A 274,128-nucleotide genomic window follows, 5' to 3' on the forward strand; every position below is an offset into this window, starting at 1 on the left:
CCTATAACATGTGATTCAAGAATCAACCCACAAAAAAAACACGTCAGTCAGCAAATACACGCATAAATTAGCACATAAATAAAAACATAACAAATCACCTAAAATTGCCACACACCTGCGTGAGACCAAATATAAACTCACCTCAAAGGAATTTGTGTGGAATGTTGCGGTGAGTTCCACACCAGCCAACCGAATAGCACATTGTCGGGCAGTGCAATAGCCATCAAATATAAAAAAAATTCCCTATCGTAAATGGCGTCGACGATTCAAACCAAGTCACACTCTCGAAAAAGACACAATCAAGTTCTGCACGAGGCAACACGAACAAACGAATAGAATTAGAGAAACGAACAAACGTCGAGGCTGACCATCCAAAATGGCTACTGCGGTAAGACTGGCGAATATGTGGGCATAATGTGATAATGCCCTTCACATCGAATTAGGGGTAGGGTGATATAAAATAATAGAAAAGGTCGCTTTGTAAGGGGCAAGAAAAGCGCCACCTGTAACTTCCACGTGGAAAGGGATGGGATAAAAGTTTCGACTCTGCTTGACTTCTGGGCAAGACAAGACAACAAATAAAACAAATGACGATCGGGCGCCCATTTTCATATCGCGACTCTTCAACAAAACATGGAATAGGAAAGCAATAGACATTTCATAAATTTCATGTTTTTTTAATATTGAAAAGGAAAGTTCAAACATTAAACACTGCATTCTGCCCGTCATTTTTCAAAAATGTAAAAGATTTTAATTCAATCTAATCAGCAAAAACAAAATGGCAAGACCATTACTTACAGTAAATGACTGTAAAAAGATTTTCTGCTTGTTTTCCAGGAATGAGAAGGGAATGGTCAATTGAAAATTTTGAAAGCACAGTCTCTGCAGAAGTTTATTCCATCAGCCCATTCTTATTGGATAAATGGTTTTTCTATGAGACCCAGCAAATGGAATGTGTCAGTTTAAATTTTACCTCTCACAAATAAAAAAAAAAACAGTCTGTTGTTAGACGTCCTACATTCTGTGAGAATGAACTAGTCAAATCAAGTGTCTTTATTACTTTTTACTTGCACTTTTTAATTACCTTGAGCAGCGCAATGACGAGACACCAATTCTTGGAGATGAAGAGGAAGCCTATTTCCGTCGTACCGAATTCCCTTCCGACCGATAACTTGTGCACAGTAGCAAGACAATGGGAAAACGGTGCGTGATACCGAATGTAGATATGGGCTGATTGACTTGTCTTCGGCGGTGACTCTTTCCACATTTCGCTTCAAGACATCGAGAACAGTTTTACCATCATTTGCGGCCATGTCAAGATATGTACCTGTGTCAACCAGAGTCTTGAACATGGACATGTTAAGTTCCCACTTAATGTCGTCGTTGTCGGCCATAAGGTGAAGCGGAGTTCGTCCGTTCTGGTCGATGGCGTTAGGGTCAGCTCCAAGTTCGATGATAAGCTTGACCGTCTCATTATTAAATGGATCCTGTACTGCCGCATGAAGCACGCTTGTTGTTCGGGTTGGAAACCACAAGCGGATGAATTTCGAGTAGATACTCTTCAAAGTGTGGCTGTGTTGGATGGGCAGCATAGGGGAAATGGTTTTCTCAACAACAAGGAAATGCATCACAAGTTCTGCAAAATTAGAAAAACATTCTAGATCCCATAGTTCTTCATTGTCATGGGCATTCTGAAGTGATGGAAATTTGAAATCAGACATTTCCTCTGCATTTGGGAAAAAATTTGGGAAAAAACGCATAGCTTGGGTTGACATTTTGAAGAAGTTTAGATATGCAACTGGGAAATTTTCACCTTCTGCTAAATCAAAACATGACTTGCAAAAAAAAGACGCAATGCTGACGAATGTTGCAGTCAGAATTTCCAACAGTTCTTCTGATAATGTGTGCTGGCCCATAACCTCCTCAACAATAACTCAACACAAATCAATGAACTGTTGATTATCTTGGATGGGTGATGGTTTCCATAAATCTACAGCTACATCAAATAAACTTCCAATGTACACCCCTCTGTTGGCAGCACTACATATTCTACGTATGACGAGAAGCGATTGAAGTTTTAAGGTGTTTTCAAACTGCAATCTCCAATCGTCAACATCACCATCTACACAGCGCCGTTTGTATTCTTCGAGAAAAGTAGTAAACTCTGCACCAGACGCTAGCTCTTGCATTGAACCAAAAACTTTACTGGAGGCGGAAGATGGAACGTAGACGTGAGGCGTCTTGGGCAGCAGAGGTTCACATAACAGAAAAAAAAAACATGTTTTCGAAAACTGGTATTCACATAAAAAAAAGCAACTTACCCGAAAAACAAAGATCCATGGCTTGTTTTCAGCGCTGCAAGCGAAGTGTTGACGTTGGGATGCGATGGTCATAGCTGGAATTTGCCAACATAAGCGATTCAATGATGTCTTGAGCACCGATCAATTCCAGTTCCAATATCTTGTCTAGTCGATCAGATGTAGTTGGCTCAGATTCCATATTTGGTACCTGAAAATACAAAACCATCATCATCATTTCCACGTTATTTGAAACATGAAATACCAACTCACAGTAATGTAGACTGTTGATTTCTCCTTCAAAATGGATAACCGTTGGACGTGGATATTGCAAAGTCTAAATGGAGTGCCTGTGCCTAAGAATTTGCTGCACTTGAGCAAAAAAACAAAAAAGTAAAAATATTTCTCTGCTGCTAGAGCAAAGAAATGAAAACAATTCTACTTTTGCTAGAAACAGGAGCAAAGATAACCCTGGTAGCACGCCTCCATCTATAGGATGTACGTCGCCCATCTTTTCAGCCGAGTGAGATATCTTAACCCGACGTCCATAGGATTGCCTATGTCTATACTAATGTCGCGCTGTAAGACATCCAAATGGGTACGGCTTAAAGCCGTCTTCAAAAGACTTAAATTTAAGCAAAAAGATAAAAAAGAAACGTTCCTTGGTGGGCGCGAAACCACGTTCTTTGAAGTGGTACTCCGGTGCTCTACCCACTACACCATTTTCTAATATTTTCAGCTGTATTTGGTTCAACGGCTTTAAATTAATCTTAGCAGTTAAAATTATGAAAATTTAAAGTCCTTGTCTTCCTCATCTATCCTGTGGACAGATAATTTAGACATCTCACAGACGTCATGTTACGTCTGTCTGTTAAACGTCTAATTTCTAGACACAAATGGATGTCCGTGATCGTATGAGAAACGTAGATCTATAGGACATCTATACGAAGATAGCATAAGGCCGTAGAAAATTGAGTATCCATGTGATATCCAATTTAGGTTGTAGCTAGATCAGATTTGATTTAGACATTAAGACATCTATATGATAGACGATGGATGTAAGTGTGCTACCAGGGAACTTAAAAGCCCCAAAAAATGTACTCTCGATAAAATTGGCGACAAAGATGCAACTTTAATAAACAAGATAAAACAAAAATGGAACGAAAAATTTAAGAAGCATAGGGTGGGTCTCGTTGATTTAAAAATAATTTAGGTTCTATAGGGGGCATCCGTAAACTAATGACTGCGAATGGAAAAATTTAAATGAAAATGAAAAACTGTAAAATTATGACGAGTATAGATTACCCATTTGCAACGTTTCAGTAAACTGAAATGCCCATTACTTTGTGATAGCCAGATGCCTGGCCGTGATTAGAGTAGGCCATCCTGGTGTACTAGTAAATTCTTATCATTGTCTTTGTAACGATGGAAGCCGGAGATATAGGCCCGGTCGAAATAGGCCCCGACGAAATAGGCCCGGCAAATAGGCCCGGACGAAATAGGCCCCTACGAAATAGGCCCACTTTAATAATATTTTTAAAGTGGGCCTATTTCTCCGTCAAAGTGGGCCTATTTCTCCCAATTATTTCTAAGTTCCATAAGGTACTCTGAAATATTTTCATAAAAACATTCGACCTACTCTACATGAGCGAGCAGACGGAATTATCTGCGAGAGATCCGCCACCGTATATATTCATTGCCGTAGCTCAAACCACGATGAGTGATTTCACACATTGCCGTTTCATTTTTCACATGTTAGGCAGCTGATTCCCGTCTTAATTTTTTGATGAACGTATTCCCCTTGATCTTAACTGTTAAACTCATTTGTTCAAACGTCGTTTTCACTTATTAACTATCGCTAATTTAAAAAAATGAACAAATTTCCGTGTTTTCTTCGCCATTTATTTGTTCCGTAGCTCGATCCCCCCTTCAGCGGCTCAGCGCTCAGCCTTGAACGCGTCTCTCCCCTTCAGCGGCTCAGCCTTGAACGCATCTCCCCCCTCTACCTATGCCAATGCCAGTACTCAGGTGAAGTAGGAAATGAAAATGTTTGATGAAATAAATCTTACGGATTGATTTCAAACATATCCATATTAATTTCATGTTTTTTTTAAAGCAACAAACGCATATCACTTTTAAGTTTCTTGTTTTATGGGGCTGACGCGAGGTGCTGCTCAAGCCGGCCAGAAGGGTGGTCGAGCGGGGGAGGCTGCACGCACTCATGGGAGAGGGGTGAGTGAAGGGGGGTTTACCTGGGCCATACCATACACAACCATGTTTTCCCTTCTCCGTATATGTTAACGGGTGGTCAAGTGGATAGCAACTTGTGCTATGTATCTCAAGTGCCGGTGTTCGAATCTCGGCCATGTCGAAATATAATTTTATTTACAAAATATTTTCGAAAAATTAATAGCTCAACAGCATAAAGTGGTGTGGAACTATCCTGGCGAAATTGATCGTTTTTTGTTTTTTTAATTGATAAAGAAGAAAGAAATATACAGCACGAAAAGAAAATTTCTATTATAGTTGAATACCAAATGTGGTTTTGAAGATTTCCATCTATCGGTGATAGTGGCGTCACTAGCGTGGTTCAATAGCGTCATGAAGATGGCGTCATCTGCTCATCGTCAACTTCAGCGTTTAATTTACAAATAAGAAATAGAAATCTTATAAAAAAATAAAAATAGCTTCAACATGAGTACATTTTATTCTGAATCATTTTAAAATTTGAATTGCAATTTTCGTTACATTTGATCTGTAAGAATTCGATTCTGAATCAAATTGATTCACACACATAGCAGACGCCAACACATCAAGCGTCATCAATAGCGTGGTCTATGGTGCAATGCTATCACTGGAGTAAGGCGTTTACCTTCAATTCGGGTATGTTAGAGAATTCTATCATGTTATTTTCAATCTTTAGTTACTTTGATTGTAATTATCAACTTGTGTGAATAGGTAGCGTCATGATTGGCCTACCCTGATGGCGTCATGATCGCTGCTGATTGCCTTTCAAATAGGTTTTCAGCATTCTGCTTACACCTTTGGCATAGAGTCACATATTTCACAATCCAACATCAATTGGTACCAACAGCAGCCCTTCTCTCCATCATCCAGAAGGGTCTGAGATCAGTGTTGGAGATGTGTGTGACAATTTTAATATGATGAAATTTATCTACCACCAAATTTTTACTCGCTTATGTTTTTGTTTTTCAGGATGGTTACGCTCGCATATGGACAACTGATGGAAGATTAGCTAGCACTTTGGGACAGCATAAAGGACCTACTTTCGCATTTAAATGGATCAAAAAGGGCAACTATATCCTCAGTGCTGGAGTCAACAAAGTACACCTAAGTTTTAATTTTTTTAAACGAAAACTGTTGATATTAATGTATTTCTTTCATTAGTTAGACGACCATCATTTAGGACGCTTCAACGAGTCAGTGCACGCAGCAGTTTGCTTTCTACAATTAAACGCAGGATGACAGGTAATTAATATGAATATTTAAAAAATGGGAAGCCAACTTATCAGTTTTTATATACGGTAATTTTTATTAGATTTATTCTCAACCGTTGGGATGGAGCCCAAGCGCTGGCGATGAACCAAGTTTATCACGGTCTAATATTATCTCAAGAGATACAAAGGATGGAAAAAATCGAATTCCTTAGCGAGAATGAATTATTACATCAACTTTTTCATCATAACGATTCCTTCGATTTCAACGTACTTATTCTTTGATTTAAAGTTGAACTTGTTAACATAAGTTAAAATTGTAAAAAGAAAAAAACAAACTTTCTATTATAAAGTTATTCAAATTAAAGTGATCTTGTACACATTGGCAGAAAGATTAAACGTTTAATTCCACTAACTGTGTTTGTAGTTTGCTACTCGTGATAAATTCAACGTGACGCATTTTTCCTACATTTAATTTGGCCATTCATAATGTTTCACAAGGTATTTTTTTCTTTATTACTGAGAGGCGTGTCATCGTCAGTGTCTCACCGACGATAAAACATAAAAGGCCTTGGTAATCAGATTACCGCTAAGTCTTCACCTTTAATACTCCGTATGTAATGTAATGACCTGAATAGCATTCGTTACAAAGCGCTAGCCAAAATCAGATTCATGTTTGGGTTATTTGTTCCAAGGCCGGTAGGACTCCATTTTATGGTGTAGATTTCCTTGTGGTGTGCTTGCAAATCATGAACAGAAGTGTCTTGTTTCATGGACCATATCTAGGAAAAGGATCGGACACATTTGATTTGATAGTAGTTTGACAAGAATGCACTTGCACTTTACCTTGAGCGTCATATCGTCAGAACAGGAAGCCAATAGATTACCCTAAGGGTCCCACTTAATAGCGTTTACTTCATTCTAGAGAAAAAAAATAATATTTCTCTTTTAATCATTCACAAATTTGCAAGAGAAATTAGAATATTGTTACCGTATGTCCTTGGAAAGATTTGGTTGGCTTGTCACTGCCCAGCTTACAAACATGAATACACTGGTCAGTGGAGCATGAGGAAAAACTGACATTCGACTGCCAATCTACGTCAAGTGCTGGGGAGGAATGGAAAGCAAACTGCTGCGTGCACTGACTCGTTGAAGCGTCCTAAATGATGGTCCTAAATTTGGTTGGCTTGTCACTGCCCAGCTTACAAACATGAATACACTGGTCAGTGGAGCATGAGGAAAAACTGACATTCGACTGCCAATCTACGTCAAGTGCTGGGGAGGAATGGAAAGCAAACTGCTGCGTGCACTGACTCGTTGAAGCGTCCTAAATGATGGTCGTCATTCATGTTCCAAATTCTGGCAGTACTATCACCAGAGCCAGAAGCCAATAAATCAGTTGTTGGGTTCAGGCGCAGATGAAAACTTCAGATTCATGGCCACGAAGTACAGTTGATTTGCTGGCAGGTATCTCTACTCCTATTTCCTCTTCCCAGCCTTCATTAAATAGTTGAAGGGAAAATAAGTAAGCAGTTCAGGGGATCAAAGAAAAGTATTGACTATCTTACGATAGGAATGCATGGGTTCATCTCCATTGGAATTTGGTGGTTCTGTCTTTACCACTTGTGGTTTCTGATTGTTCTGTGTTTGCTGTTGACGACTTGCAACAACATCAGGCATCACAGCATCAATGAGTGATAAGCTTTCCATGGGTTGTTCCGAACCATCCTGAAAAACAAAAACATAAAAGAGTAAAAATTTGGTGGTAGATAAATTTCATCATATTAAAATTGTCACACACATCTCCAACACTGATCTCAGACCCTTCTGGATGATGGAGAGAAGGGCTGCTGTTGGTACCAATTGATGTTGGATTGTGAAATATGTGACTCTATGCCAAAGGTGTAAGCAGAATGCTGAAAACCTATTTGAAAGGCAATCAGCAGCGATCATGACGCCATCAGGGTAGGCCAATCATGACGCTACCTATTCACACAAGTTGATAATTACAATCAAAGTAACTAAAGATTGAAAATAACATGATAGAATTCTCTAACATACCCGAATTGAAGGTAAACGCCTTACTCCAGTGATAGCATTGCACCATAGACCACGCTATTGATGACGCTTGATGTGTTGGCGTCTGCTATGTGTGTGAATCAATTTGATTCAGAATCGAATTCTTACAGATCAAATGTAACGAAAATTGCAATTCAAATTTTAAAATGATTCAGAATAAAATGTACTCATGTTGAAGCTATTTTTATTTTTTTATAAGATTTCTATTTCTTATTTGTAAATTAAACGCTGAAGTTGACGATGAGCAGATGACGCCATCTTCATGACGCTATTGAACCACGCTAGTGACGCCACTATCACCGATAGATGGAAATCTTCAAAACCACATTTGGTATTCAACTATAATAGAAATTTTCTTTTCGTGCTGTATATTTCTTTCTTCTTTATCAATTAAAAAAACAAAAAACGATCAATTTCGCCAGGATAGTTCCACACCACTTTATGCTGTTGAGCTATTAATTTTTCGAAAATATTTTGTAAATAAAATTATATTTCGACATGGCCGAGATTCGAACACCGGCACTTGAGATACATAGCACAAGTTGCTATCCACTTGACCACCCGTTAACATATACGGAGAAGGGAAAACATGGTTGTGTATGGTATGGCCCAGGTAAACCCCCCTTCACTCACCCCTCTCCCATGAGTGCGTGCAGCCTCCCCCGCTCGACCACCCTTCTGGCCGGCTTGAGCAGCACCTCGCGTCAGCCCCATAAAACAAGAAACTTAAAAGTGATATGCGTTTGTTGCTTTAAAAAAAACATGAAATTAATATGGATATGTTTGAAATCAATCCGTAAGATTTATTTCATCAAACATTTTCATTTCCTACTTCACCTGAGTACTGGCATTGGCATAGGTAGAGGGGGGAGATGCGTTCAAGGCTGAGCCGCTGAAGGGGAGAGACGCGTTCAAGGCTGAGCGCTGAGCCGCTGAAGGGGGGATCGAGCTACGGAACAAATAAATGGCGAAGAAAACACGGAAATTTGTTCATTTTTTTAAATTAGCGATAGTTAATAAGTGAAAACGACGTTTGAACAAATGAGTTTAACAGTTAAGATCAAGGGGAATACGTTCATCAAAAAATTAAGACGGGAATCAGCTGCCTAACATGTGAAAAACGAAACGGCAATGTGTGAAATCACTCATCGTGGTTTGAGCTACGGCAATGAATATATACGGTGGCGGATCTCTCGCAGATAATTCCGTCTGCTCGCTCATGTAGAGTAGGTCGAATGTTTTTATGAAAATATTTCAGAGTACCTTATGGAACTTAGAAATAATTGGGAGAAATAGGCCCACTTTGACGGAGAAATAGGCCCACTTTAAAAATATTATTAAAGTGGGCCTATTTCGTAGGGCCCTATTTCGTCCGGGCCTATTTGCCGGGCCTATTTCGTCAGGGCCTATTTCGACCGGGCCTATATCTCCGCCAACCGTAACGATTCTCACAGCCGTACTCTGAAATGTACAAGTATTTTCTTGTTAGTAAATAATCAAGGGAAATTTTTCGAACGTCTGTATGCATGGACGCAGGAACACCGATGCGTACGACTAGAAAAAATACATTGAAAAGGATTGCAGGTCATAGTTAACTACGATTTACTTACTGTCGTATCCCCAATCACTTGCATGTAAAAGGCGCGAGGCTATCTCGTCAATAGCGTTATTTGATGGTGCATGCACATACTAGTCTGGTGCACAGACTAATATGCGTGGGTATACCCCGTTTTTTTTGTGGTGCATAGACATCATAAAATGAGCTTTATTATTGGGCGTTTAAGATTAGTGTTTAAGATGTTACATACGAAACCCTCCGTGTAAAAAAAAACAATTTTAAATTCAATTTTTTTTATTTTCGTAGAAATATGGTTCTTTTAATTAGAAATAAACTATTTAAAAAATTTCCACTTGTTCTACGTCTTTTACTTTATAACTTATCAAATTTTCATAAACATTAGGTGTAAAATATGTTGTCTTATGAAAGATATAGTGACAGACGGTCAAATCATTTACAGCCGCGCGGCAGCCGCGGTTTACATGGTGCCTTATGGCCAAGCGGCCTTAACAAAATTAATTTTTTCTATTAAACTAAAAAAAATTTTAAAAATTAGAGGCTTTCGCCCTAAAATAAACAAGATTATGCCCGATTAATTGTAAAAAGGCCAATTAAAAGCAATGTATAGCTTTCTAATTATTGATTGGCAAAAAGAGTCCTTTTTGACTTTCCGATTTCTCAAATATAGCATTAGTACAGGAACTCAACGCCGCAACGACGAGGCGTTAGCTTCCTTTCGTAATAAAGACAAATCACGCCTCGTCGTTGCGGCGTCTGAAAACTGAATAAGACGTACTTTTTAAAAATGTTGTTTATGAAAGAAATAGTGACCGACGGTCAAATCATTTTCAGCCATTTTCACCCACGCATATTAGTCTGTGCACCAGACTAGTATGTGCATGCACCATAAAAAAAATCCTGTGGCCAATTAATTGAAAACATGTTTATTGATTCACTTACCAAATTTGAACGAAATCAGATTTTGTTCGCGCATCGGATTTGTCAAATCCGCGCGGATTGACCCAAGTCCCTAATAAATTAATGATGTTGCGACGTTCAAACATTTTTTAACTATTCCATTTATATTCCATTAGGCTTAGATAATAAAACTTATTACACCTTGTTAATGCTGTACAAAATTTATTCATACAAATAATATGACATTCTGCTTAACAAAAGAATTTGATGTGATAGAGATATATGTATAGACAGCTTAACTCATAAGACCGCAATAGGGATTATTTGGAATGCAGACTCATTGAAATGTTATTTCTTAATTGTCATGGTACAAAAGAAATGAGGAAATTACATAATAAACTAATATGACAATACAAGCACATACATAGCACAATTTTAGCGACTTGACTTAGCTAGTTTGGTTCTTTCCGTAAAATAGTTACGGCATGTAGAGAGAAACTATTCAACCTTGAAACAAAAATGTAATAACTCCAAATGTCTATATCTACTTTCAGCACATCAATCGACCTTTTGAGATGAATCATGACTGATGGGGAAAAAAAGTAACATATTGAGCTTCCAACTTACTAAGAGATCATGGTTAATTTGAGATTTTTCCGCAAAGCTTCATCTGTTCCCGATGTTTCAGGAATAGAAATTTGAAACACAACAGTTCCGCAAGAATAGTATTATTAGATTTCAATTATAGGCCATTTACAGGGGACCTTATTGATTTCTCTCTGAATTTTCTTTCTGCTTACTATAATATAGAGTCACTCTGTCTATATCTAATATCAAGGGGAAACTTTACAATAGTCCATAATACTACGGTCGTTGGTTTGTTTCGAAACCATGACCGGCAAACAGACAAGCTTGAATGGCGGGTCTCCTCTCTTCAGCAGTCGTTTGGTGTGATTGTACTTGATGTAGCCTAAGATAATTGAAACAAATAAGGTTAAAATGGGTAAACCAATAGACATCGCTTGACAAAAACATACCTTTGCATATGCGCTAGAGGCAAGCTGTTAAACGGAGAACGCTGTTGCGCATTATGTTGAAGTTGCATTGGAGGAACGTGGCTGCTCTTTCCAGGTTGAGGGAGAGAGGCAAATGTAGTCATTTTCGGCTTAACGTATCCATAAGGGTTGCATAAGTCCCGATTTGGTGCAATCAATGGAGAACTCCTGGATTGGATTGGCAGAATGTTTTGCCGCTGGTTGCCGGAACCGAACCCAGAATCGACTCCGCTGCTATCGCTACTACTACTGATCTCATGGATGTCGACTGGTTCCGTTTCTTCTGGTAGAGTTACCAAAGGTAGATCTCGTAACGTTGCGTAGTCGCCATCTTCTTCGGCATTTGGGATACGCATAAATGGTTTTCGAACTGGTCGAGTCAAAATTGGTGAAAGCACAACGTTGGGGTTCATGGGGTGAACTGATAAATCTGAAGGTGGAGTATTCTTGATGGCGGGTGATAGCTGCGACATATTCATTTGCGCGGTAACTTCATTTTGTTGTGGTGTATGAACCCTGCGACTACTTTCGCTTATGCTGCAGCAACTGCTATTACTGCCGCTGCTCAAGGGCTCTGGTAAGGTGGGTGAAGAGGGAGTTTCCACTTCTGTGGGAGTTGGAATATTGCCTCCACCACGAAGCCAGTAAACTTGATTGGTGCTGTCGCCTCCTTTTTGAGTGTCTGTCGGTAGAGCCACCAGTTGATGGATTTTTTGTTGGACTTCAATATCCAAAACTCCGTATGCTTTACCCCTTGATAGTATTAGAGTCGGAGCTTGAGATGAATCGTTGAGAAGGGCTTCCGACTCCTGAAAATATATTCAATTGAATAAATTATTACATAATCCATGGGTAATGGGGACTTTAACACAATCTTACCTCACACTTTTTCTTGCTGTTGGGTTTGAATTCAATTTCGGCAGCCAATGCCAAACACGAGGGTGAATTGAGCAGCGTTCGACCAACTGAAATTTTTAGTCGAAAATCCCAGCTAGATTTTACAGTCAACAGCAGCCACAGGGCAACCCACAAAAAAGCATGGACGATCGATCCCGTTACTAATAGAAAATTACTATTAATTTTTTAAAATTCAATTAAAATGAATAGTAAATGAACGTACCAGCAACAAGCAGTACAGGTTGAGGATTCAACTTGTACATCTTGCTAAAATCATGCAGGAGAGGAGCTGCACTTGCAGCAACTGCTAAAAGAGTAGCTAGTGCCGCCAACTAAATTATTTAAAAAATAATATTTATTATTAGTTATTAAAATTAAAATTTGGTTAGGAAATTGTGACTAATTTGAATTAAACTCACATGAGGATAGAAACTCCACAAGTACGAGCGCGCGGATGGTAGCTCCCGAATGTACTTCTTCCGACTTTTTGTAAGAAAAACTGAAAGCTTGTTGAGAGCATACATGCTAAGAGGTGAACAGCCCAGCAGGAGAGTGCAGGATAGCAGCATCAACAGCATGACAGTGATTGGTGGATCAAGAAGCAAATAATCCGAGAGCGATCCGCTTGCACCGGAGAAGGCTGCAGGCACTCCTGTCAATGCAACCCTTCATTTAAAAGAAACGAAGCATTAGCTGACCGCACAAAGGATTAAGCAAAATAAAACAAAATAAAATTACTTGTAAAGAACAGAAGCTCCACAAAATGCAAGAAGGGCGTGAACCCCGTTCGCTATAAGTTGAAGTGATATTAAAAAGGCAAGGCATTTATTTGCTCCCCAGAAGACATCACTGCAGCGAACGGCAAACGCCAACAAAGCGAACATGTAGCTGACAAACTCTGGGCTAGGGAAAGGAGTCTGTTCTATAAGGCGATCAGCAGATATGAAGGATCCTTTTTCTGGCCAAATTGAATTTCCCAAAAATATCAGGTCCAAATCGCTATTCCAGATATGATCTAATATAAAAATCCATTACATGTAGTATAAGTGATTGAATAAAGAGTATGCGGGAAAAATTAAATTACCTCTATTCATCAGTTGGTCTTTGATCATTCGAGCTTCTAGAACAACTTTAGCAACCAAACTGCACAAGGCAGCAATGGCGTGCAAAGAAGGTCCAACAGGTGGACAATGTCTCCAAGCAGCTCCGCAAGCTGATCCCGTTCTAACTAGTGGATCACGGGCCCTTGAACGTGGAATATCAAGATCCATCTCTAAATCAATCTGCCTTCCCAGACGGTATCCGTCATTGGCCAAGTTTCCTGTAAATACATTAATCATTTCATTAGTTGATACAATAATTTTATTGTGTGAATCAATAAGTGATTACTTACCTAATTTGAAGATGGAAGCAAATGCCAGGAAAGGGAGCAGTACTAAAGATGTAGCCTGGCGTGCGAACACATACAAAAATTCAGTTAGTGAATTATTACTGTAGAAAATTTCAAATGCATTAACATTTACCTGAAGTGAGATGTAGAGATTCATTTCCCATACGCTTATGCCACTGCTAAATTTAGAATCCATATATTCAACGAACAATTTTGATCCTTGCAGTACGATGTAGGCCTAATTAGAAAAATACATATTTGTCAAAACTGTTGAAACGGTGAAACACATCACCGACTATAATGAAATCAGAATAATATTTACATGGAACGCTGTAATGGCGATTCCGTACCACACCGAGGGTAGACTGTTCAAAGAGAGGCGGCAGCATGGTTTCTTGGAACTTTTGGTAAGTGGCTGCTGCGAATCAGTTCGAGTCATTTTTCACTACAGATAAAAACAGGAAGTTAGAAACTGTTTATTTTAAAAATTAGACCCACCCCCGCTCCACCCCCAAAAGAAAATAAACGAACAAACAAAACGTTTGAGGTTACACTAAACGAAAGCTTCTGTCAACATTTTAACGATTTCTTCGTTAACTGGTGTTATTTTATAGCTCACGTGTCTCACCCCCGAATCACTTTCTCTAAATCCGAACGCCATCACATTTCCCATTGTAACTTGACACTTGAATACTGCACAACAGTTTACTTGTAAGTAAACAGCAGTTAAAACTTGGTAATCAAATGGAACTTTTTGCTATTTAAATATTTCACTATGAAAAGACGAGTGATTGCCTCGTCGTCAGTGATGCACCCAAAGTACTGCACTTGAGACCACCCCCCCACTCTATCTCAATCCCTACCCACTTTTACCGATCGTTACCCTACCCTGTCTCTCAGGATTGTAACCCTCCCTCCTCCTCCCTCTGCTCCTTCCACGGCGTCTCTCGCAAGTCGAATCGCTAAGTCTCTCGCAGCTTCACCGATGACTCATGCTTTCAACCCAACTAGTTTCCTACCAGGATCACTCAGTATTTGCATATTAAAACATTTTAAACTTTACTTTTGAACATCATCTTTTTTAGAAAAAAGACGTATTACTCATTCACTCGTGAAAAAAGAACTAAATTTTGTTAATATTAAAGTTAATGGCTTAGTCTAAATTTACATTGGCTGCCGATGCCATTCGAAACGGCTGAGAAGGGAAATCCTACATAAATCACCAATAGGCGTGTTTATACCTACACAGTATTTATAATGCCGTAAAACCCTAAGCCAATACAACTACCATTACTCAGTCCTTACCTTAATTCCGCGGATAGTTTGCAGCACACCAAAGGGGAAAAAACAACCCGCAACACTGAGGGACAAAGAGAATTTCGACTCAATCTAATGTAACTTGCTTGGAATTACATAGAAATACAACGGGCCAGCACCAGATTCAATCGAATTTTACGAAAATCGGAAATGCTACTCTCAAAATCGTAACGGAGTGTATAAGAGAAATCCAATTCGACGTCTGACACTGTTGACGTACCGCAGTAGACTGAAAAGTCTTTGACAAGGTTCCCCTGTGTCAGACACAGGCGTAGTAGTACAGAGCGTGTGCTCTCGGCCTGAGGGGAGGCGGGGGTGAGGGAGGGATATGGGAGGGATGGTATCGAGTTATTGACAAACGCCATTGCTATTATGTGGTGGGTCGTGGAGGGCACGAACGGGGGGGAACAGGCACTCTTTTTCGAAGGCAACAACATACGAAAAGAGAAACTTAAAACTTTTTGGGAAAAGTATCTCCTTTTGCCAAAGTGGCAGGTCCTGCGACTGCGACTTACAAGTCAGTTTAAGTTGCGTGTTTTCGTATCATTGTTATTCCGGGCAGTCAATTTTAAATGTAACTGCAATTTCATTTCAGCACACGAACACGATAAACAATTTAAAGGGGAATTAATTCAACAAAATAGTTATCAAATTTGCAATATAGTTGCGAATAAAATCGAGCCTTTTTCGTCCACCCTTTAATTAGTTTCCCATAACTTGAATACATTTTGGTTGAATTGAAATGCTCGTACATGGCAATTACTTTTATTCGTCTACAAAAGCATGTTTTGTGTACTGATGCACGATTCTCCGATACATTTGATTTATGTATAGTATAAGTGTGTAAATGTTGCGTTTTGCAAATGGCTTCCCTTACTACTAAGGAGTCTTCTTATAAAAACATAAAATTCTCAAACGCCAATTCGAAACAGGGAGTAAATCCGCCATAGTTCTAGCATCGCCAACACAAGTGATAAATCAAAGGAAAGCAGATTTCTTTAGTCGCAAGTATAGTTTGCAAAGGAGAAACTGTCAGTGTCACTCGCCACAGAAATGCGTGTGCCCTTCACATATTGTTCATATTAGAATGTAGCGTAGGCCTGAGCTCACATGTCGAAGGCAAGTAGCTCAAATTACGTTTCTTTTTTAAGAAAACCATTTACCGGTAGACCTGAAATAAGCAAACCGATAACCCCCCAACTTCTGGTTCGTCTCAGATTCTTAAGTTGACACGGAAAAAGTGGACAACCAAAAAATGGACAAATGGAGGAGAAACGAGGAGAGAACCGGCTTTAAATGTAATAAATGCCTTTGCTGGCCAGCTGCTCACACTACCAAGCTGCCAGCATGCCGGGCACATTCAGAAACTTGTGTGTGTGTCTGCGCTTCTGGTTCATGGGCACAAGAATGAGAACTAAAGAAACCTGCGAACGGCGGGACGTATACCCGAAGACCGACGAAGAGCGAGGCACACGCTGACCACCTGGACTCGAGAGTCACGTGACTGATCGAGAGGCCTCTCGCTCTACCTTTATTCTTTTCCCCTATAACCTACTCTTAACCTAATCTTGTAGTCACAGTCGCAAGTGACTTTTTAAACATTTCGTATTACATTACATCACCCCCTAGTTACTTCTAGCGAGTTTCTTTTTACAGAATTTTGTTAAAATAAAAATGTTTTTGAATATTTATGATACTAACGTATTACGAGATTTTCGTTCCTAAAAGATTAAAATAGCATTGCATTTGCGTATCATTATTTGATGAAATGATGAATACTGTATCAATGCAAATACAACTGTGTGGATACAAAGGTGCAAATATCGCATATTCCTTCAAGGGTAAGTGATGAGTGAAAGGTCTTTTATTTGTCTAGCCGGACGGAAACGAAAGAACCAAGGTTATTTTTTTATTTCATTCTATTTTTTTCCCCTTTTCATATTCGTTTCTTTCTTTGTTAACTCACACCTGCTCGGTAGCTTCGATCCCCCGATAGGTACCGGTAGGTAACCCCTGCTGGCGTTATCCTGCTTTCTTATTATTCGTGTATATATAAAAGAATCTTTCCGTTTTAACCCGCCATTGATTTTTCCCGGATTTTTAGGGGATATGACTCCCCATAGCTTTTCTCGTATTTTTATCGAGTTAGTCGTCAGTTCAAATGGAAAAGCGTATTTCAAAAAATTTAGTTATCGAGGTTTAAGTAAACTACTGTTTATCGTCCTAAGTGTAAATTTTGGTTAAAAGGAGTAAAATCAAGCGGAACTTAACTTTTAAGCTTTAAAGAAAGAAATCCGCATTTTCAAACTTTGTTTAGTCAAGTATTTTCTAAATAATTTTAAAACATACGATACACGTATTTGAAGGAAAGATTGAAATGAATCAATTCCGTGCTTACTTGATGACTTCTTTTTTCAGAACTTGATCACAGATACAGATACCCTGGATTTTGGAATGAATAATAATAATAAAAAAGTACAAACTTTTAAACGGCGCATCTAATTATCATAAGGCAAGAAAGCTGTTGTGGGAGGGGAAGATTTTGGAGTTATTTAGGCTACCAGCGAAGCATCGCCGCCGACCACCTGCATCATTATTTTATTCTTTTTCTCGGCACATATTTTGGCTTTCCATCTCTTAGGGAGGGTGGTGGATAGAGGGTCAACCTACGACCCTTTTGGCCTTTTTTTCCTTTCGATGAGCCCTCTTGCACCAAAGATAAGTGGTAGGGTGTCTTGGAGAGTTTGCACCTGCCTTCTTCCAACCAATCAGCGTTCGACAAACATTTTTTCCGACAGCAGAAGCACAGCTGATATGCTTCTATGTTTTTCGAAATAATCGGAAATACTAGCTCAATCTGATTCTTTAGTCAAAGAAATCTTGGCTAGCTGTTATTTCAAAATAATTTGTCGACCCGATTTCAGGTTTTAAACTTATAAAATATTGTTTTTTCAATCTAGCTAGGATTTTACAAGATTTAAAAAAGTGGTTTTCGATCACGGTTGAACTATCTGTCACGTTAAGCGTTGGTACTATAGACGTATAAAGAAGGAAGATGTATGCACATACCAAATTGTCGTGATTTCATTTTTACATCACTTTCAGCTGTTAGTAGTAGCGCCATCAAGTGATGAGTTTGCAAATAGATGGAGCTTGCTAATATTATGAAGCTTACGTCATTACGTGTGTGTTAAAATGGAAAATAACACACTAAAATTTCATCTAATTGAGAAAAAAAAAGTTTGTAACATCAATTTACAAAAAAGTATAACAGTAGAACAGAAAAGCACCTGGAATCCTGGATCATTATTAAGTGACTGAACTTTTTGCATGGGTACTTTCTAAAATAAGTGTAAAAGATATTCGTGGGGACAGATACAAAATCAGTGAAGCTGAAAGATTTTTATTCATTATCACATAATTCATTAGCTAAATCTTTCACTTCCCATGCCCATAAAATTTGGAGATAATGGCTATTATCCAGCTTGGTCACTTTTATAGCTTCTATTAAGGGTGTTTGCGAAGATGATGTAATGGAACCAATAACTGAACAGTATGCACCTGTATCAAAGAAGACACATACTTTCAATCAATACATCATATATAAGCTTTAAGGTTTATATTGTACCTTGCTCAATCCATGTAACCGGGAATGAATTCAAAGAAATTTTTACAATACCACCAGACACATCTTTCAGAATGAAATGTGACATGTTGATAACGCTGAGAATAGTTCCTTGAAGCCAAACATTGTGCACAGTGTAATTAATTTGTTTCCCCGATATAGAACTTTCTAAGGGAATAAGCCATAGTTTAGCTTTGTTTTCATCATCATCGAGACAATCTGTGGATGTCAAACGTTTACAATCTTTCAGCTGACGACAAAGCAATTTAATTGTAGGTGCACTGAAAAAATCAGAAACAATATCGCTCTGCATTTTTTAATGTTAGCACGTTGAAACTTTCTCGTGAAACGTTATCAACAATATTCATTTGAAAATCTAAACTTACAGCAGACAGAGCTCTGCACGCACGATGGTTAACTTTTTTAAAACCCTGCTTGTTTGAAGGAAACACTCGCGCGAAGCATCGAAAGAATAAGCGCCTCTCGCGGGCTATTGGAGTGACATTACAATTCAAGGATTAGAAATTAAATTATATGCCTTTTTTACCGCGAAATTAACGAGCTTCTACCATATTGTCACGATCGGAATGTGTTTCACGATTTCTTCGTCTCGCTAATCTGTGCGAACACGAAGCTTCACATTTTGTTCCTGCTCGAAAGAAAGAAACTGTTTCGATTTCGAAATTGTACAAATGCCTAATGGCGCGATATGCGAAAGTTCGTCGCACGAGGCGCTTGGAACACCCCCATTAATTTTTTTTTCTAGCCCACCAGCCCAGCCTCTGGCCTCTCCTATAGCAGTCTTACACAAGTCTGCTGTTTACTGTTTAGTCACATGCGATTGATCTAACTTCAGTTTGGTTTTTTGAAGTTGTTTCTGTTTTCATTCAGAATTTCAGAATTTCTTCAATTAGTTTCTCTCTGGTTTCATTCTATCATTATCGTTTGTGAGCCGGAGAAAAAATTGTAAACATCATTTGACGGTGATGTCTCGTAATGTTTCCGTTGATCCGCGTTACAGCGAAGGCGAACTGTCTGATAGTCCAGATTTCCAAGCTGTAAAAGAAATGGATGAATATGAATCAAGGTATGCTCCACACTGTGAAATGTTTCACTAACAATAACTAGTTGTCTGGTGTTCCAATCAGTTAATTTCTTTGTTTAATGTGTTATTTTAATAGCCTATCACTTTCTGAAGATGAACAGCTTTGCGATACACTATCAATCAAACCACCACAACCCCAAGCCGATTTTTCTGGAGAGGACAAAGCAAGAAGACACAAAGAGCAAAGCTCTACCTACATCCAAAGCCATTCACATCGAGGTTCTGGTAGAGCCATTAAAAGTAGTGTTTCAAAAGATGGGAAAAAAGACACTCACAACACCGATGGTAAGGATAGGCATGATTCAAAATATGAAGACAGGCATGTGAAAGACTCTAGAAAAGAAGATTTGCGAGAAAGGCTCGAACGAGATAGAAGATCCAGGAAGAACAAAGACATGGATGTATATTATGAAAATAGAGACTCCGATAGTAAAAGACAACATGATGTCCGTGGGGCAAGAAGAAATGAACGAAAGCTTAAGCCTGATGATGCCAAATTTGATGATAAGCTTGAATTCAAAGATCATGGTTACAAAGAAATAAGCAAACGGAAAAAACAACAAACAGAGCGGAACATCATAATTAGCAGTCCAGAAGAAGTTCAAATAAAAATCGAGAGCAAGAAAATGAGCAAAGAAAATATTCTTGCTTCAAAAATCTTATCTGAAGAAAGTACTGATGATGGTAAAACAGAATTTTCAAAATGTTAACTAAATCAAATTGTGTTAAGAAATACTTGATTTTCCCTAGACAGCAGCAGCTCTTCTAAGTCGTCAAGTATCCATAATGAAGGCTCTTCAATTGTTGGAGAAAACGAAAAACTCTCAAGTCCACATTCATTGCATGATGATCGTGAAGAGCCAGAAGAAAAGCGAAGAAAAAGTGAATCAGGTTCTATCGAGGAGTTTAGCAGGACGGAGATAACGCATACGTCATTGAACGTTCCGGAACCTAAAGAAGAACTTCCCCCTTACTTACCGGCTATCATGGGCTGCCGCAGCGTGGGTGAATTCCAATGCCTCAACAAGTCAGTGAAAAGGGATTGTCAAAATATTGCTGTTTTTGCTTATGCTAGCTTTTTCTTCTGATCAGAATTGAAGAAGGCACGTATGGAGTAGTTTACAGAGCCCAAGACAAAAGAACCGACGAAATTGTTGCTTTGAAACGTTTAAAGATGGAAAGAGAGAAGGAAGGTTTTCCTATAACATCTTTACGCGAAGTCAGCACCTTACTGAAAGTAATATTTTCGTGACAAATTTCGAATTGAAAGTTACACTGATGATACATTTCTTATTCTTGTTGTAATGTTTCAGGCACAACATGAAAATATTGTAACCGTTCGCGAAATCGTTGTGGGAAGTAATATGGATAGCATTTTTATGGTGATGGACTACGTGGAACACGACCTAAAATCTCTAATGGAAGTGTTGAAGTCAAAAAAACAATCTTTCCTGCCTGGTAAGTTACTCGAAATTGTAAAAGGGGAATAAAAAGATGAAAACTGTTTTATTTTAGGTGAGGTTAAGTGTTTGCTGCAACAGCTTTTGCGTGCTGTGGCCCATCTCCATGATAATTGGATTCTCCATCGTGATCTCAAAACATCGAATATTCTCTTGAGTCATTCGGGTATCTTGAAAGTGGGGGATTTTGGTCTAGCTCGAGAGTATGGTTCCCCTTTAAAGGCGTATACCTCTATCGTTGTAACTCTATGGTATCGGGCTCCAGAGCTGCTACTTGGAGTAAAAGAGTATTCAACGCCCATCGATGTTTGGTCCGTTGGTTGTATTTTTGGTGAGCTACTTACTCTTGATGCAATTTTTCAAGGGAAATTTGAAGCTGATCAGATTAACAAAATATTTAAGGTAAAATGTATAAAGAATATCAGTTTGTAACCGTTCTAACGCTTGTATCGTTGACTTCAGGAACTAGGAACTCCAAATGACAGTATTTGGCCTGGCTACAGTGAATTGCCTTTTGTAAAAAAGGCTTCATTTACAAATAATCCTATAAGCAATTTACGTAAGAGATTTTCATCTCGCCTAAGCGAACTAGGAGTGGATTTAATGCAAAAGTAATTTCTATCAAGTTATGCCATAGCTTTGTAACCTTACCTCATTTCTTATCATCGAATTGTTTTTTTTCTCTAATCCTTCTAGATTTTTGACCTACGATCCATCGAAACGCATTACCGCTGAAGAAGCCTTGAATCACACTTACTTGAAGGAACCTCCCTTCCCAATACACCCGTCTATGCTCCCAACCTGGCCAGCAAAAAGCGAAGCAAATGGAGCTCGTAAAGCCCAAAGCCCAAAACCTCCTTCCGGTGGCAGAGCGTACAAACAACTAAACGAAGAAGTAGACGTAGACTCCAACACAGGATTTCACATGGGGAATGCACAGGTTGATCGTAGAACGAATCTTTTAGGTCCCGGATTCAGCTTGAAATTCTAACTTTTCTATCTAAATGGGCTCGTTCAAAATAAATTGATGGCGTTTTTTTTAATAGTATCAAATTGGACGTCCATGGTTTAGTTTCTTTTTCTTTTAGTTTTGTCTAAATTTACCAACAGATTGGTCTTTGAGTGGGCCATATCACGACATGAATTTAGACACCATAATAACTAAATTGGTGTTTACATCAAACACCAACTAAATTATTGTTTACAACAGAACGCGAACGCCGCTTCATTAAATACATATAACATTATTTGAACTATGTAACAAATAAGATTCCCTTCGAAGTTGACATAAATGCTCAAGGGAAGAAACTTATTCTTGAAATGAAATATTAGCTGGATTTTACATCATTTGTCATTTTATTTGAGCGGGAATCGGGGTTGGGGTGATTTTCGCCATCATGAGCTTTTAATGTAGTTTTTAAGTTTTAGGAATCTTTACTTTTAATCCTAACCTATTAGCTTTTTCTGTTAACATCCAAACTTAATGAAAATTGTGTAAGGCCATTCATTTGCGGCAAAATATTGTTAAGTATATTGTAACGTATAATTACGTACTGCATTATGGATGCTTAAGGTGTGAATATTGTTCCAGGAAGAATTTCGCCGTCGCAATTATTGAACTGCTTGTTTAATACCCTCGTTTTATTTGGGTTTCTGGACGTCTATCAATCGCTCTATTCTGGAAAGCATATGTGAATTTTCTTCAGCTAGTTTAGACACGTCACCTTGGATCGCTTGAAGTTTTTTCAATCTAATAATTTGATTGAATTGTAAAATCAATGTTAATTACAACAGATTGCCATGAATAGAAGTAACTAACCCTTGACTGAAGTTTTTATTGTATTTACAATCGGCAGTTCCTACAGTCATTCTAGGTTCTGCTGATGATAGGATTTCTCCTGTCGGAAAACTTTGCCGTCTTTTTATTGCCTCAACAAGCTCATGGAGTTTAGTCGAATAGGAAAATTGAAATCGCTCTTGATTTTTAAGCGTGTCAACCCAAAGCGCATCGATTGCTGACACATCCTTTGCTAGAATTTCAGCTTGAAGCACAACAGCCTGAGCCATTCTAAATAAGAAATGTAAAATAAATATTTTTTTCGTAATAAAAACACCGCCAATGTTTCATACTTGTACCAATCAGCTAACAAATCGGCAGTATTAGTCACTGTAGGCACGCATTCGGCCGTAAAAAGAGATTCCAAACTTTTGAATGTTTCTGTCATTTTTATACGTTCTAGCAAGTGGAACTGCTCGTCATTATACGTGAGAACTGTAAAATAAAGTATCGTTAAATAAAAATAACATAAAATATACACCAAAAATTTGTTTTTACCTCTTGCTGCTCTATCACGTAGAAGATGTTGCCAAGAATCTTTTAGGCGCGTCACGTACGTTGTTGATTTACCACAAATACCATTCAATACGGAAAAGCTACGATTGGTGCTTGCCCATTCTTTGGCTAGACTTTCATCTCGAACTACTCTCTGGCATAACTGTTTCACACTAGGACTAATGGACGTCATTTGATTAGATACATCGTTATAATGCGATCTGGCAAGTTGTAAAATATTTTCGAGAGAATTTGAGCTGATGTTATCATCATAAGGGAAAAGGCGAAACAAGTCTTTGGTGACAACGTGAATTTTCGACCATAAATGCAATTGTCTATTCCACGAAAAAAGTTGTTCTTCACAATGAACATTCTGACGAGAAAGAGACTGGAGCTGATTGGTTAACCAATTCCTAAATAATTCGGAGGAATTTGTAGTTAAAATAAGTCTTAACAACTATACCATAAAAATATTTAGATAACATACGTTAAAGCGTCGACCGAAGCATGCATCAATGTATAAGAACGGGTGGCTTCTTCAATTCTTCGCCGGACCGCATAACCAACACTACAGCATTGCTTCGCAATAGAGGCATCTGTTTCCACAGACACAGTAGATGAAAAAGGTGGGCATTTAACTGAAAACAGAAAATATAAGCGTTAAAAAAGGAGAAAATCGAAATTTTTACATTCTATTTTAAACTTACGCGATCCAACCTCTTTCAAGTAAAGAATGTTATTGTTTTCACGATTGAAAATGAATAAAGGATTTTCGAGGTTAGATTGTGGAAATTTGTCCTGGTCTGTCCACTGAGACGTTTTAGAGAGAATCAACTGACTTGAAACAGTCATCCCAGTTTGTTCTTCAATCAACCTACTAGCTTCTGAGCTGTATTAGAAAATAAATTATGCAACGAGATTAATTTAAAAAAAAATAAACTTCGGAATTTTTTTCAGACGTATAAAAGTTGGGATTGACGAAGTATAAATTTGAGATTCCTACCAGTCGGTTGGTAGCAAATACAATCTGATGGAGTGAAGACTGTTGACGTGGAAGAAATGGACTGGTTTTCTGTTAGTCTAAAGAAACAAAAATCATCAGCATAAAAAAACAAACATAGCATGCAACACATTTCTGAATTACAATTGCCGTCACTTCTTGGAAAAAACGATCGAAGTTCATTTCTCCGCCAAGAAGACCAGCGAATAGAGGAGTAACAATTTTTTTCAAACCCCTAAAAATAGGAAGGTTCAGTAAATTTTGTGCAGCTCAAATTTCTGAATAAAGATTTACAAAAAAAAGACATAACATACACACTCAACAGGCACGAATCCGGCAACTCACGGGACCAAATAATTTCTCCATTCTGTTTAAGAAAAGTAAGTTACTGAAATCCCCAGAACAGAAACTCGATCAAACGGTAATAGCAAACCTCGGTGTTTTGGACTCCAGAAATTACTCCAGACACTTTTTTTGCTGTAATGTAATACATGGTCTCTTTATTACGCCTGCCACCAAATGGTCGAAACGGTAAATTTCCTGTTGCAACATGGTACAGCGTAACACCTTGAAAAATACAAATGCAATAGTAACTTATTTATTGAATGACATAAGTCTAAGAATAAAATAGCGCAAAACCCCCAAAAGATATCATACCTATTGACCAGAGGTCAACAGTCGCGCCGAACGTTTTCCCTACAGGCTTCCTCAGAACAGCTCTCTCATACATGTCAGGGTGCTAGAAAATGTAAGAATTAAAAATTTATAAGGAATGCTGTATGGTTGATTAACCATTTCATACCAAATACTCTTCTGTTCCATACAATGAAACAAACTGCTGACCATCTTCCAGTTCCCTTGCAGCTCCAAAGTCTGTTAGTTTATAGACTGTGCTCCCATCCAATGCAACAAATTTCATAATATTTCCAGGTTTTAGATCTCGATGAACCAGGTTATTATCTCTCAAGTGTTTCATTCCAGCAGCTATGTCACAAAAATACTATTGGTTAACTTGATGACAGAAAACAAATAATAAGAAAAATATACTTAGATGCTCCAGTACAGACAAAAATTCATCTTCATTTAAGCCATCACTATTTTCAGGGTCGTCTAATATATTGAAAAGGCTACCACCAGTGCATAACTCCATGACAATTACTTTCCCTTTTCCATCTTGTTCCTCTTCAATAGCTAACAGCTTGACTATGTTTTCATGTTTAACTTTCTTTAAGACTTCAAATTCTCTCATTTGAACTTCATGAGGTCTCATGTGACTTAATTGATTAAATGTTTTAACTGCAACTGCTTCACCTGTATGCTACAAGATGAGTGTCTAAGTCATTGATCTTAATTTGAAATATTTAAAAAATACCTTATTAACTCCTTGAAACACAGCACCTGTTGCACCTTTACCCAAAACACTTGTCGTGCACCAGACATAATTGGATGACCCCCGTAAAAACGACATTCTTAATACAACTCGACTTTCATTAAATTATACAAGACAAGATTTAAAAAACAATCAATTTAATAACAATCAATTCCTGATAGCAGTTCGAAGAACAATTAAGCACAACACAACAAATACTGCTGTCATTAACACAAAAACACAAATGACTACTCTACTCTACTACAAGGAAAATGACAATGACTGGATCATTTATTGTGGGTTTTTTTTTCAAGGATGGGAAGAGATGACATTCGGCCAATGCCATCTATCGGTTGAGGTTGATTTAACGAGCTATTTTTAGGGAGAAAAAAAATCTGTTGTAAGATGTCGTTCTTACCTGTCCAGTTGTTCAGCAAACTTTTAAAGCAATTTTAACTCCCAAAACTCCGTGAAAAACAAATTTTAAATTAAGATTAAATTTTAAAGTTATTCTGTAATTCTTTTTCAAAAATTATAAAAAATTTGAAAGTTGACATATTTCACCCAGTCGAAGTGTTATGTCCTTAATTTGCAGTAGTGATGGTATGTAGCGAGTTTACGAGTTCATTCGTAAAATGGAAATTACAGAAGTCTTTTCGTGAAATTAAGAATCAAGTTCGGAATAGAAAGCTTTCGGTGGTTTAATTAAACCTTAGTCATGGAAAATTATGTTAAAGGAACGAACGCTGATCCTGAGATTGAGTTGAGTGACTTGCCTTTTAAATGTTTACCCCCCAATGTGACTTGGATGAAAGTGAGACCAGGCAGTAAAATGACAAACCTTATTGAATTTGCCTTAAAATCTATGGAAGATAATAAAACTCAAGTGTGGTCTGGAACTGGGGCAGCAATTGGAAAAACAATAAGTTGTGTTGAAATCATGAAAAGAAAAATTCAAAACTTACATCAAATATCTAAAATCTCATATCACAAGTACAAAAAATACAAAGTAATCTTTAATTTGATTTTAACTAACACTCTTCTCTAGATGTGAGGAATATTGGAATCCTAAGAGTGATGAACTTGATTCCCTTAGAGTTGTTCGGAGTATTCCTTTAATACACATTTTGTTGTCAATTGAGCCATTGGATTCCAATGAACCTGGGTATTATTCATACAACAATACTTTAAAGAAATTGATATTAAGTTGTTTATTTCTTCTATTGGACAGGTACCAGTCTTCTCAAGTTGATGTTAAAACCACTGAGGCTCCTGGAAAGATGAAGAAAAAATCAAGGGCAAGAAACAAAAATTACCACAATTTTGGAACCAAATGAAAATGTATTGAAGACATGAAATATGATGAGTGTTCCTAGAGGGGATGAACAAAGTTGTTAAACTGCAATAACATCAAGCACACATTAAAGTTGTAATAAATGACTGATTATGCCTCTGACTCAGCAGAATGGCCAATAAAATTGCCAGTTTCAGTTTCTTCAAAAATTGGTACAATCAATATTTCTTTAGACATTAAGTTGTACTTGGTAACAAATTCCGTAAAGCGGCGACAAAGGAAAGTTTCATTCTAGAATTATACAATAAAATTAGTAACATCTTACTGAAATAAATGACAAAAACTTACCTCAAATTCATCGAAGAGATTCCTATGATGAAAATAGGCATGCGAAAATATTCTATAAACTCGCCGACACACCGATCCTAGCTTGGCCACAGAAGATTCTTTAATACTTATGCTAAAAATATAAATTGAAGTCGGTTAATAAAGTAAAACATAATACACGCTGCTATTTTAGTTAAACTTACCGACTTGGAAAATACTTATTACTGTTTAAAAGACAAGCAGCACCATCTAAGGTATGTCTGGTATAATCAATAGCAGGACATTCTTTCGGAGTTTTATGTGCAGCACACAAAAATATCCATTGATCTGTTGCTGTCATTTGTGTACAAGATTCAGGGTGACACTCATTTTGCAGCTTTACTGCTATACCATTCAGTTCCATGCAAAATTGTCTGCAGCAGAAGGAGAAAAATATAATTCCCTTTCAATAGCACACACATCGTTATTACTCACCTCAGATGTTCATATTTCCATACACCTTCATCTTGAGAATCTGGGGCTTTTAGAATTTCATCTATGGCAGTGAAATCTTTACGAATGAGTTGTTGAATATACTGCTGCACCGCTAACGTACTATCCATTTCTTCGAACATTTCCTCGGGCCAGCGGTAATACTCCTGAACATGCAAATCTTTGGTAAAGTTAATCTTGATACCAAGATCATTATAAAAATACAAACAATTGTTTTTGTTCCAGGTCGATTTCTCCTTTCCGTTCGGCATTCTACATCCGCCATTTTACACTTAATTAGACGCTTTTGATTGAGATTGAATGTACACAACAACACAGGGCGCCTCCTTTCTTTCACACAACTACGTCATCAACCTCCCTTTCCAACATGGTCTCCCACTGATGAGCTTTGAGGGGGACTGACTACACACTGTAGAGATGGCGCTAGTAGGCGCTTTCTGACACTTTATGCTTTATGCACCCTTCAACTCGCCATGTAAAACGGAAACGCAATGTAAAACCTGAAGATCAATTAGATGTGCAATTTTGATATTACGTTACTGGCTTTAGTGTCGAGTAGATCTATACCATAAGCTTCTGTTAATAAAAGAGAACGTATACTAACCAACACGATAGATTTATTACTCGCTAATCCGACTTAAAATCTGTAATCGTTGCACACGTAAATGTAACTTAATTTCTCCAACAGGTTTCATTGTTGGTGACCTGTAAGTTCCTAGTCTTATTGTCGTTTAAACAATATAATTTTACGCTGTTGCATGTGAAAAGATTTAAGTATTGAATCGAGGAAACCAATAATTTTGTTAGTTTCCATAAAACTCCGTGAGTAGTGATATTTCTCCAGATGGTAAAAAAAAAATTGAAGAAAAATCAAAATCGGTGTACACCCTTTTCAGTTCCGAGAATGGAAGCGGTGGAAGCCCCCCTCGAAATGATGTGCACGAAAAGAACTGCTGTGACCTAGATTGCCTTTTTGTTCAATTCGATACGACTAACGGAAAAAATTCCGTATAGTCAGCAGTCTCATCCGTTACATGAATCATTCATTCTTTACTTTTTTTGGGTTTTATTTACTCTGCACTGCACTTGCTTGCTGTGATTTCACATTGGGGGTACGCGGATTTGGTTTTGATAACCACTTTTCTATTTGGATTTTTTCCCATCGAGTGCATCATTCCGCACTACTCGCTCATCTGAGCGCAGGGTTCTGCTGGATTGTGTGCTGTGTACAAGTTCTCACTGCTTTGATAAGTTCAGTTCACGGTACTTACAATGTCGCTGCTGCTGTCACGCTTTCATGCACTGACGCAATAAAAAAAGAACTGGTCAAAGTGTCGTAAACTTCCTCAGCATTTAAAAGAATTCGTGCTCGAAGGTTGACTTCACAAACTTGTTTTTAGCTATCCATCGCATGTTTGTTTTTTTATCCGTTTCGAATTAACTGTTATATAGAGAAAAATACCAACTATGGGTATAATAGTTGGCAATTTTGCAATTACGATTTACCACCGCACAGACAGGCTGAAAAAAAAAAGTTTAGTGGGCTCCGGAAGAGTAATAGAGGTCAACGATTGAGAAGAGGCTGGTGAAAATGCAAATTGCTGGACCCTAAAAATGAATGAAAGCTAGTTGCTGCTGGCCTCCGCCTCCTCCGCTATATATTCCGTCGTGTTTTGTCTCTTTTTTCTTCTTCTTCTTCTTTCCTTTCTTCTTTTTCATGAGGTTCTTCTACCTTCTTTGAGCTTCCTAACGGATCGCCCCAGAGGTAAAAAACCAAAAAGGCTCAAAAAGAACGAAGCGGAGGAATGAGTATAACAAAAGTGGAGGGGAACGTTGACTTGGGATTGGGTTTGACCACTTTGCCTCAGGTGAATTTACTGCTATACCTGGTCTGGCGGAGGAGTCGGTAGTCTTCAGCTGGCAGCCTTACCAGTTAGTTCTGAACAACGAATACCTCTGTGTTGTGGGTGCTCGCCTCGGTTCTTCTTCTTCATATTGCCGTACAATCTATACACTCATTCTTGGTGTGTTTTTATTTCTCTCGAAATACGGAAATTTACCGAGTAATGTAGATTGGCTGCAAGAATTCAACATAGACAAAAAAGGATTAAAAGAAATTTGCATCAGGTAAAAATTGTCTTCAATTTATTAACGAGTTTAAGTGTACTGTATACCAGTCGATTGTGTTTATTGAATGTTCAAGATAGAGAAGAAAGAAAAACGCCCGATGCTCACTGTGAGAGCACAAGTGTGTCTCTTCCCAAAAGAAAAAAAAAGGTACATTATAAGTGGGACCGGAAATGGTGGTGGACGTATATTCCCTCGCAGCTCAGGCAAGAGCAACGCGCGCAGTATATATAAATATGATTTTCGTTCACGTTCAGCGCTGTTATAACGAGGCTACTGAACTCACTTTTCCCAGGCATTATCGAACGAACCGGCGCGTGGAAAATTTCCGCTCATTTATCTCTAGCCAACCATTTCCAGACAATAGAGCGCTGGATGGTTTTAATGTGAAACCGAAGAAAATTGCTATCCTTCCTATTTCATTGAGAGAATGTTAAGGCGTATTAGTGAAAAATTAGTAGAAAACAATTCCAACGTTATTGGACAAAGAATGATTTTTACCAGCAAAGAATAAGTGAGATCGGCAAGTAAATGCATCTGCCCATTTATATGTTAGACTGATGGCGCACGATGTTGACTCTTACAATTCGCGTGAACTTAAATTAAGCTTTTCCTGCATCCCTACAACATGACGTGGTTGACACTATTTTACTGCCCATATGGAAGGCAAAAGTAATTGTAATGTAGACAATTTAGAGGTACATTAATGTTAATTATACCTCGCTGTTATAACGCCACGCCATTTAAGTAAAGGTGTGCAGCTGTTTATTTAATCGGCTTTATCATTTAATGTTTTCGTAGCCTAAAGTAATCCCTTTAGACATTTCAGTTCCCCGACTTTTAAATAAATCACACCAAAAAATCCAAAGGCTTTAATCCTATACTGCATCGTATTTAATTTATACAGGATTTATTAAACGGAAGAAGGTTTCATTGACAACTCCATAAGCGGAAATGAAAGACAAAAAATGTGACATTTACTTTTGCTTATTTTTTTGTTTATACGGATAAGAAGAAACACTTTTTCGGCAGCGTTGTTAACTTGATGGATGACTGTTCCCAAAAATCCGTTTGAATTTTTCGTTGATACAAGACAATGCAACAGCTATAAGAAACAGTAAAATAAAAGCTATGCATTCATTTTTTTTCTTTTGTGGTGCATTCACGTTTGTCGATTGTGGTTGTGACTGTAAACTCGGATGATTGTAAGAATGTTTCTTCTATATCTTTCTTCCAAGATCTCTTTCTGCTGTTGTATACGTAAGGGTCTAACCATTTCTCAGACACAGCCAAGTTGCGTGCTGGAACGAAAAAAAGCAACAGACGAGTGCAAAGTTCCCCACGGGGCATGCTCAACTCGCTGCTGTGGAGGAACGCAGCTCGGCTATATAAACGTGCGTGAGCACTGGGCTGTGTATATGCGAGAGGCCTTGCGGTGCCGATGACCCTCCCTGCGGCAGCAACCAGGTTCTATCCACGCCTTTTTCTTCTTCTTCGTTCTTCTTCTCTCTCTCAGCCGGTTATTCGACATACCTGCGCGTCGAGCGTGTATATATATGCATCATGCCCTAGGTTCCTCATCTTCTCCCACCCACTCATTGCTTCCTCTTGGGAAAAACCTGTCTTGAAAATTTTAATGGTTTAAATCGTGCTTCCACTTCGACAAGTGGATTTCCCTGCCAGCGGCTTTTGCCGGCTCCGCATCTCATCTCCCGCATTTCGAAAGGGAAATATATTATACAGCAGACGGACTGTTTTATTTGTTGGTATAATCGGTACTGACCTTTCTTCTTCGTTTTAGTCGCCGATCAATTCGGATGAAACGAATTGCGCTCTAGTTTCTCTTCTGTCCAACACTTGTTACGGCTAATCTAAATACGCATTCTCTGAGAGTATAACGAATCAAGTTGCAAATAAGTTGGGTCCATTATAAAAGCCATTCAGGGGCATTAATAATTTAACTTAAACTATTACGTAAAACAAACATAGCTGATATTTTAGAAGGTTATAAATGGGAAAAGAGATATAATTGCCATACGGTACGTTATTGCCTATATCCTTGTTTTTATCTGCACCAATTTTTCTCTAAACTGTGGTTAAAAAAAACTGACGGATACAAGCAATCTTTTCTTCTGGTAACGGGATCGTAGTTTACCAGTTCCTGAAATTCATACAACATTTTCCCCTTTAATTCAGAGCAAAACCAAAAAAATTGCAAATATTTCCTAGAACCCATCGGTTATGGGATGCGCTCTATTGGTAGCTTTGTTCTCTATCTGCTATAAAGTCGCAGTTATAGTTTCCGGCCTTTCCGCATCGAGAAATTTAATTTCGAGCTGTAATTCTTGGTTGTATTCAAGGGAAATAACATTCATTGATTATTGTGCGATGCAATGACAATCGACAATGCAATAGCATTGCAATTCTCACAATAAAAATTTGTCATCGAACAAGGAATTAACATATAAAATTTGAATAGACTAATGCACGCCGTATCACGTATTCAACATAAATATAGAACTGATATCGAAGCGTGATGCTGTAAAGTTACGTTTTCTCAAGTTCCAGTTACGTTTCGTTCAGGCGCAAATGATTATTATGTGAGCCTCATATTGTATTTTTATTCGATCAACTCCGACTATGTACATGTACAAAATTCGTTGACATTGTCTTTTGAACTCTTGCACTTCAAACATGTACCGTTTGTTTTAACGACATTCTTGTTTTCCCTCCCGGTTTTATTTTGTTGGTCGAAAACAGGTCCGAGAAATGGGGAAAATGTCGCCGCTGTGCTCCGCGCTCAACATGTTACAGTTTATTATGGTCTTATTCACTTGGATCTTACTCGATTCGGTTCCCATGATGAGTTGCGACACTCTGAAGCCAACGGATCCCTTCAGCGATGCCCTGCCACACCTCGATAATGACGACTACACCAGTGACAATCCATTCGAGAGGCCGTGCACGGAGGCCAAGCGCGGACTAGACCTACCGTGCACTTGTTCCAGCGGTCCCGACAACGGGACCCACATCAATTGTGACCGAATGGTCTTCCCCGGTGACTTTCCGGTACTTCCCTACCGTTACCGCATTCACGGCTTCTCACAGCGACTCACGGGATACCAGGCTTTCCCGGCCCAACTTTTCACGGCCAGCGATGTGCCCCTCAAGCGACTGGACCTGTCCCAAAACGGCGTGGTCTTGATCACGGAAAAGCTGCTGGACGGGATTGGCGACACGCTGGAAGAGATCAACCTAAGTCAAAATTTGCTGGGCGATCAGCTCAACCCCATCTTTTCTACCACCGAGTTCCACAATTTGAAGCAACTGAAACGTCTAGACCTCAGTGACAACGATCTGAAAGCTCTGGACGATTCCATTGTTAAAGGATGCGATAAACTCCAGGTTTGCTTACAAATGTTTTTATTTCGATTGAACTTTTCTGTTTTTTGTTTTTTACTTTCGATTGATTTGATTCAACTTTGGTTTTAAAAACAAACTGACTCCAATTAAATTCTATTTATATAGGATTTGCGACTGGAACGAAACAGCCTGATGCGTGTTCCAAGCGGCACCTTGAAGGAAGTCAAAACCTTGCAGCGTTTGAATCTAGAACACAACAATATTGGTAACTTCACCATATACTTTCTGTCTCACCTTAATTACATAGTTGTAAGGATGGAACGAATTACTATTTTGGGCATAGACTAATTTATCGTTGGGTGTTATTCGTCTAACTCTTTGAGTTTGAAAGTTGTAAAAAAAAGAAGAAATGAATTTTTAAAACAGAATTGGTTAAAAATGATGCTTACGGTACTTAAGTTTTAACAATAATCCGCGTGTCTCTGCTCCGATAAATTTAGTTCATTTAATACCGCGTATATCTATAATCATGTCAGTCCAAACTGTTTTGTGTTTTCGACATATCAACATGTTCGGAATTCCTCTGTCTGCAACGTGAATTCGGATGGCATGGCGTATAATAGACCTCACATTCGACAGCTGGTGCATACGTGTGAATAACCTTAAGAATTCCACCCAGTTTTGTTTGTAACGGCTATCATTTTGAAAACGTGGTTTTACGATCGACTCTCTGCCCTTAAAAATAATAGGACCCACTGAGAGAGAAAAATACGTCAGACCAAATTATCATACGCGAATAATAAAAAAAAAGTCTTTCGAAGTTTCGATAAGTTCACAGACACAATATCCCCTCAATTTTATTCAGGTCACCGGTTAGCCCTGGATCTACAACAACTACTGATACAATCAAGGATATCCCATATAAATAGTGAATAGAATGGCTTTTTTAGGGCGACAGCACAATATCAAAGGCCATGGCATGGCAAAGGGCAGCGCTCATTCAGACTGCAGCTTAAGCATATCACTATAGGATACAGGAGTCTAAGGTTGTCACGAATATGTGAGAAAGCGACGCGCGGAAGGGAGTCGTTTCGTGGTCAGCTGTATCTAAGGTTAATATATAGTAAAAAGAAATGCTAGTATTACTACACATACAGTGAAGCAAAACCCAAAAAGACCGGGAATGCCTGTGTTGTCAAAATTATATAGTAGCGAAGCTTCCGGGAAGAGCCCGGAATTCCGTTGCGCAGACTTCGTGCATTTTCTTTTTTGGGCTGATAGTCTTATACGTGCAAAGCTTTAAACGAATGTTTTTTATGCATTATAGTATATGTCTCTCGAGCAAAAGTAATGGGGAAAACAATTTTATTTTTTATCGTTTAGGTGCGATTGGAAATGAGGCGTTTGTTCAACAAACGTCGTTACGTTCGTTGAACATGTCACACAACGTCATTGCCAATATCGACATGACCGCTTTGAAGGGTCTGTCGCAACTTCAAAAAATGGATCTGAGTTACAACAAAATATCTCGCCTTTCAGAAAGACTCTTTTCAGGTATATTCATAATCAAAGAAAAACTTGGATTATTTTTATAACTTGTATTTTATCCCTTTTTGTCGTATGAATTACAGATGTATCAATGCTGCAAGACGTTGATTTAAGTAACAATTTCTTGTCTTCCATTCCAACGTCATTGACCGGCTTACCCTCTCTCAAGAGGCTATCGTTATCGGCCAATCTTATCCAGGTAATCTATCTAAAAAAAATATATGTTTCACCATTCAAGATGTATTAACGAATTTTGTTTGATTGAAAATTAAAATCAGAACCTGGATAGCGGAGCGTTAGGAGAACTTCCAAGTTTAGAGTATTTGGACGTCTCTAGAAACAACATTGCCGAATTGCCCAATGGCACTCTGTCACGAATGAGCCGTCTGAAAACCCTGCAGTTTAGTGTTAACACGCTTCGCAAGGTAAAAACTAAATGCTTAATAAGACATGACAGCATACATCATATAATAATAATCCAGGGGTGATTGGACAGCTAAGGAAAAAAATAGCTCAAACCAATCAACCTCAATTCACTGTGCAATTACCTTAGTAGAAACATTTTTCTTGTATTTTTTTATCGTTGGGCGATTAAAACATAAAGCTAATATCTTAGTCAACAACGAAATTTCTCCCGAGAAAGTTTGTCTCAAATTCTTGTTTTGTTGTTATCAGGTGGAAGACGATGCTTTCCGAGGACTGGAACAGCTGGAAGACCTCTACCTGGACGACAACGGCATTCTGGCAGTGCCTCAGTCAGCCCTGCGCCACGTAACGAAATTGCGCCGGCTGTCGCTCTCCTTCAACCGAATAGCCGTCGTTTCAGGTCAGCTCTTCGGTTTCACCACCGAACTGCAGCACCTGTCGCTCTCTTACAACGTCATTAGGGAACTACCGGAAGAGGCTTTCCTGCCGATTAAGTCGCTGCGACGCCTCGAGTTGCGTGGCAACCAGCTCACCGCCGTACAGGCCAGCACTTTCCGCAGTCTGGCGTCGTCTCTGCAAGAACTGGACCTCGGTCGCAACCGGATCAACGAACTCGAAGCGCTGGACCTTCCCCAAGTCCAAACTTTGAAATTGGACTACAACAATTTGACGTCGCTCAAGCGCGGCCAATTCTCCAAGATGACGCAACTCATCGCCCTCAACGTCAGTCACAACGGGATCGATCTGGTGCCCAGTGGGATTTTCCGCGGTCTCTACCGACTTCGCCAGATCGATTTGCGCAGCAACAACCTGGCCACCCTGGCCGTTGGCATCTTTGACGGATTGGCCAACCTGCGAGCCGTCTACCTGCAAGACAATTTGATCCAGCTGATCGACTCGCGCACTTTCAGTCAGCTGCCGCAGCTGCGACTGCTCCAGCTCGGCCGCAACCAAATTTCTGAAATTCGCACCAACGCCTTCGACAATTTACCGCAGCTCAGGAAAATTGTGCTGGCCAACAACCAACTGGAGAGCGTGCCAAAGAGTCTCTCGCGAACGACAAATGCCACCATGCCGGTCGAGGTTCTCGATCTGTCCATCAACAAACTAACGGCCATTTCAAGTCGAGATTTCTTCTATTGGTCGAAATTGGAATACGTCAGTCTGGCGCGTAACAAGATCGTTTCGATTGACGAGCACGCATTCCAACAGCAATCGTCCACTTTGAAAACGCTAGACCTGTCGCGCAACAAACTCAAGGTGCTACCAGCTGGCCTGGTCACTAGAGCCGTCAAGCTACGAGCCATCGACGTCAGCCGCAATTTGCTGGACAGGATGAGTGCGACAGTTTTCCAGAATTCGTCACAACTTCAGACCATTAATCTGAGTTACAATCGACTGCGATCGCTGCCCGAAAATCTCTTCCACGGTCTGACTCGACTCCATTTAAACTTGGAACACAATCGGCTGAATTCTCTGCCGTCGGGCATATTCGATCGCTCCAAACTTCACGGATTGCTGTCCATCCATTTGGGACACAATTTCTTCGAAGAGGTGCCCATAGATGCGCTGCAGAAGCAGTTCTTCCACCTGGAATACCTCAACTTGGCCAACAATCGACTGCGCGTCATCCCGGCCGACACCAACATTCTCGTCACCATCAAAACGCTGGACCTGTCGTTCAATCCGCTGACGGAAGAGTCCGTTCACAATGTGCTCAGCGAGCCCAAGAAAGTCAAGGATCTCAACATGGCCGCCACTGGCATTTCCCGGATACCCGTCCTGGAGACTCCGTTCCTGCGTCGGCTGAATCTCTCCTCCAACAAGCTGGACAGCCTCAACGAAACTGTTTTCCAGCGGCCCACTTTGCTGGAGATGCTGGACCTCTCCAACAACCAAATCGTGGGCAGCAGCGCCGGGGGTCTACCCAACAGCATCTGGTCGCGGATGATCTTTCTCAAGAAACTGATCCTGTCGGGCAATCCCATCAGCCAAATTGTCAAGGGCGATCTGTCTCATTTGTCGTCGCTGGAAGCGCTCGAGCTGGTCGATTTAGCCTCTTGCACTAGGATCGACAGCCAGGCATTTTCTAGCCTGCCCAATTTGCGCAATCTCAAACTGTACGGCCTACCGCGCCTCGAGTCGCTCCAGTCACGCAACATCCTGCAGCACATCACGACGCTGGAGCGAGTCAACATTGAAATCACTGAGCCGACGCTGCAGGATCAACTGGCTCCCGCTTTTCTGCCCAGAATTCGTGAAATCTACGTTCACGGTCGCGGAGTTTTGCGATCCATTTCACCGGCCACGCTAGCGGGATTGACCAGTCCTCAGATTCTCTTCGCTCTCCACGACACGGCCGTCACCAGTTTGCCCGCTTCGCTCCTCTTTCCGGTGCCCATGTCAACTGAGCTGACGCTGGATTTGTCCGGCACCAAGCTGCCGGTTTTCAGCCCGCAATTCTTGGCCGCCGCCGATAATCACCGCCAGTTCCTGGAGCTGCGCGGCTTGCGCCAGAATCCCATCATCTGCGACTGCAACGCCCGGCCTTTCCGCCGATGGCTCAAGGCTCACGTGCCCCAGAAGGGATTCCGTTCGCGACGCAGGCCGCGTCAAGTGCCTCTTTTAGACGATTCGTCGAGTATTCTGGTTCGAGTGTCGGCCAGCAGTAGCCTCGGCCGGCCAGCTGTTCAACGCAACGAAACCGTCTCACCAGTCACCACCAACCAGCAGGCCAACGACTTGGTGGCGTTCAAATTTTCCAACATTGAACCAGCAGAGATCAAGAACACGACGACAATTCCGCCGACTCAACGGCCGCGTAGTAGTAGTACTACTACCCCCATTGCTGTGTCGCGGAGTACACAAGAATTATTACCGGCCACAGTTTCAGATGGGGAGGTGTTTGTCGTTACCTTGGGCTATGAGGACATCCAGAGCGACGACGAGAGCGACCTCAACCAACATCTCAAAGACGAGGTGATTCTTAGTTTGTCGCAAGAATTGGCCGATGTCCGGTGTAGCGGCCCGTCGGCTCTCATGGGCATTCGTCTAATTGACATGGCCGAGGAAGATCTGAGCTGCGACGGACTCGGTCGTGGTGAAGTGGTCGTTCCATCTTCCGAGACTGAAAACACTCTCAAAGATACCATCGATGTGGTGGTGGCGGCCAGACCTAGTCGCCCCCTATTTACACCGGCGTACTCTTCACCGGTGCCTAGTGCCACCACTAATCTCACAGAGGGCGAGCCGGAAATCATTTGGTACAGCGAGAACGAAGATTTGCATACCAGCAGCGATGCCAACATGCGCAGCAACATCGTCAATAAAGATCGTCGATATCCCGAGCTGAAATACGGCGGCAATGCTCGGGCGGAAAGCGCTGCCGGCAATCCCGGATTGCATCACATGGACGCTGTGATTATCGGAATTGTGGGAGGTGTCGTGGCTTTCGTGGCTTTATTAATCATCATTATATGTTTGGTTCGACTCCGATCGGCTGCGCCGTATCGTGGTGGGCCCATGGCCGGAGCCTTGGCCATCAGGCATGATAAATGTACTTGTGTGGGTCCTAGTAGCGGGCATCCCATGTTGTGCCATTGTTTGCCGGGCTATCCTGGTCATGCCTTGCACGGTCCACCGTCCCTGCAGTCTCTTACCGGAATTCCGGCTCTACCTTCGTTGCCGTTACCTTTACCGCCCTGCCCTCCGTCGAGCAGCCGTGGTGTTACTGGGCGCAGTTCCATCTACAGCGTGCCCATTCCCAGGAAAATCGGATCGCCGCCGCAGCACCATCCGCGCTCGACTCTAGGTCTGGCCAGTCGCTCCAGCTTTTATCCACCGACACCTTATTACGTCACTTTCCCACCCGAATCGGAGACTTGATTGATGCTAGAACCTGGCGAATCATTTTTTCAAAAACAATTACAACTCTGTGAGTGAATGAAAATATGTTTGAGTGTTGACATTCGTTTTGTAATATTTTTACATTAAATTTGTTGATGGAGACAGGTGGATGTTGGGAATTTTGTTGCTCATTTGAGTGTCCTTAACAAATGTGTACATGCAATTGTTACTTCGTGCGTCGTCATGAATGAGAGAGGAAACTGCTGTGTGATCGTTTGTAATCATTTTGAAAATTGACATCTATGCTCATGCTTGTAAATACACTGCATCCGTTCAGGACGATTTGAATCTTTATTTCGCCATAGAAGCGTCACATCTCTAGTTTTGACGAGGTAACAAACATTATATTTCTTCCTAATGACTTGGAGAACTGCAATCTACCTAAAGAACGTTACTCTTGTTTTTTTTTATCTGCATTAAAATGAGTGAACCGCTAAAAATTGTCATAATTGTCCAGTCTTTTACACCACAAACTTTTCTATTCAACTTGTGTGATTCCCAACGATTCCATCGTTCCAACACTACCGTTTTTCAGATAATATTTCTACCTTTTTTTTAAGTACCTTCACGGATTCATTTTCGAAAGGCAAAACAGCATCGAAAAAAGGAACACTTTGGCCAAAAGGACTTGTGAATCAGGTGTTAAAAGATTTAAAAAAAAGCCATGTATTCGGTCATCTTTCATTCGACAATGACAACTACAGACCTACAGTAAAAAAAAAATAATGATCATAGTATTATTGAACAAGCCAAACTTGGAAACGTATTGCGTGCCAAACTATTTTGGTTTAACTTCGTGTTCTTGGACCTAAAGAGGATATTTTCAAGATTTAGTTATACTTATTTGAATTTAAAAATAAATCAATAATAACCTTGCGTATGTAAATAGCATCTTCTGGGCTCCCGGCAGATGACGGTTCTCCTTGTTCATACATGTAAGAACTAGCAATAGCCAGAAGAGAACCATCAAAGCTAAACGAGAGTGAAGATATAGATGTGGGATATCGACGGTACTGACAAAGTCTCTTTTTGTTGAAGCCATCCTAAATTATTGTTTGGTAGTTGCTGGATCAGTTAAGATTTACAATCAAATTTATAAAAAAAAAAACTTACCCAAATGTTAACATGACCATCAGATCCTCCAGTTGCAAAAGTGTTGAAGCCACAATGAAAGCTATAAAAACATGGTTCTAGAATAGAGATTTACACTATCATATTAAATTTTTGCTTAGTAACCTGATAGCATTAACTGAGTAACAACACTCGATGTCTCCTTCCTTGATCCGATGACACTTGAAAGCATATTTTTTCTTTTGCACTTCTGGGCTAGGATCAAAGTATTCTACTGCTACTCGACCTATTCCAAGTGTGCAAAAAAAATTTAAATAAATAATGACTTGCAATAACAATAGCATTTCATATTTAAATATTTTTTTTGCATATAAATTATTTTAAATGTTAAACATGTGAAAACACTTCTTTACCTTCAATACTGCTCAAAACAAATCCCTGTCTACTAGGAAAGCATTTGATACACCTAGTCTGATATTTCAGACTTGACTCCCTCTTTTGAAGAGCAGTGCTCATGTTTCTGAGATCCCAAACTAAAGTCCTTCTTCCAGCAGTACCTACAACCAATTTCTCTTCATTCAGAGCCATAGTGTAAACACTGTCTCCTTGCATATGTGTGCCTAAACATGCCTTTGATCTTGGATCCCAAGATTTGATGGAAGCATCCCTATTTATAATGGTATGAAATATTTATTAGTAAATGGTATGATTTTTGAATGACATAATCTTACCAGCTTCCACTAAAAACTTGGTTAACAGCTGTTGAATATTCAACACATCTGATTGAATCCTGATGAATACCCAAAATGCTTTCTACATACACATTAAAAAACATACATTAAAATAACTTAGTTAGTGATTGAAACAAATACAAACATACCTGAATTACTGTTCAGGTCACACAATTTCAAAACACCATCAAGGCCTCCACTCAAAGAATGTATGGTATCCTATATAATACTAGTTGCAATTAATTCATGCTGATGAACAGAAAAAACAAAAGTTTTATTTCAAGTTGACATATATTTCTTTACCTGAAAGCAGGCATCAAGGACAGCACGGTCATGATTGTAACGTAACCTTTGATTGTTTGTGAAACAATCATACAATCGTACAGAACCATCCCAAGAAGAAACTAAAAGATACGGGGTTGAATTAGGGCAGAAACGAACTGCCGAAATCCTTAAAAAATGCAAATTTGAGATGCAGTTTTATACAATTTGTTAATCAATGGTTGCCTGCTTTGTTTCTAAAACAGACTATGACATTTCTTGTAGCTCTTACCCATCTCCTGGTGTAGATTTAAGTTTGATTTCAGAGGAATCTGCCATCATAAATTTTTCTTCCAAAACCACTGTTTCTTTTTTTTATTGATACTGAAAATTATTAGCAAAGACAATATTCAATACCCTTTTACGATTTTTTTAAACTGCAGATGTTTGATTTATTCCCAACAGACAAAAATAGATGATCCACAGACAGCGATGCCAGATATAACGAATTTTAATGAATTGCGTGAATTTACGTGAAATCGTGAATATTTATATAGATAAATTGGAATTTCGATTCAAAACCAATTTTAAGCTCCAAATTTAAAACTGGCGAGATGTTAAATACTTAAAAGATATAGCAGGTAGGCTATTAAAAGCCTACAAGTTTACCTGTTACCTTATACCGGCTTACCTGTAGCCATGGGCTGCTGTAGCTATAATTTTGAAAATGTTAAAAACGTCGCATAGACATGCACTTTCTTGAAATTTAAAGATTGCAACAACACTTATTTTTTAGAAAAAATTTTTCAATCCTTATTACCCCTTGCCCCCTTGGCTCTAACTATTTGTGAAAATTAATGAAATTGTTGTGCATATTTCACAAAAGGGAGCTAGACACCTTTCTTTTGAAAAAATATTGACGTAAAATTGAATTGTCATGAATTGGGATTGTGCAAGTAGGTTACCGCTCGAGTAATCAGAATGAAATAAAACTGAAAAATACGACTACGATTTTTTTTACATTTAAGATGAACTACGACGAGTTATCGCCAAAATTAACTGGGGACACATTAGCCAGCAGCAGCCAGCTGTGAGACGCCGTATGTAGTAATAGCAAAAAATGTTACCAAAATTTGTTGCGGACTGCAATTTTTTTTTTTTTTTTTTTGCGGTTAAAGCAATTTTAAGTGTGTTAAATTAACATCTCAGATAAGGGGAGTGGGAGAGTAAAACGGTGTCTACTCTCTAACAACCGATCAGCTGTTTTTGACTTTTTGTTATTGTTCGCACTCACGTCAGTTCGTTCAACAGATCGTCGCTGAGACATACAGTTTTTTTTAAATTGTTCTCCGAGAGCACTTCTCAATGAAAGCGGTGATACAGCGAGTATTGAGTGCTAAAGTGACTGGTAAAACTATCATTTTCTTCTCTAATTTAAAGCAAATAAAGTTTTTTATTTTTAAACAAAGTCTTCGCCGATTCACTATTTTTGTCGTTATAATTTATCTTCCTTAAAATTGTATCTAAATTTCACGTAAATTGGAAAATGTTTTCAGTTGATGGAACTGAAGTTAGTTCAATAGGGAAAGGTGTGCTGGCATTTGTTGGAATATCTGTAAATGACACAGAGAAGGATGCAGAGTACATGTAAAATATTTCTTTTCTAGCTTAGCTATCCTATCTGGATGTTGTTCTAAAGTGTATTATCTTTTTAACAGAGCAAGAAAAATTTTAAATTTACGTATCTTTGAGGATGCAAACCAAAAGAGATGGGCTAAAAGCACGTCCGATCTCAACCTTGAAATATTGTGCGTAAGTCAGTTTACACTGTACCACAAGTTAAAAGGCAATAAGCCAGATTTTCACTATGCTATGGGCCCCAAAGAGTCAAAAATTCTATATGAAAAAGTGCTAACGCTTCTAAAAACGATGTATGATCCTTTGTTAATTAAAGGTAAAGTTAACATTCTGATTAATATTTGTATGTATTTTTCAATTAATTGGTTGATTAATTTTATAAATCACGAGTATAGATGGTGTTTTTGGAGCTCATATGTGTGTACAATTAGAAAACGACGGTCCAGTAACTATTGAAATCGAATCAAACACCGTTCGTGAGAACTTAAAGGACAGTAATGAAGTACCATAAAATTGCAACGTTAAAAAATACTGACTCAATTTGGTATCTCGTATCCATCATTCAATACATGATTTCCAAGAGTTTGTTAATTTACGAAGTGCGGACCGAAACTGTAGGCCTACATCCAAATAAGGAATAACAGCACACAAAAGTTTTGCTGAGAATTTTTTGGATTTCCCGCTAATACTATGGACGTCGAGCCACGGTAAAACGTGAACGTGTATGGTGTATCTATCTTGTAGCTTGTACTCGTAAATCAACCATGGATTTTAAAAATCGTGGATGACCAACTCCACCACGAATTGGGAGGAGCTCACGGCTATCTGTACACGAAGTACACGACTTCAAGGTATGTTTCTTTGTTTCATGGGCAAGTTGCATTTTCCCACCCCTTCATGACTATACTAGCGCCATCTACCAGTAAGCTGGTAAGAGCTAGCCTAGCAGTAGACTAGTACACTTTTCTGTGTGTTGAGCGGACTCCTTATTTGGATAGGTATAGGTTTTAGGCGTTTACCGTCGGGTTATTTAGCCAAATATTTATCATGGTGATTTATTCTTCATTCCCGTAATTTAGAATTTTCGTTAGTTAATGTTTTATTATGTAGGACCCCATGGAAGACACTCAATGGAACGATGTTTTACGTCAAAAAGGCATTATACCTCCCAAGCCTAAAGAAGCTGAAGTGACTGAGGAACAAATTGAAGATATGCTTGAAAGTGTTGTTAAGAATTATACCTCAAATGGTATATTATTGTTATAAACATTTTTCTTATCTTATTTTTAACTTATCAATTTTAATAACTGTAGAAAAAAGACCAGAAGAATTAGAACTTGATGATTTAGATGATCTCGAAGATGAATTAGATGAGAAAGTTTTCTTGGAATATCGTCAGAAGAGAATGGCTGAAATGAAATCATTATTACAGGCTTCTAAATTTGGAGAGGTTTTAGAGATTACTGGTAAAGACTACATTCAAGAAGTAAACAAAGCAGGTGAAGGAATATGGGTCATATTACACCTTTACAAACAAGGGTAAGGAAAATTAAACTTGAAAATTTACATTATGATTAAAATGTTAATACTTTACGTTTATAATAGAATCCCCTTGTCTTCCCTAATGAACGATTATATTCGTAATTTGGCCCACAAATTTCCAACAGTGAAATTTGTAAAAAGCTTGGCAGGATTGTGTATACCCAACTACCCTGATCAAAATTTACCAACTATATTTGTTTACCTTAATGGAGAGCTGAAACGCCAGTTCATTGGAACAAGTTCTTTTAATACTGGACTTAAACAGGATGGTAATTACATTTTCCTAGTTTTATAAGCATTTGACTTGGAAATAATTAAACAATCTTTTATTATGAACAGAACTAGAATGGATACTTTCAGAAACTGGTGCTTTCAAGACAGAGCTTGAAAATGATCCTCGACCAAAAATTCGTGATGCTCTATTCTCACAGCTAAACTGTGGCAATAGTCGAACACAGGAAAGAAATAATGACTCTGACAGTGATTATTGGTAAGTCCAATTTGAAAAATTTATAATTTCGGAATTACGTATTCATAAGATTAAAGAAGATAGCTAATTCGAAATAGTATTTGTGTCAGCTCGTTTGCGCATGGAAAGAAACTAATTAAAAATAACAATAATAAAACTAGTTCCAAATGAGAAATGATGAATAAAAGGAACATACCTTACTAACGGAAGCTATAGAAGGCCCAAAACTCTCAGTTACTTTAAGTCGCCTTGCTATCCATCCAGGAAGGGAAGACTGAGAACTTGAGCGCGCATATCGAAGGTCTGCCAATACAAGAGCAGCGTAATCCTTGCTATGTCGAATCGCTCTTCCTATTGACTGGTTTACAGCTTTAAAACACAAAGCTTCGTAGTAAAGTTGTCCCGGTAGTCTTTTTTCCCCTTCTGGAAGCAAAGTCATCTGCAATATATCAAAATAATGGTAGTTTTTGTCGTTGAAAAAGAGTACAAATATTTTAGTAGCCTGGGAATAAAATACGGCATGATTTAATCAATACATTTTACAATAAATACCATGTTTTTATTTAAGTAATCCATTTTCTCTTTTAACGCCGCAGATTGTATGTTGGCGTAAGGAAGACCGACTACAATGACACAGCGAGCCAAATCGTCGCTGAAGTTGATTCCTTCACTCAACTTTCCGCCTATTGTTTTTTATCAGTTAATTAAATGTTTTTATGCTGAAATAGAACAACAATTGTGCCTTGTACACGAATAAAGCTTACCAACAACACAGAGCAACATAGCTCCATTCTTCCCACCTGCGTTTGTTGGATTAGCAAACTGTTTTATACATCGAGAGTATTCGTCTAATACACGATCAACTTCTTTGGCTTCTTTAGGCTCCCGAAACAATTTCTTACGATTTTCGATTTTAGAAACGTAATTGTTTTTCTTCAAATGATCAACTACTTGCTATCTTCCGTCAGAAAAGAAATTAAATACAATAGAAAACGGTAATAAAACTATAAATTTAGAACTCACACTTTCGAAATCATATGACGGAAGAAAACAGACAACACCTCCTGAAACAACCTTCATAGAACCACAAATTTAAAATTCTTAGTTGAAAAAAAAAAAAAATTATAATAGGGATTGTATTATAATAACCTGATTGATGTTCAATAGTAAGTTGGCTAATTCGTCAAGTAAACGGCTTCGGTTACCCCAAGAAAAATCCAACTCTTTGTTAGACGGACCTCGCGTCAGTACCAATGGTAAAACATGGTCAGGAGGGATAATATGGTCACATGAGAATGACATAATCCGGTTCTGTGGGGCACCAGCAGCTCCAAAAAGCTGAAACTGAAATTCGCTGCTAGGTTGCATTGTACCACCAGCGACAATAACAGCTCTAAAAATCAATCAGATAAAACTATTAATATTAAATCAAGCGATTTCACATAAGGAGGTATACCTAGGTTGAGTGACAAAATCTTTAAATAGTGATCCAGGATTTAGCAAAATGTACTTTAAACAACTAGCTGAACTAAGAACTTTCTTAACACATAGAATTCTTCCATCTTCGTTTGGATTGATAAGACATCGCATAAATTCCAGGATTGGTAACAAACTCGAGCCCCTTTCTTTTGAATCCACTGCTTCCACGGGGTTGGGCGCATTCTCACTTTGGACCGCTGCAAAATTCAATTTCCCCAAAAAGGTTTTCAAACCCCCAACCGGAGTGACTTCAGCTGTCGCGGGTTTAAAATAGATCAACTTTTGAGGTAATTTGGTTTTCTCGCAAAATTCCACAAGAGTGTTTATGTTTAGATGATCAAAACCAGCTTCAATGCAGAATTTCGAACAGTCAAAAATCTTTTCGTCTTCATTTGTCTTTTCAGCTTCAGCTTGATTTGTTTCTGGTTTTCCTTGAAGATTTAAACTTTTCATGAGACATGATAAGAAGAAAATAAGTTGTTTAATAGGTAGCAAATTTTTTGCGGAGAGACGACTATAAAATCTCTGTTGGTATTGCAACAGTTGCCAATGTGCGTGACTTATTTGATGACCCCAAATGGAAATACTATGAATTGAACTTATAGTCTCAAGTAAGTTGTGAGCCTCATCCTAGAATAGAATTCCCATAAAAAATTACTTTAATAAACTATTTAAACAACTAAAGAAAGTACTTACAATAATCACAACGTTATTATGAAGCTTCAACCCACACGCTTCTCTTGTGTGTTTTTTTAGTAGCGTTGAATAAGGAACGACGACCAACTGGAAAAAATAAAATGACAATTAATTATGTTGTAGTAAGGTGTTTTAAACACGTAATTTACACATAAATTTATTCAAAAATACCTGTGCGTCACAAATAGCATTTCGTGCCGCATAATAAGGGCATGCTTTTTTCTTTTTCCCTGACAGTATTAAACTTTCAACATCAGTTACTTCCGTTAATGACAAATCTCGAACGTTTTGTACGAGTTTACTGTCAAGAAAAGGACATGAAGATGATTTTCTTGTTTTTTTAATTGGTTGTCCATCTTCAGATTTGGAGGTTGTACTTGATCCTTTTTTCTGCATTTCCAAGCACCTAAAAATTCACATGTAAAAAAGAAATCCACTTTTGAACTGTGACAATAACAAAAACTAACCTTTCATTCATTAGAGTACTGCTCTTAAGGCTTGTAACTTCTTCATTGATGCAAAGTTGCTGACGAGAAGCAAGAGAAATTAATCTTATGGAATCCCCAAATGGACTCTTTTTGACTTCACGAACAAACTGAGAAATTTGAGAGTGTGTACGACTAGCAAATATAATCTTGGTGCCTTCAAACTAATTGGGGTATTTTGAACATCTCAGTTTACAAAAAAGCATAATTTACACTATACCACAAAAATACCATTTCTTCAGCTTGTGATTCTTCAACAGGTTCTTCACCATCACTTTCTATGTCCCCAATCAGGACGTTGTCATCTTCAACATCAGTTGAATCACTTATTTGGGATTTCTTTGAATTCATCTTTGATGATTGACTGTCAGGTACTAAATGGTTCATAGTAGATGTGGACATATTTTGAACTCTCTGTTTTAATTTTTGGATTCTCTCTTCTCGTTGATTAATTTTCTTTAGTTCAGATTTGATTTCATTTTGCTCATGAGAAATTGCAACATTTTTTTTAGCTAAAGTAAACCAAGTAGGTTCAACTTGTGCATCAGTTGCCTGCTTCAAAGCTGGATTTTCATCTTCAACACCTTTACTGAGAATCTTCAATTTTTCTTCTAGTTGTGACTTTTGATGACACTCATGATCAGCTAACCAAGTTAGAGCTCCACAAATCAGACTTAGTGATTTACCCTTAATATAAAAATTGGAAACATTATTTTGTTATTTGCAAAAATAAGAGGACTGAATAAAAACAAGATTTAATTAAAAAACATAAGACATACTGTTCCTGTTGGGCTTTCAAATATACCCAGTTTCCCTTGCTCAATACATTTGTACAGACTTTTCATAAAATCTAATTGAATAGGATAAGGTTCGAACGGAAATCGGAAACCCTCGGGAACATCCATTGTAATAAAACTGAAATGGACTACTGCTAGAAAACGTATGCATTGGCGCTTTTTGAAGTTTTCTACTTTTCAGAATTCAAGTAATCCAGTACCGATGCTGAGTTGCAAAATCTACCAAATTTGCCTTAAAAACAGAGGGAGGACTGGAAGGAGGAGGGAAATTCGGAAAATTGAGGGGAGACGTGAAATCATTGATCACGACTAACCGCTGATAAAAAGGCAAAAAGCCCTTCTAAGAAATTATAAGTAGGTTAAAGTTTTTATAAAATATAATTGGAATTAGAATAAAAGACTTTTCGAGGGTTGGAAGGTCTAAAATACCCAGTTTTTCGCAATCGTAATATTCTGATTTTTGGTAATAACTAATAAACAAGATGCAATTTGGTAATAAATAAGAATAGTCACGTAAAATAATTGACAAGTGTATTATTAATCAACCGAGTTTTTCTACTTACGTAGAAGTCGAATTACAGTTTTTTTTTTTTTTTCAGTATACTAAACACAATAGAAACATTCGCACATTACAACCACGGATGCCAAGCTGGATCCATCCGGCACAAATTGTCATTACTATTGGCAGCGGCGACCAAAGTGCTGACTTTAGACTCATTTCCATCAAAGGTTGATAACCCTTGTAGCCTATTTATTATCGCATTAACGGCTTTATTTACCAAACCAATCAAAATTTCTCCCTCCACCTGACCACTTCCACCAGTGTCCTTTTCCTTCTCGTCGGCAGTTTTCTTCTTGTGCCATGCTATCATCTCATCTCGCAAAACTGCTTTCAGAATAGCAGCGACTTTGACACTCGGTTGAACCAAGCAACGAGCCGCAGCAATCATACTTGCGGTAAGAGGACCGGCCACTCCAATCATTGTCAAAAACTCAACCATGTTTGGCGTTAGACGGAAAGGCACAGGTCTGTTGGCATCGAGTTCTCCGTTTGAGTCTTCAACATCAAACTTAAAGTATGATACACTTAGAAGGCCCGAATCTTGATGAATGTACAGCATATCTGCATTGAGTCGTGTGAGGTGTAGCACGTATTCGGCAAGATTGACCAGAGCCATTTGCAGCGTCAGCATTTTGCGGAATGTCCAATAAAATGTGGCTGACGGGAACGTGACGTTGGCCCATTCACGCAACAGAGTTCGTGGAACCATAATCTGCTGTACGTCTTTGTGAATATCTCGTAAAACTTGGTGGCTAGCCTATTTACAAAGAAAAGTTTGAAAATTTGACCATCAAAATAGAATAAGGGAGACTGCTTACCTGACTTCCTCTTGCTTGAATGGTGGCTAATCTTTCATAGTATTTAGCGATGGGCATATCATGTTCAATGTTTCGTTTAACACAACGTAGCCTGTAAATATCGAGTAACGTAGCACTGGATGGGTTGTCTTCTACTAGTCTCATTTGTGGAGAAACAGCCACAACACGAGGTACAGTGAAGTTCAGGAATCTCTTTGACGTTTCCTTATGCTTGTTCAAGTAGTTGTTTAACATTCTAAGCAGTTGCAAAACACGTTCCTCTCTTCTAGCGTCGCCGAGACCTGCATCGTTCACAACCAAGTATGGGTAGATCTTTCCATTGTGTCCTCGAATGTAGAGACGCCTGGCTGCCGTGTTATGCTTTTGAACGATTTCCACGCGCGGCAAGAAACGGGCTATCCGGACATAGTAATGCGTGTGCTAAAACGGGAAAGCGTAGTAAATTTAGAATTTATATCAAAATAGAATGATAACACAGGAAATCGATCGAAGTAACGAAAACCAAATCAGATCTTATCAGCAACCGTCATCGAATAGCTCGACCAATATGGGAGCAGTCCTTGTTAATAAGTTTTTCATCATTTTTGGCGGACATTTCTTTTTGGGTTTCATAAAGTGAGAAGAAATTTTGTTTACCTTGGGGAGCAAAAATTCCCCGGGAAGTTCTACTTCCGCTGTTTGTAGATTAAAGTTGCTGAGGAACCGACATTTTTCTTCGATAAGGAAAGACCTAAATAAATCACACAAATTGGAATATAGAAATCAGGCTGAGGAAACTTTTTCATGGCAAAATATAATGAATGTAATTTCCGAAAAGTATAATTTCATACCTGGGCAATAGTTTAGTTTTGGCTTCCAAAATCTTTATCCACTTTTTCAATTTGTGAATAAGATTGTGAAGCTTCATGGCGCCGGGCAAAGTGAAGTCGAAATCAGTTGAAAACTGAGTTTTCATTCGTTGAAACACTGGATCCTGAGCTGTGGCTTGAGCTCGACGTGCTAAACTTTCGGATGCAGCACTGCTAAAAGAACCACTTGCAGAATTGGCAATGTTTTCAATGCCTATTCCAAAAGTCGCCACCAGTTTTTTCACGAAGCTCAGCGTGTGCGGAGTGATTGTGGCTTCGGCAACGGATCCTCGATTTTCGAAAGCGATGGCATAACATTTTGCGAGACCTTGTCGCAACTGACGTAGTACTTCTTCATACCTATTAAGGCAAGCAAAACAAAAAAATGTAAATTTAAAATTTAATCTAAGAATATTTATGTTCTTACCAATTTTCCCTGAACCAAACCATTTGATCGACGATGCCTTCGAGAGAAGACAAAACAGTGGGATGCAAGTCTCTCTGCATGTGCATGATCCGTGAGCAACGCCACATAGGTTCGGTAGCCTTGATGGGGCCAGCTCCTTCCATCCCAGCAGCTGGAGTGCTGCTTTGAGGTGCGCCATTGGTGACATTAGCACTAGTCTCGGTGGAAGCTTGATTAGCAGCCAATTCCGCAGATTTATATCGCTCTCTCTGTTCGATTTTCAGCGTCAGGTATAAAGTGCGGATGGGAAAGTACACTGCTTGAGGAAACATCCGTCCAACTTGACTCAACAAGTTGAGCACTAACTTCCCTTCATCACGAACAAGGCACACCAGAAGTTGGGGAATCCAAGGTAACCATTGCACTGGCGGAACTCCAACACAATATTTGTCCAACGATTCAGCTAATGAAAGCTTGTCATCGTCGTACGTCAAAAGCCAAAGCACCTTGGCCAGATATTTCCTTGATTTGGATTCGTTTTGGTGACGACACGCATGTAAGAAACACGTAATTGCAGAAACTCCGATCCCGATGTTGCGAGAGTCTTTGGTGAAAACTTGTTCCAAATGGTCACCCCATAAGGCCCAAGCTTTAACGAGGGTGTCATGCATTTGTACAGCGGCTGAAAAAGCTTTGTTAGCATCGTCTGCTCTGCCAATTTGAGCTAATAACATTCCTTTTAATGCGTAGAGCTCCGCCGTCATTTCTTTGGCAAAGTATTTCAAATTCGTTGATTCTATGACTTCGAGTCCTTCTTGTAGTTCATTTTTCCCCAATACGTTGGCAGCTTGAAGGTAGCATTTGACTTGCTGTCTGATTTTTTGGAAACAATCGACAATCGGAACGCTGGGAATACTGTAGATCCTAGCTAACGAATCAAGGCACACACCCGTTAAATTATGCTTTCGAGCCACTTTGCCGAAATGAATGATAGCCTGGGCAGAGGCGTGAACTCCAAGCATAGATTGAGCGCTGGCCTGTTGATCGCTTTGCTGATCATAATGGGACACGATGAACTGATAGTGATGTTGCCTCCACGTGAATACATCGCTCCAATGACTCAAGTCGTCAGCGATGACCGGTAATCTATTTCTCCATGTTTTGACGATGGCTTTAACATCGTGCAGAGTTCCGGGACGAGACTGAAGAAGGCCTTGATGAATCTGGGCTGCTTCCTGAAGTTCAACTACTTGCTGGGCGGCTTGAAGAGTTGTCAGGTGAACGTGAGACACTATTGCGGGCAGACGTCTCCATTCGCGAATACAAAGACTACTGGCAAGTTCTACATAGCGTTCAACCATGTTGGGATGTTGTTCCTCTGGATGACACATGGCTAAGAAACCACGGTATAAATTGACCTTCCAGGCATACTCCTTCGGACAGGCTTGTTCCAGCTGAGTTAATGCATCACGCACAACAACCCAATTAGGTGTACGCCAGGCACTTTCTAAAACAAGTTGGTAATTCAAGCATTCGGGAGACAACCCAAATTCTTGAAGCAGTTCCCATTGATTTAATTCTTTTCCGCAACGGATCCAGTGTTCTTCCAGCAACCTGTACTCGCTCTGAAGGGAAACAGGAGCAGGCGTGTTAATGAATTCTTGACGAACTTTGGTCATAGCAAGCTCGTAAGTTCCTTGGGCTTGTTCGAAAAATCCTTGTTGTTCATAAGCAACACCAATAATTGTTTCCGGAAGATGAGCACGGCGTTGCCATAAGCCACTCCATAAGTCTTCTTCTTTTAGCGTGCTGATAATACAAGAACATTAATTTTTATTTTGTCTCATCAAACAAATGCGGAATGAAGTTTATACCTGTACATTTCCGAGAGAGCATCAAGAGTTTCTTGGTGAGAAAGTGCTCCAGGTTCTAGATCGTACTCGGCACCAATTTCCTTTTGCTTGACCTACGCAATAAATAGATAAACCATTAAATTCGTCCTCTTAGAATATATTAAATTTTCTTACTTTTGTATGGGCAGGGGAGTTAGAGGTATCAAACGCTAGTTGCTCCAGCATCAACGTCATTCGATGCCATAGATTGTGAGATTTACCCAGGTACTTCAACAAACAGGGTTTAATGCGAATGGGTGGACTACAAAGCGAAAGAGCTTCCGCGAAAGTGTTGATGGCACTCGGTTGGCAGTCTTTTTGAATCACATGTGCGCCACTGCACAAAAATGGCACTAGTTCGACAGAAAGCGCTTGCTGCTGCCTCTCACCGAGAACTTTCCAAATACGAGGAAACAAATCCAACCAGAGAACTTCAGCTAGCGACGTATCCATGTGGGCCAACTGTGCAACGGCTTCCAAAAACTGTGACGACGTCACTTCCTTGCCGCTTTCAAGAAATTTGACTTGGCGATTCACCAAAGTGGCTAGGCCGGTTTTGTTCATCCCAGAAGGCGTGAGAGGATCGTTAGGGGCGTTACTTAAATCCATGTCAATATCGTCTTCCTTGACGTGAGCGAAAACGTCTAGTAATTCTTCAGGCTCCTCCTTGATGTTTCCTGCGACACTGAAGGTTTCTCTCTCACTGGCATCCGCTGTAGCGATGACGGAGGTTACACCAGGAAGTAAAGCAGAGGCAGGAGCAGTATGAATAGGAGTTCCAGAAACAGATGTTACCAAAATCAATTCTAAGCATTGCTTGATCCAGTAATGGGCTGAAATGGCTTCCCAATTTTGGGAACAAACTATGTACAGGAGTCGATCGTGTAGACGCCGTCGCATACTCGTATCGAGAACTTGAAAAAATTTTGCTCTCGTTGCTGGCTGAGGACAACGAAGTCCAGCGAGGAATGCTGGTTCCAATTTCGACACCAATTCTGAGCCTTTAAGGGATTCTTCACAGTAGACGAAGTTGATCAGCTCGAGAAAAGCAATATTCAGTTCCACGTCATCTGGAAAACGTTTCTCCAAACACTGCATCATTTTAACAAGAAGAATAGATTTTTCACGCAAACTCGGTCCTTGGTTGATGGCGATAGGGGTTTTCGTTTTCATCCACTCGTCTAGCATGCGAACAATCGACCGCACCACTTTGGATTCACTGCTCTTTTCTAATAGACCGACTAGAATAGAACCAATGAAAGCCTTTCGCATTTCAACACCCATGACTCCAACACGATTTTTCACCAAATCCAGGCTGAGGATGAGCAACTCGCACGAACTGAAACCGCTCTCAGGTACAGTAGTGGTAGCATTAGCCTGGCGATCATTAGTAGCAGGTATTAAATGTTCTCGAGTCATTCTTTGCAAAGCTCTCATGAAAGACGTTATCAGCCGATCGATGTAGCAAGGGTTGTTGGTGCACGCAGCTTTAAGCAGCATCAAGGTTCCAAGTAGAGACGTTGACGGTGCGGTAGTGTTTCTCTCGTATGCCCCTAATCCTTCATAAATGGCTTTCGTAACGGCAGCGTATAAACCTTCAAGCTCTTCATGCTTCGAGGCCACATTTGAGTTGGTTGGCTCAGTTGGAAACACTGACATAAGACGAGAAAGAAGTCCATGAAGGCATCGAATAACCTAAAGAAACAAAATATCCCAAAATATTAGAAAATTGTTACAAGACATATTGGGTAAGATTTAATTACTTTGGGATTCGTGCAATTCATGAGTGAAGAAAGCCCGCGTTGAAGTGGTTTGAAGCCTGCCAGGATTTGTTCCTTCCGCAAAATACTTAACAGGAATGTTAGTAAATCGAGAGCTGTACAAATATTGGTGAAATTTGGAGCAGAAGCGGCTGCTGCTGCCGATGCGGCCGCAGTAGCGGCTGCGGGAGAATCGGCAGTCTGAAACAGTCGATCGAACCAAGCTAGTTTCAGTTCACAATTTGGCCAAACATCGGGTTTTAAAGCCATCTTCAGAAGAGCCACACATCGTTTAGATAACTGCTCGCCCGAACTGTTGGCGGTCGAGGTTGCATCGTTCACCTGATAAGAGATTGAAAAAACATTTTAGCACGTATACTAACTCAAAAACATACACACAAAGCATACCTGACACGCCAGTCTTAATAAAAAGTTTGCTATGGCATCACAGTGAGTTTTCTCAATCGGTTTACTGACTTCCAGCATTTTCCCTGAAGAAGAAGATGAGGCAAGTCGTGGCTTCTTTGCTTCTGGAAGTCCGTCATTTCCTGATCGTTTTACGGATCCAGATGGCATGGTCTCATCACAGGACTCACCTCCTGAATCAGCTTCATCCTTCATACGCTGAAGCTCCCACTTGAGGACAACTTCGGCCAATTCGACGGCTAACTTCTTGTGCTCTAGCGTGGCCGTTGGAGTAAATCCCAGGCGCTGAATCGAGGTTATCATGTACTGCACCAGATGATGTCGAACTGGATAATACACCTTGTAATGACGCACCAGCAACTGGAGAATGTGCACCAGTTGAGCAATTGTGTGACCCTCTTCTACAATGATTTTCTTCGTCCAGTGGGTAAGCATGGTGTTTCCGTCCTCCATGCGAAGAGGCATAGCTGGCGTTAGAATCTCCAGTGCTTGTCGGACAACATTGCGAGCTTCAACAGCGTGGGCCTTCAACAAACTGTGGAAAACTTGCAGCACAATTCGTTTGTGAATGGCGAACTTTGCAATGATGTGACTCAACAGCAAATGGCCATGGTAACGGGTGGTTGGATCAACACAGTTCTTGCTCAACAGACACGGCCATGCAAAAGTCATAAGGCGACGTAGTTTGTTTCCCTGGCGTTTATTGGCGGCGTCGTGAATATGTTGCGAAGCTTGTTCAACCAACAAACAGCTCAGCTGAAGCAACAGGATTCGAACAGCGTCCGAAGTTCCAAAAGGATTGTCTGGATCAATCACTTTATTGATGAAAACACTAACAACGCTTTCACTGTTATCTTGGTCGGGGGTCGGTGGTGTACCAATGAGAATTTCGCCTTCTCCTCGCTCGAAACTGACGGCAAATCCTGGAATTATGATGTGTTGGAGAATTTTGGCTTTAAGTTCTTGTCCCAAGTTGGGATTTCGGAAAAGCTCGACAAACTTGAAAAAAGACGCTCGCTTCCAGTCAGCTCCATATGATTGGCCGACTGTTTTTTCCAAAAATTCTTTCAAAAAGTAGAAATCGGGAATCGTGCGATCGCACAACGCGCGCATCAAATGGAAGAGTAATTCAACTTCTTCAGGGTGCTGCTGAAAGTAATACAGTAAAATTTTGGCCAGTTGACGTTGCTCCTTTCGCTCAGCGATCGAAAGGCTTGTAGTTTTCTTTTCCTCGTAGCGACCCGAACACCAAGCTTTAGTCAGCACGGTTATTAAATCGGGCTGTTCAGATATCCACTGGTCGTCCTTGCAGATCATGATGCGCAAGATTCGAACCGTCACTTGCAGTGCATGAGGTTTGGGTGTTGTAGACTCCGAAGGCAGACCGCCAAGCACAAAATTAACCAATCGATTTGTGTTGGCCTTAATAGCGTCACGAAACGGTTTGCCTTCACTGTGGCGAACAAAATGTTCAAGGAACCGATTCCAATCAGCATCGGCAATGATATCTTCCCGTAAAAGTAAATCAATTGTTTCGGTAGGATATCGCAGAAGAAACTTGATTAAGGGCTCTCGGAAAGGACTGCCTGGTTCTAATCCTAAGGCACGTTCTGTTTGCAGCACTAATTTGCACAGGATTTCCAGGAATCTTGCCGAAGCAGCTGGAATCTGATGAAAAAGTCCAATGATGCCAATTGCAACCTTCACTTCATTGCTGCACAAGCTGCTGCTGCTGAAAGGTCCGTGGCTAGTCTGGGTAGCAACTGGACGATTTCCTCCGGTTTTAAACGCCACGATCACTACTTCGAGCCACTTGCGTAAATGCTGAAGAAGTTGTTCACAAAGCTTTTCGTTGAATACGTGGGGGAAAAGTTGAGTCGTGTGAGACAAGCGCAATATGACATTGGTAGACAAACTGCGGTAATCGCCCAGCAAGAGTAACAACGGACGAACGGCGGTATGTACAGTCTCCATTTCGATCTGAGTGCCCACCAATATCTTCTTCATACAGGAGAATGCAGTTTCTTGAAGTTCAGCATTGTTACAACTCAAAGCTTTGAAGATAACATTCAAGATCTTGTCTCGGCACTGAGTGATGTAGTGGCAAGCGGCTAACGCTTGCAAAGCGGATTTTCTCAATGGGGTCAAGTTGCTCACGGACTTGTAGCAAGGTAATTTCAGAAGAACAGTGTCGTCCACCTCGCACAGCGATAGTAGTTCGTGGAAGAAAACCTTATGCTCGACAATATTAAGATCAATGGTGAACAGTCGGGGTTTCAGCGTCGTGCAGAAGGTGTTACCGTCCATTAACCCAATTTGGGCGTTGACTGGCTGGTGTCTCAGTAAATGCTTTTTAGGCGGAATCATGTCAGCCAACACTTCCTTGTGTGGTTCCATGATGGCCGTTGGTGTTTGGTTTGTTATCCGTGCCAAAACCTGCAATAGGTGCATGGCTTGCTCACGTACAGTTGAATTTGGACTGGTCACTTGTCGTACGAGTTCATGGGTCACGTCATGCAGACTTTTCTTTTGCGCAGACAAAATTTCCGGAGAAGGAGACGATTCTGGCAGCGGAGTAGCGCACAAAAGAAGCATTTTCTCCAAATTGGCTTTGGCCATGTCAATAGCGCCGCTCGACACTTCTCCAGTGAGATCCATCATGACGAACAAGAGGGCCTTTAGGAATACATACTGATGTTCGAGAACCCACTTGAATGCCATTCGTTCAAACAGGAACTTGATGGCAATGCAACCGCCCAATTTTGCATACCAAGCTCTGTCGTAGCAAAGGCTGCACATTCGTTCTGCCAGATATTCCATTAGAGGAAGTTTACAAGCTCTCTCTTGGGAACCGAGCACAATAGATGCAGTGTCAAGCATCAACACTAGCGCCAAGTGTCCAGGTTTGCAAAGTTCTTTTTCTTCGTGGCCCATAATTGTAGCCAATGCATCAACCAAGACGAGTGGATCCATGCCTAAAATCCGTTGAGCAGAGCGACCAGGAACAAGCATAGGAAACGGCCCCGCCTGCTGGACGACGGCAACAAGAGTGTAGTGTCGGACTAGAGATACCATAGTGGGCAGAACAGCTTGCCTCAACTCCTTTATGGCTGCTGCGACGAACATGGCAGTAACCGCCGTTTGATGTACATGTCTTGCTTGCTTGTCACTGCACTGGAACGAAGGACTTTGCACAGGATGAATATCTCCTTCCAAGAACGAATGATGAGATAATAAACGCTGCATTGTGAGACGATCGTCATCCAGGTGAAGTGAAGATAGCAGAAAGCAACGAACTACTTCCCAGCATTGCGTTCGGTAAAATGGCTCGGTACTACTCGATTTCAAAGCAGAAAACGCTGTCTCCATAATCTTCTCGACGGGCAGGGAAACGGGCTGTTTCAATTCTTGGAAGTGGATAACGATGCAAGGACCAGACTCTTTGTCCCAATAGTCTAGTCGTTGCGGTTCAACCATCATTTTACGATTACCACCTCCAAACTTACCAAGGACTCTAAAGGCAACGTGTGCGATCTGGTCGTTTGGATTCCTCAAAGTACGCCATAATGCTTGCATTAGCTCAGCTCTTACTGGCTGTATATGCTCGTAAAGAAAATCTGGTTGAAGATTGTCGACACAGAGTTCTAAGGTTCTTAAACCTTGGCTCACCAAAGTCTGTGAACCATTCAGCGAAGACACAAGAGGATCCTATAAAAAAATTGGAAACAATAAAGAACAAATTTAGAAAAGAAAGAATAATAATCAAAAAAAAAACTCATAATTTTATTACCATAAGCATCGGGAGGTAAGGAAGGAGTGAAGATAACCGCACGGGAACAGTCAGGCAAAGTTCCACGAAGAGATCCTTCATATGCTGCTTGTGAAGTCCACTTTGAAGACTGTTTAGGCTTTGAAGAAGATTCGGAAGCAATGGCAAAAATTCTTGATAAAGGAGGTCATGACTACCTCCGCCGATGGATCGAAAAAGTGCCCGCAGCAGGAGGAAGTAGTTGTAGGGCTCTTTAGCACTCAAAGCTAATTCCATAGATTTGTTGACAATGTGCGGTAGATGTGGCTTTAACATTTGTTCATTCTCCGCAGCAAACAAAGAAACGCTACCAAACACAAGTTTGAACAACTTCAAATAAAGATTAGAACGCTCCATGTTCAATCCCATTTCTTCCATGTGATTCAGCAAATATTCGACGAGGATGGTGGCGAAAACAGCGGAGGTGGAAGGGTTTGCAAGAAATGAATTTGCAACTACCTGTAAAGCGCTATTGCGGTAAATACGTTCTACCACGTAGTCAATTGTTGTGGCAAATACTTCCTTGAAGGTTTGCGGGTTCATCATGGCGAAAACACCAGCAAAATGTTCCAATACTTCTTTTTCTTCTTTAGAGCGAATAGTTTGTGCTGGAACAGTCGGCCGAGCAGCGGAAGCCCCACCGACCGGAAAGCCAACGACGGTGCTATTAAGACTGCCAGACGTCTCCGCTCCGACGGCACTCGGAATATTTAAGGCGTACACATCAAGTGCTTTCATCGCCCACTGCACCAAACGGATGAATATCACCGTTTCTTTAGGTTGCAAATTCTTGCCCGTAGTAGCAACACTAGTCGTAGTATCGAGTGGAGTTTTGCAGGCCGCACATCCCCAGGTTATGGTTTTCACACCGCACACAAGCGTTTTAACTAAGCTTCGACATTCAGTGATGCTGAAGACAGGTCCCGCAACTCGAACAGCAAACTTCATCGTTTTCTCTTTTTCATCTAGAAGAACTAATGATGACCGAGTATCTTCCGGTTTCGTTTCATTCGCAGATGACGGTGAAGATGACGGTGGTGCAGCTCCATTCTGTGACCAACTTAACGAAGGAGAAGAAGGAGGCTCAGTACTAGGGGTTGCATTTGTTCCACTGTTGTCTTGCTTGTTCTTTGTCCCAGCTAAAATAGGCAACTGTAATTTCACGATGCTTTTGAATTTTAAAACAAAGACTTCAAGCATTTCTATCAGCAACTCTCTTCCAGGTCCATTTTCAACATCTGAACGTTGTCGTATGCACTCCACCAAATTCAGCAATAACTTGCAAGACATAGTCTGAATGCTTGTTGGAAGCGATTCGTCATGAACGTTTTTTGAGAATAGATGAACTGCACGAGCAAGGTCAAGCATTGGAAGGTGTTGTCGAACATGATGAACGAGGTCAGCTAACGTACTATAGGCTAAAGGTCTTAAAGATTCATTAGTTGTCCAACCTTTGCCAAACAGTAAATTTTCGTCAAATAAGCGCTCCATGAATGGAATGAAATGAAGACGGAGGTCAGTTGCCAGGATGTGCCTTGATGCTATCAGCAATTCTTTCCTCAAATGAGCAACTTCCATGGGGCACAGACTTAATAGTCCCAGTATACCATTAACCATTAGAGTAGCTTGTTGAGCAACAGCTTCTTGATAAATGCGAATGATGTAGGCCAGGAAAGATAGCGTTTTGATTTGGGCTCCAATGAAGTCTACAAAAATTTCTTTGTTAAATGCAGGATTTGCCTTGTGCTGGGCTGATGGCTGAAGGGTAATTGTAGTCATGATGAGAGGTATAAACTCTGCTACATCTTGATGAACATTATGCTTGTAAAGTTGATACATTAGGACCACAATTATTGGGAGTTCCTGCAAAACTTTCAACGACAACACTCCTTTTGGTATCAAATTATATGATATGTTGTTTCCATCAGGAGTTCGTGTTTCTGTGAGAACAACAGTGGCAGTAAATGTTTCAGCAAGTACTGCTTCAATGTTTAATTCACTTAAATCTTTAACTTTGATGGGGCTCCTTGGTTCAAATATCTTGTTTAGTTGATTCGGTAGGTCACGGTAGATGCCTTTGACAAATTGTAGAAAAGTTTGGATCTCCACACTATATTGGGGACGGTACTGTTTGTGAAGTTCAATTATGATTCGAAGACATATCAGCACATTATCTTCATTTTCTCTCTCAAGTAATCTGAACATGAGGTTAAGTGATTGTTTCACATATGGCCTTAAGTGTTCATTGGTGGGAAGACGATGAAACATTTCCAAAATCAATTTTCGGACTTGCTGAATGTTGTACTCTGCAATGAAGAGTGGTTCACTGTCTTGCAATATCTTGAGAAAATTTTTCATAGCATGATCCAAGAATGCTGGATACTGTGGGGAACTGACAATGACTTCCAAATTTTCACTTAGCTCTTGGGCTGCTTTTAGTTTGTTCTCATCCTTTGCTCCAGGATCGGAGAGCATTGAAACAAAAGAGGTAAAAGTATTCATTTGGGCCACAACATCCAACCCAGGTACCGCATTAGAAGGCCCCATTTTATCTAAATGAATGAACAACATTGAAAAATTGTTCAAAGTAAATGGAAAAAGCTCAGACTCCTCACCTGTAGTTGACGAAGTCGTGTGGTAACGTCAATTCAAATGTAGCGTCTCAGGTAGGGTTCAAAAACAATTTATATAGGCTACTCAAGATTGACATTGTTTAAAGAAGGTATTATAGATAATGACAAGCTAGAAAACAGCTAACATCATTAAGCAGATTTATGAACGGATTGAATAAAATTCAGAATAAACGCCTGTACGCTTCACCACAGAGCCAGACTGCTTCATTTACTATTTAAAACTTAAAAGTTGACTAAAGAATCATGCTTATTGCTGAAATGAAAAAAAGGCCGCAACACATGAAAATCATTCACTCATCGAGAACAAACGAGTCATGTAGCACCATCTGTTGGGTGAAATAAAAATACGGAAATGGACAGAAAATGGAGCCATCTGTGAGTAAAAGCAATTCAAGAGTCAGTTTGTAATTTTGTTAGCGTACATTTATAATTAATTAATTACACTTTACAAAACAGAAAAGAACTAATTCTTTACTGCATAACAGAGCTAATTGATCGAATAAAATATTCGTAAAAAGTCTGATGTTTTTAATTTACGATTTAATGGATTCAACATAAGCGTAACTATCTCGAAGCAGATCCCAAAAGAGTCGCAAAGTCAAAGAAATGTGTTTATTACTTTATTTTGTATTTCAGACATACATGAAATGAATAAACGAAATCAAACGGGAGGTGGAATTGGAACAAATCCAGTTGATGGTGGTGGCGGCGGCGGCGCCCAGGAAGGCGGGGGCGGCGGAATCGGAGCTAACCTAAAATATGAATGTTGATTCCATATAGTAAATATTTATATAAATCTAATCACTATTATATTTACGGAAGAAAATTCGAAGATGGAGGTGGTGGAGGTGGAGGAGCCCAGGTGGGTGGTGGAGGAGGAGGTGGAGGCATCGCCATTGTAAGTCCTTGCAACGGAGGTGGGGGAGGTGGAGGCAATCCTGACATTCCCATGTTGCTCATTTGCGGAGGAATAGGAGGGGCATCGGCAAAAAGTTGATGAGGCCGATCTGTCTGAGCAAGAGGATTTTGTGCTGCCAGAAGCCTTTCTGCTGCTGATCCATGGCGTTCACCCTTAGAATCCTTCTTGAAGGCATATGATATAGTAATTGGCCTATTACATAAATATTGGCCATTCATGGCTTCAATGGCAGCATCAGATGCATCAAAACTGGCAAAGTTGATGAATGCAAAGCCTTTTGAATTCCCTGTTGTAGGATCCCTCATGATCTGCATTCAAAAAAAACAAAATAGTAAAATTTAAAACCCCAACAATGATTTCAAATTTACCTTTGGTGTCTGAAGAATTACGCCAAATGCTGAAAATGTGTCATACTAAAAAAGCAATAATAGATTAAATGGTGTTTTGAACCTAAAGGAATACTGATTGGTTACCAAAAGTTTTTCATCAACTTCAGGATCTAAGTTTCCAATGAAAATATTTGCTCCAACATCTAAGTTTTTCTGGTGTGCTGATGCTTTGTTTACCCGAATGGGTTTACCATACAGCTTTATCATGTTCATAATTTTACATGCGTAGTCAGCATCATCTTCACTGAGGAATTCTATGAATCCGTATCCTTGATGCAGTAAAGTAATCCGATCTTTAGGCATATGCACATTTACTACAGGACCACCTTGAACGAACAACTCCCACAGCAAGGGCTCCGTAACTTTTTCGTCTAACCCACCAACATAAATGGTAGCATCTGAAAATGATAAAAATTTCACATAGTCATTTCATTTTAGTGCATAATAAACTTAAATTTCTTACCTTGATTTCTTTCTGAAACAGGTCCAGCAGCCATGCTGAAAGTAACCAAATAGTTTCCACCTGAAATTTGCAAACTTCCAAAATATAAAATGCTTGTTTGACTTGAGTGTGTCTGCCTTGTATTATTGAAGGCCGGTCAAGTGATCAGTTTTCCTATGCCAGTGCTTTTGACTAACCAAGCTCCAACTAGATGACGCCCGGTGCTAAGACCGACCCACACACTCAATAGCGGCATTGCGGCAAGGGCGGAAGGATCCGACAGGTTTTCAAATCTTAGTCTGTGTGATGTCTCGTGTCTCTTTGCAAATTGCCAAATTCCAATAAATAATGCCGTGTTTAAGCATGTATAATTACATGATTTATATCCGGAAATCCTACGAAATACTAAGAATATAAGATTTATGTATCTAACGCGTTAATAGAATACATCCTTTATTCCTTTTCCTCTCATACAGATCTTTAAGAACAATTCTTTGTAGTGTTAAACGGTCTTCTAAAATTAGATGCATAAAATGGATAACCCAATTTTGAACTGAAAATCTGATAAATCAAATATCATTTTTGGTTATGTCCCTATACTCCCTGTTCCCTAATGTTTCCGTACACCAAATGGGCCTGTTACACAGTCTGTTACACAGCCTGCTGCATGTGTAATCGATCACATATCAGGCATTTTATGCTATTAACAACTGTATGCTGAGCTGAACCTCAATTTTATAGGTTGCAACAAAATCATTTTTGGAAAAAAATCCCAGATGGGCATGTGCTGCACTTTGAGTGTGAATAACTTTTTTCTAATCGAAATCAGAGCTATAGACTCCATATTCATCCATATTCAGACTGGCTGTTTTGTATATTTGGTAGTGTAATAAATCATACATCATTATTTAAAATTTCAGTTTGCGAGCGGGGGGATCCGAAGAATGAGTACATAGAACATAGTTTTCCAGTTTTCCACCAGTGGCTCTGTATGCTGCACATGATTTTTTCATACCGTAAGTCGCTTTTCGTTTGGGAGGCGTCTGGCTTGTAAGAGTCTATTTAAGATTTAAGAACGATCGTATTGACAACAAAAACGTGACAAAACGAGGTGTCGGTGTCTATAATATTTAAACATTGAGATCATCAAAACAAGAAAAGTTCAATTAGAAAACACATTTTTTTAAACATGTCGTCCACAACCGGTTTCGCTATCACAATTGACGATGGGGAAATTCGGAAACATCTTAGGCAATTAGGTGAACCAATAACCCTTTTTGGTGAAGGACCTGCTGATCGCCGAAATAGATTAAAAGAGTTACTCTCGGTTCATGGACATGATTTGATCGATAGAAAAAAAGAAGATGAAAAAGAAATTGTGAAGGTTGAGAAAGATCAAACTGAAACCACTTGGTATCATGAAGGTCCTGAATCACTCAAAATTGCTCGTTTGTGGTTAGCATATTATTCCCTCCCCAGAGCAAAACAAAGGTTATCTAATGTGAAGCTTGAATCTGAAATACCAGAATCAACAAGAACAGCCAAAAGGTCTGAAATATGCTCTGTTATGAAAGCACATCCCAATTAATCTATTTTTTTCTTTTCCAGGCAGGAAATGGTGAAACGGATGAGAGGTATGAACATCATGTGCAGCCAAGTTGGTGATGGAAGACCAATATCATATTGCCAATTCAGCCCAAGTGGAAATTTGTTGGCCACTGCCTCCTGGTATTAAATATTCTGAGATTGTAAGAGAGTTAACCAGATAATAAAAAACAATTCATGTTTTAGGAGTGGCCTGTGTAAATTGTGGAATGTACCTGACTGCACTTTGTCTCATTCATTAAGAGGCCACAAGTGTAGTGTTGGAGCAATAGTCTTCCATCCACAAGCCACCTTGAGCTTAGAACCTTCAGAATTAAATATGGCTTCATGTTCCATGGACGGCGCAGTCAAATTGTGGAATTTAGAAAGTGAAGAGCCGATTGCTGATATGGAAGGACATGCTCCGCATCGAGTGTCAAAAGTTGAATTTCATCCTTCTGGAAGATTTTTAGCTACATGTGTTTTTGATAATTCCTGGAGGCTATGGGATCTAGAACAAGGTGTAGAAGTTCTTCATCAAGAAGGGCATTCCAAACCTGTATACAACATAGCATTCAATGTTGATGGTTCAGTGGCTATCACAGGGTACCAACACCTAAAAATATGTTAACATAATATTTTAATTACATGTGGAATTTTTTCTAGTGGCATGGACTCTTTTGGTCGAGTATGGGACCTCAGAACTGGGCGCTGCATCATGTTTATGGAAGGTCATTTAAAAGGTGTCTTGGGCATCGATATATCACCTAATGGCTACCACATAGTAACTGGAAGTGAAGACAATACCTGTAAAATATGGGATTTACGTAAGAGATCCTGTATCTATACTATTCCTGCACACACAAATTTAGTGTCGAGCGTGAAATTCGAAAGAAGTTCCGGACAGTATATTGTCTCATCTTCATATGACTGTACCGCAAAGGTATGAATAATCATTAATAGATTTTCTTTCTGCATTCTTTAAATGTTACATTTGTCATCTATATATATTTGAAATAATTTTCTGCTTTAGATATGGGCGAGTAACACTTGGCAACCATTGAAAACCCTTTCGGGACATGACGGAAAAGTAAATTTTTTTATCAAATACGTTTGTGATGTGTTTCACAATTTTTTAATTTTATTGTTACAGGTTATGGCAGTTGATGTATCGCCTGACGGTTCGTTCATCGCCACAGCCTCGTACGATCGCACTTACAAGCTTTGGTCCCCTGAATAAATGTAGAAGTATAGAGTGCAGCTTCGAAGACGACCATGCTTGTTTGATTTCTTTATTTGTGTATTGGACTTCGAAAACATTAATAAATTAAATACAAAAAAGTTGAAGCCTATTGGTTGGGAAGATTGGGTGGAGTATTAAAAACTTACTTTCCCTCGTACTTTGTAAAATCCGAATTGACTGTAGTTGTGAACTAATGCTGGAAGCCCTAAATACGAATTCATTATAATTGGCTTGTATTCAACTAAACCCTGGTACTCGTTTTGCAAAGTTCGCTGTAGGTTGACTGTAAAATCTTTAACGTCGAATATAGCAGGAGTCGTGTGTTCAGCTAAAATTCATAGGTAAAAATAAGAGTTAACATCCATCGAATAATGATTAACAGAATTGCAATCTTTTTACTTGAAAGTAGTGGATGCGATAAAAACGTTAACCAGGGAATTGCCTTGCTCCATGGATTCCATAACTGGGTAAAATTGGGTTCTGCCGGCACGGATCCAAACAAAATTCGGACGCCGTTTCTTTTCAATCTAATTCCAAAGCAAGAACTTTCTTGAAAACCTTTGTTCGACATTTCTACCGCATTATAACGTATCAATGTGTCATGTCTGATTTAGTTATGTTACCTGTCGGAAGTGAAGTCAGTTTGAGTTTCTTCACCTGTTGAACGTTTATGTAATAGCTCCGATGCCGATTGACTATTAAAGTTACCTCGTAGAATAGACGAGAATCGTCCTGTTATAGAATCTGCGAGGTATTGGAATTTCCTAAAGTATATTCATATAAAAATACGACAAAAGCTAAATTAATTTCCAATCATCCGATATAAGTACACTAAAATCTTATCTCATTTTTACACAGAGAAACATTTACTTGCAATCCACATGATTGTGACAAATTTCAGTTGATTATTGGTAACCAATGTCCATCAATCTGAAAAAAACAAATTTAGAACGGAAAAAACTTACGGTGTGATTGAGTGTGTTGGGTATTCAATATTCCCAATAGTAAGGTGAATAATTTTCTGGAGTGCATAGGTCTCGAAGCTTTGAAGAGTCGTGGTGATGAAGTCGTATTTTACAATGAACAAGGTTCGAGAATAAAGCAAAATCAGTCGTTCTTTTTCGTTGTCCCAGTGATCGACCCTTTAGTCCTCAATAGAAAACAAACATCAAACGATGAAACAAAACAGAGATAAGAAAGTGAAGTTTTTTTTCAAAACGAAAGAAGCGCGGTTTTTTCAAATAAGCTACGGTACGAAAAAAGAAACAAAATCAATGTCCCTCAACCGCGCATTTACGATTTTTTCGTCGCGTACTGGAATATTGCAATTATTTTTGAGGGCTAGTGAAAATACTTGACAACATTTAGTTAAAAGTCTTACATAGTTAGCAACCAACTTCCTACGAAAACCCCATGGTTCTCAGGTTCTCCTCGAGTCAAGATTCGCTTGCAATTTTCGATCGCGAACATGTAATTTCTTGAACTGAAGTAGCCTTGTGAGATGATTTGACCGTCACCACCACGAGCTTCAGCGCTGAGAACAGTTGGAGATAAAGGAACATTTTCTACGGTATAGTAAAACAATAGCTTTGTCAGAAGTCAGCCCATCATAATATTTTTAAAAAAGCTTATAGAATTGTACCGCAGTTTGATGAAGGACCGCAGGGTTGGAGTTCAGCTATTTTCTTTCTTTCTTTCATTTGATCTGCTTCGTTGTTTGAAAAAAGGTTTTGCTTTACGATTTTTTGGTTTGAAATAGTGCCTGAAGCATTGTTTAAAGATAACGTTGCTCCGCAAAATTCCGGTAGATTTGGCTCATCCAAGGTTGGTGTAGTTTCTGCTTCACTAAGCATGATTTTCTGAACAAACAATCGAAAAATTTTATGTTTTAATTTTGGAAGTGGAAGAGATATCCGAATGTTAGTGTTATTTGTTATGTACAAAAATTTTCGACAATATGCTGTAGATTTTTATTTGCCTTAAGTAAATAAAAGTGAAGACTTTCGAGGGGTTTCACCACAAAAAAAAAAAAAATCTTCGTACACCTTGCCAAAAAAACTCAAATTTTAAGTCTATCTAGACGCACGCCCGTAATTTGAGCAAACTAAACAAATTACACAAAAATTACGCAAATTTGAGCGGTGAGCCTCTCGAAGTATTGGAACCAATTTTTAATTTAAGAAGTCGACACTCAATATTTTCCAATTAATAAGAGCTTCCTGTTCCTCGTATCTATGACCTCTCGTTCTTCTTGATTTTTTTTCTTGATTGTTCCATTGAATTTGAATTTGTGCACATGAATTGTTTTGATAAAATTGAGAAAATCCATATCTTACCAAATACGATTCGGTTAATTAAGAGGAGCTGATAAGTTGGCTCAAGACACACGAAAGTTAGACCTTCACTCAGTAAATGTATCAGTGAAATCGCGCAATGTTACAAACATCTTGGCTATCAGCCATGCGCATCGACTTGCGCAATGCAAACATCGAAAAAAAAAAAAAGTTTTAGACGATCAATACTTTTCTTAAGTTATAATTTTCGGCAGGATTCCAATATTCTTCCATTTCAACTCAGTAGGGGAGGGTGGGATTAAGCGGGACATTTTAAGCCCCCATTTCCCTTTACTCTAATATTGAAAGGTGTAGCTAAAAACTTTCCGGTACTTAAGTTAATAGTGTTGTTTATTATTGTATGCCAATATTTTTTCAAATATCTTGGCCTCCGTTATGAGAGATTAAAAATTTGTAAATTTATGGGAGGAGCCAAAATGTTGGGATTTTTTGGGGAGGAGGGCTCATAGGTCCATAGGTTAGGCGGGTTAGGATTAAGTGGAACAGGGTAAGCCGGTATTAAAGCCAATAAGCAACGTGATTAATTATCAGTTTAAATATATATATTTTTCCCTCCATCTTTTCCATAATTCTAGAAGGCCCAAAGGTTTTGAAAAGCAAGTTCAATAAAGTTTTAATAGAGTAGACTAGAGTAGAGAAAACTTTAGAGGAGAGGCGCTGTTTGAAAGTTGCTATGGTTTGGCCGCTGGGGTGCCGACTGCCGAGCTCTTTGGGTTTTCTGTAGTGACTCTAGTGAGTGAGCAAACCATAGACTCTATAACGTGGTTCCGACAATAGTCAACATTGAGTCATTGACTGGAGTGGATTGTCATTTGATAATTTAAGATAGGTTGTTTAATCCTTAATACTTACAAAAATTAATTATATTCCTCCTACAACTATCCAAAACTATAGCAACGTCTTTTCTCTTTTGAGTGTCATAATATCTGCTCCTTCATAAGTTCTGTAATCCATCGTGAGTTTCTCTGCAGTTTTTTATACACGTTCGTCAAGTTGTTGATGGGATTGAAGATCGTCTGAATCGTCGAGAAAGTTTCGTTGGTATGAGATTAGTTGACCCATAAAAAATATTTAGTCTTTATTACATAATCTCATATGTTAACTTTTTAGAAGGAAAATGCCGCTGTTATACAGTGTTGTTAGTAGAGGAAACACTGTTTTGGCTAGATTTGCCAATAATTGTACTGGAAACTTTTCTGAGATCACAGAGCAAGTTCTAGCTCAAATTGGACTTGATGATTCAAAAATGACCTACTCTCATGGATCATTTTTGTTCCACTATATTTTGCAAGACAGAATAATTTATCTTTGCATCTCAGATGATGTAAATCTTTTTTTTATTGTCTGCAATTGTAGATGATATATAAATAGAAACCTTTATTTTAGGAATTTGAACGTTCAAGAGCATTTTTATTTTTGAATGAAGTTAAAAAGAAATTTGTAAATACTTTTGGAGCCCATGCATACTCTGCTCTACCATATGCTATGAACACGGAGTTTTCGAAAATTTTGGCAGGTCTAATGGTAAGTCGTGAAATTCTTCTCAATTATTTCAGACATTACTGAGATTTTTTTTTTTAACCAGAAACACTTTTCTGAATCTCGAGATATCGATACCGTTTCTCAAGTTCAAGGAGAATTGGACGACTTGAAAGATGTAATGGTGAAAAATATAGGTAAAGTGTAAATACGAGCCAGCAAGAATTTGCAACCTCCAGCAGTAGTAACATATACCATTTAATTTAATTTTTCTCATTATTAGATTCCTTAGCGGCACGTGGCGAAAGATTAGAATTACTGGTTAATAAAACCGAAAGCCTCAGCGCGTCAGTATGTATATTTTAGAATTTTAGATATTTTTAAATTTTACTGAGGTAAAAAGTACTTGGTTCACCAAGTAAATTATTTTTAATTGTTTTAATTTTAGGCTGTTACTTTCCGGAAATCAAGTCGAAATTTGGCTAATTCCTTGTTCTGGAAAAACATAAAAATAACAGCAATTACTGCTGCCGTGATTTTGGTATGTTATGATTGTTTTATAGTTTAAATAACTATCTTTATTTCATTCGTAATTTTTTTTTTACCATTTATCGACCTGAACTACATTCTAAAATTCGGAATAATATTTTAAATGAAATCTAATTGAAAATATTTTTTTTCCGTAGGTTATTGTGTATTTTGTCGTTAGCATAGCATGTGGAGGATTGAATTGGCATTCATGCATTCAAAACAGTTGATGCACAAATTCTGCGCGTGATCTAATTTTTCTTTCAGTTTTTAAAACAAACATTCTATTTCAACCAAATACGTTTCTGTACATTCGTAACATATAATGAGTCGGTTTCTTTGTTATGATGTTCAACATTTATGTGTACTTTTCTATTCATCGTTTTTTGTACAGACAAGGTTTCAAATATATTCTTGGCATAGTTGCTTTGGGACTCATGTTTTGAATCTTGCTAAACTTTGCGAGAAAAAAGTATTTTTGAACGTTATTTTCTTTGAGTTGGAATCCAAAACGTTCAATTGTTTTCAAGAAATCATTAATGTTGCTACATCTGCTTTCAACTTCAGCTACATACAGAGTTCCACTGTGATTTAAAAATGACATCAATAAAGATTATTATTCAAAAAAATCTGTATACAGCATTTACCCAATTTTAAGAACTCGATTAGCTTCCTTTAAAAAGTCATGTATGTTGGAACCCATGAGAGATAAGCAGAATACCACCTGAAAAAAAGCATTATCTGTTGCTTGATCAAATTCTATAATACATAAATAATGTTGAAATACCACATCAACAGCTTTGGTTGCCAAAGGAACAGAAGCCATGTCACAAGCAGTAACTTTGTCATTTGCTGCTACAAGGTCAAAAGAGTGAACTTTATTAGGAATGGTGTTTGCTATCTGAGCTTCACCACAACCAAAATCAGCTATCACCCAGTTTCTAGGACTAAAAAAAAAATTTTAATTTGTTAAATTAAAGCCATTTTTTAGCACATGGCTTGTTTTATTTTACCCTTTCATAAGATCAGTGATGATGATATCCAATGGGTTGACTGGCCATTTCAAAACCTGGTTCTTAAACCCCTTGTGGTATATATCAAATGATTGGGGGTCTTCTTGGAAAAGTTCCCATGCTTCACTACTACTTTTGGTATACAGCTCTTCATTCAGATACCTGAAATTAAATGTTATGATAGGCTGGAATATTGTCAACAACAACAAAAAATACCTGAACCGTGCAGATTCCAATCTTTGTCTTGCATCACTAGCAATCGATGCTCTCTCTTTAGTTTTTCTTTGAGGAGCTGAAAGTGGTGTTCTTTGGTGAGCAGAATTAGAATTTACCTTTTGTTTGGTTAGTGCAACCTTTAATCGTTTAACATAAGCTGAAGATCTCACATTTTTTGGTTTTAGTGAAATCTTTTTTGATCCCGAAATCGACGCTGAAAATTTTAGAAGTAATGGGAAGAAGAAAATTGATACAATTTTTGTGTCAGGATAAAATAATAATCATTTAAGGATACCTGTCTTGCTTTCCATTTTTTAAATTATGCGAATTGGGAAATGTATAAAACTTGAAAACCACGACCAGACCAAAACAGACAAGACACAAACATGTGCAGGTGTTACAAAATATGCGCGTGCGTCATATTTCTTTTACAATACATTTTTCTGTTTTTGTTTTCAATTTTGAAAACAAAATGACAAAATAAATATAATTCTATCGAGAGATAGTTTTCTTTTTGATTTTTTAGGGTTTGTTGAAGTTGGAATGTTGGATTGGAATTGCATTTTTTATTTTTGCTCGACGCATTAAGTGACAACGGTGTCTGCCTAGCAGACGATCGACAGTCTGCTTTCTCAACGTGGAAAGAAATAATTCAAGTTGTTTTTGACATATGCGAAATTGCGAATCAACTGAAAAGTGTTTCGTATTATCTGAAATACGTAAAGTGGTTAATCATTAAAGGTATATGACATGGCTATCGAAAATATCCTTTCTAATAAATGTGTTTTTAATTGAATTTAAACTTTGAAGGGAAATGTCCTCTTTGGAACTTGCAGATGGCTTGGAAGGACTGAAAAGTTTTATAGCTCTCCATCAAGCACAGTAAAATCATTACTATTATTATTTAAGTTCATGTTAACATACAAGTGTCTTAAGGTTAAAGTCCTCTGGTGTTCCTGAAATTTATTGGGAGACCTTGTATTGGAAGCTAAAGAATAGCGTAAGTTTCTGACAACTTCCTGAAGAATTTACACAAATTTGGTTATGGTAATTTATTAAATTCCTTGTTAATTTTTAGATTTTTGATGCTGGGGAGTGCTTTAGCTTAGCACAAATTGATGAAGATGATAACATTGTGAGTAATGCTTTCAACAAATGGAAAGTTCTAGTTACATGTTCAGGAGGTGTTGTTGCAGCAGATCCAAAACAGTAATGCTCTTGTGTAAATGTCTGCATCATGTATGTAACAGAATTTTAATGTAATTTTATTTTGTTAGTATCTATCTTGTTGACCATGCTTGGACATTTCGACCAGATCAAGTTAGGAGCCACTTGCTTAACATCACAGGCCTCCTTGCTAGGATGTGTAACCTCATGGATGTTGCTTATTCTGCTGAGAGTGATAATATTGAAGAAATTGTTAAGAAAGTTATGGCCAGCATGTGGAAGTACAGTCAAACATATAGCATTGGTAGTTAATATGCTATTGCTTTTTTTTTTTTACTATTCTCAAAATTTATATTTATATTTAATATAAGGTAACCAAAATCTTGAAGCCGAGGAGCGTCTCCCCATCTGGTACATTTTGGATGAATTTGGGTATGTTACTTTCTACTTTGATCTTTGCAGTAGTTCTTTTTTGTATTTCAGAGTTGTATGCTGAATAATATTAATACTTTGTTTATTCTAAAATAATAGATCACGGATTCAACATTCTGATCATCCGACCGTTCGTCTTGTTCCATTTTTCTTTATGTCCGAACAAGCTACCTATTCGATCATGTTCCCTTTGAGTGATCTTGATGAAAACGACGAAGTTACCCGTGATTTCGTTGAAGGTTCAGGAGCTGATGAAATTAGTCGGTCAGCATTATTACATCCGTGGTCCGAGGAATTTTCTCAAGAATTCCTTGCTTCCGTTGATCTAGAACAAGTCGAGCCTTCACCGGACTACTTCTCCGTAAGCTTAACATCGAATAATTCTGTTGATCGTTAAAAATTGATAATATTAGGTTTTTAAAGGCTAGTCGAATGACTGAAACGCTTCCGAATGCCGATATTGAAATACCTGGCCTACCGAGTGATAGACCTATCCGCACTTACGTTGAATATGTGTTCATTCGCGACTATCTGAAACACCCTAGATTTCAATTGGTAGATAATTCTGATGAAGCAGAAATTCTTTGGCTCTCATCACATTTCAAGGATTTCAAGTAATTGAAAACGTTTAGAAATTAGAACTAATAATTACCTCAAAAACTCCCTTTTCTTGACTCTTTTAGGCAGCTAAGCGAAAACTTTCCGTTTAAAAGGATTAATCAATTTCCCTGTGAACATCTGCTGACTGTATGTTTTCTGTGATTCTGATTTTCTTCCAACTAATAATGTTATTTTTAAAAAATCAGGTTAAGGATCTACTTTGCGTTATTGCTCGAAGGTCCAGTATTAGTTCCAAAAGAGAAATTTTGGAAAACGAACCATCTTGGCTTCCAACGACATTTAATTTGAAAACAGAGCTTCCTAAACTAGTGGCTTACTTTCTCGCGCAAGAAAAATTGTAAGATGATTTATCCCATTTTATATTTATCGATTTTATTGATTTGGGTTTTTTGTTTTGTTATGAGTTGTTGCGCATCCATTTATTTCGTTGTATTGTAGGTTTTCTTTTTTCTCTTGGCAGGGGAACACCGAATTATTGGATCATTAAACCATGGAATTTAGCGCGTAGCATGGACACTCACATCACTGACAATCTCGATATGATATTACGTTTAGCCGTCAGTGGACCCAAAATTTGTCAGCGGTATATAGAGAGGCCGGTACTTTTTTATAGAGAAGATGTTAACGCCAAAGTCAAGTTCGACCTGCGCTACATAATTCTTCTCAGTTCAACCGAACCTTTGAAAGCCTTTGTCTATCAGCGATTCTGGATTCGTTTCGCCAACAAGCCTTTCGAACTGGATCATTTTGACGAATATGAACGCCACTTCACGGTTATGAACTATTCCCCTACCAATTTACACCAGGTACTTATAGAGGGTATATCATTTCATTTCCACATTTTCTTTTAACTATTTTGAACATCTATTTAGATGTTTTGTCATGACTTCATTCGCTATTTCGAAGAGCAAAATCCAGGTCAAGAATGGTGCAAAGTGGAGAAAAGAATATTTGCCATGTTATCTTCTTTGCTGAAATCAAGCGTAGAAAAGAAAGATAATGCGCCTCATATTCCTGCCGCCCCGCAATCCCGTGCAATGTATGCAGTCGATTTAATGTTAGCGTGGACAGATAATGTTCTAGGTATGTATTAAAAATTTCACAACCAATGAAAGTTATCGTCCATGAGTTTTATGGGCATGTAAAAAAATTTTTTTCTATTTTTAGATGGTGACGACAGTGGACCATCGATACAGCCCATGTTGTTGGAAGTTAACTGGGCTCCGGACTGTAAACGCGCATGCGTTTACTATAAAGAGTTCTTTGATGATGTTTTTTCCGTGTTGTTTCTCGATGAAACTGAAGGAAAGCATGTTCATTTGTTGGAATAAAAAGCTGGTTCCAATCTGCGGCTGAGTGTATTTTAAAAATCTGATTCGCCCTTTTCTTATATTTAAGTTTATGAGAATTTAGAATATTTGTTTACTCGAAGAAAGTTGGATAATAAGATTCAAAATCAGACAAGTAAAAAAATAAGGATTGAACACAATTTCCCAAATTTTTAAATAAAATACGCCGAGAATGTGTATTATATTGAAAGTGCATGCCAACTGACTAGAACTAAAGTTGACAAATTATCGAGCCATTTCTGAGGAGTCCAGTCTGTCATAAAATTGACATTCGATTGACTTTAGATTCTAGAGTGAAACTGCACTAACAGTGTTTTTACTACGACAGTCGAAAGGTGCCATTCACACGTTTGACAATCCATATGCACGTCATGATCAAGATTTTTCTCAATTCGTGAAAGTTGTCCAACGAAATGAAAAAGAATTCTTAGTGAGGAATAAGGAAATAAGAACGTTGGGTACAAAAAGCGCATCACACCATGCAGATGCAGAATTCACATTTGACAGGATAGTGGGCAACCACGCAATAGTAATCACGAAATTACAATATACTCTAATATTACAAGCAAACAACCAGATCATTTTCTTTTATTTCGGGATGGAATGAAATTAAAAAATAACGTCGTTTAAACTTTAAACTAACGCATTTCATCGCTATTTTATCATGTTGAAGAGAGCCATCGAAAAAATCATTCCCATTAGCTGCATTCGATAAACAAAAGAAAATTAATTAGTTTACGGTTCATCCACTTTAATAGCTTTAATGTACGTACCGTGACAAATGCGATGCCTATCCCTACCCCTCCAACAATCGCTAAAATTTAGAGTGGAAAAAATGAATTAAAAAAAAACATTCAAGTGACGAAATTTCAAAAATAAATCTACCTGCTTGTTCTTGAACGGCTAAGAGGCCCTTTTCATAGCAACCAATCAAGTATGCCGTATTGCTGTTTGGAGATCCTTGACAAGGCATGTACGACTAAATCAAAAATATCGTACACATTGCAAAACACTGGCAAATTAAATTTAAAAAAGTATTACCTGTCCAGTCATATCCATTTGACCGGAATTGAGCATTCCGCTATTAATTAGTCCGGTACTTCCAATTTGACCACTTGTCCATATTTTCTGACAACACGAGAGTGGTACTTGCGAATTGCTGTTGAAGTTGCGATTTTCTGTTCTCCAGATTCTGTAACCATCAAAACCTTCGACTCCGCAACAACGTAACTGTTCGATCAGGTAAAAATGGAATCCGGTCAGTTTAATTCAACTATAACTAGGCATTTTTATTTCACTATTTTTTCTTAAATTACGCTCTTCACTATGGGATGTGATGTTAAACAATCAAACTTGCCTTGGATTGAGTGAAGTCCCACGCATCTGTCACGACTCTGTTAACGCCATATTCGCCGAGAGAAGAGTACATTCGCGTTCTCATTGAAACAGCAACATTCGAGCGGAAGGCATAACCCAAAATACCACCAACCAGCATAGTCACAAATATGCCGAACATCACTATAAAATACTATTCAATCAAACAGAAAAGACGAACAAAAAAATATTTGTTACAACTTCATCTCAATTTTAAAATGCTAATTTCCCGCAATTGCGTAACCACTGAAATAAAAAAAAAAACTCACGGTGAGGAGCATGCATTTAATTTCTTTAACGGCTCCGAGACATCCTAAAAAGGAGATGAGGATGACCACAACGCCAGTCGCGATAAGAATGTAGGCCGCACTCATATATAGATTGGTTCCAAGCAACTGTTCCATGTAGGCGTGGTCTACACATGTCCAAATACCAACGGCCATCACCACGATCCCACCAACCTATCAGGAATAATTGTAGTGTTTCGAAATACTGGGTATTGGTTGGCAGCAATTACGTGATAGCGTGATAGCGTCATTTTACATTTTAATGAAATAATTCAATCAATAAGGAGCGAATGTTGCATAAATGATAAATCTAAATGTCGCAACTCTTTGAAAACAATTAATATCTCGACCATGAAATCATCGCGTAACCCAGTAAAAACTCAAACAACTTGACGAACTAAAAAATAAAATAAAATAAAATAAAAATTCCGAAATTGTCGTTTACACAACGAGGTGCCCAGAGGCACATGGAAAGTCCAAATCCAATGTAACCACCTCCACTCTCTCAAGTCAGTCCTCCAAGGAAAAGAGGTCAGCCCTTTGCTCGAATGGTGCTGATGGGAAAAAGTGAAAGTGCACTACTCTTTGTATATTAAAATAGAGAGTCGACGAGTGATCGGCCCCATTTTAACTTCACGGTCTGAACTTAATACTTGGATTTTTTTTTGTCCCCCCTGTACATCCGTGTTCCAAAAATTGGTAACGAATACAAATGAATAATGAAACGGTGCAACTTACCAATGATAATAAATTAAAGGTGAACATCAGATATTTCAGGCACTTGCCACATCCATTCATTTCCGCACCGTGTCCCATGGCGCCGTCACTACCGTTAACTAAATGATAATGGAACAATGGAATCAAATTAGTCCCACTGCAATGACGCATAAAAGTTGAGACATACTAAACGAATTTGGAGTTAAACGCATATTGCTACTAATACCACAACAGTAATAATAATAATCAAGATCTCAAATATTTGGGAATTAATTTCAAGTTGGGATCAACACGTACTGAAATCACAGAGACGCTTCAGTAGTGACTCGGTTCTCCCAACTAACGTTCAGTCGACTGGACGCATAAAAGCCTGAACTGATTTACGGTTACAGATGAGCTATTTATTAATGCAGAAATGCCCCAACGTCGTCCATGGCGACCAGTGTCAACAATAGACTGGCTGGCCCCAACTCCATAGAGTACCACACCGTAAGTTCTCGTTTTATTGATACCCACCATGCAGCACCACGCATGCACTCGGTCGCCTTTCCTGTGCATCATTTTCCGTTGCGAGATCCTTCTCGTTCAATACAATGTGGACAAAAGCTGTACGCGACTCTAATCAATCGCTTCCGAGAAGATGATGACAAAATATTCCGAGGATCTGCAAGAAACGCAATGATTTGCTTCCTAGAAATTGGAGGGGGACGGTAACTAAGAAACAATGGAAAAATCCCAAGGACCAAAGGCTGAACCGATCGTTTTTTTTTTAATAATTCACTACCCCAAATGAACACTGGACCAGAAATGAACTAACTCCTAGCGGCAAAAACGATGCTGATTTTTTTGGAACTAACCGTGAGTTGGAGATATCAAAACAGAACGCACTTCCCACTTGGTGTACGAACGATGCACTGAAACACTCTTTCGGTCAGGTGTATATAACGTCTTAAAACGAAAGAGAAAGCTAACTATATTCGTTGAGAACGCAAGGTTCTTCGATGCTTGACAGTCGGAGCTGAACTAAAGAGTGAGAACTGAGAACAACTCTCCATACCCACGATATACCTGACTATAAACCTGGCTAGAGGCTAGACATTGCTTAGCACACCCTTCCTTTTTTTTTCACCTTTTTCATTTCTCCTTTTTTTCTTTTTCTTTTTCCTTTTCTTTTTCTTTCTCAAGACTTATTACTTATTGCAAAGGGAAAAGCTGAAAATGAAGGAAAAACACCCTTGGAGCCTACAATTTTATGCACTACTTCTCCGCAATTTTCTTTCGGCGGAAATAACCACTGAAAAAAGTTTACAAGATCATCATCCCATCGTGTATTTTAGGTTTAACGAGCGTTACTTAGCCTTTAATTATATACGGGTATGTACACGATATCAAAGAAATATCCCAGTCAGACTCGGTGAAAATAAAAATGAAATTATAACGATCAATACAATATAATTGAAAAAAAAAAAAGAAAATGTAGAATTTCGCCAGCCAAGCCTGTCGATAATGTGTGTTTCTTATATAACACCATCGACTTCTTTTTAGTTAATCGCTTGATCGTTGATGGTTATTTATTGATCTCTCTCTGTCTCTTTTTTTTAGTGGCACAAAAAAAGTTCCGGTGCGTGCTTTTCACGAGAAACTTTTTCTCGCTAGAAGAATAATTTGGATGAGTAGACCGTAGGTAGCTGTTCGTGAATCCTTGAATGATTTCACGCGTTGCAATTTAAAAATACTGGGTGTTGATTATGCAAAGAAGTGGAGAAGAAAAGAAAAGAAAATAAGATACAAGAGCGCCAAAGTCAAAGTGATAGAAACCGGCTCCCTTCAGCTTTTGGTTAGGCGTTGGGGAGCGTGAGCAGCCTGCACAATGATAAAATGCCTCATCATAGAACTAGGTCACGAACGCGGTTGATATATGTTACTCGCGCACCATGAGCTTGAGGAAATATCGTGATCTGAAAAAGAAAATGGACGCATACATTGTAGTAGCCTACGTATACACCGGCGGTTCGCCCTGGAAGAACTGGAGGCTGAATTTTATTCCACTCACGACACATTTCTGTCCTTGAATCAACCAATTAAGATTGTATAACTATACAAACCCCGCTGTTATAAAACTTCGTTAATCGACCGAAGAAGGCCATCAAATGAATAAGCAAAAATGGTCGGATTTTTGTGTTGAAGTACCCTCTTTAATGTAGACAAAAAGCTTTTCTAGAAAACATAAATTGATGATTTACTTTATTTTTATCGCATAACTTAAAATTCAATGTGGGTATTGCAAATACCGGTCACGCGGCCGGCGGGCGGGCGAGGCGGGCACATTTCTTATGCTGTTTTCCATTAAAGATTGCTGGTAGTTAGGTTACATTAGGTTTAACTTTTCTTGTTGGTATTTTAAATTTGATAATGTCTTCATAAAAATAAATTGCTATGCGAAATGATCTCAATTTAAACGCGACATGTGGTAATTCTCGAACGCCCAAGGTAACCCAATTTTAGAATTCAGACTAAATGGATAAAAGCGGAGTACTTAAGTTCTACCATCTACTAGCACTGGCAAAATTATCGGGATCGCTTTCCGTTACAGCACGAATTAGAGCGAGGAACTTACGTGTGGAATTGACCGTGGCCTATTTTGTTTCAACTGCTTTTGTTTGCTTGTATTTTTAAATTTTTGTACTCATGGTAATGCTTCATGCCTATACCACCTGTTACCTGTATGAGTACACATACATCATTTGCATCGATGTTTAGTCATTTGCCATGATCTGGTTTTTAGCAGCACTTATGATTTGGTCTGGTTTACATGAAATTACATACAAAGCTGATTGATAGTATTTAACCTAAATAAAGTTGCACCATATGCTTTCAAGTTTAAACTTTGAAGACTAGCTTCATCGAATTCCATAACACAATATAGAACACTTGTAAATACTCTGACCTTCTTAAAGCATCAATAACCGGTTGAAAGAAAAAGAGCAAAATTCTACTGGTATATTCAATCATTGGCATGCGTAGACTAGGACAACACCCGCCGCTGTTGCTGAAATAAAAACGCAACGAAATTCCCCCAAGTTAGCCTACTTACTTTTGCCAATAGGCAATATAGCTTCTCTAGCTTTCTTAAAGTCCAAGGGACAGATAACAACTCTTTTTGTCGTCTTTTTTTCTTTTATGGCTACAGCACTATATACATGGCCAAAGACAGAATTTTTTGAGATTTTAGAACGAGCATTAAGTGAAATATTGAGACTGTCTTCGTCAGTTTAATCGCGGATCCTTACCAGTAAGGTTTTCGGACGAAAGTTTTTTTGACTTCACGTGAAGACTTTCTATTACCTTGTACGAAATTGTGTACAATGCAAAACATTTTGCGATAAACTCGTAACTCTTTACATCATAACATAAATTTACATATACGTAGCTATATTTTATTCAAACTACTTCTGGAAAATGATTTTTATAATAAGCAAATTATGGTCATGGAAAATAAGTGAATCAATCGATATAATGATTTCAAAACCATAGAGCGCCTTTTTAAAACTGAAATACTTACCACGATTCGTGACTAAATGTGACGACTCCTTTATTCCAGTTCAATACTGTTGGCTAATCGTCCTTCTTCCTAATAGTCAAGAATACAATTTTAAAGCTACTAATGAAGAGTGTATTGATCTAACAATTTACTTTATTAAAGAGAGCAAAACTAACCATGATGGATAGCGGCATGTAGGCTATATTATTGGTTCACTATGCTAGAAAACTTCGATATTGTCCAGCCTATTCAAGACGGAGGTAGGACTATATGGCGTTATAGCATGTGTACATAGTTTTACCACAAAACCCACGGAAGGGCGACGTATACATGCAGTATCAGCAATACCGACGGATCGATATAGCCCACCGTGAATCATGCAGTACGTATATACGTATTAACCAAAAAGTGGTGGTTGGGGGTTGAGGGAGGGCGATTGCACAATAAGGGTATATAAGGTGGAAAAATAAGGCCTCTGTGGGTGGGTCATCACGTTTATCTGAAAAACATCTGTTATGACGTAACTGAAAAATGGTTTCGATAAATAAATAATCCTGTTTGTCATAATATTATTTTACCTTATTCATCGCGTTATCAGCAGATTTTCATCACTTGAATCGTCTTTTAACGCAAGATATATGTGCACGCTTTACGGTAACTACCCAGATCTGTTGCGCACTCGAATCAATCTAGATCACCGTGAACGAAACTCTTTTGGTTTAATCAGAACTCCTAGGCTGCCACCACCAGCTACATTTATGAATATGGGAAGCTTCAAGTCGACCAAAGTGTTGATATTTCTCAACTTTCTTGCATTCAATTTGATTCACGGTCAGTCATAATAATTTCTATAATTAAATCCGGTGTCTTTATGTTACAATTTACTTGTATTACAATGCGCAGGACAAAGCGATCATACACTTCAACTGTATGATGGAGCAATGAATAGTCCAGGATCGTGGATAATAATCAATAATTACGTTGACAATCTTCAAAATTCCGCCTTCAATGACCTAGCGTCTTCTTTCTGTGTTGTCCGGGGCATGTAAGTATGATTGTATCAAATTGCAGTTAAGAAAACAAAAAGTGATTTTCCACTCCTAATATCTTTGTTATTATTATTTTTTTTAGATGGCTTATGTATGAAAATCCTAGTTACAACAGTAATTTCTTGGGAGCTTCGGCATTTTACTGGGGAGAAAATTATTGCCAGGATTTGCCGACAGGTTTAAACAACCAGGTGTGTAAATCAGGAAAAAAATGGTGTCACAACGTATATCTGTCAAGTTTAGTGGAAGTTTTCTTTGTTTAGCTGACGGGCGGTTACCTTGTTTGTGTACACAGCGATAGCTGAATTAGGATATGCAAGTCGGAAAATGATAACACTAATAAAGACAATTGGTTACTCAGGTGTCATCAGTCCGCTATGCAGGATCACCCTACAACTTCCAAGCTGATGCGCTAAATGTATATCAAGTTGAATGGTTTCAATCATACGAAGCATTCACCGCTAGTGATTCTCTGGACCTTAGTCCATATTATGGTGAATTATACTATTAGATTATTTATTTATAGACCTATTCGACGAATAATCAAATGTAATTTAATAGGCGGTTCATTGATCGTAACTGGGAGAAGTTATTGGACCATATACGAGTAAGTCATAAAGTCACATCCGTAATTTCCAATTCGATAAAAAGCGTCATGCTTTTTCCACAAAACAATTTCCACTTGAAAGTTTTCCTCGTTGTTAATTGCTGTAAGACACACAGAGGAAATTAATGTTTGGATCTTCTATTTGCGCTTTTCCTCTTCCACCATTGAATTAAAAATGTATATTTCTCTAAATGTTTTAAAAAACCTTTCCCTTCTGCTTTTTCAGTTCTCCAAATTATCAAGGCTATCACGTTTGCGTCACACCTGCAGACATCACTTACGCTTATCCAGGATTTTTCGCTCAAGCTTCTGAATTCGGTTTTAGCGGTAGAGGTCAGTAGTAGTCGATTTGAAAAATAGTCTAGATTGAAGTACTCAAAGTAATGACATTCCTTTGTAGTGATTCGCAGTGCACGCAGGGGCTGCTGGACAGAAAAGGTGTTCCGACCTACAACGGTTATGCAGCCAGATCAGCTGTACACCCGAAACTGAGAGCAGGCTGAAAGGGTAAAATATCTTTAATCGACGCTGCCTGTATTTTATTTTAAATCTTTACTGCAATAAAATTCGACGTCATAAAGTCATTAATGTTACCGACTAGTTCGTTTCTAAGTAGCACATTTCCAATTGTCTTGTGTACTCCATCTTCTACATTTACAATTCGCTCAGTATTTTAAAAGCACATCAGCATTTGAAATCCATGTGTATGCCAATTAGTTTTTTGCCTAAAATGGGATGCACAAATTGATGAATAATTTTGAGGTTCATGGGGGCTTGTATTTGCCATAATTACAGAACGCATGTGTACGTCAAGTTCGGTTGCAAGCAGTCAGAAGGTACAACAATCTACAGAAACAATGAGCATTTTTCTGCCAAGAAGGCACGGCACGACTGGATTGTGCTTTAGTTCGAATAAGTTGACGCCAACACAACAGTCAGAATAGACCAATTAAGTCCATTCATAGCACAGCCAAACAACTCAAATCATTCGATATTTTTGTGTTCTGATTCTGTAAGGAATTTTCCGGTCCCCGCAATAAGCTATCCATGTCAACAGTCACCGTTTTTTTGTTTTCCTCTCTTGTTACAAGACAATCTTCTAAGCCTCTTGTCCAGCATGGGTGAGAGTATCTAAAACGATTTTCAATGCTTTCAGCTTCGATTCTTCCATGCCAACTTGTTGAAAGTGCTCTAAATTTAACAGCCCTAGGTCCGATTTCAGTGCTGTGGGAGCAGCGATGATAGAGTTGCCGACGTTGTGAACGAATGCCGACCACTGACCTCTTGTAAGTTCGTCTGAGCATTTCGGCATCAGTTCGGTCCCTCGACACAAAATCAAACTTATGAAGTCGAGGCCCACCTATAACAAACAGATTGTTAGCATTTTAACTTTGATTGCAACAACGAAAGACAAATAGTTATTCATAGTTAGATACCAACCTTGGCGGATGTGACACTGGTGTATCCACTGTTCTTCTGAGCTGCATCAATCAATCGTGCCATACTGACAAGACCTTGAAGATCTTCTAGCGAAGCCAGTACGTCATTCACCAATGGTAGAAAACGTACAAGAACATGGTCGATATTGTCGCGCCGAATCAAAATAAGACAATTCAGCAAAATCGTGCGAACAATTAATTCTTGGAATTGTGGTGAAAATCGATTCCAAGCCCGAAGAATCAAAACCTGTTAATCCAGATAGAGCGAAAACAGAATTTTAGGTTTGATTTTAATTTTCTAACTGAACAAATTTTTGGCACATGCCAAAAGATTAAGATACATATTTCAACCAGAAAAAAAAATCTGTACCTTTCCCTTCCTGACGAGCATAATCTGTTGAAGCCGATCTCCAGCCGACAAAAATGATTGGAGTTTGTGTTGATACTCGATGGTGGCTTGATGATGAGGACCAGGTTCCGTGTCTTTTGGTAGCGATTCGACTCGCATTTCAGCATCTTCTAAGTCAAGCAGCCAAACGTACATCTTTTCAATGTCCAGCAAAATTTGTTTGAATTTCCTCATGTCCTTGACGGCCACTTGAGGATCCTGACCCATTTCGGGAGTTGATTGGGATATCGTGACATCAATTATACGACGAGGTGCCGTGTATGTTACAACTTGAAGTTTTCCTAACGAGTTAGCGAATTGGGTCGGTGCGTAAGTTCTAGATTCGACTTTAGCTCTATCATGCATTATGAGCTTCGGCCCCTCGTTACTGTCACGACCGGGAAGTTTCCCAAGACATCTCAATCGAAGCACGGTAAAGTAGTAATCTTCAACATAGGGATTATCCGATATCAACTGATTGATCTGAATGCTCATCAACCATTGCTTCTCTTTAGTTGACATCAGTCCATTGTAGTCGTCGTAGTTTTCAGCAGCAAACGTTTGTCGTTTCTCATTCACATGGCTTTTAGATGCATCATTTGAAGACGGGCTTATCTGATTAGTATTTTCGTGATTTCTGCGATTCCACTGCGAATTTTGTTGGTGAGGCAATGGAGCAGGACCATTCGATCGTGGCAAAGGCATTGGTAATGGCATGTGCATAGGATGCGGCATTGGGGCTCTAACAGGTGGAGGTAAAGACATGCTCATAGGTGGAGGGAGCCTTAAATATGACTGAAGGTGCGGAGGGGGCATCATTCCAATTTGCTGCGGTGGGTGTGCTCTTGTTAACTCAGCTTCAATTTCTTCCACCGAGCGAATCGATCCCGAAGGTAAAGGTCTGTTACTCAATAAATTTCGTTCGAGTTCTTCCATTGTCAGTCGTTTAGGTTGTTGTAGTAAATGTCGTTCGAGCTCTTCAACAGTCTTGAATAATCCCTCCTGAAGCAAATTATGCTCTCTGATTGGTGGAACTTGGTTGCCATTAGAAATCACAGAAACAACTTTGGGGCTTCCCTCGGAGGATTTTCTTATATCTGAAGGTTGTGTAGACCATATTGATGGTGTCGAAGGGGATCCAACAATGTCAGTGTTAAATATGGAAGACTGTGGGGACATCTGTCCAAACAACTAAACAAATGGGAAAATGCAGAAACAGTGAGTTCAGCAATTTTCTTGTGACAGAAGATGAAAAGATGAAATATGTAGTACCTTATTTTCCATTCGAGAATAGTTAATAGGCCTAGAAATAATGGTGTCAATGTCATCATCGTCCAATAACATTTGAGAAACACTGGCTGCGACATTAGCAGCATCCTCATTGTCTGCTTCAAATTCAGTGTTCCCACTTTTGTCGACTATAGCATTCCTCAGATGAACAGGCTGTGGTCCAGGATAAGCAGATTCTTCAAAGTCATCCAAGGTATATTCCACATTGATTTTAGAATTATCATGTTTAGGTATTTCCCCAAGATACTCAGCCAATTTTTCATGTTCTTCTTCCCAGTCATCATCTAAACAAAATTATAAGTTAGGTGAATACCAAATGACCAGTTATTGTTTATCACCAACCTGCATTAATGACACCAAATGTTTCATCATTTAAGGCATCATAGGTGTCTTCAAGTTCAACATCGCCAATCTCTTGCTTAGGACCTCTCCTGACAGGCTACATGCCCATTCATTGAAATAAAATATTATAATATAATATCTTCCAAGGCACCAAATACTGAATTTTTAAATTACCGGCAAAGAAGTGTCAAAACCAAAAAATCCTCCGTCTTCCATTCTGCTGAGAACGTACCAGGCAGCATGAAGGGGATAATTTGATTTAAATGATTTAGTTCCCTTTCCTCTAAAGGATTTAGGAGTTTGACGAATCGTTAAGTGTGTGTAGAAGTTGAAACGAACCGAATGATAATTTTTCTGCTGATCTAGTGTGTCAATCGAATACCTTATTGGAACTAAGATTCGATAGTTACATGACTTACATCTCGTACGGAACTACCATCTAGCGGATGTTTTTTCTGTGGGTTTAGAATAGTAAAATCAGGCCCTCGACCTACCTCCTACAGCGGATTGCAACCAATTTATCTAAAAAAACTTAATTCTAAAAATTATGAATAATAAAATGATAAATCTTCAAAGTTTACATAAAAGTCTGTTAAAATCCAACTTCCGTAGTTGGATCAACGTTTAAACAGACTTTTATTTACATTTTTTTTTCAATATTTTTGGATGCTAGTTAGCTAAATTTTCCCTTCATCAGTTGCAGCAGTTCCCAGTTCATGAAAAAGTCGCGTTCAATCACAGACGCCATCGTTCTACGACAACTTTTGTAGGTTGAAAACAACAAAAGTTCGCCGGTTTCTTAAAACATTATTTGACGAAGATTTTTGGAAAATGACGAATGAAAATGGCCGGGTAAATATATGTGGATCAATAACATGTCATTTCACTTCTTAACCTGATAGTTAAAACACATTTCTATTCTGTTCCACCAAGATTTATTTTGACCTTTATAACTCTTTATTTGTTTACATGTAAATTTTGCAAACAGAACTCGACCCCACCACCTGGAGTTGATGGAGAGGAAGAGCCAGTTTTGAAATATCCGAGACTGGATCTTGCAAGTGGTATAAATAATAAATTACTGATATCCTTTGTTTTTATTTGATGTTACATAGTATTTAATTATTTAAATATGGCTATATATTTACTGTATAATTTCACTTGCATGAAGGTACAGTAAATTACTACTGACTTTCAGGATTCTGTAGCCTCACCAAACAAAAAAAATATGCCAATTTGTTTGTGGGTTGACAGGGGAAGGGAACTTGATTTTCTTATGGGAGATGATCAAGTGTAGAAGAAAAGTTGTATTGACATTCCATAATTGGTTTCCACTTGAGGAAGATTTTTTTATTTGATGTTTACGTTTTAAATTATGTTATGATGAAGTTTGAAACCAAGATATAGGAACTCGTCTGAAGATAATGCTTTTTATTCTTTTTTGTCTCTTTTTTCTCTTTTGGATCCTTTGATTCTCCTGCCCTCCCCTTTTTCATGTTTTTTTTTACTCCCTTCCTGTGACAAATTTTTTGCTTCCATCGTGCCCGTGGGTTAAAGTGTACCGCCGATCATCGTCAACCAAATGACCGTCCCCTGCATTCTCACACACTATAGCCGCAGTGCCCACATCAGGGGCACGGGGTAAAAAAAGGCCTTCTAAACCATGTGCCTTGTCCGTTTTAAGGGACTTTTCGATTACTGTATTTATACACCTAACCATACTATTTATTTCCCGTTCATGGTGCTCTCTTATCGACCTTTCAGTTTTACATCTTATCGTTGTGCGTTCGCAATTTATCCATGAAGTGCGGGAGCATATTGTCGAAACAAATATTAAATTATGATAATTCTCAAAAATTTGTTCTTAAGTGAAACTTGAGAAAGTTATTTTAAAAGACAGACAATATGCAATCCACTGTAATGGCAAACGTCACACCCTAATCATGTTTCTCTTTCATTTGAAGAGGAATATGGTTAAATCAAACGTGTTCTACCGAATTCCTAAACACCTCTCTTTTGCAGATGGAGGGCTGAGTGATTATCTCCCTGGACCTATAAAAGATTTAGACCAGACTGGACCTTTAACAGCCGGTAAAGATCGAATTTATTTTCATATCGTTTAAAAATGAATAAGTATTAATACAGGGAAATATTTTTCTTCTTCATGGAAATAGGATCTGGTGCCCGTCGAGATATGTATGGATCTACTCCTCCTCAACTGACTAGTGAACAGACAGAAGCTGTTAGTCGAGCGAAACGCTACGCAATGGAGCAAAGTATCAAAATGGTTTTAATGAAACAAACACTCGCTCACCAGCAGCAGGTATGAAAAATCAAAATGTTAGTTTCACTGTTAATTTCAACTGTTTAAATCGGACGAAAATAGCAAGCCAAATCCCTACAACGCCACCAAGCCCTAGTTCTTATGTGCAGGTATGAATTTGCATTGTAAAATAAGAAAAAAAAATCTAAATTTTTATGGATTTCACGTACAGAGTTTATGTTGGAAGCATAAGTTTCGAGTTGCGCGAAGATACTGTACGACAGTCGTTCCATCCCTTTGGACCCATCAAATCTATTACTATGTCATGGGATCCCATAACTCAAAAGCACAAAGGATTTGCCTTCGTTGAATATGAACTCCCTGAAGCCGCACAATTAGCTCTAGAACAGATGAATGGCGTGGTGATTGGAGGGCGAAATATTAAGGTGAGTTACGATTCATTTTGAGTATTGCTCGTATCGATGGTCAATCAGCAAGTTCTCTACAGGTGGGACGCCCAAGTAACATGCCACAGGCTCAGCCTGTCATTGATGAGATTATGGAAGAATCACGTCATTACAACCGCATTTTTATTGCGTCAGTACATCCAGATCTGACAGAAGAAGATATTAAAAGGTATTGTCTAATTTTTATGATGATGAAGATATGTGATAAATTAATAATCGTCATATTTTTTTAGTGTTTTCGAGGCATTTGGTAAGATCAAAATGTGTCAGCTAGCTCAAGGCCCTGCTCCTGGAAAACACCGTGGTTATGGTTTCATTGAATATGAGACCACTCAGTCAGCCCATGATGCCATAGCATCTATGAACATGTTTGATTTGGGCGGTCAACATCTACGTGTGGGTCGGGCTATAACGCCCCCTAATTCGTCTGTGGTAACGTCCTCTTATTTACGAATGGTTTATAAATTTAATTAACTACAACAACGCAACTTTCTGCAGAACCCAAATGCACCTCCTCCGTCTGGACAGTTGCCCACGCAGGCCGCTTTAGCTGCGGCTGCTGCAACTGCACGTATTCAAGCTATGGATGCTGTTGCCGGTGCTTTATCGGGAACTGGAGGGCTTCCTGGATTAGGTTGGTTAAATCGTTCTTTACTACAAGAGTTTAAGAATTCAAATGATAAACATTCATTATTATTATTTTATTTTATTTATTTTTATTTTAGCTGGTCTCTCTGCTCTTCTTAATCCAACATTAGCAACTGCTGCAGCTACCCTGACTACAGCTCTAGGTCTGACATCACCTGCCCTTGCTGCCGCGGCGGCAGCAGCCTCCAATTTAGCTATACCTCCTCCGGGGCTGGCTATCCCACAGCTCGGTGCTCCAGCTCTACCCCTGCGACCCTCAGTCGTCTCACCTGCTCGATTAACAAGTGCATGAAAATTTTTTTCGCGTCTTTTTAAAACATATTGATTTAATTGATTTACTCTTGAGAATGCATTAAGGATCAAATAACAATTTCTTTTAATATTAGGCCAACATGTAGTAGCCATACCACCACCTACCGTAGTGACTCCCGTTTTGGCCACTGGTGGTTTCAGCAATACTCCACCCATCCAGCAAATTCAAATGCAGCAAATACCGATAGCGAATCCTCAGGAAATTTTGCGGAAAGCACAGGAGGAAGCTAAAGTATGTAGTGTTTATTAGTTTCAGCCTCATTAACAACATGTAACAAATTACTTAATGCCAGGTTAAGCAGCAACAAGAAGAGATTAAGCAAAAACTGTTGGATGAAGTTGAACCACAAACACTACAACAGCAAGAAAATATATCAATTAAGGGTCAGTCTGCTCGTCATTTGGTCATGCAAAAATTGATGCGCAAAGCGGATGTGAGTATTTTTTTTACGCTACAAATAGTTTGAATTCACGGTAATTACTGAACATATTTTAACTTGGTTCATTAATCAGTCTCGAGTCATCATACTTCGTAATATGGTTGGTCCGGAAGATGTTGACGAAACTCTTCAAGAAGAAATCACCGATGAGTGTTCAAAGTAATTCCCGTTATGGTACGTTAAAAATTGACGAATTCTAGCTTTTCTTTTGTAGGTTTGGGAATGTTGAACGAGTGATTATTTATAAAGAAAAACAATCAGATGACGATGATGCTGAAATAATCGTTAAGATTTTCGTTGAATTCACAGTTGGAACAGGTAAAATCGCAAAAAGACTCGGTACTGAGCACTTCTATAACGTTTCTTTTATTTTACGTTGCTTCAGGAGCTGAAACAGCGCGGGACTCCCTGAACGGCAGGTTTTTTGCCGGTCGCATGGTTCGATGTGACATTTATGATCAAGCTCTTTATGAATGTAATGATCTTTCCGGATGAATTTGAGTTTTATTTATCATCTTCCAATCGCCTCTTTATTTTATGGCTTCAAGTCTGACCTTTTGTGTTGCACTAACTCTGCATATTTCCTACTGTGTTTTCGTGTGTTATTATGACTGCCCTGTGGTTCGAGTAAGAAATAAAATATTCTGTAGTCGCCAATTCAGATTGCAATATTATTTACTTAATTTGTATGAAAACATTTCTTGTACTGGGTGATATTGCATTCACTTCTGTTTGATCTTATTGTTGCTGTGTACTCATCACGCCGTAAATAACTTGATGATTTTGTAAAGGCCTTCTTCAAGTTCTTCTTTCTTCAAGCTTTCCCAACTAAAATCCCAGGTATACTTCACAAAAGAAAAAAACGCTCGGCAGATGGCGCTGGAAACACTGGAAATCTAGTCTAACAATCCCAACATGTCCCAACTAATTTTCTCCATGAATAATCTGCGTGGAACGCGGACGGTGAACAGGAAAGGTTACGAAAATGTCTTCTCCGTCCCGCCCAAAATCTCCACACGGAGTTGCTCAAAAGAAAGACGACAAGGAAGAAAGTTTTTGGGATAAAATCGGAACTCTTGGAAGAAAAAAGAAGATCAAGGAAGGTTTGTGTTTTATTTCAAGTAATAATACTACTAGCTATAAGTTTGTTTAGTTCCAATTTTCTATTATTTATGTTTACCTCCCACTCACATTTCTGTTCTACTACATGTCCTAATATGGTCATTTGAAAATCAGTTGCTTGAAAGGGCGATTAATTTCACATTTTCGTGAAACATTTTGATAACAATAATTTGTTTTGATTTAGTTTATCAGTGTTGTACAGTTTTGTATTTCATTAGACTAGTATACAATGTTACTCAGTGATTAAATTACAACATAATTGTTAAGATCTAATTAAGTTTATTTTTACACAGTACAAGAAGTTCAAGAAGAAGGGAAAAATGCCATTGATTCACCAGGCAACCCCATGGCACCTTCCCTGCCACCTGAAGAATATGCACTTGGTAACTTGTTGATATCATTTCATGGTGGACTGCGGTAAACTCATTCAAATGTCTGACAAACTCACAGAGGAAAATGAAGAAAGGTCTATGGTGGAACCCAAATCTATGGAGGATATTAAACTGAAAGCCTTAATTGCTGTTCTTGTTGATTGGATCAATGATGAACTTGCTGAACACAGGATGATTGTTCAAAATGTCGATGAAGATCTCTATGATGGACAAGTACTCCAGAAACTGCTAGGTAAATAGTTCTGTTTTTATATATTGTCTTTATAGAGTTTTAGGATCTTTAGATGATAAGATGTAATATGATAACTGATATAAGATAGTAATAAAGCAATTATATGGTTTCTTTCAGAAAAACTTACTGGCCAAAAGTTAGATGTTCCTGAAGTGACACAGTCTGAAGAGAATCAAAAGCAAAAGCTTAGAACTGTTCTTGCTTATGCAAATAGAGTAAGTTAATAATTTAAAAAAAAATAATAAGTCAAGGCAATCATCCTTCTCATGCTTAGTAATCTTATTTCATTAAAAATTGATTCTCTCCGTCAACTTCAGTTTTAATCTGTGCATATATCTGTAAATATGCGTAGCATGAACAGTGGATACCTTTCAATTTTAACAATGTTCATAATTTATTCATAGGTTTTAGGCCTAGGTCGAACATCACCTGCCCGATGGAGCGTAGAAAGTATTCACTCTAAGACATTAGTATCCATACTTCATCTACTGGTATCATTAGCTCGTCAGTTTCGAGCTCCCATCCGGTTGCCCGAAAACGTTGTTGTGAACGTGGTTGTGGTTACCAAAAAAGATGGGGTCCTTAGCCATCGTATTGTGGCTGAGGAAATAACATCCACTTATGACGACCTTGGTGTGCGATGTGAGAGAGATGCATTTGACACTCTATTTGATCACGCTCCTGATAAACTACAGGTATAGTGTAATTAACTTTTTAAGAAATTCTTGAAATGATATGTATAAAATTTTTCTAATTAGGTTGTGAAGAAATCGTTGGTGACCTTTGTCAACAAACAACTTAATAAAATCCATCTTGAGGTTACGGATTTAGACACCCAGTTTCATGATGGCGTTTTTCTTACATTGCTGATGGGAATGTTAGAAGGGTATTTTGTACCTCTTCATGAGTTCTTTTTAACGCCTAAAGATTTCGATCAAAAAGTTCATAATGTGGCCTTCGCGTTTGAACTAATGCAAGATTCAGGTCTACCCAAACCTAAGGCTCGCCCCGAAGGTAAATATTTTTAGATTCTTTTAAAGATTGTAATTAAATTTGGCTTTGGTTTTTATAGACATCGTAAACCTGGATCTGAAATCAACCTTGCGTGTTCTATACAATCTGTTCACTAAATACAAGCATGTCAACTAGTAATAACTTAATTTTTTAGAGAAACGTACACAAACTTGCTCTAAAGTTTCTTCTGACGCCATATGACTGATATAAATGCTGCAATATCTAAAGCTGAAAAATCCTTGATAACTGTTTTTACATTGAAATAATGTCTTGAAAATAACATAGTTTAAAATATTTCCTTTTTCACGCACATTTTAAAATGAAATTATGCTTTCCATTGTTAATAAACCATCTTTCCAAATACTTTGGTCATTGGCACAGTATGTATTTTATTTTTAAAACTATTATCAACCATCTACTTATTGTTCCTGAATAATAAAAGTTGCTTAGAGACACGTATAAATATAACCTTCTATACTTTAAAGATTCGTTAATTTTGATTGAAATAGTCGCTAACCAAGTTAGATTCATGTAAAGGTCATCCAGATAAGCATAAGGAATGGGCGGAAACGGGCCAGACTAAAGGTGTCCTTTCTTGCCATGACATTCACATTTTTCTTAGAAATAGAAACTTATTAAAAAACAGGATTCTACGCAGTCCCAGTTTAGGCATAAAGTTCAGTTACCTTACAGTGCAATGAAGCGGTACAAATTTATAACGGAGTCGTGGAAACGACAGGTAGAATTTCTTTTGTTTCAAGGTAGACTTATTTTCGAACATGGTGGGGTGGAACCCTAAAATATATTTTTAACATTATATTTTAATAAATACTATTTTCTTCCGCCTTTGCGGCCTTTGATTGAAAGTAAGATTTATGTGAGCGCAAGCGCGAATGACGCCTCACGGTCACGGAATAACGGTAGCTAAAAAAATTATCTGGTGCAAATAATTTCCTTTTTTAATTCTCTGCCAAGAATTCAGGAGGGAGGAACGTATAAGGCATTAAGGTGATAACTGATAAGGTCTTACAAGGAAAAAGGAAAATGATGTGATGATTACATATAAACATGTCAGCATTGAAAACTGGCAATGTAGCATCTCTTACGAACGCACCACAATGGCGCGACTTGGTGCATTAACTGTGATTTTTGTTTGGGAAATGTCTTAAATAACTAACGTTATCGGGCATCGTGATCGTCGTTTACCCATAGTGGACATAACCATACCTGACCCGATTCAACTGTGCAAAACTGTCTACAAGAGAGCCCCTGGTAAGGAGAAATTTATGCTTATCTTGATCAAAGTCCTTGCAAGCCCTAGAGAATTTAAGAAACAATTGCATTTGCCTATGAAAAATCAGTTTGTTTACAAGTACCAGACAGTTAGTGTAGCCTTTGAAATTGCACAGTAGTCACACACAGATTAGCGACATTATGTAGCCTTCTTAGATACAGTGTGGGTGATGAACGTAGCCTCGGTCCGTGAGAAATCAGAAGTGGGTAGAGAATCAGCATCAGCTGTTTCCTACCCTTGCGAATTGGCGGGAATTTCGTAAGATTTTAAGTCTCAAGATTCACCATGTCGAGATTTGATAAAAATGAATCTTAAAAAATGTTAAAAAAATCGCGAAGTTTGTACGACGTACGTTTATTCGACCACACTCCTGTATTTCTGGTGTACGTGTCAATCAGTGTTATATAAAGTTGTTTTTTTAATGTTTCTGATTTGATCTAGATAAGTAATCGTTAAATTGAAACTTTCTTTTCTTCGGAATTTTATTATCTGTTATTTGTTTTATATTTATTTTAATTATCTGCTACATGTTGTGGATGTATAATGAAGCGTCAAACCTGATACTTTCCAAGGAGATCAAGTTTCGTCGTCGTCTTTCATTTGAGGGCAGCACTGTCAGGTCTGCCTTTATAGCAAATCGATATGAATTAAGATCGATACGTTTCGCTGTAAAAGAAATCGATAAGGAGTCTATTTGGTTTGTCGCCATCCTACGCCTTCGATCGTGAACTTTAAGACTATTGCCATTTTCCTGAACGTTTATAGCTTTTGCTACAAGCGAGCCTATTAAAGTGCCTCTGTTGTATGATAGTAAGCGATTTATTTTGTTTTCACATGCGAACTAAAAAATTTTTTACACTCTGTCATAATTGACTGAATTCCGGCGGACATTTTCACACGCATAATTTCACAATGTGCGAATCACTCGCGTATGCAATTCCTTCCAAATTGTCTTTTTGTGTTTAGGATTCCAATTGTTTTTAAAGCTACAAATTTCGTCAATGACAAGTTGGTTGCCCTTTCTCTATCCGCCCCATAATATTTTTCCATTCGCAACGTCTACTAATCAATCGACAGCTATTACATTACAATTTTTTTCCTGAATCTTCTACCTTAAACATCTTCCTGAGAATAATAGAATAAAAGGATCGACAGTTTTGATTCCACGTCTGGCAAATGTCGCACCCGTGCAGTGTAGTTAGTTTAACATGCAGTAACAAATGTTGATTTGATTTATTTGGCTCTTCCTGTACAGCCAATGACAATTTGTAACTGGAGTAATGTGCGCTTCATAGAAGCGACGTTTCTTAGGCAACATCTTCCTGTACAGAAAAGAAATCGCAGCAGTTTGGATTCGTTTGGATTCCGTTATCGAAAACTGATGATTTTCTGATTCAATTACTGCTGTCCCGCACACACGGGAAGAAATTCCATTTGTTGCCAATCGATACTAGTTTATATTTGATCAAGTGATGAGCATCAAAGGTCGGGTCATTTTGAAGATTAAAATTCGGAGAGGTGGTTGGAAAGGAAGTGGAAAAACCGAGAAAGTTAAAAGTTAAAAAAAAAAATAACTTCAACCCTGAAAGTATAGTCTTATGTCAAACAAACATGGTCGGCGTTGTTGGCTATCGGTTCTTATGGTTCGCGTTACCGTCAGGATGTGACATAGCGTATGCCAATGCCAGGTACTATGGCCTGTCAGGATATGGCTTCAGTCAACTCTTGGCTTTCGTTGAAGGTAGAACCTTTACTCATGTCGCGCATTTCATTTCTTTTATTTCTGTTTCACCATTTCCCGAGATATTGTTAAAACTCCTCAGTGAAAACAAAACGTTTGCGTGACTTAATCGTTCAGTTCCAAATTCAAGCATGTTTTCGTATGAAAGATAGTTTGTTTCGAGTGTATAAGGAGTTATGGATCAGAGGTAATGCGTTTAATCTTCTTCTTTTGTTTCAACGAACCAATTTCGAATCTCCCTTCTGTGGTACTCTCAAATCTCCGTTTTTTCTTGAAAGAATTTTTTAAATTTCGAATTGAAAAAAAAAAAAAAAAAAGAATAACATTACAGTAATTGTGCGAAAGAATCGGAAAGGACAGATTCAATATAGAAAGTCTAAACCCTTTACCTTAAAAAAATAGCCTTGCGTCTAACCATCGTAACGGGTTCTTGTGTTTTCAGAATTGAAGAAAATATTGCAGCTTGAATTTCTTATTCCAAAACAAATAAAGTATATTCGTTATAAATCCTTCTTTTTTTTCAGTCTATATATATATAATATACCGGTTCCCTTGAATAATTTTAGTTTTCCATGATGCGAACCGAACTGTGCGAACGCACGTAATCGCACTTTTCTTTGATTTTCCATACGTGTTGATTTTGTGCTCTTTCTGTCAGCAGAGATTGCAACACACGCAATCTCTGTTAGAAGTGGACCAAATAGGAAACGTCTTGTGTCGCGCTTCTCAATCAAATCCACAGGTTTTTGTCATAACCCGATTTTTTTTTTTTTCGTTTCGAGCGTTGTCTTGGGTTGAATTCGCATTGCAGCGCAAACTCGCATCGATTTCGATATTAATGTTGCTAGAGTGACGTTGCTGGTAATAGTCAATCAAAATGGTTGACTGGCATTACAAAGGCGGGGGAAACGCGCATTCAAATTTACGTCACTCGGTGAAACCATAGCAATCAAAGTTGTCGAAATCAGTGTTCTGGTTGGATTACGTTTCCCAATCAATTCCAATGCTTCCTCCACTTTAACTTGTATCTGCGTCAACTTAATTTTTGGATTTGACTTTACAGCGATGTGAGTGAGCAACAACTTAAATTTCAAAATCTTACTTTGGACACAGACTCTCCTCGTGGTACCTAAAATGGTCCGACATCAAATGCAAAAAAAAAAATCTTGATTTCTCTTTACCTTTTGCAAAGATCTACAAAAAATGAGGTTAAAAACCGTTAAAACAAGGTTTCAAACCCCCTAACGACGAAATGGCCGTTTGGTAGATGCGGGAGCTGCTGCATCGCCTCGACTTTTTCAGGCCGTCTGCTGCTTGACACTCCATTCGGTCATATTCTTAGAAAAGTGCCGCTTAGAAATCAATAGAGCAACTCAAAAGAGAGCCACGTCGTGCAATTGCCAAGACCTGCGAACTGCGAATCCCCGTGCCTGCAACACAAACTTCTATGCTGCCATTTTTAAAATTTGAAAATTGCTTGTTTGTTACTACAATAACCGTTGTTTGCGGTTAATTACTTTAAGCTTTTATAAGCTTTCATTAAGTGCTCTATATATATGGCTGCGCATAAGCTTGCTTTCAGTTAATATATTCCTGTTTACAAAAATCATTTGCGCCATTGCCGTAACATTCAGAATTTTTGACTATTCATTTCTGCGTTACCAGCGTAGGATGCCGTGATGTGATTCGAGAACCGACTTTCCAAGTTTATGTCCTTTGAAGTCGCTCTGATTGTTGATATTGATTTCGCAGACATGGGGCCCTTTTTTGTGAGTCGGTAGAGAAGGAAACACACCGCCTACGATTTATTCTTCTTATTACGTAGGTTGCGGCTTTACACGGAACAGAAAGCATTAAACTCGAAGGTAGCATATGGTTAGGTCCTGCGGTTTTTTATGGTGTAGGCTACTTTGTTCGGAGTGATATTATATTGTGTTATCATATCACTCACTATTATAGTGTAATCACACATGTCTGACAATCTGTGCGTGCGTCGTGAAGCTATAAAGGAGATGGTTTCATCACTTATTTGGTTAAAATTTGCATACGTGATCGTTATGTCGCAAATTTCATGCGCTGCGTGAGAGTTGCCTCGGTCTTTAGTGCTGAGCATTGCTAGCCAAGTGATATGACCTCATCTACTTGTATACATGGAATCGTTTTTGATCGCATCGGCACATATATTTATCTTAGACCCAACTGTAATGTATTTGGATACATTGATTGGACGACTGGTCTTCTATTGAGCGAAAACTCATCAGAAGTTTACCTGGAGCAACAACATCAGTCGCAACAGCATCAGCATCTGCTACCGCAGCCAACTCCGCCCACTGCACTTCCTACGACAATTGCACTACCTCGACCTCCCACACAATCACCTACTCATCTAAGACTTCAGCCTCAACAAGGACTTCCCATCACTTCCCCGCCACTGTCTTTGTCACTAACACCAATCGTCCAGCTAACCAACACGTCGACTCATTACACTCCTAGCTACACAATTGCTCCGACGACGGAAATTGTGATAAATAGTACGGCCTATACACATTAGACCCAACAACCCCACTCTAGACATAAATGTTTAGAATTATAATTTTGGTACTTTCAAATTGCTGGATAAAATGACAAATTAAAATAAGGAGTAAAAGGGAATATACAATAGTAATCAAGGAAATTTAACCTATAGAATATTGTAAAATTGATTATTTGTTCAAATTCCTGCTAGTTCGTTATACATGGAAAATGTCAATTTCCTTTCAAAACCATTGAATAAATTGTCTGAAAACATTTGCAGGGTCTGCGGGTAGTTATCAGTTGCAGCAGAATTTGAGTGCCGGTTCGAACTATCTATCCCCGTTTGGAGAATCATCTTACAATACTGATCAACGTGCGGTTAGCTACAACCATCGCTATCCGTTTGGCCAACAGTTTCAAAGTGCTGCGACAGTAGCACCGCCTGACCCCGTTGGCTGCTCTTCCTTGTTCCCTGTACCCATTCCAGGACCCAGTCGGCACCCTTCGTCGGATTCTTTCCCCGTCATGACAAGCCGCACCAAATCCAAAGGGAAGGATCGCCTCTCCAACAAAAGAGGAACTTCGGTTATGTCGTAAGTCCGTAATAATTGATATAATTTTAAGTGATCTTTATTGACTTGATTTCGTTTCAAGTGATGAGGGAGTAGTATGTAGAAGAGTCAATTTCGAATCTATATACTAGACAGGCTGAAAATCCCGTTTTCACCAAGTCACGTACGTTCTATTGACATAAGTGATCCAATCCTCTTTTTTTTATACGAGTTGCATGATGCACACAGTCATTTAATGTGATGGGTTCTATCGATCTCCTGAAAGGCCAAATAATACAGAAAGTTGTCTAAATCCCAATAGAATCTGGAATAGTCTAAAGAATCATGAGTGCACCTATAATGCCAAGTACTCTGAAACTCAAAAGGCGTACACGTATTACGCTCACTTGTTTAACAAATAAAAAGATTCGAACGCCCTCGTAGCTCTTTCCGTTTGTTACCTTGTGACATATCACCTACGGATCTAGACGGGGTATTACAAATGAATAACCTAATAAAATTATGATGGCTCATTTTAGTCATAATTCATTCAAAAACTGGCGTGGTACGTGTACACCTATAATGTCATGTCAACATAATCCTTAGTCGAGTTAGATTGATCAATTATTTTTCACTTTTAGTCTGACCTGTCAAACGTAAGATAACAAATAAAAACGTAATACCTATTTGTATGTTTTTTCGTGCTTTTTACAGTGAGCCAGCTGAAGACTTCGGTAGTCGTAGCTCGAAATTTCAGCGTTCACACTCGTCCTCGTTAGCTGATTACGATGATATTCAATCACATTTCTTAAGGTAGGTCGACTTAATGTTTCCTCTTGTTATTGAACGGAATGTGTCAGACTTGCTCCGGTATTTACACGATATTATCGATTCAAACAGAGATGTAAGTCGAGACGAAGATGAACCAGAAGATACGAGGATGATGACACCGTCTCCTACACCATCAGATGAGCCCCGAGGAAACAGAGGCGGTGGAAGGTAAACAACATTCCTTGGCATAATATTGTTTTACCTTGAACCAAACATGGAATTGTTTTTTGTTTTTTATTTATTGTTTCTTTTTTCACTGCCATTCGTATTCTAAACATTCCAATGTCGTAATGTCTGACGCTTGGCTGAATCAAGACTAGTCTGTACTAGTGGCCTCAAGTTAATCAGCCATCTTTTCAGTATAGCTTTATGCCTCTGATTGGAAATGTTTGCATTCATTCTGTGCCATTCGTGAACGGGGATTTTTGTGGGTGGATTATCCCTCTTATCTAGGTTACCACACCTCACATGGACTTGATGATTTATTCTGATATTCATTTTGATTTTGTTTAACTTTTCTTAATGGGAAAACTAACCATACAATTAAAATTGTTTTTTTTTCTTTGTGTTACGTAAAACGTTGTTGTTGGTCTACAATTCACAGTTTTCCGCAAGTGGGTTTCATTTCAATCGATAATTTGTAATTGGCTTAAGAAGACCTGGCAGTGCAATTGTTCAAACTCATATAAAGAGAAGTTACGACGTAGGGTGCACAAGAATTCCTCAGTCCGTATGACGTCAACGTCTGGCGTTTCAATTTGGTCTTTTCCGCGTTACTTTCATCACGTAACCGCTGAACGAGCGCCAAAGGGGAAAAGGAAGGGAAACCGAAGCCCGTTTAGTGCTTAGGCGTGGTCTAGATTGCAATTTTTAAAATAATCACAATAACTGTTGACTTTTCCTGTACTGACGACGACGACGACGACAATGGCAGCTTTGATTGCAACCAAATAGGGATTGTCGAATGTTGATGGATATCGTCGAATTGATGTGACGGCTCATTATTTGTAACTAATTTTATATTCGTACAGCAATCAAATCCTTTGACCTTGAAGAGACATTTTGTTTCAACTCAATTTCGCATTCTGGTTTCTTTGTTATGTAAACAACAACCCTGAAACTGGAGCACATAAATTTAAGCTACTTAATATTCAACATTGACTTAGTTAAGCTGTAATTAAAGTTAAATAATACATTCAAACTAGTGATTTGTTTGATGGCGATTTAATGCAAATCATTTATATTTTAGGCAGAATCACAGTGAAATTGAAAAACGACGAAGAGATAAGATGAACACATACATTACCGAGCTGTCTCGAGTGGTGCCAATGTGTATAACAGTGAGTTTGCCTTTTCTGAATTAGAGACTATTTTATCAAAGTTGAAAATGTGAAAATCTTCATAATTCATATTTCCTTAGATGTCGCATAAACTCGACAAGCTGACCGTACTCCGCATGGCTGTTCAACATCTTAAGGTAGGCTTATATTAATCCTTCTGGATCCGAATAATTTAGTAATATTACTGAAGTTTATTCGTACTTTGGTTCCTTCAATAAAATGTAGACTGGTCGGAATGGGTAACTTGGCATTTAAAACCTATGAACAATTTATTAGTTTATTCAACGTTGAAAATTCTTTTGATATCGATTTCACAATCCTAGTTAACTATTTTGATTTTGAAATGAGCTCTACTCAAACTCCGCAAAATGGGAAGGTGGTCCTTTATGTTTCCTTGTAACGCGCTAGGAGGAAACAATTCAAGCCAATTAAAGTGGGGATGTCTAAAAATAATTTAATTAAAAAAAAACGTTATAAAAGTTGAATACAAATATTTGTTTTCCTATATGCGTGTAAGCAAGCTTGCGTAAGCAATAAAAATAACATCGCCGTTCAGCGAAGAACAAATAACAATTTTCGAAATTTCAAGTTACCGTTTTGTTTAAAGGAATCTTTTAAAACTTGACATTTTCTTTTTCTCCTTTCTTTCATTGATTTTTTAAGACTATTCGAGGTGCCATCCATTCCTACACAGAGGGGGACTACAAGCCCTCGTTTCTTTCTGACGAAGAACTCAAGCGTCTCATCTTGCAGGTAAAGTATTTCTTCGCTCTTATTATATATTAACGAATTAGACGCCATTCTGATAAGAAATAGTGTCCAATTTAGATATAAGTTGGCAATTTCTAGTATGTTGTAGATTTCTTTGTACTCTTCACTAAATAAAATAAGGACTGCTAATGCGCAGGTCCTTCTATAGCTACTTATTTCATGAATATCAAAACCGTAAGTGGCGTTGTTTGTTCGTTGAATATTTCACCCCTTAATTGTTCGATGCCCTAATAATGGTTGAGCTCTATAAAGTTAAAAAAAAAAACGTTTGTCACAATCTCACATAAAAGGAGTAGAATTTTATCTGTTTGGGTAAAAGCGGGTGAAAGTTTCTAATAAGTTCTTGGAAAATTACATTACATGTTAGACATGCGTTAGATTCTGAATACTTCCACATTTATTTGATTTTATGTCTTCAATCGTCGCATGCACTATTTTTCCGCCTTTCTTTCTGAAATTTTTTTTTCAACAGAAAAGCAGATTTCATATGGCAGATTTTCTATTTCTCTTCACACCAAATAACTAGTCTATCCAAATTTAATTCAAAACAACGGAAAACAAAGTTCCGTGCTTCCGTCCCATCTCGTTGTAACTTTCGCAACAATTAGAAACTTGAGACGTTGCATTTGATCTGTACGATTGTTCTGGAAATTTGATTGAAAATTAACACCAGTTAGAAAAAAAACTATAAATTCCTATAATTTTCCCCGTAGTCTGCTGATGGTTTTTTATTCGTCGTGGGCTGCGATCGAGGAAGGATGTTGTACGTCTCCGAGTCAGTGTCTCAAGTGCTCAATTATTCTCAGGTAAAAAACAAAACAAAAAACAAAGAGTTGGCTATGCAATTTGAAGTAGACTACTTTAAATTTTAAAGCTTCAAATACATTTATACCATTTTTAATATTTAAGCGGTTTTGCGCTTACAATTCTTTTTGGTTGACAAGTAATTGTGGAAATCTATAGACATTTTTAAAAGTAGACTTTGTCAGAATGAAAAGCACCAACACTTTTAAAAATGACAAAAAATTGTTTTTGTTGTAATATTTTAACGAAATTTTTGACTCAACGCCAAACAGTTGACAAAGTGAAAGCATCACTTCAAAATCTTGTTTTGCCGACTGCATTAACATCTACTACCCCACTTTAGTAACTTGCCATTTTTCTTCGGAAAAATACATTCTCTGGTAAAATTGATTCAGCATAAATTGATATTCTATATTTGAATTTACCACACTAAATTCTTATGTAGCGCAATCATCACTCATCCCGTTGACATTCAATTTTGATTTTTTCAGAACTGTTCCCCTGTTGTTTTAAAGGGTTGCGTTTTTATTGGGAAAATAACTAATTTCCTGACCTCTTTTGCTTTGGGCCGTGGTTTCTTTTATTTCCTTTTCTTTTGCCCTTTTAACCAAAAATCGTTGAACAAAATAGAAGGTCGGACTCATTATCCTTAACCACCTTACCAGACTTATTAAATTTTTTTCAAGCTTTCAAATTCCAAAAACGAAAGTAGAATACATTTCGTAATTCAGTTTTTAATTTACCTGCAGATGTAGTTGTTTTATTTTACTTCATTTTTATTTTTTTTAAATAAATGTTTCCAGGGTGATTTACTAGGCCAAAGCTGGTTTGACATTTTACATCCTAAAGACGTCGCTAAAGTGAAAGAACAGTTATCGTCGTCTGATCTCAGTCCTCGCGAGCGGCTAATTGACGCCAAAAGTAAACACCGATTTCAAATCAAATGCAAATTAATGATTAACATTTGAGCGGAATTTTTTCATATCCTGGCACATTACGACACTGTATAATTTTTTTACAGCTATGTTGCCCGTGAAAACTGACGTTCCTCAAGGTCTGTCTAGACTCTGCCCAGGAGCTCGCCGCTCATTCTTTTGCCGCATGAAATGTCGAGCCGTCCAACCAGCTAAAGACTCGTCAGACGCGTGTGGCATGTCATCATCTAAGCATAGAAAAACGCAAAATATTAGCAAAGGTAGGCCGGGAACATTTTTAATCAATTTTTTATTCTTCGATTCTTTTTGTAATTGGTTATCCACTTGCAGCAGTTAGAGTGCTGTTGGCACATACTAAATAGAATTTTTCTAATAAAGCTTTTTTTTGTAAGGGTTAATTAATTTTTCATTACTTACTTTACATTTTCATAATAAAGCATAGAAATGGTGTGGTTTTTCCATTTGCTACCCACACCATTTACTGGTGTAATGGGTAATGGTGTGCGTAGTATGCTTGATAGAATAAGTTAATATCGATCAATACTTTTTTATTTTGTGATTTTCTGTAGAAAAAAAGTTTACTGTGGTGCACTGTACTGGCTACTTGAAATCTTGGGCACCCGCAAAAATCGGAGTTCACGATCAAGATGCCGAAGGGGATGTGGACGCTTGCAACCTTTCATGTTTGGTATGACATCTCACACGCTTTCGTTCTAATTAAAATAGCCATTTTATATGTTTTAACAGGTAGCAGTTGGTCGGGTTCAACCGTCAAATTTACAAAATTACAAACCGAGGGGAACTCCTGGCAAAGAAAGTTTAGTTAATGACTCGTCACTTCGGCCCCGCTCTTTAAATTTTGAATTCATATCACGTCATACGATTGACGGAAAGTTCGTTTTTGTAGATCAACGGTAACTTTATTATTATTATTTTAAAATCTATTATCTGCTACATTGCGCTTTTTACTTTGGTGGGTTTAGTGCTACCCTGTTGCTCGGACTCTTGCCACAGGAGTTACTAGGCACAAGTATGTACGAATATTATCATGTTGATGACATTGTGGCCCTAACGGAAGTTCACAAGTCTGCTCTTCAGACAACTGAAACCGTTACAACTGCGGTATACTACATTTCAGCAACTCTTTTTCTCTTATAAAATCGTTACACACGATCTTCCACTAGGTTTACCGATTCCGTGTCAAAGAAGGCACCTTTGTCCGGCTCCAGAGTCGCTGGAAATCCTTCAGAAATCCTTGGACTAAGGATATCGAATTCCTTGTGGCCAAAAACTCCTACATAGAGTACGTTTCTAGTTGCAATTAAAAAATACTGAAATGATTGACGTAGTTTTTAACAATAATTATTACTTGTTACCTATAGGGCTGAATGCTCAGATGTCGCAAACTCCTGCATGGATTCGTCGTCTGTGAATTTTTCCAACAGTGATATGTTTTATCAAGGTATACTACATTTCTCGTTCGTGAATAAATTTAGTTATTTGAGTTGAGACATTTTAATGAAAGAAATGGCTTTCTAAATCTCATTTTGATATTGGTACAGGTTCAGGAACAGGCAGTAACCAAACAACATCAACTAGAGTTCGATTGTTTAGCATGGAAGTGGAAGCTAGTAAAATTGGACAGGTGACGTTCAATGTCATCATTCTTCGAAGACTAGGCATAAATATTTGGATTTTTATTGCAGACTGTGGCTGATGAAGTTCTCGACTTCCATCGCTCAAGATCACGTTCTTCGGCGTCGGCCATTTCTTCTTCTGCTGTCCGTTCGCCAGGATCGATTATTTCTTGCTCAGCTACTGCGTCCCCGTTTTCCAACGTTGGCAGTCCACTGGACTCGGAACCCAACTACCTAGTGACGGGAGTTCTTCCGTCTTCATTTTCCAATGAGGTATGTGTCATACTATTTCACTATTTCCTAATCAAATCTAGTCGTCTATTAAATTGCGAACGAAATTATGACGATGTGTTTTGTAGGATATGCGTCGTAATCCAATTTCAGTGGTTGGAAATACTCCTAGTGTTCAATCGACGACATCAACTACGATGAACACGTCAACTAATTCGGAATCAGTAGCGGCCATCCTCTCCGTGCAAGTGAATAGCAACGGCAGCGGAAGCAATAGCAGCGGAAGTAACAGCGGAATGCGCGGCAACGAAAACAACCATCACAATCGCAACAACAACCACAACCACGTCAAAGTCAGGAACAACGCTCAGCTATTACACATCCTGAACGAAGCCGGTTTACACGCCGACGAGGACATGATGGAAGTGATTGGCGGTCTAATGATGGACCAGTCGCAAAGCTCCTCCCGTGAAAATAGCAGCCCCGGTGATGGTAACGACGAAGCAGCTATGGCGGTTGTGATGAGCCTCTTGGAAGCAGATGCCGGACTCGGCGGACCTGTTGATTTTTCCGGCCTACCTTGGCCATTGCCTTAAGATTTTGGGTACACGATCCTTAGGATTTTGGTGATCACTCGTCTGTTATGTGAATCATAAAACACCTGAAGAACGACGTCAGCTATTAGTAGGTAGAGTTCACGGTTTGGGTGTAAATTTACGAATCCAAAGTCTCAAATGAAAAAGAAAACTTTGTTTTTATTTTGTTTGTTTTTTAAATCAGCGTTGATTCGTTGTTAAGTGTGCATTTTAAAAAAATCATATGTGATCTATTGAAACCAGGTGTAGCTATATACGTTTTGCACCCCCAAATCAACAACAAAACAAAAAACGCAAATTATGTGTCCGGAAAATGTAATGGATGTACCTGATCCCTAAAAATACGATTTTACTCGATTGAAATCTTATTCCCAGTTCACTGTTTCCCGTGAAATCTGTTCAAATATAGAAAGAAGAGGCTCTAAGATAACAAATATATATACATATATATATATACATTTCTAGTTTTTTTTTTTTTGTTCTTTATTAGTTAAATAAGGAACGCAATTGAGAACTATGAGAATTATAATTCAGTATCACGCGACATAGTACAATCCCAATTTTGCTCTTTAAAGTTAATGTGTTGATAAAAGTCGATACGATGATACCATGTTAAATCGTCCATTATAAACGGAATTGTGAAGCTACTTTCATTGTCATACCTTATACATGAAATAATCAAATGCATAACTCGTATAATCATCAGTATACCGTGTGTATGCGTTTCGTTATATGCTATTTACCGCAGGTTGCACAGGTACCAATGTTATACATAGTAAAATTAAAACATGATTATTCTTAATGAAAACAAGTCGAAAGAGAGACAGAGAGACTGAAAGAGCAAGGAATTTTGTAACCCACATGTTAAGTACGTCAGGCTAAATTAAATACTCTGTTTTATTATTTGTGCGCTCAGTGCATATGCAAACTTCATAAGCAAAAGCACTGCTTGGGCCTGGGATTTGAAAATATGCTTTTCAATTTGCGTGTTATATGTGTTGAATATTTGAATAAAGAGCTTTTTGAAAGCGAAACAAAGAGTTCCAAAGTCAGCTGGTTTCTCCAGTCCATGGCAAGTTAAATGAAAAAATAAGGTAAAATGTTATCCTTTCTTTCTTAAATTGCTTGTTTTCCCAATTAAAAATAGTCTTCTGAGTTTTAATTGCACCGGAATTAAGTTTTATTCTTTTTAATCTTCTAACAGGCTTTCAGAAACGACAAATTTCCCCTGCAGTTTTCTCGAAAAAAGATTCAATATTGGGATACCAACCGATTAAGCTAACGGTGCTATTTTCACTCGGCGCATTTGTTCAATTCGCAGTAACTCTCGCTAGACTATAACTCCTTGATTGACGCAATCAATGTTTGACCTTAAGTAACAAAGAGATGTCGGCAAAGCTGAAACCTTACATTCATGACCGCACCCCAATAGACTGGGAAATGGCACTTTACTACAGCAGGTGACGAAATAACAAGTAAAACATATCTTGTGATTTGCGGCACCCGTATCTTCTCATTCAAAAAGAGTTACAGCCTTCCCAGAGAGGAAACAGGTGAAAAACACAAAGATAATTCACTGCGAAAAGGGGCAAAAAATGGGGATGCAAATGAAGTAACAGCAAGAATTAAAGCTAAAGAGGGGGGGGGGGGGATGGATTCTAACCTGCAAGTGAACTCCATTTGTTTAATACCTTATCTATCCGAAGGCCCAACAAAGGACCGTGATGACCGGTGGTGCCCCGAAACTCCTGGCTGCTCCATCCTCATGACAAATGAGGGCATAATCTAATCAAATGAATTGAAATCCCAATCAATAAACCAGCACACAAAGTATAGAAAATATTCACAGAATCGAAACCTCTCTTAACTCGTAATTAGTAAATATGTGATCGTGGCATGAAAATGGTTCTACTAACACTCTAACAGACAGACAGATTAATCATCAAATGGTTTCTGTTGCCCGCATCGTTAACCAAAGACATTGTTAGCCTCACCTTGTTTTAAAACTTGACCCCTGAGGGTAACAAACATACAAAATTTTTTCAATGTAGATATTGCTATGTCTATAACCCTGCCATGATTGTTAAAACCAAATAAAAAACCGTAACGATAACAATAATAGGGGCTCATTTCATCAGAGAATGAGCCTTAAATAGAAAATGGTTGAAATATAACTACATCTTGTTCGTGTCATAAGACAAGTATCCTTGTGAACGGAAAATGTTTCACTGCTTTTTAAAACTTCACGCAGTTCCCCAAAAATAAGAAGAGCATGGGCAGGGCCCCGGGGGAAAGTTCAAATCCCATACTAGGGAAGTTGATCAAAACATATTGTGCTCTGTGAAACTAGGGGAAAAAAGCACTTCACTCTTCGTTTACGGATTATAGATGGGACTGGAGCTAAAATTCGATTCGTCATGAGTCTTAAAATAAAAGGGCAGCTGGAAACTTTTTTTCATCAACAGGCTGATTCTAAATGCCTCCCCTTTTAAATGAGCAGAACATTTACAAAGTAAGTCTCATTCGAGCATAGCTATTAAGCCATATCACCTTCACGAACCCGAAAATGTCTTAAATTAAAAAATCAATCACGCAATCAAGAGAGGAAGTCAATAACAGAAGGCAAATATTAAATGATTTTCAGCGTTTTTAATTATAACGAACAAACCCTATCCTATTCATGGTTGAGCGACAGTTACATGAAAATGTAAGTAAACGTTGACTCATCTAACCTGATCATTCCGATTGAGATGGCAAAGATCCGGTTATACGACGTCGGTGTAGTTGTAACTTGCATTCTATTTTAACTTCAAGCTTGTCTACCTAAACAAATCAAAATAAAAGATTTGAGTAAAGTCGACACAGAAATGAGATTACATAAAAATGATAGCCAAGATGCTCTTTTACGATAGCAAAGATGCAGTTTGAATTGAATTGTTAAGCATCGAAAAGAATTTCTGGGCATTTATCTCACTGTTGAATCACAAATGCGCTGTTTACCATATTAGAGCGCAAGTGCATTGCTCGTGTACTGGTAGACATGCGTCTATAGTGCCGCACATCCATGCCTTACTTGAATATGACGAAGGAGCTTTCGACATCTTTTCTGATTTCTCACGAAGACAATTTCTTCCCGAATGTTAGTTTTTCGTCAAAGATGCGATTTGCAATGAATCAGCATTCGCGCCGATGCCGTTGGTGATCCGAAGATTCCAGAGTCTGATTCAAAGAGAAATAAGGAATTTCGTTAAAATATTCAGAAAATTATTTTTACTTAAACACACAATCACAACTTCCTATCTAGACTGGGGACTTCTTCTTAAGTTCTTATTTAAGACAAACATTCTGTCTGGCAGGCACTGAATGTTTGAGTTCACTTCATTAAGTGAATTTGTTCTACAATGTTACTAGATTCACGAGTAGAGGTAACTTCAACAGTCACTTTAAACTCTTAGATTTGCTACTGTTGAATTGGAGCCAAGTGGTGTGGTGATTTCGACATTGTAAAAACACAGAAAACAAACTCTTTTTGTAGCACTCATTTTCTTTTAGCAAGGGAAATTGAAAAATGCAATGCAGCGAAACAATCCTCACTTACCTCACTTGTGGCACCAATGTGATCTGGGCACATGGGCTGTTGGTCACCACCGGTCACCACGTTAGAGGGTAACATGGAAGCCCGTGGGTAACGCACAATCGGGAATCAACTGCAAACATTTACGTGAACGGACTCATTTGCAAAATACTCACTACAATCAAACATCTCAATGATTGAAACTTAGCAACACTCAACAGTTTAGTTTACCGATCCGCTGATAACCAACTAACCATCTTATGTCCTGTGGCATGTCTCACTTGCCTGTTGCCGCCTTAACAACTTTTACATTGCGGAGTGCAGACGAACTTCCGTGACCGTGACGGATCGTGAGAACTAGCTAGTGCAGTGTTGCCCTTTTATGAAGCTCAGTGAGTAAAAATAGTTTTGATTGATTTCGCACTGATGGCTCAACTACAGAAAATAATCGAAAATTTAAAAAATTTGAGGAATTGTTAGATAACGGTAAACACGAAAATGAAATGACTGTTGCGGCTTGCGGGTTACGAATGACATTAGTAGCCTAGTAGGCCTACAGAGGCTCGTTGGATTATTGTTGTTAGCGAGTCAGATATTGTTATTGGCAAGTTATTAAACGTCACATCCTATTTTGATTGTTAGTTTGTTTCAAGAAATTTTAGCGCTTCGGGTACTTTGCTAACACAGGTAACTGTCAATTTCGTTATGTCCATTTGTTCCCGCTAGATGGCAGAAATATTGTTTTTCTGGATAAAAATAACATTTTTTGATGGCGCATAATAACGTGCGTGCGTGACATAAAAATACTTCAAGGTAACTCACGAAATTATTCGCCATCTACTGAGGGAATAAGCAATGTAAAAATATAAAATAGAAATATTATTAAAAATTTTGGCTTAAAATTCAACATTTTATATTTCTACTTAAGATTCAAAAATTGGCTTGAGATTCAAAATAACCCCAGGGGTGGGATTTTTTATTCAAAATTTTAGCTAAGATTTAAAGATAGGGTAATTCAAATCAGTACCATAATCCCTGTATGATAATTTGGGGTAAATCAAGAGTGAATCATTGATATGTAAGCGGTAATATGGTAGCCTAGAATTCCGAGGAAAGTAACTATCAAGAAAGATTAAAGTTCTTCTTTATTCCTAATTCCCGGTTATTGCGTGCCATCCGGTTCCGTGAACACGTTTCTAATCGTCTGTTCACCTTTTCCTATTCGTCGGAACCCACTTTATCTTGTGTGGCACATGAACTTTTACAGCTGAGCATCGAAGAACATTTGGTGTTGAGGGAAAAAGGGCCTACCACTTCCGGTCCCTTGCTCTATCGGCGTTATTATTTCAAAGAAACGGGAGGATGCAATCAGGCGCCGGTTTGAATCCGACTTAAACATAACTGCCCTATTTTCCGTGTTTAACTTGAAGTCGATTAAAGTTTAAACATTTTTACGTCTATTTGTTGAGTAAATCGGATAAAACTTTATGTTTCGCTGTAAATTACTTAATAAAGTAACAAATAAAAATATTTGACATGTTCATTCCCCTGTAATTTTAAACCATTTAAATTTGTTATAAATAATTTGTTCTGTTTATGCGAGTCTATTGCGAGTTAAGAATTTGCATTTATTGATTATAAATATTTTATTACGAAACCGTCATCCACGAAATTTGAAATTAAACTTAAATGATTTCTAATCCGAGTTATTATCCCGTGAAATAAGACGAAAATAATTTCGGAATGCCTAAAATAATAGCGCAATCAGAATGGAGTCGATTCCTCCAACTGATTCGAAAAAGGAGATTTGACAAATTCCAATCGCTGCGCTCACCAACAGCCTAATCAATTAATGTTCTTTGTTTGAACTGGGCTTTCGCTTGCCCTTTCTTGCTGCTGATATATAAATAAATATATGCATATATTTACGTCGCATTTAGGGCTGTGCTATTTATACGACAGACGTTCCTATTTTGAGGAGGCAACAGGCTCATCAACACTGCGACGACTAGCGTCGTGCAAAGAAAAATGCGTGTAACCAAGGCGATATAGCTCCCATGGACCCCACCACCATCCACATGATTTTTATTTTTATTTTTCTGACGTTTCACTTTTTCCCTTCGCTTTATTTCATTTAAAAATCAAATGTACAATTTCTTTTAAAATATTGTCCTGGATTGTATGAAAATACCTATTCAACTAGAACGTCAAACTATTGGAAATTATCGATAGTGCCAGTGAATTTAAAATTGAGAAACCCGAAAATCAAAATCAAAAAATTGTTTAATTATTTTTGAATGGGAAAAATTGATTTACTATCGAATCAGCTCGTTGACACTCGATCCGATTCGCGGGCCTGTTGAAAAAGAATAATTCAGTCGAGTGTCACCCAACTCCGTCTATAAAGCGCGCTTGCGTAATACCGCTGAATTCACCATTTCGAAAAAAGAGGAAAAAAGCGATGAAATATTTATAATAGCATTGTTTACTAAAAAGATGGAAAGCGGGAGATGATGGCGGGTCAGCAGAATGCCAGATTCAACACACACATCTATGTATTCTATTGGTTCTGCTACGTGTAGCAGAATGGCACATCTATGTCATTCATCTGTGTCAGAAAGAAATCCACCAGAAATGCCTTGATGATGCTGGACATGGAGCTCATACTACTCGGAATTGACTGAAAGGTTAACAAAGCTGAATCAGCAGGTTAGCAATAATCACAGTAATCACTTTGGCGCCCGTCACGCAGCACACCCGGCACACCCGATAAGATGAGAGCGAACGCGGCGAACGTTTTTTTCAAAAAATATGCAAGAATTTGCTAATTCCGTTGAATTCGGATGTTTTGCCTTTTCGACTTGCGCGCGCATATTATTATTCCAACCAAGAATATTTTTCTCAACTTTTTCACGTCGACATTTTATAGAAATCACTTGGATTTGAATTTTCCATCGAAATTTCTAATAAAAATTCGCGATTGGAAATTTTTGTTTTAAATCGAAATAAAATAATTGGGTTTAAATAGAAACGCTCAATGTCGCCGCTACGCGCGCATCATTCATAAAAAAATAGTATTTGCGCAATAAACTGGCTTCGATTTCAACTACGAGGAATTTCGGGATTTTGATCAAATAATGTCACGTTCCATTTTCGCGTTTCAATTACAACTCAAACCCCCTTTCATGTCGAAGTCTAGAAAATGCAACTATTTTAATTGGATATATTTTTTTACCGTCTTGAAAAAAGTCGTCGTCGTCGTAGGATATTTAAGGGTCCGAATCAATCACGAGTGTAAACAAACGAGGCCAAATGATTGCCACACACGTACATTCTTATGGTCGTGGGGTATGTCTGTGTCTGTGTGTCTGTCAGTCTCTTGTGCTGCTGGCGTGTGCTGCTAGCTGGTTCGATTGTTGTCCACTGTGACGCCCGTCTCTCTCTCTTACGTCTCTGCCATTTGCTAAACGATAACAAAAAAAAAAAGAAAAAGAGGCCAGAGCGTGAAAATGGTCGGGCAATTTATTTATATCCCTCCCAAAAATACAAAAATACAAAAGTACAAAAAAATGTTGTGTTGGTACACGAAAGAAAATAGATGGCGACCGTGTTGCATTTTCAGCTGAGAGCAGAGAGTCTAGCGAGCTGGAGGCTATGCACACGCACACTGACACGGGCGCCATTTCGACCCACGAGCACTCCTCTTTTTCCTTCTTCTTCTTCTTCTTCTTCTTCTTCTTCTTCTTCTTCTTCTTCTTCTTCTTCTTCTTCTGGGTTGCAGCAGCGACCAACTCAATCCGCCCGTTGGAATATTTATTTATTTAAAGGAGAGAAGAGAGAAGAGGGAAAAAATAACATGGAACAAGAAGAAGAAGAAGAAAAAGAAGGAGAGAAACTCTGCATTGTGCACCTCCCCTCAAGGCAAAGCACTTTTTGGGCAGGTCCCTTTTTGATTCTTTTGGGTCTTGTCGCTCTTCCAGGGGACCAACCAAAAGTCTTTGATTCCCCCCCCCCCTTCTTCTTCTTCCATCCGTTTCCTCTCTTTAGCCTGTTGTTGTTGTTGTTGTACCACGATCGACATCTGTTGATTATGTGGGGTTGTACCTATATGGCTGGATGGTCGTCAAATATTTAAAATCAAAAGAAAAAGATTGGCCGTCGTGTCCAGTGTGTCCATCGACAGTGCTGCCCAGGAGCCTTCAACAGCCGTTAGCACCAGCACCCAGCAGCAGGAGCAGCAGCAGTCCGATAGCCATCGGCGTAGTATGTAGTAGTATAGTTGCGGTTGCGTTCTAATTCCTGTGTGACTTCATATGGTCGTTTTTTCAGCTGGACTGCCTAGTAGCTGGGCTGCTGGGCTGCTGGGCTGGCTGCTGGTATGATACCAAGTTGGCCTTTTAGGTTTCTGAATGTCCCGTCTTCTCTTTTGGGCTGCTGTGTTTACATCAACATCAGATTTTCTTTCTTGTATACAAGCGACGACGACCAAGAAGAAGAAGGGGGGGGGGGGGGGAAACAACTCGGACGACGGACAAAATGGCCGTCTCTCGCACACAGCACCAAACTCTTATAAATAGGCCCGTGTCTGGCTTTTTTTTTAGGGCTATAGAGACGCTTGAACTCGAGGTCAGTTAGATATGTGCGTTGTGTGTGCACTACACTAGACCCACCATAGTCTATAAGTAGAAGTTAACACATCCCCCCCCCCTTTTTTTAAAAAAAAAAATAAATATCTTTTTATTAAAAAAAAGGAAAAAAAGAAATTTTTTATTTTATTTTATTTTTGAAGAAAAGAAAAGAGAATGACACTCGGACCATAAGAGAAGTATCTTCTTTCAGGGGAACGTGGCAGGGGATCGTCGCCATTGCCCGTCCGTCCGTCCATCCGTCCGTCTCTCTTCTGTGTTGTTCCAGCAGCGATTTCAAAGCGAATAAGACACTTGCGAACGAGACAGCAACCCGTAGAGAAAATGGTCACTTTGATATTGTGTGCCAAAAAATTATATTTATAAGAAGAATGAAAGAAAAAAACCCCACGAAAAATAAATAAATTTCAGTTTTTTTTTTTCTTATAAAAATTCCACAACACACGAAGGACGTGTATAAAACTCTGAAGGTTAACTTGCCCATTTAATACTGTGCTGTTTACAGGATTGGCCCGGCACCTATTGTTGGATAGAATAAAAAAAATAAGCGCCAAATTTGAAATGGAAGGCGGAAGTCATCTGGCCATTGAAGAAAATTGATGTCTAATTTCGTGAAAAAATAAAAGCGCGCCTGGCCAAATCAAACAATACTATGCTGGCCACCACCACAATCCAGTCCATAGAGAAAGAGAGTGCCGGGCGACTACTTCTCTTACGCGCTGGGCGAGAGGGAACGTTTTGGGCTGGACGGGTGTTGGGTCATCGATTAAGATGGATGGGCATTTTTTGGTGTGCCAGGCGTGTGTGTGTGTGTGTGTGTGTGTGTGCACGGGGGGAAAACTGTTTTGACGTGCGTCACCCGATTGACTACACAACACACAACCAGCAGAGAAAAGAAGTCGGTTCGTGAATTTATTTTTTGTTATTTTTTATTTACCTGAAAATCTCGTTCACTTTTCCAAGTTTGGGAGCTGTTGGCACGTCTCTCGTATAGAGAAACTATCAAAAAGGCGACTTTTTTTTAGAGAAATAAGAAAAAGAAAAAAAAGTTATTATATTATATCCTATAGCGCAGCGCAGCGTTTTTGTTCCTCCAGGGGTCGTGATTGCTACTGTGTATAGCCTCTCGGTCCAGCTGCTCTTTTGTATGAGCAGAGAGAGAAAAGAGATATATACATTTCCATTCAGGTATATGATGAACAAGAGAAGAAGAAGAAGAAAAATAAAATACTAGACACACACACTGAGGTGCGATAAGGAATAAAAATAAGAAGAAAAAGAGGATCGCCAAACGTCCATTGACAGCGAAGAAGGTCCCCAGAATTTTGGGTGAAATGTTTTGAGGATTGTCTGCTGTGTGGCAAATGCTGCGGGAGGGTTCGGAATTGTTTTGAAGAAGAAGAAAATATCTAAAAGTCGAGAGAGTAGAGTTTTTGAGAGTGTATATACACACAAGGACAGGTAGCCAAGAGCTGGCCAAATAAGGTACGGTCGTCTGCAACTGGAAACGGTGGGGAGGGATGAAGGTGGTGGTGGTGGTGGTACTCTATTCCGGCTGGCCTTTTTTTTTCGAAAGTAGGAGGTGCTGCTGCTCCTATAGGAGAAGAAGAAGAAGAAGATGGAAAAGAAAAGAATAAGAAAGAAAAAGGTTCCCCAAAAAAGGGAAGCCAAAAAGAGACGAACGAGATGGTCAAAAGAGAAGCTGATGATGAAGACAGAAGAGGAAGAAGAAAGCCAAATAGGATTGGGTGAAACGAAAAAGAAGAAGAAGAAGAAGAAGAAAAAAAGTTTTTTTCTTTCGTTGCCCAGCACCACCAGTCCCGCTCGCAAGACAAAAAAGGGCAACGGGATATAATCAAACCGGCCAGCAGCAGCAGCAGCACACAGCTCCGTGTGTATAAAGAAAGAAGAAGAAGAAGAAGGGGGGGGGGGAATGGTTGTAATAAAAAGAAATAACAAGTCGGAGCCTCCCTTTTTTAGGGGGCTTCTCTCTCTCTCTCTTTCTTTTGGTCCGGCATTAGATATTTCTTTTTTCCAGCAACCTGTTGCGTTGTTGGCAAGCGGCCTCTCTCTCTCTCTCTCCCGACGCTTTCACGTTTGACTTCACGCACCTTATTTTATTGTATTTTTTGTTTCTTTTTGGCCGTCTCGAATTATTTCTTTTGAGGGGGGGGGGGGACCTTTTCCCCCCAACTGGACCATCGTTCAGCTCACCTTTTTTATTTTATTTTTTAAAAAATTAAATTTCTTTCCCCCAAAATTTTGTTCTGTTTGTTTTTTTATTTTTCTTCTTTTCCGGTTTTTTTATTTTTTCAATTGGGTGGAGGGTGAGGAGGAGGCCAGTGACTTGTGTTATAGTCAATGGATGAGGAGGAGGAGAAGAAGAAGAAGAAGAGTTCAGGACCGGTTTTGCCACCTGCCAGGTAAGAAGAAACGAATGGGCAGAAGGTAAGAAAATAAAAAAAGGAGAATCGAAAGAAAAGACAAGAAAAAGAAAAGCCCTGGCCCAGAAAATAATATCAAAAGGAGTCGGTTGGACGCGAGAGAGGGTGAACGGCTGCTACTGCTGGGCCAGCTAACGCGATCTTGTGTATGCAAAGCGCGTGAACACACTGGACACAGCCAGCCAGCCAGCCAGCCAGGACATAGTCTATTATAATAATACTAATATTATATTATATGTAGCTCCTTCAATACAGTCTAAAATGAAAAGAGCTAGACAAAAGTCAAATAGTAGCTAAACCTCATACACTTGTTTCTCTTTTCTATATAACCATTTACATCCATCTCATCTGTTTTTCACCATTGCAACGATTGATTGCAATGAACGAAAAATTCCCGACCGAAAAAGGTCATCGGATGTGCACACAGGAAGACGGGCAAAAAAAAAGAGGAGCGCCAACCTCGTCGGCGCGTGACTAATCATTTGCGCCGCGAAACGACCCTGTGCTCACATTTGTACATCATCCATACAGTCTCGAAATATATCTAAGCTAAATTCATATCATTTGACCGGACTTGCCAATCAAAGTGGCTGGAATGACCTACATGGTGTAGAGCAGAGAGAGAAAAAAAAGAGCGAGAATGGAAACCCGAATAAAAGCCCAGGTTCATTGATTTCTACTGGGAATGATGGCTGCTGCTAGCCTATCTCTCTTTCTATGCATACTACACGTCTGTGAGCTGAAAGAAAATGGGTTAGATGTTAGTAGAGAGGAGCCCGGCGTGAGATGGTGGACGTTCAATCTTGCCTTGCCGGCGGCTACGAGGTGCGCCAAGGTTGTTACAAGCGCCTGGTTGCAGCACGTTAAGAAGAAGAAACCAGCACATCGTTCTCTTCTTCTTCTTCTTCTTTTTCTTCTTTGCAACGACGACGAAATGACTTGTGTGTGTGTAAAGGGCCACAGATTTGGTAGTGGCCGCCAGAGCTTTCTAACTAACGTTTGGCCGTTTCCCCAAAGGCTTTTCCAGCTATTCCTTTTTTTTTCTTATCTTTCTTCTTCTTCTTCTTCTTCTTTTATAAATAAGGAGCGAAGGTTTTTTCTTCTCCGGCTAAAGGTGCGCCAGCGCTATTCAACTCCGTCGTCATTTCTCTTTACGAAATATTTTTTCTTCTTTTTTTCCTCATCTCCCCTTTTTCATTCATCAAGGATTTTTCTTATTTTTCTTATTCAATCAAAATGTACGGTCGGTAAACGTCGGGTCGATCGATGAAATTTATTTTTTTGAATAAAATTTTTTTTTTTTTTAAATATGTGGGAACTTGTGTCAGACTCGTCTGCAGAGGTCAAAAGTCTAAAAAAGATTTTTTTTTCTTTTTCGTTTTGTTGTTTTGTTGTTTTTCCCAATTCATGTTGTTGTTGCTGTCTGGCATTCCGGGTTGTTGCTTTTGGACTATTGACATTTGTGGCACGAGTCAAGCCTAGGGGCCTCGTTCGCTCGACTACGGGTTCATTCATTGCACATATAACAAACCGAACAAGAAGAAGAAGAAGAAGAAGAAGAAAACAGTTCCTCCTCGTCTATGTCACTGCCGGGCATTACCCAATTTCCCCCCCGAAAAAAAAAAAGATGATTGACGCACAATAGAATATATATATAGGTAAAAATATACTACATATAATGCATAGCCGAGGGATGGAATATAAATCCATTGAAGAAAATATCAAAAAGAAATTTTTTAATTTTTTAAAGTGAAAAAAATCCCAAGAAATTGCGAAACTTTTATTTTATTTTTTCTCGGATGGGCTCGTCATTAAGTCTAAAGTTATCCCGCCAGCAACAACTAAAAAAAGAAAAAAAAAAAAAGATTCGTGAATAGAACAACGAAAAAACATAAAATAAAAAAAAGCACGGCCCTAGGTGTGTGTGTGCCGTCCGGCTGGCGCCGTTGTGTCGACCCGGGTTTTTCTTCTTCTTCTTCTTTTTGCTGTTGTGTTTTTTTTCTCTCTTCTTGTTATTGTTGTGGTGGTGTTTTTTATTTCTCCTGTCGACCATTTTTCCTTCTTCTTCTTCTTCTTATATAGTCGCTCTTTTTTTCTTTTTCAAAAGAACGAAGAGAATGAGTGGGTTGTTGTTGTTGTTATGGAGAATTTCGCACCAGACTGTCTTCATTGATCTTCCCCGTCGTCCCGGGTTTTTCCTGTATACTTTTTCACAACCTCGTCTGCCCAAAACGAATTTCGAAAATAAAATAAAAATCAGATTTTTTTTTTTTTTCCTTTCGACTTAAATGTCCCATTTCCTGTATAGGAAATTTAATAGTTGGCGGGCCCCCCCTATTTTTCCCTCTGATGGGAGGGTTCAAAGTCAGCAAGGACAGAGGAGCTAATTCATCCAACGTTATTGACACACGGTGGAGAGACAGGTTGAGGCTCTCCGGTGTGTGGTGACGGTGCTGGGAGATCCTGTTACGGGTGCAGCTGATATCAAAGGGAGAACAACCTGCGTGCTAGATTATTTAAAACCACTGGGCACTAGGCACTGGGCACTGGGCAGGAGGAGGAGAAGGAGAGAAAAGTTGAATGAAATCAGGTTCGCTGGTCAAAATCTGAAACCCAAAAGGAGAGGGGATAAAAAGAGCGAAGGCGAGTGGGGAGAAGAAGAGGAAAAAATAGGGCGAAGAGTAGTGTGAAAGGAGAATGAGAATAAAAGAAAGAAAGAAAAGGAGAGAGAGAAGGCCGATTCCTCCTATGAGGAGGAGAGAGAGGGTGGGTGCCATGGGTGGGGTGGGGTGGGGGAACAGGTTCGTGAGGTCACGGCTCACTTCCAAAATGGACATGAGATAAATCTGTAGCTCGGCCAGCTGATAACAACAAGAAAATATTAGACACGTCCACTACGTACACATTTCAAATGTTTGATTATTACATAAGGCACAAAATCAATTGGACCTTTCCTTTTTTTTATTTTCTCGAAATATTTTATCGGGTCAATTGTTCAACCCGTAACGGAAGTCCCAACAGCCTACAGCTGGAATAAGGTGGAGAGGGGGGGGGGGAGCCCAACAACATCCGGGCACATTTTAAAAATAAAATTTTTTTAGTTTTTTTCTGGGCGTGGGAAATGCGATGACCACAAAATAAAAAACCTGTGGACGCGATCGGTGTGTTGCCTAGGCAACGAGAGAGCGTGGGCGTGGAACTTTGAACCGCCCGGCCGCCGGCTGCATCGATTCGGTAACCCCATTCGGCACACACACACACACACAACGAAAAAATATATATCTAACTAAAACGTAGCCGGGCGACAACAACTTCTTCTTCTTTTCCTCCCGTTTAGTAGACCCTTTTTGGTGGTTGTTGGTGGAGAGAATCCAAAAAGGGACGGGTCAAAGTGGTCGACATCCGGTCGCGCGGTTTTTCTTCTTCTTCTTTAAGATGAGAACCGTGGGGAGTTGGTTGAGGAGGGGGAGGGCAACATGCGGGGGCAGCACAGCAAACCCCCCTCTCTCTCTCCCAACCGGGCTGTGCTGCTGCTGTTGCTGCTGCCAAGCTTTAAAAAATATATAAAAACCCGCCGGAAGTGGCTCGTCTCCTTTCTCTCTCTCCACAAACTTTGTACGAGAACCATATGTCATGGCCATGGGTCTGTGTGTGTGTGTGTAGCCAACGGCTTCTTTTCCCATTCATATCTCTTCGGAAATATACATCTATTTGTATATTTCGTAGAAGAATAGAAAAACCTTTTTTTTTTACTTTTAAGGTCGATTGACCTTTCAATCGGGTAGAGAAAAAAAGGGTTGAGGTAGTTTGGCCCTTCCCCCCAACCGGAAGTAGCATTCTGGTTGGGATATAAATTCAGTCACAGTGTCAATTCACGATATATTTTGCACAAGTGTAACCTTTTTCAATATATACAGTAAATACATGGGTAATTACAAAAACACACACTGTCAGCATTTTTCCTTATTTTTCTGAGAGCGAGAGAGAACATCTTTTTTTTCCATACGTAGAAAAACACAAATCAAATAGAGAAGAAAAGAGAAAGAAGAAGCAGGTTTTTATTTTAAATTTTTTCGGTCCATGCCGGAGAAAGAAAAGAAACGATCAGAGAGAGAAAGACAGACGTTCCAAGGAAAAAGAGGTAATCTGATGAAATAAATAATTGTGGCCGCCGAAAGATAACCGAAAAGCTGAACCAAAAGTCGTCGTAAATTCTCTTTTTCTCCATCCAGTTATTATTATTATTATTATTATTATTATTATGTTTTGTGTTTGTTTTCTCCCATCGTCGCTGGATTTATATAAACCAATATAAAACGCCATCGAGACAGGTACAGAGAGAGAGAGAGAGAGACCCAAAATAATATGGTGACATTTGCTTGATAATTCAGACTAGACAGAGGACTTTGGGGGGGGATAGAAATAGAGAAAGAAATAGAAAAAGACACGCCCGTCAAACAACCTGTTGTGGGATTTTTTCCCTAAGACATGCCAAAAGACGGTGGAAATTTGACGGAACAATTTTAATATGTGTTTTTCTTTTTTTTTTTTAATTAAATTTTAGTGTGACATTTTACGTTTTTTTTTAGTGTGTGTGTAGAATTTTCTCGTAGTTTTGTACTCCAACATTCAACCACTGATCTTTCTGCTTATGTACATACATACATATGATGGATGTATCTACATAGAGCCACGAGAAAAACAACAACAACAATCTGAGGGGGGAGGAAATGTGTGTGTTTTTTGGGGGATTTCTTGGCCGTTTTTACATTTGTGTCCTCTTTGGTTGCGTCAAAGTCAAATTATTTCGTTTCACACCCGAAAAAAAAAAAAAAAAAAAAAAATTTATTGGGAGAGGTGGATGAAAATGGGAATCTCCATCCATTTTGGTTGAAAAAAACAAAACAAGTTGAGTGCGTCGGGAGGGGGAATAATAAAGAAGATGGGGTGGGAGTTGAAAAAACAGATTCATTTTTCTTTTTTCTTAAATCGAAATATTTTAAATATCTAAAAGTCGTTTTCCCGACGAATTGGGTAGAGGCTGGACGACGACGGCAGTCTTGCCCGTTGGCTGGGCAGAAGAAGAGGTGGAGGTATGGTTGGGCCGTCTTTGTTGTTGTTGTTGATGCTGCTGATCACATCGGCATCCGTGTCGGGTGCACTTTTGGTAGCACATTTCCACCACTTTGACACCTCCTTGGAGTGGCCAGTAACAGAGTAAACACGGCATGACCAGAGTCAGAGAGGCCAGACAACCCCAACGGGCCATCCGGTGGTGGCTGGGCACACACGAGCACGGGGCGTCGGCGCACGATCCTCCTCCTCCGCTGGCTGATGTTGTCGTTGGCTGGTGGTGGTGGTATCGACGCCGATGGACGTCGTCATCTTCGTCATCCTCATCCGACGCCGATCCGCAATGGTAGAAAAGTCCTTTGACACAGCAGAGACACGAGACGTAGTCGACGCACGATTCGGCCGAACAGAGGCACTTGTCGCCGCACAACCACTTGGACGGCAGGGGGCGCGGAGTCCGACAGGATAAACAACGGCAGCGATCACAATCCGGGCAGATGACGGAATCGCCACCTCCGCTGCTCTGACTGCCCGGAGACGAGAAGACCATCCTCGACGTCGACGATGACGTCGTTGGGCAATTGACATCGCGACGGCAATTGGCAGCAGCCGACGACGACGACGGAGTTGTGTCTTTGGTGAATTGGGCCGGCTGTTTGGTGATGGGCAGCGATCGTCGTGTGCTCTGCAATCGCTTCAACGACGGCGACGTCAATGGCGTGTTGCCCGTGTTGTTGAACGGCAGAGACTTGGTCGACGACGACGACGTCTTGGACGATTGGCTGCCCAGTGGACTGACCAGCGCCAAATGGTCGTGCGGAGAACCGCTAATGTGGATGTGCGTTTCGGCGTGCAGAGGCGTCGTCGCCCGCAGTCCGCCTTTCAACGGCGTGTCGATGTACTCGTTGCGGACGCGCTCGCCATCCGGCCGCGGTTGCGACAGCGTGATCACTTCCGCCGCTGCTTCGACTGAACTTGTCGTCGCCGCCACTTGTAACGATCGACTTCCGCTGACATTTGCGGTGGTGTAGGTCGTCGGCGTCGTTGATTGCCGGAGGGGCAGAGTTGGGGCCGGAACTCGTGGAACGACAATGGGAGACGTGGTGGGGGTAGTAGTGGTGGTGGTGGTGGTTCTTCTGGGCGGTTGGATTCGAACGGCCGAGCCTGGAAGAGGAGCCGGGCGAGCGGGAGCCATGGGCGGAATCCTCGACGGTCTGTCTGGCAGCAGCTCCATTGTTCGTCGATCCAACATTTCTTCTTCCGGACTGACCAGATTCCCGCGTGTCGTCGATGGACTGCTTTGAGTGACGATGGCATGGTTTGCCATGAGGCCACAGTCTCTCTTGTTTTCAGCAGACCACCAGCAGCCAGTCGTCGGCCGTCGGCACTACGGCAGTGGCAGTCGCCAGTTTTCCTTCCGTCGTGCGTTGCACTTTGGACGACGCCACCTCGCGGACGATCCGGCGGCTTTCACGGGACAACCTCGTCGGGTCTTTTTCTTTTTATTTCAGTCAAAATTTCGGGTCGTCGGATGCGCGCGCGCGCGCGCCCAAAATTTTTTTTCTCTTTTCCAACTTCACACACTCACGACACGACACACACACAATCACAGTTAGGATGGGAGCCGCCACATTGCCACTATTTCATTCACCTTTCATCCATCGAATCTTATCCTCTCGGCTCCTATACTCTCTCTGGGCTGTAATTGCTTTACAAAATAATCAATAAAAATCGAGTTAGAAATTTCCAAGTCTCAAAAGAAATGTCGCTGAGTGTGAAACTCACCTTTGAATCAGTGTGGGCAAATCCGTGTGTGTTGACCGACGAGTTTTTGATTTCTGTCGTGTTGAATAATCCAATTCTTGAAATAATTCCTCAGAGAGAATTTTATTTTTGGGTTTTTTGTTTTGTCAACTTTGTTATTTTCAGATTGGCACACACGCAGGAGGATAGACACACGAAGAGAGAGACACAAAAATACACACGACAAGATGGCGTCTTGACTTGGCGAAAAAAAAAGGAAAAAGAATTTGGGTTTCTTTTTCGAAATGTTAGCGCGCGATTGTTTTCCCGTGTGTCGGCGCGGTGGAATTCCTCGCCCAACGAGTGTGAATAATCAGATTGTGTGTCTGGTAAGTTTTGAAATGGAAACGTACACGGGGGAGTGCACACGCACACACACACCAGTCACACACATACACAGTCACACAACACACACGAGGCTGTCGGGCGCCCCCGTCTTAGGTCTGGGCGCACGGTACACACGTCTAAACAGCTGGAACGGGCTTGAACGACTGGAGATTTTGTGAATCGCCTGGCCCACAATGCGCCCACCAGATAGAAAGGCGAGAGAACTGGCAGCGCCACCGCTGCCAGTTTCCTGCCCACCCCACCACCACCCCACATCACCTCATCCCGGTGGGAGGAAACGGCGCGCACCCACCCCCTTCCTGTTCCAACATTTCTCCCATCTAACCGTTAGAGGCGCTGTGGCGCTCCCACCCACCCATCCCCCCTGGCGGGGCTTTTCTTCAAGGACGTGTACACACACACACACACACACACATACCCCGAGTGTGTATGTTCGTGAATGAGTTAGCCACCCACCCACCCACTTTTTTATTCTTTCTCTCTCTCTCTTTCTCTCTCCTTTCGTTCCACCACTTCCACCACCACTTGTCGTTTTTTCTTTTTCTTCTTCATTCTTCTCCGTTTTGGCCTCTCCCTTTTTCGGACTATACTCGGCGCCAAGCCGACACCAAAGTTTCAACGTCTGTCCAATCCCAACAGACGTTGGTGTTTTAGTGACATTTCGCCGACATTTTCTACGATATTTCAAGTTGCAAAAGAGTGGAGAATGACGTTGGCCGTCGGCACAACCAAGTCGTCGGACATTTTCGCTCGTCCAAATGACGGACTTCATTCATTCGGAAATTGCCATCCCCATCTGGACTGGACTGGTGCACACGACTTGTGTTGGCCATTGCCAACATGCCCCGCGTCGCTCCCAAAGCGAAGCGGTTCGTCTCTGTGCGCGTCTGCAGTCGGAAAATGATGTAACGAGCAGCCCATGGAGAGTTTGTGCGTCGGTATCAAATAATTACAAGTCAGCAAAGAGCAGACGAATAAACCGAAAAAATAAAAATTTTCTATTTCGTTTTTATTTTCTATTTTTTATCAATGGGATAGAGAAAAATGCACATGCATCATACACATGCCGAATGAATGAGACCGTGTTATCATCGCGTCGCCCAAACAGGTGTGTGTGTGTGTGTGTGTGTTCATTGTCGAACCAGTTAAGGGTTAAATTGTAATCCATTTCAAATCGAAACTGGTTCACACCATATCACGGCAGGCGAAAAAAGAAAGAAAAACAAAATCTTTCTCTTCTCTCTCGTTCAATCCCGCCCGTTGTTGTATCTAATAAAGTCTCCACACACACACACACCCAGCAGAATGTGAATGGCACGTGAATTCTCGCTCATTCATCCCTATAGAAACAGCCACTGAACTGCTGCTGAGCTGCTGGGCGAATGTAGAGAGAGAGAGAACGATCAAACGTGTCTTGAATGAATGACCGAGATGGACGAGAAAGTTGCCGTGAGTCAATGGCCTTGCTGTTGATTCGACACAATCAACCCGTTTCCAATCAAATTCGTACCGAGTGTCAATTGGCTCTTGTGTGTGTGTGCGCTCAGCAGACAAACAACCAAATAATAAAAAAACCAGTCGATATCCGAATAAGCCAGCGGGATAGAACGAGAGATAACGAAAATCAAATAATACGAATATATATCAAATAGAAATGTGTGTCTGATGAATGCAAGTATATATATAAGACGAAAGTAAATCTCTATAGAAATGATAAAATACAAAAGAAAAAGATGAGAGAGCTGAGCCTTGGCAGCCCGGCGCCACTTTATGAATGAAATGGTTGGCCTTTCGTAATAATAAAAAAAGAGAGGCACGTCACACTATTTCTATTTAGCCTTGTCCAAGTTTATATAGACACACACACGGGATATACACAAGATGTATAATAATTGAACGTGTATATAGAAAGAAAGGAGACTTGCCTTGCCCGTGGCCAGCAGCTATCGACAATGGCAATTTACTGGGCGCCACATCAGCCAAACCGTTTCCCTTTGCCAATTCATGTAAACGCCAAAACTAAAGGCGAAGCTCCAAAAGTAATTTTTATTTTTCTGGCCAAGCCGAAGGTAGACAACAAAAACATTCTCAATGCCGGATGCAAATCGCCCAGCGACCTCGCAGCTTACATTCCTTTTATTTTCTTTTTCTTATTTTACTATATGACTACCAACTATTTAGTGTTTGACACGTTAGACTTTTTTTGTTGTTGTGTCGTGTGTGTTATTTCCCTGGCGCAAGGACTTGTGTGTAGCCTTCCCCAGTGTTGTAATCTAATCAGCAGCCCAGAGTCGCAGCCTGGACTCTCTACCCTCCCTCACTAGACTTGTGTGTGTGTCTATAAAAGCTGATTGCTGCTTTGCCTCTCTCTCTTCTGAACAAGAAAAAAAATTGGAGAAAAATAAAAAGAACTTTGTTCATCATCAATGTGTGTGTGTGCCGGTATAGCGAGGGCCAGCGTGACTAGATGTATACTCCCTCCCTTCCCCCCCAAAACTCCCGACGACGACGAACGAACGAGAGAGTCAACATCTCGGCTCAAAATAGAAACGACTGTCGGGGCTCGTGTTTCTCTCTCTCTGGCTGCGCCGGCTGCTGCTGCTGCTGCTGCTGCTGCTGCTGCTCCCATATATACTAGTATATACTATTATGCTTGCCCCTCTCTCTTTCTCTCTCACGCCAGTGACGTCATTTCCTGAACCCATCCTCTTTTCCTCTCTCTCTCTCTCGTATACACTTATCAGCAGCGTATATACACTGACGACAAATAACCAAAATAAAATGCTTCTAAAGTTGTCTTCACAAAAAGTTGTGTTTAATGGACGTCAGATCAGATATACTTGATTCCACCGGTGGAAGCCGAAAATTTCTCTCGAAACTGAACATGTATATTTTTTCTGGTGGACAGCACAGGATGTGTTGCCCCCTCAACAAGGTAGCAGCAGAGACGTGACTCCGTGACCAGACGGGCGAGAGGAAGTGCCTCATTCATTTATAGTCTAGTTATATACGATGATTTTGATTCGACTGGTATTTGTCCTCCTACCACTATATAACACCCCCTTCTTCTCTAGCAGCTCAGCAGCTCAGAGACAATAGAACCGGACGACGAGTGGAGAAGAGCGGATGCCGAAATTTCAAGCCGGAAGCCTTTCCGGCTTCAAAAAACCCCGGCTTCTTCTACATTTCTTTATGGGGCCAGCAGCAGGATACACTCCAGTTCATACCATGTTCTTTCTTTTTAAAAAATAATCATAATTTCGATGAAAGTTGCATCATCGTTATCTGTCTATAATATATAATAACTTTCCAGTTGTGTTTCGGCGAATGTAGGAACAACGTCATCGAACTCTGCGCACCCATGGCTAGACAAAAAAAGGATGATCTAATCGAATTGCCAAGCCCAAATAACACACGGCCTCGACTACAAGTGAAAATCTTTTTTTCTTCATTCTCAAACAGCTGTCGGATGATGAGCGCATGCGTGCCGGAATTTTTATTTTTTTCCCTTTTTCTTTTTCTCTCAATGGAGTTGGAGGAGGAGGAGGAGGCCAGGAGCCAAGACTTGCCAACGACAACACAATGGTCCATTAATGCTATTGACAATTCCTCCTCCTTTGCTTACGCTGGAATGTGGCGGCCTGTAATGTTACCACGCCCTCACTGTTTTCGCCGGGCCATTCATGCAGAAAATACCGAGCCCATCTCTATACTCCTGGGCTCCTGGGCTGGGCTCCTGCTCCTGGCGCCAACCATCAAATCAATCGATACCGAGGCTATATGGCCCTTTTGTTAGGCCATTTTTTTGGGTTTGGAATTTTTTTTTCTCTTTTTCTTGAATGGGCGCCGGTAACGATCTCGGCCGATTATTAGACGGCGAATCGAATCGCTTGGAACGTCCTTTACTTTAGAGGTGACGGGCAGGAAAAAGAAAATCAAAAGAAGAAAAAAAAACAGTTTGGAATGGGAAGTGGTGACCCGGTTATCTCTCTTTTGGAATTGGCTTGTATTTTCTTTTTCTCCTTCGACGCCAGTCTTATTTCGTCTCTCGAATAATATTTATAAATCTATAAAGTGGATGGGGGGGCTTTATGGCGTGACGGTGGCTGGCCAGGTCCAGCTCAACACAATGAATTTTGCTGTGGAAATGGTGGAGCAGCTCAATTGGCATTCCTCGGCAGCACGGCGAGAGAGATGATGGTGGTTCATTCACATATTTCTTTCTCTTCTTTATACTCGCTTTCGGCCCTCATGCTCTCACTGTATAGTATACGCTGCTGCTGCTGCTGGTTATAATATCGACGTCCTCAATCGGTAGTGATAAGATTTCATCACGACCAGTCGTTGCCCTCGGCGCTGGTATGGTGGCGGAGTAACACGAACCGCTCAATCATTTCCTCTTCTTTGTTTTCGTCGTTTGTATCTCTGTGTGCACGACTCTCTCTGCACACACACAGACAGCAGACCAGAATCCAACGTTCATCTGGATGGCCTTGTCGCACAACAACACACACACACATCCAGCGGAAGCGAGGACAACCTCAAATCAACACACACACGCTATACAAACGCAAGGCCGTCAACCGGAAGTCAGTGTGGGCGGCACCAAATCAATGAAAGGGGAGAGAGACTCCGGCCCTCCACACGGCGTGGACATTCTACCCCCTCCGCCCCCGCATTAGTCCCAACAACTCTTGTTTCCCCCCCCTTCTACCACTCATGAGAGATTTTATTGATTTTTAACAGAATGGCTCTGACATCCGACACTTTTATTTTTTTTTAGCCTATTTAAAAAAAAAAAATTTTAAATAAAAATCCTGTTCCAATAGTCGCTTGAACGACGCAAAATGTTTGGTTGTATCCAGCCACACACACAAAAAAGAATCCTGGCTTAGGTATATATCTAGATCGATAACTGGCGCTGGTCTATTTATAATTCTGCGGGGGTGTGTGGGAGGGGGGGGGGGGGATCCTGCGCAATCGGACAGTGACCTTTTCCAGGCACTTACTGGGAAAAAAAAAAGACAAGAGTCGTTTTGGTGATGTGGCAGATATCGATCGATCAATGATGATGATGTTCCAACTACATCTCTTAACTAGAAAGTCTTAATAATAATCCTTATTTCATTGACAACTGAGCCCCGAACTCTCTCAACCATTTGACAAGTAGAAACCTATATAGCCGACGGGTGGGGGGGGGGGGGGAGGTTCGACTTTCACCTCAAAAGAAGCTCTCAAGTGTCGCCCTTTCTCTCTAGCGTGTCTGATGATTAGTCTGGCTACTTGATTAGTCTGGGGGCAATTAACGAGGAAAGGCCAGTGAACTACTAGGAGGAAACAAATCAGATACGGCGGTGTCTTCTGGACGTTGTATTTTGGCTCGTTTGAACGGACAATCAACATGACCAACGTCCTGGAAAGGAAAAAAAAAGGCTCTCCAGTATGGATATTTTGTTTTTGACGGGATATCGATCCAGTTTGGTTTTAAATCTGACACGCCGGGCAACCGGCAGCTTCCACCAATGAATAGTAAAGAGTTTTTTAAGAGGAAACAAGGAGAGGTCATCAAAACTGAATCATCACAATATTTGAAAGAGCTTCTTCAACTCGACCATCAATTGCCAGTCGGGTTTCTGCAAATCGTCTCGGAAATATTCCTTGCAGGCGTCGATGGATTCTCGGCTAATCTAAACTCGTCCAACAAACAAACATGAATTAAGATTCACACAATTTCTAATCATTTTTCCAAACGACAAAATTTACCTTGGAAACCAACAAATCCGTGTGGTCGAAATGACGTCCATAAAGTTTAGGGCTGTCGCCAGGCGTGGGGCTAATTTTGATACAAACTTCTTGACCTTTACGGGCCGTTTCGATGGCTTTGTGATTCACTTCAATGTTGGTCACGATCCCAATGCAGACAAACTGAGGAAATAATTCAAACAAAAAATAATCAACAAGACCGTTGAGAGAAGATGGCACGTAAATTTGTATCCATGTGGTGGGAAACAGAGCGGAAAAATAGCCAGACGCGTAGAAATGTTCTGAATGGGAATTTTCACGAAAACATTTTTCATTGAGAGAAAAAAATAGAAAGGGCGGCGAGTTGGACCCACACACACACACAACAAAAAAAAAGTTGGTTTTGTGGTTATAGCGGGTTGGAAAAACCACGTGCGAGAGATTGGCATTTTTTTTTTCTGGGTTGTTTTTGTTCCAAGAGCGGAACTTTGCATGACTACCTCCGAGTCTTTGTCGTTGGGACGCCAAAGCGACCGTCGGGCGTGAATGGAAGACGGGAATTTGAATTGTTTTGACCGACAGCCGCGTCCTCGGCACCATTTTTCATTCATTCCTTCTCCTGGCTAACCGTTAACTAAAACACTGGAAGCCATTTCTAGTTTTCCCAAACGTTTTTTCTCCTATTCAGTTGGAAATGATCATTTTCTCTGACATTGGGCGACCGGAAGGAGTCGGGCCAGGCAGGCTGAAAGAGGAAATAGATATTTTTCTTTTTCGGCAGGAGCCAGAGAGAAAGAGCGTACAGGAGCACAGGACCAGGATATAAATAAATAAATATTGGCCTGAGCGGAAAGGAGGGTAAGTACGTCACGGCGGAAGAGGAGCTCTGCTGCTCTGCTCTGCTCCGCTCGGCTGTATAGTGAGCGAACGGGAAAGAGATATGGCGGTGGGAAATGTGAGCCAAGCTAAGCAGGAAGTAACTCATCAGCTCTGTTGTCATTCCACTTCCTTTTTTGCCACTTCACACACTCCCCAAGACCGGCGAATTCTCCAAACCTCCTCACATTTCGTCGTCTTCCCGGATGGACACCATCGCCTCCGTCTCTTCTCCAGGCACAACAAGGTACAATTCAACATGGTAGTAGTAGTCACTATAACTGCGCACGTATCAATCAGCGTCCAGCCGCCCCAAATCGGCCAGGTGCGAAGCGACGCCCTTCCTCCTACTACTACAAAATGGTGGTCATCCAGTCGAATTCAGAAGAATGAACATTTATCTTGACAGCTAAAGAAATCATCTACTTTCCACTTGTCGCCCGGTGAAATTCAGATAAGGGGGGGAAGGGAGAGAGTATACAAAAGTTTTTCTTTTCTTTAAACATACCTCATTTCCGCTGCTTGTAAAAAAAGAGAGAGAGGGGGGAGACAGGTAAGAAGGAAAAAAAAGGACACGGTTCAACAACCAATAATCGCACAGAGGTCTATAGAGAGGAGGCTAAGGTTAGTAAGATATGGAGAAAGGAAATGGGTGGCAAAGAAGGGTGGTGTGTATTTAATAGATCTTTTTTTTTTGTCGTCTACTTATTTTCGCCCATAATTTTTGGTTCTCCCTTTTTTTCTCCTACCTTTTTTACCAACAGCAGGTAAATCTGTATTCAGCTGCTACTAGCCGGAGAGCTCGAGGTCCCCCCCTTTCTCCCTTTTTTATCTCCATTCTCCACCACTAAAGCCTAAGCCGGTTTATTTCAAGTCTAACAACAAATGGTTCACTTCCGCTGCTTCCATTTCCATTCAGAAAAACCAGGGGAATCTGGCTGCGCAGGACGGGAGGGGGGCGGAGGAGGAGGAGGGCTGGCAAACACGCCAAAAGCCTCTAATTGGACTGTCAAGTCACGAAACATTATGAACGGCCCCATCTCCAGGATTCCTTTCTATCATTAGCTAACTACTCGAGCTTGAAAAAGAAAACCAAAAAGAAAAAAGGAAAAAAAAAGGACGGAAAAGTCAGTGGGGAGGGCCACTGAAAGGAGAGAAGGCGGTGTTCCGTTCGCAATCTGACATCCGGTAGCCATTTCGAAAAAAATAAAAAAAAAGGAGACCGAGTTTCTCCCCTCCACTACACACACACACACACACACACCAAAGTGTTTCATTTGTCCCTAGGTACTTCCTTTCTTTTCTATACAAACTATATCCCGACTACTATACACGCTCTGGAGAGACAAAACCACAATACTTTCCGAGTTGACACTCGGGTGAAACCAATCATTTGACCTGAGAGAGTAGTAGACCTCATTCAGATTTCCGCAACCTTTGAGTCGGCAATTCTTCGGGGGGAGTTTGAATCGAGACAGGAAACGCGCATTCGTAACCTACCGTCTCACCTTAAAAAGGAAAAGAAACAAGGTTTTTTCTTACCTCTTTGGTCGGAACGCACAACGGTGTGCCCTCCTTCACAATCCCGTTCTCCACCACCACACCAACCACGATCGGGTCTCGAGTGTTGAAAATAAACTACAAAAGATAAAAAGAAATTCCATGAAGTTTGAGGAACAAACAAACAAAAAAAAACAAGGACACATATTTTTATCAACGTCAATTAACACAGATTTCCGTACTTTGGCGGCAAAAGAATGGCACATTTTTAACCTAAACTTGTGCTCGACATAAAGAGTGGAATAAATTTCCCAACGTTACCTGAGGGAGAATTCGTAATTTGCATGGAAAAACGGCAACATCTTTGAACTCTTCCCGCTTCTTGGCCTTTAACTCGTCACGGTATTTCATAAAACTGTCAAACAGGTGATAGATAATATCAGCCTGGAAAATTTTGACTCCAACGGAATCTGCCATCTCCTGAGCGTCACGTTCAATTTTTACATCAAACGCCAGAATTACAGCATATCTGCAATAATTCACCACGTTAAAACTTGATAATATTAAAACTTTAAAAAAATATAAGTTACTGGGCATTATGCTCCAACATGGTTGAAGCTTTCATGACGTCCTTTTTCACCACAGGGCCGATGCGAATGTTGGCATACTGAAATATAATGTACACATTTATTTATAATGGGTCTTAATATGATGTGATTATTTTTTCTTACAGGAATTTCAGATGTTTTCAGGAACTCGAGAAGGGCTTCTAGGGATCCTAGAGTCGAAGCTTGAACGTAGACTCCTCGATCCTGTAATTTAATTCGACCCAAAGCAGATTTCAATTCGTGTGCTACTTCTTCCTTGCAGATTTCCACTTCATCCGGGTGGTAGGCAACAAGTAGATTCAACCCGGCGATGGCCTTTTCCAAATCTTTGGCCGTGATTTTCACACCCTGTGCTGCTCGCACTTCCTTGGGCTCCGTGTATGTATTCTTAACTCGTAACTCTTTCATGGGTTGCGGTAAGAGAAGAGACCGAATCTGTGTCACAATGGGTCCGTCGGTTCCTGCTAAAACAATTGTGTCGCTTTCGTGCAGAGTTCCATTAATAAGAATGATGTCGACCGTTGTTCCGTAGCCGGGGATGGCCTTTACTTCTAAAACAGTCGCCTGAAGCTCATCGGTATACATAAGCCTTTTAGCTAATGCGGTTTGAGTCAATTCTACAATGAGCGACATGAGATTTCCCATGCCGTCACCGGTAGCAGCACTTGTTGGGACCATGGAAACATACGATCGTGAATCGGGATTCTCATAGAAAACGGCTGCGTTCATCGACTGTTCGGCTAGCTGAGTAATAACCAACTTGGCCCTATCTTGAAACTCGAGTTGAGTGTTCTTTGCCTGCGATTTGATTAAATCCTTGACATCTTTTTTAGGATTGGAGATCCAATCATACAACCTGTACATTTTAAAATAAAAAGGTATTAGCATATTTGTGAAAAACATCCAATAATAATACAAAATTACCTATCAATTTTGTTAAGGGCTACGACGAAAGGAGTTTTCTTTGCTTTAAGCAAGTTGAGGGATTCGATAGTTTGAGGTTCGAGCCCGTGCATAATGTCGACTACCAAGATAGCAATGTCGCACAAGGAAGAGCCACGAGAACGTAGATTACTGAAAGATTCGTGCCCAGGGGTATCGATAATGAGAAGACCCGGAATTTTTAACTTCATGTCCTGGAAACCGATAACCATTTTGGACTGTTCACGAATGGCTTCAATCGGGACATTGGTAGCACCAATCTGTTGTGTAATTCCACCAGCTTCACCATCTTGAACGTGGGTTCTACGAAGTTTGTCGAGGATTTTTGTTTTACCCGTGTCTACGTGACCCAATACACAAACAACCGGAGCACGTAAAACTTCAGGATCCGTGTTCTTTTCAGCCTCGTCTCGTCTTTTCTATGAAATGGAAACAAAACAAAAAATTACCAGATGAATTTTGATTTCATAATTCTGGCCTTTCACATGGAAGTCCATTTCAAACTAATGACAAACCTGAATACGATTTAATGCCCTTTCTCTCCTGGAGAGAGCATCTGTCTTTTTGCCATCTTCGTTATCTGAATCACTACTGTCGTCAGAGTCATCCTCTTCGTCAGAGTCATCGGAATCTTCACTCTCCGATTTCGACTTTGAATGTGTCGTCTCAGCAGTCGTGGTTGGAACAGGCTCTTCCTCCACTTCTTCCTCTGAAGATGATTCTGCATCCCACGATTCTTTCACTTCTTCTTCCTCCTCTTCTACCAATACTTCACTTTCGCCATCTGGTTTTTGCTCAGCTTTATTTTCTTCGGAAGTCGTGCTCTCGTCAGTTTGAGCCACTGCTTGTTGCTGTTTGTTCGTACGCACTCGTGTACCAGCCCTGGGTCGCTTTTCTCCAATTAAAGGTACGTCAACACCTTTTAGAAAGAATCGAATGTAAAATTTATCAAATAACAAATTGTCATTAATTGATAATATTACAGAAGTTATACCTTGCGCTCTCAATATCTCCAGAGATGCTTGTGAGCGAGCCTGCGCTGCTCTCTGCTTGGGAGTTAGGAATTTTCCTTCAGCCTTTAGTCGATCACGTTTTTCCTTCTCACGTTGTTTTTTAAGGTCTCGTCGTTCTTGTTCTTTTCGTTCTTGCTCTAATCTAATTCGCTCTTCTTCTTCGGCTTTTCTTTCTGCCTCTTCTTCTTCTCGTCTGATACGGTCTTCTTCTTCCTAGAGGAGCACGAGTTAGTTTCAGATTGCATCAGCATTATTTTAAGTAAACTTACTTTAATTTTCCTTAAGGTCTCTTGCATTGCTGCAATGGCTTTTTTTCCTGGGCCACCTTTTTTATCTTTTTTGGGGTCAACCTTTTCTACTTTTTTCTTGGCTTTTTTATTCTTTTTATCATCTTGATCCTCGTCCACTTCTTCAACCTTTTCAACAGTTTCAGAAGCTTCATTAGCATCATCATCCTTGCCTTTCTTCTTCTTCTTCTTCTTTTTCTTGTCAGAATTTTCTTCCTCGAACAGATCTTCTGCAGGCTCGGGTTCAGCAGTGGCTAGCCCATCTGATTCCTCCTTTGCTTTCTTAACATTTTTCTTCGTCATTTTTTACTTGTTATTAAAGATGTTTTGTTGCATAGATGAACTTGAAGTTCCAAGGTATTATGGTCAGTAACCTGAAAATAATTGTACCAAAATGTGTTACATTAGCACTTTTGAATCTTACCACATTTAAAGTCTAGAGACTGAATTTTACATATGCTTATAAAGTGAAAGTTGGTGAACAACAATTCTAAAATGAACTACTGGCAATGATGAACAATCATAACAGATGTTTAGGATGCTCAGGAACGCCGTCCTACTAATTCAGCCATTTAACTTTCGAATATTTAAGTTCCACATCTACAAATCACAAAGTTCTTAGTGATTTATGAAAAATACATACCAAAATGAAACAGACACGAGCAGTCTTTACTCATTAACTCGTCTACACTCTCAAGCCGGAACGTTGCCATGTATTGCTAAAGAACTCTGGACACAAAATTTGCATATCAAAATTTAAGAATAATATCATAACAATAAATGTAATGGTAGTAATAATCACGTTATGTTTAATATTTCATGCAACAAAATTAAATAGACGCTATTTCACCGAGGCTGTATAAAACGGGATTCCATTAAGAAAACCAAAAACATTTCCGTTTACACGTATTAAAAAAAAACTTGTATAATGCCTTTAAATAAGACCATTGCGTAGCTGGCTTGACAACAAATAGTGATCGGGTGAAGTCAATATAAAGCCAACAATAAATCATACCAATGACATGCGGGAACGGGAGTAGGGTAGTGCACGTCGTAAAGCAGGTGATGCTTTACCACCTGGGATGGCCTCTGCTGGTATTTTCTATTCCATTAATTTTTTTGCTGAAAACGTATATACACTGTACACGTGAATAAACAAGGAATATTAAGGACGATATCAGTTCACTCGATAATGGATTCAACACAACACCCCCCACCCTGAAAAAAAAAAGAAATAATAAATATAAAAAATTTTAAATAATACCAAAGTTTCTTATTCAAACATTAATTAAATATTAATGTGGGCACTTTCGTAATTTTTAAACTCATTTGCCATGTGTTGTCAATGTTGTCCTCAATGTTGTCAAGTGTGGACAAGCTGTGTTGGCTATGATAATAGCGCATCGGCGTACCACGGTGGAATACCATGGTTCGACTCCTGAATATACTGTAGTTACTTAATAACATCTGTTAAGTAGTTATCGAATTTGCAGGAAAAATTAATAGAATAGATGGAAAAAAACACTTGCATCTTCCCCGTAGATTGCAAAGACCGATTCCAACTAACACTTTTATTTCTTCATCGCTAAATTAAATTTCAATTCACTTTGGGATACACATTTGCCTTTTTCTATTGAACAATCGGATTTTACTCTTTCCGGTGTCATCTTTACTCCAAATATTGTCTACAGCCACTATTAAAAATTAATTCTTTAAAAAAAATTCAAGTTGATTAATTAAATATCAGCCAAGACGGAACTATATGACTCATAATGAATTCTTTGATAAATAATAAAAAATCAAGAAGCGATAATAAAGGACGCGATGTCAAATACGAAAAAGCCGTTTGCGAAGTATCGATTTTATTGCGAAAGACGCACGACATCATTGATTGCGACCGGAACCGACTGGCGAGTCGCGAACACATTAGGGTGACTGTCAAATTATTTTCTGCATGCTCGTAATTTATTAGATGTTTTTTCGTTTGTCAGTTTGTTAAGTTTGTTCGGTGGTCATTAGAAGGGAAAGATTGATAACGTGGCAAAACTTTCTACACTGTTAAACTCCTTTCATTCAAATAGAATGAACCAGGCTTATCGATCGTGAAGAGTTAAGCAAACTCGGGTGAAATAATGTTATGTTTGGTCACTGTTAAAGTTCGTGTTCACGCAAACAGCTGTTTTGAAAGATTAGTGTGGTTAGTTTTTTTTTACACACAAGCCAAGTTTTACTGTTATTACACCAGCAACCTATCAAGTTTAAATTTCAACAACAAATCTTTTAGATTGTTTTTCGATCAAATGTTCGGTCGATATTTTATGTTATATCGATTGATATATTGCTATTGCAAAATATAGTTAATATTAATATTTTTTTTCGATTTATTATAAAGTGGTTTTTATTTGGAAAAGACTTGAAAAATAAAGTAAAACAAATAAAACACGTTAGATTATTATATTTCATTTGGCAATGCCTGTCATAGCCGATGGCGCTCTCCGCGCTCTGGCCACTTCTTCCCGAACTCACATCTGGCCTGACGTGAGACGTATGCAAATATGTAACTACTAAATCATTAAATAATAACGAAATAAAAAATAAAATAAAAACGCTCGGAATTTGGTAGCAGACGACACGGGACCAACACTAAACGTCAAGTATTGCCGTTTTCACCACTGCCTTTAGATGGCGCTGTTCTTTTTAAATTTTTCAACCTGCTCACCCCCTATAAAACCAATTGGGGGGGAAGAAGAGAGAGGGCGGCCTATCAAACTGGGCTAGACAATGGGATTTGGAACTCACTATAAACCAAGAGGAAAGTATTATTTCCATGATTATTATTTCGTGCGATTTCGTGTAGTGACTAGCAAACAACAAGATGAATCTCGAGTGACCAAATAGATAAGGGGCTGCTAGCTGCGCTTGAACTTTTGGACTATAGTCCATCCAAGTCCTAGCCCACCCTTAGTAGCAGTCTAAAGGCGCATGTAGATTGGTCTCGAAAAATGATCGAGATGTGATTGAGAACTCACGTGCGCTTGAACTCAGTAGAGGCCTATTCGTGCGAGCTGAAATGCTTGCGCAGTAATGTTTCGATAGTATTGATCATTGCAGTGAAGCTGCCTCCTGCAAACCGATTGAGGAATTCTAGTTGGGAGGAGACGTCAGAATACGCTGTCGCTTACGATCATTTATTAATTTTCAATTAGAGCTATTCTCGAGATTTGATTTTGTTAAGTAGCGAACTACTACAAATATTCGTCGTTAACTAATTTTTTAAATCGTAGTGAAATTATAATTTCATTGCTATATTACATGCAGGTTGCTGTTTACACTCTAGCGTCTCTATTTGCTGCCGGACTGTCGTGATGTGATGGCCCTCCCACGCAATACTGGTTGCTACTGCTGTATCCTGGCGAGAATTCACTGGCGATATGGGCGAATTGTGACTCATTTTCAGACCACTCAACTAGGACTCTTAGGAGGTTAACGTCATCAGAAACTATGTATATAATTATAAAGAGGCAATGGGCCTGAGGAAAAGCAAAAAAAGCGGGAAAAATAAAATTGAGTTTGGTCCCTGTTAAAACTTACAGTTCATTTTGACGCAAACATCTGTTCAGTTTTAGAAATGTGGTTAGTTTTGAAAAAATAAATTCAAACCAAAATCCAATTTTACTGTTATTTTATTAACCCATAAAAATTTCTGTTTAAAACCCTACAAAAATAGTTTTTGTAAGTTCAAATTTGTACTGTTTTTCGGTGGTTTATTAATATTCAATTCACTTCAATATTATTCCAAAGTATCTGAATAAACATACAATTTTCGGCTTATTAGAAAATGATTAAAATATTTAAGAAATAATAAATTAATATAAAAGTGAAGCGAATAAAGGTATGGAACCCATGGCGGCGTCGCAGATTATCGTTATACATTATTGTCATTTGGCAATGCCTGACGATAGCCGTTGGCGTTCTCCACCTCCTCCCGAACCTACGTCTGGCCAGACCTGAGACGAAATACTTTACTTCACGAGCTTACTCGACAGTAACCGGCCGTTGGTATTTCTTGGTGTCATCTTTCATTCTTAACTTCAAATTCTCCTATATTCTCATAGTAAGTAAAAATGTGTAGAGTTTCTAGTTTATCTATGTGTAACTATTATTTCATGTCATTGCTGCTAAATTGTAATTTAAGTTAAAAAGTATTCCGTCACCGTGTTACCCACGTGGTAACACTGCTGTGTCGTGAGGCGGGAGAAAACCGCTCCTCCTTTTTGAAGGGAGGACAATTAAAAATTGGCTTTAGTTCTTATATCCTGAGTAGTTAATGTTATAAATGGATTCATTCAACCACATGCAACATAATTTGTAATGATTAAAAATTCTGTCTAGATAATGGAATCTGACAAAGCAGCAATTGTTGAAAACTCTGAGGAGGATATTGAAGAAGTTGAAGAGGAAGAGGAAGGATCTGATAAATTGAGCAAAGAGAAATTACAAGCGGCTGTTCTTCAGAACCCTAGGGTGATGGCTGCATTGCAGGCTCGTCTTGACAGCATGGTTGGGGACCCATCTGGATACATCAAGGTAAATTTTCATTGTTGTCTGCTTTTATCTCCATACATAACCTCAATTGTCTCATATAGAGCTTACCTGCTGCTGTCCAAAGGCGCATCAAGGCACTCAAGAATCTCCAATTAGAGACCACTAAAATTGAAGCTGAATTTTTCAAAGAAGTGCATGTCCTTGAGTGCAAGTATCAAACTAAATATCAATCGTTTTTCGAAAAGGTAAAAGATTTCAATGAAAAATTTTGGAATCCAATCTAAATTGCTTTTATGTAGCGAGCCAAAATCACAAGTGGAGAACTTGAACCAACTGACGAAGAATGTGTCTGGACCTTAGACGATGACAAGGAAAGTGAAGAACTTTCTGAAGACATGAAGAACAAGGTTACAATTGAAGGTGAAACTAAGGAAGAAGACATGAAAGGTGTTCCAGAGTTTTGGTTGACAATCTTCAAGAATGTTGAGCTCCTTGCTGACATGGTTCAGGATCACGATGAGCCTATCTTGAAACACCTGGTTGACATTAAAGTTCGATACAATGAGGATCCCATGGGTTTCATCCTTGATTTTCACTTCACTCCAAATGAGTTCTTTGAAAACACTGTGTTGACAAAGACTTATGACATGAAGTGTATTCCAGATGAAGAGGATCCTTTCAGTTTTGAGGGACCTGAAATCCACAAATGCAAGGTATGTAATTTTACTGTTAAAACATGAATTCAAATGTTAAATGATTTTTTAAAACAGGGTACTCCCATTGAATGGAAAAAAGGAAAGAACGTTACCGTTAAAACCATTAAGAAGAAGCAAAAGCATAAGTCCAAGGGCTCCGTACGCACAGTTTCCAAGACAGTTCAGAACGATTCGTTTTTCAATTTCTTTAGCCCACCTACTGGTATGTTATTAAGTATAAGGGCACATTTCAGTCGTATTAAATTGTTCTTTTGTAGTTTCTGACGATGCTGATGAGGATGTCGATGAAGATACTCGTGCTCTCCTGACAGCCGACTTCGAAATTGGACACTACATTCGCGAGAGTATTGTCCCCCGTGCTACTCTGTATTTCACAGGTAATCTATTAAGTGTTTTTAAATGTTTCAAGTATTAATTTTTCAAACTATTAGGTGATGCCTTGATGGAAGATGACTTTGATGAAGAAGAGGAGGAGGAAGAGGGAGATGAAGAAGGTGAGGAAGGTGAAGAGGAGGAGGAAGATCCCGATTTCGATCCTCGTAAACAAGCTAAAGCTGTCCGAGGACAAAAAGGACAGGCGAATCCGGCGGAATGTAAGCAACAGTGAGGACGATTGGCATCCTGAAGAGTTGGTTATTCATTTTTATAACTTATCTTCAATGTTAACCCAATGTGTATTTCCTTCCCCTGAAATTACAAAGCAGTTCCTCATTACTGTTCTTTAATCTAATAAAAACCTGTCTAATTAAAATTTCTGTGCTGTCTATATTTACTTTCTATTAAACAAATTAGTTTTGATTGGTTATTAAATCAATTCATGCTAGAATATTTAAAAAAATTAAAAATGAAGATGATGGTTGTATATAATATAAAGAAAATTGTTAATCAAAATTTAAAATTGTTTTCAGTATTTACAAATTCACTTACACTCGCTCTCTCACCTAAACAACCAAGAGACATTGTGTGTGAACGATAGCATTAGGCATATATGCACTTAACCTATGATTCACAATCACATCCATTCAAAATAAAAATGTAATAAAAAAATGAGAATATGTTCAGTTCAACAGTTTATTAATCTTTATAACTTTATGAATGTATACGGATTTTCCACGCTCCTGTGGTATACCGGAACCAGATTAGAAGTAAATCACGGCCCATTTGTAACCAACTCCATACAGGGACAATTTTGGAACCTTAAAAAAGTTATTAAACCAAACGATGACAATCACGTGTGCCAATTGTAAAGAAAAAAAAATTATTATACCCTCAATTTCCATCCATCTAACCGAAACTTCGCCTGTAGGAATGTTCAAGTACTCTGCTATGTAGATAAGTTCGACATCGAAAGCCCTATAAAAACATTAATACTAACAGTTAAATCTAAACAAAAAAACAAAATAGGGGAAATAAACCCCATCATGTGGTTATTTACCATCGCTCAATATGAAGATTCGGAAAACACAACTTGGCAGTCGGTCTCGTAAGGAGTTTAAAACCACATTGGGTATCTCGAATTGATCGAGCGGCAAACAGCCACACGAGAAGATGAAATCCTTTCATTAAGAGTGTTCTAAAGAGGGAACGAGAAGCTATAGCTTCTTTTTCTAAATGGGCCCGAGAACCACAGACAAGACCTAATGCTGCATCCCTGGTTTGACCTATATAATTTACAAGTTTTATAAAAGTGAAATCATTCAAACTTCTTTTTAAACAACCTTTAATGAGTTGTTGTAAATTTTCTTGAAGCTTAGAAATGTCTTCAAATGTTGTTGCTCCATCAGCATCAGCAAACAGCAACTGTTTTCCCCTAGAACTAAGCATTCCCTGGAAATATAATGTGTTAATTATCAACTTGGATTTATCAAAAATTGCATGGGAAATAATTACCAAACGCACTGCACCACCTTTCCCTCTGTTGTTGGACAGAGTCAGCACTCTAACTTTATCAGAACCATATTTTTCTGAATAACCAAGGCCAATTTGTGTGGTTTTGTCAGTACTTCCATCATCCACAATGATCACTTCAAATGTATTTTCTGGGTTGATTTTCAGTTTTTCTTCCAGGTAGTGAAGGCATTCCTCCAACATGGCAGGTACTGTTTAAAAAATAAATTATGACACTGTGTTCGAATACTCTTTTAAAAATTCTACATCGTTTCTCTTCATTGTAGGCTGGTACAATTACTGAAAGCAGTACAGTTGGTTCATCCTCAATTGAAGGAAAGGGCTCTTTTTCAACAGATTTTGGATTCAAATAAAAATTTTCTTCTTTGAACCTAACAACCTTAGCATATGTTACAGATGTTATGTATATGAAGAGAAGTGCCTTTGAAGAACAAAAAAATTGTTACTCTATTACTCATATGTGCTTTATTTATTATTTAATATACTGACCATCAAAATCGCGCACACAACAACAAAGGCCAACACAAAAAGAAGCATCATATTTGGTATATTCTAGATTTCTGTTGATGACTAAACTCTGCTAAGAGAAACGTGATTCACCGGTAAATGAAAAAGAATCTCGAATTATCTTTCACAACAGGTTCATAATAAAGACCTGATGTGCTAGAGGAAACGTATCCGACTTATTGCCGCAAGCAAGTGACACGTCGCTGGCGGCGGTTTCCTAGCAACGAAACAAATGACGGTAGACCAGCGGAATTTTGACAGAATGGAATGACTAAACAGACAGTCTATTCCTAAAAGAAGCAACTAAATCTAATTTGATATTTTTTTATAGTGTTGTTTGATTCCACGATGACTTTTAAAATTTTAGCTACCTAGCTATATCATGGGTCAATACAATACAAGAAACAAGGAAGAAGGACTCAAATCTAATGGTAATAAATATTATTTTGTTGTTATTGTATTTTATGCCTGACTGTATTATTGGCTGAACATCATATTAGATCCAATTAGAGACCTCCCCCTGGAACTCAGTCTTGCTGTGCTCTCTCATTTGGATGCAACAGATTTGTGCCTCGCAGGCTGTGTTTGGAATGACTTGGCCCACGATGAAATGTTGTGGATGGGGTAACATCAAACATCCTAAACTTTTTTCTTTTCCTTTATGTATTTCTGTTAAATTACTTTACAGGCTGTGCAAAAATTGGGGTTACCACCAATCACCAAAGAAAATACAATCATACCGAAAACTATATCTTACCCTTGATGAAGGGTGTTTGACATTTTGTGCAGATGCAGAAAAGGTTTTTTATTTTTTTTTAGCTCATTTCAAATTTTCCTTTTATTTATACTCACCATACATTCACCTTCTTTTGGTGTGTACCTATTTACCTAAATATTTACCCAAACTGTATACCATACTTTTCAACATTTAGGGAATGGAGTACTTTTTCAATAATGGATTAATAAAGGATGACCCTAAAGATATTGCAAATTTCTTTCACTGCACAAATAAACTTAGTTCTCAACAAATGTCTCATTATCTAGACAAAAGGTATACTCCAAGCTTTCATTTGCAATTCTGAAAGGATTGGAGTCTTTAAGATTTTTCTGTTTTGTATTTTTTTAGGGGAGATGTACTTGATCATTTAATTGGTTTACAAAACTTCAAAGGCGAATCTCTGCCGAATGCTCTTCGTACTGTTCTTTCCCGAACATTGGCGGGAGATAATCATGGAAATTATTTACACGTTCTTCTTGACAAATTTTCCCGTCGTTTTTTTGAATGCAATCCAAATTTGAATTTGACACCGGGTACGAGCTATTTATACTTGAAATAAGATAACGCTTCTTTACTTGCTTTTTTGTCGTTAATTTTTTCAGACACCATCTATATCGTCAGTTTTTCCTTGATAATTCTTTCCGTGGATCTTTCCAGCCCTCACATAAAAAATAAAATGTCAAAGCGCGAATTTATTCGGAACGTGCGAAGAGCAGTTGGTCACAGGATAGACGACGATTGGTGTGGACATTTATACGATGACGTAAATTTAAATATTCTATCTGCAAAAAAGTTTTTATTCTTCCATATTCACAGTTGTTTGTTAAATTAGGTTTATCTGTCTGGACACATTGCATCGAGTAGAGGGCGATGCAAACAATATTTGCCGAACAGAACACCACTGAACTACGTGAATGCAGGATAGCAAGTAGGGTAGTAGTTACCATTACGCTAGTAATCCCAACGTAATATCTATTTAAATAACACGTTGTAAAAAATTTAATACAGATCATTATAGAAGAAAATAAACAATCATTTTATTCAAATCAGATGAAAGCCTCAACTAAAAATGTCTTCACAAATGCAAAGGCATATTTGGCCAAGGCTTAGGTTGCTTTCTATCACAGTTCCTATTGAAATTTAGCTGTACAGCTGTTTCCATGGCTTGAATTCGTGGAGCATCAGCACCATATAAATGAAAATAATCAGATTCATGATGTTTTTCATCTAAAACATTTGTTGAGGTGTTATTTTGTGAATCTGAAGCAACCCTTTCTATGGGGATCTCATCCACATTTATGTATTTCACTTCTTGTGTGGTATTGGTTTCATCTTGGGTTCCAACAAAAGTGGTAACATGTAAAAAAAAATAATGATCCATTTTTATTACTTATCATCTTTTGAATTTCACACAATTTATTCATCATTACCTCTTTCTTTCTTATGTTTCATTGATTTTTTCAGAAATTCAAGCATGTCCCCTGTAATTTCCATTTCAAATTCTTCATTCTGAGGAACCTTTCTTTCATTTACTTTAGAAAGTGATGGTAGACTTGCAGATTCATCTTGAGTTAAAATGGGTTGAGTTTCAACCTTTACAATCGTAGATTCAGTATTAATTGCAATCAAAGTTATTTTATAAAAATCAATTATTTACTTGTAATTGATGTTGCATAAACCAGTGCAAAAATGAATTTTCATAATCCATAGAAACCATTTTAGATCTATAATAACTAATTTGATGTTTAGAATACCATGACAGTCCATGTCTATAATTCTTCCAATAGTGATTAAATCTTGGATCCTGGGTCCAGTCTTTTGCCATTTCAGCTTATAGCAGTCAGTACTGATGATTGAATATTTCCTTTTTAATTACTTTACTTACAAGACAAGCGTTAAAAAAGTTCGTTAAATCTTCAATAACTGAAGGAACAATTCAAAAACTTAAAATTTGTTTACAGAATAAGCGACTGGGGAATACGTAGTCTGCTAGTTGTTGTTGGAGAGTCAAGTGGGTGTGGTGAAATAGTAAGCTCCTCCCCCTTAGAATGCGTGATTGCCTAAGAAATTAATGTATTTAAATGTTTCTCTTATAAACTGATTTGTTTGGAGTAAATCGAAACAATCTATGCACAAGAGATCAGCATAAAAATCAGAGTTTGAAATTTCCTCCCATAAGGCAGTTCGTCAATGTTTTCGATCCTTTTTGTATATTGACGTACAGATCGGTACAGATAATAGATTTTTCTTCACTTTCTACATTTACTAGCATTTAAATCATTTTTTTTTTCATTAAGAATCTGAGATTTCCTCTGACTTACATTCGTACACTGAAGCTGAGTAGCGTAGAATTCTAGATTTTATGCCAAAATTCCAAATTTCATGCCCAAATACAAATGTGAGCTACAGGAATTTTATGTAGCGGAATGTTCAGTGCCGAACTACCTGATTTGTAAAATAATTCAAAACATTTGTTTGGTCGCGCGATAGATGGCCTTAAAGCCCGACAATACAAAAAATTTAACATCATTTTGTTGTAATTAACTTATACCAATGACATTCAGCCTTTGTTAAACAGAATCGGTATTCGTGTTTACCTTTCAAATTAAGAATAACTTAATAAGGCTGTCGTCGCAAAATTAAGCGGAAAATTTCATCGAGTATTTCCAATGACAAGGTGAAACATAGGGAGAACCGTGCCAAAATTTTTCCCAAGATATTCACATTTTCTTTCAAAACGCTGCTATTTCAATTTACTTCCCTCTATTATTTCGTTGCTTTGGAATTTTATCTATCCTTAATCTGTCTGAAAGTTAATTTGGCAAATTAATCGGATGTTCTTTCTAATTAGTAACTCCAGTTTTCCTTAAATAGCTATGGTCAAGCGCACAAATCAATGAGGAAAAGCTGTGTTTACGTTGTCATTTTAAAATACCTTCTTTTAAATCGTTTTAAAAATACCTTAACCATCCAAACTCACTTTTAAAAAACATAAATTTGCTTTCAAACATTTATTCCTATTACTACAATTCCGGAAACGCTTATCCTATTATTATTGTTGTTTTTTTTTTTTCTAGGAATGTTTAGAAATAGAAACAAACCTCAGGAGTCTTATTCAATAATATCTAAAACAAAAATGGCATGAAAAGATGTATACAGTGAGTGAACTGACAGCCACTAAATTTTAATTTATTTAGCAAGAATTATAGCTGAAGAAATTGATCAACCCAACATCATTTCAATTTCCAGACTTGTAACCCAATGTAAGTCTAAATCAGAAAATGCACGGATTGATGTGCATGGGAGCATCTGTAGCGTGGCGTGCTTGTGGAAGAGGGGCAAATCACACGATATTCTTCGTACATGAACGTGTGTGTAGTGCCGTATAGATGAACTAAATCGTCAGTGGGAAGATTTTCCAAGTGTTGGAGTGCCCGAGGCTTTGCTCCCTTAAGGAACTGGCTGCTGCTATATAGTTGGCTTGGCTTTTGTATAAATGTGTGTGTACATCGTTTCGGTTGTTCCATTGGATTTTTTTTCTTCTTTTTCCTCAAGAGTAACCCAGAACTTGGCCTCACTACTTTTTTTTTTTTCGTCTATGCGAGTGCGGCGGAACTCATTAAAAACGAATCATCCATCTCCTCATCTGCTCGTACACACATAAAGGCCGTCTGGATAGCCTACAGCGAGCTGATTCTCTCGGCCCGGAAAAAATCTAGTCTGTCAATTGCAACTGATTTTTTGTGACGACCTAGTCGTCAAGAAATGAGAGCTTATATACTACAAACGGCAAGATAATTTTCAACCAAGAACAAAGCGATGGCAGTGGAAGGTGAGCATGCATTAGGTTCCTTGGCCTTGGTTGTCGCAAGACAGCGTCGAAGTTTTTAACACTAAACCACAGCAGCGTGAATTTGTTCATGTAAGCGAAGCGGATGAATAGTATATACAGCCAAGAAGTCGAAAATATAAAAGACGAAACATCACAGACGCTTGTAGAAGAAGAAGAAGAAGAAGAAGGGAGGCTGGCAAAGATATTGCAACGCCGCCGCTGCGATGGGTAGGAAGATGGAGGAATCGAATGAAAAAGAAGAAGAAGAAGAAGAAAAGACGAAACATTCCTTACCTCTTCGTATTATACCTGACCACCTTCTTTCCGACCCTCTTTTTTCTTCTCTCTCTGTTGCACCTCCCCCCATTTCGACCCCTCTGGCCATCGGCCTTACCTGTTGCTACCCGTCTACTGCCTTTTTATAAATACATTCTCTCCCGTCTCTTTCTTTTATATTCTTCTTCTTCTTCTTCTTCTCATTCCTTTTCTCTACTATTCCTACTTTTCTGCTGTTTTGGAACTCTCAACTTTATGTTGCCTCTGAGAGTTTTCCGTGGCCAATGCCGCGCCGCCGCTTTGGACTGATGGCTAGAGGGTGGTAAGAATGGAGGAGGAAAAAGAATCGGGCCCTCTCTGACCAAAGACCTTCAGTACACGTTGGGACCTTCACTCGAGTGTGTGTGTGTGAATGTGCTTCCTGTAGTTTTTCTTTTCTTTCTTTGGCCAAACCACTTGACTTCAACTATTGGATATTGCGAATCTGTGGATCAATTTGGATATAACTAAATCAACACTTTTTAAAAAAGAGAACAAAAGATTTCATGAGAATTTAAAGCATGGAATCTTTAGTGATGGACGCGCAGTGTGGCTGCCCATCTTTTGTTAGCCTCTAAAATTCCGTAAATCGCCTTCAGGAGAAGAGAAAAGAACCTGGACGTTGTGATCAGTGATCATGTTTTGGCATTCTACATCAAAGTTTACTGACCGGTTGCTGGTCAGCTGTTAAGAAAAAAGTGCACGTTTATTTTTCGTTTTTGTGTGTTGTTTGTGTGTCTGTGTACAATTTGTTGTTTTAAACGATCGCAACGTACAATGATTTCCTAAAAAATAGCCAGGGATGCCAGCATTCTGCAGTTTCTTAAAACTGCCTGATTGGACCACGAGTCGTACGGAAAACGAACCAAGAATGGCGGGCGAATGTTGCCGTAGCCGCCATTTAGTGAAACCCTGGCCTCTCAAAGTCTTGGCGGTCAGTACAGTGTCGAAAACCACCACTCCTTCCAGGCAACCTCACCGGACTGAGAAACGACCTGGGCGGTGTTGTGCTACGCCGCCGCACAGCAGTAGTTGGGTGCTGCTGCTGCTGTTTTTAATTGCCGCCAGTTTAACAACAGTCGCCCGTTGCGAATACATTCGCGAATTCGAAATCTCGGAAGGTGTATCTCTGGGAACGACAATCGGCTTGATCGGTGAGAGCAATCCAGGTGTGCCACGACCCCCACCGCCTCCCTATCTGATTGTGCCAGTGCCGGGCAGCGCTGTCGATTCCGATTTGAACATTGAGCAGTCGACGGGCGAAATTCGAACCAAAGTCGTCCTGGACCGGGAACTGCGCTCGTCCTACTCGCTGGTGGCGATCCCGCTGAGTGGCGAGAACATCCGCGTCCTGGTGACGGTCAAGGATGAAAACGACAACGCGCCAACGTTTCCCAATCCTTTGCTGCAGATTGAATTCCCGGAGAACACGCCTCGCGACGTCAAGCGAACGCTGCCACCGGCCAGGGACCTGGATTTGGATATATTCAACACGCAGCGCTACAACATCATTTCGGGCAACACCAACAACGCCTTTAGGCTGTCGTCACATCGGGAGCGCGACGGGGTTCTCTATTTGGACCTGCAGATCAACGGCTTTTTGGACCGTGAGACGACGGCATTCTACAGTCTGGTGATCGAAGCCCTCGATGGCGGCAATCCACCGCTGCGTGGCTTTATGACCGTCAACATCACCATCCAGGATGTCAACGACAACCAGCCCATTTTCAATCAGAGTCGCTACTTTGCTTCGGTGGCCGAAAACGCCACCATCGGCACCAGCGTCCTCCAGGTCTTCGCCACCGACACGGACGCCGGCGAAAATGGACGCATCACCTACTCCATCAACCGGCGTCAGAGCGATCGCGACTCGGTCTTCGTCATCGATCCTCTGACCGGCGTCATCTCCGTCAATCGCCCCCTGGACTTTGAGACCAAGGAGGTTCACGAATTGGTGGTGGTGGCCAGTGATTCGGGCGTCCAGGCACTGGAGACGACCGCCTTCGTCTCGATCCGCGTCACAGACGTCAACGATAACCAGCCGACTATCAACTTGATCTTCTTGAGCGACGACGCTACTCCCAAGATTTCCGAGGACGCCCAGCCGGGTGAATTTGTTGCCCGAATCTCCGTCAACGACCCCGACTCCAAGGAGGAGTACGCCAATGTGAACGTGACTTTGGACGGGGGCGAAGGTCACTTTGGTTTGACCACCCGTGACAACATTATTTACATGATCGTTTCGCTCCCGCTGGATCGAGAGGTGAAGCCCAACATGACGCTGGTCGTGACGGCGACCGATCAGGGAAGTCCGCCGCTGCACGCGTCGCGGGCTTTTAATTTGCGCGTTACCGACACCAACGACAACGCGCCCCAGTTCGAACAGACAATGTACTACGCCAACGTGCTGGAAGTGGCCGATCCGGGCACTTCCGTGTTCCAGCTCTCGGCCCTGGATCGGGATCTGGGCAACAATTCCGTTGTGACTTATTCGATTCTCGAGTCGCCCGACACTCACTCGGATTGGTTCCAAATTGACGGGCGCACTGGACTCATCACGACGCGGAAGCACATTGACTGCGAAACGGATCCCGTGCCACAAATCACCATTCTGGCGTCGGATGCTGGCCGGCCGTCGCTCACCGGCACGGCCACGGTCCGCGTCACCATCCGCGACGTCAACGACAACGAGCCCATTTTCGATCAAAGCTTCTACAACGTTTCGGTCCGTGAAGATGAGGCTGTCGGCCATTGTGTTCTCAAGGTAAGCCAGTACTTCCAGTATCTTCTTCTTCTTCTTGTAGAAATAGGAAAGTCTTCTTCTCTATTAAGGCATAGCATTTGATGTGCAGTCAAGTAAAGAGGACGAATAGACGTTGGTTGATACAATTAAAAAGAAAGTGGAAAAAACCTGTGGTTGTATAATACTCGGAATATTAGAAGCGTCCACTGAACAGGTTCTCGACAGATTAGAGATGGACAGTTTGTGAACTCGGGTGACTGCCATTTGAAAATCTCCCAACTTGTCAGAGGAGAATTGTTTATTGAGTATGATGTCGGGATTCCAAAGGCGAATGTCCTTGAGTATGTTGGCCGATGATCGGGTTGTTTCCGATGGTCGAGAAGAAGAAAAGCGAAAACAACCTCTCAAGTTCAATTCGGATAAACCAGAGTAGTATACACGGCTAGGCTTTTTGAAGGTTTCTTGTGTTCCGCTCGCTTTTCAAACTAGTGACCGATAGCAGCAAACAGCCTTCCGTGCATGGAAATTATGTCAGTGCTGGAATATATATCCTTTCTCCGCTTATTTTTTCCTTCTTTTGTCTACGCACCCTTGGCTCTGTGCCACCCCCCGCTGCCCGTGATGAGCTGCACAGCTAAGAAAACCATTCAAAAAGGTTTTCTTTTTTCTTCTTCTCTCCTCCTTCTTTTTTCTTTTGCTTCTTCTTCCTTCTCAAAATCCACCTTAGCATTCCTCTTTTTATTTCAACCCCGCCGTTCTTCTATTCTATTCTCTTAGCATCCACCCTCTCTATCATCAACCCCACCTGATTTCTATTCCTGCTGAACATTTTCTACTTGAATCTCTCTGCTGTTGCATTCTTTCCGAAGCTTTTGTTTTATTTTATTTTCCTTTGATCATAGGGAAAACAAAAATCTTGTTCATCTTTTTTCTCTCTCTGTGGGTTTATGTCAAAGGGGTTAATTCGCTGAGCCAACAAAAATTTTTCTCGTCACTTCCTCTCACGCGTTACGTACGTCAAAGCGAACGTTTTGTTAGAAATTTATTTCGGTGAAACGTTCTCCCGTGTGTTTTGCGCCCCACTCAGACTTTGTTGTCTAATGAGTCGTGATGACAGGAAGAAGCGGAAATGAGCGACAATAGAACAAACGGAGTGTAACAAAGAAATCGTTGTCCTGACAGCAATGAAGCGGAGACGTAGCTGGAGAGAGTAAAAAAGGAAGTTGGACACAATGGTCGGGCAAATGAAGAAATCCACTTCTATTCACTTGATTTGAGCTTTTTTTTTTCTTTCTTTCTCTACAGACCTCATTAGGATTATGTGCACTAGATTATCCTCCTTCGATCCTTGGTATATATATATATATGTATTCAACCTTTGGAATGCTCCGGTGCTCGATGGCATTGTGGCCAGGCCAAGAACCCCAAGAGACTACTAACACGGGGGTGGGGGAAATACGAGAAGAAAAAAGGTAAAAAGGGGGGCGAAGAAAACGCTGTTGGTATTTGAAGTAGAAAAACCTTGGCCCCCTAGCCATCTCTTCTCTTTTATTTTATTTTTTTAAAATGGAACAAGCCCGTCAAGCCCCCCTCCCTTCTATTCTTCCACCACCGACTCGTTTCCTTTTTTTCTTTCTTTCTTGTATCTTTTTTTTGTTCGTTTTCCTGGACCTAGTTCTACATATCCATTGAAAGGGCCCACCTGCTGGTTCTAACTGAAAGTAACACCAAGTTGTTGAAGTCTCTGGAAGAAATCTCTTGATGTTTTGGATGACGTTTCACGGTGGGGCCCTTTGCAAACTAGGCACTTGGCGCGCCGGCTCTTTTTCTTTAAACCGCAATCCATACACACACAGGTTTTTTGCTATTTTCCAATCGTTTATTCTGGCTTCTAGTGAACACAATTTGCGTGTATATTAATGGGCCAAAGAATGAATGATTCGAAAAATTTCTAGTCGATTACCGTTAGGTTTTTTGTTGTTGTCTGACGACGCCAACTCTCTACGAATTCCACTTGTAACACACTAGGGAAAAGTGCAATCTTTTGCCGGTCAAAGAATGAATGTTTCGCCGCCGATAAGTATCGTAACACGGACATGAGAATTGCAAATATGCGGGAGAACATTCTCTCTCTCCCGCCAATCCACGCTCTGCTGCATTCGAAATGGGAGAAAGTTGAACGCACTGGCACGCTCCAACCAAACTCGCATGAGAGCCTCGGGTTGATTTTTTCGAAACTCGTCTATGAATAATACTGGGGTTGTATTATTTTCCGAGGCGAATGTACACAAAAAATATTGAAATTAAAGCAGAATGTATGTTTCCGATGTAGACACAAACCATCGCGGCTCCTTTTTTTTTTCGGTTGTTAATTTTCAAACCGGCAACTTTCCTCCGGTACATACACACAACAAGAGGATACTATTTTCTAGCAGCAGCAGTAACAACTAGCCTACATATAGAGGGGGGAAGAAGAAGAAGGTTCAAAACATGCCGTCCTTTAAACACTAGCCTAGGCCCAGCCGTTGAAGTGGCCAGGTGACTTGTTTAATTATCTTTTGTATAGTTGGTTCAAGGAAGAGAGCAGCTAGGTGGGGATTGCAAGAGGGTAAGAGAACAGACCACCTTGGCGGGGAGTTAATCTAACGACCCTTTTGTTGAACCTTGCAGCAACTTGGAGCTTTCTTTTAAAGTTTTTTTTTTAGTTGTCCTTTCAACGATTAGAGAGGTAGCCCAATCATCTTCTATATTGTCTGTTTAGAATTGTTTGTTTTTTTACTTTTTTTTTTGTTTACGTTTTTTCGTAATTAATTCTTAACATAATTTTGTCGCTAATGACACGTTTTCTTACTCAAGAAGAGCTACAAAAAAAAACCTTGTTGCTACTAAATTCTTCATGTAATAATTTGGTTAGTAGTTGTTTGTTCTTCTTTTAAGGCCTGTCGCTGGCGTAAAAAAATTACAGTAGTTACTTCACATGTTTAAATCTTACCAGTTCCTTAAAATCAAACAAGCCATTTCGGAGCTCTTTTGAGGGGTTTTTGTCGCTTTGAGACCGTCCAATCGTGTAACAGATTCAGTTTTTTTTTTAAATTTTATCTTCGGGAGACTGTACTTGCGTCAGCAGGTGTGGATTTCGTTGGTTGTGAATGCCGAGACCACCGCTAATAAGTGTTTGCCTGTTGGAAAAAATGGCACAGCAACAGCGGTTGCCAGATCTTATTTACTAGTTGTAACAACATAAAGTTCGTTTGTTGTTGTTACCGACTTCATCTTGTTTGCTGTGGAAGGAAGTGAAACATATACGTTGTATGGAGCTGAAGCGAGCTGGCGGAATTTCATGCACCCAATCCGTGATTAGAGAACATATTTCGGGGCTGCCGTGAACCTTGCAATGGTAATGCTGAGCGAGACGAATGCGTGAAAGAAGATTGGGGGCAAACGCTGCTGGCAGGCATCGTCCACTTCTACGAGCACGGCGCGCAACCTTATTCACATCAGCTCCTCCAAGTCTTGCGTGTTTTCCAATCCCAGCCTCTTCAACGTCTGCTCTTTTTCGGTCTTCTTCTTCTTCTTCTTCATTATTTTTCCTCCTTCTTCTTATCTTTGTCTTCCCTTTTCCTTCTCTTTCTTTTCCTTCTATTTCTTCGCTTCTTTCCTTCTCGCCCGTCTTCGTTCGCTTGGAGAATGTCGGATCGCAAATGTTACCGATCCAGCTAGTTGGCTTAACCTGTTCCGAGATCTTTATAAATGTCTACGCTCAACACACACACACACACACACACTGTGGTTACAAATACCTCCCATTAAAAAAGAAACGATCATTTCTATCAAAATAGCAACGAGTTGCTATATAAGCCGAGAAAAACTTGGTCATTCTTTCTGATTATGTATTTTTAATCCCAAAACTGCTGTGATGTTGACTCTGGGTTGGAGCTTAGAGAAACCAAAGAAGTTACGGAAAGATGAGCTTCTTTTTCGACTTTTTTTTCTTTCGTCTTCTGTGGCCATTAGTTACTTTTTTTGAAGCGCTAACCACAGGGGAGTCCAATCTCAAACTTAACACCGACCCAACTTTTTCTCGGCAAATTCTTGCGTCCACACAGGAAAAAGACGTAATGGTTGCTTCTATCGTTTAATCTGCAATTGATTTTGTCATTCGCGCCATACTTCTGCAGTATACACTAACTGTAAAGAGATTAAAAAAAAAGTAGAATCAGATATAATCAATGCACGATTTTAAACTGCATCCAAGATCAAAGATTTGCGCCATTTCGATTAGGCTTACCACATTTCTCTTCGAAATGGCTCCGTAAATCTTTTCTCTCGCGCGCTCGCGCGAGTCTTCCTCGCAAGTGTCGTGTGTTGCAATAGGCTCAGAAGATCTTTTTGATCAAGGAAGTCTGTCCCTGAAAGCAAGAAAACCCAAAATATTTCGGACGCGCTGCGTAACGGTAAAAGAGAGACTGAAGTTTTAATTGATGGAATGGGCGCATTCTTCAATCAGTCTCCCGACAGCTGTGTGTTGTTGTTGTTGTTGTTGTTTCTCCCTCGGAAGAAGAAGAAAAAAAAAAGACCCGTTTCTTCTTGCCTTTTGTGTCTTGTGTTGGAAATCTACCATGTTGGGGGATATGCTGGTTGGTTCGAATAGAAAAGGAATGGAATTAGTAGTGAGGTAATTGCCGAGAAAACTGCCCAGACCTCTAATCGAACCATCTCGGCCACCTTCAAGGGAAATCCACTCTCATTCACTACACGATTATTTGTTGACTGTTTTTCTCAAACTTGTGGAGACCTAACCCGTCAAGGCGAGACCAAAGGTTTTGATTTCGTTCGTGACTTCTCGCAAATGGCTTCGTCTTCTTGGCGAATCAATCCAAAATTAATAGGCTCGAACAGAGGGGAATAACCGAATACTTCATTAATTCCAACCGACGTATAGACTAAATTCGGAGTTGGTCTAATCACAGCGGGACATAGAGGAAAAAAAGAGCGAAATGAATGGAGTAGGTCATCTATTATTAGCTTCGTTTATAGGTGCGCGTGAACGTATTTGGACGCGCTATGCATTAGCATTAGGTTTCTTTTAATCGGGGTAATTTTAAAATATTTGTGTTTTTTCTTCCCTATTTGTGCACGGAGGACAGACTGAGAAGTTGACGTTCATTCGCGTCACTATCTCTTGATCGCAACGCGTCAACACTTTGTCAAAGTCTACGACAACAGAGCTAGGAGAGAGAACGAGCGGAGCAAGCGCCAGCTCAAAGTTTTTTGGTCAGAGACTCAGAGAGGTCCTTGTTAGAGCTGTGTAGGTAAAGCTTTTTGGTCAAGCCAGTGCGCGCGATGTTATCAGCCAAAAAGTTCTGGCTCAGTCTAGCTGCCTCGCCCCTACTGATACTGACAAAGGCTTTATAAAAATCTAACCTTGACGATTTCCCACCCCCTGAAGAAATGATGTCGCCTCAATAGCAGAAGAAGAAGAAGAAAAATAAAGGCGCTTATTTTTTTCTGCTTTGAATTTCACTCAGGTGTGTCTCTGTGACAACAAGGAGCAGTGTGTGTGTGTGTGTAAAATGCGCAAGATAATCGGCGTACCGAAAAAACAATTTCGTGCATTGATAATTGGTAATATGTGGAGAAAATCGTGATTTACCATCTTTGCGGGCGTTTTTTTTCTCTCGATAGGATGAGGATGTGGGGGGTAACTGGGTCTGGTAAAGGAAGGAATATCTGGTATTGCTAATTCACTGATTCCAAATGGCTCGTCCGAGAGTTTGTTGACTCGTCGTTATAAAAGAAAAGAAAAAATGAGTGGGACTGAGAATGAATTGATCATCGTTACCTTCAAGTATGTCATCACATAACAAGATACATAAGCCACGGCCAGCAGGTTCTGAAAGGGCAACAGGTTTTTTCGTCAGAAATATGGCTCCGCTACAACTATGGCTGACTGTTTCTCTTCGTGCGTGTGTTGTTGCGTCCGCGAGTGTGTGTGTGTGTGTGTGTGTGTGAGTCTCTGTTATCTGACTGGCTGATTGGAATGGTAGGTAGGAAAAAAAAACAAGAATGCTCCGGGGCATTTTCGAGCAGACCTGGAGCCAAAATATATATCTACACACACACACACTGGTGTATAAGGTTTGAACCCACAAAAAGGGGAAGAAGACTTTTGGGTTCTCTGGCGTTTGCCTGAGCTGCCTCGAGTCGGGGTGTCAGGAAAACAAATGGCTTGGTGACGCCCCATCCTCTTTCCCGACGATGCATTCTCCGATCGTTTCAACCTCTTTCATCTTTTTCCCTTCTTGACTTTCTTTTTCCTCGACCAATACCAACTCGAAGCCAAGCCACCGACCGGTTTAGCTTCTACTATACCCCAAGTCTCCCGCTTCTTCTTCCAGATCTCGAATCACTGGCTGGATACATACGCCAACAACTTGCTCCCGCTAGTAGAAAAGAAGGTTCAAAGTTTCGGCTGCGATCGCTCTAATGTAATACCCCCGCTCGAAACATTACCTTTTTTTCTTTTTCTTTTACAAAGTACAGTTGCGAGATGGGGTTCGGTATCATCAAACAAATTAGTTCACCTCATTTTTTGGGTTGTTGTTTCTCTTCAGAGTCGGCTTCTATTAAAAAAAAGGATGCAGTTTCTTTCCTTCATGATTTGACTGCTCGGCAGTGTGCACTTACGGGCTGGCTGCTATTAGACAGCAGAATGTGCCACAAAAGTTGAACTTTGAGATTGTTGCGACTAGTTTGCGCACACACACACACAAGCTGGGCCAAATTTATATTTCGAGTCGGAGAGAGAGAGAGCGCCATGGAAAAAGTCGTTGTCAGACCTAGCGCAGCCTAGAGAGTTGGAAATAGATAGATAGTCAGATGGATAGATAGATATATATACAGTGTGTATAGAGAAGAAGAAGAAGAAGGAGGAGGAGGAAGACGACGAAGAAGAAGAAGGTAAGAGGAGAAGAATAGAAAAGGAGAGAGAAACACGCAAGAGACCTAAGGCGAGAAGGTAGGCAAGCGACCTATAAGCTGCACTGTAGCGTGATATTTAGCTGTCTCGATTCTTTTATGGCTTTTCGTTTCTCTGCCGTGGCTGCTGCTGCTCTGTTATTTCAGCGCAAATTTCAGGGTTGTGTCGTTGGCCTTTTTCTTGCGTACACAGCTCATCTCTTTTGTTGAAAATCGTCTTCTGATTCCATGTGTATTACTCGATCACCGGGGCTCCCGCAGCTGCCTATCTCCCCCCCCCCCCCCCTCGGGTCGCGTCCTCTTTTTTATATATTTCTGGAGCAAAAGTTGTATGTAGAACTTCTTCGCCGCCTTCACTTGGTGTTTTGATCGTCTCTTGGTAGTGGGTAATTCCGGGTAATTCATTCCTACACTCAAAGTAACGCCCGTCAAAACACGGAGAAACAACGTCTTTGCACCTCGTAATTGATATTTGATGACCGCTAGCAACTGTTTCTTATTGCTCGAATGGAATTTTAGTACTGGAAATCCTTTTTTTCTTTCTTTTACCTCTATCATGCGCACACGATTCGCAGTCATTTGATGAAACACACCATCAAATGAGTGGCTTCTATCCCCCCAACATTTCTTCATGGCCGATGGCAAGACTAATTTCCGTCATTCTTTTCTTCTTTATTTTTACCTTTATCGACAGCTATGCGTTTATTTGTTGCGCGTTTTTATAGGAGATTGCAAGCGAGCTAAGAATACCTGTTCCGAAATGGTGAACGAGGTCGAATATATGTTGAAAAATCTGAATGCAATATATAGACGCACGTAAATTGTGATTGCTGCATCAAGGTTAATAATCTCCCAAGTCATTTTTCAGCGTCGAATCTAAATGAAAATGACAGTTGTTGTATATTGCATTGCGCGAGATTAGTGGTTATCGTGTCGTGGATTGTTAACCAAAAATGAATTCATCAGCCGTTATGGGTCGATGAAAGATAACTAATGAGTTAGGAAGGGAAAGAAGAAGAAAAAAAATGAATCATAAGCGTTTCTTTAACAGCATCTTCCCGATGAAACAGCTCGTGATTGCGCATCATCTTATAATGCAACTGTGGAAGATGTTGGGTTTCGCTAATAACGACGTTTCTTCCTTATGCTTCAAGTTCTCGGCTTGCATTGTTTGATCGATTCTTTTAACTTTTTTTCTCCTTGATCGATAGTTTTCATTTTTTGAATCATTCCCGAAACTGAACATTGCAGTTTCGTGAATGATTGCGCTTCTTTGTACGTATAGGAAGAGACTACCGTACGTTACCGAGAATGTTGAGTGCTGTCTAGCACCAAAACGAATTTCAATTTTGAATTTGTATATCTTGTGTTTTCCTAAGTTGATTTGAGAGCATAACCGGCCACGTTTCTTTTTCGTGTCATGCTTCAAGTTATCTACACTCTGTGGTGACTTGTTGATGGAATTCTCAGTTTACTACTCTCCTTAAACAATTTCCATTCATTTAGTCGTTGTCTTTTAAACTGGTCAAACTGATAAACATTCTCCATGTTTTTTTTTACGAAAGTAAAAGGCGATGGAATGGTGGACGAAGAAATGGAGAGAGAGAGAGAGAATCCGGATAAAAAGTCGAGTCAAAAGAGAGAGAGAGATAAAAAATATCAGTCAGAATGGGAAAACACGGAATGAGGAAGATTTTCTCTTCGATTCAAGTCTTTCGTAGCAAAGGGTCTCTTCTAGTCTTCGTGTTCCTCCCCTCACCTGAGAGGTTCCAACCAGCTTAAAGCTAACGCAAACGCTTTGGGGGTTCTCTTTTTATCCTCTCCTTTTCCTTGGAGTCTTTGGGTTGATGGCCCGCCTCCTCATTTTCTTCCCACCTTTGGGGTCGGTAGAGGGATCAACCGTACCCTCCTCTTACAATCTTCAGCAGCTCAGAATTTCTACTGCTTCTAGGGTACCTGTTGAATAGAACCCCCGAGGCTCACAGTCCGACACCAAAACAACTAGTTCGAATCAACTTGCCAACCGATATTCCAGTCTGACCAAGCCAAATATACATCCAACTATTTCCCGATGGACGAGATATTTCGAATCAATAAAGACTATAGATCTCCCCACTCCCCGTCGAGACCAGTTTTTTTATTCATAATTGTGGAATGTGTCCATTAAGTTGACGAATCCATCGTCCAACACATTCCTGCTGATCAAACCGCCAACCTCTATGCGCGCTTTTCTCTATTAATTTCGCTTCATTTGTTGTGATACCCCCCATCACTGAAATCGTGACAACATTGGAATCTTAAGTGTCTAGATTTGAACTTTTGTCTACGGGCTAGTGTAGAATTTTCAACGGAGCCAAGCAACTCGGTCTGAGGTAACAATGAGTTTCCCTCCTGCTGCGCATAATGCCCTTGTTACGACGTTGGATGGCGCTGCTCTGAAACCACCTTCTCTCATTCTATCCCACACAATGTTCTTCTTCCTCGCAGATAGAAAAATGTTTTTTAAAAGAGAGAGAGAGAGGCCATAGAAGTAGCCAAAAGAGAAACTGAAAGGAACATGTAAAACATTTCGAATAGCTACAAAAAATTGATTTGTTTTTGCTGTTTAATCGTCTACGATGATTACAGTATCAGCCAAGGCAGATGGTGTCATTGAAGAGCTGCAATTAGCGTCGAGAAATTATACTCGGTTTCACTGGGAAACCCTGGTTGAAAGTTGAAACTCGAATGCGATGGGCAAGTGAGCACGATTCAGCTTTTTTTTTTTGGGTTGCAGCATTTCGGCAAGCGCAGAAATTATATAGTGGGTGGTGGTAATGGTTGTTGATCAGGATGCCGGCTGTTGACGAACGGACGAATGCTGTAAAAAAAAGACTTTTCCCAGAAAAACCCATCGTGGCAAAATCCAAACGCGGAAAATAATTTACGGTCGGGCTCTTGTCACGACAGAGTGTATAGGTACTGAACTTAATGGCCCGCAATCCTCTCGGCCGTGTAGCTATAATACACGTAATTTTTCCACGTTGGTCTGTTAAAGCTTTTCACCTTCCCCTTGGAAACGAACGTCTGGCATAGCGATAGCTGCCACCAGTCGCTTATTCCTGCGTTATTCTCACAGGACTAGAAGGACAAGTTGTTGTAAAAAAAAAAAGTATTCGTTTTTCTTTTGTATCATTGATGAGCTTGGAGAACTAATCGACCCATCACGGAAGGTCAAAAGTAGACGCGAGTTGACTAGGCAAGTCCAAGAAACTTCACGAATTTCAAGCTAAAATGCTAAATAAAGTCGGCAAAAAAATGATAAATGCCTTTGTCTGCACTTGCTGGGTTTTTTTTCTCTCGCGTACGATAACAGGCGACATCGTTGCTCATTATTATGCGTTTCAATGTCACCCGTCGTCGCACTTCTAAAGCTGGGATATTTTTGAAAAATCAAGGTTTCCCAGAAGGACTCGATTTATTACAAAAAAAAAGTTATAGCAAATGTCTAAGTGATTTCTAAATAACAATCAAGATCACTCATTTTGAATGCCCGAACAAATCTAGAGTGACATTTTTTGTTGTTGTTAGCAGTTGCATGGTGGACATGCATCGACTGCCGACAAAATCGAACAGTTCTATCACCTTATTGTATACATAAATGCGGTTAGCCGGGAACTCATTTCACGTCCCAGTGCAATAAAAAGAGAAATACAGAAAAATGCGAGAGCCGTTTATTTTTCAAACTACTCTTGGCCCCGGCACACGGAATAAAAAAGAAAACCGGTTATCTGACAACGAGCGACAGGATACACTTCTGACGAAAGTATTCCATCAATTCGGTCTACACAAAATTGGATGAATTGCTGCTGCCCAATAGTGTTTCTGTAAAAGATATTCGCCTTTTTTTTCTTTCTTTTATTCGACTGGCATCTTTTCAAGTCATCAGTCATTCCGTCGCAGTAGTTATTGATACTATGACGTCGTATGACAAATGGCCAATTAATTGTGCTTGGGCTAACTCAAATAATTTGAAAGAAATACTCGAAATGGCTACGTGCGCATCGCAATGCATTACATTGTAAGAGAACAGAAATCGAGCGTAGAAAACGGAACAGATTTACGAGCGGGCTGAGAGCTGGACTCGGTGGAATTCGGTGGACTTGTGTCTCTCTAAATGAGACCACATCATAACCAGTTTGCAAGGTCATCAAACAATCTGTAAGAAAATGAACCCGCGATCCGAATGAGGTCCAATGTTCAGATTTGAGACGGCGACTGGGCAGTGAGCATTGACGAAGGTATACGCGTATTATTTGTCTGAAGCCAACGAGTGAACGACCCATAGCAGAGCTATAGCCCTAATTTAAATTATAGGGGAATGCGACCGTGCTCGCGGAAACGTCCATACCATCCAGAAGAGAGCCTGTAAATTACAGGATGCGTCGTAACTGGAAATTTATTTCCCTGTTAAAGTATTTTGGAATTTTTCTGTTTTTTGTTTTTTTGTTTTTTTATTTTATTTTATAGCCAGCCAGGATGTTTCTTCACCCTCCCACTAATTTCAAAAGTCGTGAAATCTATTTAAGAGAGCGCCGCGCCGCGCCACGCCGCCTCTTATTTCTAGACGCTTCTCTTGATATTGCTGAATTGGAAACGGAAATTGTAGAGTCACTGCAGTATGTACACACACATGCTGGGTTTATTTAAAAAACAGTTCGCTTAGCGTGCTCTCAATCTCCCCTCTCTCTTTCTTTTATACTTCTTCTCTCCGAGAGCGTTCCAGTTGCCGATGGAAACCTTTTTTATTTTTTGTTCTTTTTCTTTTTTGGTTTTTTTAATTCTTCCAGTGGCTTTCCATGGCGCTTCCATTGGGCTCCAGGAGATAGCGCGTTAACTTGTCTGCAATTGTCGTCGTCTCAGACGGCGGCGACAATTTCCCAAATCGGTTGATCGCATGTTGCGCCATGCAAATATGACCTTTTCTCTCAGAGTCGACTTTCATCTCAAGGAGAAGTGGGTTATACTTATCCGGCGCTGCATTTGAATTGATCAACCCGAAAAAAAAAAAACATTTTCAGTGTTTTTTTTCTGACATGACTCCGACCGATCGAGTCATTTTCGGTTGAGAACTTGCTATTGACCTGAGCCTGGGAAGGGTTGACGAGTACACAGAGAGGGAGGAAACAAGAGAGTCCGTCTGCTTTCAAGTGAACGTCGAATAGAGCTGGAAGCAGTGATTGGCATTAAGCCTGGTGGACTGTAGCAAGTTGAAAAGGGGGGAAATAAGAGGGAGAAAGAAAGAAAAAGAACGAGAGACCCGTAGGCCTTCAAGTGTACGCTCAACTCCATCCACCAGACCCTGTACTTACCTGTAGCCTTACATGCTAATTTAGACGATGCACCCCCTGCAGGTAAATGCATACCTGTACTGGCGCACTGCACTAGGAATTGACTAATAGTCTCGCCGTGCTCCCCACCTTGGCCTTGGTCTATGGCAGCAGCGTCGTCAGATTATAGTACCCCAGCCGGCCAGTTCCTCTCTCTCTATGCGTATAGTACGTCAGGTAGTTTAAGGCTATATACTCTACACCTTCGAGTCCTGGGGTAAAAATTTTTTTTTCCTTTTTTTAAAGGTTTATACATCAGCTATGAGAATCTTACGGCAGGTAGCCCACTAGGCGGCTACTCTACCAGCAGTATTCCGACAAAATCGGCAGTATAGGCCTACAATTGAAAAGCGGGTTGCCGTTAGATTTATATGTATAGTATAGAATCTAAGATCCTTCTTTTCAGAGAATTTTCTTTCTCTTGTCCTTCGTTTTGTTTCCATCTCCAGAGAATTCTGATGGCGATAGAAAAGAAATTTTGATAGATCTACTTTATGACCCTGGCCTAGCTTTGTTTTTCTCCTGTCAAAATACGGCTATTTTTTGGCTCCACATTTAAGCATATTTTGTTTGCCCCTTTCTTCTCTTATTTTTAGAAACCGCATCAAATTAAAAGAAAAATGTGACAGGAAAAAAAAAGAGTGTATGCATAATGTGTTTCTGTTTGTCCACTACCGACATTTTCTCGAAATCCTTAGCGTTAAAGCAGTAGCGGTTATTTTTCGATACTATGAGCTACCAAATATGTTCGTGTTTTCGTTGTAATCACGATATAATTCATCGCCTGACAGCACATAGTGCATCCAGGTGTGGCCATATAGAATGACGAGTACCAAGAAATCCTTTGATCGCTTCAACGAACTGACGTTTTGAATCACACAGAGCGACATATTCATCGTTCATTCGTTCTCACTGAGAAAAAGAAAGTATTTTCCATAAATAGTTTCCTTCTTTTATTTATTTTTTATTTTTTAAAACTCGCACTTGATGAATTTGGTGGGGTTCCGCCTCAATATATGTCGATTTTTTCAATTTCTATATTCGTCGGTTAACGAAATTGTGAAAGAGCCAAAATCCATCTTTGTTTGGATGGCTCACGACATTTTATTTTATTTTTTTTTGCATACATTTCCCCGTGATTGGCTGAAGAGATGTCAGAAATGAGTTCAATTGAAGACTCAGCTTGATTGAAAGAGATGCTCAAAGTTGGCACGTCTGAAAGGCAAGAAGAGCTTCAAATTGCTGCTGGATAGCCTACTGTCGGTGCTGAATTGTTCACGTTGTCTTGTTTGAGTGCCAGCCAACAAAAGTCAACGGGGTGCCGTCGTCTAGGCCGAAAGTTATTGAGAACTCCCGGCGTGATGTACGAGCTCCTTCCTTTCCCTCCCATCTTGCTCTATACAACCTTATATACATAATAATTCCCTGGCAGGACTCTGCTGGCAGTTTCGTTCGTCGCCTTTTTGTGCGTTTCTTTTGTGTCCTCGGTTCCCTCACTGCCAAGTCCCCTATCCACTGCATGTACCTATGTTCGACAAGCCATAAAAGATACACGACCCCCGGAAAAAAAAAAGAAAGAAAACCCTCCTTTTTGTGTGTGTGTCCGTATGTCAACGTAGGTAAAGGTATGTAGCAGCGTGGGTCGTCTTTGCTGTCGAGTTTGACATTCGAGGGCTCTTATTGCGTTCGAACACCATCCACAGGAAACTCTGGCTAATCTTCACACACTCACAAACACGCTCCTTTCTACACACACACACATTTGTCTGAAGAAGAAAAAACGGTCATGAAAACGCAGGTATCCTTCAACACACACACACGGGATATTATTTGCAAGTGGGGGTGGGGGAAATTTCGTCAAATTTCAAATGCCTTACGTTAGACAATTTATTTCGCTTGCGGGATTGTGGTCGGCTCGCATTACTCCAGTCAAACGCAATATTTCCATTGAAGACAATTGACTCGGTGTTTTCTGTTTGGCGTTTTTTTTTGTTTCTGATGCTCTTGAGCATTTCCCCGTACTAGGCAATTGCGTTTGGATTTTTTATTTTTTTTTTTTCTGAAACTCGATCGGGATTGTCCCACATGGTACCCTTTTATTATAGGATGCAGCAGCAGCAGCGAGGGCACTGTCATTCTCACAAGGTCATTACGCAGACGGGTAATCGACTAATCGCGCACACGAAAATGCATTCGACCTTCAACCATCTCCTGGTTGGCTTCTTCTTCTCTACTCTCACATTTCTTTTTTTCTTCTTCTTCTATTCTTACCTTGATGGAGAGATAATTTGCCTCCTACCGTTGTATCAGACGACGGATCAGAAAACACTGCAGGAATAATTACTATTATACGGCAGTTCCTCTCCCTAATTCGAAGATGCCGCAGGCGACTGATCCGGCAAGCAAGACGGAAGCTTCCAGACTTGCATTGAAAGAGAAGAAAAAACACTAACTCGCATTCTACACTTTTTTCTTCTTTCGATTCCTTCCCCCCTACTATTAAACTCATTCCAAGCGTTCATGTGCGCGCAGTCAAGAGAGTGCACAAGTGCACAGCACCCTCAAACTTTGCCTCTTTCTCTATCGTCGATAATAAGCGGAGTCGGGGGGGCCAACGCGCCGGATTCGATTGACTTGGGGTGGATTTTTCGTCTTTTAAAAGAGAAATATCACGATGCCGACAGATCATTCTAACAATGATGTATTAGCGGAGATGCAAAGTTCATCATCCAACCATCTTTTTTTCCTACACTGAAAAGAGGATGGATTGTTTCCTTTTTTTCCCCCCTTCCCTCTACTACGTTTTGACTCACCTTATTCGTGTTCACTTTGCCACGGTGATAGGTGGCTTTATTTCGGTTCAATTTCTCTGACTTTCGTCGGTGGACCAGGCCTACCGAAAGGGTCTGAATGCTCTTGATGATTTTTCTTGTGGTGAAGAGAAGAAGAAAAAAAAAAAGAAGAAGAAGAGAGAAATTGAGGTACACTAGAAACGCAGAGCGTTGTGGGAGGAAAATGAGACCTTCCAATGAATACAAGTCTAAGGTGATGGATGATTTCGCTTCTGAACATTACAACAGGAAATGTAGGCTGGGAGGTAAATAATAAATTCTCCCAATGACTCCCTTCTCCTAACATCATGTTGCGGACCCTCCGTTTAACCGGAATTCACACTTTTCTATTGCGCACAGCGGTTCCCGTGACTATGAGTTATTGCTCCGAATTTGATCCGATTAGTTCAAAGCGACCAAAAAGAAACAATTTAGTCCCCCCTCGTTTATTCCATCCGCTCGAAATCATTTGCAGCACGGAGCAAGCCAATTTCCAACACGATTTGACCGTTGAAGTAAATATTGCCTCAGAAAAAGCTATACGTGCCGTGAATAAATTCATCGGCGACCAAGTCTGGCCATCGGCTCGCAGGGCGAAGATAATAGTGACGTTTGTTAAGTGTTAAAATTCATATCTCTCACGGCGAAGACAGAAGAGGAAGACGCTGGCGCCATATTCAAAAGACGCTCTTTCTTCTTCTTCTTCCCGTGTACAGCCGCCGCCGCCGCCGTCGTTGTTGTTGTCCCTCAACCAAAGTCTTTTGCCGAGTTCGAGCATCGCCTCGGGACCGCCTCGCCTCGTATTGCCGTGTGCTGTACACGCGAGTTAAGTGACAGGGAAGGGCACCGTATGGTCGAAAAGCCCCGACGATTTTCTGTCATTATTTTCTCATCAGGGAATGATTCGGGGCGGAGAGAGAAAAAGGTAGAATGTTGAAAAAAAGCCAGGGCAATCCATGGTTCATGGTTATTTCCTCGCTAGTCCTCTGGCGGCTAAGCGGAGTCGTACACTCTAAGCCGAGCCTGCATCTCTTAATAATTGTACATCTCCGTCTGTGCTGTAAGGCAAGTCGCATGTATATACATCAACCTATTGCCTCTTTCTCAAGTCTTTTTTTTTCTTTTTCGGTTGAAAAGTCTTCCTAATCACGTGATGAATGGAGTCAAATTAAAATAAAAAAGGAAGCACGACTTTTAGGCAGTGGATGGGAGAAGGCGTGGAAAAAAAAAAGACAAGAGAAAAAAGACAGAGAGATCAATGACATGCCCTGGATTCATGAAATCACTGCGCGACAGAAGACGACAAACAGATGCGCACTTACTGTCGCGGAGTAGTAGTAATACCTAGTACTGAGGTCAAATCTTTTTTTTTTCTTTCTGTTTTTTGGTTTTTATCCGCCGAAGATTGGAACTGTAAAGTTGAACCAGAGGGACAGAATTAGAGGATGCGATAGACGCGTCTATATAATAGACCAGCTTCAGCCCTCGAGTCTCAACCAATTCACGGAACCACTTAAGCGGCTGGGATGCATTAACAGCGGGGAGTCTGAAAAAGAAACTGTGGCGCGGTGAAGGTAAAAGGTGCATGCTGGAGCTGGATTGGCTGGAGATGGGTAGTTTCGTGTTGTTGCCACCGAGACCCGTCGTGTTATTTTTTTTTACCTTTTTGTTTGGACGTGTAGCATCAGAAAAACAGCAGGAAGACGACAGAAAAGTGGTAAAAGCTGGATTAGCGCTACAAAAAATTAAATGACAATTACGAGTCATTGAAGTCAATATTTTTTTTTTTCTGGCTGGCTTTCTCATCGGCGCAGGTGGTATACAACCAATTCGGCTCCTGATTGTTATAGCAGGGCCCCTTTTTATCCAGTCCCTGGCGTTGTGTGTACTTTTTTTTAATTTCATCCTATATAGTATACACTTTTAATTTTATTTCTTGGCTGAGTTTCGATTTGATTTCGATTTCTTTTCTTTTTTCCGAAATAGCCGAAAGATTATTACTGTTTTACTGTGGAAACATGGAGCTAGACCATATCGCCGGGGTGTTGCAGAGAGTAGAGAAACTGGCCACAGTCAGTAGAGAAGGGGGCGGGTGGTTGCGTATAGGCTAGAGATTTATTGCAGATGAGCATTTGGGCTGTGGTGCCCCTTCGAGGGCTCCATTAAAACCTGAAATAAGTGAAATAGTTGGCATCGGGTCTGGTTCGCGTCGTTTTCAGATGTGAGGTGGCATACGAAGGATTTCCCATCGTTGCGCCGGCGGATTCTCAAACTCGGATTGCCTCCGCTGGCTCCATCAAAAGACTACGAAAAAGCTCCGAACAATCTCAGGAGGACAATGTTGGGAAAACAACATCAAGAAGAGAGTATGACTTGCAAGTTGGAAACTTATCTTCAAACGTGAGAATGTCAAAAGTTCTCTGCGCCAGAGTCGCAGTATCAAGGCAAAAGAAAATAGGCCGCTGGGTTGTGATCTGTGGCGTAGACGTTCTATTATCATTCAAAGGAAATTCAGAGGCGCCTGCCAAGTTCAGACTGAGTCGTAGTTCGAGTTAGGTGAGAAACACAGGCGAGCATTTGGAGCGTTTCTTCTTGTGACCCTACGCCGCCTAGCCCCTGCGACCGACAGTGAAACTCCACAAGACCGCCATTAAGAGCAATAAAGTCAGCACTGGAACTGGAAGGAAGAGGAGGGAGTCTCATCGCCTTCGAGTTTTTTTTTTTTTTTTCTTTTTCTTTTATTTTTGTGTGTGCGTTCTCTTTTTAATCTTTTCAAGCGTAGAAGAAGAAAAAATATATATATTTTTTTATTTGTTGAAACTCTTAACCAAAAAGCAACAAAACTTGGGATCCCTTTTTCTTTCTCATTCTTCCGCTCTTTTATTGTTGAAGATAGGATTTTCTAAAATAATTCACTGGATTTTGAGTTCTGTATCTTTGATGATGGCAGATTGCCTCGCCAAAAAAACATGGCCAATCTTTAGAGAATACCCAGTTAAGCCGAATGTCTACATGCAAGTTACAAGGCTGTACGTGCAGTATGCCACGGCATAATAATAATAATAATAAGATGTGTTTCATAGCTCAACTAGGTCGGGTCTCCTCTTTTCTCCTTCATTCGACTAATATTTACGTAAGGTTGGTCGTCTTCATCTCCTTTTGTGAAAGCTGGTCGAACCCCAAGGAGATGTATTGTCTCTTTGACGGAACCGCACTCGACCGAGTATTGTGTGCCCAGACTGAATGGAAGAGAGCAGAGTTAACTCGGGTCTTGAGATGTAGGGGTCGACTGTTGAGAACCCTTCAAAGACCCTTGAAGGGGAGAAAAACAGACTGCCGCTGAGACGGCTGGCTCTCTCATATACGACAGGACATGCGGTAGCATGTAACGTAAATATAAAAAGAAAGAAAGAAAGAAAAAACAGTCGATAATTTGGGAATCCGTTGGTTTCGGAATAGGAGGCCCTTTGCAATTGCAGGATGTCACGGCAGCCCCCAAATGACGCACGTATGTAACTGAGCAGTTAACTTGCACATGCCCTGGTTCCCATATCGCATCCTTCTCTAGCTCGACCAAGCTGCAAGCTATACAGACTTTTGTATATTCATTACACATGCACGTTCTGCGCGCAACAACTGAAAAATCCTCCGTCATTACAGCGACATTTGGACAATGCCATTGCCTGGTGCTCTTTGTCCGCATATCGATTTCGTGACTATCACATGAAACGGCCGTTCACGGAGGCTTTTTTCTTGTGTGTGTAGTCACTTAACATCAAAACGCTTCTTTTTAGTCGAGATCAAAGTGTTATCTTCTCGAGCCACGGAACGATTCGGACTTTGTCGGGTCGCTGGAGCAGAAAATGGCTCGTGCAGTCGGACCATTCATCGAGGCAGGAAAGAGTGGACGGAAAGATGCAAGGAGCTATTACGTCGTTCACTTGGGGATCCGTTAAAAAGCCAAACACGAAAACAACAGCTGCGCAAATCCCACACATTTCAGCGATTACATCATACTGAAGGAGCTGATAATGCCATTCTTGCCATCGCGTTGGGACATATCATAACTGAGTTGCCCACCTGCCGGCTCTTTCGCATCCATTCCGTTTGAGAGACATTCAACATCGATCATCATCTGTTGCAGTGATAGTCTTAACTCCATCTCGTTTTAAAAAGAGCGCGCAATAAAAAGAAAGAAAGAAAGAAAAAAGAGGAAACGGTTTCGAGAGACTGTAAACTGCTGCTGCTGAGAGAGAGAGAGAACACACGCAGCTTTCTTCACAACTTTTGATGTTATTATTCTCGTCGGCGAAGCGTTCGTGCGAAATTCTCAGGCTTTTATTTGTGTGTGTGTGTGTGTGTGTGCGGCGGCGGCTGGATGATTTCTGTGTTGCAAATGGCGATTTTTGATGTCTCAAATTGAGATCTAAGAGCTCGTTGGAATCAAGTAGCGTGGATATAGTATAACTACGACTAGAATGCATGCCACAACGTGAGAGACATGACCAAAATGCATGGCAGGGTCCGCATTCTGTGTCTGCCTTCCATTGATTCTCTATCATTCATTTTTGTTGGATTTAGTAATGCGATCAATCTGACGAGCGGACTAGACAAAGTATGCGGCATGAATGAAAATACCTGTATGACAGATAAGGAGCTCTTTTTCATCACGGCCCTTCCTGCGCGACTTGCGCTGTCTTGACTCGCAGTCATATTTTTGAATCTTTTCTTTTCTTTTTCTTTATTTTTTGCCTCCAAATTATTCATTGTGAATAACCAGTCGATGTCAACCATTCTCGCCACAACTTCAGCTTCAGTGAGATGACTCGTGACGATAACACATCATGGTAGGGGAGGAGGTGGTGGATAGGGTTATATTCTTCTGCGTTTGTGAGGAGGACGTTGTGTGCTCTTTTGCGGGAAATGTATTCACTCAGCGGGTGTCAAACAACTGAGAAGCAAAATGGCTCACCTTGTCTTATTTTCTTTTCTTTTCTTTTTTCTAAAATGTAGGTATCGGCCACAGATCCGGATTGCGGAGTCAACGCCATCGTCAACTACACGATGGGCGACGGATTCGGCAAGTACAGAGAGTTCGAGGTCAACCCGTCGTCAGGCGAGATTTGTATCTCGGCCGCGCTCGACCACGAGAAGAGAAACATCTACGAGTTCCCAATTCTGGCCACTGACAGAGGTACGTACGCTGGACCACGTTTTGCTTAGTCTTTCCTCGCTACTAAAAGGGGAAATCTTTATTTAATCGCTGAGCCAAAGCCCAGCCAAATAACCGGTCAGTCAGCAGCAGGGATTGTAAAAAAAAAAAGACCCGAGTCAATCCGGATGCTCTAAGTTGGGTTATTATTCAAATTCCAGCTGTAAATACAGGAATGGATATCACACACGTGTTACAAAGTTTTGACAAAAATTGAGCTGGCTTGTAGTCTGTTGCTGATGGAAGTTTTTCTCAATTTCTCGCAGGTGGTCTGAGCACGACCGCCATGGTCAAGATCCAAGTGGTGGATGTCAACGACAATCGGCCGACGTTCTACCCGCGCGAATACAACGTCTCGCTGAGAGAACGTGAGACGGTCAATTCTCCGGTGGTTGTCGTCGTGGCCACCGATAAGGACGCCGGCAAGTACGGCACCGTCCGCTACGCCATCGTGGCCGGCAACGAGGAAGGACTCTTCCGCGTCGAAATGTCCAGCGGTGAAGTCTTCCTGACGCAGCCGTTGACCCGAGCTCGGCTGGCTCATCGGCTCAACATTTCGGCGACGGACGGCGGTGGCCTCCGTTCGGCTCACGACGCCGAGGTCCTTGTCACCGTCATCGACAGCAACCACCAGCCTCCCATCTTCGAGAACAACCGTTACCTGTTTTCGGTGCGCGAAGACGCCCAACGCAATTCGGTGATTGGCACCGTATCGGCATCTAGTGTAACTGGTAAGTCGATGGATTTCATTTTCTTTTAACTATAATTTTATGAAATTATTCTCTTCATTTTGAGTGATGGCGCTTGGTAAAAAAAACCACACCAGAGAGATGAGGTAGCAAAGTACAGCAAAAAGGAATGAATTAAAACAAAAGATAAAAAAAAGAGAAAGAATGTGAAAGAGACACAGAATATATTTATTTTTTTTTTTTTTTTTCAAAATGAAAAGCATTTACATCATCACGGTCGGTGGTTGAGACTGATTGAGGCTTAAAATTGACTGCCGGAAAAAAAAAAGAAAAAAGTCTAGCGGTAAAATGGAACGATGGAACAGGGTAAAAAGATGAAGAATAAGAAAAAAAGAGTACGCTGCACTAATGCACGAACATTTCATGAAAGTGGGAGGAGTAGGAAATGTTGACCCGAGTCATCGGGGCCCATCGCATGACAGCTGCGCCATTACGATGATGTCTCCAGAAACAGTTTCCAATTATTATCATGCAAGAAGAAGCTCTTACCTTCCGATTCCATACGCTTCTCTGTCGAGCCACGGTTACACACGATGGCCGCAAAAAAAAAGAAAAAGAAATGTATTACGTACGTTCGTAATATTGTGTACGTACCAAGCTCGTACGTACATATATATATATAAGACAGTTGGGGAAAGAAAGAAGGTGCAGGGCGGGCACTAATGCTATAGCAACTTTTTTGAGACAAGAGAGCAGTTACCATGCTCAACGGATAGACGGCCAGGGAAAAAGAAGCCCGGCATTTCTTTCTTTCTTTTTTCCCGACTTGAGAGCAAACTGTCATTAGACTCGCGTTGCCTAAGCTATTGCACAGTAGTTAAACTGAAGAGGGAAAATGGAGGGAAGAAGAAGATAACAATAAAATTAAAAAAGAAGAAAAAAGGCAGCAGCAGCAGTAGGAAAAGAAGACCAAAAAAAAGAAAAAGATGAAGCTTTGTGTTTCCTCCCACCTACTTTTCGGGAGAGTTAGTTTCCTTCAATTAAAGAAGTTAGGTGATGGCTTTCCTTCTTCTTCTTTTTTTCCCCCCTCCCAGTTCAAACTTAAAAAAAAGATCGACTAATGCTCACCGCTGTCGGTATCTTCTTCTCGACTCGCCGTCAAGATGGAGGAAAAAATATATAAAAACGAAAGAGAAGATAAACGAAGATGTGATTTTTGTTTTAAAAAATAAAGTGGATTGTTGTAGGAGCAAATATCAGTGACGTGACCAAGTGCTAATTACACACATCTGTAATGTCTTGTTATCTCTCTTATGCCCAGGTTCCGACACAGCCCGCTACTCCATCTATTCCGGCGATCCTAATGGCTACTTCTCCATTAACCCGGTCACCGGAGTCATCAGGACCAATACGGAATTGGATCACGAGACGCATCCCTTCGTCTTGCTCAACGTCGCCGCCATGACGGGAGAGCCGCCCACTTTCGGCCACAGCCAGGTATGCGCACAATCGTCCAATTTGTTCCTCTCGTGACGTCATCGTTTTCTCACCTGGACTGGCTAATTTCATATTTACAGGTCAACATAACCATCGGCGACGTCAACGACAACGCTCCCGAATTCGACACGGTGGTGGTGAAAATCTCGGTGGCCGAGAACGCCGAGCTGGGCTCGCCCATCTACGCGGCCCACGCTCACGACGACGACAGCGGCGACAATGGAGCCGTCATCTACCAGCTGCTGACCAATCCCGACGGACTCTTCAAAATCGACTCGCGCCAAGGGTTCATCATGCTGACGCGCAAATTGGATTTCGAAACGACGCAGAAATATGCGCTGGTGATCGGAGCGCAGGATAAAGGATCGCCGCCGCTCCGCTCCAATTTGACGTTAAACATCGAAGTGCAGGACGTCAACGACAACCCGCCGACCTTTGAGAAAGACGAGTACCAAGTCAACGTGGCCGAATCGCTGGCCGTCAACTCCCAGTTCCTCCAGGTCAACGCCATCGATCTGGACACGGGCAACAACGCCCGGCTGACCTACCGGGTCAAAGAGGAAGCCCTGGCCGACGTCTTTGGCATCTTCCCCAACAGCGGCTCGCTCTACTTGAAGAAGAGCCTGGATCGAGAGATGCGCGATCGCTACACGCTGACGGTTGTGGCGACGGACAACGGACTGCCGCCGGGCAGCGCCGCCGCCACCGTCAACGTTTTCGTCAACGACGCCAACGACAACGATCCCGTTTTCACCCGTGACGTCTACCAGTTCACCATCGAGGAGAATTTGGAGAAGGGTGCCCTGGTCGGCGTCGTCTCCGCCAACGACAAGGATCTCGACGCCAACGCCGCCTTGCGCTACAGCCTCTTGCCCGCCAACGGCAGCTTCCAGCTCAATTCTCTCACAGGTACGTCACGAAATATTTGTCATCCGGTCCGTTTATCAAAAATGATTTGCGGGGTTATTCTCCGTTTGATTCCAATCAGTCGTCATAGTTTCGACATTCATTTGTCAACGCGTTGACTCAATCGCTCACTCACTGGCGAATTCAATCGGGGCCCGGTGTTTCTTGAACGCTATTTTGTTTTATTCGCCCTTATTTTTTTGTAAATTTTACCTTTTTTGGCTGTTGGCTTTTTGGTGGATGGCTGTTGCGAGCTGCAACAACATTCCCTCCGTTGATTGAATCATTGATTTGGTTTATGCACGCTGCGTACGCACGCGATGCGCACAAGTAGATGTACCACGCGTCTCGGCATTCCCATCACGTAGCACACATACTTGACGTAACGGATAAGAGATTCAAGGTTTGGAGTCTAGGAAAGAAATCACACAAGGGTTTAAATACTATCGTTCGGCGGGATTGAAAAAGAGAGAGAGAGAACAATCGGCGGCCGTTGAGTCCGTTGTTACAAGGATCGCCAGACTGGCGGCTCTTGCTTGCAGCTGTCGTCGCCGTCTACTATTTGACATTACACATCTTTTGATTTGATTTTATTTTATTAGATTTTTTTTTAATTTTCTGAACGTGACCTTCTCACTATTCATTGTTCTTGGGGGGGCCGGATTTTCGGCGGAAGGTCGTCGATCGGTTTGTCGTGTTTCATTTCATTAGCGACGGCTAACGCGCGCCATTCCGGCGAGGCTTGGAACGAGTATAGGCTGCGGTAGTCACACCTTCCTCTTCCTCGACGACTACCTTATAAGGCCTTATAAGGTCTCGATTGTTCTCGTCTGGCTTCGATATTGACGAAAATACACACACACACATCCGCAACAAACACAAAAGTTACCAACGGACTTTTTCAGAAGTTTGGTTGTTTTGTTTCGGGGGGAAAAAATAACAAGGAAAGAGAGAATTTAAAAACATAAATAAACCGGGGAAACTATACATACGAGAAAACCATGGGACAAAATCGAGACAGAAAAAAAACAGAAGAAAAGGGAAGAGACGGCGAAGAGAAAAAATAACACACTAGTTTTATACCTGTGTGGCCAATCGCTATCGGAATCCGTTGATGCCTGATAACGCAATCCATTAGAGAAGAATAGGGAGGGAGAGAGAGAGAGAGAGGGGAGGAGCAAAAGACGACCGAAGGAATGGGAAGAAGAGACGGACAAGTTTTTCTTCGGTAGTTGGGAGTCTGAGAGTTTTCTCGTTTTTCTGATGGCTTGCCGATGAGGACCGGTGGGGACCCGTTCCAGAAAGATGGAGATAATGAAAGGGAGAAAAAACCGCATAAATAAATACCAACCCTGAAATCTTATTAGTATTTTTTTTATTTTATTTTATTTTTTTGGCCACAAGAGAAAATCATGTAACAAAGTGGAAATAGACGTTAATCAGGAAGCGACAACATGCGTCCCGAATGGAACACGTATCGCAGTTGGAGAGACTATAGACAATCCTATTATATGCTTGTTCTTGAGTTTTGCGGTTTGAAAGAGAAAAAAAAAAAGCCGATTGGAACTCGATTCTAACCGACAGGTCCTCCATATCTTTTTTGGCTGTCAAATTCTCCCGCTTCTACTAGTTTGTCTCAGCTGCTGCATGTGACTTTGGCCCAACCCTGCTGCAATCTTCTTCTTCTTCTTTTTTTCCTTCTGTCTTTCCTTATTTGTTTGGCTGAGCTTCTTTTTCTTTTTCTTCTTCCCCTTGAAACTTATATCATGTCCGACTTTGTGTATTCCTTTTGCTGACTGAACTCTTTTCCTTACTCGTCGATAGTTATCAGATTCCGGACGTCATTTGTGTGTGCGCGCCCCTAAGTCTTGGACGGGAAAACGAAACAGATTTTCCACAGTATTTTTCTTCTTTTCTTTTTCTTTTTCTTTTTCGAAATTCCCGAAAAGGGGGGGGGAAAGAAGTTAGGAGGGAGAGAGGAGCAGAGAATTTCTTTTTTTTTTTTTTGGTACGGATAACAGGTGGGAAACTGTCAGGTCGCGTGGTTTCCGTCATCAAGGTTGCGGATGGGTTGGTGATATCCAGAAGTGCACTTAGAGAGAGCCAATCGTTTTCGGCTCTGAGGCGGTCGTTAGTCAACGTCAACTCCGAGCTTGATAATGATAAAACTGGACCAAAGACTGTTGCTCGGCCAGCGCTTTTTGTCTCTGTGTCCACGTGCGTGTCTCTCTTCTCTCTCTGTGTGGGAGGGAAGCTCAGCTAGCAGGAGGAATGAACAAACCACACTCGAGAGAATCAGAGAGAGAAAGAGAGTTCAGCTTGGAATTTCCAAGAGAGAGAGAGAAAGATAAAAAAGAGATCTTGCATTCAGTACATGTATAATATGAATTTTAAATTCATGGGCTCCTTGGGATGTTGGACAAACGACTCGCTCCTACAGACTCAACTGGCGGAACTCGAATCCACTCTCGGTCGGCAACCAGCGGCGACCGAATCTTTTCGGCTCCGAACGATATTTATAAGAACGACAATGTTCTTCGGATTTCGTAAATTCAATCATATCTACCAATTTCTTTTTTGGCTGTACTTTGTGTTGGTTTAGTTTTTCCAGCTTTTTTTTGTTGTTTCCATTTTGAAACTTAGATATACACGTGTCCTGATGGTTTTCGATTCTTAATCTCGACAAAAAAAAAAGGAGAAAATCGACTCGAGGGGTGGATAAATAATAAGAAAAACACTTGGGGAACGTGCGCGATCACTCTGTCTTGATTGAAACGTCTAAATCAATCATCAATCAAGCATGGTTTACTCGGCATCCGACAGTCTGTCCCGTCCCAAACCCGACTCTCTTTTTCCTAGGCTGATAAAGAGAGAGAGAGAGTTGCTGCAGCAGCAGCAGCAGCAGCTCAGCTGAACAGCCAGAGAAATAGAAATAGAAAAGGGCTAGCTCGCTAGCTAGCTAGAAAAGAGCCACTGTGGTACGCAAGTGAGCTGTGAGTTGTTTCCCATTGATCATACATTTATTATTTGTGGATGAAAGGAATAGAAGCCCACCTTTTCATTCATGATGAAGCCAGGGCTCTGAAAAGTCCACCAGATCGTCTCCTATCTCGCATCTTCCTGCGGGACTCGTAAATTCAAATGATGACGGCAGCTTCGCAGTGAATTGCCTGGGCTTTATTTTTTTTTTTTCCAGACTTCTCTGCCAGTCTCGATCTTCTTTTTTTGAATCCTCCGTTCTTTATTCGCTTTTAATGGCGCTCCGAGTTGGGCAACGTAACCCCGTCGCGAACCTCCTCTCTTATGGACTAGGGTCTATTATGCGTAGCGGACGAAGTGAAAGAGTCAAACACATCTGGACGCAGGTTTTCTCATCGTCGGTTCAAGCCAAAAACCTTGTCAATGGAAAGAAGAAAAAAAGAAATTTTCTTAATGTAAATGAATGCGAAACTTAGTTGGTCCGTTCCGGAGTCCGAAAAAAACAAAATGATCAAAGCCTAGAACCAAAAACCGAAAGTCAGCGAACCCCTGAAGGAATATATCTTTCCCCTTGGTTCCGATACCCGGATGTGTGTTGGGGATCCTTCGGATCGAGTAGGCGGGACTTTCTAGCGTTATAGTGTTGCGCCTTGATACGAGTCGAGGCTTTTGCCCGCATCTCTCTACTCTCTCTACTTGCAGGAGAAAAAAAAAAGATAATATACTGTGTATATATATGTATATAACTGTTGTGTGTGTGTGTGTGTGTGTGTGGGTGTCAGGGAAAAGTGTTAAGTCATAGGGAAAATTACGCCTTGTCAACTCTTTTTATGTGCCGAAGCCGCTGCGGCTCAACCGACCCCATCCGCTAACGGCTAAAACCCCCGATGGTCCCTCAGTCTGTCCGTTTTTTTTTTCTTCAGGGCGGCTTTTAATTCTCTCTGCTGCTGCTGCTGCCCTTCGCAGCGGCTTTCACTGTGAATCGAAGCAAGAGTCACTTGGTTCTGAAAATCAGGTCCAAGATTTTATTTTTCGTCAGGCCTGCACTATTCTTTTTTTAGTTCTGTTCGATTCCGTGTTTCTTTTTATTTTTTTTACTTAAGATTTGGTTTCGTGGTTCACGGTCAACGTGTAATCAAGATAGTAGCCGATTTTGGTAGGGAAAAAAGAAAAGAGAAAAGCCTTTTTTATTATTTTTCGTTGTAGAGTTCTAGAATGTCCAGCTCAGCGTGTCGAAAGCTGGGACTTGCCTGAGATGAGCTCAGTCCGCTCTCAGTTGCGACTCTGGGTTCCTGTTGCTCATCGATATTCATCTCTCTCTTTTTTATTTTGGGAGGGTGATTAAAAGGTGAAAAGGAGAGAGTGAGAGTCATCTTATCGGATCGTGAATGAGAATCGAGTAGAAAAAGAGACTCGGATAGTGGACGATCCATTCGGTTGAATCTCCGTTTTCATAGCGAACTTACAGTACCACTAGGGATTGCGTGAGAGTCTTTTTCTTTCTGAAAGACACATGAGCACTAAGAAAATAAAAAACAAAGAGACGAAAAAACGAAAAATGAATAAACAAGAAACAGAATATGATAAAAAGAAAGAAGAATATAACAACGGGAAAAGCTTGCGCAAAGAGTAGAGGTTGGTTTGCTGGTTTCGCTCGTTTCAATATCAAGTTTTTCTTGTCTGATTTGGCTTGTTTGTATTTCCTCCGTTTTCTTCACGTTTTTTTTTCTCTCTCTCTCTCTTTTTCGTTAGTTGTTTTTTGTAGGAAATGTGTCTTGTTTTTGTTTCTTTCTCTCTGCTCCGACAGTTTTTTTTTTCGTGCGGTCGTGAAGCGCGTTCATCCTATTATCTTTCAGTTTTACGGATTTTTTCCCCTTGAGCCCGGCGTTATACATTCACTAGGGACCGGTGTACACGCGTGCGCAGAGCGTCCGTCAAAACGAAACCATCCAAGTAATTATAGCAGCGAAATTAAATGAGAAAAGTGGTGCTGCTGCTGCCGGGCAAAGAAAGGTGTTGTGTGGTTCTCTCTCTCTCTACGAGTTTTCTCATTCTTCCCGCTCCTCTTTTTTCTTCTTCTTCTTCTTCTTCCCCCTGCTGCTGCTGATGTCAACACGAAAATGCACACTCACGACGCGTTAACTCAACGCAGAGGGGGAAGAAGAAGAAAAAAAAATTATTTTCTTTTTTTTTTTTTCGTCCGGTGTTGGGCATTGTCGGCGAAAGAATTCGAACTGTGATTATGACTTTTCTCTCTCCTAACTCTCCCGTCTTTTTCTTTTTTTTCGTCTTACCAGCGTGTGAGGGAGTGAACAGGAGAGAAACACAAAGAATGAGAGAGAGAAAAAAAGAAAGAACTAAAGAAGTCACATGCCACTCACAACAAGGAGAAGTGAGAAACTTTCCAAATGAGTTAGAAGATGAAAATGGAAATGTTGTAGCGATAGGCAAGTCTAAGAGAGAGAGAGAGCTGCTGCCGGAGAGCATGATAGGAGAAACACACAAAGAAGAAGTTAAGAAAAAAAAAAAAAAGATATATAGGAATAAAAAAATAAAATAAATTTTAAAAAATAAGAAGCGAAAAAAAAAAATAAATGAAAATAAAAATGAAAAAAACAAGAAGAAAAAAAAGGGGCAATGGAATCTCGGGTGAGAATGACAAGCGGCCGCGAAACACCTCGCTGCGTCCCGACACGTTCCCGTTTATCCGATTGGAGTGGTCTTGTCGCATCGTGTCTGCTTCACGGAGAGAGAAGGAGGCCAAATCAAAAAAAAAAAGAGAGAGAAAGAAGAAAAAAAAAATAAGGGACAGATATAAAATAAGAAAAGGCAATGACGAGACAAGGTCTCATCGTTTTCTTCTTTCTTTGTGTCGCACGTCTTTTGTGCGCGGGCACCGAAGTCGTTTTTTTCTTTCTTTTTTCTTCCTCCCGTCAAGAATAAAATAGATTTATTTCGGTCTTTTTTTCCTTCTCTATTATAACTTCTATACGGTTTCCCCCCCCCCCCCCTTGAAAAAAAAACAAACAAACAAAACAAACCAGTATGTCTAATAATAATTACGAGACTTTTTATGACTTGTCGTTTCTTCCGGTAGCACAGCACCCCTTATCCGCAGGGATTGGCATGATATGATCTCCCCGCTTGTGTTTTATCAAATCAAATCCCGTGTAGAAATTTATATTTAGCAAAGGCGAAGGGATCAGGTTCGATTTATCTACCCCGGCTGGTCGGTTTTTTTACCACCGGTGTCGATAGCGCCAGAGCCTGAACAAATTTTCGGTGCCGTGCCGGGAGGTCAAAGGGGTCGTCCTATATGTGTAGGATAGGAACCATAGAGTCGACGAGGAACTCTTTTGAGCATCTTTTCTGTTTCTATTCTCTTATACCTCGGCTCTTGTTGTTGGCTCTGTTGTTGGCGTAGTTGTACAATAAGAGAGAGGATAAAGAATGTCGAAACGTAACGGAGAAATGAATCGCGTCATCTTGGCGGCGGCGGTGGATAAGACGTTTAGTGTGTGCATGTGTGTGTGTGTGTGTGTGTGTGGGGCGGCACAAGAGGTTTCAATAGCTCGACGAAGAGAGGCAAGGTCAAAGTCGAAAAATGTTCATCCTCTTACTATATTCTTCGACTTTTTCTTCTCCTTCGTGTGTTGTGCGTTTCCCTTTGTCGTTTTCTTCGCTCTTTTCTTCCATTCTCTTTCTATTTATTTGGGTCCTCCTTCCTTACACCCCACCCCTACAGTATATACATATACTATATATATTTTGATCAAAGAAAAATTGGTTTTGTTTTCGAAGGAGGTAGGAATAGCAGGTAAAAAAGGAGAGAGAGAGGGTCAGGTTGAAAAAAGAAAGAGGGGAGCCCAGCAAAAGGGGCCCCCTTAACAACCGGAGAGAGAGAGAGAGAGGCCATCAACTTCATCACCCCTACAGCCTCGTCAATATCGCTGTGCCGGTGTGCCCGCTTGCTCTGTTGCCTGTTTGGATGTTCATAGAATGCTGTCGATGCCATCCACTCTTTTTTCTTCTTCTTCTTCTTCTTTTCTCCGGGGTTTTTCTTCTTCTTCTTCTTCTATCTGGATGGACTCTCCCTCTGGCTGCTGCTGCTGCTGCCTCTCCGACCCAACCCCCTTGCCTTCGGTGCATTAATCAATTCCACCCTCAATCTTCCTTCACTGTCTTTTCTCTTCTTCTTCTTCTTCCTTCTTTTCCATTTTCCTATCCACTTGTGCTTTTCGAAAGAAAAATTCTATTCCAACGAAAAATTTTCCTTTTTTTTTGTTGTTGTTGTTGTTGTTTCCTCCTTTCCTTAGTGTAGCATGAAAAAGCCATTAATTTAAGAGCGTTTAAGCCTCCTCTCGCTTTGATCGCGCCCGTCCTCTCTTTAGGTCGAATCTTGTTCTTGTGGACTAGTCAACTCTTAGGGTCCCAGCAGCAGGTCACAGCCGATGACTTGGGCATAGCAAAGCATAGCGCAGGACTCGGGCCGGCGCGTATAGTGAATAGGGTAAAAGATTTGAAAAATGTCAAATTTGTGATTGTTACTTAGGCGAGGGATTTTCAATCGTCCATTTGGAGAAGAAGAAAAAAAAAACAAATCCCAAACTTTAAAATAGTGAACTTGGCTTTTCCGGTAGTAAGATTTAGACGAAACGGGTGGAGGGGGGAATAAAAAAAAAAAAAAAAAAGAAAAATATGAAAATACCTTGAATAAATCATCCGGGAAACAAATCAAAAGACATACTAAATTTTAAAAAAAGGAATCCAAAACGGAAGAAAGCGAAACAAATGTAAAGAGTTCGACTAAGCTACGAGAAAAAACGAGGAGAGACTCGATAATATTTAAAATAAAAAACCAAAAAGCGTTAGCGAGAAAGACACGGGGCTCACGCAGGACAGGTTATATACTCTAGTGGTAACGAAGGGAAGGTGGTAAAGAAGAAGAAGAAACAAAGGTAAAGAAAAAAAAAACAAAGAAGAAGAAGAACAGGAGAAGAAGAAGAGAACGCGGCGCCATTGTGCCATCCTTTCGGGTTTTTTAGGAAAGGAATGCATGTTAGTTAAGAGAGTGTGCGTATCAGCCCCGAATGGGAAAATAGAATTATGCAGCGAGAAGCTGTGGAATAGACGAGCCCCAGGTCTCTCTCTCTCTCTTATTCCTCTTCTTCTTTTCCTTCTTCTTCTTCTTCTTCTTCCTCTTCTTCTTCGCCCTTCCTTTTCATCGTCCGTTTCATCTTCGGAGCGTGTCCTGTCTCTCTGCGCTGACTCTACACAGACGCGATCTAACGGGATTTATCTGCCCGGCTCAACGTTCAAACACTGTACGTGCTGTACGTATCTAGTCCCGATGGACAAGAGAATATAAAAGAACAAGAAGAAGTTAAAAACGAAAAAAAAGGGAAGGAAAAGAAAGAAAAAAAAAAGCGCTTATATCAAAGGAATGCACACCTCTCTTTTCTCTCCCGCTCACCGGCTCTGTCAAGGTGTGGTGCTCACGTCAAGAAGAGGCCGCAGGTTTGCCCAGTCGACAACCAACAACCCGAGGAATAAAAACAAAAGAAAAACCAGGCGATACATACAACGAAAAAAATAAAATAAAATAACAAATCAAAATATGGAGAGTACAGTAAAAAATAAAACATCAGCGGCCTTTTTTTTCCCCTATACAACTAACTGGTAGACGGACAATGAAAGAGCTTATCCGGATGACGTTCGAAATAATCGAGAATCGGTTAAAATGGAAAACGTCTAAAGAGAAACCAGACGTACGTTAACAAATAAATCGAACAGAAAAAAGTGCCGGGATAAACGACACGATTAAAATATTTCCCGTCTCCGTCCGGTCGGCGTTTGACGTGATTGTTAGACGCGGGCGACTGGATGAGATGCCATAGTTGGATATCAAGCGTGAACCTTAGCTGCATTGTGCGAATCCGTGTCTCATTCGTGCGGTTCAATTGTCGCATTGTGGCATTTTGTAGCCGTTTCGCACTTTCGTGTTGTTTTTTATTTGTGGTTTGAGTTTTGTTTCTTTGTTTTCGTTTCTCCTTTCATTCTTTCCACATTTTCTTTGGTTGTGTCCGGTTCATTTTCTCACCTGTGTGTGCCGTGTCACATTTCAAAAAGATAAAAAAGAAAAAGATGAGACAACTGCCAGGCGAAAAATGCCGCCCATCATTTACATGTCCCCCCACCACAAAAAAGAAGAAGAAGAAGAAGAAGAAACCCACAAAAGAATTTGATGGCGGGTGACTCCAATCAAAAAAGACGGAACAGGAATCAATGCGCGGTCCTTTTGAATTGAACATGACATTTATCAAAGGTGGGGGGGGGGGGGCTGTGTGTTCCAGGGGTCTTTACCGAACTAGTTGCTCGGGCGGCAGCGCCTCCTCATTGGTGTCTACTCGCTATCAAACGCGCAAGAGTGTCAAGTGAGATTTAAAAATAAAAAAACGGATGCACTGGAGAAAGGAGGGGGGAGAGAGAAAGGCGGAATAGTAGAAGAAGAAAATCTAACAAGAAAAGAGGCATGAGCCCAGTAGAAAGGGATGAAAAGGTTTTGCCCGCTTGTCGGCGACTCTTGAAGACGATATGTCGTGTGATATTTCTTGTTTTCTCTCTCTCTCGCCGCTCTTTTTCGGAGGACCACGTCAGGTTCTCTTTTTGGGTCTATGGCGAAATGAAAAGCCAACACAAGCAAAAACACACATTTACGTTTAGGTAAAGGAAAGAAAAAAAGCGATAGGCTATATATTTTTTTCTCGTGTTCTTTCTATCTTGTTTGCCCTCGGTCGACCCCCCACTTCATATAGTTTTTAACTGTTTGCTGCGGAGTTAAAAAGGGAACTAACACACACGAAAAAAAGATAGACTACTACCACTAGTACGAGTCGAAAACAAAAAAAAATACCCCCCTCCTTGCTGGAGGTGTCGTTTTTATGGCTCTCAAAATGTTGATGCTGTCGCCCGTTTGTCCGACACACACCGAACTTGCACGTCTTGCGGACGCTTCCAGGTCTTTTGCCGGTCGTTGTATGTATATAACCTCCATCCCCCACCCCCCTTTTTTTTCTCTCGATTTCTACCTCATTGAAGCCGAGAGGTTAATAATGCTTGTCAAAACGACGAATTCTCTGGACGCAAACAAACCATCATGGAAAAAGCACGGCACGAAACTTGACGGCTGCAGCAGAACAATAACGGCGTGGAAAAGAAAAACAAAAAACAATAAAAATGAATTGAGAGAGAGATGAAAGAAACGAAACAGAACGAAATAACCTTCGGTATATGAGAGTGGGCACAGAGGTGTCATGTTCTCGAGCAAGTGTTCTTTCACGCTCATGGCATTTCTGGCCTTCCATTGTTTCTTTATTTTTAGTCACCTTCTTCTTGCGCTCTCGGTTGTTCTTCTTCTTCTTCTTCTCCGGTTCTTCTTTTTTTTTCGTTTTGTTTTTGTTTTATGCTTTTTTTCTTCTTCTTTTTCTTAACCCGAAAAAAGAGAAAAGAAAAAGAAAAAAAAAAGAAAAGAAACTATCATAAAAACATGAAGTTTCGATGTTATTTTTACGACTACTTCCCACCGTTGGATAGCTCTAGCGCGCATTCACCACTGACTTGTTGGTGCAGCCGTCTATACAGTTATACACGATTGAGCGCGCGCAGAAGGGTTGGAGAAGACGTGAATAAATAACCTCCTCGCTAAGATGATTCAGACGATTACGTTTTCTGGTTTTCCATTCTTTCTTTTTTTTTCTTCTTCTTCTTCGTCGAGTTTTGGGCTGTGACTCTTCCAAGTCGAAAGCCAAAGGGAGTGAGAAATCAACCGGACGAATGAGAGAAAGAAAGAAAGAAAAATAAGTTCGAGATTTCAAATTCCAACAAACTTGATTTCAACTTGTATATATAATTCGCCTCAATGTTTCCTCCTCCAACGGTTACATCACAAATGATTTTTTTTAATTATTTTCAAAAGAGAATTAATTGATAATTGTATGTGTCATTTAATAATCCTTTTTTTTTCTTTTTTTAACAGGTGAAATTTTCACGAAGAATCCGCTGGATCGTGAGGCCAAAGCTGTTCACGAACTGCAAATCGAGGTGAAAGACCAAGGAAATCCGCCGCGAAGTGCCAAAGCCATCGTCCGAGTGATGGTCACTGACGTCAACGACAACACGCCGGTCATCGTCGAGCCGGAAGAGACGGTGTTGAGCGTTCGCGAAGAACTTCCTGCCGGCACGGAAGTGGTGCGCATCCGGGCCGTCGATACGGACGAAGGCAACAACGCCTCCATCACTTATTCGTTCGTCATTGGTGAGTTTTGTCTTTTACACTTTTTAAATTTGGCTTTGGGTTTTAAATTTGTTGGAAGAAATCGCATTGCATAACTTCAAAAAGAAAATCACGACTATTTTGAGGTTGATTGCAACAGCCAACACGCAATGAAGCAACCAAACCTCAAAAATAGAATTAAAACAAAAGTAAGGGTTGGAGGCGCTGAAGCAATTGTTTGTTACCGTATTGGTCACGATGATGATACGGTTGGCGATGTGGTGGAGAGCGCGCAAAGTGGACAAAAGAGCGTTCGGGAGAGAAAAAAACAAAAACAAAAGAAAAATGTTGAAGAGCTTCCAAAAGTCCAAGCGACGACGCCTTGCGGTTCACGTCGAGAGAGCGATACGGTTCTAATGAGGATTGATCCATTTGGCTTAGGTGACGACACTGACGGATTGGAGGCCTTCACTATTGACGAGTCGACGGGAACTATCCGGACCAAAGTCACGTTGGATCACGAGGAACGCGCCTTCTATCGGCTGGCGGTTTCAGTCAAAGATCACGGCCGCCCGCCCAAGGAAACCGTTCGCCAACTCCAGATCGAGGTGTTGGATCTGAACGATAACAGACCGACCTTTTCCACGTCGTCGTTCGCTTTCAAGGTTAGTCACGTCACTCGCGCCGGACATGATGGATTTTCTCTCTCTCTCTCTCTCCTCTCACGCTCCTTTTGGTTTCTCTCTTCTTCTTCTTCTTCTTCTTCATCGTGTGCTCTTCCTCGTTTCTTCTCTTAAGCTCATTGTCTTACAGTATCTCTTCTTCGCCTCTCGCTATCTCTATTCCCCTCTCTGTCTCTCTCTCACTCTTTTTTTTTTGTTTTTTTTTCTTTTTCGTGCTCGTTTATTTTCGAGTTGAGATTCCTCTTCTTCTTCTTCTCCTCTCGGTTCATCGTCTCGTCCATTTATAAATTAGGAAGTTTCCCATCAATATTAATTGTCTGTCGAGCCTTTTCGACCTCCTCCTCCCCCCACTCAAAGTGGGATGGAGAATTAAAGAAGAAGAAGAAGGTCTCGAAATATTTGTCACGAGTCTCGAACCTTTTTTTTTATTTTCTCCCCCCTTTAAATATGCATTTATATAAGTCTTCCAGTAAAACAAAAACCGAAAACCAAAAAAAAAAAAAAAGCGAAACAATTTTAACATTTCTCGGACATTGTCTCGGGGATATATATTTTCTTAAACTCTCACGAGGGAGGAGGCGAAGGGTGGTGGTGGTGGTGGTGGTGGTCGGTGTGGCTGCGTGATGCCTTTATCATGTCGACATTTCTCGTTTGTTGGCCGCATCGCTTTTTTTCTTCTTCTTCTTTTTAACAATTGCGAGTTTGTGTTTGTTGTGTGTGTGTTTTCTTCTTCTTCTTTTTTAATTTTTTAGCGTTATCGTTAGCGTTATCCTTCGTGTTTTGTTTCCTTTTCGATTTTGTGGTCATCAAGTGATCGCGTGAGTGCGTGCGCACGCATTGAAAAAGGGTGGGGTGGGGTTGAGGGATGGAATGAATCAAATCAAATGAAGTCTATTTAATTTTGGGGTGTCTACTTCTTCCTCCTAACCTTCCTTTCAAAAAGAAAAAAAAAAAACCTTAAAAAATATATATAAACTAAATAGTTCATTAAAGCGAGTTTAAGAAAATGAAAAAACCAAAAAACCCCAAAGAAAAAAAAAACGATTTTTGATACGTCCCTAATCCGTGCCCTTGTTCAATTTCTTTGACTCGCTCGTTGTCTATACGATGGCGAGAACCGGTTGCTTCGGGAATGATGAAAGATGTTAAGAGAAGCCAAACAAGTTGAATAGAGTGACGAGAATGAACCCCACAATCGGAATGGGCAGAATGACAAAAGTTATTCTTTTTGTTTTAATATACACCACCTGTTGCCCTGGAACCTTTTTTAAAAAAACCAAAAAACCAAAACCAAAAATTCTAATCGGAGGCTATATAATCCGGCGGAATGCGGAGTTGGTCCGTTCAAGCGCGAACGTTATGGATTATTATTGCCGTCTGCCGTGTGGGAGAAGGGCTCGAAATAATAACGAATCAAAAAAAAAAAAGAAGAGATGGGGGAGATTGTGTCGGAGACTGTCAGTCGGCTTGTTACTATTGTGAGCCATTGAAAGTTCCAGTGACAGACGTGCGAGTGACGGCAAACGGCGGTGGCCACCCTTACGCCGTTGGCATGGCCATCACCATTGTTTCTTTCCCCTGCATCCTTCAGCATTCATATTCTCCCGCGTCAATCTTTCACTTGCTTTTTCTTAGTTTTTTTAATAGAATACCTTGTCTTTTGAAATGTGAAACTGTTGACCTTAGATTAGATCGTGTTACATTACTGGGAGTTGGTTTGGCGTACGAAACAAATTCCCTCCATTTCATCGTCGTTCTTTTGTGTTGAATTGTGAATGCAGGTGGTGGAAGGCGTGCCGATCGGACAGGAGATCGGAACGGTGATCGCCGAAGATCGAGAAGCGGGCGAGAACGAGCGGGTGACGTACACGTTGCTCAGCGGCAACGCCTACGGCTCGTTTGATATCAACAAGACGACGGGCGCCCTGTTCGTGGCCAGGGAGATCGACCGGGAGGCGGTGGCCCAGTACACGCTCCAAGTGAAAGCCGTCGACAGCAGCGTCACCCATCCGCAGAGCAACATCATCAACATCAAGATCGACGTGGTGGATGTCAACGACTGCGCTCCCAGCTTCAACGCCGACCCGGTCGTCTTCTCCGTCTCGGAGAACGCGGCCGTCGGGACGGCCGTCTGGAACTTTAGCGCCGTCGATCCGGACGACGGATCCAACGGGGCCATCCAGTACACGTTGACCCACCAGTGGCCGGTTGGAGCCTTCAAAATCAACGCCAACTCGGGCATCTTGACGCTCATCAACCCGCTGGATCACGAACAGCATCCGGAATTCATGGTGGTCGTGACGGCGTCCGATCAGCCGGAGAACGAAGCCGACCGGCTGACTTCGTCCGTGACGGCCCGCATCCTCGTCGAGGACTTTAACGACAACGCTCCTGTCTTTGTGTCGCGGACGCGCGTCGACATCATGGAGGACGAGCCGGTCGGCTATCCGCTCCTGCACGTCATCGCCGTGGACCGCGACGCCCGCGACAACGGCCGCGTCTCCTACTCGATCGTTTCCGGCAACGAAGATGGCGCTTTCTCGTTAGATGTCGCCAGCGGCGTTCTGGCCGTCACCCGACCCCTCGATCGCGAGTCGCAGAACCGCTACGCCCTCAACGTCACGGCCACCGACCATGGGAGACCGGCCAGGGCCAGCTGGCAATTGGTGCACATCCACGTGGAGGATATCAATGACAATCCGCCGCGTTTCGTCCGCCCGCTTTACGAGGCGGCCGTGGGGGAAAATTCTCCGGCCGGTACCTTCGTCGTCAAGGTGTCGGCCACCGACAAGGACGTCGGCACCAACGGCAACCTGACGTACGCCATCCCGGAAGGAATCGCCGATGGCATGTTCAGTGTGGACCCGACGACCGGCGCCGTGACAACCACCGGACCGCTGGATCGTGAACGCAAATCCTCCTACATCGTGACGATTTACGTGCGTGACGGCTCATTTCCGGCTCAGTACGACGCCACCAGCGTCGTGGTGGACGTCCTCGACGTCAACGATCACGCCCCTCAGTTCGGCGAGTCGTGCTACCCTTTGCGCGTGCCGGAAAACAGCGACTTGTCCGTCATCCACACGGTGGTGGCCACCGACGCCGATTCAGGAGTCAACGGCGAGATCACCTACAGCATTACGGGTGGCAACGTCGGCAACAAGTTCAGCATCGATTTGCACACGGGCCAGCTGTCGAGCCGGCCGCTGGATCGCGAGCTCAAGGATAGGTACTACCTGATCATCGCGGCCCAGGACCGAGGCGTCCCGTCGCCCCGCCAGGGATTCTGCAACATCACCGTCAGCGTCGACGACGAAAACGACAGCGACCCGCGGTTCACCCAAAATCGCTACACGGCCACCCTGGCCGAGAACGTCCAACCGGACACGATCGTCATGACCGTACAGGCCACCGACGCCGATCGCGGCCACAACGCCAAAATTACCTACTCGCTGAGCAACGAGACCCAGTGGCTCTTCAAAATCGACAACGAAACGGGCGTCCTCACCACCACCGGGTAAGATTAATATAAGCGGGAAATTCAAAAATTCCTATTGTTCTCTTTTTTATTATAATGTTTTTTTGTCATTTTTCAATTATGACAGTCACTTTGATCGTGAGAGACGGGGCAGCTACACTTTCGAGGTCCGAGCCACGGACGGTGGACGTTACGACGCCCGCTCTGAAAAGGCGCAGATCCACATCACCATAACTGACGTCAACGATAACAAGCCGGTTTTCGTCAAATACCCGTTCGCCGCCGACGTCCCGGCTTTCACTCAGCCAAACCAGCAACTCCTTCAAATTGTGGCCGAAGATAAGGACGAAGGCCCTGGCGGCGAGGTCGTCTACAGCCTGATCAATCAGCCGTCCAACTCGAAATTCCGCATTCATCCGAGCACGGGTGTCGTGACGGCCACCAATTCCCTGACGATGGAATCGGGCCGCCTCTTCCACCTGGAGGTCCTGGCCACGGACAAAGGCTCGCCGTCGCTCAGCTCCACGGGATTGATTGAGATCCGCGTCGGGATGGGCGAGGCCGGATCGAGTGACGTCCCGTCTCAGGTGGCACTCCGCTTTCAGAACACCACCTATCATGTCCAACTGGGCGAGAACGCTCCCGTCGGCAAAGATGTCATCCAGGTGTCGGCCGTGCGGTCGGACGGGCGTCGCCAAAGGGTCACCTACAGTTTTGGCAGCGGCAACGAGGAGAACACCTTCGAAATCAACTCCAACAACGGGCTGATCCGCGTCCGCGACCAGAAACGGCTCGACTTTGAGAGCGCACCTCATCTGCGGCTGATCGTCGTGGCTCAGGCCGAAGGAGCCTCGCCCCTTTACGGCTACGCCACCGTTTGGGTCGACCTGCTCGATCAGAACGACAACGCTCCGCGGTTCACGCAGGACAGCTACACCTCCGCCGTTTGGGAAGGCAACAATAAAGGAACATTCGTCATGCAGGTACGTCATTTGTCTTGTGTCCGTTTGAGTGTCAAGTTCATTGATTTTAATCACATTTTCGTCGTAGGTGTCAGCGACTGATGGAGATATGGGCGCCAATGCGAACATCATCTACCACATTGTGGACGGCAACCATGACAACGCGTTCGTCATAGAGCCGCCATTCTCTGGCATCGTCAAGACCAACATAGTTCTTGATCGTGAAATTCGTGATTTCTATCGACTGACTATCATAGCCACTGACGAAGGATCGCCTCAACTGACGGGCACTTGCACCCTGCGCATCAACATTGTCGATGTCAACGACAATCAGCCCACTTTTCCACCACACAGCGTCGTCAGCGTCAGCGAAGGTAAATTTCATTATTATTTTTACGATTGCGAATATTATTTTAAAACGAATTTTTGATGGAAACGCAGGATCCGAAGTGGGAACGGTCATCACGACCATTACGGCCAACGACGTCGATACCAACCCGACATTGACGTACGATTTCGCCGACGGCGGCAATCCCGATCGGATGTTTAGCATCGACCGTTTCAGCGGGAAGATCACGCTGGCCCAGCCGTTGGATCACGAACGCCAACAACAGTACACCCTGCGTGTCCAGGCTTCCGATATGGCGCACATTACCGAAACGTCGATCACGGTCAACGTACTCGACGAGAATGATAACGCGCCCGTGTTTAGTGTCCAAAACTACCACGCATCACTGCCAGGTAAAAGTCGCTCGACTATTATAATTCATTCATTTCTCTTTATTTATCACGCAAACTCATTCTCGTGAATTTGATTTGCGGTTTCGCAGAATTGACCGAACCCGGTTACGCCGTATTGAGCATCAACGCCACAGACGCCGACAAGGGAGAAAACGCCCGCGTTCGCTACAGTCTGGCCATCTCGCCGACTGACGCCTTCTACATCAGCGAGGAGACGGGCGTTATCTACACCAACCAAACGCTCACCTTCAACCCACGCCAGCCGGTTTTGCAGTTGGTTGTCAAAGCTCAAGACAGGGGCCGACCATCCTTGTCCAGCGTCGTGGCTGTTCGCATCCAGATAGCCGACGTCAACAACAATGCTCCGAAATTTTCGCAAGATGTTTACACGTAAGCGATCATTGAATTTCCCCGAATTTTGACGTTTTGGTTAATTAAAATTTGATTTCTTCGTATTTTCCAGGGCCCATATTAGTGAAGATGCAACACGTGGCACCATCGTTCTGCACGTCTCGGCCGCCGACAGTGACGAAACTCGAGACAACCACAACATCGACTACTCGATCGAAAATGGCAACATCAACTCGACGTTCCAGATAACGAGCGACACGGGCGAAATCCTTTTGGTCAAGACGGTGGATCGCGAGGAGATTTCCGTTTTCAACCTCAAAGTGTTGGCGATGGACCGCGGGTCGCCGGCTCGCAACTCGACGGCCGACGTGGTCATCCACGTCGACGATGTCAACGACAATCCGCCCGTTTTCAATCAGACGCTGTACGAAGTCAAAGTGTCGGAGGCGCAGGCCATCGGAACGGCTCTGCTGCGCGTTGCCGCTACCGACCGCGACCACGACGAGAATGCCCGTCTCAGTTACGACATCACGTCCGGCAACGACAAAGGCTGTTTCGAGGTGGACCCGTCCACCGGCGTCATCTCTCTCAAGAAACCGCTCGACTTTGAAATGTCCGGCGAGCACCGATTCATCGTGCGCGCCAGCGACGGCCACAGCACTCAACCCTTGTCGGCCATTGCCACCATCGCCGTCAAAGTCGAAGATGAGAACGACAACGGGCCAGCATTCCCGGTCGGCTCCTACCTGGAGTTTGTCGCCGAGAATGCGCCTGCGGGAACAGTCGTGTTCACGGCTCACGCCAACGACATGGATCGCGGACCTTATGGCAAGCTCAAATACAGCATTGCCGGAGGCGAAGGCAAGGATCACTTCAATATCGATCCCACCACCGGAACCATCGTCACCCAGTCCGTGTTTGACTACGAGGCCAAGAACCGCTATTACCTGTCGATTCAAGCCAGCGACGTTGGTGGTCAAACGGCCTCTGTCAATGTCCAGATTGACGTCGAAAGCCGCGATGAGTTCGCTCCGGAATTCACCGAATCCTCCTATCGATTCTCGGTTCCGTCGGACGCTGATGTGGGCTACGCCATCGGTAAAGTCTTGGCCACCGACCGGGACAAGGGCACCGACGGCCGCGTTGTCTACCACTTGCGCAATCAGCACCCGCATTTCAAAATCAACAAGATGAACGGAGTTATCAGCGTGAGGAAGCGACTGGACGATCGGGGACCTATCGGTCGTCGTCGTCGTCGAAGTAGCCACAGTCGCCGTTCGGCCGCCATGATGCCCGTAGCGTCTGCCTTGACTGGAAATTCCATCAGTTTGGTCGTGGTGGCTTCGTCTGGCCGTCCGGGATCGCTGAGCAACATGAGCGTCGTCGAAATTGTGGTGGAAGGCGCAGCCAACGGAACCAGACTGGCCAGCGCTGATCAGAGCGTCGGCGGATTAGCCGATTGGGCTATGGGACTCTTGATCGCTCTCATCTTCCTGGTTCTCGGCTTCGTAGCGGCACTGGTCTTCCTGCACATGCGCCATCGCAAACAACCCGCCCTCGGTGGAGCTGTGGCCGGCGGCGGAACCTCCAAGGCGCCCATGTCGGTTGGATCGGCTCCCGATCCGTTTGACTCGGCTTCACAATTTGACACGCTGGCATTTCCTCCTCAGTACAACGAGATTCCTAATTACGAACACGCTGAGCGACGGCATCATGTCAACACCTCCGAGATGTCAGAGCAAAGCCACTCGGCATCCAGCGGACGGGGATCGGCGGAAGAAGGTGAACCCGAAGCTGAAGAAGACGAAGAAATTCGAATGATCAACGAAGGACCTCTGCGCCACCAGCAACAGCAAGCCAAGTTACAGCGCCTGGGTTTGCCCGTCAACGTGCCCGATTCCGGTATCCATGGTGACGACGACAACCTCTCGGACGTCTCCGTCCACAACACGCAAGAGTATTTGGCCAGATTGGGCATTGATCCTTCACGAACGGATCCAGGGCTCAACTGTGTGGGTGTCGGCGTCGTCGGCGTCGGCTCTGACGGATCGCACGTCTCGCATGGCTCACACTCGCACAGTCACGTCGGTCATCCTGGTCACCATCACGGAGTCAGCGTCGGTCATTCGAGTAATCACGGCGGCCACAGTATGGCCGGCATGCACCTGTTTGACGACGACGAAGGGACGGGCGACGGCGACGGCATGGATCTCTCCAACTTGATCTACGCCAAGTTGAACGACGTCAGCGGAGAAGTCGATCCGGAAACGGTGCTGGATGGCACCTGCAACTTTGGTTTCGGTGACAGCAGCCAACCGTCGATGACGGGTTCCCTTAGCTCAATCGTACACAGCGAGGAGGAGCTAACGGGCAGCTACAACTGGGACTATCTACTCGACTGGGGACCTCAATACCAGCCGCTGGCTCACGTTTTCGGTGAGATTGCCCGTCTAAAAGACGACTCGGCGCCCAACAGCTACGGCACCAGCACGCCCAACAAGAAGCCGCTGAACGCGCAGGTTAAGACGCTTCCGCCGCCGCTCATCACCAATGTGGCGCCACGATCCATCGCGCCTGTGGCCCTCAACACCCTGTTGCCCGTCGTCCGCGGGTCCGGTCAGCTAGCTCCTATGCCATCTCTTCCGCGCTCGCCCATCAACCACGAGAGCACTTTTACCACGCCGGCCATGTCACCGAGTTTCTCTCCCAGCTTGTCACCACTAGCCAATCGCTCGCCGTCCATCTCGCCGTTGGTTCCACCTGGTGTCATGACTGGCCCCAAACCGATGAACCATCCGTCTCACCATCCGTCGCACACCCAGCGCCCTCCTCGGTCGACGGCCATCATGACCGGCGCTTCTTCGGGATCTGAAACGGAACTGCGGTTGTAAAAAAGAAAAGAAAAAAATAGGTCAAAATAGAGCAGGATCCTAATTCAATACTACCCCTCTCGCGATGGCCAAAATGTGTTAAGCTCTTCGCTTTCAATCTCCAAATTAAATTATTGCAAGATGTCTCCATTCACACGGCGAGAGAGAGAGCGAACTAGCCAAGTGCCAATTCCCTCGCCCCCCGTCTGTCCTTTTCCAACGCGACCGTGTTTTTGTGTGTTTGTGTGCGCATGTCATTTGTTTTGATTTTTTTTTTCTGTATCCATATCGCTCCTGTTTATCCTCGATTTAAAAAAAAAATTATCGCGACAAGTTGGGGATGCGTTCAGATGTACGTACGTGTCCAAAACAAAACAAAAAAGAAACAAATTATGAAATGGCAAGCTCATTTGCCTGGCGCATCCCCGACTGTCGATGTGTTGTGTTGTTTCTATGTTTTCAATATCCCAATTTGTGAATTGTTTGTTTGCTCTGTCGTCTCCTTCGACGACATTTGTTTCCAAATCGTCCGCTGTATTCCAAGAATTTGTTCTCCATTTCCGGCGGGATATTTTTTTAGTGTGGAGAGAGGGGAGGACGAGAGGGATCGTTTGCCGTATTCATTGCTAAATGGTGCCATGTTGCTCAAGGTTTGATCGATTCCAGCCCAACGTTCATTCAAATCGTCGCCGTCGACTCGCAAAGCTCGCGTTCTCTTGTGTACAGGAACTCAAAAGACAGCGTCGGTCGTGATCCTACCATGTGGTTCGACGGCCGTCCGGATCGACCATCGTCGGGTTGTCTTCTCCCTCACATTCGTTCTTCGCTGTGGTTATTGTTACCGTTGGACGAGCGCTAATGCAACGATAGCCACCTGGAACAACAGGAGTCATCCGTACTTTCTGCGCGGGATGCGAAGGGATTATAACTGCAGCAGCCCGTAGTCGATTGTAAATAGGTTGTGTCAACCCACCCCCAAGCGTCGATCGCCTTTTCATTTGTATTGTCTCTCAATCGACTGTATAGAATGTTACCGTGGTTTGTGTTGTTTGTTTTTTTTGTAACATAAAACTGTTTGTCCTGTTTGTTCTTACTATTGTGTGTGTGGTGTGTAGGAAATGAAATACACGCTTTTAATTATGTAATGAAGACATAACGAGTCTGTCTTTTCATTTTACATTCTGCGGGTAGGAGAAAATACGCCATCTAGAAGGGGTATAGTAAAATCGTTGTTCAATTGCTCCGCATTTTTCTGCATACCTGCGATAGCAAGGTACCCGAAGGGCTGTTTGTGATTTTTGTTTCGTTTTAAAAATACAATAGCATGTGACGTTCAATAACTCGAGACTCTGCTAGACATTGCTACTCTTATGGAGAACGAATCAGTGATCTGTACTTTATCCGCTTTATTTTTTTTTATTTTGAGAGGAAAAATTATTAGACAGTTAAGTTGCATAAATGTTAAGAAATTATAAAGGGACCAATGTCAGAGGGGGCCCTACATGAGACACTTGTCAGCCTCTTATCAAATAAGAATATTAAAGGAATAGCGAGTAAAATTGGTCTAAGACCAACCGAAGAAACGGAAGTCGATCTCATTACTAACAAATCTTTCGAAAATAGTTAAACGAACAATGTCTTCCTCTACCTGCAACATCAACCATTCCTGTACCCTATAACAGAGTTGAGGTTACACGCAGTTTTGCAGACGGGATTAGTATCTCAAGTGAATTCGAAACCAATTCCCTATGTCCTATAGCCTGTGCCTAATTTAAACAAGTGAGTGGATTACGGTTAACAATTGCTTGCCTTTTTAAATCCCTCCAATCAGCTCCTAGTTCTTCGAATAGCCTGAATTCTACGAATCTCCTATCGGTTAATGTGCTGCAACAATGGAGCCTTTTACTTCTGCTTCTTCATCCTGTGAATGAAATAGGACCTTCGATTTCTTAATACATAACAAATACAAATGCCATAAGCATTACATCACAATTTCTGAAACTTCACGAGTTTATGCTAAACCTAGCAGCTAGGACAGAGAATCAAAACGAAAAAAAAAAAGAGAGAGAGATTCTATCACAATGCACAATGCACAGACCCCCTCGTACTTCAAATTTGTATTTTAATATATTTACTGATTGAATATATTTACTGAAAGTTTTTTAAGCAATCGAATTTAAACCAACATCGTCGATCGTAAACGTATTTGTGAAAAATTTAGCCAAGAAGGAAAGAGGACTCGACTAGTCGAAATATTTCACCTTTAAGTACCTTTTGGTTGTACGCCATACATATGTAAATAGCTGAATCCAGTGGATGCTCGGGTGGATGCCTGGATGGTATTGTAACCTTGGAGTCTTTGCTCAGCTTTTCCTGAATATCTTCCTGTAATTGTTTGCCAACGATTTCCCGTTGCTTTGCTTGTTTCGGTCTGCGTTGTGAATCAACAGAACAATTATTACATTATGATTTTTAAAAAAAGACAAAATTAACTTTTAGTTTACCTTCTAGGGGGTTAAGGGTCAATGTTTCTCACGAACCTACTAAGTAAATAGGATTACGAATTAACTGCACATAAAGAGATAATGACATGTTACTCATTCTTTCTTAATGAGCAGCGCTACTGAGAAATTGAGCAGCCGAAATTGTATTCAAACATACAGTAATTACTGGACATACATGAATTTGGCAAGCAAACAGAGCGAAGAACAGCTTGATTTTGGCATCTTGGATAAACAAAATGTAATTCAATCAATAAAGAAATAAGGGAAATTGGACCTGATTACTGTTCAGACCTCTGCTCAAGTGAAGCCACGGAACGGCCCTCTGGGCTGTTGAGCGACAATCCGGCTGTACTTACACCACTAGACTGATATTCGACAGTATCCGGCATAGTCGCAGGCTCTTCCGGGCACTTGGAAACAGGTGAATGACAGTGGACTGGATGCTTTCGATTGGAGATCAGAAAAGTTTTTTGTAGCCGGTTCTTCTATTATATTCTTGCGGGATATCAACTTGAGTGCGACGGACTTCCCGACGGTCCGACTCTTCTAGATGTGACAGCATGACTTCGACCAGGTTCCGGCGGTCCTTTAAAGCTGAGTTAAACATGACATTTGTACAGTCGGTATCACCATCGTACCTGTGTGTCACCAGCTCTTTCACTATACCTTTGTTTAGTTTCGTCGACACCCATGTCAAAAATTGGCCCACTCTGTGGACCACAGCTTTTTTCGGCGTAGAAAAAGTCGAAGTTGAACACATAGCACCAGATACTGCGCGTTCTCCCGTCGTAGTCCTCGTGCGGGAACAAAAGAGCGTCGACCAAAGCCGAGAATGTACGAGTATTGGAAAGATGACCGGCGTGATCCAGGGCGAACTCCAAAACTTTAATCCGGGTCTGGATGACAGTGTCACGCAACCGATATTCTCTTAAGGGATCCATGATGAGGTGTAACTGGCAGGGCATACATTCCATCATTCGTCGGATAACTTCCTCATCTTGGCTTTCTCTTACAAAATCAAACAGCCTGTAGACGAGACTTACATTGCCATACATCAATAAAGACATATTGATGGACGGCAAAAAAATTTCACCTCCATCATTATGACACAGTACTAGTCTTTCTTTTCCTTTAACCAGTTTATCCCAGGCACATTTCAAAAAGTGATCGAAATCGTGGTGGAAGTCATTGTCACACGGGAAATCTTCTGCACTCATATCCAAGTACAGCAAGCGATCCCAGTAACTATTATCTAGACCATTGCTGTCGGAAGTGAAGGTCTTGATAAAACTGCACATTTGGGTTCGATCAAAGTGACTCAGGTGGTGACGTGAGAGCAAATAGAGGCCCTTGGGCAGGTCGATATCAAGAAGATGCTTCGTCCATTTTTCGACTCCGTTCACCGACACCATTTTGTTAAAAGTTGTCTCATCCACGATGCGAAGTGTCTCCAGAGTAGTAGAGTCTTGGAAAATTATCTCGTTCAACTGCTGGTATCCGGTAGTTCCCTCCGTGCCATCAACAACGATTTCGGCTAACGTTTCGAACAATTCCTTGTTGTTCCAAATGAAGCGCTTCATTAAGAAAATGAGAGGGCGCTGCCCCATAATTTGTTTGACAGACGCCAAAATCACTCGGAACATTGGCAATTTTAGGAAACGAATGGCAAACTGAGCGGCGTTGTAGATCATTCCATTTGGGCCGACGTAGAAATCTTGCAACTTCTTCAAGGGCAATACCTTCAAGTTCACAAGTTCTTTGAAGAAGACGAGCAGTTTGCGACAGATTTCTTCGTGACCGAAGGCGGCGGCCACGAAAAATGAAGTAAAATCTTCACTATCGCGAAAAACCAAGTCATTGAGCACTTTCTTTGCTGTCTTCATCGCTTTTTCATTGGTTTCAGCAGATGACAAACTGTGGCTAAGCGTTTTCAGTATGCGGTCGACAGCCTCCGTGTCACCGCGGAAGGCAGCTCGGTCGAGCCGGGTCATTCGGTACTGGTCACGGACTAATAGCTGATGCAAATTAGTCGACACAACGTCCTCTTTGTCTAGAGATAGAGATGGCTCGAAATAACGTCGAAACACATCCGGATCCCGTAGGAGCACTACATAAGAAAGTGCCTCCAGCACTTTGTTCCGTCCAAGATTTCGTAGGATGATCACCGTCTTCTCCATTTTGCCATTCAGATGAAACTTTTCGAAATGCGACTCGGTTATGTTGAATGCAGCCTTGAAGAGGTTGAGGAACGAGGCATCGCTGGAGTAAGTGGATGACAAGAGTTCAAGATACTGCTTCAGTTCATTGTCGTAATAATCGTTGCACATAAAGAAGTGAAGCGCAAATTTCATTTGCTTTTCTGCATCCGAGCTTGGTTTTTTTTTAAATTCGCTTCAAAGTCGCCAGGTTCTTTCCCATGAAGTCGAGAACAAGTTTCAGGATCTTCTTCTTTTCTCCTTCATTCCAAAACAAATCATCCAGGTAGATTTGCATGGGGTTGTACAAAATGTGATCAAGAATGGTGTTCATCTCGCGAATACCCATCTCGCACTCGCTTGGATTACTAAAATAGCTAAGGAATCGCTTGTAAGCTTCGCTACTTTGCTCGTAAAAGAATTTGCTACTGACACAAAACAAAGAGGACATACTATTTCGAAGTTTAACCGGCTCGATCATCAGGTCGAGGCAGTCGCAAATGAATTTAAAGATGCTCGTATTCCTCTGATAGACGGGCACTTCCAAAATGTTGGGATCCACAGCGTAAACTGCTTGCCGTTTGTTGATGATGCCACTCATAAAAGTTTTGAAGCGCTCGGGGAATCTGTTCTTGAGGCGTTTGTCAATGATGGTGCGCCATTCTTCATCTTCATCGACTAGCTCCGCTAAAAACGAATCGAAAAACATTTGCACGCCATCGTTTTTGCCTTTATTTTTCGTCATAACGACACTGAAAATCACCTCACGAACGAGGGCCTTATCCAAAAGCTCATTGTGTTTTTCTTCATCTAAAATGAATCCTTGGAAAAAGAATTTCGCCACTAAATACTCGGCCAAGGTTCGATGCAGGAATTGAACTTTTTTTCCGTTATGAAACGTCAAGCCAAATTTGAGTCCGCATTCAGCAATGGCTTTTTCCTCGGCGGCCTTTTCGAATTTTGACTGGTGCTGCGATACTGGTGGACACGAGAGGACTACAATCCCCTGAACGGTAAATATCGTTTCGATGGCCAATTTGGTCAGGTGGAATTCGATCTTCTTCATGAAACCGTCAATAGCGTAGGCCATTATTTGGTTGGGAGCTGACACAGTGATCTTTTCTTGGAGAAACACTCGGCGTTTAGTTTCCATTAATCGTTTGTACATGGTGGCCAGATCGAATTTCTGTCCGTCAAGCAGTTTCTGAATTTCACTTTCGTTTCTATTTTCTTTTATTATATCCAAGAGGTCTGACTGGAAGCACTCGGCCATTAAGCGACACTGCAAAGGGATTCCGACGAAGGATTTTTTCCTTGTCTTTAAGAGTATGAGACACACGTTGGATGAAATATTCGGAAAACTTGCGGATGATGACAGACTTGTCTTCCAGCTCCTTCAGGTTAGTTTCCCTTTCCCAATACTCGGACAGGTAATCAATCTGGTCCTTTTCGGTGAAGTTCTCCAGACTGTAAGCCAGTTGAGATAACTGGAACTGCAGCTGGTCGATCATGTGAGGCCGAGTTGTGACATAGAGTTGAGCCGATTTATTGAAGGTGATGGCTTTCATCAGATGAATCGCTTTCTCTTGAAGTTGACTGCTGATTTCGTCGAAACCGTCAAGCATGACGACTACCCTGTTGTCGCCCATCTTCAGCTGGTGCGTCAGTAAGGAAGAGGCAAATGAATTTTTATCGCCGGAGATGATGAGTTTGTTGACGAAAAAGTCGATGGCAGCAGTATCTTCTTCGGTTGAGTTATTTTCTTTCATTTTGGGTTCAAATTTCGATAGAACTTCGCAGTGATCTACCAAATTAATTCTACTGATCCAGCGAGTCGGCTTTGCTTTCTTGATTTCTTCGCAAAAGTGTGATAATATCGTCGATTTTCCGGTTCCGGCACCACCAGATATGATGACGGCACTATTTTTCCACTTCTTGTCAAAAATTAGGTCGTCCTCTGGAATGTTTGCGTTGACTGAACGATTCAAGATGCTGCTATCCCTTAATTTAATTCTAATCTTCTCCCATATCTCAGCTATTCGTTCTACACTGGCAGACCAAACGATGGCACCTTTGGAATTGACTTTGCATTGGGACATGAGGAGGTTCTTCGAACATTTCATGTCTTCGGCCAAATTCTCCCAAAATTTGCTGTCGAATTCAAACGGTAACGCCATCCGCCTCTTGATGTAGAGAGACCGCTCAAAACGGGTCATGTTGAACGACGGAACAATTATTTTATTCTGTGCCACCAACATTTTGATTGATGACCAATCAAACACATTTTCAGCTTTGTCCGGCTGGATCAGGTCTCTGACGGGCATGTCTTTTCCTTGGAAGGAAATCTTTTTCGACAGAAGAGCGTTTTTGGAACTTTCACTTAGTTTCCCGTAGCTGATGACGTCTTCGTTAATAAGGAGTTGTGAACGGACATTGGTGCCTTTTGGTACGATTAAGAGGATTTTCTTTTCTTCACTATCGGCCACGAGATTCGCGTACTTGTCGTAGCTGATGGGGTTGTGGTCTTCGCAGACGATTACAAGAAGATGATAAGATTTTTCTTTGCTGAACATTCTTCTCAGATCTTGAAGGTCTTCCTTCTTCTGTGCGTGTTTGGATGAAATAACCATGTAGCTGTCAGTGCACTTGAAACTCTTGGAAGGGTCTTGATGGCTGCGATGACTTTGAGAGCCGTGAAATCTGGCCAGTTGGTCGTGAAGTAGTTGATTTTTAATTTATTGGACGAATTCAGAAAAGGTTTCAAACGTTCGGCGATTTCCTGAGTAGCAGCGTCGCTGATTTCTGCGATTTGATTGATTTGAGTTACATAATTAATTAAAACGGAACAGCGGATCTCATCGACCTTTTCTTTAATATCCTCGAAAATACGAATCCCTTCGTCTGATGTCATCCACTGGGAATCTCTGTTCTTGAACCAGTCGAGCATCGTGTTTGAAAAGTGATTGAATTGCACGTCGCTCACGAGTAGGTTGTAATACTTCCCCAGCTCGTTTTTCATAATGGCGTCTAATTCTTCCTCGTTTGGAGTGTTAACAGCAAAGACGAACTTGTCCAAGAAACTGTCGATTTCTTCCTTAGGACCAGATAAACACTGAACTTCCTCGCCAAGTCCGAACTCGTCGTCGAGCTTGAAAGTGCAGCTTTTCCAATCTTCCTTACAGATTAATTTTCGCATGGAAAAATCACGGAGAATTCTTCGTAATTCGTTGGCATCGCTCGACAAATTTTTTCCATAAATGAAATCCGAGTGAAGCCTTTTAGTTGTCAAGTCGATGACTTTTTCCTTTACCAAAGCCAAATGGCAATTTTTGATGAGCTCATGAGTCACAGACAAGCACATGTTTTTGGTTTCACATTCAATTAACTTTTTGGCCAGCGAATATAACTTGGACTTTTTCGACCATTCTGTTAATTTCTTGCGCAACACTTCCGTATTTTTCAATTTGTAACGAACTGGCACTTTTCCTCCCGGCAACTTTTCAAATGACAATATCTTATCGGAAGGATCGTTGTGAGGCACCAACTCAATTCCATAGGCGTTGAGATTAGCTTCGTTGAAATTAATGTTAGTGCAAATGATAACGTCATCGATTTCTTCCGGGCGACGGCCTTCACTTCCATTAAGAATTTCACGGCAATAGGAACGGTAATACTTGGAAACGCTGAAATCTCCGTGATCGTCGTCCAGAAGCGCTTCCGACGTTATCTGATTCTTGGTCTCGTTAAGCTTGTGCTTGGCTTGCAAAAATCGATAACGCCACTGACGGTGGCCGCCACCTGTTGACACTTGATACTTGAATAATAGGTCGTCAAATTTCCCGCCCTGATCGGTGACTTCCGTGCCCAAGTGAAACTGGTATTTGGCAGTCACTCCCCGAAGCAAAAAGAGACTAGACAATTTCAGTTGGAATAAGCTGCCGTGAATGGGTCTGCTAACGGCCTTCGTTTTCGATGGGGTGTTCGATAGGTCCGTAATGGACGAAACTTGAGATGAGATGGAAAGCGGCTTGACCTGCGCACGTAGATCATCCACTTCAAGGTCGTCAGATCCATTACCCATTTTTTAGAAATTCTGTAGAAAGAAATCACTGAATTAATAACAAGTTCAACAACCAGCAATTGTTACTCAACAGAAATAAGAGTTGAAAAAACACTTGGCTACGTTAGCAATATCACTAATAAAGGTAACACTGACTATTTGACTAAAGAACAAACGGTTGATCGACTATGTTTGGATTTAGGAAATTTGGATTTAGGACAGTACACAGAGCTTCTTGAGGGCAAAGCACAGCCAGAAGGGGGAGGGAATCAGAAAGAACTGTTTAGAATTAACTTATTGCGTATTACGACATCTAGTATTACCGTTTTGCAGATAATGACCCAAACGAGCGACAGAAACTGGGTTTTCACGAATGGAACCAAAATGCATAGATTTTTTCTGATTTTGAATATGTGATGTTGATCTTATACTCAGGAGTCAGGAATTATTGTACTCTGAAAGAAGTGATGAAGACACTGTTCAAAAAAAAAGATTCACTAAATTAATCCTCGTAATAAGCCTATACATTGCAATTAGTTCTCCGTATTTTCTTGCCAATGGAAGTTGAGCATTGTGAGCAAGTTGCATAAGAATCAATAGTCGGGGAACGATGCCATGATAATCAACGCCACTAAATAGTGAAAAACGCGACAAATTTTCCTACCTTGAAGCTTGACCAAAGTGTTACATGCGCAGAAAAGTTGAATGCAGGCGGGAGATGAAAAAGAGCGTCCACGTGAATACACCCAAACTCACACGGACTTAATGACGTTGTGTTTTAATGACTGACGTTGGGATTTAATCAAGAGATGAATAAGCTGACGTCAGTGGATTCCCCGATCAAATTTTGTTTATCTGCACTCAGAAATGAAAAACAGGTCATGAAAAGTATTTATGGAAACCATGCAATAAGCAAAAAGAGAAGGTAGCAAGCAACTAGCAATCTGACCTAAATAAATGCAAGAATAAATGACAGAATGTAAGATTCCTACGTAGCAAACTGAGCAAATGCAAGCTGTGCATCTTTCAAATATAAAACAGCAATAATGGTATCACAAAATCTACCCTGTCGATGAAACTGAGATTGTTGCTGATGAGTAATGACAAGCCTACAACCAGCACAAAGAAAACTTGCATCAAACTGCTCAAAGGAAAAGATGAATTTACATAGTGAATACAAGCAGTAACTGACTAACTGGCAAATGCAAACCATGAATTGACTTGGGGCTTATTACATAATAATTGGCTCGTCAAGAACCAAAATTTTACAAGTTTGGACCTGTATTACTGCTCTAAATGAAAGCCTCCATAATCATACTAATTTTAAAAACCGACTTTTCCTTATTAATCTCATCATACTATTTGAGTTCGTCATAGTATTTACCTGCTCAACAGCAGAAAGTGTATCTGACTATCTTTGAAGACAGTGAAGTGTGAAAAATCAAAATAGACACGAGACAACGGTGAAACACCGACGACAACATAAATTTGTTGTAGCAGATTACTATTCTATTACTAGATTACTATTTTTCGTGCAGCCATTAACGACGTTGCCAAAATCGCCAGAGCCCCGATTTCCCCGCTAATTTTTTAAAAGAAAATTTAGATTCTCTAAAAACAAGGATAAAGTTGAATTTGAATTTTGTTTATTCTCTGAACTGAACTGTTGCGTAAGCGTAACTCACTCTAACAATTTATGATCGATCTTACTGTTAATTTTACGATTGTCTCAAATACAGCGATACACACAACAGGCAACATGGGTGAATCGGGGACACTGATCTGCGGTTCAATGAGCTATACTCCCTTGATATTTATTTAGCACACAATCAAACTATCGTTGATCTGATCTCCAGGTAAATTTGTCGCTAGGTGAATCGTTTCGCCAATTCTTGTACCAAAGTCAAGAAGACTATTGAACGTGTTTGTTTCTTTACGGCCGGTGACTTAACAGAGAATTACAGAATACAGCAGACACTGTGTGTCTTTTACATCTCTCCGGCTACTTCTGGCTCAAAGTTTATGAGCCAAGGGCTTAGAAGTCTCTCTCTCTCTCGTGCCGACCTTTAGAGTCCACTTTTTTTTTTTATTCTGGTCAAAATGGATCAAAAATCAGAAAAGATGTATTTATAAAATGAAATTGTTCATATAAATAGAAAATAGAAATCTATCAAGGCAACATGAAGGAAAGAATGAAAGGGTGGAATGAAATAATACAAAAAAAAAATGATTCCTGAAAGTGTGGGCGCGCTCGAAAGAAGAATGTCTCTTCTTCAACCAAGCACCAGAAAACGTCGGGCGTCAATATTTTACGTAATGAGAAAAGGTATACATAGTAACATTTCATATGAAAATACCTCTGTATAGTGTCATCCAATCCTAACCGAGTGATTAACTTAGCGCGAGCCCTGTCAGGCTGTCATCAATTGAATTTCATCAGAGGACTATGCGAGGGTATGAGAAAAATGATGGAATAAGTGAATCCCTATTAGGTATAATAACAAATAGAGAAGAAATCGGGAGATGTTAAAAACTGACGTTCTGCGTAATCTTTCATCAGAAGGCATTTAGAAAATAATAAGAAAGAAAAAAAAAAAAAAAGTTCACGGGCAAATCGGGGCAACCGCCAGACCCGGTGTAAATGTGTAATAAGACTAATAAGTCATATGGATTACAATAATCGCTCACCGACGTACTATGTGTTATAGTAGCGCTTGACGTTCGAGGACCTGTTACCGAACACCAAGTTGTGCAATCTCTTTCATATACTTGTCCTTTCGGACAAATAACTACTAGACACCCGAACGGAGACGACTAGGCCCTGATGCGAAGAACCCCATGCTTTTCGTCTTTTCCACATTTCATTAAATTTAATAGTTGATCCAGGTGTGGGAGCAACTATGCTCACCAGGAGAATCGAACCCGGGTACCAAAGTGCCCCGATACACTCACGGCGCCTTGTTCCACTCACCCACCTGTCCACTTATATAAAATGGTGTCTGCAGAATGAGAATTTAAGTGTCAACCGTGATTGTAGTGCGGTTCTATTGGAAATTTCGCTATAATTAAATTTTTGATAAAAAATTTGTACTGGTGTTCATAAGATCATTTTTAATGCTATAAAAGGACGCAACAAGGTATGCCACTCGGATCTGCCTGAAATCAAGGCGAATTCCGAGTCGTTTTTAACATCATGGATTGGAGTTGCTTGTTTGATCGGTGCCAAAGGGGTAGCTAAGAAACTGAAGCGAACGCGTAAGTTCTTGTCTAATAACACCAGAAAGTTCCCAAGAATTACCCCAGAAGAACGACAGAGGACGATGGTTAGAATTTTCCGGAAGCTTGAGTTACAAAAGAAAAACATGAACTGGTCTAAGACGAAAGAAATGGCGGCGAATGCCATTGAAGAAGCTTTGTTTGACGCAATCGCAGAAGACTTTGCAATGCCAATGCGCGATTTTATGACAAACCTAAAACTGCTAGGTTACAACTCCATCGTGGACAGTTACGCCCAATTGAAAATCGCGATTGCAAAGTGCTCTCCAGCACATTTCGTACAGCCAGAAAATGGATCTTCCTTCGACTTGGGCCATCTCCGAATTATCATGGATAGCAGGCATTCTGCAATCCATGAGCAGCATCTCAACACTTTGCGAGATTGGCCCAAATACTTCAAGAGTTTAATCTACGTTTCGCTAGGGATTGGCGCACAGAAGTCCGCACGCATTATAAGTCGCCTCTACGAGAATTTACTTGCAGCTAAGAAGGAAGCCAAACAGCAAATCAAACGTGCGCGTCTACTGCCACCAATATTGCGCAATCGGCAGAATATATTTCTTAAAGAAAAATCTCACAAGTTAAACAGTCGATGGCTAGGAGGTAAAAGCGCAGGTCGAAAACATCTAAGAAAAATGCTTAATTCTGCTGCTAACAGCCTACCCGGAGCCTCATAGTGACTCACCGACGACGGAGCTCAATAAACAACAGCATGGATCTACAGACAAATTATAATTGTCATCTTTTCATTTGTGTATTCTCTTCTGTGTTCTGATTAGAAATTCGTGGCCTGTGGGCATTCTCTCAATAAAATTGTAAAACACATATCTGTTTAATGTCATAGTTAATTGTATTTATTTAAAAATTGAATTACGTAGCTATATAGCCTAGAAGTTGTGTCAATAATGGATTATTCAATGTGCGGGTGTGTGTTATGATACAAGGGATGAGACGGTGGGTTATTATAGACATTTCATTGCTCGGATGAAACATCTTATTTTGATGTGCGGGACCAGATTGCAAATAATATGGAGCGATTGTTATGTACAGGAATACAAGGCGAGATGGGGGAAGGGGGCTGTTTTCTTAAACGATGGATGGATGGATGAAGTAAAATGGAAGTGGGGGTGAGAGGATTTAGCGCGCCTTTTCTACAGGCTAGAACCCCACCAGCTGTTGAGGGATTCCAGCAGACTGTGATCCGATATGTTTTGAATGGCCGAGTTCTGCTGTTGTTCCGTCTGCCCCGGGTGATCCAGCAGAAGCTCCGGCAGTGGTTGCTCCGCATCCGATCTGTTCCAGCTCGACAGGGAGCGCAGGAGTTCCTGCTTGAACAGGGCAGCCGATTCAGCCGCCGGATCCTGCTCAGTTTTGATTCGTTTCTGCTCGCCAGTCGGCACATCAGCACCGGTTGGCGAAGCTTCCAGCAGGAACGGGAATAGGAAACGCTGGTTCTGCGATGGTTCTGCGATGTAATAACTTATTACATCATTTTTACTAATAAGTGAATCCGTATTAGGTAGGAATAACAAATAGAGAAAAATTCGGGAGATGTTGAAAAAAACTGACGTTCTGTAATCTTTCATCGGAAGGCATTTATAAAAATAAGAAAGCGGGGTTATAAGACTAAATTCATCTGAGTCACAATAAACGCTATTCCTCTTTTCAATACTATATTATAGCAGCGCTTGGCTCGTTCGAGGACCTTTACCGAACAGCCAAGTTATGCAATCTCTTTCATGTACTTGTCCTTTCGAACAAGTAAATAAAGACACCCGAGGTGAGGACGAAATATGGCCCATTCTGATACCTATGATTTTAGTCTATTCCACAGTCAATTGAATAATTTGAACCAGTTGTGGGAGCAACCATTCTCACCAGGAGAATTGAACTCGGATACCAAAGTGCCTCCCCCTTCACCAAGCGACGCCTTATTCGTTTCACCCACCTGTCAACCAATACATCTGGTGTATGCGGAACGTCAATTCAAGTGGCAACCGTGATTTTATTACGGTTAAATTGGAAATTTCACGGAAATTTAATTTTTTATCGAATTTTTTAAATTGATATTTATATCAACATTTTCTCATTGCGAGCGCTGTCATCAATTGAATTTCAGCAGAGGACTATGTGAGGCTATGATAAAAATGATGTAACAAGCGAATCCGTATTAGGTAGGAATAACAAATAAAGAGAAATTCGGGAGATGTTAAAAACTGACGTTCTGCAATCTTTCATTGGAAAGCATTTACGTAATAAAAATAAGAAAGGAAAAAGCTAAAGAAAGGAAAAATAAGTTCACTATAATTTAGTTTACATCGTCCCACTGGTCAAACGCCAGACCCTGTGTAATAAGACTATTAAGTCATCTGAGTCACAATAATCGCTCTTTCCCCTTTTCGGTACTATGTTATAGCAGCGCTTGGCTCGTTCGAGGACCTTTACCGAACAGCCAAGTTGTGCAATCTCTTTTATTTACTTGTCCTTTCGAACAAATAGATAATAGAAACCCGAGGTGAGGACGAAATATGGTCCTGTAGCGAGCCTTATGCTTTTCGTCTTTTCCACGGTTAATTATAGTTGATAATAGTTTAATCCAGGTGTGGTAGCATCCATGATCACCAATAGATTCGAACTCGGATACCAAAGTGCCTCCCCCTTCACTATGCGACGCCTTATTCGATTCACCCACCTGTCATCTAATATAACTGGTGTCTGCGGAAAGTCAATTCAAGTGGCAACCGTGATTTTATTGCGGTTAAATTCGAAATTTCACCGAATTTGAATTTTTGATCGAACTTTTTTGAATGAAGTTTATTTATATCAATATTTTCTCATTGCGAGCGCTGTCATCAATTGAATTTCAGCAGAGGACTATGTGAGGCTATGATAAAAATGATGTAACAAGCGAATCCGTATTAGGTAGGAATAACAAATAGAGAGAAATTCGGGAGATGTTAAAAACTGACGTTCTGCAATCTTTCATCGGAAAGCATTTACGTATAAATATAAGAAAGGAAAAAGATAAAAGAAAGGAAAAAATAAGTTCACTATAATTGAGTTTACATCGTCCCACTGGTCAAACGCCAGACCCTGTGTAATAAGACTATTAAGTCATCTGAGTCACAATAATCGCTCTTTCCCCTTTTCGGTACTATGTTATAGCAGCGCTTGGCTCGTTCGAGGACCTTTACCGAACAGCCAAGTTGTGCAATCTCTTTTATTTACTTGTCCTTTCGAACAAATAGATAATAGAAACCCGAGGTGAGGACGAAATATGGTCCTGTAGCGAGCCTTATGCTTTTCGTCTTTTCCACAGTTAATTATAGTTGATAAGTTTGAACCTGGTGTGGGAGCAACTATGCTCACCAGGAGATTCGAACTCGTATACCATCTTTTCTTTCCCCCCCACCCCTCACTAAGCGACGCCTTATTCGATTCACCCACCTGTCATCTATTACAACTGGTGTCTGCGGAACGTCAATTCAAGTGGCAGCCGCGTGATTTTATTACGGTTAAATTGTAAATTTCACCGTATTTGAATTTTTGATCGAACTTTTTTGAATGAACTTTATTTATATCAATATTTTATCCTTCTATGTAAAATGTTTCTCATAAAAAATGAATGTATCATATAAATAAATAAATTCAAAGTTTTCGTTACTGCGAAATAGTGTGTTTTTGTTACTGAAAATAGAATATAAAAATATAATGTTGACGTTAGTTAGTGTCTCAATTGTTGTAAAGTTCCCAATCGATTTAGTAGTATTTTAAAAATATATGTATTAAAAAATTTGCGGGAAGAATCGATTGGCGGTTTTAACACAACGCTCGAAATCAAAATTGTGTAAATCGCCCTTTGCTAAAGTAGACCACCCAATAACACCATCTTGGTCTCATTTTAATTCTCAGAATGTCCGATAAATGTTACATTATCTATTTATCAGGGTGAATTTCTAGTTTATAATTTATACAAGTTCTTTTATAGACCTACGAGTAACCTGAGCCCCGTTCAAATCCGGGGAATTTTGGTCTAGCGTAAAGTCGGACTGTTTTGCTATTCGCTTTTCTTTAACTTAATCATCTGCCCGTTAAAGATTTTTTCGTGAGAAATCTGCCCAGTGACTATCTTACTTGAAGATTTCGTCATCACGGCGAGACATCTGGTGATGATGCTGGTTGTTGCGTCATCAAAGATTGCGTCATCACGGCGACGACATCTGGTGTCGGGCATGTTTGGGCATGATTCCATTTTGGGGGAGGAGCCTGTGTTGACACATTATCCGTGACAGACACAGGCTCCTCCCACAAAAGCTTGTTCTTTTATTATATATGGATTTCCCTACATTTCAATAATTAGTAACACACTCACCCGCTTGGGGTAAAATAGCAGCAGCGGCTGAAACAAAAAGTCACCAAACCATCATGAAAATAGAAATTTATTAATGAATGAAACATTTATTTGGCAAAATATTATTTGAATAATATGGGAAAATTAAGTATAATTACGGAAACGATGATTATTTTAAGCCACTCCAATAAGATCATATTCAAAATACACAAAACAAGTCACGATTGACCCTTGACAAATCTTTCCGCATGCCGCAAACCGAATATAAGCCCCGTCACTCACCTGAATAAGCGTATCACTTTATTTTGTTGTTACAACGCAACTAAAAATAACAACAACAAATAATATCTCAAAAATGCCTCAAACACAGCAAGCAAAAGGGCAACGAAAGATACAATTGGCGAGAATGAGGAAAATGACGAAGAAGGAAGAACGTCAGGCCATTCGCAAGATGAAACTTTTATTTCGACATATGACTAGACTGCTTTGTCCGGCACTGAGGCTGTTTTTTTTGCGTAAGTTAGGCAGAAATTTGGCCGCATGTGACGCTCAGAAACTTCTATATCAACTCCATGACTATAATCGTCGACACGTCTCAAATAGTCAACTTCTCCGGGATGGAAAAAGCGTCACGGCTGTCCGTAAGGTCATCAAATATGCTATCAAAGGACGAAATAACATATGCCACTCCAATCTACCTGAAATAAAGGCAAATTCAAAATCATTCTTAACGTCATGGATTCAGGTTGCCGGCTTCATCGGTGCTAAAGAGACTGCAGTGAAACTGAAGCGAACGCGTAAGTTCTTGTCTAATAACATCAGAAAGTTCCCAAGAACAACCCCAGCAGAGCGACAGAGGTCTATGGTTTGCGTTTTCCGCAAACTCGAGTTGGATAAGAATAGGAACTGGTCTAAGACTAAAGATATGGCGGCAAATGCCATCGAAGACGCTTTGTTTGATGTTATCGCAGAAGATTTTGCTATCCCTATGCGTGATCTCCTGACAAAACACAAACTGATAGCTTACAACTCCACCGTCGACAGCTTCTTGCAATTGAAAATCGCGATTGCGAAATGCTCTCCGGCTCATTTCATAGCGCCAGCAGATGGAACACCATTCGACATGAGTCATCTTAAAGTCGTGATGAGCAGCAGACACTCTGCAATCCACGAACAACATGTTAACACCTTGCGAGAATGGGCAAAATACTTCAGGAGTTTGATCTACGTGTCGCTAGGAATTGGCTCACCGAAGTCCGCGCGCATGATCAGTCGCCTCTACGAGTCTCTAGTTGCTGCTAGAAAACAAGCCAGACGCGAAATCAAACGCGCGCGTTTGCTGCCTTCGATATTACGCAATGGAAAACATGTCTTGATCAAAGGCAAAACCAGCAGGATGAACAGACGACATCTAAGTAAAGGAATTAATTCTGCCAACAGCCAGACAGGAGCCTCATAACGACTCAATCCATCGACAAGCTCCATAAATAACCGCATGGATATTTCAGCAAAATTCATTATCCTCTTTTCATTTTGCATTTTTTTCTGTTGTGTTCTAATATGAAATTCGTTGCCAGCGGGCATTTTCTCTCAATATAAAATTTCAAAAAGCATAATGTCATGAATAGTAATTGTATTTATTTATTAAAAATCGAAAATACGTATAGAAGATGTGCCAATGGATAATTCAATGTGTGTGGGTATGATACAAGGAATGAGACGGTGGGTTATTATAGACATTTCATTGCTCGGATGAAACATCTTATTTTGATGTGCGGGACCAGATTGCAAATAATATGGAGCGATTGTTATGTACAGGAATACAAGGCGAGATGGGGGAAGGGGGCTGTTTTCTTAAACGATGGATGGATGGATGAAGTAAAATGGAAGTGGGGGTGAGAGGATTTAGCGCGCCTTTTCTACAGGCTAGAACCCCACCAGCTGTTGAGGGATTCCAGCAGACTGTGATCCGATATGTTTTGAATGGCCGAGTTCTGCTGTTGTTCCGTCTGCCCCGGGTGATCCAGCAGAAGCTCCGGCAGTGGTTGCTCCGCATCCGATCTGTTCCAGCTCGACAGGGAGCGCAGGAGTTCCTGCTTGAACAGGGCAGCCGATTCAGCCGCCGGATCCTGCTCAGTTTTGATTCGTTTCTGCTCGCCAGTCGGCACATCAGCACCGGTTGGCGAAGCTTCCAGCAGGAACGGGAATAGGAAACGCTGGTTCTGCGATGGTTCTGCGATGTAATAACTTATTACATCATTTTTACTAATAAGTGAATCCGTATTAGGTAGGAATAACAAATAGAGAAAAATTCGGGAGATGTTGAAAAAAACTGACGTTCTGTAATCTTTCATCGGAAGGCATTTATAAAAATAAGAAAGCGGGGTTATAAGACTAAATTCATCTGAGTCACAATAAACGCTATTCCTCTTTTCAATACTATATTATAGCAGCGCTTGGCTCGTTCGAGGACCTTTACCGAACAGCCAAGTTATGCAATCTCTTTCATGTACTTGTCCTTTCGAACAAGTAAATAAAGACACCCGAGGTGAGGACGAAATATGGCCCATTCTGATACCTATGATTTTAGTCTATTCCACAGTCAATTGAATAATTTGAACCAGTTGTGGGAGCAACCATTCTCACCAGGAGAATTGAACTCGGATACCAAAGTGCCTCCCCCTTCACCAAGCGACGCCTTATTCGTTTCACCCACCTGTCAACCAATACATCTGGTGTATGCGGAACGTCAATTCAAGTGGCAACCGTGATTTTATTACGGTTAAATTCGAAATTTCACCGAATTTGAATTTTTGATCGAACTTTTTTGAATGAAGTTTATTTATATCAATATTTTCTCATTGCGAGCGCTGTCATCAATTGAATTTCAGCAGAGGACTATGTGAGGCTATGATAAAAATGATGTAACAAGCGAATCCGTATTAGGTAGGAATAACAAATATAGAGAAATTCGGGAGATGTTAAAAACTGACGTTCTGCAATCTTTCATTGGAAAGCATTTAGAAAATAATAAGAAAGAAAAAAAAAGTTCACGGGCAAATCGGGGCAACCGCCAGACCCGGTGTAAACGTGTAATAAGACTAATAAGTCATATGAGTCACAATAATCGCTCACCGACGTACTATGTGTTATAGTAGCGCTTGACGTTCGAGGACCTGTTACCGAACACCAAGTCGTGCAATCTCTTTCATATATACTTGTCCTTTCGGACAAATAACTACTAGACACCCGAACGGAGACGACTAGGCCCTGATGCGAACCCCATGCTTTTCGTTTTTTCCACATTTTTAATAATGGTTAATAGTTGATCCAGGTGTGGGAGCAACTATGCTCACCAGGAGAATCGAACCCGGGTACCAAAATCCCCCCATTAAATTGACGGCGCCTTGTTCCACTCACCCACCTGTCCCCCTATAATAAATGGTGTCTGCAGAACGAGGATTCAAGTGTCAACCGTGATTGTAGTACAGTTAAATTGGAAATTTCGTTATAATTAAATTTTTGATCGAAATTTGTTTAATGAACTTTATTTTTATCAATATTTTCTCATACTTTGTAAAACCTTTTTCATAAAAAATGAATTCATCATATTAAAAATGTGTTCAAAGTTTTCTTTACTGCGAAATAGTGTGTTTTTATTACTGCAAATAAAATATAAAAATTCAGGATTGTAGATAGCGTTAACATTAGTTAGTGTTCTATTTTTTTTTACGGGGGGGATATACAGGAGACACTGTATCTTTTACACCTTTCCGGCTACTGCTGGCACAAAGTTTATGAGCCAATGGATTAGAAGTCTCTCTCTCTCGTGCCGAAAAAAAAAGATATCGCCTTTAATCGTCGCTCTCGCCGTAATAAAACTTAGAAAACAATCCTCGGCCAGTCGATCTTTTGCTGTGAGTTTGATTCACTTGATCCAGAGCGAAAATATGTCAATGAAGTCGTCTGCTTTCTGCCTTTCTCTCGTTAAATAGAAAAAAAAGAATACAAACACTATGACGGCTACATAAATTCACTTTATGTTATAGTAACGAAATGTAAGTTTTATTATCGACGCGGTGAAATTGCATCAGATAACAGCTAGGAAAATTCGGATTTCCGTACTGTTTGCCTACTGCAGTGCTGCAGTAGGATCGGGAAGGAAAATGAAATAAAATTAGAAAACAACCACATTACTGATATTGTCTTTCTTGTATTCGTATGAAATTCAAAATCTTACGTACTACAAGTTAGTTATTATACATCCCGTCATTTATACTGACGTTTTTTTTCGTGATTTTCACTACTGCGCGACTACGAATCCGCATCGGTCGTTCTTCACGCAAAACTGGAATAATCAATTCGTTTCTTTTGACCTCGACGTGGAGATCATTATTGCACACCCAAGTCCCAACTTGTTACTGTACCTCTCACTTCCATACATGTTTCAAAATCTTTTTTTTTTTTTTTTCCGTAACTGTAATCATCCACTTATTGGCTGAAACCTTCTCTTAAACATCAAATCATTATGTACAGTAACAGCACCGGTTGCCATTAGATTCACCATCCGTTCTTTTTCTTGCAGATGCGGATTATAAGGTTAGTAGTTTTTGTTATTATTATTATTTTTTTAAAGGAAGGAAAAGAATTTTTCAAAATTCATCGCGTTTAAGTAAATTTCCCGCCGGTAGTTCTCCAAGCCATCATCTGACCATTTCTTCTTCACTGGGATCGCGGTTGCCGAAATTAAGGTTTGCGAACGTGAGCGATCATCAAACGATAACGTGCTACCGTGCAGCCATCTGTGGACGGAGCCTTCAGTTTTTGGAGTTCCATGAGGCAATCCAATAGATAGCTCTCGCGCAGCCGAGGCGGAACCCGGCGAAGGAACGGATTGACAGCAGCCACCGCATCTTCATCATCACACACAGATTAATCGAAAAATTGAAAAATCTTTGTTTTTTTTTGTTTTTTCAACATTTAGAAAGAAATATGTGAACGGAACGCAATATTAAATGCGATTAACCGTTCAATCAAGGGATTCGATTATCAAAGAAGTGAACTTTGATTTACTTTTAACAATATTGATGTTCTGAAAAGAAAAACTGCGCTCTTGGGCCGTGCACTCTATCACTTGGAGTCCAGCGGAACGGCAAGTTGAGGAAAACATGTCAGCCGGCCGAGCAGAGTATTGGTAATGGGGTACGTATTCGTCAACATCCTAAAAAGAAAGAGAAATAAGTAATAAACTCTTCAGGTTATGTTAGGAAGTAAAGATAAGTATACCTTCATATATTCGGCCCACTCCGTCCGTTCTGCCATGCGTTCGTACATGGTAAAAATGGGATTGGACGCCAAAAACACCAGCAAAATTTCACCGCCTGGCTTAAGTATGTCGTACATGTGCTCCATTAGCCTCCTGTAAAAATTAAAAATTTGTAAGACAAGGAAATCCGCGGAAACGGCCAACATTTCCGGTCTTACTGATGGTCTTTGATCCAGTGCAGACAATAGAAGGAAAAAATCTTATCGAATCCATCGGGGAATACTTCTCTCGCGTCAATAGATTTCATGATGTCGACTTGCTGAAATCCAAGACGCAAGTCGTTTTCTTGGTGATGATTTCTGGCGTGGTCGATCATTTTCTTAGAAATATCTATGCCCGTCAACGAAGCGCATCTGGAATGGGTTTTGTTTTTCGTCGAAAATCGTCGAAAATAGAAAAAGCACATGAGTTTCTAATCAATTTGTTGGACACAGAAAAACACTCTACGCGCTGCTTGTAATTGCGGCAGGCTGCCAATGTGAATTTGGGAAATATTGGAACAACTCTTCAGTTTGAGGCTATCTTGGCAGCAGTGAAAAATGACTTTTTGTTAAGCCCTCACCTATAGTCTGACTCTATACTCATCGATATCCAATAGAATATCCTCTGCGCTGAAACGAAAAACTTACTCTGGCGACTGCTGATGGCGCGTTGACAACTGATAACGAAAGCGTTGTGTAGCCTGACACATCATTAGATTGATTGTTGAGTGATCAATAGGTATTTCCAGCACTGAAGCTCAGAGAAACGATATAGTAACAATCAAATGAAAAGGAACCGTCTTTTAAAAAATGCTATCCGCTCGTTATCAATTCAAAAGGTTTAGATTTTCCACGGTTTCCACTATTCCAAATCACATCGAAGCGCGGACAAGAAACTACAAATATAAAAATTGACGGCTAAATTAACTACACGGTTTCAGTCAGATATTCCTAACCTGGGGATGCAGCGGGCCAAATATTCCGTCAAGTCGCCATCACCGCAACCGAAGTCCAAAACGGCATCGCCCTCCGCCCAATCGAACTGAGGAAGGTACTGCGTAAGTACGTGCACAGCGTCGCGTTTCTGGAACGGACTCGCGCCAGCGTAGAGTTCAGGCAGTTCCATCTCTCCGCTCTGCTTGAAGCATCGGTCACTCAGTCGTCACGGACTCTTTCAGCCGCCGTTTCTTTCTGCGGTCTTTATACTGTGTAAGGGTGGACTGTGTTGGCTGGAGAAAATGCCGTAGCCTCGAATTCCCCCCCCCCCCCACCCCCCTCTTCGTCTCGACGACCCCCATTTCCTCCCCCCCTCCCCCCCCCCCTTCCCTGTCACAAAAAGAGAAAAGGCCCAGGTATATAATCACGCAACCGGAGTTAATCACGTTGGTCTAAGAAACCTTCCCCGTACGAAAATAGCAACCATTGAAAATTCACCCGTGGAAATATCATCCGAAGCATTGGAGGCCTGCTGTCATGGAGAGAGAAAGATCTCTGAGGTGAAAATAGATAATGCGCTGACCTAACCTGTTTTTAGGGAGATGGAAAATAGAAAGGAAAAGAAGAAAAAAAAAGGAGAAAGGTCTATAGAAATTATCATCAGATCATCTCCCCAGCGCCCCCCTCTCTCTCACAACTGCCCTGTGTGCCTTTTGTCAAGAAGTACGAAAATACACCAGAAAAAGCTGGCTTTGTGACGGCGCAGAGTTGGGTTTATGGCAGTCATTACGTAGCTCTTGATGTAGTCGATATCGTCTGACAGCAACATCTTGATATGTTTGTGTGAGAAAGCTCAAAGAAATACTCGAATCAAGAATAGGATGACTCCGAGGTCGTCTATTGTGTCAACTCGACTGAGCCACTCTCGGAGCCACTCCTGTGACCAAATCCATCCAAATAACATTGAAGAAGATTTCTTTAAAAATTTCAACAAGGAAAAAAACAAACAAACAAGGGCGACGTTGAGTAATAAGAACTAGCTACAAAGGACGAACTAAAACATTTGGAATTCCGATGGAGAATCCGCTATTAATTTCCTTGTTCTCATTCAAATTACATTGACATTAAGTTTCGAGAAATGAAATGAATGTACAGAAACATGTTGCTGGCTTGAACTTTAATTGTTTTTACATCATATACATTAACAATTAGCTATAATTGATTATAATTCAAAAGGTAGAACTGCAGTTTATTTTTTAAAGGGTCCCTAAGTTGAGGCCTGAGGTTAAAGGTCGTTCCGTGTTTTTTTGAAACGACTTTAATAACGAAGCAACATAATCAGATCAGGTTAACTGACAAGACTTCGATTCCTCTCGCTATCTAATATTTAAAAATATATATATAAAACCAGAAATAAGTAGAAATCATTTATATGGAGTCTCATCTAGTTAGTTTTCCCTCGTCCCCTCCATTTCCTCCGCGAAACGGCGAATAAAAATACAGGAAGACTGACGAGTATGTATAGGTGTTATATATTACGCTAAGTCGCTAACTCAAGGTACAAATCCGAAAGTATTATGTACAAGTGTGCAAAAGACTCAATCTTATCAAGTACTACACTTGCATTCAACTCACAATATTGTATAATATAGCTAATAAGTGAAAGTTTAACTTTTGAATCAAGCCGGTTCATTTGAAAGAGGGCTAATTGCATCAGTGGATGTCACTAGATTACCTCAGGCTCAAGGAACCGATGTTCCAGGACTCCAGGTGACAGTAGGTGTCGCACCATACTCCCACAAGTAGGACAAGAAGGAGGGAGGGGTTGAAGGATTTCAACCTTCTATATGGTGACAGTACAGTAGCTAGTCTATCTACGGGAAGTTACGGGAAGCTACATTTATCAATGCCAATTCAACAGCTTTATTTTTCGTTGGCCTCATCGGTGGTCTGCAACACTATGTTATTACCAAAATCAGTATTTACACATGTAATTTTGATGACTTCATGAATTAATGTTGCAACTGAATTATATTAGCCTGCTTTCTTAAGTTCTTTCATGTGCGGAATCTTGCGTATATTTCGTCGCGGATGTAACTTCTAGTTGCTCTGTATGAATCCGCAATTTATTTATCGTTAGCTAACATGTCTCTTTCTCAAGCGCATTTACGATTGGATATCGTAACGAAAATATTATTCGTAATATCAATAACTCTCTTAATCGTTCTCCGGGAGGGGTGGAGTATACATTAAAGTAGAGGGTTGAAAGCCGCCTGGTGGTAGTTTAACGAATTTGGACAAGATTCGAAGACATAGCAGGGTTCTCCTATGACATAACATAGGAATTCTTATTATTTATTTTTTTTTACTTTAAACCATTTAATATTTCTGTGCATGATTTTCTGAAAAGTATACTATCTTTAAAATTCTGAAACTTCTTTAATAAAGTTAAACATTTTTAAATTACTCACTTGATAGTTCAAATTTGAGATATGATCGATTCTTGCCAAGGAATTTGAAATTTGAGCGCCCTACTGTCTTCCTGCCTTCCCCAACAGATGGTGTTACAGTGTATTTAAACCCCTTTTTCTTGCTTGCTTTCATCGATACCGATATTTGAATTGATAGTACAGGATAACGACCAAGAACGCCGGAACTATAAAGTAATTCAAAAATCGTTTTCTGTTAAATGGTCGGTATTAGTATAAGTAGGTCACGGTTTTCACCAAAATATTTAGTTTAGCCATTCCCATTTGAATTTATATCCATTAAACAAATACGCATAGAAATAGGCAGAAGTTTGTACAGGGTTGTTATTAAAATTATCGACGGAGTACGGAAACGACAGTTAAACTTAAGTAATCAATTGCTAACTAAATGTCTTTTCTCCTCCAAACGCTTATTTTTTATTTTGAGTATGAAACTGAAGTTTTCTCCTTACAGTATTTTGTTTTAACCAGAAAAGGAAACGAGTTCAGTTGTTTCATAGTCTTTGTTTCAACCCACTTAATTCGCCTTTTAGAACTGCTGGAACCTATGTCGACTATAGGCTATTCTACTTTTGCACTTGTTTAACCGCTTAGTGGTTCTACCGACACTGATTAGTCGACCAATTTAGATCATTGCTAAGTTTTGTAGTGATGATAATTTGATGGCGCTTCACGATAATTGCCTGGATATAAGACAATCATTTAATGAACTTTGACTCTCTTTTTGAGCTTTATGTCCTACTACTATACTTAACAATTTTCCGCGTTGCTCAGTTTCTGTAAATATCCATTTTATACATGTCAAGTGGCCCTTTTGTGACACGGTTACTTTCCCTGGAACGAAAGGCAAAGCCTGATTGAAGCAATGAAGCCGTGTGTTTTATACAGAACGTGAAGCAGAGGTGGAGCTTATTGCTCGCGTATTAATCTGTATTTACCTAGTGAACTCAGAGTCCCAAATTGTGGACTCTAACAAAGGGAGTTGAAAAACAAAGGAACAAATGATTAAAACATGCCGCGACCATTTTCTAGCCGAAGATGACAAGAACAATACAAAGAAGAAGAAGTTTATATTCCAAAAAATGATTATTCCAGAATATATCCAGGGTCTTCTCTATAGTCTCTCCAGTCATGCTCATTCATTGGCATCAGCATTTTATTCAGAATCGAGGAACCCTTTTTCTATTGGAGGAGCGGCGCGGCGACTTTATAGTTTTGCAACCGTATAGAAGAGGAACAATATTTTTTTGTTCGGGTAGGAGGTTTCACTCTTTTTATACAAGAAAAAATGGTGGACTGGGCCAAGGCGAAATTTCACTATCAAAGATCGATTCGCTTCAGGAAACGGAGAGACAAAACTAAACAAGTCAGCCGAGCAATTCTCTCTCCCTGTCTGGTAAGACAAAAAAAAGAGCTTTAAATGTGTATCGAATTGTCGTGAAAAGAAAGCATCAGGCGCAGACTGAGAAAGAAAAAAGAAATAGACAGGAAGAAGAAAAAAGCGCCAACTTGCGGTCGAGTGTCTTGAAGCGACTCGGAGTTGTCTTCACGCTCAATTCTCTCGCGCTGAGTCGCTGCTGCTGAATTCCCACATTTAACGGCAGTTGGGAAGGACGTTCGGTAGTAGCTATATCTCGCAGTTCTTTGTTTCATTCGATTGTTTGTCTGGACAGTTCTTCTTGATTACAGAATTCGGAGCTTTTAATTTCAGCCGGCGGACCTGCAAGTATCATACAGCAATGGCCACTATAGTACTGGACACTATAGTATTAATTTTGTTCGTGGTTTTATTCGGTTGTATATAATTAATCACCCAACTTGAACCCCATCAGTCCAACCTTCCGGAATTCTAGAAGTAAATCAGGCAGGTCAGTTATCGAGATTGCGCAAAAATGCGCATGGTAATAAAACTCTTATGGTGACGTGATACATATTTCATCACAGGCGCGCAGTCAACGACGGGCGTTCCGTATGTTCAGAAATCAATAAGCCGGCTTGTGTTTTTTAATATTTTGCGTTGGTTGGGTTTTACCAGTGAGATAACATTTGTTTTCATTTTCAATGGCGCAATCTCGACTACTGTGATGTCGAGCGCAATGCATTCGAACGAAATTGCTTCCTCTATGGCACCCTTTAGGGGGTGATGAAGTGGTATGGTTCGCCCTTTCTAGATTGTATTTTTCTCTCCTATGTTTCTCTTAATTTTCTCATTCCTGCTTGCACAATAACTGACAGCCGGAAAAAAAAGAACATATTTTCGTTGCTGTGCTTTTTTTCTTTTTTTTCATTAAGCTAACTGGGTACATAACTTACGGTTATCTGCTAAGCCGTGCCACGTGGCGTCTCCTCTCGCTTCGTGCTTCAATCAAACTCCCACTGCATAAATTAGCATTGATTAAGCGACAGCAAACAAATGACTCCGACTCAAAAAAGAACGGAAAAAATAAAGGTCTAAAACGGCTGCTGCTGGTATTGTCTACTTTTGTGTCTTTCCCCGTTTCAGAAATTTCCGACTTTTCGGGTTGCCTTGAAAAAATTGGTGTCCTAACATATCGACTCGTATTTGATTGATCTCAGCGCATAATACGACTATTAGCCACATTGTTTCGTTCGTCCGGCACCGTGAAACTCGTCCAGCCGTGGCATGTTATAGACTACATCGAGCTCATAATGTGGCAGCCAACTGAATGACACTGAGAGGAATCGGTGCGTGACTTTTCGACCAAATGACTTTTTGAAAACAATAGTGTCCTCTTTTTTCCCCCTTCGCCACCGATTTTGTGCCTATATTTTATTCATTTTTATTCGATTTTATTACGAGTCAAAGATGGAGTGTTACATGATGGAGGAAATTCTACGCCACGCATTTGGCGTCTTTTTCCCCCCTCTATTCCTCACTTCTTCATTTTTTTTTCTCGTTCCCCCCTCTTTCTGTGTTTTGTCATTTCTTCTCGCAAGCCTAATGGAATAATAGATCGCAGGAGCTGGAAACAAGTTAGGGACTTGTCAACTGATGGTGGGGGGACAAAACCGCAAAGGGTCTTTGTGGACGACTGTGTGTAAAACACGTAGGGAAAAAGAAGAAAAAAAAAATAAATTTGGTGAAAAGCAATTATTATGTTAAAAACTTCAGCCTCGAGAGAATGTAGTGTATGGTGAGGCGTCAAATTAGAAGAATTACTCGATTTTTGACAAGTTCATTCTTTTTTCTCCATTGGTTCAAATTGTTTTTGTTGCTTTGCTTTGTGTGTGTTTATGCATGTGTGTGTGTTATTCACGTTTTTTAGGGGCCTTATTCGGTTTGGGAGAAGAGAGAGAGGAAGAAGAAAAAAAAAACATATCCAAGAAGGAAACGATCATTACTTTTGCTAGGACTGACTTTTATCGACTTATTACATTCAGGGTTCATAACGACGGCGCGTTACGGCCTATTATGCCTTATGTATACGACGAGACTCCCTCCGGGTTATGTACATATTGCATTTATTGTTCGGCTCCCGAGGAACAAAAGAAATCAAGGGGGGATGAGATGTATGCACAGACGCTTGATGGGGAGAGATGTCCTATCCAAAGAAAAAAAAAAAATTCAACGAAAAACTGGTTGTTGTAATTTTATTGCATCAACAACTGATTCAACAAAATTAGAAATGGGAATAGGACCCGTCAGACGAAAGTCGGCGTGTATACTTCCGGTGATTACCAAAAATGATTCAATATTCCGGGCGAGACTCTACGGCGCAGTGTAGGTAAAGAATCACCGATGAGACTTGTATAATATAAGCATATTATGCATAATGTGCTAGGTGGTGAAGATAATTTGTTAGTGAATTTAAAAAGGGCTATGGAAGAGAGGCCTTATCTTAGAGGCTACTTCAATTTTGGGAATGACTCTTGGGTTTATTTCCGAGCCGAAGGGGGGTAGCAGTGAGCAGTACCTTCCGTGATTATTGTTGTGGTAGAATTGAGCAAGATCAAAAATAGAAAAGAGAAAGAAAAATGAGATAAAACTATAAAAAAAAAGGGGGAGAAAAGATAGCCAGAGAGGAAAGAAAGAGAAAAAAAAAAGCCAGGATAACAATTTTTTTAAAACAACCAAAAGTAAAAAAAAAAGAAGAAAATAAAAATAAAGAAAAAAGAAAAGAAAAAGAGAAGAAATAAGTGTAGTAAACACAAATAAAACTTGCTCGGTTTGTTCTTGGAGCTATCTAGTCTTCAAACCCAGCGGTGGCCTAGCCGCAGTCGCCAGGATGGTGTACATACATACGTATAGCCAAGTCGTAATGAAGCGGCGCCTTTTCAAAACAAAAGCGGCATTAATTACCAGATTTAAGAACGAGCTCACGCCAACTGCGGTCATTTGCCTGTGGTTTTTCTTTTTTCTTTTCCATTTCCCTCCCTTTTCCTCTCTTTCACTAGAACAAACCCGAGTACTTGTAATTGCCTTAGGAAGAAATAGTCCAAACAAATACTATGCTGGCTACCGACAATTGGAGGCCGGCGCCAAGCCGCGCGGCAAATATCAACTCCCTTCATGGGAAGGTTAGCTTATAGCTATCCTCTATGTGTACGTATTGTAGGAAGTCGACTTGAGTTATATAGTGGAGACTTTTCCAGCCAACAACTGCTGGCATCACGCAATAGTAGCGCTCTCTCACACACCCTTTTTTCTTCTGTCTGAATCTATTTTTTTTTTCTTTTTCTTTTTGTGAGTGTGTGTCTGTGTCTGTGTTATTTCTTTCTTTCTTTTTTCCTTTCATGACGTCGCAATTATTTCAAAACTCTTTGGATGTGGAATGCATCAGGGCTTTTGTTTTTTGTAATTATATATTGATTGTTATCCGACTTGATCTTCATTTGCCGAATAAACGATTTAAACAACTAATTACGCATCTGATTATACATCACGAATTCTTGCACAATAAGGAAGTGCGTTGGACCGTGGCCGAAAAAAAAAACTGGCGATAAATTCAAAGAATGAGTCACAGTTACACGCTACGACTTCAATGTCAGATGGCCTATTCTGAGAATTAAACACCTTTCATCCAGAATGTTGATTGAAATTTTTATATAAAAATCGTTTATGCGTTAACCGAGCGAATTCCGCTCAGGTATTAGGCTACAGCAGTGTGAATTCTATATCATGCGCAATCATAAAAAAAGAATTAATAACGAATGACCGTCGCCGGCGATGCGATCTAGCAAATTAATGGCAATTTCAATTAAGCGCAGCTTATTTATTCTCCTATAAGAATGAGCCCTCAAAAAAAGCGCCTCTGTTATCAAAATGATTTCCCGTAATTTTTATCATGAGCTCTGTTGCCATTTTTCTGTTGGGATAAAAATAAATAAATATATTAAACTGAACAGGGACGTGGAGGGGGGGGGGGGAGGGAGAACAAACAAAAAGGTAATCGCAATCAAATAAAACAGAGCAAGTCGTAATGGGTTTTAGCGGTGGCTATAGAAGAGGATGCCATAACACAAGTGTCGGCAATTGTAAATGATTGTTGAATGGAAGCGGTCGGATGGCGCCATGGAGTCAGCCATTGAAGTGTCTGGACAAAACACACAAACACACACATATACAGATAAGAGCAACAAAAAAAAAAAAAAAACTAAAAACTAAAAACCAAAAAACAAAAACAAAAAAAAGGAGGAAAAACATTTGGATGTCTCGCTGCGGTCAGCCACTTAGCACCAGACCAGGCGTGTGAATGAAATGAAACGAAACGACTCTCATTTCCATCTCCCATTGCCGACGACGCCACCTCCTCTCTATTCGGAATGCTCATTTAGTTTGTCTTCTTTCATTTCCCACCTACCGTATCATTTCGGCTGGATCCACTTTTTAGCACTCACGTAACACGTACCATGACAGCAAACAACAACAAAAAAGTAATTGAACCTAATTATAGGACTGGAGGGGTGGGATGCTTGTTTTTGTTCTATAAGGAACTTGTTTTCTTTTTTTCCCCAGTCCCAGGGTGGTGGTGGAGAGAGGCTCGTCGCTCTCGTCCTCTCTCTAGGAAGAAAGCGCGCAAGGCCAGCCTTCTTTTCCATCCGTGTTCAACAGCCCACAGTCTCACTGTACATACTACAGGTATGCAAGTATATTTACACATGTTGGAAAGGTATATACACACACACACACATAGAGTGTCGGGGCCGATATTTAAAAAAAAAATAACAAAAGGGGCCGAGACTTGTACAATTATACGTTTACCATCAACCATTTACTAATTTATTTTTTCCCCCTTTTTTTTTCCTTTCATTTATTTGTTTAATAAATTTTTGTGGGCTTTTTTTGATTCACGTCTAACAAATAATAAATTAAATTGCAGTTCGGCCATTGTTTTTTAATATTACTTTTTTAAAAATCGTCAAACGCATAAAAATAAAGCGGATTAAACTGGGGGGGGGGGGGGGGAATGTGTTCTCCATTTCCCAATCTTGTAAATATGTTTCTTTTGTTCGATGCGGATCAAATACTAGACTCATATCTAAATAAATATATGCAAGAAACGGTAGACGAGGAGAAAAATATATCTAGAACGATGAAATGGCTTCTTTTTTTGTATAATAATGACCAGTCCTTATCATTGATTGCCATTGTACGGGCTCTTGTAGCGATGATTAGTGGCACAAGGAGGTGGTCACAAGGCTTTTCTCTCGTCCGAGACTCCCAATTCGAATAATAAAAGAGTTGCGAGACAATGCATCAGCAGGATCCTACTATCAATACCGCGGGAGCCTTTAGTCAATGTCAAAATAGAGGTAATGTCAGCGCGGTAAGTGGTTCATTCCTTCCATTTGGAAGTTCAAAACGAAGAAAATGTTATTATAAGAGGTGCTGCGTATACTATCCATAGTATACGTATAGTATAGCGAGAGAAGAGAAGGACAGTCTGGGGCCTTAAGGTAGAACCGTTTTCTGTTCTATCCCCCTCTCCATCGAAAAAATGAAAAAGTATGGCGCCAACTCTGTCTGGCATTTTTTGTCACGGTCGATTCTCAGTGTGAAGTTGGATGGCTCTTGGCTCGCGAAACATGTGAATCCAACGAATTTAGGTGACTTCTCGTTTTTCTCTTCCTAATTAAGAATTTTTATTTCGAGAATTCGTTCTAAGTGAAAGGGTTTTAGTAGAGTTGATTGGAATCAAGTGGTTAACGGAAAAAAAGCTATATTCTGATTCAATTCTTGGCGAATGTTGGGAATATCAAAAGGAATATCGAAACCAGTGAGGGAAATAATTTATTGGAGGCCGTTATTTTATCAATTAAGAAAATAAATTTTATTATGGATTCAGGGCAAAATTTGCAGGAGAATACAGCAAGAAATGGAAGGCAAATATCGATGCATAAATTTTTAAAAAGCCAAACATTTTTTGTGCAGAATCATTTTAAAGCAGGTTATAGAGAAGGTTTTCGCTAAACTTTGAGTTTGAAGAATGGTGTCGTGAAACATTTTTCTATTCTAAGGCTGTCTCAATCTCTCACGATTTTATGAGGGTCTCGCCCAACGGACAACGGTCTACCGTACCGTATTCTAAGTCGATTGACCACACGATAGATGGATTGGGTCATATTTTATCAGACGCAGAGTCGTACATCATCATATGTTACACAGCAATTATTTGTTTCTATGGCTGGCATGTGACGCGGTTAATTTGAAAAAAAATGTTCGCCTTAGTGTTTTAAAAAACAGAATTTGATAAAAATTCCCTATTCATGCGAATAAATACAACAATCTCCTTCTTGCAGTTGTGTGATTTACTATAATAGTAAAATCATTACAACGTAGAATTAGAATGCAAAAGTTGTCGTCAGAATCCATTAATAGCGACCATCCATTTATTGCAAGAAAATAGTGCTTAAGTTCCCAAAAGCAATTAATGATAAAAATTTTGAAACTATCCAAAAAAATGAAAGTAATAAACAACCAAATAGCAGTTATTTACTATCAAATGTGGCCAGCCTCTTTCTTGGGTTTGTCCATCTTTTCGCGTCTATAAATAGAGTACATTTTTGTGTGAAAATAATAAAGGAGCAACTAAATAGTAAATACATCAGTCGTCAAACTATATAATACAAGAGCCGTTTTCGGTGTATCCAGAAAACTGACATCCGATTGTATTACTGTTTTTCAGGTACTGACTATCCCATCCACCGAATACAAAAAGATAGAACTCAGTGGGAGGGATCTCAAAGGCACGGCGTGAGACCTTCGGTTCGGTAATAGTATTTCTCGAAACTCGAAAAAAAAGAAAGAAACACAAAAGATGAAAGCAGCAGCAGCAGCAGCAACAGCGAGAAGAGAAGAGCGTCTTGTCTATCTATAATACACAACGAACAGGGCCGCCCCCACAAGATGACCGCTCCTGCTGGATGGATGGAGGCCACGAACTGGCCAATAAATTGGTCATTCGCCGGATAGCGCGCGGCCGTATAGAAGCCGGCACAACTCTCTTCTCGAGTAGTTTCAATGAATTGTGTTGATTGTCTCTCTGGAGGGGGTACCGCCCACCGCATGCACCGTTTGATTCGAATAGCTCCAGCCAACATCATCTTATGCGAAGAAGAAGAAGAAGAAAAAAAAAGAGCCGCCTTATTGCCAGCGTTGGGAGATATCTGTGCAGTATATAGAAAAGAGAGGGACGTTGAGGGGAAACAGTTCTGCCTCCCTCAGCGTTTTCTAATTCAAACAAAAGGCTAGCGCACTTAAAAAAGGCCAACGCTATATTCTCAGCAGAGAGAAAATGTTAAAAAGAAAAAAAGAAAAAAAACGGAACGGCGTGTGTTTAATAGTTATTCATTTGATAAAGCCCTGTCTTGCTATAAATCTTGGCCGGCTCAACCGTGAGAATAATCCACTGTCCAGAGAGAGAGAGAGAGAGTAAGATTTCGATTCTAAATGCAGATTGAATGTTTGGAGGGTTAATTGCGGCATCAAACGGGAACGAACCTTTCGTGCTTGCCTTTCTTTAACCGAGCGAAAGATGCATACGGTTTCTTTTTTTCTTTTTTTTTTTGTGGCTTATCTCCGCTTATCTCCGCACCGATCGTTGATGAATGAGGCACCCCGTGTTGCGGAGATGACAAGATGCGCGTACTTTGTGGTTAAGGTTTTTTGTGGTGAAGGGGCTCCAGCATTCATCGGATGCGGGTGTCAAGCAAAGCAAAGAAAATGTCTGCTGTGCGATCACGGTTGCCCAGCATTTTGCTGGCCGCCGGACAAGAGAGTTGAAGCCATTTTCTTGAAAGAACTGTACGGCCTTCAAGTAAATAATACTACCGGCTAAATCTCTTCTATATACTATCCTATACATCTTTGCGCCTTTTGTCTTTTAACTTTTGCAACGCCTCCCATTTTCATATTTGACAAGGTAAAATGTATACAGCAGGATGGCGCTATTCGATAGCTAGGAAACAGCACACAGAAGGTTATTTCCAATTCATCATCTGGAACTGCATGCGATTACTTAAAGAGCGATTCGGTTAGGGTTCGGTCAAAAGACGAAGGTCGAGGAGATTCAAACCTTTTCCGTCTCTTGTATAAATGGCCCAGCATTTTGATATCTACAGATTTATGTGACATTATGTATAAACAGAAAATGTCAGCGGGAGTCCAGAAAACGAGCAGAGATAGGGGAATGTTGTTATACGCAGTCGACCGTACGTATATATATATATATATATATGATGGGGTCTATCTCTCTCTCGGTCAGCTTTTGTTGTGTGTGTGTATGCCTTTGAACCCTACAGGCGACCTGGAGAGACATCACAGGGCAGCAGAGCTTTACCATCGCTTTGGAGTTCAACTCTACCAAATGTTTCCTGGGGCCGCTTGTAATATATCCGTGAAAGCAGAAAGCCAATTAGCCCCCCAGAGTGTTGCTCGGATTGTTTTGCCTTCTTTCCCTCCTCTTCGCCTTAAAAGGATTCATAGAAAGCAGCAAGCGAACAGCACAACACACACACACAGCACACACACATCCCTCTCTCTTGACGATCGAACCCGACAATCATTTTACATGGGTTCCTCCATTTCTGAAGTAGGAAACAAAAAGGCTGGGCTGTTGGAGCCACATCGTCAATTAACGCTGACCACTAGCATTTTCAAAATAATTGTTTAAACCCAGAAATATCTCTCCTTGGAAAAGAACAAAAAACAAAAAACAACAAAAAAATGCCTTGTGCTTTCATTTGTTCTATTCCAAGAAGAAAAAGAAAAAAGGTAAATAGACTTTGTATATTCTTGTTTCCTTGGCTCTTGCATGCCGCATTCATTTTGTACACCTTCTTTTTAAGAAAACAGACAACAAAAAGACAACAAATTAAAAACAACCAAATTTATCTTCGGCATCTCTTTCAGTTTGAACTGTAAAAATTACATCGAGTTCTAGGAATTTGTGCGTTCCAGCGCACCTAATATGTCATTCCACATGACACAAATAACTGAACATCATCCATAAAATTGAGCGATACTTGTGTCAACTCGGTCAAACGATATCTAGGCTATGTATCTTGTGCATATAGTCAACGAGGACCCACACAGGAGCAAAATAAGAAAAGAAAGGTGCTGCAGCAGCTTGTTTGGGAGAAAAAGAAAATAAGAAAACGCTGATGGTTGAGAGTCGTCGAGAATAGGAGTGTAACAAGAAGCTTGAGAATTCAAAAAAGTGTCGATTCACTGCGGATGATAGGTAGCTTCTGAAGGTCCGCAGTTGTTGGTTCTACCTGGGACGGCCACAAGTCCCAGGCGTCATGACAACAAAAGACTGCCGCTGCGTTTAACTCCTGAGATCCCTATCGTGGTCATTGTAAACTTTGTGAAGAAACAAAAGACAGCCAACACAGGCAAATGAACCACTCATCAGCCACTCGCCACACCAGCAGCAGCCATCCTATCCAGTCACTATTGTCTCGGAAGAAGATTATGACGGGTTGTTTTTTCGGTTTTGTTTCTTTCTTCTTTTCCAAAGAAAAAGGATGAATCCAATTCTAAATCTGGCGCCAGCGAACAAGAACAGAACTTGCAGACAGACAGCGACCATACCATAACATAACAACGGTCAACATTGCTGTCAGAAACCGAGATCGCGCAGATTTATACAGTCAACATTTATGATACTACACCGACCTGAACACCAGCAGCAGCACCCATCGGACTGTATTACACTCTTACAGTTGCCATAGATAGTTTACACGAAACTGCTGGACTAAAATTACATTTTGAGAGAAAGACGACGAGATTGCTTGGCCACCGTCGTCCCCACCCAACATATACACAATATACAAACATAGTTACCATCTAGAAAAATCAATTTCATAGTTTTCCTATCTTGCTTCATCTTTATTATAGGGCGAAAACTGCGCAAAGGTGGAACTTCTATCTAGTATGAATTTGACTACCGTATTAATTTGAGCTAAAAGCAATTTTCAGTTATCAATCACCGCGGATATGAACCGTTTTTTAAAATTCGAATTTCTTACTTAATATATTATTCAATTTGTTTATATCTTTCAAACTTATCTGAATGCGGTATCTCTTTAGCACTTTGTTTCCTTTTCATAATTTGTACAACACGAAAAAAAAATCTAGGAAAACATAAATTAACGGGTAGTCTAAAAATAAAGCGAAGAAATGGAAAAAGTAAATCAGAATTGCGTCGTGGAACAAATACGAGGAAGTATAAATAGTTTTCTGGCGTTACAGACTGAACAAATAGATTTTTACCGCTACCACATCATCAAGCCCTTAAGAACTTTCCCAAGCAATGGGTCGGGCTGGGAAGTTCTAAATTGACGAACACCTTTCAGGTAGGCTAGACAATCGTTTAGGATAGAACGTTAAAGCCCTTGCTGACAGCAGACCCCACTAACCGCCAAGAAACATCTGTAATCTTTGCATCAAATACCATGACTGGCATTATATGTACAGGGACATATTTTATTTGAATTGCTGTTGCTGCAGCGCAATTCAAAAATCTTATCCTCACTCGCTATACGAAAGTGACGGTTTCGTTTTGACCACATGTCAACACAAAACAACAAATGAGCGCTGCGGCTATTCTTATATTTTTTACTAGTCTATTTTAAATTCTAATAAAATTGTATGGCGTTCCAAATGTTGAAATCAATTTGTATAAGAAATTATTTTGATAGAAATGATTGGATCAACTTCATTTAGATTTAGATCAAAAGTTGTTTTTGGTCTTTAGCGCTAGGTTGATTATGTAGGCGAAGGCAGGAATGACGGAAAAGCTCCGTGAATAAATTAACGTAAAGAAATGGCTTCCCTGAATTCAGATAATACCAAATAAAACCACGCAAAGCCCGGTAAAACACATTTTTTCGCTCTCCGTCAACTGTATAAGTACGTCAATGACGTATACAACGCATAAGTCGTAACTGTAGTGTACATATGCTCCACAAGGTGACATTTATCTCTCGGCGGCTTTCAATGATTTTCTTTTTTTTCTTTTTGAAGTGATAATCGTTAATATTGAGAGCGGTGAAACGAGAAGGAGAAGTCGCGTTGCTTTGTGCACCGTGAGAAAGGCAGTGAAGAGCAGAAAATTGATCATCAATAAATGTTAGTCTAGCTGGCTGGCTCACCAACTGTAGATCGTGGTATGCGAGTACGTGTGCGTGATCAACGAGCGTATTTATAGCCACTTAACGAGCCACTCGGAGAGCTAACATTCTTGTTTGATTTGGATTCTTGTCTATTAGCGCGCCGAGAGGGACGGAGGGGGCTTGCCTTTTCGGTAAGGTAGGCGCGGTGCAGGTGGGAACGATGAAAGTCTAGAATCAACTGTTGGATCCCTGTTAATTTACACTGGACAACCTCTGACCTGGATTCAGGCAGCAGGATCCAGCCATGTCGGCATTGCAGCACTGTTTATAGGCCTCCGCTTTTATATAAACGGAACAACAAGAAAAAAACAACTGTTGTTTTTCTCCCATCCTATATCAGATTCGTTCGCTTTTCCAGCCCCAAATCACCCAAACAAACACTTGAACTGCTACAGGAGCAGCACAAATGAAGCCTAAAAGAAACCCAGAAAGTGAACTATACGTTTCACAAGGGGGCTGAGAAAAGTCATAAAATCAATTCGATCCGACAAAGGAGGATCTTCGATCATTTAAGAAAGGTAATCAGAAGGGTTATATACCATTTCCTCTAAGAAAACGATTTGAAACCTTGTGATGTTCAACGACAGACACGGTAAGTTATTACATAATGGCCACTGAGTGTTTTATAGCCGCTAGATTCAGCACAGTTTGTTGTGTGGATCTAGGTGCGGTCTAGTATATGCAGACATGTTAAGAAATCGAAAAGGACACTTTAAACTGTACAATAATACGTAATAATTAAAAAGGCCGAAAAATAGACATGATACATCAGTGAATATTAGTTTTTTAAATTATACAAAAAAAATAGAGAAACCAAGACACGCGATTGAGAAATCCCCTCATTAACCTTCCGTTTTGCTCTCTGGGAGTCATCTCTCTTATATTCGTAAAAAATGAATTAACCGACCGACTGTCATACCAGTTAATAATCAAGTGAGCGCCAGCGCCGTGCAGTAGATTTCAGCCACAGAGAGATCATATAAATACACTTCTTGCCTATGTACGTATAGTACTATAGCACGGCGAGAGATTTGTTATCATTGACTGTGTTCTCAAATTCCTTGGCCATGTATTTGCTGTGCCGACGTGTTGCGTGTGAAAGTCGGTAATGAATCGGGCGGCAAAAAGAAAACGCAGCTAGTCTACTCCCTCCTGCTAAAATGCGTGGAACATTACAATGAACTATCATGCCCTGTCATGATCTTTCGTGCTGTGTGTTTCGATCTTTGTTTGGCTCTCTCGCTAGTCGCTTTGAGATTCTTTGTTGTTTCTACATACATTTTTGTTGTTTTTGTTTTTGTTTTGGTTGGGTTGTCGGCTGAGAGCTGTTGCGCGCTGCTATCTTTCCTCAATTTGTGGCATTTTTATATTCTCTCGTCATGTCAAGAAACGTTTGTTTGTTTTAGTTTCCAAATTGTTACTCATTAAAACATGTGGCCGCGCTTATTTCTCGGTGCAGTCAAAGTGTACATGCCTTACCGTGTTTGCCTTCATGAATACGTTTCTGTCTGCTCCTCCAATCGGCTGAAGAATGAAAAGAAGAAAGAGGAAAAAAGAAAAGAAAAATTCCCTTAAAAACATGCTCCACGAGCTGAGTGTTGCCTCCATCGATCCGTTTCTCTTCCTTGTGTATGGTTATACATTTCGTATTCTCGCCTCTGTGATGAAGAGAGGCCAGTCATCTACAATTGTGAGTTTGACAGGTACACATTAGGAAAGTCTTTATTTCAAAACGATAAACCTCCTCCCTATACGTACTGTAGTTCTTTTCTCCTTTTCGTCCGGGCCCTCTCTCTCTCTTATATATTTCCTTTTCCACTTTCGAACGCCATTTTCTGCTGTGTCGTGTGTTGCGCAGCCCCCTACTTCAGTTGTTCATTCTCCTACATGATGGAAAACCCGACGGTTTCTGTAAGAGCCGCGCCATCCTCCACCCTGTAATTACATACGAGATGCGTGGCCCAACAATCTCTCTAGCTCTCTGGCTTTTCACACCAATAGACTTGACTCTGTGTAGGCTCAATGTTGGATGGTAACGATTTTATTCGTCATTTTTGAAATCTTTTTTTCTTTTTTGTGCTGCTTTGGGTTGTCTTCAACTATATATAATATACAAAGCGCATGTGATGCGATAAATGATTGCGCAATTGCGTTTGTGTACAACCGACAGCAACTTGACTTATAACCAATTAGTCATTTTTTAATTTGATTGTCATTTTTCTTTGAATCGCCGGGGAGATAATTTCTATATATAAATGAAGCATGTCAGAAAGTAAAGATACTTCTGTTAAAAAAAAGATTTTCTGTTATTATCTGAAAATGTCGTTTGCTTTGTTTTGGTTGCCTTGATCGATATATATATATTTTTTTTACCTTCAAGGTTGAGTCTTTTCATTTTTAACATCGATTCGGATAATGTTCCAGCCAGAATTTCGAGGCGGTATCGCCTTAACAGGTCTCCTACTGTGGCGGTCACAGCGGGGATATCCCCCATCATCCCTTTTTTTTTTATTTCGGCATTCAACCTGATAAGGCGGGCGTTAATTATTCTTTAGTAAACTTTTTAGAACTTAAAATCTGCATTAAAAAAAAAAGAAAAAAAGAATCCAGCTTCTCAATTTTTGTGGGTCAGTAAATAATAGCACATTTTTATGTTTCTCTCCCTGTCTAAATCTAGGGATGCCCCCAAAATGACCTTTTCAAAACAATAATAGGTTGGATTTGAAAACCTACAGGACACAGGTAATAAGTTATATAACTATACCTTTTTTCTTTTCATGTTTTTTAGCAGCGTGGGTGCGTTTCACATTTTACGTTAAAAAAATAATTGTTCACATTTTGATAACTATATTTATAAGGAAATATCTGCGCGTATGAATAGCTCGAAAGAGATTTTTTTTTTAGCTTTCCCTTTTCTATTTTTTTGACTGGTTGAAAAAAAAAATAGGGTGGAGCATTTTTTTTCTGAAATTTCATTTATTTCGGTTCTGTGTTGTGGGATTCTTTGTCAGTGTTCGTTCCATAAAATCTAAAAAACTTTCTGAATAGGGAAAACTGTTAATAAAAATGAAGGGAGGAGGCGGCCCTAGCCGAAATCCGTCGAGCAATAGAACAAAAAATTATATTCAGAAGGAGGGTAAGGTATTTATCAGTCATCTTCACGTAACTACTCGAGTGTAAAACTGAAATGAAAGGATATATCTGAAAACGACCCAAATGCCTAACCGTTGCATAGGGGGGTGGAGGGGGGGGGGGGGGGCTAAAACTTTGGATCTTATATAATATATTGTTATACTTTTAACTATACAGCAGTATCTAACATTGGCCCAGTATCAAGTTATATCCACCAACCTGCCAGCTGTCATAAATTCTATATTTTTTTTATTTTATTTCCCTGGCTGACTCTTCTTTCACGTTTAGACTGTTGGACGCGACGCCAGCAACATAACGGTGAAATCAAGATGAAATAGAGAATGCGATGAGTTTTCTTCTCCAGCTTAAGTCCAGTTGACTTGCTACAATTATTTTCATTAATTCCAGTGCATCCTGTCTACATAACGTATATAAGATGGTCGAAGATGGTTTTAGATATCAAATGAAAAAAAAAAAAGGTTACGCAACTTTTCTACATTTTACCTGCAATAAAAAAAAAAATAGTGGCATCATAATTTGTTTATTTAATCTCCATCGCCGTTCAACTCCATTTTGGTCAAATTCACTGTGTATACAAAGTCAAGGAATATAGTTAACCGTATAAATGCTGACCAGTTCGTTACGGTTCGAATTTTCCTTTGTATACATATACCACATGATGATGAACCCGAAAGGAACCAACCACGGCACGGCAGGTCTTGTGGCGTATCACAGCTCGATCCCGACACGACTTGCACAGCAGCAGCCAAAAGCACCGAATCTCGGCCTTTATTTAACATGAAAAATGTTTTTGAAAAGCACTAAATCATGCAAGTTCTTTTTTTCTTTCTTTTCTTTCTTCTTCTTCTCCAGCCACAACCAACCGTGTCAGATGGAAATCGATAGTCAAGGCAGCCGCGAAGCTATTCATTCGCGCGTTGTTTCATTAAAATTCCAACTTCTCCAAGCCTAGCGCCGGCGTGATGCATGTAGAGAGAGAACAAAACAATCAAGTTTTGATATCTAAGTCGTTCGCGCGATCACAGCGTGAGTGCGTGTCGAAGAGGAAACACTTTGAGCTAAAGGGTATAAACCCGTAGAGGCCATACATCTCCGTGTGCGTATGCGAATGCGCGTAACATATGAGAAAAGCCCAACGGTTTGACGAATGATGGAATGGGGGGAAAAACATTTGAAACCCAAACGTGGCGTACACCGAGCGAGCTACATTCCTACCATTTTTAATAGTCAAGAACAAATATACAGCAAACCATGATAATTTATAATTACATTGTGAAGGCTATTAAGCTTTTGTAGTAGTTAAAAAAAAGTAGACGCGGTGGTGTAATTTGTTTCAGTGACTATCCAGTCTTGTATTGGCAGTGAATTAAAATTTTCCTTGTTTCGTTGTTTGTTTAGACTTCTCTATCATTGCAATCACCCGACAGCCCTACTGAAAAGCTCATTTTAAATGCGCTTCGCATGAAACAACTACACCTCCCCTTCACACTGATAAGCTACAATTGTGTGTATGTATACTTAATGCTCTATTGTGCCTACCGACTAGTTTGCTGTACAAACACCTTTCCAGCGGCTAAAGTGGAAAGTCTACCTGAGCCATTAATAAGGACGACGGGCCACGGGCAATGTCGGAAGAGAAAAAGAAAAGAAATATACGTGTACACTGTACAGTACATTCAATAGTCAGTGTATTTTCAATAGTTAGATTTTTCTAAACCTTTTCATTAAATAGACATGGGGTATATAACCGTGCATGATATGCTGTGCTACACACATCACTTTAAGCAGAACACATAATTGCCCTTTCTATTTGTTTTCCAACTTTTTGGGGTTTCCAACTGCAGGCTTGCGTGTTGACAAGCTCAACCCTCGACGTGAACCGAATAAAGAATATTTATATTTCCACTCTTTCACGCCTTTTTCATATTTCGTTGGTTAGAGCTATAGTAGAGAGGAAGGCTGTTCAAACGTATCAACGAATTGATTTTTCGACAGTATATTTAACTTTTCCTCTTATTTTATTTGTTCAATTTCCAGTGCACGAGATAATAGGAACGAGCAATTTAAAAAAAAAGGAACCGCACATAGATATTGAATGTCATCCGGTATTATTTAAGTGCGATTGCAAAATTGAACTTCCCATTATATACGAGCAGTAGATATAATAATAGCTACACCTTTTTCTTCAAATTTTAATTAATACCTTTGCTATTACGTAAGTAGTATAAACTCGACACCAAACGTCAAAGGTATTCAATAGCGTTTAATAAGACACAAACACGCAAGAAGCACAAATAAGAAAACTTGCTGCCGTGAAGCAAAACAAGAATAAGTATCAAGGGTATAAAGGGCAGGTGTGTAACGGAACACAAGAGTGATCACACAGTCGGTGTGGAGGGAGGGAGGAGGAGGAGAGGGGGGCAGGGAAACACCTCTTCGTACACAAGAAGTCGCGGGTGGGGTTGTAATGTAGGAAAAGGTAACTAATCAACAACAGACGAAGACCTGGGCAATTGGGAGAACAGTAATAAAGTATGAAGTATACGATGATTGGATAGAGCTATGAACAGGCAATCGAAGAAAAGGTGGGTTACGTCAAATTTTTTTTCCATTTTAGTCGACCTTTTCCCATCAAGACAGGGGGGAAAGAAACAAACACAAACAAAATAAAACAGTGCAAATCGAGAGAATAAAAAATAAAAACACACACACACACACACACATTACTGGAGTGACGCCCGCAAAATAAAAAGGAAATATAAGATTAACTTTTGTTATTTTTTAATTCACACAATACGTAAGAAAACCCAAGATGTATACGCTATATAAGATCCAAAGTGATGGTGGTATTACAAAGTTGACCCTATAGGCTTATAAACCATAGAAAAGTGCATCTAAAAAAAAATTCTTAATGCGCATTAGAGGCCCAGCAGCAGCAAACTTCGATCAGCTATTACATAACATAGGCCTGGCTTGCGATTAAATTCTTTTTCTTGTTTTTTGTACATGTTGCAGTCAGATTTGAGATCGCTAGTATGCACTTTTCTAGACAAAATGATCTCGCCAGTCTTCACGCCAATGACTCTCTTTTTAAAAAAATGTCCGAATGCCTTAATTTTTTCGAAAAAAGCGCCAAACCTGTCGACGCTTAGTCGTCTCACACATCAACGGGGGGGATTACAGCACAATCAATTTTCAATTGGGAAGGAGGAGGAGGGGGGGGGGAGATATAAAATGAAATAGTTAGACACGGAGCACAATCAAACTGAGGTAATGGAGCCCACAATTTTACATAAACTATTTGTCGTACGGTGTACCGGGTATAAATTTCGAAACATCACTGAAAAACTATCGTCAAAATCTTCTTTTCTTTTCTTTTTTTTTTGTCCAGCCCAACATATCCTATACACCGATAACGGCAAATGCTGGTTGCGTATATAAGAGTGAGACGAATGAATTAAACAGACAACAGCCAAGAATCGTGACAATAATAAAAATAATAATAATAATAATTAAAATTGTCTTCTCGTCGCCCGAGCGAAGTTCGCGGCCGACAAGATCCAATAAGTGGGGAAGATCCGAGAAAATGATATTAACACCATGAATGCAAATTACGTCTACCATCGTGCTAGCTTATGACGGCTATATAAGATGAGAAAAATGGATCTAATATATAGAAAAAATGACACGCACACACATTCACGTAGAAATGAGAGCCGATCGACACACCGAAAAGGAAAATAAAAATCCAAAACGGAATACAGCGTATACGAAATATTATAGTATATAATAGAAATGATTCGGACAAGACGACACCGTTGCGCTGCTCGAATTCAGAAAGAATTGCTCCGTCTTTCAAAATGTAGGTTGCATCATCGTCTTCTTAAATAGCTAAATTTCCTTTTTTTCAATGGCTTTCCGCGATGATTTTTCAAAGATATCGGCCGACATAATACAGAACACAGGGACATCAAGACTTTTTGTTGTTGTTATTGTTGACAAGGGAGAGGAGAGTTGTTGCATGGGGCTAGAATTGTGTGTGCACAAATGCTTACGATGCATTGGTGAAGAGCAGAGAGTTCTTGTAATAGACTCCACGATTTTCTGTAGGAAAAAGAAACAAAAGATATCAAATCATTAGTATCGATACATTCCTGAATAAGCATTAAACAACAAAAAAAAGCTTGATTTTTCAAGTTCATGTATATCTCCTTCTTCACTTGCATTTGGCATTGGGGGTTTAGATGAAAAGTCGATCAATCACCCGAGAGAAACGGTCAGCAAGAAAAAAGAAAAGAATAAAAAGAAGCGACTAAGGTACAAACGGCAGACAACAAAGCAATAATCCATCAGCCATTGAAACAAAAACCTTGGCATTGCTCAGACAATAGAAAAGCCAGCCCCCCCCCTCTTCTTTCATATACTATATAACCTCAAAGTCTCAAATTCGATACAGGCTAAAGAGTACAGGCTATCGAGGATGGAAAAACCTTTGGGCATTTTCTGCATTGAACATTTTTGTTTTTTTTGACGAAAATGCCACACTCTATATCTGGTCGGGGGATTCTATACAGCTCGCTCGCTTCTTATTCTATATAAGATATACGTTTGGGTTGATCTTCGTCGGAGGGCTCCTCTCCGACGTGTTTGTCCAGCGTTACCAATTTGATCGCCATGACTTGACAGATACCGCGAGACTTGTTCAAAAGACTGCCGCTGAGACACAGAGCTGCTGTATTAAGCCGCCGCGTATAATGTTCTTCTATCTTTTTCCCTTATTTTTTTCTCTTCTTCTTCTCCTTCATGCTTTTCGCCTCCGCCTATATATATTCCCTTCGTATTTTGACGTCGGTTCTTATTATGATGAACAAACGCATAAAGAAATGAAAGAAGAAGAAGAAGAAAATAAGACAAAAAGAGTGGTACTATAGATAATGCTGAAGGAGAATTGGCTGTTGCCATACAGAGGGAATTAACATTTCCTATTGGCGACTCGATCTCGAGTTGTTTTCATCCATCTTCGTAATGAAGGCTACCTCCAGCTAAGGGCTGGAAAATAATACGTGACTGATCACTCAAAGGGCGGATCGAAATGTCTCCACAATTCCACCATCACGACACCCAAGGTAACTTCATTTTTTTTTTTACCGCATTGAATTGATTATACTTTTTCCATAACAAGAATATCAATCGAATTGTTCGAATAGCTCCTCGTTTTAGAGATGATTTCCCTTCAATTTGATTCGATTTTTCTATCCCAAACCGATGAAAAACAGAAGCTTTGATTGAATATATTTTTAAAAAAAGGACTGAAAACAGTCCAATTCCAAATGTGTTATATATATTACGCGTGTCGATCAATTACGGGAATGTAGCGCTTTCAGCAAATAGAAAAACCGTTTTGCGCCTTCTGTTAAGCGCTCCTGGCGTGGGTTTTTTAATGTCGTGATGATGCGTGATGACGCGAAGGTTAATTGACTGGCCTGCCCACTTCACACTATACCAGTAAGGAAATACAAACTGGTTTCTATGCTTTATTATAACCAACAACTGGCCCTTCCTCCAACTGCCAACTCGTAGGGAAAACTTTCTGGGTGGAAATGGGAAAACACGAAGAAGAATCGAGAGAGAAAGAGGGAAAAAAGAGCTGACCGTGAGAATATCACCTCACCCTCTCGATCTTCCAAATAAAGATGGAAGACGTAGAGATAAAGAACTAAAAACAATATACACACCAAAAGAGAAAAAAAAGCCCATCCCGGTAAAGACCACGAAATCTCACGAAAACAAAATAAGAAGGACAAAGACAATATAACGAAGGAAAGATCTCAACCTAACGATAACACATTAAGTTGACACATGCAAGCGGGAAAGAAAGAAAAAAAAGTTGAACATGAACACAGTGTCTAGCCAAACCCTCGAAAGATATCCGTGAATCAAGACTAATATAGCCATCAGCGCCCAGTGTGGAGTTTGGACATATAGTCATAGTATATTTTCAATGAAATTTTTGTCACAGATTTTTTAATCAAACTCACCAATCGTGTTGGCTGTCTCGTTACTCTCCGTTGTCTGAGAAGGTGGCTGCTGTTGTCGTCCTTTCCGCTCTTGATCGATCTCTTGATTGAGTTTTTCTGTTTAACAAATAGACCATAAAAAAAAGAGAAAATGTATGACGTTTTTTTTTGAAAAAATTTGAAATTATTCCGTTTTTGTTTGTGTATTGAAAGAATCGTATCATCAGTGGATCCAATGAACCCCAGCACGAAAAAAAAAAGTGTTTTGATCTGGTTTAGAGCGCGTCTAAATCCTATACGGCCCAGCAGTCATCCACACACACATGTATAAATATAGAGTTCCTCCTTCCCTCCCCACGCAACACACATCTATCAAGTCTCTACCGAGCTCGTCGCCATTGACATGCAAATAGCGCTCTCGTATTCAAACCGGGGCGCTGGCAAGGCAGAAACGAAGTTAAGAACAAATGGAAGAATTTTCGACTTCAATTCTTTTTTCCCCCTTGAAAATCGACTAAATCACGGCCAATGCTTTGACTCGACTTGATGTATTCTTTGTTTGCCCTACAGAGAACAAATCAGATCTGCTGGGCTGAAAATAAAAAGCTCTTGATAGAATGTAGGTACAACAGCAATTGATTTTCGCGTGTGCGTCCGCTTTACGGACCCCCCCTTTTTTCATAGCCGCTGATTTGATACTTGACTCTTGGTCATTTTTTGATTGAAGAATTCGCTTATCTGTCTGTGTCACTTGTCATGCATGGGTTTGAAAACGAGAATACACACCCAGCATTTATACTGTAACAGCTCAACAACAGAGAAGATGGCCGGGAGCAAAACGCGCTAGAATATTTGTGTCAAAGCACCGAGAAACACTCGGCGGAGAATAGCCATAAAATCTCAGATGAAAATATCTAACTTTCAATAAATAGGCATTTATGTTCAATTAAACATTTTTTGGAACGACGGAAATTCATGGGAATAAAGTTATAGGAATTGCCAGATCACGGAAAAATCGGGCGAATTCCATTTTTTTAAAGAAATAATGAAGATTGACTTACCACTTATCACAAGAAAAGTCTCTGACGAAGTTGTCTTGAGAGCCTCCTCAAACTGGCATCGGCGTTTGGTTTCCAATTCGAGTTGATCGGCAAGCTTTCGGCGGGCCCGGCGCTCCTTTTTCAGTCGCTTCTGGTAAAGCACTTTAATAATGGAAAAGGAAAAAAAAATATTAAATAAAATAAAATAACAATCAAAAAAGATGTTGTATAAAAAATCCCCAAAAAATCTGATTTCGTTGATGTGATTAGACTTTGACGCACATATAACATGGCAGCTGCTGTCGGCATTGTATTTCCAATCGTGCCTACTCATCATCAATATGTCAATCTATTGTGTCGCGTCCATCTGGTAAACACCGTGTACCCAGCAGCAGCAGCCGAGGCCTACACTGTTGCTGATGACATACGAGAAGATACCTGCCGCGTCATCTCCACTGTTTCTGGGCGCATTTAATGTAAATAGGCGCCCATATTCTGGTTGTATACAGTATACACTATATATGATAGAGGGACGACGAGTTCCTGTTTGGGTTGATTTGACATGAACGTGCTTTACAGCTGGCGTTCGCTCCCTCCGCACCGGTTCACCCCACCTAGTTACACGGCGATATACATTTATACAAGCCCCATCTCATGTCGAGATGTGCGATGCCACTTTCGTTTCTTGTATAAAGAGTCGGAGCTATGGATAACGTGACAAGCCATGCAGAAGCGTACAAGTCGCTCCTAGCCTTTTTTGACACCGAATAAAATGACGGATGGTGCACATTTTTCTGGCAATCAAAAGGTTGTTGCTGCTGCTTATATATATGACTCAGGAGTTTGATGGGGAAACTCTTGGGCTGATATGCCAAAAATGCTTTGGTTACTTCCCTCTTTTCCTCTTCCTAGCTGGATGATGGCAACTGATAAAAGGATAGGATACACAAGATTGATTATCAATTGATCCTATCAGCCGAGCATCCTATCTGATGCCGTTTATTATTCAAAATCGAAAGTTGAACTCAAAGTTCTCGGGTGTAAGATTTTCGTTTAGAATAAGAACCGTCGCCTCGATATAATAATACCGTTGAATCAGAGACATTTAAACTTTGAGCAAACGGGCACTCTGCGTGTTCTTATTGGGCTGCCTATAATTTTCGTTCGGTAACAACACTGAAGGGGGGGGGGGAAGTCCCACAATCATTTTTATTGAACATAAGACAACGACGTCGGATTGGACACAAGAAAACCTTTCGAACCCGAATGAAATTGAGTTGAGCAAGATTTTTCATGAAGAAGCCTTATAGATATAATATACCTAGGGAACAAAGCGATATATACCTCTCTTCAAATGATGGAATAAATATCGGACGCCTGCCTTTTTTTTAGATATTGAAAACCCTCGAAACAAACAAAAAAAAAACATCTAAAACATGAATGCGGACAAACGGGACTGTATGGCTGTTGACTGTTGAGCTCCCGGTTTCTGTCAAACGGGGTGGAAACGGAGGGCTAAAGGCTAAACTCAATCATTTGACCCAGACTGTGAAGCCTTTGAAAGAAAAAAACAACAACCGTGCAACATGAGACGAGGAAAAGAATAAGGGAGGTTTCGAATATTTGCTCTTCCTGCCCTCCTATTGCGCTGAACCAAACAACACACACACACAAAAAAACGCCAGCTAATATTTAGAATTGACGGAAGTGAATACCTCTGCATTCAGCAGATTTCAAAGGAGTCTTAACAAACTCTCCCATTTTAAGTGGACGAGCGTATGGGGTACTAAGCAGGGAGGGACGACGACGAGCACCGAAAAACTCGTGAACTTCTTGTCGGCTTTGCAATTGGGCCTGATTAACAATCGTTTGTGCTGACATAACGATGCCGCCGTCTGCTTCTGTCGTACAGCAGCGGCGATATGGAAAAGCGACAAAAGGATTCGCCTCTGTCGAGTGTATAGTCTTCTCCAGTGATATAGTACTACTACTGAGTATATGAGGGATTGCATTTGAATTAGATCAAAGGCGAAGTCACTTGTTTGACTCTCTTCTTCTTCTTCTTCTCGGACGGGACCAAGAGCTAATCTCTTGTTTCAACTTCTTTGTCTATCAAAGCGGTTTCTCTCCCTTGAAATCAAACGAAAACCACCCGAAAATCGCTTGCGCTTCGTCGCCGTTTTTTTCGATCGCCGTCGCCGATGATGAAAAGAAGATTCACTCGGCAGCCGAGCGAGAGTTCACAGTTTGATCTCGTTCGTCTATTCATTGTTTTCCTTATCTCTCTCTCTTTCTCTCTTCCGCTTTATTTTTCGCCTATAGCCTTCTCAGCACTTGGACGACAAAATCTTTTGTGATTTTCATCTACTACAATGATATCGGGACGCATATGCTGCGGGGTCCCCCTACGACTACCAAATATGAACTCTTGAACTCGCCTTTTGTCTCTCTCTCTCAACTCCTTTTCTTTTCCAACTCTCGTCGCTCCGTGATTCTTTGTCGACTAGAATATTAGACATATCTCTTCTGGAGAACACAAAAGCGGGAAAAAATAGTCAGATCTTCAAAGTTCAATTCAATGACCTGTACGTGGAATGATAAAGGACCTATTAACTTTGGAAATCAGATCAGCCTAATCAAAAGTAAAATACCTTAAATGGAAATCGATCTAACGGAGATGTTTTTGACAAAATCTCTAGCTATTTATAGGCCTGTTGTGTATAGGTCATTTCTACGCCGGTGTCTACACAAAGCACAATAGGTACCTACAACGTGTGTGTATTATATAAGGACCTTTTTTTGTGTCGGGTATACTTATATGCTATGCACCCGGAAACCCCCCGAAATAATCATTTGGTTCAATGCGTCGAAAATTGCTGGTCTATCGCCGTGTTTTCCGATAGAGAATATAAGAACCGTCTCTTCTGTCGGCTTCGCTCCCAACACCAATCTTTCATATGCTGCTCTAGTAAAACATAACCCACCCTCCGAAAGAAAGAAATAGAAAAAAAAATCGAATTTTTGGGGTAGAAATAAAAGATGCCGATATTTTCGCTTCATTGGAGCGGTAAAAGACATGTCAGACCACATCGCAACTTCCGATTCACTTTCCTCCTCTACTGCGTTTTATCCTCCTGCCTCCGACGATGGTGGAAAATATATTCTCCCAATCTTCCCATTTTTATTTTTTGTCTACCCCTCTATATTATTTTAAAAAAAACCTCAAAGGCAAGTGAATCTTTTCCACCGATAGTTCAATAAGAAAATTCGTGTGTTTGAGAAAATCTCATTCACGGCTGTTGGTTTTTTTTTTTCCTTCCTGGTCAACTTTTCTTGTAACCGTTGCGCAGTTACATCTACAAAAAGGACGTAACAATCAATTCAAACTCAAAAATATAGAGCCAGCAGCCTAGCGTGTGTTGACTATATTCAAGAGTCAAAGAGAAACAAAAGCTGAGCGCTGCTGTTCTTATAATGTCGCTGGCCATTTGTCAAGAGCATTGCGTCATTTTTCAGAATGCTCTCTCTCGTCGTGGGTCCACATCCGTTTCTCACCCCTCAACGTGCTGAAAAAGGCCCGTGTCGACTCCATTCGCCGAATGATAATGAGGGGTGGCCAAAGGTGTGGGTCGTAGAGGACTCTATTTTCTATGTTGTTGGGTGGTGCTGGGCTGGTGCCATATACACAAGCTGCTGCTGGATAATATGGAAAGGACACCTAATATACCCGTGCGACATCCGAGTCGAAGAGAAGGAGAGTTCCTGTGCTGCCGGGGCTAATGGCTCCTGTGTGCGTTATGTGTCGAATCAAAAAAGGAAAAAAGGGGAGGACGACGACATCTCCGCCGCAAGTATAAGCGTGTACTTAATCTACCAAAGGGCGAGACGAGCGCACGTGTTTGATAATGGACTGGGCCTTTGTTCAAGTGCTGTGTCAACATTGGTTGCCACACGATAGCTTTTGTTTCATTACGCCATCATATTCCGGCGGCGGCGGCGGAACACATTTATTCCGCATAGGCCTCGATCTCGTCTGCTGGCGGTTTTTTTTTTCTTTTTAATCAATACTGCATACACAGCTATAGATAATTGAGCAACGGTCTCTCTCTCCCCCCCCCCTATATACACCAGCCCTTTATGAGAAGAGTTTTGATATTCAAAGATATGGCGGAATGAACCCAAAAATATATCAAACGGTTGGTGGTGGAAGAGCTTACCTCGCGAACGTTGATCTTCCATCATCTGCTTCTCGATGCTTTCCCGCAACTCCCGCTCGCGGAGGATTTCCATTTTCAGCTCGGCTGTCAAAAAAGAAATGGAGAGTGAGTGCGTGTATGCATGTGTGTGTGTGTGTGTACATAGTGGGAACGAGGGATCAGAAAGAAAGCAAACCCTCCCACATCTACTTTAGCTTTTTAACTTTTTCCTTCTCCCCTTTCTCGCCAATTTAAATATTTCCCCTCTTTCTATCGTCCCTCTTATGTATTTATTATTTTTTACAGTTACACACTGCACTCAGACGTCGCCGTCGTCGTCGTCGCGCAATATTGTCTCTACGGAGAGAAAGTGTCAACTGGCTTTTGCCACTCGGCTCTTCTCAGAGAGTCAACCTCTTCAAAAAACAACATCTCAGTTGGATTTTTGAGTTTTTTCAAAACTCGACATGACGACGACATTTGCATCAAGCCCTTTAACCGCATTATAAAATTTCCCCCCTATCCACAGCGCTCTCAAAACTATTGTATTATCGTCGGGTTCTATTTTGGAATGGATCGAAAATTATATCCAGTGGCAACTCTAAATGTTGTTAGAGACGCGCGTTTGAAATATTATTTGGAAGCCTCTTCTTATTTTCATGAGACTCGGAAATTTTTATTTAAAAAAACCTGCGATGCGAGTACACGTCCGCGAGTCTCAATCATCTCTCCATCCCGTTCGTGTTTGCTTTAATAAAAACTTGGTGGTCTGAGGTGGGGGAGGGTGTATGTGTTTCTCTTATAATATAGAGAGCCGTTGAATTTGTTTATGCTTCTCCTCTAGCTAGAGCTAGCAGGCTAGCTCGCTAACTCCATTGTTAACTTGTCTCCCACTCTGCTGGTTTCTCGCTCTTGTGCGTACCTCGAATTGACGCCGCGCTTTTGTGTACGTGTGTGCTGTGGGTCTAGCGGTGATGGTGGGCCAGCCCATTTACTCTTCCTTTATTTTATGATCTATCTTCTTACACCGGGGTCCCCCTCTCTCCACATATACGTTAGCCTGTCGCTTTTCTCCCCCCAAGAAAACAAATGACTATTGTTCCATAAAGGAAAACTCAAAAATGAAATAAATTAAGAAGAGGCGGAAGAAAATGGCCTTTTTGTTTTTCTTCGCCCGTCTAAATAATACCGCCACACGTTTTACTCGCCGTACATATCTGTGGTTGCAGCCTACATACATCGTAGTAGCAGTAGTATAGTTAGATTGTTTTTCTCCAGTTCGCCCTCGGCTAACAAATGAGCCTTTTTTTTTCGTAATGGAGACTCCGGGAAAACATTTTCCGAGTCGAAACCGCCAAACCGCAAAACGTCCAAAGTGACGAATACGTTCACGACAACTACTTGTCAAGCCACATTCTTCCGCTGGACGTACAGGTTTTTTCTTTTTTTTTTATATAATCGGAGCGCTTGTTTGACAAATCAAACAGCCAAATTCTCCTCTCTTTATTCTTTTTTGAAATTGTTACCTTTTTCGTAGTTGGCCTGCCGGTCCTGTTGACGGGCGTTCTCGGCGGCCACCTTGAGGAGTCCCTGGATGTTGCGCAAAAGATTCTCGGTGGAGCCGAGCATGACCGACTCGCCGCCACCGCCACTGACGGAAGCGTTAAGGAACGCCGAATAATTGAACGCCGCCTGGGCCGAAGCCGCCTGTTGGGCCGCCTGGTGGGCCGCCTGGGCCGAAGCCGACGAAGCGCAAGCCGCCGCCTGGGCCGCTGTCGCCGCCGCCACCGTCGTGTGCGATTGGCTCTTGTCGCTGTGACGGGGACTCGATGACCCGTCACGATCCATTTCGTCGCTGGTCTCTGCTGATTTTGCGACAAATTGAAATGATGAAAAATTCCATTTTGATTCGCCCAGCCATTTCTGTCCTACCGTGTTTCTCCTCGTCGGCGTCGTCGTCGTCATTAACGTCACTGCGGTCGTCGTCGCCACCGACGCCGCCACCGCCGCCGCCGCCGTCGTGGCGACGCAGCGACGGGTGGTGGACCAGCGCGTGGTGATGATGCGGCCGAGGAGATGGCATTTCCTCGCCGCCGCTGCTGTTGCTCTCCTCCTCGTCGTCGCCGGCCCGTCGCCCTTCTTCCTCCTCCTCCTCCTCCTCCTGCTGGTGCTGCTGGTGATGGTGATGATGATGATGGTGATGGCCGTCCTGGAGCTCCTGTTGAGCGTGCGGCTGCTGGTGGTGGTGGTGGCGTCCCATCTCCTTGTCTTCGTGGCTGACGGAAGCGTTGTTGTTGACACCGTCGCACCCTTTCGACAAGTTGAGGACGGGACTAGCGCTCGATCCTATTGCATAGTACATTCCATTCGGGCATTTAGAAATGATTTCCCAGGCGCCAAAATTCAAAATGAGAAATTTTACCGTTGTGTTGGGGATGATGGTCGCGGGCTTTGGCGTCCAGCGTCGAACTTGTCTTCTCCGATTCCGATCGATCGTCCTTCAATCTATCACGAAATCAAATGGCAATCAAACGTTAGATAATATTCATTGAGGTTATTGAGACTCAAAAAGTTGTTGGGGTCGAGACCCCCTGTCCCCCCTCGAAATAAAAAGAGGCACTTGATTGTTCAAATGACATTTGGTGGGCGCAGATCTAATCGAGACGGCAAGCTTCATTGCTTGTTGATCGGGAAAGAAAAGAAAAAGAAGAAGAAGAAGAAGAAGAGATGGGATAGATCAGCACGATGAAGTGAACCTTGATTGATCATAATGAGATTGAGTTTGGTGTGTCTGCTGTTGCGTGCGTGTGCGTGTGTGGGCCGGGGGACTAGGAATAGGGAAAAAAGAATGGCGAGCCATCGGAGGGTGGATGAAATGAGGTACGACGAAGAGGGGGCGAGGGACGAACGAGAGTCGGAAGAATCGTCGAGAGTTGTACTACTCTATACAGTCTGTGATATAGTCTCGATCTAATCAGTTGCAATCTATCTGAGCGTGCCCATATTGCGAACTCTCGAAAATTCTGATTCTTCAGCCGGGGAGATCTAGTAACCTCTATATACTCGGCTGTTGGGCAGGAGCCGGAGCGACAAGAGAGAGACGTCAGCGCCATGCATAGCCGCGTCGATTGCCCAAGTCAAAACCCGTTGTTGACCTCATTAGTGCCGCATAGAATCTGCTGTCGCTCCCTCATCTCCCCCCGTATAGGAAAAAGAAAAAAACTCTTATCATCTCATCTCGTCGTGTGTGTGTGTGTGTGTGTGTGCACGGGGCCTCTCAGTCTGACAGTCGATCCCCACGAGAGCACCAACCTGATGCATTTTTCCAATGAGATTTCGTTTTTCTTCTTTCTTTTCTTTTCTTTTTTTCTCCCTTTTCCATCTCATTTATTATTCTTTCTTTTTCATTTAGATTTTTAACTCGCTCACACGCCTCGCTCGTTTCACGGCAACTTTTTTTTTTCTTTTTGCTTTTCCAATATTTCTCCTCCCTTCTTCTTCTACATCACTCTTGTTTGTTTTGTTTCTTTCTTCTTTTCCCCTCTGTTCGCTTGTATACCGGTATATAAAAGTCGCCGGGAGTAGAGTCGGAGACACAAAACACAGAGAGGGCATAGACAGATTGATATAATCCGACGCCATCATCAGCAGAACCGTGATAAAGTAAAAATTTAAAAAAATAAAAATAAAATGGGAGAGTCTGTGTTTTGATAGTTTTTGTTTGGTTCAGAAAAGAAAAAAAGGGCTATATACTATATGCCCTGATATATCAAACATGTGTGGTGTCGTGTCTATTTAATATATATCCTACCTTACACAAATACAACTCCTATATAGTACACGTGTGTATACATATAAATATACACAATACACATGTATAAATACGTCTCTCTCTTTCTCTCTTGTATGTGTGTCTAAATATATAAAAAAAAAAGTACTACTACTTTAGACAGGAGCAGCAGAGACCGAAAACGGAATCGGCGGGGTTGGTTGGTGAGTTGTGCACGGACGCGGTTGTGTAAATGCACCGGAGACACGCCACCCTGAGCGGTTGGCCTCTTCTTCTCTTTTTCTACTCTTTTCTCCTGTTTACGTTTCATGTCCGAGTGTCAAAGATAGAATGCAGTTAGATCGTCGCGCCTCTCTCTACCAGTCAGTTAAGGAAGAGAACTCTTTTTTTTTTTCTTTCAAAAAAACATTCCCACATGTACACACACACACTCGGTATCGTCGTCTACAGTGTGTCCCAGCACAGCGCACAGTAGTGAAAAAACCCACACAGACAATCATTTTTTTCCCCCCTCTCCAAAACTATCTCGCCCGTGTGTTTTCCTTTCATCTGCGGGACCGCCCCAACTCTTAGCGCCCCCCTTTTTTCTTCTTCTTTTTCTTCTTTTTCTTTGAGTTTCCTCCGCCCTGCAATCTATACGAACGGGAAAACAACAAGGAAAATGGGGGCCCGCGTTCTTCTTCTTCTTCAACCAACTCGTCGACGTGATGAGTTCGTTAAGATTTTTCTTAGATTCTTTTCTTGTTTAAAAATAGATTCTCCTCTTCTGTCCTCCTCATATCTTCACCGCACAAGACTGTGATTCGATCGGGTGTGTGTGCGTGTCCCGCCTAGATTCAATTCCGACGACGATCCCCGCCTTATATGATTTCCCACACTTTGATGCGCCCCGTCCGTCCGTCCGTCCGTGTCTGCGTATTTTATCCCCGTGGCGCGCGCGTTCGAATCTTGACAAATGTGAACGTAAGCAAATGCAGCCAGTCGAGAAACAAAACACGCCTGACGCGCGTATATATATATACGTGAATGTCCCAAAAGTTTATGATAGAATTTTTTTTTTTCTAGCTCTGCTGTGTGTGTGTGTGTCTGTTCTGGCTGGCCCTGGCCGTTAGAGAAGAATTTCATAACACAAGTGGCAAAAGGCGGCCGTACGGGAGTCGGAGAATTTTCTTCGGGATAGAAGAAAACAAAAAAAGGAGAGAAAAGAGAGAGAAGGGGTGGTGTGAGTTGGTAGGGAATGAAAATGTCTGGCTTCTTTCTTTTGACAGCCCTCTTGTGTCTAAAGTCTCTTTTTTGTCCGCGTATGATGACGGATGAGGCCCCGGCTCACCTTTTTTCCTCTTTCACAGCCCACCTCCTCCTCCTCCTCCTCCTTCTCCTCCGCAAAAGAAAGAACGAAAGAAAAAGAGGTTTTCCCTATTTTTTCGTGTTACCAACACATACACGATTAAGATCACGTTTTTCAGCCAGAGGCCAAGGTATATATTCCTCCTCTTGATTTTGATCTGTCTGATTTGTTTTGGGGGTTCTTCTTTGTTTGTTTTAGTTTTTGAATGCTTCAGAGGAATCTCTTGCACATCATCACAGAGTTGAGTATAGCTTCAAAACGGGCTCAGAGAAGAAGCGACTATTCTTTTGTTAATTGAATGGTGCTGATCGAGATCTATTGATAACCACACGGAGCAGCAGCAGCCGTATAGCGTCTCTACTAGAGTGGGAAAACGGCATAACTGACCCCTTTTGTTCGGCGGCGGCCCGTTTTTTTTTGTTTGTTGCCGTTGCCGTTGTGTTGTGTTTGCCCACATATATAAATCGAGTTCTTTTGCCGGGGTCCTTCATCATATACGTCTGTTTGGCCGATGGAAATTGTGAGGAGATGGATTGAAAAATGGGCCTCGCAGACACACACACACACAGACACAACAAAGTCTTGTCTATCGAAAAACGAGTCGGAATAAAAATAGAAGCTAGGAAAGATATCTCTCAAAAGAAATTGGAAAGCCGATCGCATTGGACGCAGAGAGAGAGAGAAGAGGGGGTTAGATTCATATACGTAGGTACGAAAGGGTAATCTTATATCTATCAACATTTTTTTTTCGGTCCGGGGGTAAGAATCGCGCCGCTTGGGTGTAAATCGCCGAGCTCAGTTTTGAGAGACGAGCCGACCTTTTTTATTTTTATTTCTTTTTTCTCAAACCAATAAACCCGTTTCATATTACGAATTTTTTTGTTACGTCTCTTAACGGCTACCGCGCCGTATATATATCTATGGCTTACGTATATATTTATATGTTTATAAAATAGGCATATAGAAATAGATATATACAACCGGCCAAAGCGGAACGGGAACGTAGAAAGAGAAAAAGAGAGAAAAAGAGAGATGACGGGGTGATTGACATGTGGAAATCCACAAGGATTTCCTGCCTATTGTATGGATATAGATTTCTTTGCTCCGACTGGTCCATCAGTTATTGAAGCCAAGCTTCGGTGTATATTATTGCAAAGGCGAAGAATGGGGACCGCGCAATAAGTCGAGAAAAATAATTCTCAAACCCAATCTACTACTCTATATTCCTCCTTCTTTTTCTACGTTTGTTCCGTCCGTTTTTGGGGAAAAAGCTGCTGCGGCTGGCGGCCATTCAATTGTCTATATAATTCCACATTAACCCAAAGCTGCCGATATATATAGCCAAAGCCGCCAGATATGTATGCGTGCCCAGTCAGGTCTTGCCCACGCAATCAGAGAGTAGATACACAACTAAATAATATGCCGGCCTTTTTTCTATTGTTTAGCTGTCGACTGCGGTCCTGATGGCCCTTTTCTCGTTGTGCCGGGCGGGTGCTGGCCGTGTGCTGGCAAGACCCGAACCTGAGATGCGTCCAAACGAACATGTTGTTGTCTTGCTCCCCTTTTTTGGGCGGCCTGGACACAGACATCAATTCATTTTTCCAGCTCTGACTCTTTGCTATATTTTTGGGGTTCTTGTTGAAAGAACGGGCGTGGCCAGCCGCCAAGGGGAGAAACAAAAAAAATTTGTTTTGACTTCCCCCCTCGTGTCTGTACAGAAAATGACAACGTCACTTTTGTTTAGATGGAATTGTGGCCAGTAATCATTAGCAAACAGAGAAGGGCCAGCCACCGCAAGCAATTCTCCCGGAGGGTCATTACCTCGCCAATGTGGTTCTAATCTGAAAACGATCTTACGAGACAAATGGAGCAAAGGCCACAGGGTTACGCTTGTCAACTTTTCGCAAATGTCTAGCGCAAATAGATCCAGATGAAGACTCGACTAAACATGATCCCAATGATGTCGGTTCTACTTGAGTATATCTACAGTCTGCATTCAATTAAATGTCTCAAAATATGTTTAGGTTGGCCGTATTAAGTACGAAAGTTATCACCAATGCACTGGTGTTGAGCTCTCCAGTTAGCAAGTTATTTTTTTATTTGAATAAATTTCGAATACATTTGAAAGTCTAGACTGGTATAAACTTATTTATGTAATGATTGGACATACGTGCCGCATGTGGATGCACTTGATCCGCCTGTATAATATCGTGATTAGAATCGATTCGCACGAGAATATAATCAAAGGGCCGTTGCGTCCGATTCGGTACGCCTATCCCGCAGCTTCTAGCCTTTTTGATTCTTTGTCGATCTCCATCGCATTAAACACGGCCAGACGGCCTGTGGTAATACCCCCCAACCAATTTCACATGACGGATTCTGGTGTCATAAATCCGTCATTGACTCACACACTCATCAAAAAGTCGCCTGCATTTCCCAGTCTAACGTAATGATCGCATATTATAAGGATTCATTCGATTCGGCCTATCCTTTTGCCGAGAGCTGGGAGTGGCCCAGCAGTGGCGATGTGACGCGCATATGTAAGAGAGAGCGAGGCGGGATTACTAGTCACCACATATTCTCCTCCCGGCTAATGGCATTTCTCCTCTGCAAACTGCCGCACTAATTTCGCTCTCTCTCTCTCCCCCCACACAACTACACAGTACACAAGTGAAGCTCATTGTGTTGACAGATCGACCCAAATGATCGACTCGTCTACATTTGAACTAGACGCCTTTGCACACAGCAGCAGGCCCGTCGTCTATACAACACAGGATCGGGAGAAGAGAGAAAAAATGAGAAAGGATCAGCATATGTTTGAGCATATGTTGTTTGGGTGCAAGAGGGGAGGGGGTGAAGAGGTTGGGTTAAGTGGGTATAGGATGGGAAAGTGCTGGGCCTAATATGACGGCCATGTTGCAATCTAGAGATGAAGAGAGACACTATAGAGAGAGAAGAACGGACTGGTGGACGGTACGTATGGAAGACCACAGCGCCAGAAGAAAGAATGTAATATAAGGCACCACCACCGACTAAAAGGGATTCCATATTTATTCTTTAGTTAGTTAAGCCGGGCCCCCGGATCATTGAAGTTGATCCGGGCGCGTGTATATTATAAGGACGACGACGACGACGACTTTTATGCCCGATGAAGCGAACGAGATAGACGAAGAAGATGAAGAAGAAGAAGGAGGAACAATTTGATTGTTGTTGGGACCTTCTTGTTTGAACTCGTCAGCGAGTCGGATCACATCCTACCCGCAACGCTTAAATTGCATTTGGCTTCTTGATGAGGCGGAATAAGAGACTGGCAGCAGCAGCAGCGCCTGAATTCCCTCTCTCCCCAGACTCTCTCTCTTATTCCTATAGATTTCCAGTCTTCTTCATATCCTCCATCAACCCTCTTTGTCATTTTTTTTTTGCCCCCAATGGAGCCAGGAAAACAGTGAGCGCTGGATTCTTTTTTTTTCCCTTCCGTATAGGCTCCCCCCGCCCGGTGTCAACCCACACGCGTGCACATTTATATTACAAGAGTTCTGAATATTCCGTGTACCTATTAAACAAAAAAGAAAACCCGAAAAAACGCCAGAAAAAGGTCTAGACGATGTGCGATGACGATGATGATGACGACCATGTCAGAAAAATGCTCTCGCCAAAATGAAAAATCTTAATCACGAATGACACACACGGCTGGGGTGTTTCATTTTTCTGATGCAGAGGCCATTAAAAAAATAAAATGGTAAAAAATATAAATATATCCAGCGAAATAGACGTCAAACCGGTGACGGAAGGCAGAGAGGGGGAGGGGGGAAAAGAGTGCACGTCGTCGGGAGCGCGTGAAGGGATTGAACTGACTGGATCTCATATTAAAAGGGCGGCAATCTGGTTTAGATTTTTTTCTTTTACGAATTTTTTCTTTTTTTTTCCCCTTTTTTTGAATGTCGCAAGTTAAATTGACACCCCGACCGAGATGCCGACGACAAGTTTGTCTCAAACTTCTGACTCAGCCCCCACAGCACAGCACTGCCGGTCTTGATCGAAGGGCAGATTTCACCACAGGAAGTTTTTGAGATTTCGTTTGATGAAATCGAATGACGCAATTTAGAGATAATAATAACCGGGAAGCAAATGTTTTCCTTACCGTTCCAGGTGTTTGACGACGTCTTCGTAGGCAGCCCGGCAATTCTCCCAGAATCCGCTCCTGTGAAGAATTGAATAAATTTTTTCAAATTGAAATTTTTTTGAAATTGGCGCGCTTGGTCATCATTTGTAATTTCAGTTGGCAATTTGGCATCGCCGATGAAATGATAAGAGTTTGGGCGGGTGGGACCCGTCATCTTGCATACATCGTGATTTGAGCATTAAGCTGGGCCGCCTGGGCGTCTCTCTAGCGTTATATTTACCTGGCAGCCGCCATGGGGTCGACGGAAGACGAGCCTTTGCTGACAGCGTCCGACTCTGGCCGGTTAATCATGGCGTGGCCAGCGGCGGCAGCTGCGGCAGCGGCCGCAGCGCTGTGGTGAGCGGCGTAGTTGGCGGACGCCTGGCTATGGGAAGCCAGCCCGTGGTGATTGGCACCTGCTAGGTTGGCCAGGCCGGCCTGCAGTCCAGCCTGGTGCATGGTGGAGCCGGGCGAGCCGAGCAGAGCATGCTGGGCGGCGGCGGCGGCAGCCTGCTGGGCAGCGTGATTCAGCGCCATGAATTGCATCGGGTTCAGATGGGTCGGTGGCGGGTTGTATCCATTGGCCAGCAGCGGAGACTTTTCCATCCCACGCGATTCTGTTATACAAAATAGAAAAAAAAAACCAAAACAAATTTCAATTTAGTTTTTTCTTGTTTTCAATTCCAAACGTCACGTTCAATTGAACGAATTGGTCGTGCGCCACTTGTCTAATGGTCCGTGTCTATAGTCAGAGCCATTTTGTTCCGATTTCGGAACACGTTGTGTATACAATACATAAGTGACAATGTGTGTGGCCGACACTGTCTACTAAGAACGAAAAACAAGAGTCCATATGCACACAGAGAGCCGCAACCGCTGTTGAGAAAACACGTTGAGTTTCACCCGGTTAATCAACGGAACAATGTTGTGGCAATGTATAGCATAGATGGCCAAGTCTTCCGAGCAGTTGCTGGGCTGGCCCAGCAGCACAAACGGTCTGTGCAACCATATCGGTGAGAAACAAAACCGAACATTTCTTCTCTCCCTCAACGATTGGAATTTCAATGTGGCACATCGTGAAACGAATTTAAGAAAAAAGCCCAAAAAGAAAATGGTTTCGTTTCCCTAATGTAAAAACTATTAAAAAACAAATAGGAGGGAAACATTGAAAAACCGCATTTTTGGTCGGAGTGTAGAGATCTGGAACTGCTGCTGGACTCGTGTAGATGTGGAAAATAACACATAATAACTGGAAAAATGAATCCAGCAACAATTTTTGTTTTTTTTTCTCTCCAAATTTTCCGTTTTGGACTTTTTTTTTCTCTTTTCTTTTCGATCGACGTTCGATTGCCTTTTCTCACCCAAACAGCACGATCTTCGTGTTGGTAATCATAGAGGAAAAAAAGGCAATCCACCATCCGCAACTGCCGTGTGGCGGCGGATGATCTACGAGCCTCTCGTCCGGCTGCCTAGACGATCCCTCCCATCGGATCAACCATTTCAAGCGCGCGGCATGAGAAACAATTGCCAGCGGGTTTCCAAGATTTTTTCCCATTTTTTGTTTTCCTTTTATTTTCCCCCGCAAGTAGAGACTGACAGGAAAATCAAATATGAAGAAGAAATCAAAATATCTCAAACGACGTCAAAGCTTTTTTTTTTGGTTTTTGAAACCCACCAATTTCTCTTATTCTTTGATTCTTTAAAATCAGTTAAATTTAATAGGCGCGCCCACGGAGTTCTAGAAGAATAAAAAAAATAAAGGACGAATGTTGAACTTGTAGCCGCTGCTGTGAGAGCGGGGCGGGCTGTCGGCGGATCACACAGTGGCTGGCTGGCCGGCATGCGGATAACGTTTTGACGTTTGTTGGCTACCGTGATCTCGGCGGGCCTATATATATTATATATCTTATACCTGCGCCTATATCAACTCTATAGTAGCTGCTGCTGTGGGGCGGACGGGAGCCACCAGCCAACAAATACACAAACCCCCAGCAGGCCAGCACAATCGAATGTATTTAAATAAATAAATAAGTTTTGTGGAGTAGCATTGTAGGCTCAATGGCGTGACAGCGGGATCCCAGTTAGGAGCTACAGAAGAAGAAGAAGAAGAAAAAGAGCCGATCTTAGTGTTGTGGGCGGTTGGGGGGGGGGGGGGGGGGGGGGAGATGGAGGAGACGGATGCCCGGCTTGTTGTTGTTGTTGTTGCTGGCCCCAGCATGACTTCTTGTTCTCTCCGTCGGCGCCGTCTTTATCTTTTCCTGACTCACTCACTGCTGTTGCTGCTGCTGCTCGTTTTTGTTACTCTCTCTCTCCCCCCCCCCCCTCAGTTGTTACTATTGCTCCTGCCCGGTTGTTGTTGCGGCTGTTGTTGTGGCCACCACCACCACAAAAAGAAAAAGAACACAGTTGCAGACCGTGACTTCTGTTTCTCCTGATGCGGAACATTCTTCAAACAGCGAGGAAGAATAACCCCCCCGACGGCCCATACAAAACTATCTCCCTCCGCTTATCCCTTTTTTTTATTTGAAATTTTATTTCTTCTATTCTTCCAGTTCTTACCATTTTTTTTCCTTTTATCATTCGCTTCTTCTTTTACACACACCACTCTCTCTCTCTCTCTCTCTGTGTGTGTATCTCCATCTTCATCTCTTTTATTATATGTACTACTACCTTCCAACGTAATAGAAAAGAATAAAGAGATAGTTCCTGGCCTTTTGCGCTGGCCCCTTTTTTTCCCCCATTTTCTTCATAGTTCCATCTTATTTTTTGGGGTAAGATTCATCCGAGGCTTCTTCTCTCTCTCTCCTTTTTTTTTCCTTAATGAAATCTATTGTGTAGTTGTGTGGCGGGGCAACTACATACTACACCATAGCACGTCGCCCGGCGCAATAGTCAAAGAAATGCGAGAACCCACCAATCATGACTATATAGACGCACCATCTTTCAAACTTTTTCTTCTTCTTCTTCTAATGCCCTTTGAATGTACACGTTTTTCCTTCCTTTCAAAGAATGGAGCAGCAGCAAAAGGGTCTCCTTGGGTACGCGCTAGGCTTTCCGTGACCAGCCTCAGGTAGCCGCTCAACTATGTCCAGTGTGTCCTAGCTGCTTTTCACGCTCTTCTTCGTCCAAGGTTGCCGAAACAACCAATCAATCTGCCCCTCCCATTTCTATATTCTTTTTGAGAGACATTGTCAACAACGGCAGCAGCATTCATCTGAATGCTCTTTTTATTGCTGGCGTCTATTTTCGACATTTTTCTGGGTCGGGAAAATTCCTGACTGCGGTGCGACGTCTATGACGCGCGCAAATGGGAAGGCCATAAATTCAAAGATTCAAAGCGGGAAATTCAATTAGGATCGAAAGCCTTAGGGGGGTTTATATCAGTCAATCGGCCCTTTTTAAAAGACAGACGATGAGGTAATGTGGCGAGCACACCTATATATATATATATACGTAGATACAGAAGCTCTCAATCTGCTCCATATATCTCCGCTTTATAATCCTGGCCGTGTCGTCGTCCGATGTGGGAAAATCTTCGACGCGGTTATAAATATACACAGTCGATGTCTATGTATATTTATATACATACAAACTGACCCCCCCCCCCATCCACACACCCTAACACACAAATAGGTGGTTGCTGTACATGTACATGTACACACACACCCTCTCAATGACAGGGCGATAAATTCCTGTTAGATAGAGATGAGGCCAAAAAGAACGAGCGAGCGTGGCGGAGGTTTCCAGTTTCAATCGACCCGCTTTGACCTTTGACGCAATCACTCGGAATATATAGAGAAAGATGGGAGAGGTAGGGGAGGAAGGGATGGAATCTTGATTCTGTATTATATGTATACGGATGAGATGGAGGAAATGCCGGCAGTATAGTAGTGCATTGGCACCGTGGCGTTTACTTTTTTAATTTTTCGGTCGCGCCTTTGGGGCCTATGTAATATCTGTTTTCCGGGAGGAGGAAATGAATAGAGTTGGGGGAGGGAGGGCGACTGGAACGGACGAAGGGGTCTGCTGGCCTTCTCTCTCTCTCTCTCTCTCTCTCGTTGTTGTACGGCGGCGGTGGTGGCGGCTATAGACTATTGGAATTGGCGGCGCCAGCCAGTATGGTTGGCCCAGCATTGGCTGTCATTGTAATCGTCTGCGTTACTTGTATTCCCATCACTTGGTTGCCGGACCGAGGAGCGACCGAGACAAAACAAAAAAGAAAAAAAAAAGCTACACAGCAGCGCTCTAACATAAAATTAAAAAAAAACTCTGCCCAGCGCATTTCCAGTGATATATAAAACAAAAAAAGGAAAAAGAAAAAAGGTAACGAAGCGACGCCAGCACGGCTGCCGTCAACAACGACGCCACCGAAACAACAAACAACTAACCGAGGGCATCAAGACAACACAGACCACAAAACAGGAGGGGGAAATGAGAGCCAAGGAGATATACATACTGGGCAATAGGACGGCCAAAAAGACGGGCACTGCAGCAGAGATGGTGGGGCAAGGAGGAAAAATAGGAAAAAGAGGCAAAGTGACAGCGCTATTCACGGAGGGCGAATAGCTGGATGCTGTTCGTTTTACTTTTTTGGGAAATGAGGTTCTTTGGCGAGCAATAGGTTTTTGTGTGTGTGTGTGTGTGATTTTTACCTGTGTTGTGGCCGTTCTCGTAGGGCATGTAGTCGCCGTTGTCCAGCCGGGGTTTCTTCATCTTCATTAGGACGTCGTGTTGCGGTGAAGTGATACCCATCAAAGGAGATCGTTTCGGGGGTCGGCCGGGCCTGGAACTAACAAAGTAGCAGAAAATCACTGGACATTTAACAAAATCCCTCGCCACCCCATCCCTTACACTTTCTTATTTACACTACCCGTAACATCAGCCATCCCCCCCCCCCCCCAGCAAATGAAATCATAGTAGGAATTCAATAGTTTTATCTATATTAGAGACCGTGTAGTGTATATATAATCAACTATAGCACCGTACGGAATGTAATGTTATATCTCTAGGGTGTATATAAACACAACCTATACAACAACAACAGCAACAACAACAACTCTATCTTCGGTTTGTATCTGGAAAAGAAAAAAAACCCAAAAAATTCGTCTCGTATATTTTATCCCAGATTGGAATGAAATTTACATGCGTGCCGGCCATTTCCAAATCATCATTTAGAAAAGAAGGAGATAGAAGGGGAAGGAAAGAAAAGAAACTCGTTGTAGTACCTCAAAAGAAAAGAAAAAAAAAGGAAAACAACAAACAACAAAGCTAAAAAAGGGATTAGGAAAAATAGATGTAAGCATCTCTCTCTCTCTTTCTCTCGTCCGTGTGTGTCTGTGTGTCTGTGTGTGTTTGCGCATGTAACATTCGTATGGCGTCAGAAGAGGATTGCAGGTGTTTGGTGATTTATTTCACTCCTGCCCTCCCTATTTTTCTTTTCTTTCTTTCCTTTTCTTTTACTAAAGGCCCTTGACTCTTTCTCTCTCCAGTCGTTTTCTTCTTCCTATCATTTCTCCCAGGGCTCCAACCATCGAGACGGCGCTGTTTTACATATTTTAATCAATCTGGACTGGGAATTGGCACAATAAATTCATGTTAATCTTTTTTCGGGTTTTTCTCTCTCTGTGTTTGTGCTCCGTTCGGGACGAGGGGGAATTGACCGTGTGGCGAGAGAAGAGAGAAGAGAAGAGAGTGTGACCCCCCACCGGGTTCTATCCTCTCTCTCTCTCTCGATCGTGATAATAATGCCCGCTCTGGCCCGGCCCCATGACCACCACAGCAAAGGCTGGCCCCCAACATGGAGCGAATATAAGGAGACGAGAGAGTCTAAGCCCAGCGCGCCCAGCAGTGCGCCTCTTCTTCTTTTTTTGATCAAAAGGAAAAAGAAAAAGAAGAAGGAAATGATGAGGAAGAAACCGAAATACATTCACAGAGACGACTGCTATATAGTGTTGTAAACTTGTTGTTTCTCATCGGATCAAAATAAAACGACACGAATGATAAAAAGAAGAAGAAGAAGAAAAAAAAGATTTCTTTTCTCTAATAATCTTTGGGAGGGATCTCTGTGTGAGGCTGCCGTGATCGACATGCACAGGCTGGCAGCGATTAGAGATTTCGACATGTAGAGAGACAAGAAGATTTTTCAGACGACCGATGAGGTTTTCCCAGCAGCAGCAGCAGCAGCAGCAGCAGCAGCAGCAGCAGCCACAAATGGAAAAGGAAAATAAAAGTCCTCTCTCTCCTCTTTCTCTCTCGGCGTCTACACATCTTTCGCGGCACGTCTCAACTGGGCTGGGCTAAATCCCGCACGCCAAGCTGATCGTCGTCCCCCCAATGTTCGGAGGCTTGCAGAGTTTTACGGTTGCGTAACATGTCGCATCGGAGAGAAGAGAAGGAAAGAAAAGGGGGGAAAAAATATTGATCAAAATAGGAGATGTGATATCACCCGAGAGCTGATGATGATTATTTTTCAGATTTCCGACGCGTCCAAAAGACCAATCTGTCATCAATTGTTATAGGGGCCGCCGTGACGCTTTGTCGACCCTCTCCTTCTCCTTCTCATTGGGAAAAAACCCTCTTGCCCTTGCCAGGCTTTTTATTTTCCAGCGGATTTTATTTTTCAAAGTAAATCCCAGATGCGGACGTGTCGTCCTTTCATTCGATTCGCTGAACGATCCTTTGGGTTGGGGAGGGGGCAAACGCGTCAAAATCGACGTCGATTACACAAGAGATGAGAGCCGGCCCAACCCTTGCCGCGTATTGTCTGCTGTCATCTCATTTCTAAATGGGGCCGCCGCAGCCATGATTTCCTTCCAACATTTTTTCTGTTTTCTTTTTTCTGTTTTTCCTTTTGGCAGCTATTATATAGACTCGTTGCTCCGGGGGATTTTTGTTTTATAAGCCATTGAAGCGAGTGGGAGAGAGAGAAGAGAGAGAACGAGCTCAGAGTTGATATATTTATATTATTATATACGTCCTCATGACCGTATAGAGAGAATGAGAGAAATATCAGATTCACGTGTGTCGGACACGCGCGCATTCATCGGGCGATGTCAGTTAAAAGACGAAAAAATGTTTTTAAAAGAAAAGAAATAAAAGGGGGGAATACATCGAAGTCTGAAGGATCCATTGACAAATAAGCGAGCAGGTTATTCTCTTCAATCGAACGGCAATAAAACATAATAAAATGAAAAAAAAAAAATAAAATAAAAATCAGCATATCTGCCGGCCCCATCTATTTCTGTTTCCCCCCCCCCCCCCAATCTGTTTTTCCTATACAGCGTCGTCTGCGCGCATCATAACCGTCGCTGCTGCGCTCTTAATAAAAAAAAGCGCAGTTTTCCATCTGCTATTTACAACGTCTGTTTCTTTTCTGTTATACTATTGCGCGTCTCTCTATATAGCGAGTGAATCTGTTATTTTCTTTCATTTTCTTTCATTTTCTAGAAATACAAAGACGTTGGCTGGCAGGAATCTCCGCCCTCCCTCCCCAAAAAAGAAAATCATTCAAACCTCCCGCGCTTACTCGGATATGTTGTTTTCGGTGGCCCTGTAATCATGGCCGCAACACAGTCGTATCAGCCCCGGCCGAATAGACATACGATTGTTGGAATATAAAAAAAGGAAAAATACATACAAGAGACGAAAAGGAGAGAGGGTATTATATGCATATGATTGCCCTTCAATATTAGATGTATAGATGTATACAATCGGCCCGCTTCTGGCGATGAAGAAAGAAAGAATTCGAATCGATCAGAGCAGCACCGCCACACTCCCCCACATCAGTACTATCCTCTTTTCATATCACTTGATCGATTTCACGGGGTTGGAACTTTTGGAAAAAGAAAAAAAAAAGAAGTAAAGGCGGAAAAAAAGGGTGGATATAACAGAAGAGCCGCCTCCCATGTAACACTGTACACATCTATAGCAGCTCTACGTGCAGCAGTATATATATATATACAAGGCCCTATAGAGAGAGTGGTCGTTGTATTTTTCTCTCTCTCCTTAATTTTATGTGCCATATTCCTCCCCTCTTCTCTCTCTCTTTCTCTCTTAAGCTGTTGTCTATCTTAGACATGGTTATAAATGTGAAACCTGTTTCCTTATAGTCTTGGATATACACACACACACACTCAATAGGAGAGGGAGAGAGAGCTGGCGGGCGAACAAAACAATACGACAGGAGGCAATCCGTCATTGGATTGCACCGAATGTTTATATATATTAGACGCTATATATAAACAACACACACACACACAACAACAACAACACTGTCTGTGTGTTGTTGTATATAGACAGTGCTGCGATGGGCCATTGAAAAACGCCGAGGAATTAGTTTTGCGTCTATTTGAAACCAAAAAAAAAACTGTAAAATAAAAAAGAAAGAAAGAAAGACGGACGGACGGTGTGTGTGCTGGACCGCTGGGCGCGTTATATTGCGACTATTTGGATTGGTGTGTCAGCACACAGCAGTGCGCCGGGCGCTTTTCTTTTCTGTTTGTTTTCTTTTTCCCCCCCACTTCTATTACATTATTTTTATTTTTTATTTTTTATTTTATTTTTTGGGAACGTCGATTTGACGCGGGGAGAGAAAAGCGGAAGGGAATCACGTCCGGAAAAGGGGAATTTGCATGGCGCTAGAAAGAAGAAGAAGAAGAAGAAGAAGGAAAAAATGGGGGGTTTTTCCATGCATTACCAATGGAGGCGACGGGCCGATGACAAATTGATCGGCAAACCCTTTCGAATACACAATCACTTCTATCCACCTCCCACCCCCGCCGCTGTCTCCCGTTAGATTCTCCCGCCGCCGTCCATTGCGCCGCTCCATCGCCTCTACACACACACAGTACACATTCGGACACACACACACACAATGTCGCCGGCATATAGAAGATGGAAGGTCTGAGGAGGAGTTGGTCGCATTTTGTACGTGTGAACAACCTCCACACACCCGTATGTTAATGTGTCTGCGTTATATTCACAAAAAAGAAAAAAAGAAAAAAAAAAGAAAAGACGGAAAAGATATTTGGGCATCAAGTGGCGCGTGCATTATGCATATGGCAAGGCTGTGTGTGTTCAACGCGATAGGGATATACCCACACACTCAAATAGGGAGCCCCCCAAAAATGTCCCGATCTGATTCCGGCTCATACAATATGTGGAACGGGGCTCTCTTGTATATTTGTATTTTCTTCTCTTTTTTTAAATATTATTAAATGTCATGGAGTGTATATTGTGTGGACGCGGTTGAACGCTTCCTCGTTCATTGCGCATTGCGTCGCCGTGTATATTGTGATGTAGACTGGCTTTGTCGCACCGCCGATTCCATAGCTCAATGAGTACTTATCACGCCCAGCCAGAAGAGAACCAAATTCCAGCAACAAACAAATAGTTTTTTGAGGACAAACCGACAAAAAGAAGAAAAAGAAGAAAAAGAACAAAATTCGATGCGATGGTTATTTTAAACGAACGAAAATGGGGCCATCTGTTCTGTACGGTTTTTTCTCTTGTTGGTTTCTGACCGTTTTGGGGGCTGCTGCTGCTGGCCATTGCCACTTTTATTCCCTCGGCAGCAGAGTGAATTCAAATAGTTCTATACACGTATACATATGTGTGTGGCCATCAACATCGTTGGTTATTATTTTTATTATTATTTGGTGTTGCGTGTGTGTGTCGTTGTTGTTGTTGTCTCGGTCAATTTTTTTATTCACGTCGCCAAGTTTTTTTTTTGTTTTTTGTTTTGTCCAGCCCCTGATAAAGATGATGACCGGGACGTGATTGCCGGAGATGCCCGCAGGACATGGGTCCTTCATTTCCCACGATCGCCATCATCACACCTACGTCACTAACTATAGTCGATCCAGCACCAAGCATAGCGACTCTGCGTTCGATTATCTAATTCATTTGGGCCAGCATCAGCTCGAAAAAATGTGTCCATTAAATGTACGGAAATAACACTCGACACTTGATGCCAATTTACTATTCAGATTATCTAATAAGCAGAAAGCTTTTCATTTTGTATTTTGGGATCCATCAGAGGCGGATGGACGGACGGATGGATCTACAGGAATATTAGCAAAAAGCTGATAGGAGAGAAACTTGAAAAAATAATAAGAAGAAGAGATGCCCCTCGCGTGTGTCTTTGACTTTTCCCTCCAAGTGGACGACAAGAAACAGATCTCTCTCTCATCCTCAGACTCTTTTTTTGTATTTTTGAAATCTCGTTTGAGTTCTTCTTCATCTTTTTTTCTTGTTTGTTTTTTGTTTTTTGTTTTTTTCCTTTTAGGAGTCATCAGAAGTGGGGAGGGAAGGAGGAACTGAGAGAGTCTGAGCAACATTTGCTGTGAGCTGTGGCTCTGCATTCTTTTTTTCCCTTTCTGGTTCCGTGTGTGCCCATTAAAGATTATCTAGAAATCTGGAGCCAGGGCCGCTCTCTACTCTGCTCTGCTCTGCTCTGCTCGGTGGAAAAAAAAACCAAGGAAACCCCCCTATAGTCTCTCTCTCTCTCTAGAGTCTAGATACTATTTCCAAATCGAAAATTGTAAAACAACAACCCCAAAGAAGAAGAAGAAGAAGAAAAACGAAAGAAAAAACAAAAGGCTAGAAAAAAACACATCTCACCCAAAAAGACTCTCTCTCGTCTCTCTCCCGTGGCGCTCTCATTTGCCTCCAGCAGGTCGGCTCTCGGCTCGCTCTTGTACCTCATCTCTTTCCCATCTCTCACCCAGAAAAAAGGAGACGAGCTCATCAAAGGCAATAGTGTTCGCCTTTTTTTTTCCTCTTACATATTTTCTCACTTATTTTATCTCGTCGTCCCTCCTCCGCCCCCCTCCGACATTCTCTCCGATGTCTCTTCGAGAGCAGAGAGGATATTTTTTCCCTTTTTTCTCTTTCTCTCCCATTCCCAGACGTCATCGGCTTCTTGTGGTCGATTCGTAACAATTAAATCTCCACAAAAACGGCCAGCCAAAGAAAAAGTCATTCCGACAATGAGCTTTTTCTCTTTTTGTTTCGCCCACCCCAGAAAAATCAAAAAAGGTTTGAACCTCCTCTCATCTCTGTACCTCATCGACACTTGATGGAGGCAAGTCTAAATGGATAATAGGCCTCTTCTTCTTATATACTATAGATAGGGGGGTATATATACGTATGTAGAGTCTCTGTGATAGGAATAGAAATAGAGAAACTTATAACTCGGCCTTTTCTTTCACTGGCTGCCACTCAATACATCACTCAATTCTTTCGGTGCGTCAAATGGCCAGCCACCTTTTTTTGCTTTTCCCAACGTTTGGGGGATTTCTCTCCAGTTTGAAGTGTACATGGAACTGATTGCCCCAGTATAGATATGGCCCCGCTAATTCACAATCAGCAGGTAAAAGCTGGGCGAGGGCGATTTACGAGCAGCAGGAAAAAAAGAAAAAGAAATAGGGAAAGAAAGAAGAGCTCTATATAGCTGCTCCTTATTTTCATCTGATGGCTGTGCTGTGCCCGCGCCGCGTGCAGACAGCTGGACAGCGTTTTATACGTCCGATAGCCAAAGTAAAGAAAGATGAAGATTGAACGCTGGAAAAAAAGCGAAGGGGAGAGAGAGAGAGAGAAAAGGAAAAACAAGCCGAAACGGATCGGTTGATGTGGTGGTGGGGGGAAAAAAAACAATCCGGTCCGAGCGCCCGGCCCGGCCCGGCCCTATAATATCGAGTCCATTTCGTGCGGGTCATCAACTTATTATTGGGACCCAATCGATCCTATATATGTCTCTAGTAGTTCTCTTCATCAAAAAGGTGACTTCAATCGAACCGGATTGAGATCGATTCATCGTCGGAGAAGAAAAATAAAAATATAAAAATGAAAAAAAAAAATTATTTTATAAAAAGAAAAAAGAAAAGAAAAACTGGAAATGATGGAATCAAAGGATTGTACATTATATAGTTGCCATATAACAATGGCGTTTGTTCGGATTGGTGCGATAATAGAAAAACAAAAAAACAGGATGATCAATTGAGCGTGGTGTACTCGTTTAGTCAGTTTTCTCTCTCCTCTTCTCGAGTTGCTGCATTAGTCGCCCCTTGGCGAGAGAACTTGTGTGTGAACTTCATCCATCAATAGAACAGGAAAAGATATGGAAATCTACGATTCCGCTTTCCCCGGATAGCTCGCTCCTGCTAGGCTACATATAACTCCCTTCTTATATTCTTGATTGACTCCCCGCTCCAGCTAGTTCCTCATTATTTGACCAACTTTTCAGACATTTCCCTTGTCGAGTTCAAATGGGACCATCGAACGCTCTCTCCCCCAGCAGTTCCCCCTTTCAGTTTTTAATACGAACCAGGCACGACATTCGGCACTTTCCAGCAAACAACAACAAACGAAACGAAACAAAAAACAACCGAAACTCTATAGTCATATCATAAGTCTGAGCGAGACAATAGTTTCCCATCAATAGTTCCGTACACACACAAACACATTTCCAAATATAGGAGAGAACGGGAAAGAAAAAAAGGAGAGCGCTAGCTCGCGCTCCGGCCATCACACACAGGGAGTGCGCAAAAGTGTATAGCAGAGCGAAATAATAAGAATATAAGATGTGTGTGTGTGTGTGTATAGTCTAACGTTTCACGGGAGCCCCACAATGTTAGAAAACAAATGATACACCCAACCCGAATGTTTCAAAAGCGTCCAACAGATCGAAAGGGAACCCAAATAAAAATAAATAAAAAAGAAGAAGAATAAGACTAGGACTCTCTTGCGCAATCAATGGATTCTCTATCTCTTTTATATTCTCTCGTTCGGTTACATAGGGGGAAATAGAAGGAAGAGGGGGTGGGGGATGCGGAAGAAGAATAGGATTTTGATCGAGGGAGTTTGTTATTGAAGGATGATTCGTCGAATATATTTATACCGACGTCTAGTACCGTATAGAGAGAGCGCGGGAGGAGGCGCAGCGCACACAGGCAAATCAATTAATTTGCATATACGCGTCAATATAGACGTATTAGATTGTGTCTAAGGGAATCAACAGCCAGAGGGGGGCCAGCAGCGTTGTTGTATCTTTATATTCTTCTTTTTTATTTTTCGTCCGACGACTATTCATCGGATGACAGACAGCACATCATTTGCTTTTGCTGGCGACACGACGCGCAGCAGACACACACACACACACACGGGCGGCATACATAAAATAAATAACACACAATAGATCGGAAAGAAAAAAGAAAGAAAGAAGAAACCGGGTTCCTTCTTATTATATTCAATGGGCAGCCAGGGGAAAAAGAAATAAAATAAAAAAACAGACCGGGCCGAAAAGAAAAAGAGGCAACTTTTTCTCCGATGAAAAGAAATGGATAATTGCTATCCTTACGTCAATGTGTTCTCTCTCTGTGTGTGTGTGTGTTGCTGCTTTTTAGTTAAGGGGGGAAAGAAGAAAAAAAAGTGGGACCGAATGCGGATGGGAACGAGCAATAGACACATCACAAATAATCATCCGAGAAAAAGGCAGCAAAGCGCAGTGAATATTTATTCCATAAGTTCATATAGAGTCGAACCCATTTAGCTATTTGCGCTGTACTGCCGTGTCCCTCTCAGATAAAAAAAACTCTACGTAAAGTACAGCCGAGAGTTACTAGTAGCTTTTCTTGTTGCCCGCCCTCAATTCCTCTTTCATTTGGTTTTGTTATCTGATTGACTTTGTTGACTCTCAAAAGTGCGCCGCCACCGTCTTACACACGTTCATTTCTTTTCCTTTTTTTCCATTTTTATTTTTTTATTTTTTTTGAGTCTATTATGGACGTTGATTTCCTTCAATAGCTAAAGTGTAGTAGTAGTCGTCGTAATAGCTCTGTTCCCCTTTTATATATATTTTCCCTAGCTGCTGCTGTTCCTAGTGCGTAATGCGTGTAGGTATGGGGCGGGAATGAAAGAGGAAGGTGGGGGGAGAGAGTCCGGTCTCAGAAGGGAAATGGATTCAAACCTCATCAAATGAGCGCCATGTTTCCACAAAGAGCTCCGACGAAAAAAAAAGGGGTCGCCACTACTGAACAACTCCTGTACAACTACTACACCGACAACAATCAACAGTGCTCAGGAAAAAAAGAAAAGAGGAGTAGTACTATGTACATATAATAACGAGCCGGGAGTTTTGAAAACGACGCTCGGCTGCTTTCTCCATATGAGCGCCCTACCTATACACCCACCCAAACCAATTGATTTTTCATTTTTTTTTTCTCCAGAGTTTTTGATGCCGCGTTGGCTGTTTACCTTGTTGCGCTTCTAATATCATATAGAGATTTATTTAGACGCCCTAATACATATCCATTGCTACTCTATACCCTTTTTTTCTCTCTACCTCTAACTGCCTTTGCTTCCCCCCCTCTCGGGAGCTGCCTGGCTCCTATGTATAATATCTGGCAAATAAAGTTGAGCTTATTGAAGCGCGGGTTGCGCGCATTTACAAAGAAATTGGATGAATGCAGTTCACAATCCAACTACCTCGGGCCTAAACTATCTGTATAAAGAGCCCCCCCCCCTCCCGACCCGACATGTTCGGATTCGAATGGAATATAAGCGGAGAGAGAGAGAGGAAGTCGGAGTGCGCCTGACGGAATGAGGATAACCCGAAATGCATAAGGAAAAAAGAGGAGAAGAAAAAAGATTGGAAGTTATATGTTTACATGCACTGTGTCGCTGCTGCTGTTTGTTGCTGTGCGTATTGAACATAAATCCCGTGGCCGCAGTGCAATTGCCGAAGAGGACGACGACATCTAACAGGTCCCTTTGACTCTTTTCTGTCACCGGCGCCGAGGGAAAAAAGGAGAAACAGCAAATTCAAATAACTCGGATGGTAAACGGATAGGCAGCAGCAGCGCTCGTTCAAAAAGGGCTCTTTTTCGGTTACATAATGCCACTTTACACACACACACACACACACACACAGCCCAGCAGTCTAGAGTCTATAGCTATACACACATAAAGGTGTGTTGATGTGGGTATACGTGTCTGCGGCTATATTCGATATATAACTCCCAGGACAATGTTTGAGCTGCCCGGCTCTCCTCTGTGCTGTGCTGTGCTGTGCTGTGTGTTGTTTGCTATTAATCAGAGACACAATGGGGAAAAATAAGGGAGAAAAGAAAAGAACTCAGATATTGACCATTTGGGTTGCCGCGCCGTAGGCCGGCACGAGACCGCGCTTATATTTATAACATTTTGTTTTTCTATTTTTCTATTTTTTCACTTTTTTTTCTTTTTTTCGGTTTATCCCACTGTGTGTGCGTGCACATATTGTAGACGGACATGTGTCATGTTGTTTCACCATTTAGCCCCGGCAAAGATCATTATTTCTATCGAGGGGGGGAGCCGAATATGTGGGCCGGCACATAGTCCAGGAGCAGCCGTGCGCTGCCCAGTGAATTTTCGACAGGGGGGGACGAGAAAACAAAAAAATATGACAAATGGCATTCGGTTTGCCTTTTTCTTTCATTTGACAATAGAAATGACAAGCGACTACTGCACTATGCGCGCACACCCGACCCTGGCTGGCACATAACAACAACCAGCAGCTTCGTGATCCATTGAAATTCGTGTCCGTCTATATAAAAATAAAAACGAAACGGACTTTGCTCTACATTTTCCAATTTGTCAATTTCTTTTTCCTTTTCTTGCGGTTCTTGAAAAATTGCCTGTCGCCTTATTTTATCAAATAACTAAACTCTAACGTCTGCTGTACTGGTTGATGGTTGGTGCTGGGCAACAGGTCCCGGCGACGACCCCAAAAAAAGAAATGAACCAGCAACGGCCGTCTATATATCTGCTGCCTCCGCCCCCGATCCTTTTTGGTTTTCCTTGTGTGTGTGTGTGTCATTCGCCGGTGCTGCTGCTGGCCATAAAAAGAGAAAAACGAGGAAAAACCGGGAGCGCTGCGAATGGAGATGAAAAACAAAGAGGCTAATGGATGTAATGCAATCCGACATGATGGTCGTGTGTGCTGTGTGTGTCTGTGCTCATATGTACATGCATGTATAGAGGAGATGCCTGCGAGCTTGCTCTTATTTAATACACTATATGCGCACCCTGTCTCGGTGTCTATCCGTGAAAAAGGCGAGGGCCGAATCAACTAATAGACTCCGTAATATTGAGATGATATTATGGGGGCAGCTCTTTTATTTAATCCTTCCATCTCTCTACGGCATGTACATAATATGTATATTCCAACCCCTTTTTTCTTTCTTTCTTCGTTCGACATTTAACGCCTCGCAGCCATTTCGTCATCTCCTTTTCCCCCGTGATGAATTCAATATTTAATTCCATATTCCTTAAAAAAATAAATCCTTTTGAATATCGTCCCTCAGGGGCTTTTCACGGAATGGACACTGAGCGTCAGTCCGTTATATAACGACAACATATGGCCGAGACAAACTGTATGTACGCACACAAGTGGATGATGATGTATAAAAGGTTAAATAAGCGTCGACTGAAGAGGGAAGCTGATGGCCTTATCAGAGCCAATCAGAGAATAGAGAAACAGCATGCCAATGACAAGAAGTGGAATACATATGCATATCGATTGTAATTAGATATATGGCGGCGCGCGTGGGCGCGATAGCTATCTATACAAGAGGGAGAAGGCAAATGGAATCAAGTGAAAAGAGAAGATCGAGAGAAACCAAAGATAAAAGAAAAACCCCAAAAGAATAAGAGGCCGCTGCTACTCGAATCTGATTTGCCTTTGATGTTTTTTCAAGTTCGATTGTTGTGTAGTTGTGAATTTGAGAGAAGCGAGTGGCTTGCCAACAAAGCCACTGCTGCGTCTGTATACTCTCGACTTTTCCTTTGGCTGGTTCAATGCGATCAACCACACAACGGCAGACGCAATCGATAGGGAAAGAAAAATAAGCAGCAGCAGCAGCAGCTAGCGCATCACAAGGCAGGAATGCATGTGATTTGCATAGTTGTATTCAATGCTTTGATGCACCACCCGCGAGCAAAGGGGGGGATCCGACCATTCAAATAACTTTTCCGATGACACCAATCAATGGCCAAAGGGAAAAAGAAAAAAGAAAAAAAGATCTCCAAAAGGAAAACATAAAAATTGAGAGAGAAAAAACCTTTGTGCTTATTTCAATCTTTTCTCTCTCAGCATCACCCAGTTTGAATATTTTTTTATTATAAGCCACGTGTCTGTCTCTCTCTATGTGTAGATCTGCTTCAACCGGAATTTTTCACAACAAAATAAAATCGACGTAAAAGAAATAATCATAATAATTTCGTTCAAACCGATTTGGGATTGGAATTTAGTTTTTAAACTTGATTTTGGTGTGTAACCAAAAGCTGTATATATACTTATTAGATTTATCTTTCTTTTTTTCAATGTTGTCGCTCAATGTGTCCCTGCCCGACTAATTAAAACCGCCGTGGTAACACGGAGGGACGATCCATCATTGGAGGGAATGACAGCTTCAGTTGAATGGCGTATATACAAGAGACCCAGCCAAATGGCCCCCATACACTTTCGGGTTTCCTCCTTTTATTTCTCTTTTATTTTTTTAAAGCGCTTATATATCCCACAATAAATATGCAAGATAGAAAGACGGAAAAAATATTTATTCAAAAGTCCGAATAAGATTTGGAGATGAGAGCACATCTGGCCCGATGCGAACAAACCCCGTGAATAAACGCAAAACAAAGAAACGAATCAAATTAAAAAAAAAAATTTTTTTTTTTACTTTTTGCTGGGCCATTTTCCCATAGGAAAATAAAAAGTGTCGAGACGAGGAGAAATTCTTGGGAATTTCCGATAGGCAAAATGACACACACAATTGCGATAACGTTTCTTCCCCCCCCCTATATACATAGTTTACATACACGTCGAATCACATATGCACACGTGAAAAAAAAAACTATGCGTCGCCCTTTGATGGAATCTCCTCTATTTTTTTGTGTGTGCGTCTATTTATTTATTATTACTTATCGAGGGTAGGAGGGGGGGTTCCGGTTCCCAGCCAGGTCTCTCCCTCTCTCCCCCGTGTGTGTCAAAGCCCACAGCGTCTACACGTTACGTCAAAGAGAACAAATAACGAAAGAAAAAA

At 41.0% G+C, this 274,128-nt stretch overlaps 33 protein-coding genes, 4 long non-coding RNA genes and 1 pseudogene across 56 annotated transcripts in view; 16 read left to right on the forward strand and 22 right to left on the reverse strand.

Moving 5' to 3' along the window:
- The first annotated feature begins 5,099 nt into the window (after positions 1-5,099).
- LOC124341797 lies at positions 5,100-5,425 on the forward strand. The gene is made up of 2 exons (XR_006918608.1): positions 5,100-5,180; positions 5,256-5,425. It is a non-coding gene; the product is annotated as an uncharacterized LOC124341797 (long non-coding RNA).
- Positions 5,426-6,272: 847 nt separating this feature from the next.
- Positions 6,273-6,912, reverse strand: LOC124344379. The gene is made up of 3 exons (XR_006919719.1): positions 6,744-6,912; positions 6,599-6,673; positions 6,273-6,534 (listed from the first exon to the last, which is right to left on the reverse strand). It is a non-coding gene; the product is annotated as an uncharacterized LOC124344379 (long non-coding RNA).
- Positions 6,913-6,972: 60 nt separating this feature from the next.
- On the reverse strand, positions 6,973-8,002 carry LOC124342091 (annotated as a pseudogene).
- A 2,510-nt stretch (positions 8,003-10,512) lies between these two features.
- On the reverse strand, positions 10,513-19,170 carry LOC124344578. 4 transcript variants are annotated; one of them, XM_046798168.1, is made up of 13 exons: positions 18,595-19,170; positions 18,257-18,527; positions 18,036-18,188; positions 13,972-14,094; positions 13,783-13,887; positions 13,653-13,707; positions 13,344-13,580; positions 12,998-13,274; positions 12,679-12,925; positions 12,483-12,591; positions 12,242-12,420; positions 11,345-12,171; positions 10,513-11,277 (listed from the first exon to the last, which is right to left on the reverse strand). In XM_046798168.1, exons 4-13 carry the CDS (start codon positions 14,086-14,088, stop codon positions 11,172-11,174), a joined length of 2,259 nt encoding a protein of 752 aa, XP_046654124.1. In that variant the 5' UTR covers positions 14,089-14,094; positions 18,036-18,188; positions 18,257-18,527; positions 18,595-19,170; the 3' UTR covers positions 10,513-11,171. The 4 variants fall into 4 exon arrangements, with proteins under 4 accessions (XP_046654124.1, XP_046654125.1, XP_046654127.1 ...); XM_046798169.1 differs by lacking the exons at positions 18,036-18,188; positions 18,257-18,527; positions 18,595-19,170 and adding an exon at positions 14,955-18,009; XM_046798171.1 differs by lacking the exons at positions 18,036-18,188; positions 18,257-18,527; positions 18,595-19,170 and adding an exon at positions 14,278-14,488.
- A 221-nt stretch (positions 19,171-19,391) lies between these two features.
- LOC124342337 (cyclin-dependent kinase 11B-like) lies at positions 19,392-22,209 on the forward strand. The gene is made up of 8 exons (XM_046795305.1): positions 19,392-19,678; positions 19,773-20,380; positions 20,447-20,723; positions 20,789-20,933; positions 21,010-21,154; positions 21,212-21,558; positions 21,619-21,767; positions 21,853-22,209. Exons 1-8 carry the CDS (start codon positions 19,578-19,580, stop codon positions 22,145-22,147), a joined length of 2,067 nt encoding a protein of 688 aa, XP_046651261.1. The 5' UTR covers positions 19,392-19,577; the 3' UTR covers positions 22,148-22,209.
- A 190-nt stretch (positions 22,210-22,399) lies between these two features.
- On the reverse strand, positions 22,400-26,139 carry LOC124342336 (serine/threonine-protein kinase TBK1-like). The gene is made up of 14 exons (XM_046795304.1): positions 25,861-26,139; positions 25,536-25,806; positions 25,291-25,472; positions 25,146-25,227; positions 24,922-25,055; positions 24,803-24,855; positions 24,633-24,723; positions 24,492-24,568; positions 24,196-24,377; positions 23,976-24,126; positions 23,492-23,901; positions 23,287-23,428; positions 22,976-23,224; positions 22,400-22,906 (listed from the first exon to the last, which is right to left on the reverse strand). Exons 1-14 carry the CDS (start codon positions 25,954-25,956, stop codon positions 22,798-22,800), a joined length of 2,229 nt encoding a protein of 742 aa, XP_046651260.1. The 5' UTR covers positions 25,957-26,139; the 3' UTR covers positions 22,400-22,797.
- Positions 26,140-26,267: 128 nt separating this feature from the next.
- LOC124342340 (ribonuclease P protein subunit p25-like protein) lies at positions 26,268-27,373 on the forward strand. The gene is made up of 3 exons (XM_046795307.1): positions 26,268-26,850; positions 26,906-27,022; positions 27,089-27,373. Exons 1-3 carry the CDS (start codon positions 26,576-26,578, stop codon positions 27,192-27,194), a joined length of 498 nt encoding a protein of 165 aa, XP_046651263.1. The 5' UTR covers positions 26,268-26,575; the 3' UTR covers positions 27,195-27,373.
- On the reverse strand, positions 27,179-28,376 carry LOC124342338 (MOB-like protein phocein). Its single transcript, XM_046795306.1, has 5 exons — positions 28,179-28,376; positions 27,953-28,116; positions 27,682-27,891; positions 27,500-27,611; positions 27,179-27,442 (listed from the first exon to the last, which is right to left on the reverse strand). Exons 1-5 carry the CDS (start codon positions 28,233-28,235, stop codon positions 27,302-27,304), a joined length of 684 nt encoding a protein of 227 aa, XP_046651262.1. The 5' UTR covers positions 28,236-28,376; the 3' UTR covers positions 27,179-27,301.
- Positions 28,377-29,855: 1,479 nt separating this feature from the next.
- LOC124342335 (chaoptin-like) lies at positions 29,856-39,617 on the forward strand. The gene is made up of 7 exons (XM_046795303.1): positions 29,856-30,097; positions 32,858-33,502; positions 33,626-33,725; positions 34,844-35,014; positions 35,092-35,207; positions 35,287-35,433; positions 35,684-39,617. Exons 2-7 carry the CDS (start codon positions 32,867-32,869, stop codon positions 39,317-39,319), a joined length of 4,806 nt encoding a protein of 1,601 aa, XP_046651259.1. The 5' UTR covers positions 29,856-30,097; positions 32,858-32,866; the 3' UTR covers positions 39,320-39,617.
- Positions 39,618-39,995: 378 nt separating this feature from the next.
- LOC124341949 (mitotic checkpoint protein BUB3-like) lies at positions 39,996-41,947 on the reverse strand. The gene is made up of 9 exons (XM_046794912.1): positions 41,696-41,947; positions 41,446-41,593; positions 41,292-41,361; positions 41,143-41,224; positions 40,825-41,078; positions 40,577-40,697; positions 40,454-40,514; positions 40,213-40,383; positions 39,996-40,148 (listed from the first exon to the last, which is right to left on the reverse strand). The coding sequence occupies exons 1-9, from the start codon at positions 41,743-41,745 to the stop codon at positions 40,119-40,121; spliced, it is 987 nt and encodes a 328-aa protein (XP_046650868.1). The 5' UTR covers positions 41,746-41,947; the 3' UTR covers positions 39,996-40,118.
- Positions 41,948-42,584: 637 nt separating this feature from the next.
- Positions 42,585-43,624, forward strand: LOC124341952 (D-aminoacyl-tRNA deacylase-like). The gene is made up of 4 exons (XM_046794914.1): positions 42,585-42,811; positions 42,960-43,050; positions 43,122-43,357; positions 43,437-43,624. Exons 1-4 carry the CDS (start codon positions 42,769-42,771, stop codon positions 43,550-43,552), a joined length of 486 nt encoding a protein of 161 aa, XP_046650870.1. The 5' UTR covers positions 42,585-42,768; the 3' UTR covers positions 43,553-43,624.
- A 338-nt stretch (positions 43,625-43,962) lies between these two features.
- LOC124341951 (phosducin-like protein 3) lies at positions 43,963-45,928 on the forward strand. The gene is made up of 6 exons (XM_046794913.1): positions 43,963-44,091; positions 44,152-44,290; positions 44,355-44,580; positions 44,647-44,852; positions 44,923-45,073; positions 45,649-45,928. Coding segments are annotated over exons 1-6 (726 nt in total). The 5' UTR covers positions 43,963-44,088; the 3' UTR covers positions 45,650-45,928.
- Positions 44,810-48,700, reverse strand: LOC124341948 (ATP-dependent DNA helicase DDX11-like). The gene is made up of 12 exons (XM_046794911.1): positions 48,492-48,700; positions 47,944-48,399; positions 47,695-47,876; positions 47,399-47,633; positions 47,228-47,314; positions 46,509-47,161; positions 46,202-46,445; positions 46,076-46,126; positions 45,817-46,006; positions 45,605-45,735; positions 45,249-45,491; positions 44,810-45,184 (listed from the first exon to the last, which is right to left on the reverse strand). Exons 1-12 carry the CDS (start codon positions 48,615-48,617, stop codon positions 45,137-45,139), a joined length of 2,646 nt encoding a protein of 881 aa, XP_046650867.1. The 5' UTR covers positions 48,618-48,700; the 3' UTR covers positions 44,810-45,136.
- A 323-nt stretch (positions 48,701-49,023) lies between these two features.
- On the reverse strand, positions 49,024-61,900 carry LOC124341947 (transformation/transcription domain-associated protein-like). Its single transcript, XM_046794910.1, has 11 exons — positions 61,645-61,900; positions 59,012-61,581; positions 55,204-58,929; positions 54,799-55,137; positions 53,171-54,730; positions 53,018-53,109; positions 51,165-52,952; positions 50,720-51,097; positions 50,526-50,619; positions 49,890-50,309; positions 49,024-49,828 (listed from the first exon to the last, which is right to left on the reverse strand). Exons 2-11 carry the CDS (start codon positions 61,574-61,576, stop codon positions 49,139-49,141), a joined length of 11,652 nt encoding a protein of 3,883 aa, XP_046650866.1. The 5' UTR covers positions 61,577-61,581; positions 61,645-61,900; the 3' UTR covers positions 49,024-49,138.
- A 360-nt stretch (positions 61,901-62,260) lies between these two features.
- On the reverse strand, positions 62,261-63,617 carry LOC124344048 (splicing factor 3B subunit 4-like). Its single transcript, XM_046797441.1, has 5 exons — positions 63,434-63,617; positions 63,055-63,368; positions 62,950-62,994; positions 62,480-62,889; positions 62,261-62,414 (listed from the first exon to the last, which is right to left on the reverse strand). Exons 1-5 carry the CDS (start codon positions 63,465-63,467, stop codon positions 62,324-62,326), a joined length of 894 nt encoding a protein of 297 aa, XP_046653397.1. The 5' UTR covers positions 63,468-63,617; the 3' UTR covers positions 62,261-62,323.
- Positions 63,618-64,458: 841 nt separating this feature from the next.
- On the forward strand, positions 64,459-66,348 carry LOC124344508 (U4/U6 small nuclear ribonucleoprotein Prp4-like). The gene is made up of 6 exons (XM_046798068.1): positions 64,459-64,960; positions 65,021-65,140; positions 65,204-65,602; positions 65,663-65,939; positions 66,030-66,086; positions 66,150-66,348. Exons 1-6 carry the CDS (start codon positions 64,602-64,604, stop codon positions 66,234-66,236), a joined length of 1,299 nt encoding a protein of 432 aa, XP_046654024.1. The 5' UTR covers positions 64,459-64,601; the 3' UTR covers positions 66,237-66,348.
- LOC124344510 (tumor protein p63-regulated gene 1-like protein) lies at positions 66,279-68,718 on the reverse strand. The gene is made up of 7 exons (XM_046798070.1): positions 68,576-68,718; positions 67,882-68,098; positions 67,621-67,804; positions 67,205-67,381; positions 66,863-67,003; positions 66,639-66,766; positions 66,279-66,567 (listed from the first exon to the last, which is right to left on the reverse strand). Exons 2-7 carry the CDS (start codon positions 68,090-68,092, stop codon positions 66,374-66,376), a joined length of 1,035 nt encoding a protein of 344 aa, XP_046654026.1. The 5' UTR covers positions 68,093-68,098; positions 68,576-68,718; the 3' UTR covers positions 66,279-66,373.
- Positions 68,719-68,930: 212 nt separating this feature from the next.
- Positions 68,931-71,025, forward strand: LOC124344514 (vesicle-associated membrane protein 7-like). Its single transcript, XM_046798076.1, has 8 exons — positions 68,931-69,422; positions 69,565-69,634; positions 69,704-69,917; positions 69,980-70,117; positions 70,179-70,269; positions 70,356-70,423; positions 70,521-70,613; positions 70,759-71,025. Exons 3-8 carry the CDS (start codon positions 69,711-69,713, stop codon positions 70,828-70,830), a joined length of 669 nt encoding a protein of 222 aa, XP_046654032.1. The 5' UTR covers positions 68,931-69,422; positions 69,565-69,634; positions 69,704-69,710; the 3' UTR covers positions 70,831-71,025.
- On the reverse strand, positions 70,943-72,240 carry LOC124344511 (ribosomal RNA-processing protein 8-like). The gene is made up of 6 exons (XM_046798071.1): positions 72,125-72,240; positions 71,830-72,043; positions 71,614-71,775; positions 71,388-71,547; positions 71,248-71,324; positions 70,943-71,184 (listed from the first exon to the last, which is right to left on the reverse strand). The coding sequence occupies exons 1-6, from the start codon at positions 72,138-72,140 to the stop codon at positions 70,977-70,979; spliced, it is 837 nt and encodes a 278-aa protein (XP_046654027.1). The 5' UTR covers positions 72,141-72,240; the 3' UTR covers positions 70,943-70,976.
- Positions 72,241-72,438: 198 nt separating this feature from the next.
- LOC124344505 (tubulin--tyrosine ligase-like protein 12) lies at positions 72,439-75,398 on the forward strand. Of its 2 annotated transcripts, none has more exons than XM_046798060.1 (13): positions 72,439-72,570; positions 72,640-72,711; positions 72,766-72,829; positions 72,908-73,038; positions 73,107-73,300; positions 73,368-73,428; positions 73,528-73,789; positions 73,852-74,042; positions 74,112-74,175; positions 74,235-74,386; positions 74,510-74,855; positions 74,922-75,132; positions 75,217-75,398. In XM_046798060.1, exons 2-13 carry the CDS (start codon positions 72,644-72,646, stop codon positions 75,378-75,380), a joined length of 1,908 nt encoding a protein of 635 aa, XP_046654016.1. In that variant the 5' UTR covers positions 72,439-72,570; positions 72,640-72,643; the 3' UTR covers positions 75,381-75,398. The 2 variants fall into 2 exon arrangements, with proteins under 2 accessions (XP_046654016.1, XP_046654017.1); XM_046798061.1 differs by having other exon boundaries at positions 72,439-72,548.
- Positions 75,399-75,547: 149 nt separating this feature from the next.
- LOC124344513 (tetraspanin-9-like) lies at positions 75,548-78,825 on the reverse strand. Of its 2 annotated transcripts, none has more exons than XM_046798073.1 (8): positions 78,634-78,825; positions 77,798-77,895; positions 77,042-77,233; positions 76,756-76,926; positions 76,440-76,628; positions 76,284-76,377; positions 76,172-76,212; positions 75,548-76,100 (listed from the first exon to the last, which is right to left on the reverse strand). In XM_046798073.1, the coding sequence occupies exons 2-8, from the start codon at positions 77,873-77,875 to the stop codon at positions 76,053-76,055; spliced, it is 813 nt and encodes a 270-aa protein (XP_046654029.1). In that variant the 5' UTR covers positions 77,876-77,895; positions 78,634-78,825; the 3' UTR covers positions 75,548-76,052. The 2 variants fall into 2 exon arrangements, with proteins under 2 accessions (XP_046654029.1, XP_046654030.1); XM_046798074.1 differs by lacking the exon at positions 78,634-78,825 and adding an exon at positions 78,074-78,092.
- Positions 78,826-78,935: 110 nt separating this feature from the next.
- Positions 78,936-81,654, reverse strand: LOC124344516. The gene is made up of 3 exons (XR_006919761.1): positions 81,494-81,654; positions 81,339-81,407; positions 78,936-79,734 (listed from the first exon to the last, which is right to left on the reverse strand). It is a non-coding gene; the product is annotated as an uncharacterized LOC124344516 (long non-coding RNA).
- A 289-nt stretch (positions 81,655-81,943) lies between these two features.
- Positions 81,944-83,557, forward strand: LOC124344512. Its single transcript, XM_046798072.1, has 7 exons — positions 81,944-82,148; positions 82,221-82,362; positions 82,449-82,557; positions 82,728-82,860; positions 82,928-82,973; positions 83,200-83,306; positions 83,374-83,557. The coding sequence occupies exons 1-7, from the start codon at positions 81,956-81,958 to the stop codon at positions 83,463-83,465; spliced, it is 822 nt and encodes a 273-aa protein (XP_046654028.1). The 5' UTR covers positions 81,944-81,955; the 3' UTR covers positions 83,466-83,557.
- Positions 83,558-83,728: 171 nt separating this feature from the next.
- On the reverse strand, positions 83,729-86,873 carry LOC124344504 (protein PAT1 homolog 1-like). The gene is made up of 6 exons (XM_046798059.1): positions 86,607-86,873; positions 86,433-86,529; positions 86,073-86,374; positions 84,783-85,991; positions 84,414-84,659; positions 83,729-84,333 (listed from the first exon to the last, which is right to left on the reverse strand). The coding sequence occupies exons 1-6, from the start codon at positions 86,646-86,648 to the stop codon at positions 84,073-84,075; spliced, it is 2,157 nt and encodes a 718-aa protein (XP_046654015.1). The 5' UTR covers positions 86,649-86,873; the 3' UTR covers positions 83,729-84,072.
- Positions 86,874-87,109: 236 nt separating this feature from the next.
- Positions 87,110-91,219, forward strand: LOC124344507 (poly(U)-binding-splicing factor half pint-like). 4 transcript variants are annotated; one of them, XM_046798065.1, is made up of 16 exons: positions 87,112-87,284; positions 87,421-87,496; positions 87,990-88,073; positions 88,455-88,523; positions 88,607-88,755; positions 88,819-88,865; positions 88,928-89,141; positions 89,204-89,331; positions 89,396-89,594; positions 89,661-89,796; positions 89,888-90,094; positions 90,197-90,354; positions 90,416-90,556; positions 90,636-90,721; positions 90,777-90,880; positions 90,948-91,219. In XM_046798065.1, exons 5-16 carry the CDS (start codon positions 88,627-88,629, stop codon positions 91,055-91,057), a joined length of 1,659 nt encoding a protein of 552 aa, XP_046654021.1. In that variant the 5' UTR covers positions 87,112-87,284; positions 87,421-87,496; positions 87,990-88,073; positions 88,455-88,523; positions 88,607-88,626; the 3' UTR covers positions 91,058-91,219. The 4 variants fall into 4 exon arrangements, with proteins under 4 accessions (XP_046654020.1, XP_046654019.1, XP_046654021.1 ...); XM_046798064.1 differs by having other exon boundaries at positions 87,110-87,284; positions 87,990-88,523; XM_046798063.1 differs by lacking the exon at positions 87,990-88,073 and having other exon boundaries at positions 87,110-87,284.
- Positions 91,220-91,488: 269 nt separating this feature from the next.
- LOC124344509 (beta-parvin-like) lies at positions 91,489-93,685 on the forward strand. Its single transcript, XM_046798069.1, has 7 exons — positions 91,489-91,665; positions 91,978-92,067; positions 92,135-92,308; positions 92,426-92,523; positions 92,713-93,003; positions 93,067-93,322; positions 93,381-93,685. Exons 1-7 carry the CDS (start codon positions 91,548-91,550, stop codon positions 93,455-93,457), a joined length of 1,104 nt encoding a protein of 367 aa, XP_046654025.1. The 5' UTR covers positions 91,489-91,547; the 3' UTR covers positions 93,458-93,685.
- A 761-nt stretch (positions 93,686-94,446) lies between these two features.
- Positions 94,447-107,021, forward strand: LOC124344503 (protein cycle-like). 2 transcript variants are annotated; one of them, XM_046798057.1, is made up of 19 exons: positions 96,336-96,544; positions 98,551-98,888; positions 99,152-99,464; positions 100,137-100,235; positions 100,323-100,421; positions 101,503-101,593; positions 101,674-101,730; positions 102,257-102,346; positions 103,078-103,170; positions 103,972-104,089; positions 104,190-104,363; positions 104,673-104,791; positions 104,851-105,017; positions 105,087-105,225; positions 105,288-105,406; positions 105,486-105,565; positions 105,666-105,748; positions 105,810-106,013; positions 106,100-107,021. In XM_046798057.1, the coding sequence occupies exons 1-19, from the start codon at positions 96,534-96,536 to the stop codon at positions 106,565-106,567; spliced, it is 2,862 nt and encodes a 953-aa protein (XP_046654013.1). In that variant the 5' UTR covers positions 96,336-96,533; the 3' UTR covers positions 106,568-107,021. The 2 variants fall into 2 exon arrangements, with proteins under 2 accessions (XP_046654014.1, XP_046654013.1); XM_046798058.1 differs by lacking the exons at positions 96,336-96,544; positions 98,551-98,888 and adding an exon at positions 94,447-94,594.
- A 240-nt stretch (positions 107,022-107,261) lies between these two features.
- On the reverse strand, positions 107,262-113,858 carry LOC124344515. 4 transcript variants are annotated; one of them, XR_006919760.1, is made up of 5 exons: positions 113,377-113,858; positions 110,166-110,274; positions 109,641-109,786; positions 109,300-109,390; positions 107,262-108,352 (listed from the first exon to the last, which is right to left on the reverse strand). It is a non-coding gene; the product is annotated as an uncharacterized LOC124344515 (long non-coding RNA). The 4 variants fall into 4 exon arrangements; XR_006919759.1 differs by lacking the exon at positions 113,377-113,858 and adding an exon at positions 110,373-113,350; XR_006919758.1 differs by lacking the exon at positions 113,377-113,858 and having other exon boundaries at positions 109,568-109,786; positions 110,166-113,357.
- Positions 113,859-121,093: 7,235 nt separating this feature from the next.
- LOC124344534 (protein sprouty-like) lies at positions 121,094-124,623 on the reverse strand. Its single transcript, XM_046798099.1, has 2 exons — positions 124,090-124,623; positions 121,094-124,012 (listed from the first exon to the last, which is right to left on the reverse strand). Exon 2 carries the CDS (start codon positions 123,629-123,631, stop codon positions 122,231-122,233), a length of 1,401 nt encoding a protein of 466 aa, XP_046654055.1. The 5' UTR covers positions 123,632-124,012; positions 124,090-124,623; the 3' UTR covers positions 121,094-122,230.
- Positions 124,624-129,810: 5,187 nt separating this feature from the next.
- LOC124342327 (eukaryotic translation initiation factor 5B-like) lies at positions 129,811-136,169 on the reverse strand. Of its 2 annotated transcripts, none has more exons than XM_046795294.1 (11): positions 136,067-136,169; positions 135,406-135,797; positions 135,118-135,349; positions 134,639-135,042; positions 134,106-134,542; positions 133,305-134,037; positions 133,164-133,240; positions 132,895-133,102; positions 132,616-132,711; positions 130,219-130,380; positions 129,811-130,142 (listed from the first exon to the last, which is right to left on the reverse strand). In XM_046795294.1, exons 2-11 carry the CDS (start codon positions 135,724-135,726, stop codon positions 130,035-130,037), a joined length of 2,778 nt encoding a protein of 925 aa, XP_046651250.1. In that variant the 5' UTR covers positions 135,727-135,797; positions 136,067-136,169; the 3' UTR covers positions 129,811-130,034. The 2 variants fall into 2 exon arrangements, with proteins under 2 accessions (XP_046651250.1, XP_046651252.1); XM_046795296.1 differs by lacking the exon at positions 136,067-136,169 and adding an exon at positions 135,878-136,046.
- Positions 136,170-139,335: 3,166 nt separating this feature from the next.
- Positions 139,336-141,435, forward strand: LOC124342330 (nucleosome assembly protein 1-like 1-B). Its single transcript, XM_046795297.1, has 7 exons — positions 139,336-139,537; positions 139,816-140,010; positions 140,070-140,213; positions 140,268-140,681; positions 140,739-140,886; positions 140,942-141,061; positions 141,116-141,435. Exons 2-7 carry the CDS (start codon positions 139,819-139,821, stop codon positions 141,289-141,291), a joined length of 1,194 nt encoding a protein of 397 aa, XP_046651253.1. The 5' UTR covers positions 139,336-139,537; positions 139,816-139,818; the 3' UTR covers positions 141,292-141,435.
- A 306-nt stretch (positions 141,436-141,741) lies between these two features.
- Positions 141,742-143,278, reverse strand: LOC124342331 (dolichyl-phosphate beta-glucosyltransferase-like). The gene is made up of 7 exons (XM_046795298.1): positions 143,082-143,278; positions 142,839-143,013; positions 142,575-142,783; positions 142,403-142,511; positions 142,120-142,345; positions 141,952-142,037; positions 141,742-141,880 (listed from the first exon to the last, which is right to left on the reverse strand). The coding sequence occupies exons 1-7, from the start codon at positions 143,130-143,132 to the stop codon at positions 141,774-141,776; spliced, it is 963 nt and encodes a 320-aa protein (XP_046651254.1). The 5' UTR covers positions 143,133-143,278; the 3' UTR covers positions 141,742-141,773.
- A 69-nt stretch (positions 143,279-143,347) lies between these two features.
- LOC124342332 (F-box only protein 8-like) lies at positions 143,348-144,926 on the forward strand. The gene is made up of 7 exons (XM_046795299.1): positions 143,348-143,530; positions 143,600-143,723; positions 143,788-143,899; positions 144,032-144,150; positions 144,226-144,410; positions 144,480-144,640; positions 144,710-144,926. Exons 1-7 carry the CDS (start codon positions 143,482-143,484, stop codon positions 144,800-144,802), a joined length of 843 nt encoding a protein of 280 aa, XP_046651255.1. The 5' UTR covers positions 143,348-143,481; the 3' UTR covers positions 144,803-144,926.
- LOC124342333 (gem-associated protein 8-like) lies at positions 144,893-145,875 on the reverse strand. The gene is made up of 3 exons (XM_046795300.1): positions 145,535-145,875; positions 145,308-145,470; positions 144,893-145,209 (listed from the first exon to the last, which is right to left on the reverse strand). Exons 1-3 carry the CDS (start codon positions 145,700-145,702, stop codon positions 144,953-144,955), a joined length of 588 nt encoding a protein of 195 aa, XP_046651256.1. The 5' UTR covers positions 145,703-145,875; the 3' UTR covers positions 144,893-144,952.
- A 2,465-nt stretch (positions 145,876-148,340) lies between these two features.
- LOC124342375 (protein dachsous-like) lies at positions 148,341-195,730 on the forward strand. The gene is made up of 13 exons (XM_046795351.1): positions 148,341-150,788; positions 170,959-171,139; positions 171,424-171,888; positions 173,168-173,343; positions 173,424-174,252; positions 185,264-185,542; positions 185,942-186,165; positions 187,965-189,700; positions 189,789-190,644; positions 190,712-190,997; positions 191,065-191,364; positions 191,454-191,754; positions 191,828-195,730. Exons 1-13 carry the CDS (start codon positions 148,827-148,829, stop codon positions 194,604-194,606), a joined length of 10,374 nt encoding a protein of 3,457 aa, XP_046651307.1. The 5' UTR covers positions 148,341-148,826; the 3' UTR covers positions 194,607-195,730.
- A 1,462-nt stretch (positions 195,731-197,192) lies between these two features.
- Positions 197,193-204,847, reverse strand: LOC124341804. 4 transcript variants are annotated; one of them, XM_046794747.1, is made up of 3 exons: positions 204,729-204,847; positions 204,009-204,199; positions 197,193-203,377 (listed from the first exon to the last, which is right to left on the reverse strand). In XM_046794747.1, exon 3 carries the CDS (start codon positions 199,438-199,440, stop codon positions 197,716-197,718), a length of 1,725 nt encoding a protein of 574 aa, XP_046650703.1. In that variant the 5' UTR covers positions 199,441-203,377; positions 204,009-204,199; positions 204,729-204,847; the 3' UTR covers positions 197,193-197,715. The 4 variants fall into 3 exon arrangements, with proteins under 4 accessions (XP_046650703.1, XP_046650705.1, XP_046650706.1 ...); XM_046794750.1 differs by lacking the exons at positions 204,009-204,199; positions 204,729-204,847 and adding an exon at positions 203,668-203,785; XM_046794748.1 differs by lacking the exons at positions 204,009-204,199; positions 204,729-204,847 and adding an exon at positions 203,668-203,777.
- Positions 204,848-215,374: 10,527 nt separating this feature from the next.
- LOC124344050 (juvenile hormone acid O-methyltransferase-like) lies at positions 215,375-217,464 on the reverse strand. The gene is made up of 5 exons (XM_046797443.1): positions 217,235-217,464; positions 216,456-216,650; positions 216,258-216,390; positions 216,045-216,192; positions 215,375-215,884 (listed from the first exon to the last, which is right to left on the reverse strand). The coding sequence occupies exons 1-5, from the start codon at positions 217,402-217,404 to the stop codon at positions 215,718-215,720; spliced, it is 813 nt and encodes a 270-aa protein (XP_046653399.1). The 5' UTR covers positions 217,405-217,464; the 3' UTR covers positions 215,375-215,717.
- A 20,274-nt stretch (positions 217,465-237,738) lies between these two features.
- The window catches only part of LOC124344410, a 48,165-nt gene continuing 11,775 nt past the window's right edge, over positions 237,739-274,128 (reverse strand). Inside the window, exons 2-11 of one of the 4 annotated variants that reach the window (XM_046797946.1) lie at positions 260,701-260,831; positions 256,290-256,665; positions 256,028-256,087; positions 249,171-249,253; positions 248,681-249,094; positions 248,275-248,613; positions 246,770-246,853; positions 242,574-242,714; positions 241,534-241,629; positions 237,739-239,599 (exon numbers count right to left, since the gene is read on the reverse strand). In XM_046797946.1, the coding sequence (XP_046653902.1) occupies positions 239,547-239,599; positions 241,534-241,629; positions 242,574-242,714; positions 246,770-246,853; positions 248,275-248,613; positions 248,681-249,094; positions 249,171-249,253; positions 256,028-256,087; positions 256,290-256,665; positions 260,701-260,831 (1,777 nt within the window). In that variant the 3' untranslated portion in view covers positions 237,739-239,546. Of the gene's footprint in view, positions 239,600-241,519; positions 241,630-242,573; positions 242,715-246,769; positions 246,854-248,274; positions 248,614-248,680; positions 249,095-249,170; positions 249,254-256,027; positions 256,088-256,289; positions 256,666-260,700; positions 260,838-274,128 lie in introns of those variants that run through there. The other 3 variants (XM_046797945.1, XM_046797944.1, XM_046797947.1) reach the window with 3 other exon arrangements.

The sequence above is a fragment of the Daphnia pulicaria genome, chromosome 6, assembly GCF_021234035.1.
Source record: "Daphnia pulicaria isolate SC F1-1A chromosome 6, SC_F0-13Bv2, whole genome shotgun sequence".
Taxonomy (NCBI): Eukaryota; Metazoa; Arthropoda; class Branchiopoda; order Diplostraca; family Daphniidae; genus Daphnia; species Daphnia pulicaria.

Excerpts from the sequence above, each read along its gene's own strand:
- LOC124341804 (XM_046794747.1), bottom strand. The coding sequence starts at position 199,440 with ATGAAATTTGCGCTTCACTTCTTTATGTGCAACGATTATTACGACAAT.
- LOC124342330 (XM_046795297.1), top strand. The coding sequence starts at position 139,819 with ATGGAATCTGACAAAGCAGCAATTGTTGAAAACTCTGAGGAGGATATT. Across the intron at positions 140,887-140,941 it reads TTTCTTTAGCCCACCTACTG|TTTCTGACGATGCTGATGAG; the intron begins GTATGTTATTAA and ends GTTCTTTTGTAG. Across the intron at positions 141,062-141,115 it reads TGCTACTCTGTATTTCACAG|GTGATGCCTTGATGGAAGAT; the intron begins GTAATCTATTAA and ends TCAAACTATTAG.
- LOC124344508 (XM_046798068.1), top strand. The coding sequence starts at position 64,602 with ATGTCGTCCACAACCGGTTTCGCTATCACAATTGACGATGGGGAAATT. Across the intron at positions 65,141-65,203 it reads TTGTTGGCCACTGCCTCCTG|GAGTGGCCTGTGTAAATTGT; the intron begins GTATTAAATATT and ends TTCATGTTTTAG. Across the intron at positions 66,087-66,149 it reads TTTCGGGACATGACGGAAAA|GTTATGGCAGTTGATGTATC; the intron begins GTAAATTTTTTT and ends TTATTGTTACAG.
- LOC124344505 (XM_046798060.1), top strand. The coding sequence starts at position 72,644 with ATGTCCTCTTTGGAACTTGCAGATGGCTTGGAAGGACTGAAAAGTTTT. Across the intron at positions 72,830-72,907 it reads ATTGGAAGCTAAAGAATAGC|ATTTTTGATGCTGGGGAGTG; the intron begins GTAAGTTTCTGA and ends GTTAATTTTTAG. Across the intron at positions 74,856-74,921 it reads CCCCTACCAATTTACACCAG|ATGTTTTGTCATGACTTCAT; the intron begins GTACTTATAGAG and ends ACATCTATTTAG.
- LOC124342331 (XM_046795298.1), bottom strand. The coding sequence starts at position 143,132 with ATGATGCTTCTTTTTGTGTTGGCCTTTGTTGTTGTGTGCGCGATTTTG. Across the intron at positions 142,346-142,402 it reads TTTACAACAACTCATTAAAG|GTCAAACCAGGGATGCAGCA; the intron begins GTTGTTTAAAAA and ends TAAATTATATAG. Across the intron at positions 142,038-142,119 it reads AATCTTCATATTGAGCGATG|GGCTTTCGATGTCGAACTTA; the intron begins GTAAATAACCAC and ends ATGTTTTTATAG.
- LOC124344509 (XM_046798069.1), top strand. The coding sequence starts at position 91,548 with ATGTCTTCTCCGTCCCGCCCAAAATCTCCACACGGAGTTGCTCAAAAG. Across the intron at positions 91,666-91,977 it reads AAAAAAGAAGATCAAGGAAG|TACAAGAAGTTCAAGAAGAA; the intron begins GTTTGTGTTTTA and ends ATTTTTACACAG. Across the intron at positions 92,068-92,134 it reads ACCTGAAGAATATGCACTTG|AGGAAAATGAAGAAAGGTCT; the intron begins GTAACTTGTTGA and ends ACAAACTCACAG.
- LOC124342327 (XM_046795294.1), bottom strand. The coding sequence starts at position 135,726 with ATGACGAAGAAAAATGTTAAGAAAGCAAAGGAGGAATCAGATGGGCTA. Across the intron at positions 133,103-133,163 it reads ATGTTGGAGCATAATGCCCA|ATATGCTGTAATTCTGGCGT; the intron begins GTAACTTATATT and ends GAATTATTGCAG. Across the intron at positions 132,712-132,894 it reads AATTACGAATTCTCCCTCAG|TTTATTTTCAACACTCGAGA; the intron begins GTAACGTTGGGA and ends TATCTTTTGTAG.
- LOC124342335 (XM_046795303.1), top strand. The coding sequence starts at position 32,867 with ATGGGGAAAATGTCGCCGCTGTGCTCCGCGCTCAACATGTTACAGTTT. Across the intron at positions 33,503-33,625 it reads AAGGATGCGATAAACTCCAG|GATTTGCGACTGGAACGAAA; the intron begins GTTTGCTTACAA and ends CTATTTATATAG. Across the intron at positions 35,434-35,683 it reads GTGTTAACACGCTTCGCAAG|GTGGAAGACGATGCTTTCCG; the intron begins GTAAAAACTAAA and ends TGTTGTTATCAG.
- LOC124341948 (XM_046794911.1), bottom strand. The coding sequence starts at position 48,617 with ATGGATGTTCCCGAGGGTTTCCGATTTCCGTTCGAACCTTATCCTATT. Across the intron at positions 47,315-47,398 it reads ATGCTATTTGTGACGCACAG|TTGGTCGTCGTTCCTTATTC; the intron begins GTATTTTTGAAT and ends TATTTTTTCCAG. Across the intron at positions 45,492-45,604 it reads ATTACTTAAATAAAAACATG|ATGACTTTGCTTCCAGAAGG; the intron begins GTATTTATTGTA and ends GATATATTGCAG.
- LOC124341949 (XM_046794912.1), bottom strand. The coding sequence starts at position 41,745 with ATGATGGCAGATTCCTCTGAAATCAAACTTAAATCTACACCAGGAGAT. Across the intron at positions 41,079-41,142 it reads CAAGTTTTTAGTGGAAGCTG|GGATGCTTCCATCAAATCTT; the intron begins GTAAGATTATGT and ends CATTATAAATAG. Across the intron at positions 40,384-40,453 it reads ATGGTCATGTTAACATTTGG|GATGGCTTCAACAAAAAGAG; the intron begins GTAAGTTTTTTT and ends ACAATAATTTAG.
- LOC124342337 (XM_046795305.1), top strand. The coding sequence starts at position 19,578 with ATGTCTCGTAATGTTTCCGTTGATCCGCGTTACAGCGAAGGCGAACTG. Across the intron at positions 20,934-21,009 it reads AAGTCAGCACCTTACTGAAA|GCACAACATGAAAATATTGT; the intron begins GTAATATTTTCG and ends GTAATGTTTCAG. Across the intron at positions 21,559-21,618 it reads AGATTAACAAAATATTTAAG|GAACTAGGAACTCCAAATGA; the intron begins GTAAAATGTATA and ends CGTTGACTTCAG.
- LOC124344514 (XM_046798076.1), top strand. The coding sequence starts at position 69,711 with ATGCCGCTGTTATACAGTGTTGTTAGTAGAGGAAACACTGTTTTGGCT. Across the intron at positions 70,270-70,355 it reads TGTAATGGTGAAAAATATAG|ATTCCTTAGCGGCACGTGGC; the intron begins GTAAAGTGTAAA and ends TCTCATTATTAG. Across the intron at positions 70,614-70,758 it reads TTACTGCTGCCGTGATTTTG|GTTATTGTGTATTTTGTCGT; the intron begins GTATGTTATGAT and ends TTTTTTCCGTAG.
- LOC124341952 (XM_046794914.1), top strand. The coding sequence starts at position 42,769 with ATGAAAGCGGTGATACAGCGAGTATTGAGTGCTAAAGTGACTG. Across the intron at positions 43,051-43,121 it reads GAGAAGGATGCAGAGTACAT|AGCAAGAAAAATTTTAAATT; the intron begins GTAAAATATTTC and ends TCTTTTTAACAG. Across the intron at positions 43,358-43,436 it reads TGATCCTTTGTTAATTAAAG|ATGGTGTTTTTGGAGCTCAT; the intron begins GTAAAGTTAACA and ends TCACGAGTATAG.
- LOC124344534 (XM_046798099.1), bottom strand. The coding sequence starts at position 123,631 with ATGGCAAACCATGCCATCGTCACTCAAAGCAGTCCATCGACGACACGC.
- LOC124344503 (XM_046798057.1), top strand. Across the intron at positions 99,465-100,136 it reads AGAGGAACTTCGGTTATGTC|TGAGCCAGCTGAAGACTTCG; the intron begins GTAAGTCCGTAA and ends TGCTTTTTACAG. Across the intron at positions 100,236-100,322 it reads ATTCAATCACATTTCTTAAG|AGATGTAAGTCGAGACGAAG; the intron begins GTAGGTCGACTT and ends CGATTCAAACAG.
- LOC124344507 (XM_046798063.1), top strand. The coding sequence starts at position 87,264 with ATGACGAATGAAAATGGCCGG. Across the intron at positions 87,285-87,420 it reads TGACGAATGAAAATGGCCGG|AACTCGACCCCACCACCTGG; the intron begins GTAAATATATGT and ends TTTTGCAAACAG. Across the intron at positions 89,595-89,660 it reads CGCCCCCTAATTCGTCTGTG|AACCCAAATGCACCTCCTCC; the intron begins GTAACGTCCTCT and ends AACTTTCTGCAG.
- LOC124344504 (XM_046798059.1), bottom strand. The coding sequence starts at position 86,648 with ATGGAAGACGGAGGATTTTTTGGTTTTGACACTTCTTTGCCG. Across the intron at positions 86,530-86,606 it reads GTTTTGACACTTCTTTGCCG|CCTGTCAGGAGAGGTCCTAA; the intron begins GTAATTTAAAAA and ends ATGGGCATGTAG. Across the intron at positions 85,992-86,072 it reads ATTCTCGAATGGAAAATAAG|TTGTTTGGACAGATGTCCCC; the intron begins GTACTACATATT and ends CCATTTGTTTAG.
- LOC124342340 (XM_046795307.1), top strand. The coding sequence starts at position 26,576 with ATGGAAAATTATGTTAAAGGAACGAACGCTGATCCTGAGATTGAGTTG. Across the intron at positions 26,851-26,905 it reads TCTAAAATCTCATATCACAA|ATGTGAGGAATATTGGAATC; the intron begins GTACAAAAAATA and ends ACTCTTCTCTAG. Across the intron at positions 27,023-27,088 it reads TTGGATTCCAATGAACCTGG|GTACCAGTCTTCTCAAGTTG; the intron begins GTATTATTCATA and ends TCTATTGGACAG.
- LOC124342333 (XM_046795300.1), bottom strand. The coding sequence starts at position 145,702 with ATGGCAAAAGACTGGACCCAGGATCCAAGATTTAATCACTATTGGAAG. Across the intron at positions 145,471-145,534 it reads TTATGCAACATCAATTACAA|GTTGAAACTCAACCCATTTT; the intron begins GTAAATAATTGA and ends ACGATTGTAAAG. Across the intron at positions 145,210-145,307 it reads GAAACATAAGAAAGAAAGAG|ATGAAACCAATACCACACAA; the intron begins GTAATGATGAAT and ends TTGGAACCCAAG.
- LOC124344048 (XM_046797441.1), bottom strand. The coding sequence starts at position 63,467 with ATGGCTGCTGGACCTGTTTCAGAAAGAAATCAAG. Across the intron at positions 62,995-63,054 it reads AAGTTGATGAAAAACTTTTG|TATGACACATTTTCAGCATT; the intron begins GTAACCAATCAG and ends TTGCTTTTTTAG. Across the intron at positions 62,415-62,479 it reads CCATCTTCGAATTTTCTTCC|GTTAGCTCCGATTCCGCCGC; the intron begins GTAAATATAATA and ends TTCATATTTTAG.
- LOC124341951 (XM_046794913.1), top strand. Across the intron at positions 44,581-44,646 it reads TTACACCTTTACAAACAAGG|AATCCCCTTGTCTTCCCTAA; the intron begins GTAAGGAAAATT and ends CGTTTATAATAG. Across the intron at positions 44,853-44,922 it reads TACTGGACTTAAACAGGATG|AACTAGAATGGATACTTTCA; the intron begins GTAATTACATTT and ends TATTATGAACAG.
- LOC124344578 (XM_046798168.1), bottom strand. The coding sequence starts at position 14,088 with ATGACTCGAACTGATTCGCAGCAGCCACTTACCAAAAGTTCCAAGAAA. Across the intron at positions 13,888-13,971 it reads TCGCCATTACAGCGTTCCAT|GCCTACATCGTACTGCAAGG; the intron begins GTAAATATTATT and ends TTTTCTAATTAG. Across the intron at positions 13,581-13,652 it reads TGCTTCCATCTTCAAATTAG|GAAACTTGGCCAATGACGGA; the intron begins GTAAGTAATCAC and ends ATGTATTTACAG.
- LOC124344050 (XM_046797443.1), bottom strand. The coding sequence starts at position 217,404 with ATGGAACTGCCTGAACTCTACGCTGGCGCGAGTCCGTTCCAGAAACGC. Across the intron at positions 216,651-217,234 it reads TTGGCCCGCTGCATCCCCAG|ATGCGCTTCGTTGACGGGCA; the intron begins GTTAGGAATATC and ends AACCCATTCCAG. Across the intron at positions 216,193-216,257 it reads AGTGGGCCGAATATATGAAG|GATGTTGACGAATACGTACC; the intron begins GTATACTTATCT and ends CTTTCTTTTTAG.
- LOC124341947 (XM_046794910.1), bottom strand. The coding sequence starts at position 61,576 with ATGGGGCCTTCTAATGCGGTACCTGGGTTGGATGTTGTGGCCCAAATG. Across the intron at positions 58,930-59,011 it reads CTTACCTCCCGATGCTTATG|GATCCTCTTGTGTCTTCGCT; the intron begins GTAATAAAATTA and ends ATTTTTTTATAG. Across the intron at positions 51,098-51,164 it reads GTTTGGTTCAGGGAAAATTG|GTATGAAGAAGTACTACGTC; the intron begins GTAAGAACATAA and ends TTGCCTTAATAG.
- LOC124344510 (XM_046798070.1), bottom strand. The coding sequence starts at position 68,092 with ATGCTTAGTGAAGCAGAAACTACACCAACCTTGGATGAGCCAAATCTA. Across the intron at positions 66,767-66,862 it reads ACTGACTTCACTTCCGACAG|ATTGAAAAGAAACGGCGTCC; the intron begins GTAACATAACTA and ends CTTTGGAATTAG. Across the intron at positions 66,568-66,638 it reads ATCGCATCCACTACTTTCAA|CTGAACACACGACTCCTGCT; the intron begins GTAAAAAGATTG and ends TATGAATTTTAG.
- LOC124344511 (XM_046798071.1), bottom strand. Across the intron at positions 71,776-71,829 it reads TTGGAATCTGCACGGTTCAG|GTATCTGAATGAAGAGCTGT; the intron begins GTATTTTTTGTT and ends ATTTAATTTCAG. Across the intron at positions 71,548-71,613 it reads ATCACTGATCTTATGAAAGG|TCCTAGAAACTGGGTGATAG; the intron begins GTAAAATAAAAC and ends TTTTTTTTTTAG.
- LOC124342332 (XM_046795299.1), top strand. The coding sequence starts at position 143,482 with ATGGGTCAATACAATACAAGAAACAAGGAAGAAGGACTCAAATCTAAT. Across the intron at positions 143,724-143,787 it reads GATGAAATGTTGTGGATGGG|GCTGTGCAAAAATTGGGGTT; the intron begins GTAACATCAAAC and ends ATTACTTTACAG. Across the intron at positions 144,641-144,709 it reads GTGGACATTTATACGATGAC|GTTTATCTGTCTGGACACAT; the intron begins GTAAATTTAAAT and ends TTGTTAAATTAG.
- LOC124342336 (XM_046795304.1), bottom strand. The coding sequence starts at position 25,956 with ATGTCGTTTTTACGGGGGTCATCCAATTATGTCTGGTGCACGACAAGT. Across the intron at positions 24,378-24,491 it reads TATTTGCTACCAACCGACTG|CTCAGAAGCTAGTAGGTTGA; the intron begins GTAGGAATCTCA and ends TTTCTAATACAG. Across the intron at positions 23,225-23,286 it reads TTGTTAGCTGATTGGTACAA|AATGGCTCAGGCTGTTGTGC; the intron begins GTATGAAACATT and ends TTTCTTATTTAG.
- LOC124344512 (XM_046798072.1), top strand. The coding sequence starts at position 81,956 with ATGTGCACGCTTTACGGTAACTACCCAGATCTGTTGCGCACTCGAATC. Across the intron at positions 82,149-82,220 it reads TGCATTCAATTTGATTCACG|GACAAAGCGATCATACACTT; the intron begins GTCAGTCATAAT and ends TACAATGCGCAG. Across the intron at positions 82,558-82,727 it reads CGACAGGTTTAAACAACCAG|GTGTCATCAGTCCGCTATGC; the intron begins GTGTGTAAATCA and ends TTGGTTACTCAG.
- LOC124344513 (XM_046798073.1), bottom strand. The coding sequence starts at position 77,875 with ATGGGACACGGTGCGGAAATGAATGGATGTGGCAAGTGCCTGAAATAT. Across the intron at positions 76,378-76,439 it reads AAATGGATATGACTGGACAG|TCGTACATGCCTTGTCAAGG; the intron begins GTAATACTTTTT and ends TTTTTGATTTAG. Across the intron at positions 76,213-76,283 it reads AGCCGTTCAAGAACAAGCAG|CGATTGTTGGAGGGGTAGGG; the intron begins GTAGATTTATTT and ends TCTAAATTTTAG.
- LOC124342375 (XM_046795351.1), top strand. The coding sequence starts at position 148,827 with ATGCCAGCATTCTGCAGTTTCTTAAAACTGCCTGATTGGACCACGAGT. Across the intron at positions 173,344-173,423 it reads CCACTTTCGGCCACAGCCAG|GTCAACATAACCATCGGCGA; the intron begins GTATGCGCACAA and ends TCATATTTACAG. Across the intron at positions 191,365-191,453 it reads CTACCACGCATCACTGCCAG|AATTGACCGAACCCGGTTAC; the intron begins GTAAAAGTCGCT and ends GCGGTTTCGCAG.
- LOC124342338 (XM_046795306.1), bottom strand. The coding sequence starts at position 28,235 with ATGGCGGATGTAGAATGCCGAACGGAAAGGAGAAATCGACCTGGAACA. Across the intron at positions 27,612-27,681 it reads AATAAGTATTTTCCAAGTCG|CATAAGTATTAAAGAATCTT; the intron begins GTAAGTTTAACT and ends TTATATTTTTAG. Across the intron at positions 27,443-27,499 it reads ATCTCTTCGATGAATTTGAG|AATGAAACTTTCCTTTGTCG; the intron begins GTAAGTTTTTGT and ends GTATAATTCTAG.